Source organism: Callospermophilus lateralis, assembly GCF_048772815.1.
Source record: "Callospermophilus lateralis isolate mCalLat2 chromosome 11 unlocalized genomic scaffold, mCalLat2.hap1 SUPER_11_unloc_1, whole genome shotgun sequence".
NCBI classification, from domain to species: domain Eukaryota; kingdom Metazoa; phylum Chordata; class Mammalia; order Rodentia; family Sciuridae; genus Callospermophilus; species Callospermophilus lateralis.
In genome coordinates this window covers 3782757-4071114 of record NW_027510153.1, presented here as the reverse complement: position 1 = coordinate 4071114, position 288358 = coordinate 3782757, and the positions used below count along the sequence as shown (strand labels likewise).

Here is a 288358-nt window from a genome sequence, read left to right as displayed (position 1 = left end):
ATTCTCTCCATGGTAATTTACTATTTATAAAGTAAAAATTGCTCCAAATATGTTAATATCCTTTTGGCTGGGGGAGCTACCTGTAATCTATAACTTCTGTTTAGTTAATTAGCATGTAAAGTACTTCTTTAATGGCTGAACATTTTAGAAGTTGATTACTTAATACTCCAAATTGTATTAGGAAAATCCAGAAATACAAGTTTGTTAATTAGCATAATCAACCTTTGAGATATCTTTTTATCAGTCAAATGAGTGGGACTGAAAACAGAGAGTTACTTAGGAAAACTATTAAAGTCCCACCAGTTTTAGGATGGAAAAGACACATAACAAGAGATGAAAGTAAAGTTCTAACACCAGCACAAAGGTGATGAAGTTTTTCAGCACTGCAAATTCTGCTACTCACTGCTTCAGAGTCGACTCTTTTGTCTAAGGAAAATGTGATTATATCTGCCTGTTTGTGTGATGCAGTTGTGAGGGTAAACAGTGTCCATTGTAGACAAAGAAGCTTCTCAAAATAACAGCATGGTTTTTTTTGACTGTTTGTGTGACTATTTGTAAATAAATGTTTCCACTATTGGGCATAATTTGGATGTAAAAACTACTTCCATTGTACCTTAACATTTGGTGAATACAAAAATTATTTTAGGTAATTTTAGCATATATTCTATATTAGCATACAGGCTTAGCAAGTTAAGGTAAAGAGATATGATGTTATCTTCAGCAAGTTTATCATTTACCTTAAACTATGTCATTGTTTCTTCATATTCTTTCATAGAGAGACATAAAAGTCTTGGTTCATCTAGGAAGACTAAATGATTAATTAAAAAGGAAGAAAAAAGAGGCAGATAAATAGAGACAGAAGAAGAAGGAAGAAGAAAATGAAGAGGAGAAGGAGGAGGAGGAGAAAAAGAAGAGAAAGAAAAAAGCAACAGGAGAATGAAAGAGGGAGGGGGAAGTGTGTTGGGGAGAAGTAAAAGAAAAAAGGCTGAAAGTTTTTGTTTTTGTTTTTCCCTAGAAATTGAATTATATGGTGATCAAAGATGGTAGGCCAGAAGGAGGCAGCATTCTGTGTCACTCTGTGACCTGGGACTCAAGTAGTAAAGAACACTGTTTCTCTGAAAGCAATATTCTCTTCCTGTGCAGGAATCATGACCACCATGCCCATTCAGAGCTCCAGGTCTCAGCATCAGAGTAGGTCTCCCAACTACTCTACCATGAAGGATTACCATGTGCCTGAGCGGAACCATCAGCATCAGCACCCATACAGAACTCTCAACCACCCACCAGAGCAGAAATCCCAGATGCAGCTCCCATGCAGGACACCCAGCAGGTACCAAAAAGTGGGGCTCCCACATTTGCCTTCATCTTTGGACTCTATAGCAGTGGAGATAGTCACCTATGAACCTTAGCTTGCTTGCACCTGGGAACTTCACTCAGCCTCTGAAGTCAGACAACAGGCCACACAGTATATGCCACAGAGCTTGTCTCTGAACTCATCATCCAATGCCATTACCCATCTGTGTCCCTCAACTCGACCCAACATCCCATCACTGAAAGCAACCACCTCCATCTTGAGTCACCTTCACCACCATCTTTAGTGGGGGCAACTCCCAGTTTGGAACTCTGGCTGTCCAGTTACCCAGTTTCTAACTCCCCCCTCTCCCTAGCAGCCACCAACGGGGCATGGTGAGTGCCCAACACAAAACAGCTCTCAGCAGGGCAGGTGCCCAGCATGCACAAAGTGCCATGCTCAAGAGCCCCAGAAAGCTGATTAGGAAGTAGTAAGAGGGAGGGTGATACAGTGTAGAGATTAAGGCAGAGAACAGGAATTGGGAGGTCATCAGATGAGATAAGGGGATAAGACCAGGTGCTTGCATCACATGAGTGGGTCCCAAAAGAGATCCTTGAGGTGCAGTCTTCCTTCATGGAATGGAGGGTCCCACACCCCACTTCCAGGTGCCCTCCAAACACGACAAACCCTCCCACCCTAGTTACATTCACCATCCTGAGAGTGGAGATACCAGCTAACAAGAGATGTCCCCACCTATTGGATGAGAAGGGAAGCAGGTAAGATACTGTTCTTCAATCAAAACAATCCCTGTTTCTTTCTTCAAGATTTTTTTTTCTTCTCCCTCTCAATTCTCCTGCTCCCAAATCCCCAACATATGTGAAAGCAAGTACTTTACATAAATTAGGATTTTGAGGACTGGGATATCTGAATAGTATATTAGAGTTGTGTTATGTACTCTTTTTTTTACCAACAATTTTTACTCTTTCAACATTTTTAAAATTTTATAAAATATGTATGGGTCTTTGTTTTATGTACTCTACTGTCTTCCCACTTGTCTACCCAAAATTACTTTGTCTCTCTTCTGCTACTAATTTTCCTCTTTGGATTTCTCTTTCACACTTCCTAAGATATAAAAACTCCACATCCTCACCCCCTACTTCCTCAGAATATCATCCTACTCTGCACTCCTGAATCTTTCTTTACTGTCAGAAACTGTAAACCCATTTACAAATCTAGTGATTATATTGTAGATAATAATTGAATTCATTATTTCCGTACATTGTGACCAAACGGTAAACGTCTTAATAGCAAATATTTGTTTTTAGGGTGTATATTGTTTATATTGGGATCTGTTAACATTGTCCTTCCCCTCAAAGGAGAAGTATTGGAACCCTACAGAGGTACTAATAAGCACATAGGTTAAAAAATGGAACACCTCAGATCCATAGTCCTAGAAGGTAAGACACACAAACCATATGAAAAGACAAGGGAACAAGATGCCCCAAACAAATCAAGAGACCACATTATTAGAATCCATGGCCAGCACAACAGAAGAAATTACAGAGAAAGAATTCAGGATGTACATAACTAAAATGTTCTTTGAATTATATGATGATATAAGAGAGAAAATACAGGCATCAAAAGATCATTTTTACAAAGAGCTACATAAACAAATACAGGAATCAAAAGATTACTTGAATAGTGAGAGATTGTAAAAACAAACAAACAAATAGAAATCCTTGAAATAAAATAAACAATAAACCAAATTAAAAGTTCAATTGAAAATATCAGCAAAAGATTAGACAGGACTTCAGACAATGAAGATAAAATGTATAATCTTGAAAAGAATGTACACCACTCAGTGAAAATGGTAAGAAAACGTGAAAAAAATGTTCAAGAAATATGGGATAACATAAAAAAGACCAAATTTAAATGTATTGGGCAGAAGAAGGCATAGAGTTTCAAACCAAAGGAAGGAGAAATCTATTCAATGAAATAATATCATAAATTTTTTGAAACCATATTTCAATGAATGAATTGGAAAACCAAATTCAAGAGGTTTACAAGATGCCAAATGTACAAAATCTCAACAGATCCACACAAAGGCACATTACAATGAAAATAGAATTAAACCAGAGATCCTGTGTCTAATAGAAGAAATGGTAGGCCCAAATCTTCATCATGTCATATTAGGCCCCAACTTCCTTAATAAGACTCCTATAGCACAAGAATTAAAGTCAAGAATTAGGTATAGAGTTGTGGCTCAGCGGTTGAGTGCTTGCCCAGCACATATGACGTCCTGGGTTTGATTCTCAGCACCACATAAAGATAAATAAATAAAATAAAGATTAAATAAAAGAATCAATAAATGGAATGGATTCAAACTAAAATCCTCTTCTCAGCAAAAGAAATTATCAGTGAGGTGAATAGTGAGCCTACAACTTGGGAGCAAATTTTTACCACTTGCACAGCAGGTAGAGCTCTAATTTCTAGGTATATAAAGAACTCAAAAAGCTAAACACTAACAATAATAATAATAATAATCATCATCATCATCATCATCATCATCATCATCATCATCACCACCCAATCAATAAGTGGGCCAAGGAACTGAACAGATTCTTCTCAGAAGATGATATTCAATCAACAAATATATGAAAAAAATGTTCAACATCTCTAGCAATTAAAGAAATTCAAATCAAAACCAATCTAAGATTTCATCTCACTCCAGTAAGAATGCCAGCTTTTGAGAACACAAAAAACAACAAATGTTGGAAAGTATGTGGGGAAAAATGCACACTCATACATTGCTGGTGGGACTGCAAATTGGTGCAGCTAATATGTAAAAAAGTACAAAGATTCCTTGACAAGCTGGTAATGAAAGCACCATTTGACCCACTATCCCACTCCTTGGTTTATACCCAAAGGGCCTAAAAACAACATATTATAGAGACACAGCTACATTAATGCTTATAGCAGCACAATTCACAATAACTAAACTAGAAACAAGCTACATGCCCTTCAGTAGATGAATGGATAAAAATAATGTAGTATATATACACAATGGAATATTACTCAGTAATAAAAATAATAAAATCATGACATTTGCAGGTAAATTGATAGAGTTGGAAAACATAATGCTAAGTGAAGTTAGCCAATTCCAAAAAAAACTAAATGCCAAATGTCTTCTCTGATATAAGGAGGTTGATTCATATTGGGGTTAGGAGAAGGAACATGTGAAGATTAGATGAACTTTATATAGGGTAAAGGGGTGGAAGTGGAAGGGAGGGAGCATGATGTAGAAAAGATGGTGGAATAAGATTAATCTCATTACCCTAATTACATGTATGAAGACATGAGTGTGTTAATATACTTTGTATACAAGTAGAGATATAAAAAATCATGCTCTATATGTGTAATATAAATTGTAATGCATTCTGCTGTCATATATAACAAACTAGAATAAAAAATTTAAAAAATTAATTATATTCTGCAGTCGACTGAAGTTTTTGTTGAGCCCAATGTTATGTTCATGTACAAAGATGGAATAGTGAATCTCACTATTAATTATAATTATAATACTCCAAAAATTTGTTGGATTTTCTCAATATATGTTATATATTTTCTATCTTTTTGTAATTGACAGTGTGGGAAATTAGAACAACTGAAATATCAGAATTCTTATATAAGGTAATTGTGATGTAACTCAAAATCTTATGCATGAGACAATTCAAGAAGTTTTACAGGTGAAATGAATGGGTTAAGAAAGTTTTAACCCAATCAGTCAATTAATATGGCTGTTGGAGGTAGACCTCTGGGGCATTTGCCTTTGGGGCATATAGTATGTGTTTGATTGTCCTGACCCACTTTCTTTGTTACAGTTTTCCACCATGTTGTTCTGCCTCACTTCAAGCTGAGGAAAGGAAATAGCTATCTATGGACTGAGACCTCTGAAACCATGAGCCCTAAAATAAATTTTCCTTCTTAAAATTTTTCTTTTCAAGTCTTTTGGTCACAGAAGTGAAAAAGCTGACTAAAAGGGTAATCTTCAACATTTAGTTTAAATGGATTCTTTTCAAACAGTTTCTAATGAATAACTGCATTTTAAATCTCAAAGTAACTGCAGCAATTTGAAAATATGTAATATGAACATATGAAATTATGCATGTCTAGGTACATGCATAGTTATTTACAGGAAAATTTAGGACTGAAGAACTGATTTTCTGCCTTTATAAATTCATCATTTTATAATATATTGTTTTATATATATAGACATTGTTATGTATAGTCCACCAGATGTGGACTTTTTTTTGTATGCTCAAGGGCCCTTAATATTATTCAGTTGCATGATTGACAGAATTGTTAAAAAAAAAAAAGTCTTTTCAGGCAAGTTGTACTGGGGCTTGAACTCACTAAGCCACTAAGTCACATCACCATCCCTATTTTGTATTTTATTTAGAGACTGGGTCTCATTGAGTTGCTTAGTGCCTTGCCATTGCTGAGGCTGGCTTTGAACTCACTGTCCTCCTGTTTTCTTTCATGTATATTGCCAGTATGTTTAATATATAAATTTATAGTTTCTATACAAATTTGAAACATTTATTTTTATAGCCATAATAAATAGAATGCAGTCTTATAAAAAAATACAATGCAGTTAAATTTCAATATTTTTCCTAAGTGATGAGATGGTATTTAAATATAATTTGAGGCATTTCTCAAAATAGTTCTTTATTAACTCATTTATGAACATATAATCATCCATAGAATAGATATTATAGTCCCCTGTCTTTATCTTCCCTTCTCTGCATCCCTTTCCCTATGGCATCATCAAGTATGACCCCATACTCACAATATTCCTGGTGCTATAAGCAAGTACTGGAGATATGTTTATGAATAATCTTGACAAAAGGTATTTCTTTCCTCACTTTTGTAATGGATTCATTACTTGGATTAATTTAAGAAATAAACATGACATTTCTCAGTATCATGTAACTACTCATGAAAAGTTCCCATATCTTCACATGGCCTCTGCAGAGCATCAGTATAAATATGTTGGGTTAATATTTTCAATTTATTAAGATGATAACTTCACAATAGAGAGTGAATTAATTTCAGAAACATATAAATGTTCATCCTGTAATACAAGTAGTGTACTTGATACTCAAGTCTTTTATACTTATGTGTGCTAAGAGCAATTAAATATGAATGAGAGGCTTTGTGTTTTATTTCCTAGTAGAGGCTGAGATTTTTTTTTGCTCCTAAATCACAGTGAGCAACTGTATCCACTTGTATAAGGGGCATTATTTCTCTCTATGAAATAGCAAATGACACTGGAAATAATCACCTATTCATTGCCAGAAGGTTAACATAATTCTCTAGCTAGAATTTAAAAGTGTACATATATTAATAAGTGAGCATATAATAGAGAGCTAATAAAATAAACTCCACTGATTCACATTAGTTGGAAAAAAGATCACCCTGAATTAGAGAATTGAATAAAATGTGGTTTTATGACTTTTAAGTAGTCAGAATAAATGTAAGGCCACGTAAAGGAAAGAAGAAGTGCTTAAAGAATTATCATAAATGACTATTGTTAATCATCCTATCAATAAAGGACATATAAGAAGAGACTTTTGAGTGACATTTGTGCTGGCACAGAGTTTGCTACCTTATGTGACATCACTTACCACAGTAATCTTGCTTCCATCTATGTGTTTCTTGAACAGCCCGACTTTATTTGATGTTGATATTATTTTTCTCATTTTCTGTTTTCTACTTAATTACAGAAAACAGCCCAGTTTTGCATCAGTTATACACTTTTTTTTAACTTTCTTAACACATCCAATGTATTTTCTGACTAAAAATATCAGATATATCCCAGGTCAAAGTGGGATAGGTTATGCGGGCTAACAGTTAAAAAATGGGATTAAAGACTTCAAAACACGAGCCTCTGTCTAAATGTTATAGAACCTCTGTCTAAATCTTACCTCCTTATGTGTAAAGTTGTTCATACAGAATCAAATTTCTACTCCTGAAAATGTCATCCTATTATCTTAGTCACATTACCAGCAACAAGATTGGATTTTTAAAAATATTTATTTTTTAGTTATAGTTGGACACAATAACTTTATCGTATTTATTTATTTTTACATGTTGTTAAGGATCAAACACAGGACCTCGCATGTGCTAGACCCTGTGAGCCACAATTCAGCACACAAGATTGGATTTTTAACTAAAAAGACATACAATCAGTCTTTCTGGTGACATTTTCAGAATGTTTCCAATTGATCTTTGAAATGACTTTAAGTGATCTCAGGTCCAGCCCAGGAAGCCAAACTCTGCCATAGCACTTCCTCAGACATGTGTTCGTTCCCATACTTCCTTCATTTGCTATTATTTTTGAGTTGCCTTGAAATGATAAGGTGTTATGCTGACTTCTCCTCATAAATGTTAGAATAATGCACACTTAACCTTAAAATTTGTAAAGACTTGAAGAATCAACCCTAGAAGAATTTAACAAAGATGACGGATTAAATGAGTTGAACCCAAATGGTGACAGACTGCTTGGGTTTAAGTATGTCCTTAACCAGTAGCCACCAGGGAAATTTTTGATAAAGCATTGGAGTTAAAAAGCATCTATAAAATGCTAATAATAATAAATGTCCTCCATTTTGAGTGTTCCAACAAATGAAATTATCTTAGTACAAATTCTTAGACTGCTATATTACACATCATTTAAAATTAATAAATTGAAATCAGAAAAAAACCTGATATTCAGTCTCTATTTCCACAATGATGCCTTACATGATTTAAGTTAAAATGTTTAACATGCTAATGTCTTTCTAAGCCACACCATGAATACCAATGAGCATACATAGGCTGTGAAAAATTCTAAGTTTTTTCTTAAGTTAATTTTTTTGAGAGCTATCAGAATTCAGTAAGTAAATCATACTTATGATTAATGTTTTTATGGTTTAGATCTTAAACTTCCCACAATGAGCCTGTGGCATTATGGAACTGAGTGGAACCCTTAGGAGTTGGGGCACAGTAGTGGATGTTAGGTTACTGGGCCATGACCTTGACAGGGATGTAGGGAACTCAGCCTCTGCCTCTTTTTCCGTGCTTCCCTGTCACCAAGAGGTGAGAAGATTTGCTCTTGCACAAACTCCCAGCCATGATGTTCTGTCTCACCACAGGCTCAAAACATCATAGCCAACTGATCATGGATTGAGAGCTCCTAAATTAAGGAGGCGAAATTTCTAATTTTATTATCTCCAGTATTTTGTAATAGTGACAAAAAGTTGAATGACACAGACAATTGGTGCCAACAAATTAGGTTGTTGCTGTGCTTAAATCTGAAGATATCGTTCTGAAGCTTTTGAAATTGTTTTTTTTTTTTTTTTTTTTTTTTTTTTGTAAGACAGTTTGGAAAAGTTTAGATTCACCTAAAAGGCTGTAAGAAAAGCGTAATGGGTGATTGTGGTAAGGTTCAGAGGACCAGAATTATGATAAGAATGAGGCCAGAAAATTCTGTAATGAGGGTTTTAGATGAAGTTAGGACCCTGGGAATTTGAGTGGTGGCCATTCTTCTTACATTCTGGCAAAAAAAAAAAGTAGTACTTTTTTTTTCCATTCAGGAGACTGAATTTAAAGATGATAGACTAATTAATCTTGTGTAAGAGATTTCAAAACAGATCAGTGTTCAGGAAATTTTGTGTGTATTTCTGACTGCTTTTAATCAGATTTATGGGGAGAATCAGGGGGAAAAAAGCATAGTAGAAAGATCTGAAAACTTGAACTTTGGCCAGAATATCAGCATATTTAAAAATGTGGTCAAGAAAATGTGGGTTCTAAATAGATTAATGTTATTATAAAGAAGCCAAGTACTTTGGAAAAATAACAAAAATGTTTTGAGAGTGTTTCAAGTATTAGCAAGAACCCATCCACTGTCACCACAAAGTATTCCCTTTGAGAAAAGAGCCTTGGGCTGCCTTGTTTGCTGAAGAGTACATAGGGAATTGTAACCCTGGATCCATTTCTCTGCGTTTAGCCATCCAGACATTCAGAGATTACTGCATTCATGGTTCCAGGGACCCAGCAGCAGTCCTTGCATATACATGATTCTGGTTTTATAGGCATGCAGAATGCAAGTGTTATGGAGTCAAGACAGCTTCTGTGCAGATTTCATAGAAAATCCTAGAAGGCAAATGCTGTGTTATGGACTCCAAGTCCCTATTAATTAGCAATACCCTACACAAAGATGTGTGGATCTGTAAGAGTGAAGGTAAAGCTTCAATGAAAACCCCAGAAAATTAGAGATGAAAGAAATGTAGAGCACCTGATGAGGAAAGCCACTGTCAGAACCAGCCCAAGGGCATGTGGGCTGCAGCCAGCAAAGCAGTAGGGGCATGTCTTCTCAAGCCCTTGTAGCTCACATTCTGCCAGTATGTGCATCAGAGCTGGACAGGGAGCTGCAGGCTTTATGTCTGTCCTGCTGGATTGTACTCTTGTTTTTGTCTGAATCCTCCTTGCTACTTTCTAATTCCTGGTTTGGGGAATGGGAATGTTGACCCTGTGCCTACCTCAATATTTTATATTTGAAGTGGGTAATATGTGTTTTGATTTTTCCAGAAAGAATCTCACAGTGAAGAGTTTGCCTTAAATCTCAGATAATACTGTAAACTTAGTCTTATCAACAATGCTGTGACATGTCAGATTTTAGGAATTCTTGGAGATAGACTGAAAGAATATTGCATTGTGAGATGGACATAACATTTGGAAATGAGGGACAGAATGTTATTATTTGAATCCTAAATGTCTCCCCAACTTTATTTTGAGAAAATGGTAATGATCATCTGAACTGTTGTAAAAATGGCACTATAATTTGCCACAAATGCAGGGTTACCACAAACCTTCATGTTGCAAAATATTTTACACCTGTAATGCATGATGAAGCAAGACATAATACAATGAAGTATGCTTGTGTGTTATGCAGGGCAAAAGGTATATTCTAAGAGGTATAATTTGTGTAAACTAAGGAACTATTATCTTGGTTTGTGTATAGAAATGAAAAGCTGTTGCAAAATATAAGAAGATGCCTTTTTATTGTTTTGTCACTGAACTTCTTTGTGGAATTGGGGAGGATACATTTTTTAACTTACATTTGCTTCCACACCTTTAGTTAATGAAAAGTCTTCCAGCTATTATCATTTGGTGAAAATATGTATGCATTTTGAAGCATTTTAGAAACAGAAGTAGATATGTGTCCTGTCGGTTGAAATATAAAGCACAATAATCTCTAATAGACCTTGTAAAATTATTGTCCAAGGTGTTTAAATATGTATTAGTTTTGGGTGTTTACTTATTTCTTTCCTAACTAATATGTTAATGTAATCTAGTACCTTAATAAAAATATTAAATGCTAAATATTTCACATAATCTTATAATTAAATTTAATTAAATTTTTTAAAAACTCATTTTATTCAGAAATGTAAAATAAATTGAAAAAATTGTGTACAGCTGAGTGAAATCTATTATTAAACTTTTAAAATACCTGAAGAACTTATTAAGTATTATTTTCAGAATTATAATAGTCTGATGGTAACTTTAAATGCTAGGTTATTGTGAAATGTTTAAAGAAATGTACAGTAGAACTTTAATGTAGAATCTTCTCAGACCAGTCTGGAAGTAGATTTTTTTCTTTCATTACAATTTTAATCATTATTTTCTACTTAGCACTAAATGAAATTTGGTATCTATACTTTCTAGGCAATTCAGTCAGTATATTTTTACAAATGTTTTGAAATATTTTAAATATTTAAAATGGTCTGTATATACTAATCATTACATGTACTTAATTTTTAAAATTTCTTCTAATAGCATATAGTCATTCATAGCCATGTTTTCTGCTTTTTTGCTTCCATATTTAACATGGTAAAGTTTCACTATTTTAATAGCTTTTATGTGACTATTATTTAAAATGAGAAATTAACATTTACTATTTAATGTTCATCATATCTCATTTTATTTTATGATTTCATACTTAGAAATTATTATGATATTCAGTTTATTACACATTCAAAAAATAAAATTGAATTTATTCTCAACTGATACATTGAAAACTAAACTTGTACATATTTATAGGGTGCTGATATCTGTATATATATTGTGTAATATTTACCATTTTAAACATTTCTATGTTACTGAACACATTATTTTTTTATGGTGAAAACATTAAAAAGTCTTTCCTCCAGCTTTTTGAAAGAATGTAGTACATTATTGCAATCTATCATTCATTAAATTAATTACTTCATTGCATCACTTTTCAAATTCATTCTAAATAAAAATTCGATTTTATGTATTTTTCTCCTAAAAGGGCTGTGAAAGCTGTCAGAATAAAAATGGTGTCACATACTTCAATTTGAAAAAAAATTAAAATCAGCAAGTAAATCAATCAATTAAGAAGTAAAGCCTGGAAAGGGAAAGTTAGGAAGGAACTATTCTCACATGAAATTGTTTGATAGTAACTATCACAATTCTTTCCCAGAACCACATTCTGGATTGAAAAGTCACCACAGCCTTATATAAAAAACACTTCTGCAAGGATATTTGCCCAGAAACACTCTGTGTAACCTTGAACTTGTATCACTTTTGTTATTAAATCTTCTTACCAATGAATCACTGTTTCAAAATATTTTACGTAACAATGCTCATTTTTGCCTTAAAAAACTTCCCCTTGCTTCAACCTTATGAGTATGCTAATAGTTTTCTAGGGCTGAAGTATTCCCATCACAATGCTCTTCTATTCTCAAATAAATATTATTATTTTAAAGAATTCTTTTATTTAGGTAAGCATGGCTTTATTGGATCCTATTATGTTAATGTATCCGAATAATTTATAGTATGTATTTAAATTTCCTCTTTAAAATAAGTCTTAATCAAATTATATTTTAACTTTCCAAATGAAAAAATACACTGCTTAATTACGATTTATAATTTATTTCAAATCATATTGCATCATTTTAATTATATATATATATATATATATATATATATATCTAAATTATTTTTATAATTTAGAATAATTCAAGTATTATTTCTTGTTAGTTTTTGCCACTTATTCTGTTAATACATTCTTTTTTGACAATTCAATGATGTTTTTAGGATTATATGCCTTTAATTAAATGATTTTTTTAAAAAATATTTATCTTTAGTTGTATTTGGACACAATACCTTCGTTTTATTTATTTATTTTTTTCATGTGGTGCTGAGGATTGAACGCAGCACCTTGCATGTGCTAGGCAAGCACTCTACTGCCGAGCCACAACCCTAGCCCCTTAATCAGATAATTTAATTCTTTCATATTTATCATGTTTACTGATGTACTTGGATAGGTTTACATTATTCCTTATTTTTAATTTATTTTCAAATGCCTTTCATAGATTTATGGGCTTATTTGAATTGAACAAATATTTTTATTTTATATTTTTTTATTCCCCTAACTTTGTCTGTTGGCCATGATTTCCCAGCCCCAACATTTTGTTTTGATTTCTAGTGATCACTTGTAAAATTTAATTCTTGAATTTTAATTTTTAAATTTCTTTTCTTCTAAAATCAATGATGCAATGTTGTATTTCCGTCTTTACAAAAACACAATAACTTTATCTTTCTTTACTGCTCTGTATTCCTCCTTTCATATACCCAAATTCCATTTGCTATCATATGGAGATTTAAATCCCAACTGTTGGAAATTTTACATCATTATATAAATTAATTATACAGCAATATAGATGCTATGAAAATGCATAGATAGAGCTTCTTACATTCCAAGAACTCTTCCAAGTACCTAGAATATATTAACTCATTTGCTTTTCTTAAAAACAAAACATATTTATAACTTTTATAGTTTGTTTATGAGTGGTTCCCCAACAAAGCTTATAGCAATGTTTAGAGGTGAAATGATCAGATTATGTGAAATATAATCTCATCAATTTATCCTAGTTTGAAAGGACTAACAGGGTGGTAATTATTGGCAGGTGAAAGTGTCTGGCTGGGTGGATTCTTGATGGTGCTCTTTGGAAGGTGCCCAACATCCTCCCATTCCCCACCACCCTTACCTATCTCCATTTGGTAACAAACAAACCAAAAAGGTTTGAAGTAGAGATAAAGTTTGTTTTATAAAAACACTGAAGTTACAGTTTCTGTGCCTTCTATGATGATTTTTTTTTCAAGAAGTCTAATTCAGTTCACTTCTCATTACACTGTATTATCTCTCAGGTTTATTTGTGTTTGTTTCTTTATTAGTGTAAAAATATTTTATTATTATTTTATTCCTGGAGGCGTTTTAGAATAATTTTTAGCTGGCCATAATTTGACTAGTGTGTTTTCATTTGAATGCTTGATTAAGAAATTATTTTTGAATAAATTGAAGAAAATATGTAAGAATTTTCCATTTTTGATTAAGTTCTATTTTATTTAGTTCAGGCTTATTATATTAATGGCTCCTTCTTCAATTTAACATTTTCCTTTTTTTACTTTTTTTCAGTCAACTATTCAGGTTTTTTGTTTTTCTTTATTTAAATGTCTAGCTAATACATAAAAAAGTATTTATTATATTTATCTGAATAGGAATTTGGCAGTACTCCACAGTGGTGTTTTACTCTTCACTCTGCTCTGATGCTAAAACAGTATACAAATTGACACACTTATTTAGACACAGAAAAGGGGCCACTTATTGTAATACATAGTATCAGAAACAAATATTGGGGTTGGGGTTGTGGCTCAGAGGAAGAGCACTCACCTAGCTTGCATGAGGCAATGATCCTCAGCACCACATAAAGTAAAATAAAGATATTATGTCCACCTACAATTAATATATATATATATATATATATATATATATATATATATATATATTTTTTTTTTTTTAAAAAGAAGCAAATATTGTCCTAGGTTTCAATAAAACTCAACAAAATTCAGAAATAAATTCAGTTAAACATGCTAGTGGAGCCATAGCAAAATTAATGCTTTTCTCCCTGTAAATATTATGTTATTTAAAATGAGTTTATTTATCTCTCCTTTTCTCAGTCTTATTTCACAATTCAAAGAGTTAGAGAATATTTCTCTATTCATTTGAATTAATAATGGGCAAAGTCTCAAAATTCACCAATGTGAAGGTAAATAAATATAGGAATAAGAATGCCTAAATAACTAGACTTATCTTAAATCCAAACACACAATGTAGTTTTGGTCAACTGTGCATATTTCTATATCCACATCCATATCAATCTATGTGTCTATATTTTTCCAATATGGTGTTGAGATCAAAACCAGGACCTTACACATGCTAGGCAGATGCTCTGTCATTGAGTTTCATCACCAACCCAACTGTATATATCTTTAACATTTTCACAGTATACCTAAAAGCTATTTACTTCAATAAACTTTTGTGGGACTTTGCTTATCAAGTGTAAAAGAATATACTGTAGATATTGTGACATTCAAAAGGAGTTACTGTGCCATGGAAATCAAACTTCAAGCAACTACAAACCTTTACAAAATAAGAGCATAAAGAATTTATAGACATTCACAGGAGGTGGACCTAATAGGCTTGAACACTGAGAAACCCTTAGGATGACCTGGAGAATAGGAAGGAGGTGTGAAAAGCAGATGCTTTCAGGAAATAAAATGAGCACAGGAGAGGGTCAAATAGAAATATTTTCAGGCACTAGAAGAAATTCAGAGCTTTTAGAAATTTACAGGAAAGTTGGAAAAGAGTGAAAGATAAGAATGATCAGAGATAGTGAGAGTAGAGTTCAGGGAGATTCATTTAAGAAAAGTTGAGTAGAATTTATATTATAAGCATAAAGTGTTAAGCTAAAGATTGGCAAAATTAATATGATAAAGTAGAAGAAAAGAAATAACAAAATAGACAATAATAATGAGTGAAGATTAAAATAATAGTGCCCTTCATTAAAACCTCAAATTACCATCTTTTAAAGATTTTTAAGTTTTGTACCTTGTTGGCAAACCAAATAAAGTGAAAAATTGCAGAAGATAAACTAATATTAAAGACAAGGAAGATAATACAAGGGCAGGCTTTACAAATATATGTAATCATATTAAAACATGGAATGATTTCAAAGAGCTCTTTCAAATTATTGAGAAACTTAGTGATAAACTTTTTCCATTGGTTAAAAGAAGATTTGAATGAAAAGAGGCATGTCAACCAATTGTGTTGATTAATGTAAGTTTGAGAAGTGCTAAACACTAACAGCTCAATCTCCAATATGAACATGACTGAAAAAGATCAAATACAATTATCAGTTTAGTGGGCAAATTATATAGTATTGTATAGTACATATGATGCTGAAGCAACTTCTCAAAGTTTTAGTATCTGATTTTATTAGTGACATAGCTGAGACAATAATGCTGGATTGGGACCTTTGAAAAGCAATTAGTATTCATTGTTTCATATATGTATTCTGTTATGGTTTGAATATGAGGTGTCTCCAAAAGCTCACGTGTGAGACAATGCAAGAAGGTTTGGAAGAGAAATAGTTGGGTTATAGCTTTAACATAATCAGTGAATCAATGCTTGAGGGAATTAATTGAGTGGTAACTGGAAGCAGGTGAGGTGTGTCTGCAGGAAGCAGTTCATTGGAGGGACAAATTTTCAAACTACAGCAACTATAGAGATTAATAATTAATACTGTGATAAAATGTATCATATTCATATTATAAGTTAATAGCAGGGGAAACTGTGTTGAGGTAGAGAAAATATTGGAACTTTCTTTTTTTGTTTGTTTTAACAATATCTTTATTTTATTATTTATATGTGGTGTTGAGTATGGAACCAAGGGCCTTGCACGTGCTAGGCCAGCTCTCTACTGCTGGGCCACAACCCCAGCCTGGGAACTTTCTATTATCAATTAAAAGTTCAGCAAATCTCAAAGTGTTCTAAAAATAAAATGTATTAGTTAAAAAGTGAAACCATATTTTAAAATATTCTTCAGTGAGAAAATTTGCAATATAAATGATGTATTTAAGCTGAGAAAAGCAACACTTGCTAATAAGAACAGCAGAGGCACATATTTAAGTGGTTCATGTTCATTTTCCTCTTCATAAATTGCAACTAAAATCACTTGAGTAAAAATCAGCAAATCTTGAGATTGTTCAACTGTCTCTATGATAAATTACTGTGGTGATATGCAATTGTGTCTATAAACATACGTGTGTTTTCATGTGTGCCTGTGTGAAGCAGCAGAGATATAACTGACTGTCATACTAAGTAAGACAACCAAAGATTAATCATCTACTATATTCTGAGTTCTAGATAAAAAGAGCAGATCACAAAGCAGCTATTTCTTCTGGCTCAGGTTTCCACTGTCAGCATGAATGGCTCCATATTCCTTGAAAATGAGTCTGACAAAAAAGCTAATAAAATATACTTACAGCTTCTGCAACACTTAAGATAAAGGAATTTGTTGTGTGTTATATATCCTTTTTTTCACAAAAACTATTTCTATAAAGATTCAGTAACCAAGCTATAACACAATCATACACACACACACACACACACACACACACACACACACACACACCATGCTTGATATTTGGCAAATATATTTTCCCCTTCCTATCTATGTTAGTCTCCAAGCTTGTTACAAAACAAGACATTACTTTCTTTGCTTCAATTGATCAATATCTAAAGGTACATACCTTATTTTTAAATCAAATTTTCCTCCATGCTGAACCATCCTCAGGAAGAAAAGAACAAGCAAGCGTATTGCTCCTATGTGCTCAATTATAAGTGTTAGAAGACATAGCCAAGATGACAGTCTGTGATGCCAAGTAGCTGGAAGAGATAAAGATGGGTTTTCCAATCCCTTGGTTACAAGTGTTGAGAGAACACATCACTTTACACAGACTTCATTCACTTGAACATACCTCTGAGGTTGGCTTTACTAGGTTATTTCTTCCCACATGAATAAATAAAATTAAACAAACACCAGACGATTTTTTCTTTCAAATTCATTTTTTTTGACAAGGAAAACAAAAATAATATTTGAAAAAAAAAGTTACATAGGGGAGTCAAGTGTATTCATCCCTGAATTCCAAGCTCAATCAGCCCACCCTCATTTTCAGAAAGAAAATGACTTCATGTAATGTGATCCCTTACTGTTAGAGTTCTGCATTGAAAGTGATCCCTAGGAATAAGGCTGGGCCAGTCTTACATAAAACTCTCATGAATAAGTTGAGAGAGGACCTCAAGTAAATACTGCCAAGAATCAGGACCTCACCAACTAATGTACCCTGAATTCTCTGTGATCAGACGGAGTACAACCTTCACTATGGTTGTAGTAACCACCAGGCTCCCCAGACTCTGTTTCTTTTTTCTTTCCAAAATCCAATCTCCTTTAAAGAATTGTAACCTCACTTATTTTGTCTTCTCCTGCCATCCTGGTACCTGAGACCCTTTCCCCAGAGTTATCTTGCATTTTGATATAAACTTTGCATACAGTTCTTTTCAAATTATGTTTGTGATGGAAACACAGATCTGACCTGAGGACATGGCTTCTATTGCTGACCTCCCTGTTCTACTCCCATAGGTCTCACAGCAATGAGCCTGAGTGTTTTCCTGAGATTTGAATTTCAATTTCAAGGTATTCTTCCTACCTTCTCCGTGAAGACATCTGGCTTCAAATCTCATATTATAAGATATGTTCACAGGTTAACACTCATTGTTGCTGTCACTTCCACCATTTTATTTCCGCCTGCGGCTCACTAATTTGAGTGTGGTTCCATAAAATACTCTTAATTTTCTGTAAACAATACCTAAATGAATCTGCTAACGTCTGGCACTTTTGTTTCTTGAACTCCATTCCTGTAATGCTCTTGTCTTCACCTTGGCCGTGGTGTTTCATGGTTTTATTCAGTCCTGTGGTACGAGTGGGTACAACTCCGTGACACAGATTTGTCCTTTGATAATAACACAAATCTGGCCAAACCATAGCCTTTGCTATGTGACATCTATGCACATCCTTTAAAATTTTATTTATTTATTTATTTATTTATTTATTTATTTATTTATTTATTTATTTTTGGTACCAGGTATTAAAGTCAGAGGTACTTAATCAGTAAGCCACATTCTCATTTTGTTTTCTTTCTTTTTTTAAAAAAATATTGTTACCTTATTTATTCTTTTTAGATATAGTTGACAATAAGTGTATTTTGGCATATTATATACACATGGAATATAAAATTCTAATCAGGATCCTATTCTTGTTGTTGTACATGATGCAGAATTACACTGGTCGTGCATTCAAATACAAGGATAGGAAATTTATATTCAATTAATTCTACTGTCTTTCCTCTTCCATTCACCTTTGTCTAATCCAAGGGACTTCTATTCTTCCCCTCCCCACCCTGCCTTGTTGTGGGTTAGCATTCACATATCAGAACATTCGGCCTTTGGTTTTGGGAGATTGGCTTATTTCACTTAGGATGACATTTTCCATTTCCATTTATTTATTGGCAAATGCCATAATTTTATTCTTCTTTATGGCTGATTAATATTCCATTGTGTATATATACCACATTTTCTTTATCTATTCATCTGTTGAAGGGCACCTTGACTATTTATTGATTAGGTTTTTTTGGTTTTTTGGTGTTAAATTTTTTGAGTTTTTGTATATCCTGGAGATAGGCTGTTTTTATTTTTTTATTTTGAGACACAGTCTTGCTAAGTTGCCTAGGTCCTTGCTAAGTTCCTGAGGATGGCTTTGAACTTGCAATCCTCCTCCCTCAGTCTCAGAAGCCTTTGAAATTATTGGAATATGCCACCACACACCACTCTGCTTATTCCTGATATACATTCATATAGTTTATTTGACTAGAGAGAAGAGAAATATGTGTGGTACACCAGAACTTCACATGTATGACAAAAAAACATGATTATTACTGATGACAATAAATAAAACCATCCATCTTAATTATGGGTTTAATTTGACATCCTAAAATTTATTTAGGTCACAAACACTAGTGTAACAGAATGTGACCTGATTTGGAGATATGGTCCTACAGAAGTAGTGATCTAAACTGACATCATTAGGTTTGGCTCTGACTCAAAACTTTGGTTTTTTACAGAGGAGATTTGAAGACAGCCTACCATGTAAAGGCACACAGGGAGAGTGTGGCCACCTACAAGTAAGGTGGAGATGTCTGAATTAGTTGTTTTCCTCACATTTACAGGAGGAAAAATCCCTGATAAAAATTTGATTTTTCAGTTCTATCCTCCAGAACTGTGAGACAATAAATTTCAGTTGTTTCAATGTTTCATCTGGAGTACTTTATTAAGGCAATCCGTAGCAAACTATTATAGTCTCCCAGCTCTCCACTTAGTCTCCAAAACTTTAATGTATAAATTTCCATGAAATCTACTTTCAAGTAATGATCTGTATTTGAGCTTCAATTTTTGGATTTCAAGGAATTTAAACTCAGTTTAATCTTAGGTGAAGAGAAATTTTTTCTTCTTCTTTTTCTTCTCCTTCTCCTTGTTCTCCTTCTCCTCCTCCTCCTCCTCCTCCTCCTCCTCCTCCTTCTTCTTCTTCTTCTTCTTCTTCTTCTTCTTCTTCTTCTTCTTCTTCTTCTTCTTCTTCTCTTTCTCTCTCTCAACATGGAGATAATCGAAGTTGAGGTAGTCCCCAAGAGGAACTAGATCCTAAATAGTGTCTCACATCAGTCTTCCTCCTTATCCCCCACCCCCTGCTCCTCTCAGAATTAGGCTGGCTGATTTTTTTGTCATTGCATCTCTACTCAACCATTTTGGGATGCCTTTTTCCTCTCAGTGCCATATAATCCCCTATGATATGTATTAAAAAAGCCCGAGATAGTATCAAAATGACTCAGATGTTCTTAGCCAGAACTCTGGCAGTAAAAGTATCATTTGAAACATTAATAAAGTAGCAATAAGAAGTTTAATTAACTAGAAGTTGCTATTTTTAGAAAATAAAAATATAGTAGATTAAAAGGTAAATACCATTAAACAGTAGTCAACTCTATTAAAATTTTAGCTTTTCTTCCCAATAAAATGCTTAGTTTTAAAATGTGCTTCTTGAGTAACAATAACAATAATAATAATTAGCTTATTTTATTCTCATTTCTTTTCATGCACTCTAATAAATATCATACAAGCATATCATGTTATCCAAAAGAGTCTTTAATATGTAGACATTATTATTATTCTCATTAACACAGGAGGAAATCCAGACAGCTTAAGGAATTCTCCTAAGGTACGTCTTTTATTAACAATTACGGCTGAAGTTCAAACACAGGCTGGCTGATTCCTAACTCCTACATTAGATATTAAATTTTACTAAAAGTATTAATCTGCTGATGCTAATTTTTATGAAAGCTGTTCCCTCCAGGTCCTCCAGCTGGTCAAAGTATAGAATTTGATAACTTTTAATCATTCTTATTGTAAACAGCTAGATGTCAAAGTTGTTTTTTTGTTTTAATTTTTTTCTCCTAAGCAATTGTGTTTCAGTCTCTGAAGCTTTTTAAAAAATAATTAGAATGAATTTTTAATCAGAGTCATTGATATCAGCTTGTCTATCTTCAGATTTGGAAATTATGATTGGATTATCACATGTGGTTAAAATGAAGAAAAAAAAGCTGATGAAGCCTAGGGATTAAAGGAACTTGGATTTTTGTGTCTGTATATCATAATACTGGAGAACAGTTATTTAAAATTTATCAAACTAGGATATGTATCTCAATGATCCACCCATGTGAATCTGTTATCTGTGTTTTCTGACTTTACAGTATCTCACACTTACTGATGCAGTAATTTTCATTTCTGCTTGGTGCTTTGAACTCAATGACATGACACTTTTTGTCATGAGAATAAGGCAGAGTAATGCCAGGCTATATCTGAGCCTCCACCTTATATTTTACCAGTTCCCTTTTGTGCATCTACTGTTTCCATGAGAAAAAGCAAGTTGAGGCCAGTTTTCCTAACCCAGAAGGAGGCTGAACGGCACAGGTTACAGAACACCATCCACTAGAGTGAGCAATCTAGTGAAGGCCTCCTGCCTGACCCTAATCTAGTGTAGTCAAGAGTGAACCTATCGATAAATATTGCCTACTTTAAACAGCCATTTTAGGGATGTTTTGTTGCATGAAATTTTTTAGAACAAGTAACATGGATTAAGACTTCATGTATTAGATTAATGCATATGTACACAAATACATAAACATATACACATTCTTAAGTAGGAATATATGTCATGTGGAGATGTACTTACAGACACACAGAGAAAGCAACACAATAAGGATATGTTACATATTATGTATAAACCTATAGAAGCTTTATATATTTTCACATGAAAAAAAAAATTTTTGCAAAATTTAGTTTCTTCTTTTACATAAACTCACAACAAAAGAGTAATGTGTACCCCACTTTCTAGCTTTGGTTGGTTCTCCATTTTTAAAAAAAGGGTTTTCCTGGATTGGATTCAGAGTGTTTACAATGTGATGGACAGTATCCCAAGCTAACTGATAACCATAACTTTATTACTATTAAAAATTATCTTCTTTACAGTGAAGTTCAACCAATAATTTAATAACGTTACTATACTAAAACTTTGTTCTAGAAATTTACTGTGTATGAAATCTGGTTTAAACATTTTTTTATTAATAATTTCAGGAATATTCTAGTAAAGCAATAAGACTCCTTTTCTTCTTTTCCTTTTAATTTATTTATTTTGTGCCTGAACTAATCAAACTTAGGTATGCACATTTTAAAAGCTTGAGATGGGTTGAAATGGGTTTGACAACATCTTTGTCCCACAATAACTGCATGGAATTATGGAATGATTTGACTAATTCAGTACATTTACAACTCAGTAGTGATGGAGTAAATTATAGATTGATGATCATGAGTTTTGTTAGCATATATTTTATGATTCTTTTATCAGTTTGTACTGTCTAATTATGTGTGAGGAGTTTTATTCTTTTATTTCAAAGGCTCTTCGATGTGTGGGATGAGAGAACAGAGGAAGAGAGGAGTTCTTTTAATTGCTCCCAGCACTGAAAACTCTTTTATGTTTAAAAGAGTTTTATGTTTGAGATCTGAAATAATTTGATCCTTCTTTCCTATTAAAATAAAGTTGCACAACAAAGAAAAAATACATAAACAAACACACAAAGAAACCAGTTCCAACATGCTGCCCATTAATCAAGTAAGATCAACATTCTGAAATGAAAGCATAGTTATCAGTCAGTCCGTACTGGTGATTGTGAGAGAATAAGCCAGAATGTTTTTATGCTTCCATTCCCTTTTGTTCATATAAATATAGTTACTGAGGTTCCAGAGTATGTTTTGTAAATAAAATCTATTTAATTTACTTCTCTGTGGTGTTTTCACAATTTTAGATGAATAAATCTAAATTTAATATTTCTAGTAATTGTTTCATGATGGGATAAATTGTAACATTCTATATTCACATTTTTAAATTATACGCTTTTATTTGAAAACAAGGAACTAAAAATCAGCCAGTTAAATAAAACCAGAGAGTGAAATAATCTGCTTCGGGAACATATGCATTGAAATATTTTCAGTCACTTATTGAAATTATACAATAATTATACAATAATTACATCTTAATTTAAAACTATTATAATTTCCTGGACATTAGTGTATCAATATAAAAAAAGTAATAAAGCTATTCTGAAACTCATTTTCAGTTGAAATGTTTTCTCCAGGATTAATAGATATTAGTACATCTGCAAGATATATTAAACTATCATACAGGAGAATTTTTAGTCTAAAATTAAGAGAAACAGTAAACTGAATTAAATAACACATTAAAAATCATTCACTATTATCAAATGAGGTCTATCTTAGGTATGAGAGGCCAGCTCAGTCTGTGCAAATAAAAAGTCATATTGCATGATATTAACAAAATAAGTGAAAAAAACTACCACATGATTATTTAAATGGACACTGACAAAAATATTTGACAAAATTCAACAACCCTTTACAATAAAACTCTTGACTAATCACTAAGCAAGAAATATACACCAACAATGAATAACAGCTAATTATAAACTACAATTAGCATTCCTTCATTGTCAACTTTGTGGTAGACACTTTAAAAATATTATCTCTACCATACTATAAATACATCCAATGACATAGATGATATAAAAATGAGTTGCTCTAGTGACTATTTTCACTATGATATTTTGTATATGCTTTGTGTTTCTAGTTTGTGAAGCTGAGGACCAAATGTTGTATGAAACACAACTATGTAGGACCTTAGTGCTTCCATATAATTCTTGTAATTTTTCTCTAGTTTAAATCATCCATTGACATAATATGTCCCAAGATATTTCTTAAAAGATAGTGGGGGTAAATCTTAACTGAGTTTGCACCAAAATTTTGTCTGCTCTAACCTTGTGCATACAGATGGCACAAAAGGGAAAGTTGAAAAGCCACCATGACCAGGGAGAACCAGCAGGAGGGGACTTAGATGAAACACACAGAGTCAGGCTCAGAGATTGTGAATGGTACAAACATACTGAACACAAACTGGGAATTGGTAGTTCATTGAAAACCTAGACCTGGCAATGAACTAACAACATACAAATGTATGGGATCACAAGTGGTAGCTTGTTAAAGTTGTGCTACTAGCAAAGAATCAGCTACAGAAGAGACAGTAAACCTTGGATGTATATGATGTTCTGAATGAAATGAAAGAGAGGATAGTAAGTATCTTTTAAAAAGCCAGTTTCCAGCAGCTGAGGAAAGAGAAAAGATAATATCAATCAATAGCTCTCTCTCCTCCAAAACATAAATTACCTAAATGAATGTAGAACCAATAGGAAGGGGAACTAATAAAGTAAGGTACATTATGTCAAAAAAAAGCAAAATAAAACAAAAAAATACAGGAATATGTCAGTAATTGCAAAACACAGATTTTTGTTGTTGTTGATAGAATTTTTTGACAATAAAAAATCATAAAACTGAAAAAATAACCTTACAAAACTTTGCAATCAAAACCGAGAACCATATCTTACAAAGAAAAATAGAACCTTAAATCAGAGATACTAAACCTAAGAATAGAGTAAAGGTAAGTGATATGGAAGAAAAGTGAAAGACAGCTTGAATTCTGTAATAGTTATTTTCCTAAAGAGAACAATCAAAAAAATCAAGCAGAAAAACTATCTGAAACTATAAACTCAAAAAATGTGCATGAATGAAAGTATATCAGTTACATGCAAGTGGCATGTATTGGTATTTCATGCATTGATAAGAGCATGCCAATTCTCTGATAAACAGAATATGTATGGAGGCACTGTATGAGAAATGGAAAACAAATTCTTTAAAATTTTCACAACTTTTACTGTCTCAATGACCCTGGAACTTCATATTAAGATGGAAGGGGAAACAAATCAATGCCTCTTGGTATGCCATGCACCTTGGAAGACAGTTGACTCAAGGTTTGCCTATTCTCACTTTAAAACTTGGTGTAAGAAAGAAATATTGTTTTAATATGCAAAAAAAATCAGTGATACTTGTTGTGGCAGTTGATACTAACCTGTTCTGTCACATGCAATTATTCATACCATAACAATAAAACCAAAGGGAATTTGTGAATTAATATGTGTAAATAATAAATCATAAATTAATATACAATCTAACATTGACAATCTCTGGCTTATTATATTAAAATACCTTTGGTAGAACCCAGGAATTGATATTTTAAAAAAATTCTCCAAATATGACATCATATCAGAAGATCTCTCCTTTACTGAAATGATGTCAGTACATAATTATGAAAATGTTTCAGTGAAAATCTGTTTCAAAAACAAAATATGCAGAAAATTTATCATTACAAAAATCTTTATTTTTTTCTGTGTAGAAGATAATTTATTATTTCAATGTGATTCCATATCATCATGCATGATTCACACCTACTGATGTTTTGCAAAATTCTTCATTTCAAAGATGATTGCTTTGTATAGTTTGCACTTTTTCTATTTTAGTTTGCATCATCCTGTGAAAAACTACTTGTTTTCTGGGCTAGGGCTCTCATTAAAGTTGTGATGACTGATTGCAGCTGATGCGTACTGTATAATCACAAAGCTTAGTCACATAGCTTGAAACAAGTATGGCATCTAGTCTTTCTTAGAAAGCAATTAGGTAAAATTTAACATCTTTATAACCAAGATTGCCTTCTCTTAAAAAAAAAAAAAACTGCTCCACCTGTCTTCAATTTTACATTCAAATAGCATTTTAACTTTTAAAAATCCCTTTAATGATTCCTCTATGTTGTCAATTTTAGATATTTTTAAGAGAGAGAGAGAGAGAGAGAGAGAGAGAGAGAGAGAGAGAGAATTTTTCTAATATTTATTTTTTAGTTTTCAGTGGACACAACATCTTTATTTTATGTGGTGCTGAGAATTGAACCCAGTGCCCCACGCATGCCAGGCGAGTGTGTTACCCCCCTTTTAGATATTTTGACTCAGAATCCTCAGTAACTTGTACTGTTTTTAACCTTTTAAACTATTTTTCCCTGGAACGATAATTTTAGTGTCTTACAGTAATTTGCTCATATTGTCTCTCTCTCTTCATATATATATATATATATACACACACAGACACACACACACAAACACACACACACACACACATACACACACATATGAAACATATAAGCACTCCTCATATAGTTGATGCATAGAGATATACATAGATTTAATTTTCCTCATTAACATATATATATATATATATATATATATATATATATATATGTTTTATATATATATATATAAATGATATATAGATAGACAGATAGGTAGATAGATATCCCTTCCCATCTATAGACACAAATGTTATTTTTCACCCTCTTATCTCATCACACAAATGAACTAGTTGTCCCTTTAGGAAAGACTTTTTTAAATTAATTTATGAAAAGGAAGTCAATCCCTACTGCTGCAGTCTGGCTGCAGCAAAATAACCGGGGGGTGACGAATAACTTGTGTACGTTGATACAGCAGGAGAGGGAGTCGTTTATTGTAGAATAAGAGCGGTATTCATACATTTTACATAGCTTATCTAATTAGCATAAAATAGATACAGCAGTCAACCAATAAGGAATTTCCTCACCTAATGGCTCAATTTTTTTACTTCACAAATTACTCCCTCTGGCATTTTGCCAGGCGCCATCCAGATTTGTTTACAGACTCTAACATTTCTCTGGCAAAATAACAGGTGCCAATCTGACTTGTTTACAGACCTTAACACCTACTATGAGCTTTTTGTTTTGACAAGCAATTCAAAAAATTTCTATGTTGCTTTGCACAGGAGGAGTATTCAGAAAAGGCTGAATGGACAGGGTAAGTTTGAGGACCAGAAAAGACCACATAAAGTGTGGAAAATAAGAAAGTGTTCCAAGAGTAATTCCTGTTCTATTTCATCCAGCATGCAATTTCATGTTATTACTAAAAATTTCTAAAAGCATTGTATTCCTACCAATATATGAAATCAGAAATTTCACATTATACTTTTAATGTTTTGAAGATGTCCATGATAAATACAAGCTATAGATTTGCAAGGTTTTATTACTAGTAGACCAGTTGTCATGGGCGTACTTGTATCCCGGATAATGTAATGAATTCCTAATCCTCAATACTTCACCATATGAACATCTTTGGAACTAGGATCATTGTAGAATTAAATAATGAAGGTGGGATTTTCCGGATTAGGGCAAATTCTTAATTCAAAATAATTGCCATTAAAAATTATTATCCCATCTATGTATGATATATCAAAGTGCATAAATGCATTCTATTGTCATGCACAACTAATTAAAACAAATTAAAAATAAAAAATAAACCAAAAAGATTGGCATTATTATAAGAATAGGAGAGAGACATAGAGACAAAGAGATAAGCAAAAAACATAGCATGTAATCACAGTGGCTAAATTGGGGCTATGTAGCTGAAAATCAAAGAATGCCAAATATTTTCACATAAAGAAGAAAATAAGTACAAATTTTTAAAAAAATCTGTTCTAGAGACTGCCTTTGGAGAATAATATTAACTTATGGAGACTCCAATTTGAGAATTTTCATTTTTAAAAACGTCAGTGAATACATTTTTGTTGTGTTAAGTTCCACATTTTATGGTAACTTGCTATAGTAACTTTAGAAAATAGCACTCCATCCAAAGGAAGGAGTTGTATATTTGCCAGATTTTATGAGAATACACATCCATGAAATACCAATAAATCACTATGTATCACAGCTTAGTTTATTTTACTTTGTGCTTTTGTTTTGAAAATATCATAAGAGTGTGTTGGTAGTATAATACATGACTTAACTTTCATAAGCATCCGTATTGAAAATGAAGCCAGAATTTTAAAAACTCTGGCAATATTTTTCAACATATTCATTCATTTTTTATTCTGTTTAAGACAAGAAATTTCTATTTGAATAAAAATATCAGATGCTCTATGCAATTGTTATCTTTAAAACAAAGTGAAATTGTAAAGAGACATAATTAGCAGTTAAGCATCCATATTTTTTTGTATTTTTTTCTCCATAAAACAAAATATTACATTTTAACTACAAAGTTTTGAGAAAAATTATCTGTTTAGTCAAAAAATAGAAAGTTTTTTTTTTCTATGTACAATATTTTATACTCTAAAAACTTAAAATTAATCTGCACAAGTATGTATTTTTATTTTCAAAATGAAGGAAGTAAGAAAGAAAATGAAAGAGAGAGGTAGAGGAATGTTACAGGAATATTTTTATTATATGGGTTGGTTTGTTGAGAGAGTCTTCCCATAGCATAGTTTTCAAGATGGAGCATTAATTTGGAGATGGCACAGAGGAACAGGATAAATGAGGCAAAGACTTCCAATTTGACATAGTGTCTATTCATATGACTTGGAGATGGTTTCAAGTAAATGTGGCATTAAGGCCCTTTGAGACCCTGTAGAGGGGAGCACATGATAATCCAGAGATAACACTGAAAACAATTTGTATAAATAACATAGCTTAGTTCTATTCAAATCAATTCTAATTAAAGATTTATGGAATGTAACAAACTTGTTTCATAACTTAGCTTTGTCATTACAGAATTCTTTGTTGTTTTTCTCTCCCACAATTTCTTTTTTAAAATTTCTTTTAATTAGTTACACATGACAGTACAATGACCTTGAAATATCATACATTTGAATCAGATGGGATATAATTTCTCATTTTTCTGAGGGTACAGTTTGCAGAATCACATTGGTCATGCAGTCACATACATACACACAGTAATAATAATGTCTATTTCATTCTACTGTCCTTCCTTTCCACCCATCCCCTCCCCTCCCCTCCGATCACTTCTCTCTACCTAATCTAAGGTGATGCTACTCTATTTTTCCCCTCACATCTTCATACATGTATTTTGTATAATGATGAGGGTCTCCTTCCACCTTCCATGCAATTCCCTTCTCTCTCCCTTTCCCTCCCACCTCTCTTCCCTATCTAGAGGTAATCTTCTTCCCATGTTCTTCTTCCCTGGCCCATTTTGAGTCACCCCCCTTATATCAGAGAAGACATTCAGCATTTTTTTGGGGGGGATTGGCTAACTTCACTTAGCGTAATCTGCTCTAATGCCATCCATTTCCCCACAAATGCCATGATCTTGTTATTTTTTAGTGCTGAGTAATATTCCATTGTGTATAAATACATTTTTTAATCCATTCATTCATTGAAGGGCATCTAGGTTGGCTCCACAGTCTAGCTACTGTGAATTGTGCTGCTATAAACAAATGGTGCTGGGAAAGCTGGAAATCCATATGCAACAAAATGAAATTGAACCCCTATCTCTCACCATGCACAAAAGTTAACTCAAAATGGATCAAGGATCTAGGAATCAAACCAGAGACTCTGCATCTAATAGAAAAAAAAAGTTGGCCCTAATTTCCATCACGTGGGGTTAGGCCCCAATTTCCTTAATATGACACCTATAGCAAAAGAATTAAACCAAAAATCAACAAATGGTATGAATTCAAACTAAAAAGTTTTTTCTCAGCAAGAGAAATAATATGTGAGGTGAATAGGAAGCCTACATGCTGGGAACCAATTTTTACTCCTCACACATCAGATAGAGCTCTAATCTCTAAGGTATACAAAGAACTCAAAAAGCTACCCCCCCCAAAAAAAAACAAAAACAAACAAACAAAAAAATAACCCAATCAACAAATGGGCCAAGGACCTGAATAGACACTTCTCAGAAGAGGACATATAATCAATCAACAAGTACATGAAAAAATGCTCATCATCCCTAGCAATCAGAGAAATGCAAATTAAAACTACTCTAAGATACCATCTCACTCCAGTAAGGATGGCAACCATTATGAAGTTGAACAACAAGTGCTGGTGAGAATGTGGGGAAAAGGCACACTCATACACTGCTGGTGGGACTGCAAATTGGTGTGCCCAATTTGGAAAGCAGTATGGAGATTCCTTGGAAAGCTGGGAATGGAACCACCATTTGATCCAGCTATTCCTCTTCTCGGTATATACCCAAAGGACCTAAAAATAGCATACTACAGGGACACAACATTTATTCTTACTGTTAAAAGGTTTGCGTTCCTGTAAAGCAAAATTAAAATCATCACCTTTCAAATTAAAGAACAATACTTGATATTTAGAATACCACATTTTATGGTTTGATCTAGAGTGTCCCTCAAATTCTCATGTGCTGGACTCTTGGTCCCCAATGCAGCAATGCTCAGGGGTGATGCTTCTGGGAAGTGATTGGATCATGAGGAATCTTCCATGGAATAATCCATTGGTAACTCAGTGGTCTACTGGAAAGTAGTGGAAGCTATAGAAAGGTGGGGCATGGTTGGAGGAAATGGGTCACTGAAGGAGTATCCTTGGGGACTATATCTCTTCTGGGCCCCTTTCTCTCTCTCTTTATGCTTCCTGGCTGCCATAAGGTGAGAAGCTTTCCTAAACCATGCTCTTCTGTCATGATGTTCTGCCACACTTCAAGCCCAAAGCAACGGAGAAACTCGACCATGAATTGAAACATCTTTAAACATGAGCCAAAATAAATCTTTCCATCTGTAAGCTGTTTTTACAAAGTCTTTTTTACAGCATTGAAAAGCTAACACACACATCTTCGAGAAAAGATGAATTTTACAAATGCAACAACAAAAACTTTAAAAAACATCTTTTGAAGTTTCAAATAATATTAGACTAGCCTGAACCATCATATGTACTGTAAAGTGGCTCCAAAAGCTAAAAATGCTACTTGCATTTTTACTAATATATATTTAAATATGGGGAAAAATCTAATGGGTATGCATGAACAGAAAACTCTCACCTTCTATAAATCAGCTTGTGATATCCATGATTATAAATTTTTGACAAACTTATTTCAGTTCATATATTGATTGGTGGTAGAAATAAATCACAGCAGAATAATCAACTTCAAATATTTGTTTGGCTTGAGGAGAATAAATTTTTTCTCACAGTAAGTTTTATTTTATTGAACAACACTCACCTTTAGATCTTTTATATTTATTTAAAATCGTTTGAGGTCACTATTAGTTTGGACTTCCTAGAATTGTTCAGGATTATGAGTTTACACATAACAACATAAAGAAGTTTGGATTATTAATTTTAAATGTCAGGGAAATTATTTTCTGAGTCTTCTCACCCTGTTATTTTTCTACTGATTATGGCAGTTAGCTCTGTGCTGGATCCACTACCCTGCTGTGGTGTTAATCAGACGAGAAAAGACCCTGCTGGGAGTTGTGGTAATTACACTGGGCTACTTCATCTCTTTTTGAACTCTCTCTAGGTTTTCCTTTTTTTTGTAACAGCAACAGTGATACTAATTAAAAATGGATGTTAATCATAAAAGTTTTAAATATTCTTTCTTTGCAAGTTTAGTTGAATCTATCCCACTGATTAAACAGATAAACTTGTATATTTCTGTATTTGTTTTGTCCAGCTATAAAAAGTATAAAAAACATAAGTCTCAATGTGACTATTTTTATAAATGATAAATGTTCCTTTATACAAGGACATATCTGTCATCCTCATTTATGCATATTTTTCTTCCTAAAGCCCTTTCAGTTATTAATAAGTAAACCATCTATTAAACTTTATGGCTTATAAATTAACATCCTGCTTACAAAAAGAGTGAAGTGTTTATTGAAGCTTTGAAAACCATTCTTTATTTATGGAAGGTTACTAAAAACCGGCTAGCTGATTTTTTTTTTCAAGAATGACAAATACAAACAGGATTTGATGTTAATGCATATATCTATCCATTGAGATGTTTCATCTGAATTTTTTTTGCATGTGTATTCACACTAAACTCATAAAATGCCCATTAGTACAAATGAATGCATAAAATATTAATAGAATTTGGTCTTTGAAATAATATAATCAACTTAAAAATCACAATTGTATTAGTAATATATGTGGACTATACATAATGGAGAAAAATGGTAGTAAAATTATGCTGAGAGCATGTGAATAGGAACATTATAAAAATATCTTACTCACAATTTAAATGTAAAGCAGTGATTCTAAGACTTAAAGACCTCTTAGTTGTTTTTCCATTTCAATTTAATTTTTAATTTGGATAGAAAGTATTAACAAGTCCAGAAAACACTCTCTAAAAGAACAAACAATTCTAACTTATAAGCACCACATAAAATTTTAGCAATTATTCCATGAAATCTGAGACAAAGAAGCTAATTTAGCATATTATAAAATTCTAGGGGGAGAAACAACAAGTTCAGCAGAACTGTCAAAGCTTTAGGATATCTTTACCCATTATGGAATTAATCTCCTTGGAAGCACAAGATCTGAAGTAAATCATGAAAGAAGCAATCACATTGTAAGTGTTAATGTGTCTAAAGAGAATGTCACTTTACTGATAACCACAGCATCTTTTAATATTTGATGCTTGAAAAGTTGGGCTTTTGAATTTAGCCCTCCATAAAATTTTTCAAAAATACATTTCATTTACTTAATTAAATAGGTTAAAATATCAATATGTTGTTTTAAATATCTCACAAATTTTATGTATGTAAATACTGCAAATGGATTATGTGAAGTGTATAATTTCTTGTACATATTTTATGTCTATATCTGTTTAACTCTGTGATCATGTATTGTTTATACTGAGCTTCTATAATTTTGAAATTCAGTATCTATACCTGAGTTTTCAAATGCATACTTCAGATTTACTCTAATATCATTGTCCCAATAGTGAACCATTATCAAAGGACTGATCTGCTAGTGTCTTACTAGACTACGAAAAATGGCTTTGACAGCTGTAAACTCCATGGAGTGCCTCAACATGACAACTTGGTATAGTTTAGATGGCACAAATATTATACTACATTGTGCTAGAAATGAAATACATTACACCAAGAAGTACAAAAGCAAAAAAAAAATGTTTGATATTAATTATTAATCATTTAATTTTAGGAAGTTAATATATCTGTCCCATAATTTCCTTGTTTAATTTGTTACCTGAATTCAATTGTCTAATTGGGTTAACAATATAAATATATTACTTAATATATCATTTATGAAATCTGTGGATTAATCTCACCATTTTGACTTTATCAAGTTTCCAAGTGTTTGATATATTCATGGGAAATTTCAAGGATCTTTGAAAAGAAATCAATAATTTTATTTTGATAAAAAAAATGGTTTGGAGTAATTATTTGGTAACCTGTGAACCCAAACCTACATGATAAACTGTGATATAACTTTGAAGTTTTTCAGTATATGACAAGCTTATAGTTAGCTTTTGAATATACAATGTTCAATTTCTAATGATTTGTTATTTTGAAAATCCCATTAATATTATCATACCACTTCATGCAAGCAAAATTACATTTATGCATTTTATTCAAAGTTATGAATAATGTACCATTATCAAACTATTGTCTATAAATCTTCAAAACACAAAAATAAATATGTGTAATATTGATGCTTCTATTTGTCCTGAATTCTCCTGTAATTAGTAAGAAATATTATCAGCTTCTCCTTGGTGATATTCTAATGAATAGGGACAATTTTGCAAAGAAAATGCTACATTTAAATGTGTGAAAAGCCATGTATGTTTTAAATCCTAGAACTTTTCTGGCAGTTTATAGAGCTGATCCTCATTCTTCATAGATTTGGTATTCATGAACTCACCAACTTTTGAATTGTTTATAACCCAAAAGCTGGCTTTTTTTTGTCATTCTTGGACATGCCAAGACAGATGAAAAACTTTGATTCACCCAATGTATATCTTCCTAGTTCAGTTTGAACAGAAACACTCTGCCATTTTGTATCAGCTCTCATACCGTAAAGGAGTGCCCTTTTGTGTTCTATTTATTGCCATATATTTAGCATTTGCATGTTTTTTTTTGTTGTTGTTGTTGTTGTTGTTGGTGGTGGTGGTGGTGGTGGTGGTGATCTTGCTTTTAAGATGGTAGTCTTTCTTAATCACAACAATAATGTGACTTGTCTAATGAAGAAAATATATGTGTTGGATAGGTTTTGTTCAGGAATGAGATACACTGCTCTTGGCTGAGAGTTTAATGTTAATGAATCAATGAAATGTGTTAAAGAAGAGAGAACAAAAGACTAGAGGAAGATCCAGAGGAAGGGAGGAGAGGATGACATGGGGCAGCACTGGGGAACATATTCAACCAAATTATGGTATGTCCATGTTCAAATATACTACAATGGGTCCTGTTTGTGTGTATAATTATAATTAATGTACTTGTTGATAATAACATAAAGGTCAAAAGAAGAGTAGAACAGCCTTATTAAGAGAAGTGAAAGTGGGGTAAATGAAAGCACTGAGGAATAAGATTGAACAAATTATGTGCATGTACAAATATAGCATAATGAATACCACAATTATCTATAATTTCAATACACCAATTGAAACATCTTTATACTAAAACACACATAAACAAGATAATTTACTGATCTGTTGAAAAGGATTTCGTGACTACAGGAACAAAACTCTGTGTTTCCCTAAGAAAGATGGTTCAATATTTAATAATTCAGTGTTCTTGGAGAATGTATAGAATGTACTTCTGAGAAAGCTACATCCCTTCCTGGGTCAACTAACTGTTACTCATTGATGTTAATTACTTATAAATATGGATTACTTGAATCTTTTGTGTCTACTTGATATTTACTCAAATAGTTGAAAATGTTCTCATTAAAATTTGCACATAAATGTTGGTAGCCATGCTATTAATAATTGGTAAAACTTAGAATCAAACAGTATATCTCTAAGTAGGGAATGAATAAGCAAACATTGTATGTCTACATGACAGACTACTACTCAGCAACATAAAGAAAATGAACTATTAAGCCATATAAAAACATAAACAATTTTAAATAAATATTTCTAATTTGTCAAGATCATTGTACTGTCATGTGTAGCTAATTAAAATAAATAAAAATTTATTTTAAAATAAAATAAAATTAATAAAAAAGAATAAAAAAAAGAAAAAGGTAAATCAAAAACCCTTTATATTTTACGAATCTAACTAGAGGAGACTCTGGAAAAGAAAAAATATGGCAAAGGTAAAATTATCTGTAGTTGCATAGGGTTACTGGAGAGAGAAGGATGATTAGATAGGGCTTTTTCAGGGGAGCAAAATTATTCTATCAGACGTGTGATGATAGCGAATACAAATTATAATATAAATGATGAACTTCAACATACAAAAAGTAAATGTTGGCTTAACAATTTCAATACATGTACCACATTAATTCAATATATCAGGCCAGGTACACAGGTGCATGCCTTTAATCCTAGCAATTTGGGAGACTGAGAAAGGGGGATTGAAAATTCAAGGTTGGCCTTGGCAACTTATTGAGACCTATCTTAAAATGAAAATTTAAAATGGCTGGGGGGATATAGCTCAAAGGTAGAGCACTCCTGGGCTTAATCCCCAAAACTGCTAAAACAAACCAAAAAAAAAAAAAAAACAAGCCAATATATTAATCATGACAAATAGACATGGTGGTGGTGAGAAATATTGAGAATTTTGGATTTTCCACTCAATTTTTCTGAAAAAATAAAACTTCTCAAAACTAGTCAATTAATTATTTAAATACAATTTAGATTTTCATGATTTCAAACAAAATATACTCAATTTAGCTAATTTACAAAAAGTAAATGATAATTCAGAGAAATAAGAACTCAGGAGAAATAGGCTTTGAGACACCCTTAAACAATACCTGAAATAATCATAGCATCACAGGTACATTTTTCTACAGCCAACAGAGCTGCCAATGAATGCTACAGAAAGCATCTGCCACAGCCACTACCCACTATAGGTGTTTCTCTTGTGACTTCTCTTTTTAGTCACTACACCTGAATGACAGTTCATGGTCTGTGCAGTCAATGAGCTGACTTAGCAGAGTTCCTGCACTGTAGTCCTTAAGAGAATTGTGTCCAAACTAAGATGTCTTAAGACAACATTTCTTCATTCATTGGAAGGAGAAAGAACAGATTCTGAACAGTCCCAAACATGAACTATCCGCTACAATAAAATACTTTTATAAATAGTAAGGAATTATGAAGACATTGGAAATATTGCATTTTTACCCCAGGTAGAAATCAAATAGTTGAGTCAGTAACAATCATGGTTCTGAACGAAATTGAAAAAGCTAAGGTTTATTGACATTTATTTATTACTTTAAAGACATATTGAGGCTTGATTGGTATTTATTAGATTACACTCCCACTGTTTATTGCCTAACTTTAGAAGATAATCACAAAAGTGTTTCTCCCTATATCCTCACCCCTAGATGAACTTATTCATATCCATTGCCTTATGAACTCCTCATATATTTCTTCCATTTAATCTCTATATTTCCACCTTTCAGTGGTACAGAACCAATTTTTCCAGTGAATATTGCAACATTTTCTAGTATTCATCACCTGTTACAGGAAAGAAATCCACTCTTGCACCTGTAGTTCTTTTCTAAATTAAAGGCACTGGGAACCACACAGATAACATAAAACTTGAGTACTAAATACTCACTGGCTTATCAAAACCAACCTATCCCAGTCCTGTGTGTCTTAATACCTATGATTTTCCTCTTTTCCTTTCTGCTCCCAATGCCTCTGTAAGACTCTTGCTTTTTCTTATTGTATTTCTTGCATTTTATTATGCTTCTCTTTTTTTTGTTCTCTACAGTCATTTCTCTCTCTCACGAGTCCCTTTCACACAATTCGCATTGTAGGATCAACATGTAAGTTTCTTTCAATTCCTACAATGTTGTACCACACTTATGGAATATAGCCCATGCATTTCCTTGTCATTGGAAGCCTTTCATGTTCTAATCTCTGCCACTGCCTTTTAACTCTTCACATAATCAAAGAGTAATTTGACATTTTGCATTTTCCTATGCATGTCATCCTCCTTTACAATTTTTGTGGCAACTTGAAATTAAGATGATGTATAATAAAGAAAAATGACTGGGATTTAGTTAAACCTGAGCATGAATTCTGGCTGTGCATCTTACCTGTACTTTGGAGAAATAATTTCTCTGAGCTTCAGCTTCCTCCTTTTTAAAATGGATATGCATATCTGACAGGGCTATAATAAGTTATAAATACAAACTATCGAGAGTGTGTGTTTGGTATGCATGTTCTGTAAGTTAGATGTTACTTACATTCTCCACAGACATCTCATAATTCACTCTTTTTAATTCATTTATGAATTAATGAGTACCTACTATGTTTCAGACTGAACTAAGAATAGGATTGGGAATATTTCCGTGATATTTCTGTCATATTTCCTTTAATAGTTCTTATACCCTTCTTTGTACTTTTGTTAGTTCTGATCCAAAAGTTTTTGTCATCTATCTGAAAACTCTACAATTGTAGACTCACTAAGGAAAGTTACATGCATCTTCTTCCTCTAAAACTTGTGAAAAATTACTCAAAGTAAGTCTCAATGCAGATTTCATATACATTTTTTTATATTAATGACAATTTTAATTTTTTATTTGGTTTTACCGTTAGATAAAAATTTCTTAGAGGAGAGATCCCATATCTTATCATGACTGTATCTACTACTCAAAAAATAGAATATAATACTTAATGCAAATACTATTCTTAGGTGTTTTAAAGCTTATACTTACATTTCACCAAATATATATTACAAAGATATCTATTAAAACTGTTTAAAAATGGTAGACATAAAAATATATAAAAATAATTGCTAAAATTTTATTTGAGCAGAAAATAAATTTCTATGGGGAAAAAAGGGTTAGATTGCAACCTAGTGCTCATAGCCTCACTAATTAGTGTTTGAGATAATAAATTCCATAAGAGTTCAGGGTGAAAAAAACATGACTGTGGATTACTCCATTTAAGGGAAATTTCCATGGAGAGTTCAACTTTAATGAGAGGAGAGAAAAGGCAAGGACATTACAGATGGAAGGAATGAAGTAAGCAATGGAGTAGAGCCAGCAAACTAGCATATTTTATGGAGACAGTATTACATCAATTTTCTAATGTAAAAAATTCACTTAGGAAAGTAACAAATGATAAATTTGGAGACATACAGACTGGTTTAAAAGAGATTTGAAGGCCAGTATTTCAGAGGAGCTGCATGATTTAGGTAGCAGAGTCACGGCAGTTGATTCAGGAGGTAGGGAGGTGTGTAGCATTGTTTAGTCTTATTGTGAGTTAAAGATATTTCTAGTAGTAGACATCAATTAAAAGTCAATTGAAATCATCTTCTGATGAAACAATGAGGGTCAGAGCTAGAGTTTGAGTATATTATATAGTCTGCAAGTGAATCTAATTATTTTTTATGTCAAAGTTATTGCAGTATATTCAGATAAAATATGAGATTTCGGAAATGTTTATATTTTATATAATTGTATTCTGTTTGGTTTATTTTCAAAAGATACTTGAAAGCAGATTGAATTACATTCATGTAACTAGATGCAGATTTTATTTTGATAATAATTGTTTTAGGTAAATAACATTTGTATTTATATTAATTAAACCTATGAATTACTATTAAACTATGGACAACAGAAAATGATTGGAATATTTCTGCTTTTACAATATTTATGTTATGGAGGCAGTCAAATTTATCAATATGATATTAAAAATACTGTGTTATAGATTATAAAAGCAAGAAAAAATGGAGTAACATCAGTTCCTAGCACTTAAAATGGAGTCAGTAGACCCATTAATCAGATATCAGACACATTAGCAGCTTGAGCTTTGCAACAGGCTGATTGACTACGAGCTGAACTTTAGACTATGTCAAATGACAGTTTCATGAAATATTATTTGTTAACCTCTGCTGATTGTATGTACAAAGAGCCCCTTTTCTCTCAAATTACCCAGAGACTAAGTCTGTACCCAGTCTCCTTCTGAGAAGACAATTTAACTTTTGTTGGCACCAATCATAAATCCTAAAAAGAGATGTAATTTCCAATCCCCTTGCTTTGTAAAGCTATAAATGCAACTGCCATTTTGTAAAACCTCAGAGAATATTTTCAAGACTGCTTGAATCTGCATTTTCTCAGTCTACAGTCCTAACTAGCCCCAAATAAGTGTAATTTTCATCGCTCTTGATTAGGTTGTTTTTATGCTTGGTCAACATTTACAATCTTGATATTGCCTTCTTTTAGCACATTATCTGGTCTTCACTGCCTTTGTTAAAACTCAGAAAACTATAGCCCAAAGGGTTTGTATGTGTATTTATGTCTGTCTCTCTCTCCTTCCCTCCCTCTCTTTTGCTCTTTCCCTCTGTCTCCTCTCTCTCTCTCTCTCTCTCTCTCTCTATATATATATATATATATATATATATATATATATATATATATATATTCTCTCTCTCTCTCTCTCTCTCTCTCTCTCTCTCTCTCTCTATATATATATATATATATATATATATATATATATATATATATATATATATATTCTAAGCACCCTTGAATTAAATCTAATTGGAAGACCATAGAAGCTGTCCAAGACCAAAGACTTTCTATGTTTATTTTTTATTTCCTTCCCTGATTACAGGAAGGGGGCTCTCATGGAGTTTTCTTCTTCCTCAAAATAACTAACAAAGATTTCTAAAAATACTGCAATGGTCCTACATGACCTCTCTGGAAATGAATAACTAGTAAAAATTAACCAACACAAGAAAGTAGGGTCACAAAGGGTCCATAAGCCCTGTAGACTTTTCCTCTATTCTTCCAAAGGCAACTCTGAGAGACCATGTGGGAGATTGGATGTCCATAATAGGAAAGGCTCCATTCCAGTAAAGTTTTGCTCTGCATTTTCAAATTCAAGTCATGCACAAACTGTTGTTTGCTCTATTTCATTCAGTTTTCAAGAGAATAATTAAATGCTAATTTCTATCTCCTGGATCCATTCTCCTTCCCTAAAATCATTTACAACCCCTCAAAATTGCCTACATTTCTCCTCCTTTCTTTCTTCTATGTAAAATTAAATACAAGAACCTGAATCTCTCTGGGTTATTGGGTACTCCCCTCTATGATTACACTCATATACTTTAAACAAAGTATGTGTTTATCTTCTGGTGTTTTACAAGAGATGTTTATTCAAGTTAACCTTGAGAGATCCAAGGGATATTTTGCCACTACCGCTACACTTTATGAAACATTTTAGAAATTTCCATTTCTTAGTCTTAAAAAATAAAACTTAATTGGGAGGCAGTTAATCTTTGATAAATGCTATGCTTTGGATCCCTATATAAATAATATAAACAATAAAAATGTAAATACTAAAAATAAAAGGTGAAAAGACACATACATTTAGCCAATCAGAAACTGCCCATCTGGCCATGGATATATATATATATATATATATATATATATATATATATATATATATATATTAGCATTTGTTGGACACAGTACCTTTATTTTACTTATTCATTTAATGTGGTGCCGAGGACCAAACTAGCACCTTGCAGGTGCGAGGCCAGCACTCTACCACTGAGCCACACCCCAACCCCTGGCCATGGATCTTTAAAAAGAAATTGTTCATTGGATCACAAATAAATAAGGCAAATGCTTAGCATTAAGAAATCAAGTAATTTTTTTTACTTTGCTTCCACTTTATTTTATAAAAGCTTATTGCTTGTCTAAAGTTCTCCTTTTAGCACTATTAATTGTACATTTCCTTATAATTAAAGAAGAAGGTTTAAAATTTACAAATATGGAGTTGAGAGAACTACTTCAGTGGAATATTTGTTTCATCACTTGCGGGAAGCCGTGGGTTTGATCCCCAGGAGATATATATATATATATATATGTATATGTATATATATATATATATATATATATATATATATATATATATATATATATATGTATTTATAAAATTAAATGCATATTTTTTGTAAATATGTATTTATGTCTTTCCTATATTTTGAATATTTAGAATAAAAAATAGATTTGCATAATTATAATTTTTTTCAAGGCAATAATATATTTTTTATCCTGTGTGACATGTATACTTAGACTTAGGTCTTACTAGGTAGATGACAAAGAAAACTCTCTTTTTGGGAGAGCTTGATTTTAATCTTCGATTACAATTATTTTTTGATCATTGGCTGGATAATACTGAATTCCATTAGGCAATTGAATTTCCATATACATATTTATTTGATTTTGATTACTAAGATGTGACTAATGAGTGGCCACCTCCAACTCTTCTCTGAATTAAAGACATTAAATATTTTCTCAGTTTAAGATTTCCCGAGAAATAATGATAGAAATTAGAATTTTAAAAGTAGTATGAATACTAAAATCTTCATCATTAGCATTGATGTTTAAATTTTTTTCTTGGTTGTTCAATATCTTTTCTATTGATTTTGGAGTTTATTTCATCTTTATACATTCTGTTTGGGGAAATTCTCTGCCTTTATTATTAAGCATATTCTATTTCTTCTGTTTCATCTTTTTACTATTTCTGTTAGAAAATTTTATTTTTTTTAAATTTATTTTTAGTTGCACGTGAACACAATGCCTTTAATTTATTTATTTGTTTTTATGTGGTGCAGGGGATCGAGCCCTGTGCCTCACGCATGCTAGGCAAGTGCTCTAGCACTGAGCCACAACCCCATCCCCCAAAATTTATTTTTTAATAAAGCTGATAACTATAGTCATACCTTTCTTTCTTATTCCTACCCAGTAGACACAATTATTTTTAAGAATCAAGAAACATCGTTGGAATCCCAATTTGTTTTATATATTGAAAGTCTTATCTGATATCAAGAGAGAGGAGTAACTTGGTCAGCACAGATGAATTGGAAATGAACAATATTCCAAAAGTTTTATTTCATATTACACTCTGACAGAGAAAACTCACTTTCATAGTCTTTCAGTCGAACAGTCGAACAAGAGAGCAAGTGCAACCACATTGCTAGGTAAGGACTTGAGTAGGACTGAGTTAATTTCTGGAGAAAGAAAAATGGCAGCTCTGGTCACTGTATGGGAGTGCTCTGTTTTCCCAGAGGCCATATAAACAGGTCACTGCAACAGAATTGACAAAATGCAACTGATAAATATGAAATGACAACGCATTTTTGGATTTTGGAGGCTCAGGCTGGATATATGGATGTATTAGTGAATATGAATACTGGAACCATTCTATATCCATATCCATATTTAGATCTGTATCTATCAATGCTGTAGCATCAGGGTCATAGCCAGTTTTCTCATTCAGAAAGCTAAGTTGAAATGCTATTTCTCATAAACTTTTCTACGATTAGGACTTTTAAATGTCATTCCTTGACTAAAGAACTTTCATACTCAAGATTGAGGGCAACTGACATTGGCCTTGTCATTTTGTCACTGGAACCATTCTTACTATAAGGTAGATGTATTTTTCTATCATTCCTCTACCTAGCTATTACCTATCATCTGTTTATAATTTTGCCTGCCTTTGTCACTTTGGTTCCCTCTCTCCTCTCCCCTCCCCCTCTCTCTCCCCCCATCCCACTCCCTCTTTTTCTTTTCTTCTTCTTCTTTATTTCCATATCCCATAGTTCTGAATGCATATTACTTAAATTTTTTAAATGATAAAAGCAGAAGCTTCACAAAGTGAATTCTTTAATGAAGAGTATAAAGATAGAAAGACATTTGAGAGCTGACAGTCAATCTAAATCTGTGTAATTTCAAAACTAATTTTTTTCCTTATCTTCCTGCTGTTTTACTGACACTAAAAATAGAACATGAGTTTGATTAAATTAGCTTTATTTATTTTTTATTTTTTAAATCAGAAAGTATATACGTTTGTTAAGCTTGCCATAATAAAATACAGGAGACTAAGGGGCTTAGACAACAGAACTTCATCGCTCACAATCCTGGAGGCTGAAAGTGCAGGATCAATGTGGTTTCATTCTGGGTCCTCTTCCTGGCTTACAGGTGGATGCCTTCCTACTGTGTCCTCACATGGTCATTCCTCTGTGTACTTCCCTGGTGTTCTTTTATATGCACAAACTTGCTCTTTTGAGAAGAACATCTGTAAGGCTGGATTAGGGTCCATGTAATGTCTTCACTTTAACTTAGATTCCCTGTTTCAATATAGGTCCCATGCTATTTTATTCAGGGTTAGGATTTCAAAATAATAATTGTAAAGATAATCAATTCCTTCCATAACAAAAAGTGTTTGTGAGGTAAGTCAAAGATCATTGAGCTAGAAGTCAGGAAATCTATATACATTAGGTGCATAACACAATGAATGATTCAACTGGATCCTAGGTTCCTCCTCTGTACATGGAAGTAATACATATCTTGAAATACTGTTATAAAAAATATACGGAATACTTGGCATAGTGTCTCATTTATGATAGCATGTTTATTAAATGTGCACACTATATCACTGTCAACATACACATTTCCTTATTCTTATATCTGGGTGATAATGTGAGAGAAAAAGCTAAAAATTATTATAAGTGTCTTCACTGTGCTTTTGTAAGCAACACATTCTTTTTTCATGAAGAACATATTTGGACATAATCTACTGACTCTGCCCTAAAACTGTGAAAACATTTTTAAACAGCTCCAATTTAAACACTTTATTTCCATTTAGCTTTCATGAAGCTCTTGTTCATGCATCATTGATTTATGGACAGTTGTCACAAACAGTATAGGCCCATATGTTAAAAGCACTTGGCAGTTTTTGTGACTGCCCTCAATCAGATTCAGCAGATTAATGATTGTTGTAATATGCCATTCCGATTGTCAACTATATGGTCTTAACTCTCCCTTATTTCAGCTTTGTCTCTTAATCTAAATCATTAATCTCCTTAGGACTTAGAGCCTCATTTTAGGCATATTGTTCTGCATTCAACTTGTACCTCATTTATAATATCCCTTTTCAAGCATAATTTCTGTAGCAAAGAATTCTTACTGATTAATGTGTTTGTCTTTTGTTATATGGGCTCACATTAAATATATTTTCCCCATCCCAAATCCCTTGATTCCAGTATTTCAAATTGCTTTACCTTTTATATGTCTTTGTAATGTCCTTCCATGTAAGATCAGGCACAGTGGATTTACTATATTTTCTAGTGCAAATTAAAAACCAATTTGTTCAGCTTGACTTATGCTTAGTGACAGCTCAGTGTATTTTTAATTGTGATGTGTACATGAAGGACACAGTCTAAGAACTCACTGCCTTTTACTCCATCTGCATTATGAGGTGAAGATAATTGGAGTAATTACTACTGCCTAAGTTTTTATTCCTTTTTTCATTAAAGCTCTTATAATGCCAGGGAAAAGAATAAATAATATCCAATACCTGGCTTTTATTAGTTTCAGTCTTTGTTAAATGTGAATGATGTGAATGGCAATAAGAAAGGCTATAAAAATCATAAATAAAACATTAGCACATTTTTGTAATAGTGCAGGTATAAATGTCACTAATGAAGTAAGAATAAATATGTGATGTTAATTACTCTGGTTTGCTTAACTGTAAAATGTGAAGAGAATTGTACTGCTTGATAAGAAGGAAAACAGGAAAATCAGATATAGTTCTATATTGGAATATACTATTTTTTTTCACTTTCCAAATAAGATTAGGTTATATTATAGATTATACTGTATATTAGATCATTTTCATAGTGTTATATTTTAAGCACATAAACTCATGTATAGCTATTATTCTTTTACCAGGTCATTGATACATACATGTGTGTGCATTAATAATAAATATGAACGTTAAGATGATACTACTCTTGGGCTGGGAATGTGGCTCAGTGGGAGAGCGCTCACCTAGCATGGGAGGGACCCAGGCACAATTCTCAGCACCATATAAAAATAAAGGCATTGTGTTGTGTCCATCTACAAAAAAAAAAAAGACTCTCTCTCTCTCTCTTTCTCTCTCTCTCTTTCTAAAAAAATGATACTAATCTCTACCAAAAGGAGTTTACACAATAGATAAGAGTGCATGGGCAATTAGAACTGATTTGGTAATGTTCTATTTATTTTTAAATAAGAGATGGGTACACAGATACATCTGGATTCATTTTTTACAAATAAATGTCTTAAATATTTTATAATAAATACATAAAATATCTCTTTGGATACATTATTTTTTCACACACATTAAATCAGAATCTAATTTTCATGGGATCAAACATTATAATTGACTTATGTACATTCTTATTAGTATATTTACCATCATTATTGTTAAAGATATTTGTTCTATGACTTTCATGACTTTTGTTTTTCAAAATACTGTTACCTGTTTTTCATTCTTTGTGTTGAATTAAAACATTAAGAACACAGCATTAAGGCTGAAATTGTGGCTCAGTGGTAGAGTGCTCACCTAGCATGTGAAAGGCCCTGGGTTCAATCCTCAGCACCACATAAAAGTAAATAAATAAAATAAAGGTATTGTGTCTAATTACAACTAAAAATTAAATATTTTAAAAAGAACACAGCATTAAAAATATTAGAAATTAATGTTCACCACCTAGGACTGGACATATCATATAAAGCAGAACAACATAGTGATAATGTAACAACTTAATTTGTACTAGCTCTCATTAAATAATAGACACAGAAGGGTGGGATAAAAGGAGACATTTTCAATCAAATTATATATCTTTCCACAAAATTTCAATCATTAGAAGAAAATGCATTAACAGCTAATAAAGTTGTAGCTGAAAGAGTATACTGTAGTTCCAAAAGATCAAATACAAAAGAATTAAGAATTACAGATAAATAAAAATAATTAATATTTAATATTACTTACTTAGTTATGTGGAAAGAATAATACACACTACCATTGTTAAGTGGTGATTGCGAATTAAAACATCAAAGAGTCATTTGCTGTCCAAAAGGATGATAATAGAATTAGCATTAAGCAAATTCATTACTACTAGCAATTACTTTTAAAATTCATTCAAAAAATATGGGAATATCATTATATTTAAAATAAACACATTATATTTTTAAAAGAAGATCAAATCTTCGGAATTCAACTATAGAGAAAAAAAAATTCCTAAATTAAATGATACTGGGATAGCCTAGTCTAGGACAAAAAATTAGCAATAGCAAAATTCATGAAAAAAACTTGTCTGTTTTCAAATAGGGGAAGGACAATAAAAACTGTGCTACATTCATAACAGGTAATAATGTGTGTTTAAAAATAGGTTGAGCAGGTAAAATAATCATTTCTCTTTTAGACTTAGACAGGTTAATGCATGATTTATGTAATTGTATCACTGAAAATAAATAAAATAATTATAAAATCTATGTATGTTTGGTATCACAGAGGACCCTGGTATCACAGGGTCCTCTTAAATTTATAATGAATAGAAATTATGGGAATTTGCATTGGAAGGAAAAACTAAAATATATTTTTCTATATATTATATTTATTTGTAACTATGAACATCTACTATTTGATGACACTTTTAAATGAGAATATCATGAAAAATAAATTATGAATCATTACTTTGATAAGAATTTTAAGAAATCGTAAGTCATATACCTTTAATGAAATTTGTTGTTTTGAATAAGAAGTATATAGAAATAAAATAAAATTTATCTTCTAGTTTACTAATATGCAATTTTTATCTCTGTAGGTTGTACACATTCTTTCTCTGACAGTAAATGAGGATTTTTTTTTTCATTTCTTAATCTGATGCTATATGATGGTGATTAACATCTGGGAGTGAAGATGACTGAATTGGCAACTGGAAAACCAAAAGAAGATTCCATTCATGTGTACAAATCAAGTCTTTTGATCATGATTGCAGACATGATGTGAAGTGCTTAGAGCTAGTAAATAATAGTTGGTCTAAAGAAGCTTTTGCTGTGAAAGGCCTTCTTGATTCTCTTAACTTTTAATAAGAAGTGTCTGTAAGAGGGTTCTAGCAAATCAGAAATTCGTAGTAAAGTATCATCACAACATTCTTGATTATTTCTCCCCAAGGCTGAACCCACCTGGCAATATACTCAGTAAAAATGGACTGGATGGGAAAACACATAGGACATTTTTGTTATACAGACTTAAATACTCAGAAGAACTTCATTTTTTATACATCTTTTTACCAAGATATGCATGCAAAAATAAATGATATGATGAGAATGAATTACCCACCTTTGAAAAGGAATACCTAAGAATCAGAAGGGTCCTGTATAGAAAGGATTTGACATACTAGAATCATTCATGTCCTCATTACATCAGTTATTTCCTTTTTAGACAATTAAAATACATTTCCATTTATGTTTTTATACAAAATCCTGAAATGGTATTTGAAGTTGTTGAGATAGAGGGCCAAGGGGGATAGTGCTACTTAGAGTCTTAAAAAAATGACAAGACAAAAATAACAAGTATAATTTTAAGCATCAGCCTATCTAGAATAGTGCAGAAACAGAATGAGCTCATCTAAAAGGAAAAAATGAAATGAAAACTATGAACACTGCATTTTTATCTTATCAAGATATCCACTTAGGATGAAACTCTGTGTGCCTCAAATCTAAAGCACAGAAGTGAAATAAATGATACATAAATAAGACAAAATGGTTTGCATACTTAAATCACTGAAATATAATCACAGGATAAGAGCTTGGATATGATTTAATTCAAGCCCTCAGGAAAATCAGGGCATAGAGAAGTGAGGAGATTTGCACATTTTTAGGACAAAAAAGTCAGCCATTATTAGAACAGGGATTAATATAGAGTACCTCAATCCTTTTCTTAATAAAATTTTGTTTCTATAAAAAAGAAATTAAAAAATTCATTTTTTCAATTGAATAATAAACATTTATTGGGCCTACCTTATTAATCAGATATTTTCTGAAAGGATGGAGGAAAGGACAAGTTCTCTTTTGGGATGCAATTTAGATTCTAATAGGAAGAAAAGCAATAACAAAGTCCAAAGACAGGATGAAAAATGATAAATACAATTTATTGTAGCACAATAAATGGAATAAAATCAGTAAATATGATGTCACTTGAAAAAGTCTTATTTGAACTGGGTTCTGAATGATGAAGCTATCTCATGTAAAGAAATTTGGTGATAATACTGAATAGAGGGACTTGACATTTTCAAACAGTAAAATGCAGACTGAGTTTGAAATATACAAGCATCAGAGAGGAAAGCTATGTGTTTGCTAAATAACAACCTTGCAGAAGGGTGTTAATAAAAAGAGTGAGAACCATCCAGGGGTCAGATGAGGCAAGATATTGAAAGCCAATAAATAAGCCAGGATTTTATTCTCACAGTAGAAAAAGCTAGTGGCACATTTTAACCAGGGTGCTGTAGTTTTTGACTGCTATGAATGAGCACATTTGATTTGTAGAGAGGCAATAATGGAATCCAAGAAATCAGTTAGAAGACTATTGTTTTAGTTCAGACAATATTAAATGATTCTTTGACTAAACTGCTAGCAGTAAAAATGGGTAATGATTGGACACCCATGGTTTATATTTTGAAGGTATACATTGCAATTCACCAAAACAAATACAATGTTAGAAATTAGTAGAAAAGAATAATAAAGAGGAGGCTGGGTATATAACTCAGTTGGTGTGTGCCTTACATATACAAGGCCCTGGGTTAAACCCCCAACACTATACACATACACACACAAAAATAAATAAATAAATAAATAATAAAGTGTATCCCCAGGTTTTGGTTGAGCCACTCTGTGGGTTTGAACATTGTTAAGAACAGAAGTGCTTTGCCACAAAAGTCAGAAATTCAAATTAAGATATGTCACATTTAAGAAATAAATGTTAAGCAAAATGGGATGTCAAGTGGACTGTGGGAAGTATAAGTCTGGAATTTGAGGCACCTTCCAGGTCTGCAACAAATTTGAAGTCATCTGTGTGTGGTAGAGTCATTGACTTGAGGAGATTCACCTATTGAGAGTAAAGATTAATGAGAACCAAACTCTTAGTGTCTCTAACCCAAATCCATGGAAGCAGACTATGTAACAAAAGACACATCCTGTGAGATGAGAAGAAAATAAAAAGAACATGATTCATGGAGACATGAAGTAAAATATTTCAAGGTCAGTTGGCCAACTCCATTACACGTCATGGAGAATCCAAATGAGACTGAAGAAGGGTTATGACTTTTGGACAGGCATATTGCAAGTTACTGCCTACCTTTAAGAGAGGCATTTATAGAAAAGGATAGAGGAATAGTACCTGAAATTACATTTAATACCAGTACAAAGTAGGAAAAAACATTGAAACAATTAGAAGGAAAGAAGTTTGAAAATAATTGTTAGTGGATTCATCTGACTTTTAATAACTTTCATGGTTTGAGAAATTTGAATGCATTTTCAATGGGAAAATCTTATTGTATATGATTAATCAGAGAAATTTATATAGATGAAAGATTAATGTTGACTGAAATGAAATAAATAGTCCATCTTCATTATATGAAATGAAAATCTAGCAAAATGAGGTAATGATTATTTACATGATGAGTAAAATTACGATTACTTTAAAATAATAGATAACAATACTGTTTCTTTTCCATTTTATTTTTCAATCTATTTTAAAATCTAATGCTATTGAAAAATTTTGATATCCTAGATAGTAAGAAAGTTATTGTAGAACTCAAGTTACAGTAGAAATGAAATTAATTTTATGATAGATAGTTATTACTTTTTACCAATTCTAGATATGCTTTAGATGAGTTATTTTCTTCATTATCAGAGAAACACCAAGTTAATTTCCTAACTGATTTGCTGAATTCTTTTGTCTTTTGTGGAAACTTTACATCATTTTTTAAAACCTTCACACTGAGCAAATGTACAAGTATGTCAAATTGTACTGAGATAGCTTAAAAGATACCTCAAAGAATACACATGACTTTAACTTTGTTTTTCAATAAAATAAATAACTGCCTAATTCACTTAGGTAACACTGTTGAGTAAGTAGGTAATATTTCCTGAACCATGAAAATCATGAAGTTGTTACCACTAAAAATCTAATTTTACATTAAAGTATAACCACAACTAACTGTGTGGATAATTTTATTAAGAGCAATTAATATTTTCATATAATGGTGTTGATTTTGTTTCCTATGATAGGCAGTCTTTCTTAGCATATTAGCAGAATGAGATATTGATGAGGTGGTCATTTATATTAAATATTACACATACAAATTCAAGTATCCCCAATAGTATATACTATGATGTAAGAGATACTTAATGCTATAAAAAGTAATTAATGTAAATTTCTGTTTTATTTTTTCCTATAGGATATGGGGAGATAGTGGCAGTATAGCTGTAAAAAAAGAAAAAGGATAACTATTACCCATGTTTTAGCATTTCTCTTTTATATATTAAAATTATACTTGTGTTGTTTATTTCACTTAAGCATAATTTGGCTTACTTAAAAACAAAAATCCCAGGGTACTTTTTCAACTTAGGGGAAAAACACATTTCTTACCATTCATTTTTACTGAAACTTACTCAACTTAAATATCTTCAAATGGGTTTGTTAGCTGTAACAAATTCATGAGTTAGGGCATAGGTTTTTGAAATGGAAACCTATAAAAGCAAAAGCAGAGAATTGAAATACCAGCTATCAAAAGGTGGAATCCAACTGTTTATAATTGCTTATAAATGCAGAAAGTGAAAAAAAGGAAAAAAATAAAAGCTTAATATTTCTGATTCATTTTCATGATCCATTGACCAGCTGCTATGAGGAGAATCACTAATGAAGCATGCGGTCTCATGCTGTTGGACTCCACAGCACGAGTCACGCTTCACCTTATGGTCACATTCTTTCCTTGCTACTAACACCAAAAAGGTCCATGTGTTTTGAACACATAAAAATAAGATACGTACATATTATTCGGCTTTCTTTGAAAATCTCTGTCAGCTACCATACCATTTGTGGGAGTGACAGTATTCAGTGGAGCATTGTTCTGTGAAATAGAGTACAGAATCACCCAGTGTGAAGAAAAAATGTAAAATCAAAAGTTTTCCAGAAGCTATTATTTAGTAAGGTTTTTTTTAAGAAGTTAATACTAAAAGAGCTCACCTGTAAATTTTGTTTCTTCTTCTGAGCAAAATTGGATTTTGCAAACAATCAAATTGTAGTGTTTATTACATGTTTTTGATGTTCCCATTGCTTATTAGTTTTGTGTACATTTCCTAGCACCATACAAAACTGTGGGTCTTTGACATTACAGCTTATGATTGAGTGTTGACAGAATAACAATGAGATTTTCTTGCTATGTTATTCTTACAAACATTAAAAATAAAATTCACAAATGTACTTTAAGTTCTGGCATGTCAAAAGTGAACAGCATTGTTTTAAGCCACCTGCTGGTTGCAAGAATTGCTCAGTTGATTTGAGGAGTATAAATATGGAGCTAGTTTTTGTCTCTGCATCTCATTCTAGCCTCGAAGTTAAAGTCTGTGTTTCAAATGGAAAGAATTTGTAGAATTCCCTCCATAAATTCTAGCTCTTTTTAAAAGATGAGAATGTATCTTGTGTTTATCTACTAAAACATGCACTAACTCAGAATATTTAACCTAAGTTAGTAAAGCCATTAAGTTAGCTTTCCTTACATTATTTAGTTTATTATATCATGAGTTTGTTTTATGAATAATACATTATGCATATAGGAAAATTAGAGAAATTATAGTAACACAGAAGGCCACACTGCTGGCACAAGCTGACTTCGAATTACACTAAAAGCATTTGCCTGGATATTGTGGATAAAATAACAATTCATTGCAGTTACCAATTTCTACATGAAGCATAAAGGTAATTTTTAAAACACTTAGGAATATTTTATTTTTGGTTTCCCTCAGAATGGCTTATTTCAGGCTCCCCAGAAAATAAGATTTGAGTACATGAGATGAGGGGAAGTCACTCTGTGGATACATGGGGGAGATAGACTTGGATGCTACAGCAGTAAAGGATTGAGTTGGTTGAAAGGTCAGTTTTAGACCTATACAGGATTTTAAGCAAAGTTATTAGGCCATTAAACCTCATCAGGGTTTTCCACTCAGTACAGGCTTCCCAGAAAAGCAGACATGAGACTTACCTAAGTTGACTTTCTTTTGTTAATACCAACTGCAAGAGAGGGTCATCTCAGTTTGTATTACCCTGTCTGTTGATATCTGTTAACACTATTTTACATGAGTTTAAACAGTTACAAAATGTCAGTCTATTGTTTAAAGTTTAGCATTTGTTATAATTAACTATATAATGTTACCTAAAAATTAGAAAACATCAAAGTTTCCATCCATTTAATTAACTAATTTATTAATTTTTAGATGAACACAATACCTTTATTTCATCTATCTATCTATTTATTTATTTATTTTATGTGATGCTGGCAATCAAACCCAGTGCCTCACACATGCTATGCAAATGCTCTGCCACCAAATGACAACCATAGCCCTTCATATTAAATAATGACAATGACATTGTTAATTTCATTCATTAATTTTGTGTGCCATTAAGGATAATGATAACTTACAAATATGCTGTGAAAACTTTGAATATTAATCCATTATAATATTTTTAAAATTTCTGATTGGAAAGCACACTAAAATATTCTTGTTGATATTTGAACAGATGTTTAGCTAAAAGTAAACACTAACATAAAAGGTAAAAAAGAAAAATTATTGACAAAAATTTAGAACTTAAAATACCTGAATATATTTAATTATGAAATTGTACTAGATAATTGTAAAAAAATGAAAGAAAGAAAGAAAAAGCTAAAGTGTGAATCAGCCAGTAAAAGTAAAAATGTTACACTGATTCTGAGTAATTTAAGAGGATTCAGCAAGACTATTTACCATTTGGGTTCCCTGGAATCTGTCCTTGCAACTTTCTTGCCACAGTCCGGCTGCAGCAAAATAACCGGGGGGTGACAAATAACTTGTGTACGTTGATACAGCAGGAGTGGAAGCCGTTTATTGTAGAATAAGAGCGGTATTTATACATTTTACACAGCTTATCTAATTAGCATAAAATAGATACAGCAGTCAACCAATAAGGAATCTCCACACTTAATGGCTCGCTTTTGTTACTTCACAAACCACTCCCTCTGGCATTTTGCCAGGCACCATGCAGACTTGTTTACAGACTCTAACATTTCTCTGGCAAAATTCCAGGTGCCATCCTGACTTGTTTACAGACCTTAACACTTTCTTGCCAACCTGTGTCAATGCTATTGTCTCCTTTTACAGATAGTTAAATTTTATTTCAATTAACATAACTTAATTGGGGGTATTCAGTTAACAGCATGAAAAATGTGATCATACCCTATACTGTCTCAAAAAAAAAAAAAAAAACTACCACTTTAATATAACTGAAATCCATAGTTCTACAATGAAGAAAGAAGGGTGGCAAAAAAAAAGTCACAAAAGAAGAGAAAAGTGGAGAGGCATTCCATTCAAACATCACAGTAATGAAACATGTATGACAAATAAGGAGAAACCTGAATATCCACTGATTTGATAAAGCTTTAGGATACTTATTTTGAGTTGGAAGTACTTTGAATAGTAGTTCCTGCTAGGTAAAAGACATAAAATATTTTGCCTCACTGTAGTCAATATGCATAAAATATTTTGCCTCACTGTAGCCAATATGCATAAAATATTTTGCCTCACTGTAGCCAATATGTAGCTATGAAGAGTATGAAGAGTTCCTTCTTTTTTAAAATTAGAATATTTCTATTTATATCTATATTTTTATCTATTAAGGAGAGCATTGTTGTGTATATAAATATTTTAAAATGAGAATAATATTTTTCTATATTTAAAAAATCACACAATATTTTAGATGAACACAATGCTTTTATTTATTTGTTTGTTTGTTTATTTAATGTAATTCTGGCAATCAAACCCAGTGACTAATAGTTGATATTAAGTTTTATGAACTCTCATTTCAAGTTTATTATTCAATAAGCTAAGAAAAGCAATTTCAAATTTAGAATTTTAACATTTCTATTTATAATAGAAAACATAATGACTTTTTTTTTTACCATTTAAATATTCTTTTTTTCTTTGAATCAAAGCATAATTTGAAAGTGGTTAGGGAAGATATCACTGTACATTTTAAAAAATATATGTGCTTTTCATGAGTGATATTTTATATTTTGATATGAAAATATAATTCTAATTTAAATTCTTATATAAGTTTATCTGAGGTCTTCAGTCTGGTTTCTCCATGTTATGAAATTTAGGAAAGAAGTTATAGATCATCATAATTGTAAGGAGTGAAATTCTGAATTTAAAGTTATTTGAGAAAAGACTGAGGATTTAAAAAAAGATTTTCATAAATAGAATATGTGTGTACAAGCAAAATTCTTTTATACTCCCACCGCCCAAATTTTTATTTAAAACATTCAAGTATTTTGTAAAGATAAAAGAAATTCATAATAAATTCTTACCACTTATCATTAATATTGATCATGCTTAATTTAACACATATTCCCATTTATTATTTTTCCACACATATTTCTTTGTAATTTACTTTAATATTTATATTATGTAGTCAAGATTCTCATTATAGTCTCCTGCATAACTTTGCAAAATATTTTCTTAATCTTACCTTGAACACACTGTTTTATAAAACTCTTAACTCATAAAAGCACATACAACATGAACTTGCACATACATGTATGCACATACACAGAGACCATTCAAATTTTCAACATCTGTAGTTTTACAGTCTTTGCCTTTATCTTACTCTGAATATGTAAATTCCATAAATTGTGATGCAAGAATTTCTGATTTTTATTCTTGCATTTGAAATGGCAAGAGGAAAACATGGTGCATAATAGTTTCTCCACATATACAGGTTGTTTTTTATTGTGTGCATATGTGTGAGAGAAGATATTCCATTGCAAATTTTGCTCAAGTTTATCGCATATATATTTTTAAGTTTCCATATACAATTACATTATTTTAAGATTCTTTTAAGCTCTGCCAATCTATCCAATATCTCCTTCCCAATAAAGTCTTCTAATAATCTTCAATAAAGTCTTCTATTATTTAATCTTCTATTAATTTTTAAAATTTGTTCAGGTACTTTTAAATGTTATATCTGTCCTGGGTATCTAACGCCAACGTGGAGCTTTGAGAATGGCTATAAATTGACAGATTCCATCCTTAGTTGACAATTCTACCATCAGTGTCTTTGGGTTTAGTAATGAACTATTTCTGGTTCTGTAATTTTTCTCTACCTCTTTCACCTACTTTTTCCTACTATTTTTTTCATAATAAATAAAATTAGTAAGGTAACTGAAAAATAAGGTATGTTAAATTCCCTCCCCCCCTTTGTTTCAAACCACCAAGGACACATGAACATATAGTCTCTTTCTCTCCCTCTCTCTCACTTTTTCCCATTATAAATGGAAGCTTAACAATATTCTGAGATGTGATGTTACAATGGCAAAAGGGTAGGCTGAGTTTTTGAGGCCCTGCAGCTCTCTGTCATACCCTCAATTTACACAAAGCCAGCTTTCCATGCTTCCTATTCTGAGCTGTGCTCTGCTTTGCCGTCCTGACAATCTGTTTATTATGATGAGGTCTCAGCTTTGACTTAATCTTGACATCAGTTGGCTTTTAGCTGAAAATCTGCAATTAAGATGGTGAAGCTGTCACTCTTGTTGACCTTTTAACAGTCTAGTGACAGAGACTCATTTCTTTTCGCTAGAGTTTAGTTAACCAGAGATTCTGTGGGCCACTTTAATTCAGAGATTTGGAAACATAAGCTAACAACCTGACAAATTGGATTAAAACATTCAATGTGTGAAAACATGCTTGTTATTCTAGCAGATGACAGAAGAATTTTAGGTTAGCTTATATAAGCTGCTTTTCAAAATATAAGAGCCAAATTCAGCAGAATAATTTCATTTCTCTTTTTAATTTTCTTGTGTAGAATCTTCCTTCAACTAAAACTGCTCAGTTCTAAAAAATACAATATCTTCAGCTAGGAATTTCCTGATAAAATTCAGACACAATGGAAATTGGGGATTACACATTTAAAATAATTTATAAAGCATACTTACTATAACTGTGATGTGATATGCTTTTGTAAACTATTATAAAAATAAATGTCTTAAAACTGGTAAAGCATAAAAAGTCCACAAGAAGCAATACTAAATTTTCAGAAACACATCCCTTTATTGCCTTTGTGGTAATACATATGCTTAGAAATCAGATAACTACAAATAATAATTCAAATTACATTCAATATCATTGAAACATAATGTGTCATCTCTATAAACTTTTCTTGAAGTCTTGAAAAATCAAAATATTTGTTTATATTTATTCCTTAAGTTTAAAGACACATGGGGATAAGGATATATTTCAGTGATAAAGTGCTTGCCCAGTATGCACAAAGTCCTGAGTTTTGATCTTAATACCATAGAGAAAACATAAAAAGAAAAAATACATATATATATATATATATATATATATATATATATATTTAATTTTTATTTAATATTTATATATATATATATAATATATATATATATATTTCATTTATATATATATACACACACACTTGTATGTTTAATTATATTAGCAATCTTGAACTCTTAAATTTGTATAATTCTCCTATGATAATCTCACAAAATATGTATTCATGATCTATACTTTTTATCATATTTTCTGTTATTTCTCTGCAATTTTCTGCAATTTTCCCTTTTAATCATTTGCAATATTTGCCTGATTCATATTAATCTTTTAATAGTAATTCTACCTCATCATTATAATAAATCATTTTGATGAGCATTTTTAAAAACACTTCTGATATTCTTATCAAGCATTTAACAGCACAAATTAAGTAAATGGAAAATCATGATTTCATTTGTATTCACTGTAATAATGTTATTCATAAGGCATTATTTTGGCATTCATGTGAATGCAACTCTATTTCCATGGAAATTAATTTTAATTTTGACTTTAATTGAGTCAACTTGACTCATTGTTCTAGCGGGTTTAGTTAGTTGAATCAGATTACCCAAGAAAAAAATTCAGGTACAAATGGAAGAAGCAAATTTGTATTCTTTGAATTAATGTTTTGTTGACCTGCTTAAAAAATATTCACAATTTAAATAAAGAAATTTGTATAGCAATCAGAATTTCTACTTTACCTTCAGAAATAGGGTTTGGGGACACAAAAATCAACATGTTTCTATAAAACATTCTCCAGCATGTGAAAGGTCCAATTGGTCTCTCATTTTGTACTTGTTTCCCTACATGGCATAATTTCCTATCCCTTGATGACCAGTGGGGTGCACCATTTAGGATGTAGTCTTGCTTAAGGAGTAGTGGGACCAGCTTGTCCTTTTGACCTGTGAACATTGCTTACAATCTCAGGCCAAATACAGGGCTTCATTAACTGACTCTCTTATCAGTGGACAGGTAATTAGGGCAGAGCACAATTTGTTAGGGTTTCAAAAAATCAGGAAGCAAATATCCATAACAGGATGAACAACTTGGCTGAATTAAACTCAACCTTGATGAGAACCAGGAATTTTTGGCACTAGGTGGACATTTTGATCATATTGAATCTGTGTTCACAATTTCTATTCTCTAGGAAAAGTGCTTGAATTGGCAACATGCTAAGGAATTTGTTTCAGAAATTGTCAGATTAAAAACCTGAAGTAATCAACCACCAAAGGTCTTAATACTGTGTTCTGTTGTCTTTGTTTTTTTCCCTTGTACTTACTGTCTTAAAAGAAGCCTTGAACTTCACTCTTTTAATTCTTTCAAGAGTACTATATCAATTGAGTGTTTAATTTGTATTGGATCAACTTTTCTAATATAGCAAGGTACAATATTTTAAGTAAGCACGTTTTTTTCATTTAGCAATTATTGTTAAGTACACTGTTTACTCTTATTGTTGTTCTTTCTAAAAATAGTACTTTACAATAATCATGCTTTGTTGGCACTTGATCTGGTTTCCCTGTCTTCCAAGGAAAAGGAGCCCTTATGATGTCCTGTCCTTCAGCCAACCCCACAATACCCTGACCTTTCCTACTAGGAAGTATTGTTACTAACTATGTTTTAGTTCTTTATCTTTTGTTAAAATTTGCATCATAATTACAGGATGCAGATTCAGAATTCGCCAGACTTTAATTTTATAGTATAATGGTCAATAAATAATAAGTTATTCTTTCTGGTTCTTTTTCTTCTTTAAATGTGGAAAATACCACATGGCTTGTCAAGTGCATAAAGATACTTTAAGCACTAGAGTTGATTAGGGATTTAGAGGGTATTTTCTATAATAAAGCTTTGTCTAACTTTTTGACAATTCATAGTTTAGTCCAGCAGTTTATATCTTTACATCTAAATGAAGCGTTTTAGCTCTGGATCAGAACTATTATAAGAGGAGTGAGAGAGAGGGGAAGGGAAGTAGCAAGACTTTATTTTCAGAAATAAGAAAATCAGGTTTAGTGTTTTCTATAAAATAACAATCTATTCTAACTATAACTAATTTTCTTTTTTTATAGTTGTTGATGGACCACATGCTTTATTTTATTTTTATGTGTTGGTGAAGGAAGGAACCCAGTGCCTCACGTGTGCTTGGCAAATGATCTGCCACTGAGCTACAGCCCCAGCCCCTTAGAATTACTTTTCTAAAAATATAAAATTAACAATATTGTTTCAACTGATCAAAGTCCTTATCAATATGATAAACTTTAGATAATTATGAATAGAACAGCAATCATTTATTTTTCCATTGTCTGTTTCCTTTACCCTATAAAAGCAAACTGAGCACTTGTAATTCCACAAATGCTTTTGTTTTGTGTTTGTTCTTTCTCAGATATGAGTCTTTATGACTAGAAGTGTCTAGTATTTTTTGTCAGCACACTAATCATCCTGACATTCTTTAAAATCTTGTCTTTTGACATCACCACTTCCAGGTGTGACTTTGGAAGTAAAGTGATTACTCCTTTGCTTTCAATGTCATTGTGAGTTATATTTTGTGTGTTCAGATATGAAGGTAGAAGAACTGGAGTGGAAAGAATAGCCAATGATAAGTCTGAAAGAGAAGAAAATACCATATTTTAGAGTATTATGGGATATATGTGAGGTTCTTCATTGGGAATTAGATATGTTGTTTTTTTCTCCAGAAACGACCCAAAAGATGAAGCTAACTGGATTTTGAACTGCAGATCTTGGAACTGAGACTGATACACGAGGACATCACTTAAATTTGAGAGATCCATATCAGAGAGGAACAATCCAAACATGGTGATTATTAAGTCAGATCAAGACAGTTGAGTAGAGAGAAGAAAGCAGAAACCTGAATAATATCTTGGAATGAAATCTTGTGGATAGTAGCAACAGACTGTGTGTGTGTGTGTGTGTGTGTGTGTGTGTGTGTGTGTGTAGAAGGATATTTTAGAGTCATTCAAAAAAAAAGAAGCAAGCTGATAAGGAAACCAAGCCAGTTCAGAAGGAAAAAATGACCTGGGTTTGGCCAGAATTTGAATAGTAAACTTTTGTGTTAATTAATTTTGAATTGGGTACTTTATCACTATTGCACAAGTCAAATGATATGTAAAAAAAATTGTTTCACTTGATTTTGATAAGGGCACTACATATTTATATAATGAGTCTTAAAATAAGAACTTTCTTTTATAAAATGAATGCATGTGATAAAATATTATATAAATGATGATAAAAATAAATTACATTATTGAATAATTTAATACTGAAGACATTAGGCAAACATGTAAAAACATAAAAATACTTGCTCTTCTTAAAAAGTTCTAATAATCACTTTATTTGAAGAAATAATTGTGTCTTCTAAGTATTATGCAATTTGACCAAGATCTATGAGAATATACAAACCAAGTGCCTGTCCTTCATTCTTAAACTCTGAAAGTTTCACTTCTCACAGTTGATCACATCTGTATGTAATTACTTTGTGGGTAACTTCTTGCACCTCTAACAGAAGAAGCTATTTTTTTCCAAAAGAAATACAATTTAATGTCTTTATTTTAATAGTTCTCACTAACATCATTAACACATACTAACAAATATATGATTAAGTTTTAATACACAAATTAAGTTGGATTCAGGAATATATTGCTAGAAGTCCTTTATGCACTTACAAAGAGGTATTCAGGATACAAAATGAGATGGATTTTCCACTTCCAATTTAATTAATTGCTTTCTGACTCTGCTTTTTGGAGTCATATTCAGAATTTTTTAATCTTGAATCTGGAATTTTGTATTAATTAGCATATTTTAAAGCAAAATGAGACTTTATTATTGAAACTTCCTATACTACAAAGAAATATTTTTAGATTAGATGAAAATGAATGTATTTCAGCTAGCTATAAAACCAGGATCATTTTCCCTGATGCATAGTCAAATACTTCTTATAATATAAAATATTCTACCTTTAGGTAACAGGTATTCAAACATTTCTTTCAATCCTCTTTAAATCTTTTGTAGTAACTTTTCGTATTTGCAATAGACATTGACATTTCTGCCTGTCTATAAAACTCTGTGTATTGAGGAAAAGAAAAATATATTACTTAACTTTGCTTCCTTTTGTATTCTACATTATAAGGTTATTTGACTCTAAATATGAAAATAAGAAATAAAAGTCATTGTCATTGTAATTAGAATAAGGAACTCATGCCAGGAAGTGCCAGATTAGTCAGAATAATAGTTAATTTAATAGTTGGTGCAACGTTTCCTGGTAGTCTGCTGCAGTCCGGCTGAAGCAAAATAACCAGGGGGTGACGATAAACTTGTGTATATTGATACAGCAGTAGTGGGAGCCATTTATTATAGAACAGGAGGGGTATATATACATTACACACAGCTTATCTTAATTAACATAAACTAGATATAGCAGTCAACCAATAAGGAATCTCCACACTTAATGGCTTGCTGGCGTTACTTCTCAAACCACTCCCTCTGGCAAAATGCCAGGTGCCATCTTGACTTGTTTACAGACCCTACCATTTCCCCCTTTTGTTTAATTTAAATAACGACCATAGTGGTTTTTAAACAAACACCATAAATAATCTGCTACAAGCAGAGGGGAGGATACAAAATGCCATAATACCAAGCCAATTGATGGCTCCATGCAAGAAGCCCTTGGAAAAATTATACCAGCAATGACACCGTTAGCAAAGATACCGAGTTACAATTTGTTGTAGATTACAGTTTGTTGTCTCAGTCCAGGTAAAGCAGTGTCTCAATAGATTAACTCACAGTCCAGGTAAATCACAGTCCAGGTAAGTTCTGCAGGCAGCTAGCATAAGTTGTAGCAGCAGAAACAGCCTAAGCTGTAGAAGTAGAAACAGCAATCAGCTATGATGATCCGAAGTCTCGTCCGGTTCTCAGCAACACTGGAAATTCTTCCACCCTCATCCTCACTGGCACTGGGACAAAGGCAGGAACTCCAGCAATGATGCTAAAGAAAATCCTGTAGTACTCCAGCAGGCACTAAGAAAACAACCTTCTGAACAATTTAGTACAATTTAGTACATTATCTCAAGGTTTTTTACAATTGAAATAATTAGTAATATAGTTTCAATGATTTACATATGGATATATTGATATCCAATTTTCTCAGCACCATTTATTAAAGAGTTTGTCTTTCCTCCAATGTTTATACTTGGAACGAATGTCAAGAATTAGACAACTTTTTAAGTGTGCACTAGTATCTGTCACATACTAGTATTCTATTCCATTGGCCTACATTTCTGCTTTGTGCAGAAAATGGATACAAACTTGAAGAAGTCAAATTATTCCCATTTGCAGAAAACATAATGCTCTGTTTTTGTTACTGTGGATCCATTGTATATTTTAAAATCAGATATTGTGATGTCTCCAGGATTGCTCTTTTTGCTTAAGAATATTTTGTTATTCTCAGTCATTTTTACTTTTATATAAATCTTAGGATGTTTTTCTAGATCTGTGAATAGTATCGTTGGACTTTTTAATGAGGATTACGTGGAATCTCCAGATAGTTTTTGGCAATATGACTTTTTAGTAATATTATTTCAGGCAATTCATAAAAATGCAAGATTATTCCATATTCTAATGTTATCTTCAAATTCATTATTCAGTGTTCCAATTTTTTTTGTGTGTGTGTGTAGAATTCCTTCACATCTTTGATTAGATTTATTCCTTTGGATTTTATTTTTTATAGGCATAATGATTCCCATCCTATCTATGTACGGGCAGCTTTTTCTCGTCAACTTACCCCGAGTGTCCGGGGGCTCCCCATATGGGCCACCATCTGCCGCAGTCCGACTGCAGCAAAGTAACTTGGGGGATGATGAACAACTTGTGTACATTGAACAGCAGGAGTGGGAGCCATTTATTGTAGGACAGGAGGGGTATATATACATTACACACAGCTTATCTTAATTAACATAAACTAGATACACCAGTCAACCAATAAGAAATCTCCACACTTAATGGCTCACTGGCGTTACTTCTCAAACCACTCCCTCTGGCAAAATGCCAGGCGCCATCTTGACTTGTTTACAGACCCTAACAGTAGTCCATCATAAATTTAGCACTATTATTGTTTAGATGTCAGGCATTTCCCAAAATCTCACGTGTAAGATAATGCAAGAAAATTTTAGGTGAAATGATTGTGTTAAAATAGCCTAAACCTAATCAGGGGTTAATTCACTTATAGGGATTAACTGGGTGATAACAGTAAGCTGGCAAGGTGTGGCTACAGGAAGTGGGTCACTGCAGACAGGCACTTAGGGTTAATATTATTCAAAGTGAGGGGAACTCTCTCTCTTATTACAGATTGTAATGTCTTGAGATGCTTTCCTCTATTACAACCTTCTGCCATGATTTTCTTCCTCATTTGGGGCCCATAGCAATGAAGCTGGCCATTTGTGGACTGAGACCTCAAAAACTGTGAGCTCCCAAATAAAATTTTCCTCTTCTAAAATTGTTCTTGACAGTTTTTTTTTGTCACAGCAGCAAAAACTGACTAAAGCAAGAACTGATGTATGATCACTATTATGATCACGTATTCCTTTTATATATCTTGAAGCAGAATTTTGTAAGAATTACTTTCCTATCAACTTGGAGAATCCCAGGACATCCAATCCCAGGACCCCAGTTTCCAACTATGTCTGAGCCATAATCCAGAAGTTCTTGAATAGTGACAGCATAACATTTAATACCGGTATATTTCCTGAACTTTGAACTACTGGTGACTTTAGAAATAGCCCACCTTCATTCTGCAATGCTTGGGGTAATTTAAAACTCAGATGCCTCAAAAGATCAAATTACTATTACTTATCAAGGATAACACCACAAATTCAGCCTGAATTTACCACCACTGAGTTTCTTATAGTCCTAGCATCAAGAAATTATTTAAGTAGACTGGGAATATGATTACTAACAGATCCTTAGGGATAGTTTCTCAAATGACATACTTAATTTAAAATTGAAAGATGGGTAAGTCACAATATGATGAAATTAAATATTTTCTTTTAATCATCCAATTTTATGCAATTATTTCTGTATCTGAAAATATAAATCTAGTTTTCTTGTCTGATGGGTTGCTCACTACTTTTCAGTGACATTTATAATTACAATGACAGTGTCTAATTGAAGAATATACAAATAAAACAATAAATAATCACATGTTTCATTAAATCAGTTTATAAATTAATTTTAAAACTTAATTTGAATTTAAAAATGCATAAATGAAGGTCTTAATATAAGAATATGGTATTTGTTTATGTAAATAATTGGATATAAATAGGATAATTCAAATAGCAAAACCTGAAAGTGGTCATATATATTGGGAAAGAAAGGCTAATACTGAAGAAATAAATAATGAATTTCGTTATTATAAAAAGAAACTCCTAAAAAAGTCTCCATGTAAGTAGCTTTTCATTTAATTAGCTGATTTTATTGAGCCTAAGGAAATGATAGAAATTTTTTAGCAATTATACACATAAAATGATATACATTATCATCATGCAAATGAGTATTCTTCATATGCTTCAGTTATTTGTAAATTATTAAACAGATTTCATGAAATAAATTAATTACAAATATTAGTGTTGTTCAATATTATAATACTTCATACAAAATAATATATTTAACATTATTAACTCTTTTTTAAAAGTATATCACTAAAAATTATTCTTTGTAACATTTTATATTTTTTCCTATAATTAAAAATTTATGCTTCTATATTAATTTTTATACTTAATAGATAAATATATTCAGTTTAGGAAGTGGAAAAAATATTTAATGCATTCATAGATTATAAAATATTATACTGGATTCTGAAGACAATGTTTACTGAAAAAAAAAAACCCAACAATTGTAGTTTTAGTAAATTGTGAGATCATTTATTTAAGAGAAGTACGAAAATGGTAATGTTATACAAGTGAATTATTTGAGGCTAACATTTATTGTGACCCCAAATTATTTTATTACTATATTTTTATACTAAAGTGAAAAAGAATTCTGGACTAGAAAAGTTCTTAAATTGATACTATACTTCAATTTTTATGCATGTAGTTAGTACATTTTACACATATATTCACTATCGTTTTGTTATCATTATGTTTGTATCAGTGCATTATAATTATTCATAATACTGGCATTCACTGTGACATATTCATGCACATGCATAACATAATTTACATCATTAAATTCCCAGAACTTCACTTTCCCTTTCTTTCTTATTCCCCCATCATCTTCCTCTACTTATTTATTCTATTTTCATTGGTGCATTATAATTATACATAAAAATGGGATTCATTGTGATGTTTTCATAAAAGTACACAACACAATTTAGTCAGTTTTATATCCAGGATTCCTCTTTTCCCTCCCCTTCTCCCTGTACCTTGGTACTCCACCTCTACTCACTTTATATATTACTTGATGACTTGTTTGAGAGTAACAGGATAAATAATTTATAGTGAATATACAACCTTTAATGGAGAGGAGATTTTGTATGCTTGACAGAAAGACCTTTCTTCCATTTATAACCACAACATCTTCTATATCTTCCTGTATACTACAAGTAACAGGCAAAGGTAATTGTGCTGGGGAAACAAAGAGAATATAATATTGTTCTCTGCTAATAAATAATGCCCATGAAAAAGAATCAGAGGATATAAACTACTTAATAAGTGACTTGAATACAAATTTGCAAGTCTCATAGTATGAAATACAAATGGAAGAGCTAATCTGATGTGAAACACTACTGGGAAGGTGGATTCCAGAGATTTTTCTATAGCTTTTTTCTTTTCCCCTACCTCCTACTCCTTCTATTCCTCCTCCTGATTCTTTTCCTTCTCCTCCTCCTCATTCTTCTTTTTATTTTCAAGTGATAGTATAAAACTAAGTAATTTCACTCTTTGGAAAATCAACTTTTGCTTATTTTGGTTCTATTCATGTGCAGATTCTCTTTAAATGGCTTGATTTTTTTAAAGTGTGTTTTGGTATTTGATGTAAAAAATGGCATTAAATTTTAAAATATTTTTATTGTATATAAATGTTATTTTTAATTATTATTTTATTTGCTAAAATTAATAAGGTACAACTTGTGCCATGTAATAAATCCATACATGCACATGATCAAATCATTTTGATATATTTGTACTTCAACCATGATAAACAAGCACTCAGCCAGTTGAGCAACATCACTAGCCCCATAGCAAACTTTTCATTGCTAGCATACATATTATATCACTTGTGTTTAGAAAGGAAGAAGAGCTAGAGAAAGAACCTAAAAACTAAATTAAAAATTCATAAATCACATTTTCACCAACACTTATTCCTGTTTGTATTCTTGATAACTGCCATTCTGACTCTCATACATTGATGGTGGGATGTAAATTGGTACAGCCAAAATGGAAAGTAGTATGGAGATTGCTTGGAAAACTTGCAATGGAACCACCACTCCTTGGTCTAAACTTAAAGAACTTAAAAACAACATACTACAGTAACTACAGTAAGGCAGCCAAATTGTGGAACCAACCTAAACACCCTTCAATAGATGAATGGATAAAGAAACACACACACACACACACACACACACACACACACACACTTTAGTATTACTCAGCAATAAAAGTGAATAAAATTATGGCATTTGTAGCTAAATGGGTGGAGTTAAGAGAATATCATGTTAAGCAAAGTAAGCCAATCCTAAATAACCAAAGGCTGAATGTTTTCTCTGATAAGTGGTTGCTAATCCATAATTTTGGGGCAAGGTGGGATGAGTGAAGGAACTTTGGATGGGTCAAAGGGGAGGAGGGAGGAGGGAGAATGGGGGTAGGAAAGAGGGTAAATAAGATGGACATCATTACTCTAGGTACCTGTATTATTGCATGAATGGTCTGACCCTACGTTGGATACAATCAGAGAAATCAAAAATAAAATTTTAAAAAATCATAAATCAAAAAAAAAAACCAGCTTTCTTAATTTCTGGGTGTGGGGGGGTTCCAGTTTCAGCAGAATTATTTTTTAATCTAATACTATTTCTTGCTGATATTTTTGCCACAGCAAAGGATTCCAGCAAAACCAGACATAATAGAAAACAACAAACAAACAAACAAGATACAAAGATGCTAAACTATATTTTAATTTACATGGGATCTTAAATTGTTATTTATCATTTACATCCAGTTCCTTTCTATTGTAAATATTATCACAGCCATGGTATATATTAGCAATATAATAGCACAGTATATACTAGCAATCTCTGTGGATTATACCTTTTATAGTATCTTGATGACAGAAGATATTAGAATTAAAATAGAGACTGTGGCTAGGACATATATAAAATTAGAGAATATGAGCCAAGCCCAGGATTTATGAGTATTAAAGCATTGTCTTGTGCAATATATTCTAGCAAGTGTTGAATTATGTTTGATAAATAAAACAAACAGGATATTATGTATTTCTAGCTATGAGTTATGTATTATAAGCTTTGTTGAAAAATGAGACATATACCTCTTCTTATGTCATTCCTATATACATATGTAGAAAAATGTAGTAATTATATAGTGAAACAATAGTAGGATTTTGGTTTTTTTGTTTTTATGAAATTAGAATACCTGGTTGAAATCTCTTTTCTAACATGTGCAGATGATGTGATCTTGTACAACATGCTAACTTCTATCTAATATAAAAAGTGGGGGCAATCAAAGTTTTATATTCAATGTGAAAATCTAATGTCTTTCTATCAGTGCCTTTAAGGGACACTGCTTAGCACATTTAATGTCCTGTACAGCTACATTGTGTGCTTATTAACCTTAATATTCTAGTATTACATGTGGAGTGACACCAGATACATATCCATATTTGTTGGTATTTTGTAAGTTAATCAGAAGCTCATCCCTTAAATGAATTTCTAAAAATAAGTGACTTCAAGGTTTATGCTTCTAAAACATTTTTAAAATAGTTGCATATTTTGTCCTTTTTTCTTTGCAGAAAGTCTCCTAGAGATCTCCCCTTTGTCATTTGAATGAAATTACTTGTGCCATGTTTTAGCACTAATAAATGAAAATATCCATAGGAAGATTGGTGTAGAAAGATTGAATTTTAATGTTTTAGTAATTAGTAATAAAAGTTATGAGACATTTGTCCAAATGAGCAAAGAAATAGATTTCATTGTTGTTATAGAATGAAAGCATGAATTATATAAAGAGCTAACTTTCAGTAAGCAGTATATTTTAAATTCTTCTTTAGAAATTATGAATTATGGATATAGATTCTATTGGGCTGATGTCAAAATAATTTTCCAGGGTAGGAATCTTGCTTCCAGTCAATTTTATTCATATTTTTTGTTTGGTTGCACATTTTCAGTGAAAAATTATACATTGGTTTCATGATTTTTCTCTATTAAATGAGCATACTAAATCCAATCCCTGAGTTGCTCAGGTGGAAAGGAACTGTTAACATCAAAAGACTGGGAATGTGAAGCTGAAATTGGTGATATACATATAGTTGTGGTAGTCGCTTTCCATGTAGATATATATGGAAAGGATTAAGCATCTCTAAAGAATTGCTTTAGACATACTAAAATGGCTTTTTGTCACAAAAATTGACTATATTTTTATATGAAAATATAACTGGTCATTCTGAAAAGTGGAAAATTGAATTTATTCTATAGTTCAAATCAGAACACAAACAACAGAGAATGTCATTTGTATAACTCTCTTGATTCTTATTAATATCACTCTCATTCTAATGCTCTTTGACAAGTTGTTAATGATTTGGGGACTTTACATAATTCTTCAAAAGACTCAAAAGAAAAAAAACTGTTATATGTAAAGTAACACTTTTTAAAATACCTTTATTTATCTGTTTGTTTATTTATTTATTTATTTATTTATTTATTTATTTATTTATTTATTTTATGTGGTGCTGAAGATTGAACCCAGTGCCTCAGGCATGCTCAGTAAGCACTCAACCACTGAGCCACAACATCAGCCCCCAAATCTAATAATTTTTCAATTAACATATTTATATGAAAATAGTTTTGTGAAATCCTTAACCTCTTAGATACAGTCCTATAATATTATTTCTTATTCTACTTATCTCAATATTTATTACCAAATCGTAAACAAATTTGATAAAAAGTAGAATTGATCTTAGTACTTCTAGAATATTCACATTAAAGCAAAATGTTGTATCATTTTGAAAATTGTAAATAGCCAAGATTTGGAATGGATATTATAATAGACAATAACCAAATAGGGACACTAACTCACTATAAAAGCAAAGATGGTACCAAAAATTGTATGGTAAAATGCAGACATAAAATAGAGGCTAGATACAAACTGCCAGTGTTATGCTCGAATTCGGGACCCCCAAAAGACCACCAGAGACCAAGATCGATGTAAGCAGCAAACAGGTGTTTATTGCTAGCTAGCTCGGTCCTACAGGCGCACACAGAAACTGGTAACGCTGAGAGGCCCCAGCCCAGGGTTTGTAGCCGTTTTATACACTCTTTGGGGAAGGCAGGGACTTCACATACATTATTGCATCTCTTAGCAAATCATCACACATTGCAGGAAAATCATAAAACAACTCTATGGCATGATTAGAACATTCACTGGCGGGAACAAGTTGGGTAGGGGTGATTGGTTACTACAAGAGGGGGATTCGTTTGAACTGATTGGTTTAAGCCAAGAGGGGTGTTCATGGTTTCCCAACACGTTATCAACCACCATTAACTACTGGGAAGGTCATCTGGCATTCCAGGTTTTTCCCTGTCTGATGCTGATTGGTGACTGCTGGGGGTTGCTATGGGTCCCCACCTAACCTGACTGAGTCAGGGACACCAGATCTCTCCTGGTATTTGTAGATAAACAACTCAGCAGGATGGGTTTGTGCCTAGGAGTGCCCTGTGGGTCTTTCTCAGGACAAAGGTCACACCTCCTTCCTTGGACAGGCTTTGCCCTTAGGTAGAGGTGGTTTTCCACCAGTAAGTGACAGGGGTTATAGTCCAGCTGACTATCAGGTCAATAAAAGGATGAAGATATACAGGAACTGAGCACATCATATTTACAGAAGAGATACCAACAGTGAGCTTACCAATGAATCTTTTGACATCACTGTTATGTTTATGTTTGTTCTTGTTTATTGCTTTGTTTTCTTATTGGACTATAACCATTTTTTTTCTTTGTCTAGTATGTCATGTTATGGGTAGGTCTTGCTTAAGACAATTACTTTCAAATTTTAATCAAATGCACACAAAATGAATTTTTATTATTCAGCAATGAATCTGTAGTATACTGTTAATAATTTGTCCAAATTATAGAATACTTTTTCCTTTTTGCACTTCAGTTTTTGTTATATGAGGTCTCATATTCAAAATTATTTCAACTTTTAAAAAAATTAATATAATATTCATTGATAATATTTTTTCAAATATACTTTATATTGTAGAGCAAATATTGGTAAACTTTAAAAGAACTGAACAATTTATATTATAGACTTGTGAACCATATGGTATGTGTCCTAATTATTTAACTTTGTTTTTCCAAGAGTATCATCCTTAGATGACACATGAATGGGTTAGTGTGAATAAAACTATAATACGTTATAATAAAACTATATTTACAAAAAAAATCTGTTGAGCCAGATTTGGCCCATACACCATAGTTTGCTGAATGTCTGTAGTGGGGTATGATTTCTTCACTAGCAGAAATGTTGATGTAAAAGAAATCTTTATTAGGGTGCTTAGAGAAACTGAACCAATAGTATATACATACATATAAATATATGAGATTTATTATAGAAATCGCTTTATACAATAATAGAGGGCAAGAAGTCTCACAAACTACTATATATAAGCTGGAGAACAACCAAAAGAGTGAGTTAATTTTGTTCAAGTGAAAATTCCTGATAGAGAAGGAAGTCTTGGTTTGAGGTCCAGAGTTCAACACTCCAGGTCCAGAGTACATATAGCACAAGAGGGTAGACAACTCACCTGGGAAAATGAGAGAAAATGTGTCCTGCCTAAGCCTTTTTGCTATGGCTATACTTTCAATGTTTCAGATGATGGCTGCCTGTGTATCTGGGGGCAGATTCTTCTTTATGGTTTTGATTCAGATGCTATCTTTTCTAGAAGCACTCACAGATTTTACCAGTTAGCAGGGCTTCCCTTCCCTTAGCTCAGTCAATTTGCTACATAAAATTAACCATCACAGAATCATATTTTTTTTTAAATTAGCCAGTTTATGCTTTTAAATCAACGTTTCTGATGTATCTATGAATTTGATAGTTTATAGTCAGTACATAAATAAAAAATATCTTTTCACTGAAATTATTCTGAATATTTTAATTTATAATCATTATACCTTAGCGGAGTGTGGTGGTACACACGTGTAATCTCAGCAGCTTGGGAGGCTGTGGCAGAAGGATCACAAATTCAAAGTCAGCCTCAGCAAAAATGAGGCTCTAAGCAACGAAGTGAGACCCTGAAAATAGTGCTGGGGATGTGGCTCAATGGCTGAGTGCCCCTGGGTTCAATCTCCAGTGCCACTAAATAAATAAATAAATAAATAAATAAATAAATAAATAAATTTGAAAATTATGCTTTACCTGTAATTCAGGATTTGTATCTTATTTTCTGAAGCACTTCAAATCCACTGAGAGGATTCTGGTTATTAGAAGTTAAAAATTAACACATATGCCTCAGTGAGAAGAGTTTCATTATATATCACTCCATGAATAATGCATTCAGTTCCCTACATAATTGATAATAGTCGTGCAATTAAAAATATAAAATACATTAAAAAAAAGAAAAAGTAGATCAACTCTCCTTACATAACCTTAACTTCTATATATTTGTTTTGTTTTGGTTAATTTTGGATATTGTTTTCACTATCAAGGATTTAACCCACAGATACTCTGCCACTCAACTATACCTCCAGCCCTCTTACTTTTTATTTAGACAGTGTCTCCCTAAGTTGCCCAGGCTGGCCTCAAATGTGTGATCCTCTGCATTAGCTTTCTACATAGATTGTCTCAGAGGCATGGGCCATCATCCCTGGATGAACTTCTGTGCTTAATGTTGATGACTCTAGAAAAGTGTATGTAGAAGAAAAATACTCTGTTAATGTATATCTTCCATGGAAATTTCTCATGAATTTGAAATAGATAATCTCACTCACACAACCAAATATAATGCTAAAATTTCTCGCTAAATTTCATTGTGTAAGTTAAAATTTTCTCCTGAAAACTCAATATATTTCATGTTTAATTCAAAAATTCCAAAGTTATTTTCGAACACTTTTATTTCAGCAAATTACAATCTATTTTAGTAGTCAATTGTAGTATTAATATTCATATTTCACTTCAGTCTGCATATAATTTTTGTTCTAATCAGACTATGCAAACCATCAGTATTATACACTGTCAAAATCCCTTTAAAAATTCAGATAGGAAAAAATGTTTTTTAGAACAATAAGGGTGTAATGTAAAATATAGATTCTGTTCTTAAGGGATCTAATAATCTTGTTGATATAGATGATCAAAGATTATACGTTTTTAAACTTATGTTTTCTTTTTCAGAAAATGTTATCTTTATGAAATATAACTTTGCTTCATTATAGGAGTATGCAAGAAAAAGAGCAGTTTATAGTAAAGAGATTTCCATTTAATAAAATTAATCTCAATAAATTACCTCTCAGGAATAAGAATATTTTTTTCTTAGCATATTAGGATTCCCTAGGATGAAAATTTACAATATAAAATCCATAATACTTTTATTATTGCATAATCATTGTGAGTAAAGTTGGCTCAAGAGTAATCTGAAAATTAATACAACATCTCCTTTGTAGATTATAAAACTACCATCAGGTTTAACCATGAAAAAGTAATATAAATGATTGATGATCAAAATTTTCTCTGTGTTAGCCACTCAATGCCCAAACAACTATCATACTGGTTTTCATTAATGTCAGTAGGGATCAATTATTTTAAAGCAAATTACTCAATTATAGTGAGATAATTATTTTTGTCTATTATCTCCTGTTATGTTTTCAGAATTTTCACAGTAGCAAATTTAGAACCTTGGAAAAATTAAATCTTTGATTTTGCTCTTATATTACTAATGAACAGCTTCTAGAGGTATAATTAGATGAACATAGTAGTTTAGTATAATTGAAGGAAATATAATTTTCTTGTGTTTTATCAAAACATTTACCATGATGTACACTAGAAACTGTGATGTCCACTCTGTTAACTACATGGCCTTCTGAGGCAATACTGTGATCCTGACCTTATACATGAGTCCTAGTTTCCTGTCACTTGAGCAAATTATAGTGCATTTCTATTTGTGTCTGCTGTTCTTACCTCAAAATATAAGATTCAAAAATTGTTATTATACTTTTCCTTTCTCTCTCAGTACTCATATCTCAGAATAAATACAGCATATAAGAGTAAATTTTCCTTAAGGTCAAGTCCAACCAACAATCACTGATGTCTCAAAGATTCATTCTTCACTCAAATCTGCATTGAAATAGTCTGCATTGTTCTAGGTTATCATTTATTATAAACAAAATGCCCTATAAATAATACAATTATAGTATTATTATTAATATACTATACTTCAAATTACTATATTCAAATTATTATATTTCAAATTTGTCCAGAGTTGATATTAATTCTAATTTATTAGTGTAAAATCTGATGCTTAGAGAGCTCTGCCACCTTGCTCATGATGTCATTGTAGATGAAACTGGAAAGAAATATAAAAAGAAAGGGAAACACTGACATTTATGGGCAAAAAGAAGAGGGAACATCCGTGAGATAAGGAGGAAGACTGCACAATTGAGAGGAGATAAAGAAGATTGCAAAGTATCATGGTGTCAACTGAGTAATACCATCAAATACTTATGCTATTAAATATTAATGTTTATTAAGAAAATAATGTATCTTGCTATTGATTTTTTATGTTTAAAATAAATGACAACTTGAACTCTGGTTTTCTTTGATTTAGTTAATATTTTTATCTATTATTAAGAAATTTATAAACTATAGGATTTTGAACATGATCTTGAAAATATTGTTTCTACATTGATCTGTCATAATTGTTCATTTTTACCTTTCTATATGCAAAGTCTAGTAGAATTTTCTGCTCAGTCCAATATTATAACCAGTTGCCATCTTTGATTACTAACACTTGAGGTCTCACTAATATGATTGAAGAGTTGTATTTTAAATTTAAATTTAATTTTATATAGCTTCTTTATATTTTTCTAATTTTTTTCTTTTATAAACAACACCAGTAGACTCTTACTGAGTCTGCAATCTTACCAATTTAAACATTATTTTATTCTACTTATCTCTCTTTGCTTTATGGGCCATATATATATATGTGTGCTTGTGGATTTATGTGTGTGTGAGTTCACAACCCATGTTCTCAGCTTCATATATTATTCTATTGAAAGCATAGTTCCACAGAAGGTCCTGATTCTGTGAATATATTGTATTCTGTAAGTTAATACTCCACTTAACAGAATCTTGCCTCCAAACTGGTATTTATCACCTCACTCCCCATATGACTCTTATTCCTATCTGGTCATTTACTTCTGGCTGGCATTTTACCTCCTTTTCTGTGAAGTGCGTGTACTAATTAAACAATATACTGTCTAGGGTTTCATGTCTATGGATTTGATATTCCCCTAGCTCCTGGAGAGTGGTTCTGGCTGAGCCTCTGTAAGTAAGAAAAATAAATCTCTAACTGAAATAGATATATATTCTTGTTTTAATGAACTTCTGGCCCATTGAAGATGGAAGAAACCCAATGTAGTTAACTGGCAGCAATGTAGCCGAATGGTTTTCTTCAGGATGGTACCAAACAAGGAGTTGGGAATTAGTCTTTTTTGATAGTTATTTTGGCATAAAGTTAGGAAGTACCTCACCTTTTTAAATCTTGCTCAGACTCCATCAACTGGACTTGCAGTATCTCCCTCTTTTTATAGTATTTACCCCATGGAAATTAACTGAAGGAAGGGTAATAGTATAACCATGAAGTATGTTGTGAAAGTCCATGTTATCAGCTCATGTGTTTACTAATCATATTGATCCCAGATACACTATTTCAAAGTAACATAAACTATTTCTATGCCTGCCCAGCATCATGTTTTCATAGGTATGAGAAAACAGAGCTCACAATGGTTATTTTGTGTCACAGGTGAGGACCAAGTAGCAGCCAGGAGTTGTGTCTCAAAAAACATAATACATATAGTTCTCTGGCTGTAGGTACCATGATTTGGTTCCTGATTTCCAGGGACTTATATCATGATTTTCTCATTTGGTTTTGCCATAGAATCCACATTTCTTATAATGCTTTCCAAAAAAGAGTGCCAAAATATATGGTCCACACATCAGGGCAGCTTATATCACAGACTGGAAGTACTGTTGCTTGGTCTTACTGAGAGCTTGTAATCTGCCTAGATGAGAGCAGTACTATTTGAATTGTTTGTGATTTGTAATTTTTGAGGTGTAATGATATATGTATTTCTCATCTCTGAAGCACATTATTTTTATTTTTGTTCATTTATTGTGTACACCTAGAACTATAGCAAGCTAGACATCTCTTGTACACCCTACCTATCAGCCTGATATCACTGATATAATTGAGCATCCTGGGAGATGGACATACAGTATAAACAGATATGGACACTGTTATAATGTAAAAGAAGGAGAATTGTATAGCTATGTCCAAATAGTAAGGAAAATTTTTGATTAGTCCATGTGAATGAAACATTTTTTGTTCCTTTTCCCTGACTTCCATAGTTCAGAACATGTTTGTCCAATAAATAACCATATACCATGTATCTCAGCCCCTTTAATCTATCTTAGCAATGATACCACATCTAGCCTGCAGCTCTGATCAGGACTACTGGTTGGCTCAACTTCTGTAATATACAGGTATTCCCCAGGATTCATGTTGTTGCTCTAGTAGCCACATTAGTGAGTTAAATGAAGATACAATAGAGATCACCAGCACCGGATTCTATGTACTTTAAATGTGTCACGGATCTCTGAAATTTGGAGGACAGAGCCTGATTCCTTAGCCACATTTCCCTTTAGAGACTACAATATGTACTAAGTTCATCATGGGGAGAACAGTTTTTTTTTTTACCATGAAGTTTTCCAGGTTAAGCCATTGTAAATGCATATTGTCAAACTGAAAAGAGATAAATAATATTTTGATCTGCACTCTGGACTCCTCAATCTCTTTGGATATCATTTTAAGACTTATTTCATCAACAGCCCTCTGAGTAATGGCAGTTTACAATCTGGTTTTAATTCATTTAGGGTTCAAAAATAAGTCCACTAATGAGCAAGTACAATGACTACATCTTCTACCCTCAATATTGACCAGCATTGGAAAGCCAGCAATAAACTACTCAATGAAGCTGATACACTCTCCACCAGCATAATTCTTAAAGAACTAAGATGTAGCCTGAAATACAAAATAATCTTGGTATGCTCTAGGAACTGAGAAAAAATAGTATAAATAGAAAATAAGACATAATAATTAGAAACATAGGGAAAAGGTAAGACAATGAAATCTCCTATAGCCTGGAGAGGTAATTTAGTTTTATTTCATATACACAAATAGTCAGCAAATGATTTTAGTCATATAGAAAATGTAACTTCACTATCTTCACTAAATATTCAGCTTGTTTAATCAACAAATGTAGAGGTGGTAGAGAAAGCTGAAATAGAGATATTAGTCTTACAGTAGTCCTGGAATAGTTAGAGAAGAGTATATAATGAGGTAAAGGATCAACAAGCATATGCAAATATATTTGAGCTGTTAATGTGAATATGAATTGAGTAATTGTTTTTAAATCTTTTTTCATTATCCCCTTTTAATTAATTTTTAAAAATAAATGACAGTGGGATGCATTACAATTCTTATTACACATATACATCACAATTTTTCATATCTCTGGTTGTATATAAATTATGTTCATGACAATTTATGTTTTCATGCATGTACTTTGGTTAATGATGTCCATCACATTCCACCATCCTTGCTAACCCTCTGCCCGCTCCCCTCCCATCCTACCCCTCTCCCCTATCTAGAGTTCCTCTATTCTTCCTATGATCCCCCTCCCTACTTAACTATGAATCAGCCTCCTTATATCAGAGAAAACATTAGGCATTTGTTTTTTGGGGATTGGCTATCTTCACTTAGCCTTATCTTCTCCAATGCCATCCATTTACCTGCAAATTCCATGCTTTTATTCTCTTTTATTGTTGAGTAATATTCCATTGTGTATACATGCCATATATATTTTTTTATCCATTCATCTACTGAGGAGCATCCAGATTGGTCCCAGAGTTTAGCTATTGTGAATTGTGCTGCTATAAACATTGATGTCACTGTGTCCCTCTAGTATGCTGTTTTTAAGTCCTTTGAGTATAGACCAAGGAGAGGGATACCTGGGTCAATTGGTGATTCCATTTCCCAGTTTTCCAAGGAATCTCCCCCCATCCTCTTCAACACTCATTGTTGTTTGACTTCTTATTAGCTGCCATTCTGATATGAGTGAGATGAAACCTTAGTTTTGATTTGCATTTCTCTAATTGCTAGTGATGATAAACTTTTTTTCATACATTTGTTGATTGATTGTATATCCTCTTCTGAGAATTGTCTGTTCAGGTCTTTGGACCATTTATTTATTGGGATATTTGTTGTTTTTTGTTTGTATGTTTGTTTTTGTTTGGCTTTTGTTTATTTGTTTGTTTTGGTGCTTAGGTTTTTGAGTTCTTTATATACGCTAGAGATTAGTGCTCTATCTAATGTGTGATAGGGTAAAAATTTGAAGTGACATAGGTTTCACTTCACTGATTGTTTCTTTTGCTGAGAAAAAACTTTTTAGTTTGAATCTATCCCATTTATTGATTCTTGGTTTTAATTTTTGTGCTATAGGAGTCTTATTAAGGAAGTTGGGCCCTAATCCCACATGATGAAGATTGGGGCCTACTTTTTATTCTATTAGATGCAGAGTCTCTGGTTTAATTCCTAGGTCCTTGATCCAGTTTGAGTTGACTTTTGTGCATGGTGAGAGAGAAGGGTTTAATTTCATTTTGTTGCATATGGATTTCCAGTTTTTCCAGTACCTTTTGTTGAAGAAGCTATCTTTTCTTCAATGAATGTTTTTTGCACCTTTGCCTAATATAAGGTAAATGTAATTTTTTGGGTTAGTCTCTGTGTCTTCTATTCTGTACCATTGGTCTACCAGTCTGTTTTTGTGTCAATACAATGCTGTTTTTTTTGTTTTTGTTTTTGTTTTTTGTTTGTTTTGCTCTGTAGTATAGTTTGAGGTCTGGCATAGTGATGCCACCTGTTTTACCCTTCCTTCTAAGGATTGCTTTAGCTATTCTCTTATTTTTCCAGATAAATTTCATGATTGCTTTTTTTTTCTATTTCTATGAGGAATGCATTTGGGAGTTTGATCGGAATTTCATTAAATCTGTATAGTACTTTGAGTAGTATGGTCATTTTGATAATATTAATTCTGCCCATCCAAGAGCAAGGTAGATCTTTCCATCTTCTAAGATCTTCTTTGATTTCCCTCTTTAGGGTTCTATAGTTTTCATTGTATAGATCTTTCACCTCTCTTGTTAAGTTGATTTCCAAGTATTTTTATTTTTTGAGGCTATTATAAATGGGGTAGTTTCCCTCATTTCCTCTCAGAGGATTTTTCACTGATATACAGAAATGCCTTTGATTTTTGAGTGTTGTTTTTATACCCTGCTACTTTGCAGAATTCATTTACTAGTTCTAGAACTTTTCTGGGGGAGCTTTTTTGGGTCTCCTAGGTATAGAATCATATTGTCAGCAAATAGTGACAATATGAGTTTTTCTTTTATTCATCACATCAATGGACTCAAAGATAAAAATCATATGATTATATCAATAGATGCAGAAAAGGCATTTGACAAAATAGAGTACCCTTCATGTTCAAAACACTAGAAAAACTAAGGAAAACAGGAACATATCTCACCATCATAAAGTCTATCTATGCTAAGTCACAGGCTAACATCATTTTAAATGGAGAAACATTGAAGGCATTCTCTCTAAAAACTGGAACAAGCCAGGAATGCCCTCTTTCACCACATCTATTTAACATAGTTCTTGAAATACTGGCCAGAGCATTTAGACAGATGAAAGAAATTAAAGGGATACATATAGAAAAATAAGAACTTAAAATAACCACTATTTGTTTTCTAATCTCTAGGTCACTTATATACAGAAGTTATGACATTTAAATCAGCTGGAAGAATATATCACTGACAACAGTTCATATTAATTAATAGTGATATTTAGAAAATGATGTCTCAGTGAATATTCAAAGTAGTCATTAGAGTAGCTTAAGCCAACTGGCTTATTATAACATAAATATCAAGTTTCTGTGGCTAAATTCCTTTGTACCATGTCATAACTACCTCTGTGTTTATCATAACTCCTGTCAAAATTCAATATTTTCACCACAACACACCTCAAATTCTTTAATATTTCTTTGTCCATAAAATATAATTTTCTTCAGGACAAGAGAGATGTAATTCATCTTGTTTATCTTCAGATTTTGATAATTTTTCAACACAAAATATGTGTTCATTATTTTTTTTAAAAAGGGAAGTACTATTTTAACAGGTTGAAAAAAATCTATTTATATTTATATGTGCATTTTTGTTTGACTAGTGATATACTTTATTTAAATAACAAATGGTAAGTTATCAATTTATGTTTAAAAAATAGATTCAGACATGTAGATTCATACAGAATCTGAACCTATAATTACTTTTTTACTAAATATTGATAGTAACTGAGAAAATAAGTCAGTTACAGAGTTATAGTTATCAGTTGAGAATACAGGACCAGGAAAAGTTATCATAGACATTGTATAACTTTATAAAGGCATAGACCAGGAAATGGAATTTTGACACATTTTAAAGAAATGTCTCTAAAAATGGACCAACAAAAATCATAATTATTTCTAAAGTTAAGTATAAAGTCAACTTTTTTCAGAAAACAAAAGCCAATAAATGTTTTTCAGGTTTGGAAGATATAATACAAGCACTAGTGTTTATAATAATGTTAGAAATACAGGTTGAACTTAGGGCAGAGACATCATCAACATCAGAATAGCTATTATTTTAGAGCAAGAAGACCACCATAAAATATCTTAACTAGAAGGTCTAAAATGGATGTTTCTCAAGATGTCAATTGAAAGTCTCTGAATTGTGCCTGTGCTTGTTTCTCCCTGCAAACTTATCCAGAAAATTAATTTTTTTTCTTTTTTTTTCTCCGTATCTCACTGCATGCCTCTAATCTGGAATCACACTGAGTAGGCAATCTGGGAAATGCAGTTCTTAGAATCTTGTGTGAGTTGCAGAGATATCATAGATGGCAGAAATTTTTAGTGAACCCAGGGAATGAGATTCCAAAAATTTGGTTCATAACCTCTCTTATAACATTCAAAGAGAATACAGATCATGGACAGTCCTAAAAAGCCATACTGAAAACAGATATGGCAAAAAACAACTGTCAAGTCAGTATCCATAGAGTAATTTAAAACATTCAGTTGCAGAATGAAGTTAAAAAATTATCCCATATTATTTTCATGTCACCAAGCTTGATACAACCTTTCCTTGTTAAATCAAAGATATATATATTCCCTTCAAATGGAGATGCTAAATTTAAAAGTTTTCTTAATCTTTGAGTGATAATCATATACTTAGTTTCCCAATCAAGTTCACTCTTAAACATACTGTAACTTCAATTTTTAAGTGTCTAGTTAAGAATATATACATCATGTATGCACGTATATTAGAATACACTCTACATTCATGTATATCTAAATAGAACAGATTTTTTAAAATATTGAAAATACAATTTCTTGCCTAATCCTAAAAAAAAGAACAATCATTTTATTAATTCAAGGAAAATGTGTAATGAAACCAGTGGTGATATAAAATTACAAAAGAAAATATGTTTACCTATCACCATCATCAACTTTGCAATGTGCTATGTGGTTATGAATAGTATCTATAATTTATTTCTATTGTATTATGTTACCCCCTCCCTTTTTTGATGCCTTAATTGGCCATGATTTTGTACCTGGAAAAGTAAGCCAAAGCTTTGTTGCAGAATTAGATTTACAAATAACAGTCCTGTTTTCTTTCAAGGAGCAAATTTTCATTACTTTTTATCTATCAGCATAAGGAGTCAAAGCCCAGATAATCTTCTAGGCTTTAGAAACACATCTCTTCTTGCTCCCATTATATAGCAATTACTTTATTCCATTTTTCCTGACACTTATAATTGAACTATTCAATATAATAATCATATTTTTTTCTTTTTTGAAATTTTAGTGGCAAGAGTGACAGAATACTCAGGTGATAGTCTTAGCTTTCAGATCAAAAGAAATGTTGTGTTTCTCTATTCCAGTGGATGCCAGGGTATAAGGAGGAGGGACAGAAAATAGAGAGAGGAGCCACTGGAATTTCCACATTACTACTCCAATTTGTCTGATATGCTGACTATATGAGTTTAAAGCACACTAATGTGTTGCCAATAAAAAGCACATATTCCATCATAGGATAGCCCTTGAACTCTTTTTTTACCTGTCACCACACCTGTGTCATGACATGGTCAATGGCAGAGGCTGACTCTCTTGTTTCTTTGGGACAGTGAATATGGAGGATACTTAAAATTCTGTTAAACTTCTCTTCCTCTTCTCTTCTTCTTCCTCTAAAATGAGTACTTTGTCTAAAAGTGATTTTGGAAAGAGTAAAATGATTAGGAGCAAATAATATTATGGAAACCCATTGATGGTGCTCTTGAAGAAATAGTGTGAGCCTGGCATACATACTCAGAAATAAGTATGTCTTTATTCAGTACAAATCAATGCCTTGTCTAATATTTACACTGGAGTTCAATGCAATGAGTATGTCATCATATGGCTAGACAATATTAGAGTTCAGGGGATCAGTTTTTTTCTCTGCTTTTCAAAGTTTGGAATTAAGCTGGGATCATGGACAGATTATTCACAGACTGTTACAGAGATTTCTGTTCTTTTTCTGAACTCTATTAACAATCTTATAAAAATTTGTGTATTATTTTGTTAATAGATCCAAATAATATACACAAAAATATGCCTCAAAACTATAAAAATTCTACTAAAAATTACTCTTTCTTAGTGTGAGAAATAATACAGGGGGACATCTCAACATAGCCCACTGGGAACCTATAAATCTCACTGAACTATAGGATTTCCAATTTAACTGGCATTTTCCCTACTTGCTCCCCTATAAGACATAAAAGGTATACTCTGTGGTTTTATTACCATGTCTAATTGGCATTGTCACATTTTTAATGTATATTATCTAGCTTTTCACTGCTAACCTGAGTGCTTTTTACAAGCACACTTTGCTACATATGCAGTACACTGAAAATGCTGTGAAACTGACACCCATCTCTCAGGAATAAACTAAACAAAAGACTGAAGAAAGCAAGATATGAATATTACAGTTTACTGCATCTGCTAAGGCTTTGAGTAAATTAATTAAGAAATACATGTTTTATGTTGGCTCCTGAATTTCCTCCATGACATTAGATGCCAGGTACTAACAATGGTAACTTCACTGATAATAGTACAGTATAGTGTACCTTCTTTTAAAATAGTTCCTTTACTTAAGATGAACTTGAAATAAACTCCTTGGAATCAACTTGATATCTTAAGATCTGATTGGAAAGACAAATCATGACAATAAATTTTCATTGCAATGCCTTCCACAAAACAGTCTCATAAATAAATTGACTTGACATTGGTCACATACTAAAACTAAGACAAGATAATTTAATATGATGTAGAAGGAAAGTTGTTTTTATTTGCTTGGGAGCTAGACAGCACCCACATAGGCAGTTGTAACATTTAATTTTGCTGCTTTTGATAATTGACAGATGACATAGTGCCATAAAATGTCAATTTTTCATGTCTACTAATTTTTATTAGATTAGCTGCTTATGAGGGATTCTATTTAGACCAATGCTTTTTAGTAAATTATAAGGGATAAATTTTATTTTTGTAACTTAGAATAAAAGTTGGTGTATGTAGGAAATTAGGAAAGATACTTTTATATACTCATCAAACTTAGGAGGCAGCACAGGTGCGATGATTTCTTGAATTTTAACTCTTTGCTAATAATGTGTTCCAAACTTGAAGTACCTTTAAGCAAATAAAAATAAATAGAAGAAAAATAGAAACAGTAGGCAAGAGGGAAGAGTACAGAGGAGGGGGTGTGAAAAGAATGCTCATCTTCACAAGGAAATATGACACTTTGTCAATGACTTTGAAAATAAACCTAGTAGTAGTCCAATTTCAGTGTATTATTTAGTCTCCAGGTATTAGAGGAAGTCCTATATTTGTTTAATCATTGATTTCGAATTTAATTTCATTGTGACCTGATACAATGCAGGATGTTCTCTCTCTCTCTCTCTCTCTCTCTCTCTCTCTCTCTCTCTCTCTCTCTCTCTTTGTATTTGGTAAAAGTTGCTTTGTGGCATACAGTATGATCAATTTTAGAGAAGAATCCTTGCTGACAAGAAAGTGTATTCACTCATTGATGGAAGAAATATATTTTATATATGTCTTTTATGTTTAAATTATTGATTGTATTATTTAGTTCTATAGTTTTTTTTTTTGTTGAGTTTTTGCTTGGAGGATCTATCTAGTAGTGAGAAAGGTGTGTTAAAAATACCCAGTGTCATAGTGTTTTGCTCTATTTGATTCTTGAAATTGAAAAGGGCCTGTTTAATGTATGTACATGCCACATTGTTTAGGGCATAAATATTTATGATTATTATTTCTTGTTGATGTATAATTCCCTTGAACAGTATAAAATGTTCTTCTTTCTCTGTTATGGTTAATTTGGTTTGAAGTCTACCATTTCTACTATGAGGATAAAAACACCTGCTTATTTATGAGAAGCATGTGAGCAATATGCTTTTACCCCATCCTTTCCCTTCAGTCTGTGAAAATATTTGCCTATGAGGTGAGTCTCTTAGAGACAGAATAATGTTGGGACTCATTTTTTAATCCAATCTGCCAGTCTATGTATTTGAATTAACATTGAAGCATATTATTGAAATATGGTTTCTATTCCTGGTAATTTTGGATTATTACTAGCTTGTAATTTGAATTAGTTTCTCCTTTGATTGACTAATTAGTGTACTTCCTCCATTTTCTGGTTTTCACTTTTTTTTTCTTTTCATTTCTACTTCATAGAATAGTTTGTTGAGAATGTTCCATTGTGCAGGCTTTCTAGTAGTAAATTGTTTTACCTTGTATTTATCAAGGAAGGTTTTTAATTCATTTTCTAATCTAAAGCTTAATTTGGCTGGATATAGAATTCTTGGTTGGCATCCATTTTCTTTCAGAATATACTTTATTCCATGATCTCTTAGCTTACAGAGTCTGAGTTGATAAATTAGCTGAGATTTAAATTGGTTTCCCCTGTATGTAATCAGATGTTTTTCTCTTACAGCCTTTAAAATTCTATCCTTATTCTGTATGTTAGGCATTTTCATTATAATGTGTCTTGTGTGACTGGTGTCCTGTAAGCCCCATGTATTTGATTTTTTTTATTTCATTATTTATGTTTGAAAATATTCTGATACCATTTCATTGAAAAAAAATTGTGCATTCCATTGTTTTTTTTTAATATCTCTGCCTTCATCTATTCCAATAGATCTTAAATTTGGTTTTTCTATGTTACCCATAATTCTTGGAAATTCTGTTCATGGTGTGTTACCATTTTCTCTGAGTGGTCAATTATATTTTCAATATTATATATTTTAACTATATTTTCAATATTGTATATTTTGTGTCATTGCCTGAGTTTCTGTGTTCCAACTGGTCTAATCTGTTGGTGATGCTTTCCATTGAATTTTTCAATTTGGTTTATTAATTCCTTCATTTTGAGAATTTTTTCTTGATTTCCTTTCAGAATCTCCATCCCTTTATTGAAGTTAGTCTTTCACCTTCTGAAATTTATCTCTGATTTTATTTCTTACATCTTTGTTTACATTGCAGATCAGTTTAACTATGTACATTATAAAATCCCTTGCTGACATTTTTTTCTACTGTGTTGTTGATGCATTGTATTATTGGAGCATTTTGGTTTGTTTGGGGTGCTTTTTTCCTTTGTTCTTTCATGTTGTTTTTGCATCTGCCCATCTACCAATGTGGAACTGAAGCAATACAGTTTATTCCCTATATAGTGTCCCTGAAAGATTCCAGTACCTTGCTTTTAAAGGCAAAACAAATAATAACAGCACCCAATACAAACAACATACAGCCTTAAACCAAACAGGTCCTATTAAGACATGTGCACTTTTGTCACATGAAACAGAAATGATGTGTTCAATTATTGTTCATAGAACACACAGTAAGTTTGCTAAAGGGTTTACAATTTCAAATGTTAGAGAAGAGAAGAGATGTAGGTTGTGACTTTTATGAGGAAGAAGAAAAGGTAGAAGTAAAAATTTGTTAGAAAGAGTGAGAGAGGAATCAGTAGAGGTTGGTTTTTAACAGAAGATAAAGATAAAGAGAATCAAGGGAAATAGAAAAGTGAAAGGAAAAAAGTAAATCTTAAAAACAAAGCAAAAAAATTGAAAAGAAAAATGTAAAAATAAAAGAATATACAAAAGTACTGTAATATACTTTTCAGAAATCCCAGTCATCAATTAACCGATGAATGAAAAAATGCTTGGTTTCAAAAATGGTAGGAATGTGAGAGCAGAGGTGGGGAAAAGGATTTTAATGAATAATTGAACATTTTTTCCCTGTTGTTATTCAAAAGTTTCTCAGCTTCCCTTCTCAGCAGTTAGGTACTATTGTCTGGACTTTGATGCTAACTTCACTCTTAAGATGGTTGGGGTTGCTAGTATAGGAGGGTTAGTCCTGGAGAGGGGACTTGTGGAGGTGGGTATAGTCTTAGTTATGATCTGGTCTTTTTGCTGGGGCCTATCAGCCTGGAGATTTTAAGTAAGCATACTTTCAAGGCCCATCCATTGCTGGTTCATATTGGAAGACTTCATCCCATGAATCCTCTTTCATTTTAACTTGTATGGTGTAGGGGTCTACTCATACCCCCTACTTTGCCTATGGACTCCACAATTCCTAGTCTCCAATTGAGTCCCTGAACTCATTCTCTCCTAACCCCACCTTTGTAATTCCCAGTTAGCAGCTTCTTCCCCTCAGGTCCTGCAAGCTACCAGATTGGAAAGGAAGGGGTAAGCCATGTAGCTACCCAGAACTAATATTCCTCCTGTGTATAAACCTTTCTCCACATTTGCTTTTCTCCTGTTCACTTAGGCAAACTCTCTGTTACATAGCATATGTTTGTTCTGCTCATTTTGTGGGTATACTCAGGTCTGCTCATAATTGGCTTCCCGAGCTGCCAGGCCCTACATTGCAGCTGCAAAATGGTTCCTTCCACTATCATCATTCCATTCCACTGAAAGAGGTAATGAATTCTCTCCTGTACATGGACACTATGGAGCATAGCTCACTTTTGTTTTTTTTTTTTTTTTTTTTTTTGAGAAGTTTCTCTGATCTCTAAGGTCTCCATAACTTGACATGCCTCAGTCTCCCAAGAATGAGAGTCCCTTTAATTCTTTGTTGCTTTATTGTGTTCACATAGGGAGTCTTCTCGTTTGCATCACTAGCCACTGTCACGGCAGTGAGGTTGAAATCTTGCCCCCTTAATTTGTTATACAAGATCTCCTGAGTCCCTGAGCAATTTTGAGTGTCCAGTATTAAATTCCAGTAAAGTACCCTCCTATTTCTTGATCATTCACCCACCTTGTTGAAAAGCTGCCTGTCTGCTTTTCTTGGTACACACAATGATCCACCAGGGAAGTGACCCATCTGTTCTGCCATCTTCCTGCTACCTGAGTGTTAAGGGTTGACAATCCATTCACCATTCATATTGAGTTTGAAGCTGCAGTAGAGAGAGTGAAAGATTAAAATGAACAGGAAACTTTATAGTCAGATGAAATTATATATGGAAGTAAAAAAAGGAAATGACATGCTGTATTCCTGGAAAATTGGAGCACATGAGTTGGATTCAGGCATGTGTGCAAGCATGGATATTTTATACCATAAGGAGTCACATCACATCAGCCATCTGTATAAAAAAGAGATAATAACATCCTTATAAATTGCTGCTTTCCCTCTTGGAGTTGATTAATTTAGAAACTAATTTTTCTCTACCAGAGCTCTTCATAAATATATGCAGTATATAATAAAAAAATTCTGAGCAATTACATTAAAATATTTTGAAGAATAACTCTTGAATTTTAGTTTGCTTAACATAAATAAATGCAGAGTTTATGAATGAAAGTTTATAAGGCTAAAGTATACTTGGTAAAAATCATGCAGACTTTTCCTTTTTGTGTGTCCAGTGAAATCAAGAAAGTAAAATGCTCAAGCCAAAATGACTTCCTCTGAGAAAGAGGCTTCAAACATGTTATTCAAGATACTCTTTATTACTCCAAAATAAAAACATATTCTTATATGAAAGAAATAAAAACAAACAACACAAACTGAAAAGTCACATCTGACTGATTCAGGTCACTGCCAAAAGAAGGACAGGGTTCATATATTTCTTAAATATTTATTGAAATGTGTTTTTTGATGTTGATACATATTTTGACAAATCAGTTTTCTAGTTGTACAATATCATAATATGTTCTCTAGACATTTTTTCCTTTATCAAACCTAAAGAAATAAAAATTCATTATGATAAAATATATATTTTACATATGATTACATGCCTGAACCACCTGTAGAATATCTATTGTTTGTTGGAAAGTGACACTCCCAAATTCCATAGCACTTTCCTTCAGCTCTCTGTGCACTGGCAATTTTTCTAAATTTCTTTCTAGGTAATTCAAAATAAAAGCAAGAATAGAAATCCATAATTTACATAAAACATTCTATTGAAACCTGAAGAAAAGGAAACAATCAGGAGAGTGAGAAGAAAATCTACAGAATGGGTCAATATATATGCAAGTCTTCACGTGATAATGTTAATATTCAGAATATACAAAGAACTCGAAAAAAAAACAACAACAAAGTAATCCAAATAAAAATGGGCAAATTATCTGAATCAATATTTCTCTTAAATAGAAGCACAAATGGTCAATAAATATGTGAAAAATGCTCAATATCATTATCTACCAGGAAAATGTAAATGAAATGTACAATGAGATAATATCTCATCCCAATGAGAATGGTTATTAGTCTAAAAAAATACAGCTTAAGATGTAGAGAAAAAGAAACCTTACACACTGTTCATGTAATAATGTAAATTAGTATAGCCACTAATGAGTGCAGAATGGAGATTGCTCAAAAATTAAAATAGGTCTACCATATGACCCAGTTCTTACTCCTGGGTACATATCCAAAGGGAATAAAATTTGCATACAAAAGAAATAAAGAGATACTTGTTTATTGTTCGTTAATCCCAGAATCTAAATATCAGAATCAATCAAATTTCCCACCAATATATAAATGAATGAAGAACATAGTTTGGATTAACTTCTATGATAATTACAGTAAAAATATGTATTAAATTTAGTGACTTACTTTGATGTCTACTTGGCATCGGAATACTTTATATTTGACAAGTTAAGTCATTTTGATTGTTTTAGACTACCATTCCTAAATGACAGTACACAAAATATAACCAATGATTAAACTCTTCAGTTAGTATAATTCTACTTTTTTTTTAATTCAAAAAAATAATGTGGCCATTTTATTTCTGGTCATAGTGAGTGGATTAGCTGTTAGTGAATTTTACTCCAACCTAAAACAGATAAAAGATCTGGACATTTTTCATATATGATTGCAAATAGATAGATAGATAGATAGAACGATAAAACTAGAACAGCAAATTCAATGCCATAACAATTAAAATACCTGGAATATTAAAGGTGGGCTCCCTATTTACACATTTATTTGTCTCCTTCATTTATTTCTTCTTCTTCTTCTTCTTCTTCTTCTTCTTCTTCTTCTTCTTCTTCTTCTTCTTCTTCTTCTTCTTCTTTTTTAGCTTACGTATATTTTCCAAAGGTGGAAAGGAAAACTTGCTGTTTTCCGATGAGTGAAACAGATTGAAAATAAAGCCAACCAGGGTAGTAGAGTTTGTTTTTTTGTTTGTTTGTTTTGTTTGTTTTTAAGAGAGAGTGAGAGAGAGAGAGGGAGAGAGATAGTTTTTTTTATTTTTTATTTTTTGGAGGACACAACATCTTTGTTTGTATGTGGTGGTGAGGATCGAACCTGGGCCACACGCATGCCAGGCGAGCGTGCTACCGCTTGAGCCACATCCCCAGCCCAGGTAGTAGAGTTTTGAAGGCAGAATTCTGGAAAGGTAGAAACTATGTTTAAGGTGTCCACAATATCTGTATGAAAATTCCAAGATACCTTTTATTAACTTATTCAACACCAAAATTGGGCACATTTTAGTGGAAAACAGATTCTGCATGTTCATTTCCAAATTAAAACATGAAAGATTACACAGCACTGAGAATAATTTGGTGTACAGACCAGTTATAATGGAAATAAATTATCAAAGAGTCTAAATACTCAATTGAGACACTGAAGGATACCAGTGAAAATAATATAAAGAAGTGATACATCCTAGTGATCCTAAAATGAAGTCTCAAAGAGATTACAGTGACCAATGAGAATACAAGAGCAAATATACACACTCTTCAGAAGACAACATAATTCAAATTCTCCAAAAAGTATTATTCACAATGGCCAGTATAAGATAAAAAGTTTGTAGACATGGTAAGAAATTCATTTATCAAGTTATATTCAGGAGGCAAATGTGTCAATTGAAGCAAATCTGAAAATATTTCCATTATTGGAGTAAGAACAAGAGGAAACATAATTAATTTGTTAAATAGGAAATTATTTGATGAAATTGATTTAAAAGATGACTTAACACCGGTTAGTATTAGTAAATGGAAAATTGGGTTAGAAAACTTGAAGTTAATTAAAAAGAAAATATTCAGTCTAAGGACTGGGGATAGTGCTCATTGGAAAGTGCTTTTATCACACGTGAGAGGCCCTGGGTGCAATCCCCAGCATGTGTGAGCATGCGTGCACACACACACACACACACACACACACACACACACACACATATATATATATATATATATATATATATATATATATATATATATATATTCCCACACATACCAAATATATCCAATCTGAAGTAGTGCAAAAAGAATGAAAAAACAGATAAAAAGCATAGGAGAAATGTAGCATATGACCAAAAACTAACAAACATATAATTAAGGTCATATAAAAAAAGAGAGGAAAATTAGGCAAAAATAATTAAGTGAAAAAACATATTTTCCAAGCCTAAAAAGACATGCACTATATATCCAAGAAAATGAATGAGCAAACCACAAAATGAAATTCAAAAGAAACTACAGCTAAGAAAATCTTAACAAAATATAAAGAATGAAATGTAAAGAATAAATCTTAAAATTATCCAGAAGACAAAAATATTTATTTCACAATCAATAATAAAAATAAACCTTGTTTCATAACAAAATTATCTCAGCTCATGACAATGGAATGTCACCTTTACAGTGCTGAGAGAAAATAAGCCTGTTAACAAAAAATTCTATATCCAGCAAAAATATCCTTCAAAAGTGAAGGCAAAGTAAAAATAGATTTATACAAATAAAACCTTTGTTTTCAAATATTTAAAAAATGCCACATTCCCCCCAAAAGCAGAAAAATATAAAAAGAAAACACTATTGAAAGTTGTAAAAATATGACTAAATATAAAATAGTATTATTATTTAAATATTTAAAACAACATTAATTTAAAAAAATCTTATGTACTTTAACTTAAGCAATATTAAAATATGTAACAAATATGTGCAAAAAGCTAGTAGAGGAAATGAAGCTAATCCATTGGAATAAGTTTTGCATTGTTTTAGGTATAAAAATACTACCAGTTTATTGCTAGGAATATAAATATGTGGTGTTGTGTCTGACATGCTAAGGCTGTGTTTTCAATTTAAAAGACAAGTAGAAAAATAAAAATGGAAGATACAACAACAACAACAACATCATAAAGGTAGTTATAGAAAATGAAATAAATACTTAATATAAAAGATACCAAGAGGGGTTGAGTTGTAACTCAGTTGTAAAGTACTTACTTAGCACATGTAAGGTACTGGGTTCAATCCTCAGCATCACATTAAGATAAAAAAATGAAATAAAGGCATCGTATCCGCCGACAACTGAAATAAAATATTTTTTTTAAAAGATACCAAGATAAAAAAGGAAGCAGTAAGTGACTCATAAATACAAAGAATAATAAGGAAAACTTGAAAACAACATTTTCAGCAATTCATGATCTAAACATTTCACTTAAAAGACTAAGATCTTCAGGATAAAAATAACAGCAACCCAAGTCATTTTTAAACACATACCCACACAGATGCATTAAAAATAGTGAATCACATAAGAAGTCTAATACATCCAAAGTCATGTATTACTGTTAAAATATGTGATATGTAAAGCTCCTAGGAAACTTTTGTTTAACACACAGTTCAGGATACTTACAGTATAAAGTATAAATATAGCACTGATTATATTACTACTATGCTTTTTTTTTTAATTACTCTGCTTTTCTCCTATGTAAGAAAAGGTATGTGTTCTCATGTGGAATATTGTAGTGTTTCAGCAAATGCAATTGAATTTCCTTTGGTTTCCACTATAACAATTTTGGAAGACTTTTGTGTTTGTATACAATACAATGATTTTCCCATTATCCTTCTTTTGCCACATTATACATAACTGAGTTCATATTCCATGAACAAGGTTGGTCAACCTTACCTTATAGTGTCATCTTGAATTGTGAATTGGGGTAAAAGTCAGACATATGAAATTTTATTTGTGAGTGAGCTGATGTTAGCTATGGTCCAGGACCCAAACAGTCGGTATATACAGCATAGCACATGCTGATATAAGCAGGTCAGTGGGAAGAACTTTTGATGCAGACAGGTCTTGCCTCTGTTGGTGCTTTAAAAGTACTATCCTGGGACTGACATTGTGGCTCAGCAGTAGAGCACTTGCCTACCAGAGGTGAGGCCCTGGGTTAGATCCTCAGAATCACATAAAAAATAAATAAACAAAGTAAAAGTATTGTGTCCAAATACAAATAAAAAATTTTAAAAAAGATTTTTAAAAAGTACTATCCAGAGTTGATCATGATCCAATGTAGACAAAAAACATCACATTTCACCTTATAAATATGTTCAAATAATATATGTCAATCAAATTTTTAAATAAAAAAATTAGAAAAAAAAATTGATTTTGAGGCCACTCATTTGAAACCTAGTTCTCTCTAACAATGTCATTATTTTATTTGGTCCTCATGACAAATCTCTGTTCAGAGCCTTAATTCCTCCTTTGTGTTGTCAAAACAGGCTATGATCATGGACTAACTTGCCAAGATCCACAAAACATGTGACAGAATTTTGAATGACCAAAATGATCAATTACCATATTCCTTTAGGGTAAACTACATAAGCAAATTCAGTTGTTTGTTCCAACAAGATGTAATCTGATGTTCTTTTGTACAGCATGCTAGATATAGCAAGAGTGTCATGGAAAAAAAAAAACCTGGGTTTGATCACAGTCATGCACTGCTAAATATCCAATTTGGGCATTGCATTGACCATTTCTGAGCATGATTTCTAATATGTATCATGAAAAAATTAATGTATGCCTATGTATTTTGTTGTGGAGATCCCATGAGTTAAACTTAAGGAGTCTAGTGTCATAAATGTCATGGTTGAATTATTTCAAAAACATAGTAGCATTTATTGTTTAAAAAAATTCAACAATTGCTTAAAACAAAATAAAGAGAAAATATACTCTAATTATTCTTTCTGCATTTTTAAGGCTTGAAAATATATGCAGGTATTAACATACTAATCTTTCTACATCAATAGCTGAACTTTTCTAATCAGGTATGGACATATTCTATTTACTTTTAAGATGTGTCTGCAGTAGTATTACTGGAGCTTTACATTTTCAACTATTTTGCTGCATGAATAACTTTAGTCATATTTTGCAAATAATAAAGTGATTTTAGATAACTTCTCTTTTAGAAAAAAGATCTGAGATTTTATTATTAAACAATATAGTAATTAAAAATTTAGAGAGCTCTTTTTAGGAGTCCTGTTGTATGCCAAGTAACAATGTTTATGCTGGTAATGTCACAAGTACAAATGAGAAAAGATCACAGTCTCCAAGGAACTCATAGATTGATGGTTGGAAATAGACCTGTCAACACCAAACATAAAGAGGCAGAATAAAATGTGTGTCCACTATGAGTACCTAAAAAACAACTTGTAAATTGTTACCCAGAGAATAAGGAACTCTGTCACAGAATAGGTGCCTTTTATACTGTCTTGAGGGATGAAAAAACACACAGAATAGGGCTTTCTTGGTTGAAGAAACATTGTATGTCAGAGCTTACAGGTACAAATGGAAATAACTACAGACATTCAGAAAGATGTGAGCAGTTCCATTTACCTTGAGCACAGCATGCTGAGATTGGAATCATTGGAACCTCCAGACACTACATGCTCCATGAATCCTGAACATAAGAGCGGCTGGAATTGCAAACCTATGAGATTATGTCCCTAGCCTGTAGTTGTCTATTTGACAGAGACAGAGATTGCTAAGATCTTGTTTTTACCCTAGAAAAATTGATTCAGTGTCTCTGGACGAGGAGATGGGCAAAGGGCATCCTAAAATTAAACCAAGACTGAAAAACACTGACCCAGTTACTCCAGTCTGATATAAATTACCCTTTCCAGTAATTAAGAAAATAAAGGCTTTCTCCTCTGGTGTGCCAGTGTTTCTAGCAAAGTACTCTGTTCAATAAAAGTACTCCTTATTTGTTTATGCAAATGATGTTATAGTTAGTGTTTAACTCAGCTATCACTATGTTTTTGGCTGTGCAACTATGACAGATCTAGCAATCTATTTATCTACTTATTATCTATCTAATTAATTATATTTATTGTAACTATAAAATAGAGTCTGATATATACATTATAAAAGATACAATATAAAATTTTTCAAGAATTAAAATATAAACTAAAAAAATGTAAAATTTTTAAAAATTCTAAAACAAATAAAAAAGGACTAATAAGATAATTTTTGTCTTCAAAAGATTTGAAAGTTAAAAACAGAATGGAACATGGTTAGCTAAATTCTTTGTCAGACTTTTATCTCAAAGGAACAGGTGACTCATGATAAAGGAACTATTAACATTTGCTATTAACTGAATAAAACATCACACATAGGGATAAATATTCAGTGGAACCTTTATTTTTAATTTCTACCATTTGTGCTATTTTTATGGGCAGACTTCTCTTTTAAAGTTTTGAGGTATTTATTCATCATAAATCAAAGTTTTTAAAATTTAATTATTAATACCACACTTTTAAATACTAAATCTCTCAATAGATATTTTTCTTTTCAAACTTGAAGATAATGCCATTAATTTTGATGTTCTTCAATTGTTTTTCTAGTTTACTGATGAAATAAAATCTTAGCACAGAATATGGAACCATCAGAAAATTGAACAAATATATATATATATATATATATATATATAATTTTTTAATTTCCTTTCTGATAAACTAAAAAAGTATATTTTTAAAAATGTAGAAATGTCAACAAAGGAGAGAATAGTAACTAAACATTTCAAATTTGAAAGCAGATAAGAAAAGTGATTCATCAAAAAGTCAGATCTTAAATTGTCAATGAGAAAAACTCATAACCTGGCTCCCAAATCACTGTCCAATGACTTTTGGAGTATAGGGAAGGTTTACAACATGGGTGGAGCCAAAGTAATGGTTATGTTCTAATCTTATTTTGGACATACAAAAGGCCATTATACAGTTATTCTTTAAACTGTGTGTTTTGTAACCATTAAACAATCAATAAAAATACATATGCATTATACTTTATACTTTCCTTTTTGTTTCATCATTGAAAGTTAAAACAGTCTTTCTTCTAATCAGAATTTATTTAATCCCTAATTTGTTGTCATCTTTCTTAATAGAGAAAGGAATGATCATATGTGATGAATGCAGGTGAATTCAATAAGCATGTATGACATTATGTCTTAGCCATATGTTTATAGACCGGGACACATCCTTTAGAATAAGAGTTCACAAGAAACAGACAATGCTTTTTTTAAATCCACTGATAAAGTAAGCAAGAGGGCCAGACCAGACTAAGTTTCATCATAGATTTTCAAATTAGACTTTTTTTATTATTTTTTTCTAATTAGTTATACATGACAGTAGAATGTATTTTGACACATGATACATAAATGGAGTATAGCTTATTCTTCTGGTTGTACATGATGTACAATAACACTGGTTGTGTAATCATATATGCACATTGAGTAATAATGTCCAATTCATTCCACTGTCCTTCTCACCTCCATACACCCTCTCCTCCCTTCATTCCCCTCTGTATAATCCAAAGTATTTCTCTTGTTCCCCCACCCCCTCATTATAAATCAGCATCCATATATCAGAGAGAATATTCAGCCTTTGCTTTTGGGATTGGCTTATTTCACTTAGCATGATATTCTCCAGCTCCATCCATTTATCTGCAAATGGCATAATTTCATTCTTCTTTAAGGCTAAATAATATTCTGTATACTAAAATTTATTTATCCATTCATCTATTCAAGGTCACCAGGGTTCGTTCCATAGTTTAGCTATTGTGAATTGTGCTACAATAAACATTGATGTGGCTACATATGGTAGTTTGCTGCTTTTAACTCCTTTGGGTATAAACCAAGGAGTGGCATCACCAGCTGAATTTAAGCCAATCTAGATTAAAAGCTAGATTTAAATCAAAGATTAAGAAGTCAGTTTTGTTGTTGTTGTTGTTGCTATTTTTCAAAACTGGATTGAATTAACAGAAATGAGGCATGGTGGCAAGGAGTTGTATTTCTGTAAGTTATACTTTTGTGATGTTGATAACAATACCTACATCTGCACTTATATCAAAGATGAACTCTAGTCTTTATGTAATATTATTGTATGTTCTGAGGCATTATGTCTCAGATCCATCTTTGGGATACATTTATTACTTAAGAAAGAAAGTAGAACTCATGTTTGTTTATCTCTTGTCTGGAACATTTTGTATTGAATAAAATCAAATCTACAAATATTCAAGAATATTAGTGTCAGGAGGTGGATTTGACATATCAGTTAGGAAAACATGCCATGAAGCTATAATTATTAAGGTAACAAAGTGTTGTTTTCATAGAATTTGGGGTAGATTTTTTCCCCATTATTATAAAACAACTCCCAAGAAAATGAGAAGATGGCACACACAATGACCAGCTTCTAGTAAGAGCAGGGAGCTTAGAGAAATACATTTAGAAATCTAAAAGACGAAGGAGATTTTGTGATAGCAGATAAAGGTCAATTTGTGGGTGCCATTGTTCTGAGAGGATTCCAATGAGATTTGAAGAAACAACAAACCACATAGTATTAAGAACCATGATTATGAGAGATGATTGAAGATACTAAATTCCTTACATGGACAAGTATATGTAGGTTGTGAAGAGTGATGGAATTAACATTAATTTTTTTTTAGGAAATAGGAGAAAATTTATAATTTCTGCTCTATTCCTAATTAAAATTTAATCTTAGTTTACAGGAGCAAGCCCTTTGATTTTTTTTAAATATCTTTATTTTATTTTTTATTTATTTTTATGTGGTGTCGAGGATTGAACCCAGTGCCTCACGCATACAAAGCAAGCACTGTACTACTGAGCCGCACCCCGGGCTCCAAGCCCTTTGATTTTAAGGTCTGATTTTATATGTTCAAAATAGTATCATGCAAGCTGGATGTGATGGCATACAACTGTAATCCCAGCAGCTTGGGAGGCTGAAGCAGGAGGATCATGAGTTCAATGCCAGCTTCAGTAATTGAAAGGCACTACGCAACTCAGTGAGACCCTGTCTCTAAATAAAATACAAACTAGGGGTGAGGATGTGACTCAGTGGTTGAGTGCCCCTGAGTTCAATCTCTTGTACCAAACAAACAAAACTAATACCATGCAAAAACTGTTGTGCAAAACATTCTAGTTTTATATGGGGAGGGGTGAGCATGACTCACCATGAGCAAGGGTCTTAGACTCCAGAGTGATCTTTTGAGCGATATAATCACACAAGGGGCTTCTGTCTAAAGGTGGCCTCAAGATAATGCACATAGCTTTATGAACCCATTTCATAACTGTAGAAAAAAATACGGCCAAGTGCTCATTCTTTTTATTTTTTATTTCAATAAAAAGATGAGCTAGTGCTGTGTCAATTTTACTTTAAAATTTCTTTCTCAATAATTTGTAAAAGGATTATTATATAATAGAATAATAGTTATAGTAATAAATTTTTTAAAAATGGAATTTTCCATGTGGCAGGGGTACATTAGTATGGATATAATTAAATAAATGGAAAACTTAAGTATGAAGATGCATTAAATGAAAAGAAAAAATGCATAAATTTTTTTTGCAGTAAAGTAATACCCTTAATGTGCAAGATAATTAATAAAAATGTTAACTCATACTAATCTTGAAAGATTTCAGAGAGCATTTTACATTTACTGTTAGTGAATTTTTAAGTTTAATGTATAAGCGAAAATATATTCTTATTCCTGCAAAAGTTATGATGACTAATAGTTGTGCAAACCTATTTACCATGATTAATATTCATCATTCCAAGTATTCAAAACTGGTTTCAGACTAGGTGTATAGCTCAGTGAAAAGAGTGCTTCCTGAGCATGCTCCAGGACTGGGGTTTGATCCCCAGCACCACACACACACACACACACACACACACACACACACACACTCACACACACACACACAAATACACATATGCACAAACTTAGAAGATAGAGTGCTACTCATTATTGAAAATGTATATGGAACTGTGCACAATATTAAAAAAAATTATAATTCAAAGGTTGAAGTCATCCATTTTCAGAGTACTCTCACAAACAGAGAAAGGCAGAAGACTTTCATTTAGTAAGAGTTGTCCCTACCATTTTCTATGATTAGTAAAAATAACTTAAAATCAAGTAATAGACTGCTCTGTGGGATTTCAGGCAAAACAGCGTTTCCCTGTAGTTGAATTTCAGTGGGAAATTAAATGTGTGTAATATCAAAGATTTAAAGCTTTTACTTGTGAATATTTACTTTAACGCTATGACAAAATATTTTGTTTGGTCCCTTTCCCCCCACTTTACATATATTACTTTATCTCAGAATTAACACAAAGGTCTCTATAATATGTAGTTTTATTTAAAAAAAAAAAACAAGTAAACCTCAAAGAAATAAGTCTGGAGGAGTCTTGAGAATTTTAAATTAAGTTTTTTTGCCTCAAGAAAATACTCAGCCTCCATGAAGAATTCACTAAGCTGTCTTAACCACTTGGATTTTCTAAATTTGGAAATGTGAATGAAGTTTTTCCTTCTTATTTGCCATCATTTGCAGATGAACAAATTCAAACATGCTTTTTTGCTCAACTTCTATACTTAAAACACACAATCATTTCACAACTATGAACTCCAAGTTTAATCACCATGCATTAGTGATGTCACAATTTATTTTAGGCAAGGTAAAGTTTCATTTTTCTTAGCATTTATTTTCCCTTCTCAGAAATAAATTTCCATAATGCACAAACTTCAAATAGGCAGCTTTATTATATTCACTCATGGGTAAGATTCACTATTGAAAAAAAAAAAAAAAGTGAAAATTTCATTATTTTTTTCCCTGTTGTCTGTTTTTCTTTGAAGCACCAAATAGGATATTGATATTTTTTTGCAGTTAAGTTATTTACTTACTGATACTTAATGAGCCGTTATAAAGTGAGCCATATTCCCTCTGTGCATTTCATATAGCTATTACTAGAACTTCTCTTCAGAAGGATTTATCTACTAATCAATATCTTTCTTATTGTGCCATTTCCAGAAGTACTGAAGAGACTTCCCTTCTGAAGCAGGATTGGACTTTCCTCCTTACCCGCATTAACAGTTGTACCATTTGCAGCAGGGACTCTACAGGTGGACTGTGAAGTTTTGTGATGTGCCAAGGTCATCATTATTTTTAGGCATTTCCAGGGAAAGTGAAAATCCCCCAACTGCATTTATAAGTAAAAAACAAAGTGTTCCAGAAATCTGGAACTATACTTTAAACTGTTCTCTTTACTGAAAAACAACATGTCCAGACGCCACTAATGAGATGTTTTTAAATGACTTTTTCTGAAAAAGTATTTTATATTATAAACTCATAGAGGTATAAATAAAAAAAATTATAATTACAATGATGAATATACTCTGAATTCCTTCTCTTTCTTTCACTAAACTTGGAAATTTGGCAGGAATCAAATAGGGAGCAGTAAATTCTCCAAGGATTATACACAAAATTCCTTTTTAATAATAGCACTCTCCACGTGATTATATGTATTTCTACAGATGATTTACAGGTTACAGTCATGCTGTGACCTCTGTCCCAATTGCAGACTGATTAGGCAGAGTTGAATAACATGGACTAAAAACACTGGGCTATTTTCTCTTATGGGGGTCTTTGTTAAAACCTGCTCTCTGAGCCCTCCCAGTTTATTCGCTTGCAAATCACTGTTCCCAAAGAGGTCTTCACTTCCCCAGCCCCAACCTGGAGCCCTGCAGCGCCATCAGCTGTAATATCTTCCTATTTGAGGGACATCTCTTATAAATCAAAAACGCGGAATGGAAACCAATCAGATAGAGAGTTCCTTTGGCTTCAGCTTTCTGCCTGTCTGAGTTAAAAGTGAGGCTGAAGAGAGGCACACTGAGATGCATGAAGATTCAGCTGTGAAGATACTATAAAAAGAGAAGAGAAGGAATGAGACAGAAGCAGAAACAGAATTATCGGTGCTGAGCACGGCTAAACTCAGTTCTGTTACTAAACAAGGTATACGGTTTTTACTCTTTTCTTGATAATATAAGCTATTCAGTTTTTGCTTTCTTAGAATCAAATAGTACAAATATTGCTTTTCTCCCAGTTGCTATATTTTGCTTCTCTCTCTCTCTCTCTCTCTTTCTCTCAACACTTGGAAGCAGGTAAGAATACATTTTGTAGTGCTTAAATAAGACTTGCAAATGCATAGTGATAAAACATGTATTATTTTCTTATTGTACTTTTAGAAAATCTGATATCTACTCAAGCTCCTTATAATAAAAAATGTGCATATAGAATATTAACCTAAAAATAAAAGTAAACTTCAAATTACATTAGAGGCCTTGAATTCCTCTTATTTAGTGTATTTATGCATATTCTTATTATATTAATTGGAAATGGACTTTAAGCATGTTCATAACTTTTGTTTAAATAATTTGATTCAGTACTGTCAAACATAAAGGTATCCTTATTAGTAATTTAATAAGTGACTTTCTTATTCTCAATATTAAAAATGAAATGATACATAAATAGTAAAAATGGATCACATTTAGATGGGTATCAGATGTCAGGATTAAGGTGAGCATTTTACGTGGTAAAGGGGGTTTCTTCAAATATTTGTGGTTCTGACCTGTGTCAACATTCTAAATTATGCTTACTGGCTATACCTGGCAAATACATCTAAATGTCATGAAGACTTGACAGAAAAATCACAGGAAAGGGAAAGTGTCAAAAGTAAAATAGTCATTTTTATACTTGAGCTCATTGAAAATGCATTGATTTGATGGAGTATTGTTCCTTTTTTCCCCACTGTACTCTAATATATACAACTCACGTTAATTATATTTCTTTGCAAGTTCACTAATCTTAAAAAAAAAGCTTGATTAATCAAATTTTACCTGTTAGATTATCAAAATTCAATAATATTTAAAGTTAGATACTGTTAACAGAGACAGGTATCAGAAAATGTTTAAGTAGCAATGATGAAATAAAAGGAAAGTTAAAATTATCTAACTAGCAGATAAGTTCACATTTATTTGTATGGTTACCTTTTGGGTAAGGATTAATAAAATGTGAGGAGAAATCAGTGTTGTTTTCTGGAGATCTGTTGTTATTTATTACCTTATGCTGTAGATATATGAGACTTATAATTTTCTTTCACCAGTCTCCAGAATATTATGCAGTAAGAAGAATTAGTGATTTTGTGACATCAAAAACAGTGGTAACTTTGTAATATATGAAGAAATATTCAATTGTTTGCCTTTGATATTATCTATGAAATTAGAAGTTACCCATTTTAAATATTCTTATTTGGTAAAAAAAAATTCTGCACTCAATAAAAGATGAATCATATTTTCAGATTCCAACACTGACTCATACTCTAGGCAATGTTATGTCAAGTGCAGAACTTGTTTGTTTATGAAACTGGTTAATACAGGTATAAATAGACCCTTTGAAAGAGAAAATGAAATAGCATGCTCTTCCAGCACATAGCACCAAAGAACTTGGATATAACATGAGCAGCATGTATTTGCAGTCCTTTCACCTAACATATTATGGGTTCAGCTGAAGTTTTATCAAATCGAGAGTGCAAAAATAACTGTAAGCACTTAATAGATATGTTGTTGAAATGTCATCAAATCTATATTAATGTGTTTTTAAAAATGAGTAAATATAAGGTAAAGTGCATGCTACAAGTAAATCTAATTCCAGATGTAATAAACAGGAAAAGGTGTGAGAAAGCAAATAGTATTATCAATTTAAAAGCAGTGCACTAACTTCCATTTAAATTAGTACTAATAAAGCAATATTACATAAGCTAATGCTATTGTATAAGAATAAAAACATTTCTTCCATCATTACACTACATGGTAATTAAGGAAATATCTGAAATGGTTTTCATAGTAGTATCAGCAGTTTTATATTTATTTCATTTTTGAAATAAAAAGTGTCTTATATACTACCTATGTGTAGCCACATCCCAATTCAAAGCCAATCTTGAAAGTATGTCTTAAATGTTGTGTTAATAGACTTGATGAACTGTGTATGGATCAGAAGCTCCTCTGAATGTCTCCTTGCATGGAGAGGTTATGGTCTTGCTCTTTCCTCTAGTCCCTGTACACACAAAGCTTTAGTCATTGCTGTGTCTCTTCTGGGCTGTATTCACCACCTGAGATTGTCTTTAAAAATGGAGATTTTTTTCCCTCTTCTTGTTAATGTCTCTTTAGGCATCAATAGTTACTGATGAGTCCTCCCACACCATATTTCAACACTATATGACTGTAGTAAACCAGAATGCTTTGGTGTATCTTTAAATTATATAATATAAATTGTGTGAGTAATGTGGCAATATATTTATTTGAGAAAGGATGAATTATGATGACAGAGAAGTTGACGAATACATGAGAATGTGTTGTAAATAAACATTGACTGTAACTCATTTTCAATGGAAGGAAACAGACTAGATGCATAATTATTTAACATTAATACAAACACAGATGCTTCAATGTAACTGATCATTTGTTTGCTAAGATTGATTTGGAACACTGATTTGTACATTTGACTATAATGTAATTAATCTGATATTTGTAAATTGTGAAACTTTTAAAAATGTTTGATATAACATTTTAAACATGTATACTTCTAAATATCAGGATATATCTATTTATGTATGTATAGTTAACCAGTAATAGTATTAAATGCAGAGTAGGTTTGGGTTTTGGTAAGTTATTAGTGACTAAAACTATAGTTAGATTATTGGGTTTTTACTTCTGAAATAATCTACTTAAATTTAAGTTTTTTTAAGGAAGAAGGAAGAATACTAAATATCACCAGAAGACATAGTTTAAAGTTAGCTTTGTTTGATTTCACATGATGCTGCATTTGTAAACATGATCATTTTTATTGCAACACTTAAGACTTGTTTCCCATGATACAGCAATTTCTTTCTGTGTATCTTACATTTGTTTTTAAAATTGAATTTTATCTTTAAATATATCTTAAGTTAATTCTGTTAATCCCCATGTTGTTATCTTATTTAAAGGTTGAAATAAAATTCTAGAATATCAGAAAAGGGATTTTAAATACCTTCAACTCTGATTTTGCACATGAAAAAACTGAGGATTAGAAAGATTGGTTTAAATATACTAAGTTCTTCAATCATAGATGTATAATGGGCAAACTTATGTAATAACAGCTCACATTTAAGTCTTAAAAAATAGATTAAGACTGACAAATACATAGGTAGGTAGCTATATTGGTAGATAGAAATAACTTCTGTGTAGTTAGAAAGGCCCTCTAAAACTTCTATCTCATTAGATGTTTCATTTCTCTGCCTAGAACCACCATTATCTTCAATATTAAAAATATGGTAAGGAGAGCACAGTGAGGAGAGTGTCCTTACAGCACTTTTATACTTTTTCATTGCTGTCCTAACACGTTGATGAGCTTATCCCTAAATTTAGCACTAGTAAGTGATGGTCTTATAGCCACATTAGAAATGAAAAGTGCTGGATAAAAGCAGTCCCTGGAGTCTAACCAGGAGATTTTATATTAGCACTACCAGGAAACAACTCCCAAACATAAAAGGCATGGTAATGCCTTTTACTAACTGTGAAGGGAAAATGGAAACATCATGAGGTGTTGTTATCAGTTGCTGTGTGTTTTATTTATTTTATTTTTAGGATGAGAGCTAGGATTTTTAGGATAAGAGATGCCAAATGTTTGTTTAAAATGATGTTGAATGTTTCACTTGTTTGTATTTTTTTTTGCTATTTATTTATTTTGGTGAATTATAAATCAATTACAGGAGGAATGAGTCCACTCATGTCTTTAATTTCTCTTCAGAACAAAATGACTCTTGGTCATTCTAGTTATAAAACATCAAAACATACGATTTTTCTCAAGTGTGGTTCAAAATGTTTGCTCCTCACATCCAGTTTTAGAGGATTGCTCTACAATTCTGAATAACATGGTTGATTTTATTTTATTTTATTTTTTAATTCCAAAAACTTATTCAAAGCTGTAATGAAAATACTAGTAACTAATAATTATTTATTTAAAATTGAGTTTAAAGACTTACTATACCAAGGTGCATTGGTTGAAGCAGATATATCTGATGGAATTGTTATTGGATTATGCTGCATTTTCCACACTTCATATATTATTAATAGAATATACAATGGATAAGGGAACTTTCCATCATATTTAGTGAAACAGGATCTTGTGGAAGTCATACAGAATATCAAATAATTCCTACAAGTAGTGTAACAAGGGAGACATCAAAAACATAAGATAATGGGTAGATAAGGCCATAACTCACTTCCTGGGTCAAAAGACATGACAAAAAAAAAATACATACTGCTGTGATAAAACTGGGACATTAGTCCCAAAAGTTCTCAAAGGGAGATTTCTCCTAGATTTTTTTTCTACCAAAACAGGTTAAAGTAATAATTTTCTATAAGTGCCTGAAGTTTTTGTTTGCTTGTTTCTTTTTTCAAAATCTTCACATCTATGTGTACACTTCATCATACAAGAATTAGAAGAAATTTAAATAATTTCACCTGTAATGCTAATAAGGATACAAATAAAACATTCAAGAAAACTTGTAGTTCAAATGACAGAATATCATCTCTATTACCTATAAATATTTCCAGAAAATAAAAAGGGATAGCAAATTCAATTATTTTAACATATAAAATATTTGAAGCCTTTAATAATTATGATCCTGTAACAAGAGGCACTAAAATGCCACTGTTTTTCTGGTCAACTATAGATATACCACAAATAAGTGAAAAAAGTAGTACCAGAACTTTTTTTGTAAGTTATACACAATTATAATCCATGTATTATAATTGACTCAGATAATTATTTGAATCAGATAGACTGATTTTTAAACATTATCCAGAAAACAAATATGTTCACAGTTCTTGAAGTTCCCATAAAAAATATATGTATCTGTCCATCATTTGGTGAGTGGGGAAAATATTATGGAAAGTAAAAATGATAAAGTTCTCCCAACCCAGATTTAAATGTAGATTAGATTCTTATCAGAAAATAAAATTCTTATAATTTTTCATTTGTCAGGAATCTTAATTTTTTTGACCACTTTTCTTGAGGATCAGCTCAATAGGCATTTGATATATTTTTTATTAGTAAATTAACAATTTGCTCCACTAAAATTTTCTTTTGTATTAAAGCCTTCATACTAAGATTGAATCTCATCGCCTTGTAATTAATATGATGTACTGAAGAATTAATAACATTGTGAAGAATAAATACTTTTGTTAATGCTATTTCTTCTAGATTAATTTCACAACTTATTTGTACATTATAAAACAATTATACATGATATACTGGGCATCATTTGGAATAAGATTAACTATTTAAACAGAAATAGAAATTTTGATATTTTTACTATGCCTTCATTTTAGTCTATCTTTTTAAACAAAGGAGTATTTAAGAAGAATCAGGTTTGTATTTCTGAAAATAAATACTATTTTAAAAACTAAATAATTAGTCTACTATTTTAACAGTATATATGCTTATGTATGCAAACGATATTCATCTGACTTTTATATTTTTATTTAGAATTTGGCTCTCTGATTCAATTGTTTGCAATGAAAAATGTTATTATACCTTCACATAAACATGTTTTTCTTTGTCATGAAGAGTAACTTTGGTTAGATTAAAGTAGGAAGTTCTATAAAATATAAATTGTGAATTCTAGTAATTAAGTTATAATTTGAAAACTCACTGTTATTTTCATACATTAAAATGACAAATTTTCTGTTATTTATATCTATATCTTATCTCTCTAAATCTAAGCACTAGACTACATCTTATCTCTCTAAATCTAACATTATCATACATCATCTGATGAGTTCACTAGTTTGGATCTGTGGGCTGTGTTAAATTCAATTTTCAAAAGCTAAGTAAGAGACAGATATTTAAATCAAAAGTGAGTTTGAACTTTGGAAATGGTTATTATTTTAGATAGTTAAAAGAATTGTAACAATAATTTTTGTAAATGAGTATATTTCAGTACGATGCTCTGAGATTATTTTTCAACTGAGATGTGTATATTAAAACCCCCAGGAACCAAATGATAGAACTGGGGAACATAAGTTTTGAGATTCCATAGCACACTCAGTAGCATAGTCACGCAACAGTTCACCTTTAATAAAGATACCTTCACAGACATTTTTTTCTCCCCTGACCTGAACTGAACTCGGGTTTGCTGTTTCATAGATGAAGTTCTGGCTCTGGGATCTTACAACACTTTATTTAAACATGGGTCCAGAGATTTTTCTATTTTATGCTTGAGACTAAACTATGTTTTGGTAGTCTTAAATTGAAATTGATCTTTAGACATATGCAGGGAGTAACAAAATGTTATGTCAGAGTGAAAACATCACTTACATATGTTTTACATTATGTTTTAATGACCATAATCATAAATTACACTTTTCCAAATTTGCAAGAAAATATAGACAAAAAATTGAAATGAGAAATGTCTGAGAAAATCCTACATTAGAATGAAATCCCTCTCCAGATTTTAGGTTTGGAGAAACATAACTATTTATGAAAAAAAAATGTTTTGGAAAATTTGTATTTTAAAGCTGATTTTGAAAAATAACTAATTATTTCATAATTATAAAACATACATACATATTCATAAGATCACAGGTCTCTCTTATTTAGCATTTATATGAAAATGTTCTAAGTGACATTACCATACTACAGTGTATCAACTAATATACTAATAAATACATATTTTTTATCCAGTGCATATGTATATATAATGAATTAATGAGCTACTATTTACAAATACGCAAGGGGGCTGGGAGTTGAAGCCAGGAACTCACCCATGCTAAGCACTTGCTCTGCCACCAAGATGAACCACAGTAAGGCATTATGTATTGAAAGTGTTACATTTATTTTCTCTCACTCTTTTTTTAAAGTAATCTATGAAGAAAGATCTCCACACCCTTCTCTTATCCTTTCTCTTTAGCTTGAATTCTAAATCATTTTGTGGCTATCATAGACTTTATTTGTCTACTTTAATTGAACATTGCCTATTTTTTCCAAAACCCTGACCATGGTTTTATGGTGGTTAGCAGAAAGCAGACACGGACCATCTCCAGCAGTAAACTGAGGTGGTGCATTTTTCCTGTTGCTTGGTCACCTTGAGCTTTCCTACCTCACCATAGCTCTAGCTTCGCTGACCCTTCTGTCTTCACCCTTCAGCTTTTCTTCATTAGCTCATCATTCTCCCCCTCTCCACTTCTCCACTCTAAAGACAGAATATATTTAACTACAAGTGTCTATCCTTCGTAACTTGGCTTTCACTCTGGGAGATGATTCAGTGTGTAACAGAAAGTGACTTTTGCAACATGAAAAACTCCTTAGATGCCAGGATTGAATAAAAAATTGTCAATATAGTTCATGACCAATTTTAGAAACTCCTCTCCTCTGCTGTATCTCTCTATATTTTCACTGTCTAATTCACTGGAAATGGGCCATTTAGGGAGCTGAGAATTACCAAAATCACATTCTCTTTTGTTTCCTTTTCCATATTTTTATTGTTGCATTGTAGTTGTACATAATGGTGGAATATATTGTTACACATTCATATATGTACACAATATAAGATATAATTTGGCTCATAATCTCCAGTATTTCCCCCTTTCCTCCCCTCCTCTCTCTCTAGTCCTTTTCTTCTATTATACTAATATTTAAATTTAAATGAGATCCCTCTCCCTCACCTTTTTTTTCCCTTTTTCTCTCTAGTTTCCACATGTGAGAGAAAATCACATAATTTTAAGAGACATAGTAAATCAAGCAGAAGCATCTCACTAATAAGAAGACTGATGAGTCCAGCATTATATCCCACCATGTACACAGCTACTTGAGTACTTTGGAGAACTCTTCATTTTTTAAAAATGAATATTTAAAAGTTAATCTTACTGCAAGTGGTTGAGAAGAGAAAGTTTGTCAACATATTCTTTACATAGACAGTATGGCTGCAGGAGCCCCATACCTGATACATTCAATTTTTCAAACTAAAAAAAAAAAAAAATTTCTCATATTCTACTTCAATGTGGTAAAAACATCAGTCTATCTTGAAATTTGCAGGTGCAATAGGAAACAGTGTTTCCCTATCACTACAAGCACAAGAGTCATCCTCAACCTGTAGATGCTTGTGGAGAAGCCTATTCAGATATGTCATGGGCCCTTCATTTTCCTTTATTACAAACTGATAATAAGGAAAAAGCCTTTTATATTATTCATAATAATTGATTAGTCCATCTGTTGACTGATCATTTAATTTTCTTACATTTGAGTTTACTCCTTAGTGAAACTGCTGTATCCAAAGTATGTAACTATAATATAAATTGCATTTGGTCTACTGGGTGCTCTACTGGGAAGGTCACATTCAGATGGAGACAGCAGTTGTTTCCAAATAACTTCAACCTTTAGACATTTCTTTTGGCCATCATGTCAAAATCTGCTTGAAACTTCCCTCCCCTCCCTCTCCTCCTCCCCCTCCCCCTCCCACTTTGCCTCCCCCTCTCCCTCTTCCTCTCCCTCTTCCTCCCCCTCTCCCTCTCAGCTTTTCTTTTATTATTTTTTCCCCTTATATAGCTTGGAATTCATCTAATAGCATTAAATGCCTTTCCAATAACCATTAATTTTTTTTCAAATAAAAATTTCCCCAGTTATTTTTCTGATTATTATACATTCTAGTTACTGCAATTTATAAATAGCAGCATTTTATAGATTACTCTATTATTCTAAATTAATCCTGAATGAAGGTAAGTCTCATTTTTATATTGTTCCTAAATTTAAATTAGTAAATCTCATATGAAACACAGAGCACACAGTAAGTAGAACTATTTAAAAGAGTTCTACAATAAATAGAATTATAAAAGCTACTTTTCAAATTAGTTCAATACAATTTTTAAAAATTTTCTTCCTTGTTTACAAATGACCTGCATAGAGAAAAAAACTTCTTCATAATTTGTAATCATGTCTTACAGGTTATATGATATAAATTCTGAGAGATATAACCTTTGTCAAATTATATTTTGGTCTTTCACTGTCTATCCCTTTGTCCTAGTTCTTGTTCAGAACTTCAGCATCTTGGGAATGTGTGTTTATGTGTGTGTGTGTGTGTGTGTGTGTGTGTGTGTGTGTGCATGCACGTGTGCATATGTGTGTGTATGCAGTACTGGGGATTCAACTCTGGGGCACTCTCCCATTGAAACACATCCCCAGTACTTTTATTTGTTTGTTTGTTTGTTTGTTTGTTTGCTTATTTTGAGACAGGGTCTTGCAAAGTTGCTGAGGCTGATCTCAAACATAGTCCTCTTGCCTCAGCCTCCTATGTCCCTGGCATTACAGGCTTTGGCTAAATTGCCTAACATCTTTTTATATTATTTGAACAGCCTTTTAATTATGTACAATTCTTTTAACTACTGAGACATTCTTTATTGTGTAATTTTGTAAATTAGGGATCAGTCCAAGCAATTTTTCTCTCCTTACACTTACCACCCCCACATCTCTTCCACTGATACATCAGCTTTGAATTCAAGATTCCTGCAATTTACTTTATCTTATATTTGTGGTTTTTCCTGTCATTTCTAAGTCTTAAAAGCATAATGTCTCAATTTATATCTATATGTTGGCACACAGATGTATACTTGAAACACCAAATTTTGTCAAGAAATATTTGAATAATTGAATAATGTCCATGCATGACTTCAAAATTGCTCTAATCAAAATCTAGTAAATATCACTTCAGTCAAACCAGATATTATGCTTCATTGGTATAAATATTATACCCATTATGCTTTATGGGTGGGGGGCTACTTACCCATCCCTGTCTCAGATTCTTTTTTTCACATTACTCTGTTATTCAAATATCATTTCCTCTACCATTCCATTGTAACAGTGGCTACCAGTTATTATATAGTATATTTGTCCCTATCAATATATTCTAAATTTAGGAAGTAGACTCTGAAATCTTATTTTTACCAAAGAATACTAGAAAGCTTGGTCACAATTTATCTGAGAGTCATTACCTTAAAATGTAGGTCTCAAATGGTCAGAATTGGTTGTAGAACTTTTAAAAATATAATGTCTATGATTGAATACAAGTTAATTGGGAGAAAGTCCATAGCTTTCATACTCAAAAAAGGTATGAATTACTTACAATTAACATATCAAACTTCATTTTCAATTAAGACACAATTTTATTGGAATATAAAAGAAAGTACACAAGGTTTATGAAGTGAATAGACCCATGATCTCTTTCAGATTTCCACAGTTACTTATTCTGTTTTATTTGTAGGTTATCTTCACTTCTCGGTGCAAATTATAATAAGCACAAACTTTAGATAAACAATGTTTTGTGGTTAGAAAAGACAGCTTCCTGTGGTCAAATATCTTACTTGTAAAACTCCATTCTCCTACAGGCCTCAAATGTAAATTCAAGAAAATAAATTTAATATCCACAAGCTCAAACTTTTCTGTGCAAAATTCAGGTACTGGTGGTATTTATAATTCAGGACAAGATGAAGAGATACAAAATGGATTCTACTGTTATTATTATCTTAGAATGTGTTCCTTGGGTTCATGATATCTGAACCTGACCATGGAAAGTTATTGGAATCCTCTATTTGTATAAGTTGGAATGATACTTTGTTTTATTTAATGAATAAAATTGATTGTTTTGATAGTAGGAGAAAATTGAAATTAGGAGAATTTAGAAGTAAGTTTTATATTATGAATACAAATATTCTGACAAAATATGGTTCCTTAAATGTATGTATCATACAGTGGAAGTATTCAAATTTTGAATTATTTTGTGCTTCAAGTTTATACCATATTGAAATTAATATAGAATATTTACTATCACAGAATATTACCAACTTTACTGCTTAAAGTTTAAATAATCATATTATTCACAGATCTTAGAAATGTGAATGAATTATTGCAGTCTTTTAGACCAATGGTAATAAAATTTTATACTATTTCATATCATCACATATTTTAATGCCAGATATTTAACTTTCCTTTTCTATCATTTTTATTCTTTTGAATTATATTAATAATGACTGCAAAGTAAATGACATTTTTACCTTAAAATGAACAGTGCATATAAAGATGGTTTATGTGTGGAAGAATTTTACTGTGGTTTAAACAAAACAGGTAATAATTGCATATGTGTGAGCAATGTTTACTAAAAGTAGCTTAACTGTTATATTTGTGGTTAATTGTAATACTTTGATAGTTGCCTTTATGCTCTATAAATCAGCTATTGCTATTTATAAAATATATAAAATCTTAAATTATATTATTGAATATATTTGCCCTATAATCATAGTTACAAATAATTTTACTCAACCTTCACTATAGATAAATATTTTTCTGGGTACTGAAGTTATAGAAATGAATGTTATATAAGGAGTTTTAAGGTATTCTGAGGTACTTTCCAGACAATTATACAAATAATAAATAAGACAATTATAGGTATTAATGACTTGTGGAAATAGATGGAGTGATGGAAAGGTACTGTTGGATTTGGTGAAACTTCCTGGAGGTGCTGGAGGAGTTTTCTTTGAGAAAGTAACATTTAATGGAGAGGAGCAAAGAATGGAGAACAACATTTTAGGTGGCATAAATATTGGGTGTAAGTGTAGAAGTATGTTAACAGAATTTGCTTATTTTATAAATAGTTTTAATTAATTTAACCACAATTTTATGTATTACTTATTATAAATTTATGTTTTGGTGAGCTTTTTCTTTGCTGTGACCAAATCACCCAATAAGAACAACTTCTAGGAGGAAACGTGTATTTGAACTCATAGTTTTAAAGGTCTCAGTCCAACTTTTTAAGCCCTTGAAGGAACTAGCTAGAAATTCTTTAATGATAGTCCATGGCACATATTGAAAGGTTTATACCACTTGTGTAAAAGAAACAATTATAATGACACTGTTCTTTCTGAAACTGACGTGGAGATAAACATGTTTTTACTCATAGCTGATAAGCTACACATTTTGACTAAAATGTTATGAAATGAAAATAAGGCCCAATTTAAATTTTTAATAAAAGTTCAATAGCTATTTTCCAAGAGGGAATACAATGTTGTTTTGGGGGCGTGAATTGTGTAGTTCTAAGTTAATCCTTAGGAAAGTTCATCATTGCTAAGTTGTCAAAATGATTCATATGCCCTTTTGGAAATGATAGGGTATTTATGACTTTGGTCTGAGGCAAACTACACCTCTAACTTTCTATTTCTCTTTTTATACCCCACACACTTTCACCCTTGTTTTGAGCTACACAGTAGGCAACATCTCAAGTTTACTTAAGTATTAACTATAGTGGGTAAGAGCTCAGGTTCTGAGTCAGAAATGTTTGCTTTATTTCTTTCTTCTTCTGTGGTTTCAATGTATTTTATCTTCCTAAATCTCAGTTTTCTCACGTAGAAATGTAGATAATTCTAATTTTCAGGTTTGTCAATAATTGTGTTAAAACATTCATCAAAGTACTTATAATAGATAGTAGTCTTTAAATCATTTTGTGTGTGTGCACTAGTTACTTCAAATTGTATAATAAACCCATTTGTTTAAACTCATTATATGTGTTTCTGCTACTATAAAATCATGCTATATTTTTACGCTGCTTATACAAACTAATATTTCACTATATTGAGAAATTACATAATATAGATAATTTAGTTAATACAACTGACCAATCATTTCTAATAAAAAACAGGTAAGTCAGTTTGACCATTTTAATGATAAATATTGAGATAATTTGAAAAGTAAATAATTCTAATTTCTAATAAATCTGTACTCAATTTGGGAATACTAGATTTTTTTAAAAAAAGAACTTAAAGATCATTTAATTCTTTGAGAGGTCATTTATTATCATCTTTACATAAATCTGTATTCTTGGTTATTATTTCATCAGTTTATGTCTTGACAAAAAGCCTCTTTTAGACTGGTCAGATAATAGAACCACCAAGCAAACCTAGAAGAAATTGCTATTCTTAACCAGTTTATCAGTGGCATTCTGAAAATAGTAACAACTTAACTGTGGAAGAGAAGCTCCCCTAAATCATAAAAGAGCAATGTCCTCTGCTTTAATGTGGTTTCTTGAGAAACATAACAATAGGAGTATCTGATAGTCAATTAAGCATTTCACTTTCACAGCCTATTTACATGAAAATAAATTATTTATAGTAAATTATGTCTTGTGATTTCCTATTGGAGTGAAAGATTTCTGTTTGATGTTCCAAAGGAAAAAAAAATCTATTCATTTATTAAATTAATTGCATTATATAATATCATTTTTGCAGGAAAGTACTTTCAATTTTATTTTACTTTGGCAAAGAAAGCTTATTCTATAATGATATCTTGCTAAGGTCTATAGGGAAAATGTTTGTACCTACATTGGATATTCACACATAATATCAGTTCATATAATCTCTTTGCCAATGATTTTGCTGAAGTCATATAAAATCATATATATATATTCCTGGGTTGTATTTTATATATGCATCATATTTTATTCTACTATAAAGGGTGTTTATATACATGGATGCAGCTTCAGTATTGTTGTTCTTATATATATATAAGTTTAGAGAAAATCATGTATTTCAAGTTCCCGGAGGCCTGTATGATTCCACTCCTTCCTTTGTAAGACTTAAATTTATAAAGAAATTTTTACTTAATATTTCATCAAACTTTCATAATTTGCTTTTATTTTTTATGACTGAAAATGTTTTCTTTTGGTAGAATACAAAATTTTAGAACATAAGTTAATTACTGTCCATTAATATGTCAATAAAATAAGTGAGCATCTGACCCAGTTAAATTTGCATCTAAAACGTTTTTCAATTCATATTTGAAACAGCTTGAAAATCTTACATTCATAAAACTATGCTACTTAGCACAATGCTTTAGCTCCCTCTTTTGGATGGCCCAGATTACAATATGCAAATAGGTGAAAATGCCCTAGCACATTTCCACAGACATGGAATAATATATGATGCAATATTTATTTCATTATTAAACTCTGTCATCATTTTCATCAGTATTCACATAGCCAAAATTATATCTTTAAGTAATTTTACAAGTTGAATGCTCATTGAGCATTTTATTTTAATGCTATTTTAAATAATAAATTTTTGATGGAAGTGTTTTAAAAAATACTATTTGAAATGAATTAATAGATACTCAATTTTGTAAGGACTTAGAAAAAATGTTTCTCCAAATAATATATTTGAGCTCAGATAACCCATAAATCAAGTAGCAATTTTCCATAAAACAATTCAAACACCAAGAAAGACTTTGAGATGTTCCCAGATGTTACATATTTCACAAATTATTATTTTAAATATTTTTACTATTTTCCTCAATGATTTAAATAATGGCACACAAAACAATATATCAATATGTGTAAAACAGAAACTTCATGCAATATATATACATATGTACACACACATATAACAAAGTCCTAAATATATTTCTTTTTCTATTATAGCATCATGACATAATTTAGTGCTGAAACTAAAGCAATACAAATTGATAAAAATCAAATATCACATTTGGTTTTAAGCCTTTAATTTTTTCAGTGAACTATATATATTACTTTATTTTTAAAGTTTAATAACAACAAACATAATTTGCACTTTAAAATACAGTAATTGATGGAATAGTTGCATTCCAGAAAAGAGAAAGACTGTTATTTTATTTATTTACATATTTATTTATTTCTTGTCGTTGCAAATGGATAGAATGCCTTTATTTTATTTTTGTTTATTTTGAAGTGGTGCTGAGGATCAAATCCAGTGCCTCACACATACAAGGCAAGTACTGAGCTACAGCCCCAGCCCTAAGCTGTTATTGTAATTATTTAAATGTATAAATGCATGGTGTATTTTTATTTTTATTTACTTCCAATTGAAATTTCTTTGCTTAGTCATTATTTTGGAAAAAAACAACAACTTAAAATTACCAAATGATGTTTAAGTTGTGATTGTCATTAGTATATTTAAAGTAATGTAAGTAAACAATTAAGACAATTAAATTTCCACATGAAATTCATACAATTGTATTTCCATTTCTCAAAATATTTTACACTTATATTTTGAAGTGCACATGTTATTATCAAGTATATAAAATAATTATAATGAAAATATCAATCACCCAATAACCAAATGAAATACAATTTTATTTTATACATTCCCCAGATGTTCACATCATAAACCCAGCCTTCCAATATTATAATACCTCTCCTTGAGTTTTATATTTTACAATAATTTAGATTTTAATCATGTTTTAAGAATTTGAAAATATAAAATAAATTTCCATTCTATAAGCAGTAGATTAATACTAGTAATATATTCATACAGGAAATAATTATCTTATTTGGTTTTATTTTCTCTCTCTTTTAAATATAATATTATTTCAAAGGATTTATAAAATTGATCTCAATTGTTTTTATTTACACACTATTTACCCATTATTAATTGGTTATTTTTTTCTCAATTGAATCTAAGTTGTTTACTCCCTCTTCATACCAATTTTTCTGCCTTATGTGTTCTGTGGAAGAAGAAATGAATGTACAGATATACAAAAGTTTTGCCATAAGCTTCATTTTACCATATGCAAATGATAATATGGCTATTACATTGCAATAAACTTCACAAAATAACATCATATCATAAAAGTAAATAATTACAGCATTTGCTAATGTTGTCTCATGATAGAAAAATGGCAAAATAAAATATAAAAGAATACTGGGATTAATTTTAGGTTATAAAAATGTGTTAAATATTTTTTGGGTATCTAGTAATAAGGCTTAATATGTGAGGTCCTAGATTCAATCTCCAGGACCACAAAAAAAATCATATATTTCTATGTCATATAAAAATTAGAAGATGAGTCCAATATTTTGGAAAAATCGAAAATTTTATAAATCAAACATTTAATTACTTAGGGTCAGACTAAAAGCATTTGTATCATAGATGTCTGATGCTCCATTATTACCAATATCTGCATCTTTCAGTCTTTTTTGCCACATGTAACAGAAGGTATATACCTAAGCTTTCCAGTTTCCTATAATTGTCTTTTTTTTTCTTAACCAAATACCTAATCCTAATTCCACCTAGAAAAGTGAGTCAATCCCAGAATTTATGTCCTTAAAATAAGAGTGCTTCTAAAACTCTATATTTCACCTATTTCCAGTTATGATTAATGACAAACCTTCAAAGTTGATTTTGATACTCAAACCCAATTAGCCCTTATTCTTTCCCTCAGTATTACTAAGATCTACTAGTAAATTTATATACATATATATGAACATATTTAAGTGTATATGTATATTCATACTTAAGTATTACAATTTAAAGGTGGGGTGACGGATAAAGATTATGTAGAGGACACAGGTTCCCAGGAAAGAGAATACTAAAATCCAAAACATCATTGCTAAATCTCAATTATAATTTCTGGCATGGATTCCGGACTTGGCTGCAAGTAGCTGGGCTATATCTCTCCTAACAAGTATTATGTGGCAGGAATTTTAATTTGAAAGTCCAGAAGCCTTAATCCTCAGATTGTAGAAAATGATTTTTAAACATAAAATAATACACTGTAATTTTATTAGTCCAGAGATGCCAGCATTAAAAAAAAATACACTGTTAAACAGAATTTTTTATATCTTGGTATGATACATGAACATTTGGATTTCTCTATTATAAAATGTAACATGAGCAGTTTAGCTATTAAAACAAATACTATTATTGTTAATATTTATCATTAATTATAAGTATGTTTAATTAATTAAATATTTTGTTGTTAAATCAGGACTAAACATATATGTGAGTATATATATATATATATATATATATATATATATATATATATACACACACATATGTATGTATGTATATATACACACACATATGTGTATATATGTGAGGAATATTCTATACATAATATGTGAGAAACAAGTTGCTTATAGAAAATAATAAATAATACTATTTGTATCTTTCAGTCTTATCAGTAACAATGCCTATTTTTACTATTCTGAAAGGTAAGATTACCTTCACATACATAAATTTCATAAAAATTACCAATGTGCTTCCCAAAATGTAATATCAATGAAAAGAGAAAGAATACAAAACACATGCACAACTACAATAGAACATACATTAAAGCTTCTGTATATGAATCAGACAGACATCAGTGCAGATATTATCAGGAGTGCTGGATTGGGGTTTAATAACCCCTCACTGGTCTTGCCTTTTAAATGTGTCTTTCTGAAATGCTTTGCTATTAATGAATTTCTAAGCAAAATGAATGTCAATCTTTCTTTGACTTACAATGTAGTTGGAAATTTACGTATTCTATTCTAAAATTGTTACAAAATAGATCTAATAGAGTGTTAAAAATTTAAGTGAAATAATGAATACCGAGTTAGGTCCTAGAATCAAAAAGTAAAAGATATCTACAGACATTTCACCTGCATGAATATGGGACACAAGAAAATGCTTCAATGTTTGGAGTTTCCCTGAACCATGCAGAGTACTTGGCATCCCTGATCCCTGTCCTCAAAATTTTGTAAACCAAAATAGAGAAAGATTCACTTTGAGCAAATTTTTCAAAGACAACCTGGGGGACTTTCTGATGTAAATATGAATGGAAAACACAAGGGTAATTTTGGTGTTAGGAAAACAATAATGCCAGAAATAATGACAACGAGTCTCAATTATCTAAATTCTCTCTGCATCTGTGTCTTTCATATACACATATACACATTCTCTCTCTCTCTCTCTCTCTCTCTCTCTCTCTCTCTCTCTCTCTCTCTCTCTCCTCTCCTCTCCTCTCATTTTTTCTCTCTCTCACTGGAAAGAAGATATGTACTAGGATTTAGTGGGCCAGAATTTGGAAGACCAAGTTGATCTTTCTGAGTCTCAATTCTTTTTTCCCTGTACAAAGGACTCATAATAGTTTTCCTTATAGATGATGTTCATCTGCCATCCTTAATTAAATGTACATGAGAAGCATGTATTTCCTATGAAAATGGAAATACAGGACAGAAATAGTATTTTTGAAAAAGTACTTTGACATTTGCATGACAGAAACTGACAAAAGTGAGACTGAGTAAAACTAGAAAGATGACATGAAGAGTTTTGAGGTGATGAGTTCCTATTGTTACTAAAGTTAATGTTCATACTGTAGGAGAAGAATAGTATTATGGTTTGGATATGAGGTATTCCCTGAAAGCTCCTACACTAATGCAGGAATGTTCAAAGAGACATAACCTAATCTTCTAATTAATTCATTTATTGGATTAATAATATGAATGATTGAGTAGTAACTGTAAGCAGATGGGCTGTGGCTAGAGGTGGGGCCTGGGAGATATGCCCTGGAAGGGTATATCTTCCTTTCAGACTCTTCCCCACCCTCTTTCTGCTTCCTGCAATTCATGAAGAGAGCATGTTTTCTCCTCTATATCCTTCTGCTCTCATGGTCTGTCACCCAGAGCATTGTAGTCAGCCCACCCTGAAGTGAACCCTTGAAACAATGAGGTAAATGGAATTTTGATAAGTCAAAATAACTTTTCCTTCTCTAAGTTGTTTTTGCCAGGTATTTTGGTCACAATGATGAAAACCTAACTTACAAAGGATGTTAAAAAAATCCACAAAAACAGAATTTGATAACACTGGCTTCCATAATTTCCCTTGATATTAATGCAATCATTTAGAAAACTGCCAAAGATTAATACTAAATGAAGAGAAAAAAATACCTTTCCTTGCTTTCAAACAAAAAACAATGTTCTTTGAAACTTTTTGTCTGCTTCTTTAATTTTTATCAGTCTCAAAAAATCCCATTAATAAAAAAACATATTAAATGTTTTTGACTCTTAAAAGCATTTCTACTTGTTGAAGGTAATTTTATTTAATAATATCTACAATATTTTCATATTATTTTTTATTTAAAACTACTATTGTAGGAGAAAATTATGTACCATCAATGCTGAAATTTCTCCATAAATGAATAGAACCAAATCCTCAGATTTTTTAATGCAGGACTTCAGCACCCAAACATTAACTGTATCTTCTTATGTCATGAATAAAATAAGAGATTTTTAAGTACAATGGCAAAATGGGCTTACCTTCTGAATTGAGGGCAGAATATAATGTATAAGGTAAGGAAACATTTTACAGAAATCTCAATTGTGTTCATATTATGAAATTCTGTAATGGTAACATCTTTTTATTGAATGATAATCTCTCTCATGTTCATTTTTTACCCTACCCATAATAGAGTATATTGATTATCTTATAATGCTATAAAACTGGATTGTGAATATGTCCAAAATCCATACTTCTGACAAGTTTCTGGAAAACACTCTTGGATAAAGTTTATTAATAGAAAGCACTAGAATTCCAGTACTATCAGAGATTTATTAAGAAATTATAGTTTTCATCTCTAAGAGTGGTTTTTAATTAAGAAGTGAATAGTGGTTATTCATGTTAGAACATGCACCAAATATTAAAGAATAGGTTATTTTGATAATAATTATATAAGATACCATCACACATTTGAATATGCCTCAATCTTCACAGTCCCTCTTCCTATTTACCTACATCAGTTCTCTTGATGATGATGTCTATTAGATCAGAATGACAATATCATTAACTTAAAATAGTGTTGCACTGTATTATTATCAGGAGATAATGGCATGGTGAGTTTTCTGAGTGCCACTGTTGACACAGATGACCCTCAAATGCTTAATAAGCAGAATCTTATTAGAAAGACAGCTGTAAACGTAGTGACTTTCATTTGTGAAAGCCTTTTTGTCAACTGTTTGACAGAGTACATGGTTAGGATATTATGCAGCAGAAACATGAATTAAATAATGCTGGGAATCTATATTGATATTTAAAGAATGAAAACTTATATTTTAGATTTTATTTTTATTTTATTTTATTTTTAGTAATGGACAACTGTCTAAGAGGCAAGCATTTGAAGTTATTTTAGCTTTGATAAATATATTTCATTTTAGTATTTCATATCTCTAATGCCCAATGTGCTACTTAAGTAACAGTTAAATGTTGCTTTGGTAAATACATAAAAAATCTAGTGAACTGATTTTATTATGTGGCAGTTAAATGAGTCTCCCACACAGAAGACTCTATACATAGCAAGAGATATAAGGAATTTAAATAAGGTCTGATTTTAGAAGATGAGCACTGATGATTTTTTGTCTAATTAGATTTTTCTTATGAAAGAAAAGATGTGTTATGGTCAAGATTAATAGTGAGAACATGATCATTTGAGAGAAAAATAATAAATTACTTACCTTTAGAAGTGTCTCTGTCCTAAAAGAAATATTGCAGTCCTCTATTAATCTCCTTAGTTTTGTAGTAATGCTCTCTTAAACTTAGATATTTTAAACTTTAAAGTGTTTTAGAAATGGATTCCAATTATATGAAATAAGTGCAAAGTTAAAGAAAACATGTCTGAAGTGGGGAAATAATCCACCAAAATTGTATGTCCCATTGTTTCCCCAATATATAGAGCACAGATGACACATGGAATCTCTTCAAGTCTTGGTGCAGTATTCCTCCTACAAACCAGATCATAATTCTACATTAACCTCTTGGGATGTGAAAAGGATAGCTAATTTTTATTGTAAAACATTTTAGATTCGTGGGTTCTTATTAATCTATATCAACATAGATTGTCTCTATGTCTATCCAAGACTTTATCTACATCTGTATTGATATTTTATATTTATATGAGGCCTATATATTGGGTATCACATGCAGTCCCCAATAAATCATATCAATGCAAATTTTACCACACTATCTGTTACATGATATTTTAATCAGATTCCTTGTTTGATTCAGCCAAATCAATTTATTATAGAAAAAGTTGGAATTAACCTGTTCTAACCATCTTATTAACTCTCAACATTCATATTTAGATTGCAGCTTATCAGTTACTTTGTGGGCACCAGAAATATACTCTCTGATGATAAATCACAGCTACCACTGACAAAAGACTTAATACACCCATAGTGTCAGGAAATCAAATATGTTATGTATATATTATATCTTATAGCAAGGGAATATTTAATTCTTACCCAGTGAAGCAACTTTCTTTGTCTCTTCTAGTGTTTACTAATTTGGCTTGTGGCATAATTTCTTCCCCCTTCACAGTTCTATTTTCCCTCTATGCCTGTGTATTTTTCTCTTCTTTTAAGAACATCAGTAAATTAAATTGGGGTCCACTTTAATTCAGGACGACCTCACCATAACAGAGTTATATCTTTGAAGATACTATTTCTGAATAAGATCAAATTTGCAGGTTCCAAGAGATGGTATTTTAACATATCCCTTGGGGGTTCATGATTCAACCCAAAACAAGAGTTTTCACATGCTTTTGAAGTAATCTTCAGAGCTTTTGACCATATTTCTGGAATTAAATGTGTCATAAAAAGTTGGGGTGTAGGTAAGAGAGAAATGCATATGTAGTTTGTATGAGGACAGAGGTTTGATCCCTAGCACTGAAAAAACAAACAAAGAAGCAACCTGTTGTGGTTTCGATTTGTGTTATCCCCTATAAACTCATTTGTGAGACAGTTTAAGAAGGTTTGGAGGTGAAATGATTGGGCTAAGCCACTTTAGTTCAATCAGTGACTTAATTCCCTCATAGGGATTAACTGAGTGGTAACTGAGAGCAGGTATGGTGTGGCTGAAGGAGGTGGCTCACTAACTAAAAGATGCCTTTGGGATTCAATTTCATCATGGTAAAGAGACCTTTCTCTCTGCTTCCTGATGCCATGATGTCTTGCTTCCTCTGCCACATTCTTCTCCCATGACTTTCTGCCTCACCTAGAAGGCTGAGAAATGTAGAAGGTTGTTTATGGACTGAGATCTCTGAAATTTAATCCTTACCCTGGGATTCTTCTAGCCTATTGAAAGGTGAGCACAAATGAAGTTGTCTCTTCTCTGAGTAAAGCTTAAGAGCTGTGGGACAGACATGTTCCCTCTTTTCTCTTGGAGATCACAGGAGAATGTGATGGAACTTCCTATTCAAAATTCATGATAGTGAATTTTGTCAGGGTTTCTTAGCAAAACCACAGTGTGCATACAGACTGAGCAAGAATAAATATTTGCTTTGAAAGCCACTGTAATTTTGAGAGCTATCTGTTATTACAGCATAACCAATCTCACTGCAACCAGTACATAACTATCTACCAAAAGTCATAGGCTTTCTTAAAGAAAAAAATATAGCATTAGCTTAAGACAAAGACAATTTTTTCAGGGTCTCAAAAGATGGAAATCCACTTCAGGAAGAAGGATAATATTTTGTAAAATTATAACTTGCGATAACTTTGGAGAAAGATTCTGGATTCTGTAAACTTGCACTAGGAGCATATTGAAAGGAGAATATTATTAGTTTGCACTTGTAACTATATCAATATCTTTGAAGTATTATATAATAAAGGGAGGTATTCAGAAATGCTTTTGCTAGATTGCTGGCCAGAAGGTAAGGGGATGAAGATGAAGAACACATGGGAAACTATCAGGAAAATGAAATAGGGCTACTCTTTCTGATACTTTTTCCTAAAACACATAAGGATACATTTTGTGCATAACTGGCTATATCATTTAGCATAAGGGCAAATATTGAATGATTCTGCTTCTATGCAGTATTACAAGTAGTCAAACTCATAAAAGCACAAAGGAGAGTAGAAGTTTCCAGGGGGCAAGGGCATTGAAAAATAAGTATAAATGCTTTTCAGTGAAGTTACTTTTTTGTTATGCAAGATGAAGATACTCTGAAGATCTTCTGGATGACATCATGCCTATAGTTAATAAGAATGTACTGTACAATTAACAAAAAAAAATGTTGAGATAGATCTCATGTTATGTGTGGGTGTTTTTCTTTAATATCACAATAAAGTAAAATGAATACCTTTGTGTTAAAATGGGTTATTTGAAATCTTGTAGCACAGAGAAATTCAAGAGAACAGCAATTGCATCTAATTTTAAACTTCTAAATGTATTACATAAGCAAAATGAAGGGCACTGCTAATGGTTCAGTCCCCAGTAAAACCTTTTCATTGTACAAAATTTCTCATGTTAAGGTTGTGACTGGTCCAATAAAGCTGAGGAGTGGTAGTAAAAATTAAATAAATAAATATAGAAAACCTAAGAAATATGCTTAAAAAGACACTGTCTCTGTGGTGTGTCTCTTGATATTATGAAATTAGAATCAAATAGAGAAGAAGCCTGTGGTTTTAGAGAGTTGTCTTGCTGAATAAACCATCAAACAAACAAAAAATGTCTGATCTCATTGAGCTTAAAATGCTGTGAGGTCCATCAACTTTCACAGCTAGTGTGTGCATAATGTCTGTGGCCTTCCACAGGTGTGGCCAATAAGGCTACTGAAACAATTCCAAAAGGTGAAGGAAGACAGAGAGCCCTAGACAGGGGAGCCCTTCTTAGTTAGCAGAACTGAAGACTGAACTCAGCTCAAAGCTTCATTCTTCACTCCTGGGTTACAAGGGCATGTAACAGGTGTTCAAAATGGCTGTGGCAATGAGAGGAGTTGAGGAGGAGGGAGGTTGATCAGTGGGGACAAAGCTATAGTTAGAGAGGAGTGAGAAGTTCTGGTGTACTGTTGTATATGAATGGTGTGCATAATGGTAGATCATGATAATGTATATTATGTTTTCTTTTTAAAATCTAAAGAAAAGATTTTTAATGTTTTTTACCACAAAGTAATGATGCAGTTTGAGAGGATAAATTATGTTTAAACTGATTTTAACATTGCACAGTAAATACATATGCTGAATATCACATAGTATCTGGTCATAACATTTATTTATATGTTTTTACAATGTCACTTAAATAAATTCAGTGTACAAATTGCTATGAATTACCCTGTGTTTCTCTTCTCCTTTCAGAAGAAAGGTATTTATGGTGCTTACAGTGCCCTTCTGTCACCACTGTTTATTGCTTGTGGGGGAAAGCAGGTACACTGTCATTTGGTTCATAAATCTCTTGGTCAGGATCTTTCTCTGAACCTGATGCAAAAATTATTGCCTCTTACATATCCCTGCATCTCGCCCTCCCACTCCAAACACATTGAATCAATATACAAACTATCAAACCCTTCAACTTGCACTTCAGAACAAACCTGAATGTGGCTCAGATGACATTTTAAAATATTTTCTCTAAGATGAAGAGTCAGCCTCATATTTGCTAACCAGGAATTCAGTGCCAGGATCATCTGTGCTATTTACCAACTATTTCTATATCTGAGGGCATGATGGGAAGATACTTCACACGTCTTGGAAGTTAGACCAAGAAAAATGATCTTATCATTTTTTTTTTAATTTGATGTGTACCTATTCTGGGTGGAGTTATTATAAAACTTAGTCCAAATTGCAAGACATTTGTTTCCTACCTTAGCAAAGTTGAAAAACATGATACTTGTAATTGTATTACACATGATGAGCTTTGGTGATCTAGGTCTTTAGGTTTTTGGATTGACTTCATAAGTAGGATCTGAATGGAACAAAACATCATCTACTACATTTTACTATCTACTATAAATGTGCTTATGCCTTTAAAATGATTAATGTAATAATTTATAATGACCAGCTTCAATTTCATTTGTAGTTCCCTGGGTAACTGTATTTACATTAACTGTATTTAAAATTCATTCTATTCAAATGTTTTATTTAATCATTTTATAAGGTAAGGTTATGATTCCTAGTTTAGATAAAATGGGGAAAAAGCCAGTTAATAAATTCACACAAACCCATGAAGAGTGTAGTAGCAAGCTCCAAATGTTGATTTGTATCTACTTACTACAGGTTTACTCTTTATTCCCCTCTTCATTCTGCATGTCTATGAGTATATAAAATTCCATAGTTATCAAAATGTAAGCTTTTTTCTGTATTATAGAGTTAATATAAGGATTTTTAGGACTCAAAATGTAAAGTAAAAAACAAAAATTCCACCAACATTTCTACCAATCTTTTAAAGTGACATTTAGCGTATACCTCAGTTATAATTATGAGTATCCACATCTGTATTAGAAGTGTCTAATAAGACATTCTCATCAGTAGAATTTACATATCCTGCTAAGTGCCTTGTGTCTACAGTCCTTCTCTGAAATGATGATAATGATTAGTTCTTCTACTGGAGCTTATTATTTACTACATTAATTAGGAAGCACATATATTTTTTATCACAACTATTTTCTAAAAATACTTTTGTAGTTCTATGTTAAAATTTTTTTATATATAATAGCATAAGACTTATTTCTTTTTTTGTGCTTTGAATACATTACTCTGTCATCAGACTGACAAAGCACCATTAAAACAACAGGAAAAATCTATATTGAATATTGAATTAAAATAGTGCTTATAATTTACATGTCTATTGAGAAAAATATCATAAGTTATTGCATGTTTATTTTACAATGTATCTTTCTATAGTTATTCAGTTCCCCTTGCTCTACTTAATATTGCCACAAAACTTGGCCACCTACCTCTCCACCATTCCAATTTTTCCCTCCCTAAACTATGGATTTCCAAAACTGACTGATAAAAGAAGCACTGTCAAATACAATACAGTTTTAAATATGAACATTTTTTTTAACACTGAGTCTTTTCTTGTGTGTGAAGTACTTAGTGTAGGCTGACTCATATAAGATACTCATTAACTTGCATCTGCCAGCCTCTGATGTTTATTTCTGAGCTAAAAGTTGACATGAAACCACAGGCTGAAAATTCATTTATAGCTTTCTGCACTGATTAAAATTTGGCATATAAATTCAAGGTTTTCTTTCATTTTCTCAGGAGATTAAATATTATTCAGTAAATGATTCTAATGGTCGTGCTTTATTCAGAGATATGTTATAAACACTCCATTGTTATATATATGGATTATTTTCCTACAATATAAACTCTTCTAGAAGTCAGCCATTGTGTTCACCTAGAAAAATGCCTAGAAAACAAGTAGGCATTTCAGATATATTTGGTGAAGGAATAACTATTTAAATTTCTGAATGATTTTATATATTTCATAAAATTGGCATGATTTGTTTACCTTTCTGTTCTTAGATATTTACTTCATTTTCATCCTTCCCCTGAAATTTTCAACAGAGAGCTTTAAGAAAACTGGTGATGTACTCAAATGAAATACAGGGGAAAGGTTTAGTGGAATATGCAGGCATACTTGAGGGAAGGAACACTTGGGATGCTGCCAACAAGAATTCTTAATGGCAAAAACCTTCTTACCCATCTTGGACATGAAAGTCACAGGATTGGTGCTGACATTATCCCAGAAAAGGTACCTTGTTATTTTAGCACAGTGTCATCTGTAAAAAGCTGTGGCTCACATCATAGAAAAGCAATCAAATCATAGATATGCAACATGAAGGAAAAGATACCCCCTATCATCTCCCTAGATATCCTGCCTGCACTTCCGGCTCTGGAAAACCAACTTAGGAGTACTGGGCCAACAAATTCAATTCTTGGAGCTTTATTTCCTGTAACACTGAGGAAAGTAAAGAAGAGCTTGGAGTTGATCTGAAGGGGAAAATCTTCTAGCAAATCTAATAATAAAATGTGATATAATAAACAGGTTTCTACATAAATATATCTCTCAAATGACTAATTTCTTAGTAGACTTTCTAAAACTTAAGTTACTTGGTCAAACATTTGTAAACAATTTAAAGATATTTTTTTTTGATGTATATTGTTAAATTACATTGGAAAAAAAACCCTCAAGTTATTTTTCCTTTCCACTTATAATATTCAAATAATTATTTTAGTTTCCCTCTTTATACAAAGAGCTATGCCTTTCCTATAAGAGCTATGCCTTTCCTATTTCATCTAGCTATGCCTGTCCTATTTCATCTTTAATAACTATATTTAATATAGTTATTATTATTATTTATTTGAATACTATACTTATTTGTTTTTTGTTGAGGCATTTAGATAAAATATTTTGCTGGATATTTTATCTGGAGTATATTGCTAATATCGAATCTCATAAAATCAAACTTTCATTTTACCATGTGTATTTTCTCAACTTCATTGCAAATAAAATTTTATTACTGTTTTTATTGTATACTTCCAACCATTTTGATAATTTCAACAACTGTGGAATATACTGATGGACTACACTAGTATTATTCTACTCCCAAAAACTAAAATTTCCAGGCTTGACTTTTCAAAAACATATTTGAGTGATGATATGTACTTGCATGTCAAATAAATACTTGATTACCTTGATGTAGGTGTTAAATGGAACACATGGCTCTTCACTGTTAAAAATCAAAATTTTGGCCAGGCACAATCACCTGAAATTCCAGCAACTTTGGAGGCTGAGGCAGGAGGATAGTGAATTGAAAGCCAGCCTTAGCAATTTAGGGAGACCTAAGTAACTTAGTGAGACCCTTTTGCAATTACAACATAAAAGGGGGTGGGAATGTAACTCAGTGATTTAACACTGATACCAAATTTAAAAATAAATACATAAGTAAATACAAAACTTGACTTTCCATTCCCACATAAAACCATATTAATACATCTAGTGGCTCTTCTTAGTAAATTACAACTTAATTTGCTGTTCAAGACAAAGTCATAAATTTATCACTATTTTCTCCACTTCTGTTTTTTAAATTAAATTAGTGATTTATTTTGAACAGATTATTTTATTTTAAATCCATTTTTATCATTTTTCTACCTTTTTCCTTATGCTGTAAAGTCCTATTTTCATATAGCAGCCAGAATTACTAATTCAACATTTCACTTGCATCATGATCCTACTCTTTCACAAACCCTCTTGAAGGTGAAAACAGTGTATGATTTTAAGGACTCTGAAGCCTACTGCCAGTTTGACCTCATTGTTATATTTCTCTTGTTCACTTGCCTATAGGTGTTATTTTGTCCTTTCAATGAGGTCTTCTTCCATAAATATCATTTCACCCACCTCACAGTCAAGCATGTGCCTTGTACTGGGTCTTTGCTCTGCAGAGCTGTTCCTATTGAAATCCTAACAGCTTGTTCCCTATCTCCTTTGAGCTTTCTACTTTAGTGTCACCATACTAAACAGGCCTTCTTTGACCACAGTACTGAAAATAACAGTACTGTTATGGTTTTTATATGAGGTGTCCTCCAAAAGCTTATGTGTGAGACTATTCTAGAAGGTTTACAGGTGAAAAGACTGGGTTCAGAAAGCCTTACCCTAAACAGTGAATTAATCCCCTGATGGGGATTAATGAGGTGGTAGCTTTAGGCTGATAGAGTAGGGCTGGAAGACAGGGGTCATTGAGGGTGTGTCTTTGGAGTATATATTTGGGGAGCTGAGCTTAGTCTCTCTCTGCTTTCTGATGTGATGTTTTGAGTCCCTTCCCTCGATGGCACTCTTCCACCATGATGTTCTGTATCACCTCAAGCTCCAAGAAATGGAGCTGGCCTTTCATAGATTGAGACCTCTGGAACTGTGAGTTCTCAAATAATCTTTTTCTCATCTAAAATTGTTCTAGTTAGGTCTTTTTGTGACTGCAAGAAAAGCTGACTAAAACAAGTATCTACCCCCATACTTCTCACTATTCAAACTGCTTTGTTTTTCTTGTGTAGACATATTTTTATCATAATTTTAGATTTATCAAAAAATTAAGAAGATAGTTTATGGTACTTCAAAACCCTGCATCCATTTGTGTCTACTTTCAAATTTTATATTCACGTGGTATGCTTTTATAGTTGATGAAAGAATGTTCATATATTAATTATCAAAGTACACAGGTTGTTCAAATTTTCCTAGTTCATAGGTCGCATCCAGGATTCTATCTAGGATACAACATTTAATTTAGGACTCATGTCATTTAAGGCTCCTCAGGGACAAGATAATTTGTTTTTTCTGCCTTTGATAGCCTGGACGTTTTTAGGAGTACTGTTCATATACTATGTAAGATGCTACTCCATTGAAATTTTTCAGATATTTTTCTCTAATTAGATTGGGATCAGTGCTTGTGGAGGAGGTTCAGATAGGTCAAGTGGCTTCTTCATCTCTTCATATCAATGGTCCTTGTACCCTTTATTTAGCTTTGTTGATATTGGCCTTAATGATACGGTTGACCTGCTGTTTGTCAAGTTTTTCTAAAGTAGAGGTACTTGTTTCTTCCAATTTCTATTGTGTCCTTTTGATAAGGAAGCTATTAAGTGCATGCCATGCTTAGAAAGTGGTCATTTATGTTCTTCCTCCATGAAAGCAGAACATCTACAGAAATCACTTGAATCCATCTTTAGAGAGCTTCTTCTCTTCTTCTGAGTCTTTAATTATTTCTTACAGACTTAATTACTCATTTATATCAAAATGAATTTATAAATTATGAGCATTTATTTTACCTATTAGGTTATGATACTTCTTTTTTTTTATTCTATTACTCAGATAATTTTAGTTTCATCCATAAGGATCCACTCATTATTTTCTTTTAACATACCCCCATTAATATATATTTTTATTTTGTATGAGAAAGAAAAGCTAGGGAGGGTGAGAGGGAGGGAGAGAAAATGTGTAATTTCTGGTATATTCCTTGATCTAGTACTAGAATCAGCCATTTCTCTTTGAATCCTAGTTTCTTTTATTGGAAAATATTAGAAACGAAGGTCTGAGCTATAGATGATATATTGGTACTGTGTGTTGTTCTTTCTAGGCCATCACAGCTGACAGAGCAAAGAATATGCACGTTTGTATAAACCTCACACATACACACTCATCTCTAAATATCGCACTATGTAGCCATCTATATTATGATAATGAGTTTACATTGATAACTCCTACTTTTATACAAAGAGATCATTCTGGCTTCTTTTTCTTATCTGTGAATTTCTAGAAGAATAAAACAAGATTAAGAAGCCTGACTCTAAGATCTAAGATCTATATACTTAATTGATCAGGTCCAGCAAGAAAATTGTCAGCCCACGTTGTGTGGAAAACAACTCTACTAACTACACCTCAGTGCATAGGTATGATTCATTTTCTACCTACTCTGAAATGCCCCTAATTTCCAAACATACTGGCATGAGAATTTTGCCCTCTCACTGCCTTCACTGGGTCTGTTTCACCCATTTGTAATGAAACTAAATGCTCACGTCACAGTCTGCATTCTATCCGGGGCTGTTCTTCAAGTCTTTATCTCCAAAACACCTTTTTCTTTTTCTTTTTTTTTTAATCTTTTAACTTGTTTACATTATTTTTTCTCTTCACAAACTTTTATGAAAAGTTTTATGAGTTTTGATAAATGCACAATTTGGAACTCACCACTATACAGAAAAGTTTCATCACCCAACACTTTTCCTGTATTTCACCTACTAAGCCCTCCTATCCTGCTCCACAACCTTTGGAAACTGTGGTGATTTTAGGGTTTCCTAGTTTGGACTCTTTCAGAAAGGCACAGAATTAGAATAATTAAGTGTGTAGCCTTGTCAGACTAGAGACTATCACTTAGTATTTTGCATTTAAGTTTTCTCACTTTTGTGTGTGTTTTCGACTCAAAAGCTCATTTCTATCTTTAAATAACATTCTATTTTAGTAAATGTCACAATGTTTATACTTGTTCATCTAGTAAGCCACCTAGCAAGCCACCTAACAAGCCACCTAGCCACCTCTTTCTTTTTGGTTTTGAGAGATTATGAGTAAAGGTTAGATAGACATTAATATACAGGTTTCTGGGTGTGAGTTCTTTTTCCATCATTGTGTACATACCTAGAACTGTGCCTTTTGTGTTACATGGTAAAACAAAGTTTAGTTTTGTAAAAACAAAACAAAACAACAACAACAACAACAAAAAGAGCTTCAAATAGTTTTCTAAATTGCCTGGTCCATTTTGCATTCTCTCCAGCAATAAAGGATAATTCCTACGTCCTTGTCAGCATTTGACATTTGTATTTTAGACACTCCTATATGTATATTATAGCATTTTTAATACAATTATCTAACTGCCAATGATTTTGAGAATGTTTGCATGCTTATTTTCCAATTGTATTTCCATTTTTCTGATGTATCTTTTCAGATAATTTTTAGACCTTTGGTTCACATTTTAATTCTTTTGGGTCTTTCTGTTGAATTTCAGGGATTTTTTAAAATATATTTACATTATTGACCTGTATCATGTATATTTTATTTAAAACTTTGCCTATAATTTTATTCTCTTAAAATAGAAGATTTTTTTTAATTTAATGAAGTCCATCTTATCAATTGTAGTGTTTACCAAAGTATATTATTGATGCTATATCTAAAACTCTACCAAACACAAGGTCACTGAGGTATTGATTGTCCTGTATTTTATTTCAGAAATTTTATACTTCATAATATTAAATTTGTTATCTGGGATCTATTTTGACTTAACTGATGTGAAAGGCTTAAGGGTTTTATGGAGATTAACTTTTAAAGAATTTTTTTTCTTTTAATTTTCTGGATAAGCTTTTAATTGTCTATTTCTTGCACATGGTTGCCTGATTGTTTTCACACCTTCTGTTGAGAAGACTATCCTTTCCTCATTGAATTACCTTTGCCCAGTTGGATGTGGATTACACTTGGCTTTATTTAGCCTGATTTCTTAATGCATGTTATATTTTTGGGGTCACCAACTTGAAAAAAATATTTTTTCTAGTTTCCATTGTTTAAGAACATATTTACAAAAAATATCAGATTTACTTGAGATGATACCAAATTCTACTTTCCCCCAAGCTAATTCTGTTTTCTTAACCAAATTTCTTAAGCAGGCCATGAATCTATACTTGTTGCTGTCCTAACAGTTGTCTTTCCATCTCTGACACTAGCTAAAACCATTAACACAGTATACATCCAAATTAAAATGTATATGATATAATACCCCTTTCAGCTTTCTTCTTTTTCACCTGGATTTTTACAGTCTTGTGTTGCATTAGTTTAACTGATGTAATAGAAACTTGGTGACCTTCAAAAAGCACATTTTTGTGGTAGGAACAAAGGTAAATTTTGATTCCTTGATACTTATTCAGGCAGTGGGGTTAGTATTAAAGAAAAATTGTTGGCCAATGTCCTTTGAATTGAAAGTGGATGTGTGTTTCCATGTGCTATAGAAAGTCATAGATCATTAATTTTTTAATCTAGTTCCACTATCATAGATAATGATTTTTTTTTCTCAGAATTTGGCAATGGTTGTTGGTACATTTTTTAGAGTCTATCCTTCCATTTATCTCTTTATATTCTATGACATATATGCCATTATTGTTATTTTGATAAGTTATTACTAAAACCTTATTTCCCAACTGTTCTTATCATACTAGTTTATGCTGTCAATTTTCTAGGGAAGGTTAAAAAACTAAATTTTTAAATCAAGAAGTTCATTGATGTACCAAATAAAGACTGTTCACATGATGCTGGAAGCTTATGTTTCTGCAATATAAATTTGTTTTCCTTGAACTAATTTTGTGCTCTTTATTTAGATAAAAATGAGATAACAAATTATAGAACAATAGTGTTAGGCATAACATTCTTGAAAAAAAATCTATAACTGATTGTAGGAAAGTTAAATATGTATGTATTAAATAAACATAAACTAATAGTGAAATATATATATTAGTATATATATTTACACAAACATATATATATTTACATAATAAATATCAGAGTTATCAATTACCATAAAAAAGATTTTTCTAAAAACATATTTCCTATAAAAAGATTATTGATTTTAAAAGATCCACAATTTTGGTGTCACACATATTGGCTGAATATGTTCTTTATATATTTATTATTTATTTAAGTTGTGAGACGTTTTTCTACAAATGATCCAAGAGATAAAGAAAAGAGAGTTGGGAAGATTACAGGAATCAAATAATCTGAAAATATATGCAAAACTTTTCCAAGACACAAAATTACAGGTAAAAAAATGGTTTTGCTTCAACTCTGCAAAACTGAGATATGTCATATTAAAATATAAAAAAAAAAACCTCAGGGATGTAATATGTCTTATGATTCTTTATCAAAGCTTTTCTTGAAGATCACTACTTTAATATATGTGAAAATTCATTGTTGATTACAAACAGCAAAATGATAAGACAGCAAAATTAATCACACACACTTGCTTTATGTGTACCTTTCATCTGAGAAAATTTGCCTAAAAATAGGAATAAAATACCTTATCTGAATAAAAAGCATACAAATGTGCATTTACAAGGAAAAGAATATGAAAGAATGCAATTGAATTTTAGATGTGCTGTTTATATGCTAAACAATCTACTTAATTACAAAAATGAATATTTTTTCTTGATTTATAAATAACCAAAAAAACATTTCTTTTAAATGCAATTTAATATAATTAAGGGAACAAGGGAATAATAATAAAACAATTTTCAGTTTTTAAAATTAACAAGATTGCAGTGAATTCCCTGATTATAAAATCAAAGTTAATCCAAATTTAAAATATTGTACTTCATCGTGCATCTGATAGTATTTATTTATCAACAGAAACATGATTAAAATGCAAAGTATTTAAGGCTGATAGAGATAATTAAGCATAGAAATTTTGGTAGTCAGCTTGTTGCTATTGAGTGAATAAAGACTATGAGGAATTTTTAATAAACCTCATGGGATAAGAGCTTGCTAACTTTAAAATCAAAAGCAGCAGGAAACCTTTTAAAATGTTCACTTTTATCTAAGAGCCAAGGAATGTACAGGTATTAAATTAGCCACAAGAGAGCTGTACTAATGTTCCCTAAATGTGAAACAAATATGTGAAGAGTTATGAGAAAAATAAAGGTATTTAATGAAGGGGATGTAAAGTTCATATAAACACTCTATAATTCATACCAATCACTAGTGAAGTTCATACTTAATCACATTTGATCCAAATTCTTTTGAATATTAATCATATCACTGAAGATTTTTTTCATTTTTATAGGAAGCAAAAACATGCCCCATTCTTTCAGAAAAGATATTTTCTCCTAGGTAAATTCTTCCCATTTATTTATTACCTTGTTCATGCAACAGAATACAAAGTCAATCTCAAATGGAATACTGGACTCAAAATGGGGGTATCTATATTAGCATTAATCTATTAAACAATTAATTTAAAACATATCTGTCAACTATTTGATGCAAGACACAGATGTATGCAAAATATCTCATATCACATAAGTTACATTGCAGCTAGGAGAAATAAGCATATATACACTAAATAAAAATGATATTAAAAGTTGTCACAAACAATGTGAAGAACATACAGGGTAGAAGAAAAGTAAAAGAAACTATAATGTGGTAAACTATCTTTTGAAAGATTTTTTTAGAGACTTTTCAAAAAAAGGAGAACATTATGAAGGAACAGGGAAATGAGAAGGAGATACTTAGATGAGTGTCTAAAGACAAGTGCTGTTTTTACTGACGCTGGCTTTGAACTTTCAGTCCTTCTCACTCAGCCTCCAGAACCACTGGAATTACAGTTGTTGGCATCCATACATGGCATAAAGGCAAGTTTTAACACACATAAAAAAAACTTCAGGTTAGTGCATATAGAGTAATATCACTGTGTCATAGTTGATTCTGGCTGCTATTACAACTTGCCATAGAATGAATAGTTTAAATAGCAAACATTTATTTGTGACAGCTTCAGAGAATGAGGAGTCAAGGTCAAGGTGCCAGCAGATCTGGGGTATTATGAGGACTCTCTTGATTTGCATTTTGCAGTTTTCTTATAGTGCCCTTACCCAGCTGACAGTCACAAAAGAATTTGGGCTCTTTGATGTCTTTGTAGAGGCACTAAACTCATTATGAGGGTTGCATCTTTAAGGCCTGATATAAATCTAATCACTTCCTGAAATTCCTACCTTCTAATAATATTATCTGGGGTGATAGGATTTCAACATATGGACTTTGATGTGATGCAAACATTCAGTCTGTATTTCCACTACAGCCCCTCCTCCATGACTTCCACATGTATAGTATGTACATTTTATCCCCAAAGAACCAAGTATCTTAAGACATTTCATTAGTAACTCTGTAGTCAAGTCACAAAACTCATCAATTATCATATAAATCAGATATGAATGAGATTACAGTATGATATATTCAAAAGTAAAATTTCTCTGTGAACATAAAAAAATCAAGCAAGTTATATCCTTTCTCACTACAGTGATGGTGAAAGCACAAGATAGACCATCTCAGTCCAAAAGGAAGAAATAGGGAAGCAGGAATTGATAGAAAGCAGAACAATCAAGAAAAAGAAGCCAAAGACAGGTGTCAGATTTCCAGATTCAGCATGATTTTGCAGGGGATTCTTGCAAATAAATAATGTGTGGGTATTCCCACTTTTGCATCTAATAAATACTGGCTAAGGAAATCCATGGGAGATGCTTACAAAGTTGTAGAATTTCAGTCTCCTTTTGCATGAGGGTAAAGTGACTCCAGTCACCAGAGGACATGGTTCAAAGACAGTTGCAGGTAAAGGCTATGAGAAACTAAAGAATTCCAAAATTGTAGTATGTGTGTGGCCATATTAAAGGATCAAAGGGATTTATAGTAGAGAATCAGCTTTCACATCAAAACACTTCTTTGTATGCTGTGCTCATTTCTTTCTGAACTAGAACAACAGACTCCAATTGATCTTTCCCTTAACCAAATCCCTTTCCTACTTTTTAGGCTATTTCCTATTTAACCGCCAGATTGATCTTTTCTAAATATATTATGTAAAAATCTTTCAACAGCTTTTCATTTCACTGGAAATGAATGTGAATTTCTTACTCTAGCTTGGCAAGGCCTATGGGAACTTGACCCCTGCCTGAATGTCTGGATCCAGTTAATACAGATAGACTTTTTGTTCAAAGGCCTACAGTCTGCATAAAGGATGCATCTAAGTTAAAATATACCACAGATCATTTAGAGTGATATTCAATGTCTCCTGCAAATGTGGTTATCAAGGTCAATGGACAAAATCATTTCTTCCTATGGGAAGAAATCAGGGTAACCAGTGTAATCAACTAAGGAATTTGTTGTGTTTTATATAAGTGAAGCATCAGCTTCCTTGAAATTCTCTTGCTGCTAATTTTTCATTTCACCATGGCCAAACTACCCACTACTGGGTATGTTCTGCAGTAGTGGTGATTAGATATTTTTTCCTCCCACAAGATATTTTCTAAGTACTAGTTGTTAATTTGGATATTTATTAAAGAATTTTAACTTGATTGTGGGTAAATTTGCCAGTTACCCCATAGCTCTCAAGATTATTATGAGCTATAATAGCCCTGATGAATGACAGTTATTATCCACTGATATTTCAGATTCAGAAAATGATGAGGTCTAGGATTTCTTTTACTGGGGAGTGTTTTTGCAATCATGTATATGTTTTATTATAAATCATACCTTTTTAAAAGTAATAGATTTGGGAATTAAGTGACATAGGTATGATGGACAGAGCTGATAGTTTTGCACTGTAGCAAACATCTATAACAATACTTGCCAGTCTCCATTCTCTTTTCTGCTGTGCTGGGCCCATATCTCTGAATTCATTTAGATTGTATTTAGTTTACTTTAGTTATCCATATGTATATATCAGAAGATATCCATATCTCCCTAATTATCTATGTGTTATATGAGTTTTTAATGGTGGCTCCCTGCTTTATAATAGAAAAATTATATATAAACTTAAATAGCAATCAGGATAGATTTTTAGTCTACAGGTTGTGTGAAAGTGTAACACAGCTTAGTAAAACCATTTTCTTCCCTCCTTTTCAGGAGATACAGACAATACATTGAATTTGACATCCTTCTGAAGTAGCAGATAATGAGGAGTTACATTATCTACCATTATTCATCTGGACCTACATCTTGCACACAGTTGACACCATCCCATTACAAGAAAATGGTAGCAGTTACTTACCCAGCCAGAGGATATTGAGCTTGACAAAAGATGATGGTAAAATGCTTCATCGCACCAAGCGTGGCTGGATGTGGAATCAGTTCTTCTTGTTGAAAGAGTACACAGGTACAGACACATAATATGTAGGCAAGGTAAGGACTTTGATATGAGAATTCCAAAACTTCAAAGTGATAGCTGTTTATTTATTTTCCACACAACTAATAATTATTCAGAAAAAAATTTTCTTAAATATGATGTTTGAAAAGCATGCTCTTGCAGATTATTTCAGAAAGGTAGTATGTGGAATGTGTTGTATTCACATGCCTATTTTATATCACTATCTGAAAAAAGAATCAAAATAATATAGCTCATGTGTGGCCTTGGTTCAGTGTTAATCATGACATATGAATTGATTCTATTCATTTTAAAGACCACTTTCCTTGAAATGTTATTTAAAATTATGATAACTGTCTGCTATATAAGAAAAACAAATCACAATTTTAGTATATCATAACATTATTAAAATATAGTGGTATCTATAGATGACTAGTTCATCATAAGAATAGCATGTTCTGTGTGAGAAATAAATTATTTCTAGATGCTTCCATATCTTAATATCAGACTAAACTACTTCCTGACTATAATCCAGACTAAAAGTTTAAAGGCAGAAGGAAGAAGAAAAGACAAAAGAAGGTGAAAGAAGACACTATCTTTAGGGAAGTATACCTTTATGTTAATAGCAGCAACATGAATGGTTTCTCATCAGCAACCAATAACAAATGGTAATTGAAAATGTATAACTCACTTCCTCATGTCTTCCTTTTGTGTTTAAAAAGATCTTTCTCTTTCTTTCATTTATTACCTATTTTTTCAATTCATTCTTATTTATTTATTTTTTCTTTAGTGGCACAACCTATCTGTCATATCTTATCAATTTTATTAATTCTGTTCTATACTCAGGACAATTCATTTTTTCACCTGATTATATTTGATTTATTCCCAGTGCTGAGGCTTTACCCAATTCTGAGAATAAGCATGCAAGTAAGCATAAATGCTAACATTATACACAGACCATATATTTATTTTTCTTGATTCTTGAGAACAAAAATCCTAGATGGAATTCTAATAATTGGACTATAGACTCACTGACACCAGGTGAATACATTAGAATAATCCCAAAATAAAAAAAGTAAAACAGTACCTGATAGCACAAAGTTATAGCTTTCTATATTAAGCCAGAAATGCATTTATTCTGTGAAATTACTTAAATGATGGTCTACTTCTTTATTTGTGTGTGAACAATGTGCTTTTCAAATGCAGCCTCCCTTTCCAGAAGCCCATTTTTCCACTTCTTTTGATATAACTCCTCTGGTCCCATAGGTCATCTCGCTTGAAACTTCAGTTCACTGGCTGCTTTTTTCTCTGTTATTTCTCCTCAGGTTAGTCATATGGCATCCTCCAGCATCCCTCATTTAACATCATTTTTCACACCATAGTTATTAACTAACGTGAAGACGTTTCCAGTTCAACAAGCAGACATTTGTGTCTAAGGACTTGAAATTGCCTTAAGATTCGTTTTCTAAGGCAGTGTATAAAGGACACATTCAGATCACAGGGCCTTACTACAGAAATAGTTTCATCCTTGGAGACTCACAGATACAGAAAAATAGCCACTGATAAAAAGAAATACTCATAATCTCAAGACTGTTAAGGCACTACTACAAGCATTTGATTTTAGTTGAAAACAAAAATGCTTCCTTCTGAACAATGAGTTGATTAATTTGTATGTTGACCACATTGCTACATGAACAACTTAAAATACACAATATGTTTTAAATCTTTAGGTACTACTTTCCTTATTTTTAATAAATTGTATAATCTCTTACAAATGATTACTAAAAGTAGGTGACAAATCTGTTTTGTTACTTTTCATAAGATGTTTTATCATTTGTTTTAGCCAAGTGACATTTTTTAAACCCATGAACAAATTTAAGATGTGTAATTTGTTTGTCTTTTTAACCTCAACAAACAGAAAATAAGCCAAAAATAGAAAACTCATTATGATTATGAGAATTTTCATTTAATGAGAATAATTAAGCCAAACATATATGTTCACTTTTTGTTTTTTCCATGTAAAATCTACATATATAAAAAAGTCTTCAACAAAATAAGACACCCAATTCTTTCTCAGTTTTGGTGTAGAACCAGGTTTTACATCTTCCCTTACTACATATGTAGTTCACTGTAGAAGTGGGATACTAACCACTTCGGAGCCTTTGTTATTAGGAGCTAATTCACCCTAGCCTACCCTGTTCTCATTACTTTTTACTTCATTAGTTATATGCCTATACAGAAGCTAACAGAGCCCTTGACCCAGAACGTAGAGAAACACAAGAATTCTAGTAAAAACTGAACCTCTCGAACATCACAAAGACAGTGTCTGTGACCATATTGCTGCTGGTTGTCCTGGTAAACTAAACATTTATCCTTCAGAATCTACTGCACTGGAGGCATTATGCCTTGTGAAGTTACACCTGCCAAATTCACCATGCACCAGGACTGGAAAGAGACAGGAAGTTTCTAATAAAAAAAATTATATTTCTTATATTTTGTATAATTTTATAGTTTGGTTTCTGTTTTTGTACATACTAGGTAACACAGAAAATTAAAAACAAAACATTTATTCACAGGTGATATAAAATTATGTAAATTTGAAATAACAAATAGTCTGAATAGAAACTAAGGTTTCATCATAAATAAAAAAGAAGCAATTAAAGAATAAACAAAATGACAACAGCAAATTTAACCTTTACATATATGAACACCCACAAATATGCAACTTACAAGATTTTATCCTGATTGTGGCGTTTGAAATGGTATAGAATTTATGTCATTTAGTTTTCTAACCCTCATATTTTTGTTATATTAAATCAATTGCCATTAAAATTTCTTTTTTTCTAAGATTCTTCTATTTTCTAGGCTTTTGTAAGAATCTGCTGATGTGGGCAGGAGGATTCAGTAAAAATGTTAATGTAAACAAATTTAAGAAGGTGGGATTGAAAGCAGAGGGAAAATGCCTAATCTAATGTATCAGAGATTTACTAATAATCTTTTATGTAACATGGGAATCCTTTATTTCTTACTCAAAACAATTTCAAAGTCACAATCGCCATCTAGTTCCTTTTCTATTTGAACAAAGACATTTCATTGAAATTTTTATGCAGAATAATAATATTGAACAAGACAGAAATGAATAAAATTTAGCAAGAAGTTTGGCAAGTGATTTTACTCTTTTGTTGAAGAATCTTTACATGTACTTTTTGTGTGTATGTGTGTGTGCACACGCATACAGGTGTGCATGCATGCTTGAGTTAAAATCCAGGGCCTAGCATAAGCTAAGTAAGTGCTCTACATCTGACCTACATACCCAGTCTGCATGAGATTATTTGTTACACTAGAACAAGATCCTAAAGAACTTTTACTTATTATGGATCAACAATCAAGTTATATGTCCAGTATTAAGAATTGGGCAGAATTTCACTCTTATTTAAATATATGCTTGCTAAATCGCATTTATTGTATGAAGAGATGCTAGCTTTCCAGACATAACTGATATAGCGCTAAATCTTGAAAGAAAATGTTAATATTCCTTAAATTTTTATATCAATTTAATTGACTGTTACATTTTAATTTGAACATATGTATTTAGAACTAGTTTTGTTCAGGACAGGGAGTGTGGTGGTCAATGACCTGCATACAGTATCCACCATAAGAAGATAATAGGATCTCTGTTACAGAGTGAGTTCTGAAGTCCTCATAGATTTACTTCAGAAACTTCCATTATTCCATAACTGAAATAATTATGACTATAGTCAGAAAATATAAAAGGGGTGTTTTTCATTGATCAAGTGCTGTATATTTGGTTATAATAGATTTTGTTGTAACTGAAAACAATGTGAAACACAGGTAACAGATATGAAATGGGAGAAAGGGTACAGTCTTGTTTGTATTTGATTGGGTATCAAAATTCACATGATTCTTTCATGCTCTCTCATGATGATACATGCAGTAAATACTAATATATCCCTAAAGCATATATAATATATTGGAATGACTGGGAATTTTGTCTTAGGCTTTTAAGATATGGCACTTTGATGTGTATAAGTATCAGGCAGAGGAGAAATCAAAGACTGAAAAAAGCCTCAGATTTACTAAGGGAAAACTAATGATTTTAATGGTATATTATATTACTTTTTAGAATCTAAATAAAATATTTTTATGAAGGTTTTAGAATGTCATTATTTATGGTGCAGTACATGTAGCAGCAACTTTTTATTTGTGAATGCATCATATTTCAAAATTTTCTTTATATGTTAATTGGTTAAAACTCAAAACACATGACGAAAATGTTAAACATTATAATCCTTTATATCCAGACTCCCAAGATAGTCTATAAAGGCTGGGTCCGGTGGTGCAGCCTGTAATCCTAGCAGCTCCAGACGTTTAGGCAGGAGGATTATGAGTTCAATGTCAGCCTCAGCAAAAGCAAGGTGCTAAGCAACTCAGTGAGACCTTCTTCCTAAATAAATACAAAATAGGCCTGGGGATGTGGCTCAGTGGTCATGTGCCCCTGAGTTCAATTCCCAATTCCTCAGAACCAAAAAAAAAAAGGATAGTCTACAAAGATTTGTTTCACACTGAGTTCTATTAAAAAAAATCTGCGTGTAAAAGGCAAAAGATTTATACGATCTGAAGAGAAACCGTAATCAGAGCTATGATAAATTATAGTAGAATGGTGTAGGAATTGTAATGCAAAAATAAAAAAGACCAGCATAAGTAAATAATTTACCATTACTTCTGACATATTAATTGAATAAATAATATGCATTCATTTTTTTAAAAATCCGCAATTAAAGTTGAACCAGTCTTCTAATATTTACTACCATTACTCTTATTGACAGTACTGCATTACCAATTTACCAGACCAACCACTGCATTTCAGCACACTAAACTAATATTTTAATTTTAAATTCTCAAAAACATATTACCCACTTTTTCTTTCTTTCTTTTTTAAATGACATAATAAGTGTCCTAATTTATGGAGTATAGTGTAATGTTTTGCCATTTATTTATATTGTATAATGGGTAAAAATCATTGTGATTTGCATATTTTCCTCTCAGATATTATTTCTTCACAGTGAAGCACTAAAACACCTCTTGTCTAACTACTTTAAATACACAGTTTATTATTCTAAAACAGTTTTTTTTAATAATACCTATCTCTTGTAATTTTATAGAAAATCAATCTAAAGTTACTTAAATAGAATTAAGTGTTCAATGGTCTCACATGTTACCACCTATGTTCTATGTATCCCTAATCCTTGGTTCTATTTAGTATGAAATATTTCTTCTTCCATGCACCTATCTATTTCTTCATCATGTCCACTGATCATATTTATTGTATGAAAAGATGCTAGCTTTCCAGACATAACTGATATAGCATCAAATCTTGAATAACTGATCCCTTTTCCAGAATCTCTTCCTTGGGGTATCACTAAAGAAAACCCATCCTCATTCTTCCTAGCTAGTATTTTCCCACAGAATTGTAAGATTATAAAAATCATAGTCATGGAATATTCCCATTACTGTGTTCTATCTTTCATTATTTTCTTCTAGAATTTGTGTACTTGAATCTGCTTTAGACCCAAATGTTTTTTTTTTTCCTTTCCTCAAATGTTTAACATCATTTTTTTTCTCAAAAATAATATTTAGTTGGTATTTCAAAACATTTTTGGGGTGGTGGGTATTTATTAGTCAGTATTCTGAGAGATTATACTATGGAAAACAAAACAAAAAAAATAGATAACATTAACCATAAATACATTCACTTTCCCCATTATATGCAACAGCAAATTCAGACATTCTCAGCAAATGGTGTTTGTTTTTGCTGTTCTTGTAATTTTCCCTCCTTATTCTCATTACTTTCTAGGTCCCTAAATGCATTCACACCCTGTCATTTTCCCATATTGTCTCAAATATCACATACTTTAAAATGATTTCTACTAAAAATAATCACTATTCCTAATAGAAATTATTTTAAAGTAGTATGTAGAATTTAAAAATAAGACAAAGCCAATTTGGTCTGAATTAGGATTTGCAGTACTCCTACATACACCTGATTCTAAAAATTAAATGAACTTTTTTTGTTTTATTTATTGTTAGAATATAAATAACTGTGAAACTATTTTAAAAATATTAAGTGGCAGAATATTATTAGTATGACTACCAAATTATATGTGTAAATTTTCATCACAGCGTCACTGGTTTCAGTAGTATTGAACTATTTCTAATATTACAATATTCTCTTCTCCTTCAAATTTGAAAGGGTCAGATCCACTATTACTCATTAGGAAGGAAGAAGGAAGGAAGGAGGGAAGAAAGGAAGAAAGGGAATTGAAATAGCAGAAGTAGTACTGCCTCTAGAAGTGTTTAGAGGGAATAATGGGGAAAACATTTACACACAAGAACATCAGATATTATTATTGTCATTATTATTTTATAAGTATAAAATATATCACTATAAAACAATATATATTACCTATGAAAAACCATGTGCAGTGAATTTTTTAAAAGGATGAAAATATTAAGATAACTACAATCATACCACAAAAGATTAAAATATTTAAATATTAATTCTATTTACTGAATATATTCTTTAATATTGTGAGTTTTCTGTTTCTTAGACTTTTTTCCTGCCTTTCTCAGATAATGCTACATTTTTGCATATTGTTAAAATGTTCCAATAAGCTATGATATATGTTAAAATTTTTGTTTTGTTTCTTTCCAATTTTATACACATATACACATAAATGTGTGCACAAACATATCTGTGAAGGTTTTGTACTAAAAAATATTTGTATATTATAAATTACTGTGTATAAATCTAAATTAATGAAATGGAAATTCTTAAAGTTAAAATAAAAATTTTAAGACTTTGAATATATTAGCTATTTGTACCTCAAAAAATTTATAGTTCTTCTATACCAGTAGCATTTAATCAATGCTCTAACATAGCACATTAATGTTTTGCATATTAATTAAAAGTTTCCGACTTCATTTTAATGTTCATTGTATTCCTGTGTAGTATTATTAATGAGTGTGAAAATGGAAAACCTGAAATGTGAAACCTTAGAAGGAGGAATAAGAAAACCTCACCACTTCTTAAACAACTTTTTCCTGTGTAAAATAAACAAAATACTATTATTCTGGCCTAATATGGGAAAGGCCTACCAAACATGAAACTTCTGTTCAGAGTAAAATAGACATATTTTAATTTATTATCTAATGCACTGAATTCTTTTGTTTTGTTTTAGAGTGTGTGTGTGCATGCGTGTGTGTGTGTGTGTGTGTGTATGTGTGTGTGTGTGTGTGTTAATTACTTGAAATTCAAACCAGGAGATTCTGCCTATGAGCAAGATCCCCAGTTCCTGTTTTTAAACAATTATCATTTTGAGAAGGGTCTCCTAAGTTGCCAAGGCTGTCCATAATCTTGTAATCCTACTGCCTCAGCCTTCCAAGTAGTAGGGATTACAGGTGTACACGACTGCTTCTGACTAAGATTAAATCACTAATAAATTCTATGGTGCCTAATTTGACACTAGAATTATTCTCAATTAATAACGTATGCAAGCTTGATGCTTTTGTTTAGGAATTATTATGTTTCCTGTTCCCAAAGAACAAAGACTTTTGTTCCAGATAAAAATGTTTCAACTATACTCACACAAACCTTTTGAAGTTTGTCCTGAGCAAATCTTAAACAATTAAAAAACACAGAACTGAACTGTTGGTATTTATGGAAATGGTGTGAAGAAGGTACTCTAAAACTGTCACAGTTTTACACTAAGTATATGAGGTATTTGAAGTCACTCTCAATATGCAATTGAAGCTTGGGAATTTGGCTGAAGTGGTAGCACACCCGCCTGGCATGCGTGAGGCACTGGGTGTGATCCTCAGCACCGTATAAAATAAAATAAAGATATTGTGTCCACCTAAAAAAAACTAAAAAATAAATACTTTTTATTAAATGCAATTGAATATATACTTAATTCATACAGTAAATACTCTTATTTCAAATTCAGAGTTTTCTAGGAATGTGAGTATAATAAATTATCATATTCAGAAATAAACATTAAAAACAAAGGGACAAAGATGAGTTCAAGATTAGTAGGCAAATAGTGACTCTGCAAATGTATGATAAAAAGATATACATTGTAGCCGGGTGTTGTGGTACACACCTGTGATCACAGGTTTGAGGCTCAGGAGGCTAAGGCAGGAAGATCTCATGTTCAATGCCAGCCTCAGTAAAGGTGAGGAGCTAAGCAACTCAGTGAGATTTTGTCTCTAAATAAAATAAGAAATAGAGCTGGGAATGTGGCTCAGTGATTGAGTGCCACTGAATTCAGTCCCTGGTACCCCCACCCAAAAAAAGATATACAGTATTTCTGTTTAAGCAATTTTTGAAAAAATGATACTCTTAATTTTTTCTAAAAACAAATGTTTTATAATGAAAAATTATAATCATTTTACAGGGTTTATTCTATTGGTCATAGTTTATTATTAATATTCTTAGTCTTAGGAAAATACGATGCTAATATTAAATTATCTATCCTTGTAATTTTTTATCTCCTTGTTCAATTCTTACTGGGAGTAGAAATTTAAAACCTACAGTCTGCATAATGCCTATAGCTGTCCATCAAACTTGTCACTGAAGGAAAAAGAAAACTTTAATGTAATTTCCAAAAATTTATTTGAATATCAATTCAACAAGGTAAAGAAAATCTTTAAGAAGAGGTTTTATTATTTCTAATTTATATTTTATTTATTCACTTTTTACTTAAATACAGCTCATTTTATTTTTATGTTTTAACACAGACATAAAACATAAAAACTGCACATACATGTGGAATACTATATAACGTTGCAATGTGTATGCACTGCATATTTATATATAGGATATATATATATATATATATATATATATATATATATATATATCCTAAATATTTTCAATTTCCTTATGCTGAAAACATTTAAAAATCTTTTCTTATAGAATTCTAAAATATTCAGTATGCTATTATTATCCATTGATACTCTAGCATACAATAGCACCCCAGGACACCCCACTTCCATCTAGTATTTAATATTCATGTAGCAAATGTTTCCCTTTCCTATTTTTTCCAGCTTCTAATAATTCCCACTCTACTCTCAATTTTCATAAGTAAGATCACATAGTACTTGTCTTTCTGTGACTGGTTTATTCACTTAACATAATTGATTCCATTTATATCTGTTTAATTACAAATGGGAGGATTTCATTGTTGTTTTTTTTTTGACTGAATAATACTTCATTGTGTGAATGTACACACATTTTCTTTATCCTTTTATCATATGATGGAAACTTAGTTTTTTTGCATTTCTTGACTATTGTGAATAGTGCTTCAATGAACATAGGAGTATAAATGTCTCTTCAACACACTGATTACATTTCCTTTGTGTATATACCTAGGAATGGATTTGTTTGATCATATGGTTGTTTTCTGAATAAAATTTCCAAAAACATTTCTTAAGAGAATTATAGTAAATACTTCTTATTAATATTATATAATGCCCCCACAGTGCTCTTATAACAATTATCAAACATAATTAAATGTTTTACAGAGGATTTTATTTCCTTAGTGTTTTAAATGAAAATCAAGTGTATAATATTAAAATCAGCTAAATAAAGGGACATTTTTGATGAAACTTGTAAGTTCAGTAAGAAATTAGAGGTATAGATTTAATCCCATGAATTCTGACACAGTATTTTAAAGAAAAAAAACTAAAACTATGTAGAAACATAGGAAGGTAGTTGAATGACCACACAGTGAAATTTAAAAATTAAAGCAAATAAACATGTTGAAAGATAACTGCAGTACAATACACCCATGGTTGTAGCTATTACTCACTGAGTGCTAACCTTAGCCTAAGCAATATTTCAAACATTGTGTATATTTAACAAAGTTCATTGCTAATGTTAAGAGTGTTTGATATTATTATTTTATCTTCATTGAAGAAATTGAGCTATTAAAATATATATCATTGACTCAAATAATCATCATTAAATCTAAGATCTTGGATTAGAATCTAGTGTGTCTGTCTCTAAAACACATTCATTTATCAACTACACTATATTGAAATCCAGATAGCTCAGTGTATAGTATATCAGCACTATATCTGCTAATTGTTGAAAGACTAGTGTAAGAAACTCATGTGAAGATGTGTGATAGGCAAAATGATGGTCCCTAGGACTGGGGTTGTGGTTCAGCGGTAGAGTGCTTGCCTAGCACATGTGAGGCCCTGGGTTCAATCCTGAGCTCCACATAAAAATAAATAAAGATATTGTGTCCAACTAAAAAAAATTAAAAAAAAAAATTATGGTCCCTAAACATTCTTGTATCCAAAATCTCAAAAATCTATTTCTGGTACATTTTATGGTGAAAGAATATTGAACTTGCTAATCAGGTGACCTTGTGATTCAAGAGCCATAGAGAAAAAAGGAATGAGAGAGAGAGAGAGAGAGAGAGAGAGAGAGAGAGAGAGAGAGAGAGAGAGACTATCACTAAGAAGATTCAGAGAAATATGTGAAGATTACAGAAACTATTGTTTGCTAGTTTTGAAGAGAGGAGAAGAGGAGAAGGGGACTATAAGACAAGGAGTCCAGTTAGCTTCTAAATAATAAATTAAAAAAATTTTTTTATTATTCCTACAGACTCCAGAAAGAAAGGCAGCCCTGATAACACTTTGATTTTAGCTTAAGTAGAATTGTCAAACCTAAGGATCTGTTGGTACTATACTATATTTATGTTGCTTGAGGACACTAACATTATCATTTGTTACAACAACAATGAGAAAATAATAAAATTTATACTGGTATAAATAAGGTCTTTCCACAATATAATATTTCACTTGAGTTTTAAAGAAATACCAGAGAACAATACTTCAAAGAAGCAAGAAGAAGACATTTCAGATAGTGAAGTAATGTCTAAGAATAAATTTGAGGCAAGAGTTAAAAATGGAATTGAAATAATTGAATAATAAAGAACAGTGAGTTTGGTTTTAACTTATATTGAGGACTAGCTCATTATGACAATAGTACACTATAAGCTATTTAAATTGAATTTTATAAAGATACACATGACACAGTATTTATTGCAGGAAACTGTATAATAATTATTGTAATTGTAAATGCTTTTTTTTCTTGTACTGTAATCTTAACCACTATTTTCACTCTGTTAGGGGACTTCTTAAAATCCAAAGAGTGGTAACATAAATTTTTAAGAAAGAAAAAAATTGGGCAGTTGCCAAAACACAAATCTTTAAAGTTTCTAGAATTCCAGTTGGAGATAATTAATCTTAAAAACTTATAAATAATCAAAAGATAAGGGAGCCATGGAAAGTATTATTATTAATTGGAACTTGCTTATCTATGGAAAAGAATGAAGAAAAATTATGAATAGTAGGAAATCTTCCAGAAAATACCTTTCTACAAAAAATTGTTACACAATCATGAACAAAGTAATAAATGTGTCACTCTAACTTAAATGTTACTGCAAAATTATGTTGAAATCCATTATTCAACATAAAGAAAGTTATTATATGGTTATTTAATAAATGAGAAGGAAAATTATGACTAGATAAATCCTTGAGGTAACGAGTAACAAACTAACGTGAGTTCATGGAGGCCATGGTAAAATTTTGCTAATGTGTGTGCATGTATTTGTGTGTGTGTGTGGGGGGGTGTATATGTGTCTGTGTGTGCATGGGTGCATGCATGCTACTGGTAGTTAAAAGTCATTGGTGTATTTTAAGCAAGGGAGTCTAAGAACTTGCTCATATTTTGAGAAAAAACCTTTGGTTGTTATGAACGACACGAATTCTAAAGAAGAAAAAGAAAGGAAGAGCAGTTAAGAGACCCTAGAAGTAATTCAAGAGGTCATAAATGATCAACATGGTCATAAGTGGTTTGCACTAAATTGTTTGCAGAAGAGATGAAGTCATAGGATTTGCTGATGGATTAAATGAAGGATGGGAGAGGAAGAGAACAAACAATTTTAACATGATCAGTCTTGAAAGTGAACTGCAACTTGTAAACATGGGATGTGTTGGAAAAGGAAATATGCAGGGTCAAAGAATGGGTGGCTCAGAGAAAACAGAAGATTCTAATTTAGGCATTGCTATGCTTTGGATATTCTTTGATTATGTCCAACAAAAGTTCATATATTGGAAGCATGGTGCTGCTTACGGCAGTGTTAAAATAAAGTTGAACTTTTAAGAGGTAGTGCTTAGTGCAATGGAATTAGGTCATTGGGGTTGCGGCACTCAGAAGGTATTGACAACATATCTGTGACTTGTTATTCTCTGTGAAAGAAAGCTACTGTAAAAGACCAATGCTTATCTCTGCCTGCTCTAAGGATTCCTTTCTTACCACATAATTTCTTGTTTTGGCCTGTTTTTTCCAGCAGGATGTCAAACAACATGATGCCATTCTGTCAGGGGTACTCTTGGACAAGCCATAACCATGCAGCTTGGACCTTTATCGATCAGCACTGTGAGGCAGATAAATCTCTTCACATTATATACAACTCAACCCCAGATATTTTCTATGGAAATGGAAAGTGGACTAATACAGTCACATAAAATTTTAAATAATTTATTTGACACATTGTGGATTTAACAAGCAAAGATAAAATTTCAGATTCAAAAAGATTGAAAAATTTAGGATGTGGATGTGGTTGTGAGACTCATTTGATATAACTGATACTTAAATCTATTTGGTAAGCTCTTTATGGATAAACTATAAATAGAAGACAAAGATAAGGACTGTTATGTTTGTGTAATAACAAATTCATTAAGGCAATATCCATGGTAATATACAAGAGAAAAATGCATTGTGAATATAATTGTAGAGTTCACGTGCATAAGTTTTACTTTTTTAAAAAAATATTTTGAAGCACAACAGAAAATATTTAATAGAATAACAGTCACATTTTCAAATTCACTGAGCAATAATAGAATCAAAATTATATAGTGTCTCTGTAAAAGCCAAATTATTGCCTCATTATGCTTTCTGAAGTGGAGTGGTTGATATACAACAGACAATGAACTTTAATGTTTTACAATAAAAATGAAGGAAAAACATTGCAGAAAAATAAAGGCTTCTATAAATCCTAGGATTTTCTGAATTTAGTGTGAAGCATCCAGAGAAGGCAGCATGTTTAATGCTGATACAGCGTAGACTATCAAGTATGTATTATGTCTCCTAATTACATATTTGTCTGATTTCTTTTAGTTTCATGAATTTTCTTACCATCCAAATTACAACTTTATTTTCTATTAAAATCATGTATTCTTTGGGTAATGCCACATTTGGTTCAATGCAACAAGAATTATTGAAGAATTGCAAAATTTCCAAGAATTTGTGAATTTCCCCTTGTCTTTTAAATTGGGTCTACACCTTTGAACATACAAGTTTATTGGGCACATTTGAATCAAGGAAAAAGATACAGTTGAAAGTGGTACTATGATGATATTTGATTAAGAAGCAAAAAAAAACTTTTCTTTTTATATTCTCTTATTTCTCAATCAATTATAGTCATCTCAACTTTTCTATGTATGTTGATGTAAGCATTTATTTGATGTGTAAGTTTCATATGGCCAACTTTGCTTTCTTTTTATATATTTACACAGGCATTTTTTTAAATCAAGTAATGACTTCAGTTTATATTTTAATATATTTTCTCATTTTTTGAAAACTATTGTTTTTATAAGTCTGAATTTAATTCTGTAAATGATTTTTCAAAGGCTTTGCTCATCATGTGACTTTGTCAGAGAATATTTTTCCCAAGCTCGTATGTTCCCACTGACTGGGGTGGTAACCAAAGGACATAATCTTGCCATTTCTAAAATGCATTTTGTGTGTAGACAATGTAATATCCCAGTCATCACAGCAACAGCTTCACAACACTGGCTTTTAGAGTTAGCATACTAGTTAGTCGATCCATACTTAGTAGGTGTAATTCAGTTTGTCCATCTATCTCTTTAAACTCAGAATAATTTTTTCTCTGTGATATCCAGGACACTAGAAAACAATGACCAAAGCCCACTCTAACTTAAGTTTAATATAACAATTCAAACTATTAAACATCTGTTGTCTAAGCCACATATTCGACAACCTTTAAAAACTACAGTGCAATGGTAAATGATGCCTTTTCTTTATAATAGATAAGGCTTGTCTGCCATTGTTAATAGCTCTGCCAAGGTAATTACTGAGTTCATTTGTATATTTAGAATTCATTTTTTTTTCCTTCAAGACAAATTTCCAGCTATGGACAACTGACTATAAAAGAGACATTTCCTTGTGTTCATATTTTAATTAGTAAGACTTTGTCAACATGGTGGCAACCTCCTAGGAATGTTATTCCTATCCCACTCAGAATCTGAGGATCATATGAAGTGTCCCCCCAAAAAAGGTCATGTGTTAATGCATGAGGTGAAATGATTAAATTATGAGAATGGCAACTTAATCCAAGCATTAACTCATTAGATTTATCAATAATTTGAAGAAACACTCTTTTGTGGGGCAGGGGTAAATGAGGACTGAATCGAGGGGCACTTTATTGCTGAGCCATATCATCAACCCTTTTTATTTTTTTTAAGAAGGGTCTAAGTTGTGTAGGGCCTCACTAAGTTGCTGAGGTTGGTCTTAGACTTGTGATTCTCCTGTCTCAGTCTCCTGAGCTGTTAGGATTACAGGTATGCACACTGTGCCCAGATTGCCAGAGCTACTCTATTGAGTGGTGATTGTAGAAGGGGGCATGGCTGGAGAAGTTGGGTCACTGAGGGGTGTGCCTTTGGGAATTATATCTTATTTCCCTGGATCCTGCCTCTATCTCTGTGCTTCCTGTCCCCATGATTTGAGTAACTTTTCTCCACCTCACCCTTTAACCATTATGTTCTGTATCAGCTGGGAATCAGAACAATGGAGTCCAGCCTGCCATGGACTGAAACAATACTCTCCAAATAATTTGTTCTTGTCAGGTATTGTATTCACAAAACAGACTAACACAAGTTCCTACATAATTATAGAACACTTGAAAGAGTGGGGAAAGTCCTAATCAAATCACCACATATGTTATGCTGTGAAGAGTGAGAGAGTTTAGTATTGTTCTGTGACAATACAAAGTCCTCAGGTTTCTCCCACCACCTGCCAGTGGATGTTATGAGATGACAAGAAAGACTAGGAGTATTACTGTCTTGTTCTGACAAATTCACTTGGAAATCACATAGTTGCAGCCTTCCCTGGGAATTAATCCTTTTATGAGTGCCTTTTTCATTCATTACTTATTTTTACCTATTACTTTTACTTTCACAACAGTTTAAAGACAAGGTCAAATGTTTTTCTCATATGTGGAGGCTAAACCAAAGGAAAAACAGGGAGAAAAGGAGGAGGAGAAAATTGAGGAGGAGAGAAGAGACTCAGGAAAAGGGAAAGGCAGTGGGATGAATTTGAAGAAACTTTCCTATGTACATATGTGAATATGCCACATTGAAATTTTTATATGCATATATATATGTGTGTGTGTATATATATATATATATATATATATATATATATATATATATATACACAATGCACTAATTTTAAAAAACTAAATAAATAGAAGAAAGTTCTGCTGAATAGAGAAAAGTGAACAGGGGAAGGGAGGAAAGGAGAAAGTACAGGGGACTGAATTGGAATACATTTTCTTCCATGCCTGTATGATTATGTCCAAATGAGACCCAATATTATGTAGAACTAAAATGAACTAATAAAAAATGATATTGAATTTCTTTTAAGGTCAGCAGCTATTTTATTTACCCAGACACTTGACAATAATATTTTTCACCTTTCCCCTTTTTTTCAGACCAATGAGAGATTTAATAGTTCAAGAATATAGGACAGGTCCTGTTTCTTGGTAATGGAGCTGAATTTACTGCTCATCCTAATTTAATCACAAATGTTATAGTACTGAGTCTTTCCAAAATATTTTTAGAAATTTGCACTGCTCAATTCAATATCAACCAAATTAGGTGGTAAGCATTCCTTGGGTCTAGAAAATGTTAAAATATAGCTAGCAATCCTGAATAAGAAAGAATAGATGAAAACAGTAGGTGAAAATGGAGAAATGCTTAATTGTAATTGCTCTGCTCTCTCATTCTTAATTTTGGATTGTAAGATGACATTTCATTAAAAATTCTATGTTGTGCTTGCTTAGACATATGAGAGAAAAATATCCAACTCTTGATGTTGAGTCTGGCTTATTTACTTAGCATGATATGCTCCAGTTCTACCTTGTAACAGGAAATAACATAATTTTATTTTTCTTTGTAGTTGAATAATGCTTCACTGGGCATATACCACATTTTCTTTATCTACTAATCTGTTGACAGGCATATGGGCTGGTTCCATTACCTAGCTATTGTGAGTTGCTCAGCTATAAACATTAATGTAGGTACATCTCACCTATATTGCACTGAATTTCACTATTTTAGAAAATAACAGGGTCTGCAATATCTAGATCATATGAAAGTTCTATTTCTAGCTTTTTTTTAAAAAAAAAGAAATTCCCATACCCTTGTCAGAGCAGTTGTACTAATGCATAGGCCCACCAAAGATGTATTAGTGTACACTTTCCTTCACATTCTTGTCAGTATCTATTATTATTTGTGTACTCTCAATAATTACCATTGTTACTGGAGTAGGATTAAGTCTCATTTTAGTTTTGATTTGCAATTCCTTGATTGCTAGGGATATTGATCATTTTTTTCACATATTCATTGACCATTTATGTTTCTTATTTTGAGAAATATCTGTTTAGTTCTTTTGCCCATTTTTTTGGGTGGGTTATTTGAGGGTTTGTTTTTGGTGTTAAGTTTTTTGACTTGTTTATATATTCTGAATATTGATCCCCTGTCTAAGGAGCAGGAGGAGAAAATTTTTCTCCCATTCCATAGGCTCTCTCTTCAAGCTCTTAATTGTTTTCTTTGCTGTGCAGAAGCTTCTTAAGTTGATAACATCCCACTTATTGATCCTTGGTTTTATTTATTGAGATTTAGGGGTCTTGTAATGAAAGCTAGAGCAAAATAAGCTAGAGGGAAAAGAAGTGGGAGGCTGGATATCATAAAGACATAAAGAAGATCAGTGGAATAGAAGAAAGAGATCAAGAATGAGTGAGGAAGGATGGGAAAAAGGAAGAAATGCAGAATAAATTTAACAAAACCATGCTGTGTGCATATATTACATATATTTATAAATATATCATAGGGGATTTTAACTTGATTTATGTGTATGTAAAGCACCAATCAAAGGTGGGCAAATTGAATGAGCAGGGGAAAAACTGGTGGAGACAGGTGGTGGTTGGGGAAGGAAGGGAGGTTTAATGGAAGGGTGGGGTGACGACCAAGGACTGAAATGGAGTGGGTCAGATTCCATGCATGTATGATTTTTTCAGGATAAACCCCCGGCTACTATGTATAACTATAGTGCTCTGAAATATAACCTCTTTTATGTCCTCTCATATTCAAACTTAGGATGTCTTTATTTAAATATTAAGTCAACCTAAAGCCTTTCCAGTTACCCATTTTCAATAGTCAAAGTTTGAAAAGAGCACTGTTCTGAGTGTAACATGTTCATAACATATATGATTTATTGACTCTTTCTGTACATTGATAACAAACATGTGCTTGAATGGAAGAGATATACTCATGGATATTGTAAGAAGGGAATTTGCTATCCCCAAATTTTTAATGTTTTTTTTTTTCTGTTGTTGTGTGTGTTACATGATTAATGAAACTGATTTTAAAATTAGAGCACAAAATGAAGTGTATTCAAAAGCCCTCCGGTATGCAGCAGATGTCATGTCACGTGTGCTCTATGCTCTTATGGTCCTTACAGATTTTAAACCACAGATATTTTCAAGCAATTTCTTCCTTGTTGCAATTAGGTGAAACTCTAGACACATTAGATTATTTGATGGCTAAAAAGAATGTTGCCATCTCTCCATCAGTGATTACTCGAGTTCCAATATAGCTTTTCATTTAAGAAATCCAAATAGCTCTCTTGTCTGAGGCACTGCCTTTGCATTGGTTCCTTTATGAACTGTTATATTGATGCTGGCTTGTTTGTTTTCTTGGCAACTCCACAGAATATGATAAATCTGCATTAACTTGCCTGACCACAGAAAAAGGCTATAGCATAAGATTCTATGAATATCATAAAAATATTCTGATAGTGGGGGCATATTTTTTCTTCAATGCTGAATGAGTTTTAATAAATAACTAATGTTGAAAATTTACTTTTCTTTTTCAATCAGTTTTATAATCTGCAAGTATGTCTGCTATTTACCAAGTGAGTGAACACTCCCTTGAGTGTGTTGGCCATGAAAAAAATAAAGTGCCTGTGTGTTATTAGTTTATATTACTTGTCCCCAAAATCTCATGTTTATGACCATGCAAGAAATTTTAGAGGTGAAATGATTAGGTTCTCAGAGCCTCAAACTATTTCTGTATTAATCCCTTGATAGGGATTAACTGGGTGATGACTGTAGGTAGGTAGGGTGTGACTGAAGTAGGTAGGTCACTGGGAGACTGCTTTGGTATTTATATTTTGTCTTGGTTAGGGGAGCTGTTTTTTTCTATTTCCCAGTGTGATGTCCTGACTCTCTGACTCCACCACACACTTCCTTATGGTATTTTGCCTCACATCAATCTGTAAGCAGTGGAGTCTAGGTACTGAGACCTCTGAAAATTGTGAGCTCCTATGTAAAGTTTTTCTCCTCTAAAATACTTCTTGTCAGGTCTTTTGATTGCAGGAAGAAAAAAAGAAAAACCTGACTGAAATATTTTTGAAGAAGAATGATGCAATACGGTGTTAATGGGTGTCTCTATTTCCAGCCTTTTTTTCAATGAAAAAACATGCTAGTAAGTGTGCTTATGGGGCTGGGGTTGTGGCTCCATGGTAGAGTGCTCCCTAGCACGTGCAAGGCCCTGGGCTCAGACCTTCGCACCACATAAAAATAAATTTAAAAAAAGTAAATTTGCTTATGTGGTAGACTCCTCCTGAAATGCATCCTCATGAAATACTTCTTCCCTTGATCTTTCTTACTCAGCCAAAAGATGGAAAAGCCATCTCATGATATACTTCTTAACAATACATCATTGTGTGTCTTTTTTCTTATCCTTATATCTCTCTGTCATTAACCAGGACAGGACGTATTTTCTGCCTTCAGTCTTATCTGACACCTTTTCTTGGTGAAGAAACTTTTTACATTAGTTAGCAATTGCCTTTCAATGTGTGAGGGTGTGTGAGTGTGTGTGAGTGTATGTGAGTGTGTGTGTGTGTGTGTGTGTGTGTGTGTGTGTGTGTGTGTGTATATATATCTTTAGGCAATTTCTGGGGTGGAAAATTTGAGGTCTCTGCTAAGGATCCATGATTGGTTTCTGTTAGATCTTTGGTCTGTGTATGCTTTGGTCACAGCTGTGTCTAACATCATTGAACAGTGGCTTATAAGAGCTTTCTGGAATTGTTTGTGTCACCATGCTTTGTAAGCATTTTAATGGTTATTCTTGCTCAGGCATTCACTCAAATTCATATTTTGTTCTATGAATAGAAATTGTATTTGCTGACGAAGAAAGACAGATTCCAAATTTGATAGTGAAAAGAAATTTGTCATGGCAACCATTTCTTGAAGCTTAGAAATGATACATTGATTAACTCCCAGAATTATATATTGGTTAGTATTTTCTATCAATGAATACTAAGGCAATCCAAAGTTTTCCTTTAAATGTGATTGAATGGAAAATATAGTGAAATGACCCTAGGTAAAGAGTAGAGAACATTCCCCTTTATACATAATGATATTCATCAAAATTATGCATCAGATAAAAGTCAAAGAACTGCTGAAAAATCTCATTAATCACACTTTGCAAATTTAGAATGCACTTCAACATTTCACCAATTTCATTAAATTTAAGAATGTATTTCTCCTGATATTTTTCTCAATATTTTAACCTATTAAAAAATACCTTCAGGATTCAGTAGTCATGTGTTCTTGACCCATAGTTGCCTATAGACTTTTTCAGGTAGTCAGCAATTTTTTGTTACCTCACGAGTAAATAGGATAATTTTTAATGTAGCTACAGAATTATGAAGAGGCCTGTTACCACTTCCTTCACTGAATAATCAGGCTTGTACTAGGGGTGATAAAAATTGCTAGAAAATAAAAGTTTTTTTGTTACCTTCTTTTTGACTTTCTTCTTTTAATTCATACACTTAGCCTATATATCTGGCTTTCAAGTCTTCTGCCATTAAATTTAATTGGTGAGATTTAGATCATCATCTGCTTGAAAACCTTTGCATCTTAATGATAAATATAAGCGTCCTGAGTTCCTGCTATAAAATTTTCATCCTACTTGTCTTCTCTTATCTACCTTCCAAAAGAGACCTGAGAAAGTTTATGGTTTCAATGCAATCTTGCCCATTATCACCAATCTAAGCTAACAGAAAGCACTTACAAATCAGACTTAAACTAATCAGATTTTACTGAATAAAATCTTTATGATCAATTTCAAGTATGCAAAAAATCAAGAAGCACAGATAAATCAGGGAGGAGTTTGAGATATTCAGTGTAAGTTATTAAAATCTTCTTTTAAGCTCTGATGATTCACTCCAAGGGAGGTCATGGAGATGTTGGTTGTCTGGATTACAAGAACAGGTATGTTGAGTTTATGAACTCAGATTGTTACATAGTTTAAATGACAATATACAGCAAATTATGTTGCTTTAGTCATCACAGCTAGAAAATATAAGCCCAGCAATCCTAAGCTACAGATTTATTGTTAAAGCTATCCTTGAGTCAAGATTTTCTCCTTAATTTGCCCTTAATTCATTTGTCAAATAATCAATTTACAAGGATTCACCTACATTCTTGCATTCCTAAGAATAAAAAGCTAGAATTAGATACCTAAATGTACCACAATTTATATGAAGAAATAAGATGAGATAGTCATAGGAAAATTTTTAAAATAAAAAATAAATATATGGCAAGAAAAAATGTTTTTCCCAAAAGGGTTAATACATTATTCATTTTTGAAAAAAAAATAAGATGATTATTGTGTTAATACTTGAAAAAGTTGATTTAAAACCACATTTGGCTTTCTATCCATCAATAGCCATTTAATATTAGCCTTGTAATGGCTTCAGATGAGAGAGAAAAAATTTAGGAAGAAAACACACACACACACACACACACACACACACACAAGTAACAGAATGATTATTTTAGTTTAAGAAAGGAATTAGAGAATAATCACACAATTTTGAACTTTATTAGAAAAAAGACAATTTTGAAATTTTGTTCCATGAATAGAAATTGTATTTGCTGACAAAGAAAGACAGTTCTTTATTTAAAAGAAATATTTAAAAGAAATCTAAGTTTTATCTATTATGTTTCTGTATAAAATGTGAGGTACAAACTCAATACCCAAGGGATATAAATAGGGACAGTGTATCTGATCCTCATGGGGAATAGAGTCTAACTCGGAGTCACACTGAGAGTTTATTCCAAAGTTTGTAGATTTGATATAAGTTATTTTGTATTATCATTTTGTTTTAATTTGAGTTGTGTGTTTAAGAAAGTAGAGTAGAATTGTATTAGCTTCTGGTCAGTATCGGAAATGGAGCATATTCTGAAAAGCATATTCTGTTCAATGTAAGCAAAAAAAACTAAAAAAAGAAAAAATTTGGATTCAAAATATTGAAACATAAATATACAAGCATAAAATGATTTTAAAGAAAGAAAATAACAAGTTACATTTCACAGAGAAAAGAAAGTTTGGAAAGCCATTTAATTTTTCTTCAGGAAAAAATTTTATAGAAATTAGCATCTATGATACAAAAATATAGAAATAAGTAAAAAAAAAAAGGCAGAAAATGGAAATATCAATGAGTGAGAGCAGAAACCCTAGGAAATTTACAATGCAATTACATTGAAGGAAGTGAAGATTAGCATTCACAGAGGGAAAAAAAGAAACAGAAACAAAACATTAATTAGGGGGCTGGGGTAGTGGCTCAGCAGTAGAGCACTCACATAGCATGCACGAAGCACTGGATTCAATCCTCTGAACCACATAAAAATAAATGAATAAAATAAAGGTATTGTGTCCAGCTACAACTAAAAAATAAATATTAAAAAATTAATTAGTGAGGAGCAAAATACATCCTAATATGGAATAAAAATAATAATAAGCAAAGTAAAAGTAACAGGAATGCTGATAGGTATGATTTAATGAGAATTGAATTTTTATGACTTAGGACAATTAGAAATAAAATAATAATCAAATTTGGTTGATTTAATTCAAAAATAACAAAAGAGCCGTCTTTTTTGGTTTTATTTTTTAAATACACGAGAGTGGAATGCATCACAATTCTTATTACACATATAAAACAATTTCATATTTCTGTTTGTATATAAATTATGTTAATACCAATTCATTTCTTCATACATGTAAATTGGATAATGATGTCTATCATATTCCACCATCCTTACTAATCCCCTGCCCCCTCCCTTTCTCTCTCACCCCTCTTCCCTATTTAGAGTTCATCTATTCATGCTCCCCCTCACTACCCTACTATGAGTCAGCCACTTGTATCAGAGAAAACATTCAGCATTTGTTTTCTTGGGATTGGCTAACTTCCCTTAGCATTATATTCTCCAACACCATCCATTGCAAATGCCATGATTTTATTATCTTTTATTGCTGAGTAAAATTCCACTGTGTATACATGCCACATTTTTTAATCCATTCATCCACTGAAAGGCAGCTAGGTTGGCTCCAGAGTTTAGCTATTGTGAATTGTGCTGCTATAAAAATTGATGTGGCTGTGTCCCTCTAATATGCTGTTTTTAAGTCCTTTGGATACAGTCCAAGGACAGGGATAGGTGGGTCAAATGTTGGTTCCATTCCCAGATTTCTAAGGGATCTCCATACTGCTTTCCATATTGGCTGCACCAATTTGCAATCCTACCAGCAGTGTATGAGTGTGCCTTTCCCCCCATATCCTCACCAACAATTATTATTGTTTGCCTTCATAATAGCTGCCATTTTGACTGGAGTGAGATGGTATCTTAGAGTAGTTTTGATTTGCATTTCTCTAATTGCTAGAGATGATGAACATTTTTTCTTATATTTGTTGATTGATTGAATATTGTCTTCTGAGAAGTGTCTGTTCAGATTCTTGGCCCATTTATTGATGGGTTATTTGTTTTTTTGGTGTTTATCTTTTTGAGTTCTTTTTATACTGTAGAGATTAGTGCTCTATCTGATGTGTGAGAGGTAAAAATTTGCTCCCAAGATGTAGGCTCTCTATTCACGTCATTGATTGTTTCTTTTGCTGAGAAGAAACTTTTTAGTTTGAGTCCATCCCATTTACTGATTCTTGGTTTTAATTCTTGTGCTATAGGAGTCTTATTAAGGAAGTTGAGGCCTAATCCCACATGATGGAGATTAGGGCCTACTTTTTCTTCTATTAGACGCAGGGTCTCTGGTTGTATTCCTAAGTCCTTGATCTATTTTGTGTTGAGTTATGTGCATGGTGAGAGATAGGGGTTTAATTTCATTTTGTTGCATATGGACTTCCAGTTTTCCCAGCACCATTTGTTGAGGAGGATATCTTTTCTCTAATGCATGTTTTTAGCGCCTTTGTCCAGTATATGATAGTTGTAATTTTGTGGGTTAGTCTATGTGTCCTTTATTCTGTACCATTGGTCAACCAGTCTGTTAAGTCATATGACTTGCCCAGACTGAATCAGGAAGATATACACAATTGAAACAGATCAATATGAAGTGATGAGATAGAAGATGCCATCAGAAGCCTACCAACCAAGAAAAGCCCAGGACTGGATGGTTATATAGCCATGTTCTACAAGATCTTTAAAGAAGAGCTAGCACCAATACTCTTTAATTTATTTCAGGAAATAGAAAAAGAGGCAGCACTTCCAAACTCATTCTATGAGGCCAATATCACCCTGATTCCAAAACCAGGCAAAGACACATCAAAGAAAGAAAACTTTAGACCAATATTCCTAATGAACATAGGTGCAAAGATTCTGTAAATAATTCTGGCAAATCGAATACAAAAACATATCTAAAAGACTGTGCACCATGATCAAGTGGGATTCATCTCAGGTATGCAAGGTTGGTTCAACATTAGGAAATCAATAAATGTAATTCGTCACATCCATAGACTCAAAGTTAAGAATCATATAATCATCTCAATAGACGCAGAAAAAGCATTTGACAAAATACAGCACCCCTTCATGTTTGAAACTCTAGACAAACTAGGGAAAACAGGAACATATCTCAACATCATAAAGGCTAAGCCCCAGGCCAACATCATTCTAAATGGAGAAAAATTGAAGGCATTCCCTCTAAAAACTGGAACAAGACAGGGATGCCTCTTTCACCACTTCCATTTATCATAGTCCTTGAAACAGTGGTCAGAGCAATTAGACAGATGAAAGAAATTAAAGGAATATGTATAGGAAATGAAGAACTTAAATTAACATTATTTGCTAAGTATTTGCTGACAATATGATTCTATTCCTAAAAGACCCAAAAAAGCTCCAATAGAAAACTCTTAGAACTAGTAAAGGAATTCAGCAAAGTAGCAGGTTATAAAATCAATACCCATAAATCAAAGGCATTTCTGTATATCAGTGACAAATCCTCTGAGAGGGAAATGAGGAAAACAACCCCATTTATAATAACCTCAAAAAAAATAATAAAATACTTGGGAATCAACAAAAGAGATGAAAGATCAATACAATGAAAACTACAGAACCCTAAAGAAAGAAATCAAAGAAGACCTTAGAAGATGGAAAGATCTACCTTGCTCTTAGATAGGCAGAATTAATATTATCAAAATGACCGTACTTCCAAAAGCACTGTACAGATTTAATACATTTCAAATCAAAATCCCAATGGCGTTCCTCACAGAAATAGGAAAAGCAATCATGAAATTCATCTGGAAAAATAAGAGACCCAGAATAGCTAAAGCAATCCTTAGCAGTAAGAGTGAAGCAGCTGGCATCACTAACCAGACCTTAAACTAAACTACAGAACAATAGTAACAAAAGAGCAGTCTTAATCAAATTCTAATTTATTGAGGGCATGTTATATGTTAGGAACTAAGATAAGTTTTTACCAACATTATCTCATTAAACCCTAAATAACAGAGCAAAGTAATGAATATAACATAATTGTTACGTGAACAGGACTTAATTCTCCCTTGGGAGTAATTATTTTGAGAACACAGTTTGTGTGCTATGCAGCAATCTGTCATCTTCTGACTCATTGTTCTGCAGACACTCATAGTTCACCCAGCTTTAACAACAGTTGCTGCCACAACCACTAAGCTGACAAACTCCATTGTAGTCTTCATCATGCAGCTGTCTCAGCCCCTTGGAACTTTTGTGCAGTATAAGTCACTTCTAAAACTGAGTCAATCTACAGTAGGTCATTTTGCCCTCTTTATTCTTTTAAAATGCCTACTAGTCAGCTGTATCCCCTAGTGATAGTTGATAGCTGTGTATGGCTAGATAATTAAGAAGAAATTAATCAGCAGTGTATTTAAGGAGAGTTGAAGAATTAAGATTTTTTGTATGTTTGTTTGCTTGAGGTTTTGTTTTTGCCTATTTGTATTATGAGAGTCTCTCAGAAAAATATGGTGTTACTATTGGCAGAAAGTTAAATTCATCCACTTGTTTGATCTTTAATAATAGAGTGACTAATTAATTTGGACTCCAAATTTGTATTTTTTTTTCATCACAATCCATACTAGATATGAGGAAATTGTCCTTTTCTTTAAGGTTGCTGAAATCAAAATAGGGGGAAAAAGCAAGTTAAAATCTTGGTCAAGTTGTGAAACACCAAGCGAGAATAAAAATTTTTGGTATCAGAGTAGCTTTGGCAGAAGATATCAGAGAGAATATTTATATCCCCCCTAGGTTTGTACGCAATTTAGACATGCAACTGATTAAACCAAGCTGTCAATCTATAGGATCCTAAATATTATAAACACATTGACCCAGGATATTACCATAGATTTTTTTTGTTCATTTGTTTTGGGGTTGTTTTGGTAAAGGGGATTGAAAACAGAGGAGTTTACCAATTAACTACATCCCCAGTTCTATCTATCTATCTATCTATCTATCTATCTATCTATCTATCTATCTATCTATCTATTTATTTATTTATAATTCAAGACAGTGTCTCACTAAGCTGCTGTGTGCTTCCTTAATTTCTTGAGACTGGCACCAATCTTGTGATCCTCCTGACTCAGTCTCCCATGTGGCTGGGATTACAGGATTGCCTCATCATACCCAGATGTAGTTTGGAACTGTAAACAGGTATTTTAAACTACCAGTTTACCCAGCATATTGTGTTCCAATGAAAAATAAATACCAGACTTTGATGCATCCTGAGAAAAGAATAGAATTGTCACAGTGCAGGTCTAAAGTAACTCCCATACACAGTGTATAGCAGTGAAATTATCCCTAGAGTGTGTAAATATTTAAAACTAGTTTTCTTTTCCCATATCCATGGGCTATTACACAAATACATAAGATTAGTTACTCTGTGAAAAATCTGAGGACAAGTGACAGTTCGTGTTGTAGGGTTCTTCAGTCAACTTTGATTGTGTATACTAAACCACTAGAAAACATTGTGTTTGGGGAGGGAAGGGTACCCTCCTAGATTCCTTCCTTAACTCTGATAGGCAGTGGGTTGGTTCTTATTCTCTATGCCACAATGACAGGGAGCAGTTAAGTGGAGAAGTCTACATGGCATTCTAAGGATAGAGAGTTCCTGAGCTGTGGACAGCAAGATATTGCCATTCTGAAAATGCATAGAAAAATGGAAGAAGTCTCTGTGTGAATTGAATGAGTATGAACATTTTCTCTATGGAAAGTTACCTACAGCTGAGCAAGGGCTCTTTATAATGTAACAAAGTTTAACAAAATGAAAAATGTCAAAGTCAATTTGTGTTCACCTTATGGAAACAGAAAAGTTTTCTCAGAACCAAGTGGGCTGATCCTTTCATCATTGTTTGTATCCAGTAGGAGTGCTTCTTGAAATGCATTAATATGGCATTGATCCTTGTTTAAAACTGCATTATCTTGAGCCATTTAACATGAGGAAGTGAGGAGTATAAGAAACTTTGTTTATATATGTTGGTTGAACAGAAGATGTTCATGCATTTTTTTTAATTCAGTGATTATTTGCTAACGGAATATTCTAAGCACAATTTCAGTTTTCTGAAACAATGCTTATTACAACAGGCTCAACCAGGATAAACTCAAGCTTATTTTCAAAAGTATACTATGGAAGATAGAAAACAGGACTTTTCTTACTAATTCCTGAATTAACTTTACAAATCAAGTGAGGTGTTCCCAGTATATTAATACACATTCATTTTCTCCAATAATATTTCTTGATTAATTATTCTCACCAGTTTACTTGTACTTGAATTTCAAAATTAACTCCACTGTACCATGTAATTTGCCTTATTTCAGATCACTCATGAGTTAAAATCCATGTAGAAAATGGCTCTGCTCCTTTTTAATGTCTGAACAGAAGTTTTTCAGTATTTCACACACCTATCATTCTTTTCAATTTAACTTTTAACTTCAGTTATCAATAAACTTTATTTCTTAGAGTAATTTTAGTTTTACAGAAGATAGCATAAAGTAATGAGTTTTCATATGCCTACACACACACACACACACACACACACACACACACACACACACACAGTTGTCTCTCTTATAAGCATCTTGGGGTTGTTTGGAATCATTATTGTTACATTACTGTTACTATGGTCCATATAGTTCACATTAGAATTCAGTTTCTGTCTTGTACACATCTGAGTTTCAACAAATGCATGTTCCTTTTATCCCCCATTACAGCATCTTATAGAGTAGTCTCAATGCATAAAGATTCCCTTTGCTAGATCTATTCATTTCTAACATTCATTTAGTCTTAGAATGGCTATCTTTCTATTCTCTACACTCTTGCCATCCTGATAATGTAATGAAATTAGAATCATGTAGTCTATAAAATATTTTGCAGACTAGTGCCTATCATGTAGTAATTTGAATTTAATGTTCCTTTATGTATTATTTAGTTTGGTAGCTAATTTCTTTTTACTACTGAATAATATTTTTTAGGGATGTATAATCAGTTATCAATTCAGCTACCAAGGGACATCTTGGCTGCTTCCAGTAATTGGGAATTATGTCTAAAGTTGTATAAACATTTGTGTACGGGTATTTCGACATATTCAGAAAATTACCTGGTTAGCTAATATGGTAAGACTATTGAGCTTTGTGAGACATTTCCTAACTGCATTACAAAGTGGATTCAATATTTTGTATTCATACCAGCAATGAACAAGAATTCCTATGGTCGACATCCTTATCAACATTTAGTGCTCCCAGGACTTTGATATTTAGGTCATTTTAATATGAATGAAGTGGTATCTCATTTAGTTTTTAGTTCCCTAAGGAAATTCAATGTTTTACATTTTCATATGCTCATTTTATTTGTTTGTCTTATTTGGTAAGGTGACTCCTCAGATCTTAAGTTTTTTTTTTTTTCTTTTCTTTAGTTGGGTTGTTTGTTCTCTGACAATTTCTTTATATATATATATATTGAGCTTTCTGCCAGATAAGTAGTTTGCAATCTGGACTGTGTCTTTTTCATTCTGATAATAATAATTTTTACAGAGAACATATTTGTAATTTTCATGAAATTCAGTTTGTGATTTTTTTATGGATCATACATTTGTACCTATAGTACATTGCCAATTATAAGATGATTTAGATTTTTCTCATTGTCTTCTATACATCTATAGGTTTTCCTTAACATTTAAGTCTGTTATGGTTTAGATACGAGGTGTTCCCCAAAAAAATTCATATGTAAGACAATGCAAGAAAGTTAAGGGTGAAATGACAGACTCATAAGAGCCTTAACCTAATCAGTGCGTTAATCCACAGATATGGATTAACTGGGTAACTATAGGCAGGTAGGAAGTTCCTGGAGGAGGCGGGTCACTGGGGACATACATGGCTTTTGGGTTTATATTTATATATCCCCAATGAGCAGAATTCTTTCTGGTTCCTGTTTCTGTGACATGAGCTGTTTTTTTCCACCAAGACCTTCCATTGTGATGTTCTGCCACACTTTGGACGCAGAGCAATGGAGTCTGTCATCAGTGGACTCAGACCAATGAAACTGTGAGCCCTAAATATATTTTTTCTCCTTTTTGTTGTTCTCACAAGAGCATTGGGTCATAGAAATGAACAAACTGGGGAAAACAAGGGTATGACTATTTTGAGGTGTGTTTGTGTGTGAAATGTGTAAACTGTATCTAGATTCATTTTTCAATGATGATATTCATGTTTGCAGCATTACTAATAAAAAAGCTATTCTTTCTCTTTTTACAAAAGAACAATTGAATATATTAACTTGGATCCATTTCTGAGCTTTTTAATTTTTTTCTATTAATTTGTTTGTTCTTTCAACAACATCACATTGTCCTGATTATTACATTTTGTAGAAAAACTTCAAATTTGTTATTGTCAGCTTTCCAGCTTTTTTCCCCCCCAATGTTTTGATGATAATTTTGAGTCTTTGGCCTCCCCACATAAATTTTACAGTTAGTATGTATATATCTACATATAACTTCATTTAAATTTGGTAATGATTAGATCAAGTGGGGAAGAACTGACATCTATAGAATATCAAATTTTTCTACTAATGACAATGTAATACCTCTTCATTTATTTTTTTTCTTTTATGAGAACTGTGTACATCTTATAGATATTTATTAAATATATGTAAACATTTTTATTAATCTAAAAAGTTATTTATGTTATTAATTGCAAATTTCAATTGCTTATTGCAATTGGTTTAAGGGTAATTTTGGTCTGACAGAATGAGTTAGTATTTATTATTTTGCTTTTATTTTCAGGAACAAGTTTTTAAAATTTTGTAACAAACTTTTTTAAATGTTTGATAGAATTCAACAGTGAAACCATTTTAGCCCAGTTCTTTCTGTTTTGTAATGGTATTACTTGTTGATTTTTTCCCCTAATTGTTAGAGTCCTGTTTAAAGTATTTCTTCTCATGTTGTTGTTGTTGTTGTTGTTGTTGTTGTTGTTTTGTTTTAAAATTTTAATCTATTTGTATTTTTGGTAGATGGTGACTTTTAAGGAATTGATTTCAGATTGTGAAATTTAATTTTCTGTTTTCTAAGGGAGAACTTATGAATTATTTTAGAACTTTATTCCTTTCTATTATATACATGAAGCCTTCTCTCACTCTCTCTGCACTTATTTAGACATATGGTAATAAAGCACGCACACGCGCACGAGAGAGAGAGAGAGAGAGAGAGAGAGAGAGAGAGAGAGAGAGAGAAGGTTTGGCAATGGGCAAGCCATGTTACAGATATAATAATTACTTATGAAATTTTATAAATTATACTTTAAAAACTGAATTTCTAAACACACTAATGAGAGAGTGGATAAAAAATACAGGGCAAGTATATGTTGTGTACAGTAAATTCACTTTAAAATGAGGATTAAAAAGAGACATAAAAAGTATTCTTAAGTTTGTCAGATGCTTTCTCTTCATCTATTAAGATAATTATGTGATTCTTGTCCTTAACTCTATTTATGTGGTGAGTTGCATTTATTTTGATTTGCATATGTTGAACTGTCCTTGCATACCTGGGATGAATCCCACATGATCATGGTATACTCTTTTCTTAATGTGCTTTTGAATGTGGTTTGCCAATATATTTTAAAGGATTTTTGCATCTTTGTTCATGAAGGATATATTTATTCTTTGATGTGTCTTTGACTAGTTTTGATTGTGGTTTTATAGAATGAATTTGGCTCTATTTCCTCTTTTTCTATTTCATGGAATAATTTGAGGAGGATTGCCTCTAGTTCTTCTTTAAAGATGTTGTATAACTAGGATAAGAATCCACCTGATCTTTGGCTTTCTTAGTTGGGACAATTTTAATTGCTCCTTCAGTTTCATTGTTTGATATTAGTCTACTCTATGTTTTCTCTGTGTTTTAAGCGGTGTTGAAAAAACTGAATGAAACTAGATTCCTATCTTTATGATGAATAAAAAGTCACCTTAAAGTGAATCAAAAACATTGGAATTAGATCAGAAACTTTTTAATGGCTAAAAGAAAATGTGGGTTCAGAAATCCAAAATATTGACACAAGCACCAACTTCTTTAACAAGAATTACAATCAAGAATCAATAGGTGGGATGTCATCAAATTAAAAAGTTCCCTCACTGGAAAGGAAAAAAAAATCTAAGATCATAAAGATAGAGGCTACAGAATCGGAGAAGGTCTTTGGCATTGTTCCTCAGACAGGGGATTAATAAGTAGACTATCTAGAGAACTAAAAAAATACCAAGAACCAACAAAGAACCCAATTAAAAAATGAGCAAAAGAACTGAACAGACACTTCTCAAAAGAAGAAATAGAAATCACAAATATATAAAAAAAAAGTTCAACATCTTTAGTAATCAAGGAAATACAAATAAAAGTTACACTGAGATCTTATCTCACTGAAGTTAAAATTTGAATTATTGAGAATTCAAATCAAGGGCTGGAGTCGTAATTCTGTGATAGAATGTGTAAGGCACTGGGTCCGATTTTCAATACCTCATATAAGTAAATAAACTAAAGGTCCTTTGACAACTAAAAATATATTTTAAAAAAGAATTAAAATAACAATATAATGGTGAAAATGGGGAGGGTTCCATCATATATTATTGATGGAACCCTGAATTAGTACAACCAATCTGGAAAGCATCATGAAGATTCCCCCAAAAAACTAGCAATGGAATCAATGTGCATCTATCTCATTCTTTGATATTTATCCAAAAGAACCAAAATTGTTGTTTTATATTGGTACAGGCACATCAGTGTTTATAGCAGGGTAATTCAAAATCATCAAGTTATAGAACCAGCTAGGGGATTGCAGAGGATTGCAATTCTGTGTATGTGCCACTTCTGTGCCATAAAATTCTTCCCAGAAAACTCAAGTTCAGTCAATTGTATCTTAAACCAAGCAGGAATACCCCCTGCTGCCCTCCAGGTACTAGAAATTCAGTCCATGGGTTCTCTACCACAAGCTACATCCCTCACCCTTTATTTTATTTAATTTTAATTTAGAGATAGTGTTTTTGTTAAATTGCTGAGGCTAGCCTCAAATTTGCAATCCTCTTGCTTCAGCCTCCTGCCTCTTTATGATTACAGGTGTATACCACCATGCCCAGTCACAAGCACAAAATCCTTATGGTGTAAAGATATCACATAGTAATAATATTATATTGAGTTTGCATTTACTACAAATTCAAGCTCTAATATAGTAGTCATGAAGCAATATTTAATATGAGTTGATTTAAATATATAAATTGACTTACCTGAAATAAATGAGAAAAATTTAATTTATTTATTTATTTGTTTGCTTGTTTATTTATTTATTTATTTAAGGTACTGGGGATTGAACTCAGGAGCACTCAGCCACTGAACCACATCCTCAGCTTTATTTTTGTATATTTTATTTAGAAAGGTCTCATTGAGTTGCTTAGCACCTAACTTTTGCTGAGGCTGGCTTTGAACTTGTGATCCTATTGCCTTGACCTCTCAAAACTCTGAAATTACAAGTGGGAGCTAGAAAAAATGTAAATTTTGTACTGAAATGAAACATTTCATTTTTGAAAATGTTTTGGAAATGTATTTGGACATGAAATCACCAAAAATACTGTTCTGTACTAGTTATTTTAGCTATTATCGATGCCTTTCCTCATTACAAACCAAATAAGATAATATAAAATAATGAGATATATTTAAGAACACACAAGGACTATTGATATTATATATATGGAGTTTGTTATATTTTGGACTTCCACCATTTTAAGCAAAGTATAAAGCGATTATGATGCTTTATACTGTATCAACTCATAGTCAGACAGGGTAATCAACTAAAAAACATATCAATGACAGATATATACATGTCGAAATTATAATATTTTATAAATTAAGTGTACACTTTTTTATTGAATACAATTTATGTCTTAAAGTCATTTCTAAAAGGTTAAACAAACAACCAAAAATCCTCACTCCTTATTTTGAAAATGATTTGTTATTGAATTTGTTTTGATTTCACAATTTATATTTTTTTTAAAAATTGAATTTAGATTATATGAGATTTCCAGAGAAACAGCAAATATATGTCAATTTATTGCAAGAAGTTAACTTACAGTATTGTAGAGTTTGAGAAGTATAGATATGGGAGGCTGCAGCTGGTGAGAACCCATAATATTATTTTCAACTGAGACTAAAAGAACTCAATGAATGGAATAAGTCCTATCCTGGATCTGAGTTCAAAGGATGACCAGCCTACTGTGTCAACTCATAGTCAGACAGGGTAAATTCCTCCTTTCTCAAGATTTTTTTAGTACACAAGACTTCAAGGCGTTGAAGGAAGACCATCCCATGTGGTGGTGGTGGGCAATACCCTTTGCTTAGTCTATGGATTTAAAGGTTAATCTTATCCCAAAACATCCTCACCCAGACATCCAAAATAATTTGTTACCAGATATCTGGACAAGCCAGTCAAGTTGACACATGAAATTACCATCAAAATTCCAATCCTTGCCAAATTGACATTCACAGGCGACATCTCTTTACACAACACATTGTCTTCAAATAAAACAGAAACAAGGTCATAATCCCACCCACCATGACACAGCAACCCTGCTTACAATAAAATACTAACTCCTTCCCCAGAGGTTACCTCCACCCTTGAGTCCTGTTTATTTTCTCAATAATATACTATAACATAAATGCCATGATATATAATTAGCAATAATTAAATTGTAAGATTTCAGGTCACCATCTTTAATATTACATGATAATGGAGAGAATAAAACAAGTTTATTTGAAATATTTGACACATACTCACAAATACATTCAACAAAATAAGGAAAAACAGTCACAAAAAGTATGTCCTTGTTTCTCCAAGTGGTTGCATGGTCATACCTGACCTTTACAAACATTTTTCACTACCATTCAGTATTTTCTTTTCATTTACAAAATACCTCAACCTTTTAGAGTAGACATGTGGGAAACAATGGAGAAAGATTGATCAATAGATACTAAGTGACAGTAAAACATTAAAAAAAGCTCTGGTATGGTATTGCACTCTGGGTTGATTATAAATAAAATAAAGTAAGTTTACAAATAGCTATAAAAACAAATTTTTAAAGTATTCACCATAAAAAAATAATAAAAAATCAAGGATATAAGTATGTTTAAATTGATTTAAACAAACACAATGTAGATGTGTATTAACTATTAACTAATATTGTGTTTATATGTATGATTTTTATGTATCAGTTAAAAATAAATTTTAAAAATATACTAAAAATAATAGCTAAAAATGACCTTTTAATATGTATGTATGGTATTATATAAAAATTCCTGAAATAATATTTTAATAAAAAGGTAAAAAGTATATATATAAAATATTTTGGAAGAAATTAGATCAGGTGGATATAAAAAAAATAAAATCACCATTATTACAATCTCAATAGTAAAATGAATAAAATGATTTTACCATTTTTTGCAAATCTTTTATTTATAAATTAAATTATATTCAATCAATATACTTCTTTATAATATCCTATAATTTCATGAATGTTTCAATTTGTCTTGATCAACATCTTCTGTGTAAAGAATATGTGTAATGCTCCATTTCTTTGACATTGTAACACTGATTATAAAACCATTCAAATAGGAGTGATTATGAAAGCTATTGTGTTTATGTAAACATTTTCCAGATTGTTATGTATTTTGAATGAGGATAAAATAACTGAAAGTGAAGGTATTTCCATGAGTATTTAAACATTAATCTAAACAGGATATACAATCATATCTAATTTTGTTTGAGAATTACAAGTTCAATTTCATGAACAGATCAATACAAGACAATAAAGTGTTGAACATAACTTAAATCATAAAAGGCAAGAAAAATACTTGCTTAAAATAATACTATTATGTTAAACACATTGGAAAATAACAGGAAATGACATTGAAAAAAAGTACAATTATTTTTTATTTTATTTTCATATGTATTCAAAAATTTTTATAGAGTTTATTACAATCATTTAGACTTGGGGCTGGGATGTGGCTCAAGTGGTGGCGCGCTTGCCTGGCATGCGTGCGGCCCGGGTTCGATTCTCAGCACCACGTACAAACAAAGATGTTGTGTCCGCTGATAACTAAAAAATAAATATTAAAAAATTCTCTCTCTCTCTCTCTCTCTCTCTCTCTCTCTCTCTCTCTCCTCTCTCACTCTCTCTTTAAAAAAAATCATTTAGACTTTCTGCTATGTAGCTAAGTTGCTTATCAAAAATTTCTATAAGAATTAAATAGATTTCACTGAAAAAATTATCTATTCTTTGTCCACAGTACTTAGTATTCCATGACTTTAAGCAAATTGCAGCATCACAGTGACACTTCCATACTTACACTCTAAAATTATACAGGACTACATTTCTTTTCCTGTAGGTATAATAAGCATGAAGCAGAGAACAGTAGAATATAACTGTGAAGAGGTACTTTAATAATTCATTTATATGTGGTTTCTGACTCTTTTTTTTGTTTTCCTGTTTCAAGAAATCAATACAAATTTACTCCTAATATGCATAAAGTATGTATAGCTTAAAAATTAAAGATAAATTAAAAATTTAATAAATATTATGTGTAGTTGTTTATTTTTATGAAAAATAATGACATAAAACCATGAAAAGATAAACTGTATTGCACCATTAATATCCTACCTAAAAGTATGTTGCTTAATCAAAGATTTACATTCAACATTTATGTAGACCAGAATTTTGATGGCTCCAGGTGATTTTCTTGTACATTAATTAGCCTAGCCAACTCAATAAAGTGAACTTTTCAGTTAATTCTACAATTTTTGCCAAATTGACAGACTTTCATAATTACATTATTCTCTATTTACCCATCCTTCTCAGTCATCTTTTTTCAATAATTTTCTTCATTTTCTTCTCCTCTTAAAGTAAAAGAACAGGTGATACAAAGATAAATATACAAAATACTTTTATAAATATTTTGAGGAATAATAATCACTGTTCAATAAAATATTATGGACTTTAGAGATTTCTAATATGTAATTTAATTTATTTCTGTTCTGATTTTTTCTATTAATCAATGATAGACAAATCCTTTTATTTATTTGAGAAGATAAATAAATTTTGCTATTTAAAAAGAGAATAATCGGGGCTGGGGATGTGGCTCAAGTGGTAGCTCGCTTGCCTGGCATGCGTGCGGCCCGGGTTCGATCCTCAGCACCACATACAAACAAAGATGTTGTGTCCGCCGAGAACTAAAATAAATAAATAAATATTAAAAAAATAAAAATAAAAAAATAAAAAGAGAATAATCATTTGGTTTTCTTATGAATATACATGTATAAATATATGTGTGTGTGTTTGTGTGTGTGTGAGAGAGAGAAGAAATATACATTGAGTTATTTAAAATGGATATCTATGTTTTCCTAATTTATTTTACCTTTTAGTAGCATGGTTCATAATTATACTTAACTTGATGAACGTCAGGGTGGGGAGTAAAGTGTTACATTAGAAGTTGCCCTGAAAAGAAAATGTCAAAATGAGATATGCCAATTATTTATTTAGGGGAAAACAAAAAAGAGTGGAAAGTGTCTAAAGGTTAAAGATACATATGTAAACACCAGCTGTGAAAACAGGTAAAGGCTTCCTGAGAAATGAAATTAAACGAACAATGGAAAACAAAACAATTGGTATGTATGGGAGGCATAAAGGAGCAAAGTGGCAGAGCCTCCAGGATGAAGGGCCACATTATGGATGTTTGAATGAGGTAATAGACATCAGCAAATTATAATGACAATAATGTAAACACTATTTTAAAATATTGACATTAACCCTTTTCAATGGAGAAGGCTTAAATTATTAAATAAATAAGAAAGCAAAAGGATGTTCCCAATATAATACTTACATTTGCTTGAAACTAATCCTAGTTTGTAGGACTTTAAGTTCATGGTCATAACCACTATGCCTTGTTGGAGATTTTTAATTTCTAGTAAAATGTCTATATTTGTGATGTAGAAAAGTGAAATTTTTTTTGAAATAGAGCAAGAATAGAGGTAGCATGATCAGGAGACGACTGCAGTGATCTGGTGAAGTATGTTGTAGGAAAAGCCAGAGTATTAGCCAAGGAGGAAAAACAGATGAAGAAAGTATTTCAAAGAATGACAGATTACATATGATGATTATTTTAATAGGTTTAAAACAAAGAAGGATAAAAAAGGAAACAAGTTTCAAACTTCGGCTAACATAAAAAGTAGCATTTATATTAACAAACAATTCAAAGATGGATTTGGTCATGATGAATATGTAAGTTCAGAACAATAAGAATTGTGATGAATGTGGTGTAAGACTGCCCCAGAAGGGGAGACTAGTTAGGATTCCAGTCTTACTAAAATCTACAGTTTTAGCAATTTTGAAATAGCATTATTAGTTATTATTATTATTATTATTATTATTATTATTATTATTCCTGAATAGGTGAAGTGTTGTACCATTTAAATAACACCACACTTTCTCCATTGATTTTTTTGTAAATGACTTTATCACACAAGAAAAATGATAAGCCTGAGATGATGGATTGGTTAATTAGCCTGATTTAATTAATCTACAATTATTTACTCATTCTGCAATATACACATACATCAAAACATCATATCATAACCCACAATTTTTTAACATACACAATTATTATTTCTCAATTTGATTTTTAAAGAATTGCCAAAACTTTTAAAACTTTTACAAATCAAAGTTTCTTTGATTATAAAACTGTTTTAAATTTTCATTGGTGAGCTTTCTACATTAAGAAGTTATTTTATAGAAGGGTAGTTTGTGAAAGAAAATAATTTGTGAATAAATATTTATTTCTATTAAGACCTAAACTATATGGACAAAGAGGAAAGTCATGTTTTGTTTCACTTTAAATTTAAAATATCTACAAAATAATTTCCTCCAAGTGAGAACATTGTGATTGAAAAGGTACTCTTCAAAAGTGATACAAAAAATATGAGTTTGAAATTCTCTCTTACTGGCCTCCCTGTATACAGAGTTTGCAGTTTGACAATGTTATATTGCATTGTGATAAAATCAATTTAAAATTAAGTTATTCATCTTAAACTTAGCATTATGTCAAGTTCAGAAATTCCTTATACCATAACTTTGAGTTTCATTATTTTAAATATTACAATGATTACTTGATATTTAAAACTCGAGATCTGAGTTAATGGATTTTTTTTAATCTCTAGAGGTAACAAAGATTTCTTTGTAGTGTTCTACTTAAAAATATCTTTCAAATACTATGCATTGAAAGAGATACATTTATTTTCCTTTTTATTTCAATCTATCTTTGAATGATGTATAAATGAAATTGTTAAAAATATTTAGCAAAACAAAACCTGAAATGTTTAGTTTCCACTCAATGAAAATAAGACAGCATATTTGTAGTGATATTGTCTAGTTGATATGCCAAAGTTATTTTTACTCTAATAATGCATGTGTTTACAGAACTCTTCTTTTTTACCTCTTTGAAGCTTCATACTGACCAAGATAAAGGAGATGGAAATTTAAAATACATTTTAACAGGAGATGGGGCTGGCAGTCTGTTCATCATAGATGAAAATACAAGAGACATTCATGCTGCAAAGAAATTAGACAGAGAAGAAAAATCCCTCTACATTCTTCGAGCCAAGGCTATAGACCGAAAGACTGGTTGGCAGGTGGAACCATAATCAGAATTTATCATTAAAATTCATGATATCAATGACAATGAGCCAATATTTACAAAAGACTTATATACTGCCAGTGTTCCTGAAATGTCTGGAGTGGGTAGGTATTTCCTAGTCAACTAATCAGTATGTTTTTTAGCTAAATTATATGAGGATATGGTAATTATATGTGACCTCTTTCATGATAAGAGCTGTAACATAAAACTGCTATTTAGTGTAAACTTCCTATTTAGTTTCAATTACATGTACCTTAGAGTCTCTTATTACATAACAAGTTACTGAGAACAATTATTTCATTGCATTGTCATGGATACCTTCAGCTCTATTCAATTGTCACTCAAATGAGAGCAAGTAAAAGACATTTCTATGAGAAGGGAAAAGAATAATAGTTCAGGCAGTATTGGACAACTTTGCTTGCATTATTTTGAATTACAAAACCTAATGCTTGCATTTGACAGATTTCTTCTGAAGCATTATCTCATTTGATCTTTCAAAAAGCTTTTTTTTTTTAAGAAGCATGGGAAATAAAACTTTAAATCCCCATTCTGTTAATTAGCAATTCAGAATTCACAAAGATTTAGCAACTGGATTAGTATCAAATAACCTGGTAGCTTCATGGGCAGGATTCCAGGTTTTTTTTTTCTTGTTTTTTAGTTTATTTTTGTTCATGTTCCACTACTGAACAAAGGTTTATAAATGAAAATGAAAATAACTTTTTCTCTTATTACATCTGCGTAAGATTTTAAATTTAACTCATTAATATCCAAATATTGTATCTGAGTAACTACATTAAACACTATTCATGTAGAAGGTTTATATTTGTTAATAAGAGTAGACGCTTAAGTATAAAATATTTCTTAAAAATGATAAATCTTATAGTATACAAAATATACAAGCTGCATATGAGGATTTATAGTCTAAAGTACATATTTGATTTTATTATAGCTAGCATAACTTTCAATCTAAAATAACTTCTATGTAGGTAAAAAAATACTTGTACACATTTTTACTGAGGATTTTATGTAAAATACTTGTTAAACATGAGTATCTGGCAAGAAGAACCAAGAGTTTATAAAAAGTAATTTCCTCTAATGGCAAATAAGATCTCATTTATTTGAAAAAAGTGCTGTTCTATTGTTTTTGGGGGTATTTTCTCCAATAATATAAAAAGAAGTCCTGTGAAATCATAAAGCCTGGAATAAAACATGAGTGGATATGTTTTCTTTAATATTATTCTTATATCTGTTAGCCTGGTACAGTTCCTTGTATTGGTCTATAGTGTTTCATCACAAGGGTAATTTAGGTACACATCGTGGTCTTTTTATATTTCATATGAGAGTACATTTTAAATTATATTCCTCTTTAGTATTTAATTTACTATTGAATTGTTTTCAAGTGATGTGGTTTTTGATAATACTCTTTAAAATTTCTAAAACATTTTATATGCATGATATTTTAACAGATATTTTTACATTTTACAATACCAAAACTTATATTTTTCTTTCTTCAGAAATATTTAACATGTATAGGAAATTCAAAAGCATACAAAAGATAACATAAATATTGTAATATGAGAAAATTTGACTATAGTTGATTAAAATATAAATATACTTTAAAAATTTCCAAAGCATTACTTCACATTTTAAAACAGAATATCATGAGACTATTGATATTTAAATGTTAAAAAGCCTGTATTTTCTCCTGAATTTTATAGTGATATTTAATCTCTCACTCTATACATTCCTACCATCTGTCTGCCTAATCAGATTCTTCCTTATACAAGTATTCTAATCTAGATTATATTAAGTACATAAAGGCATCAAGATTGAACTAAGCATTTTGTATGTATGTGTGTGTGTGTGTGTGTGTATATATGTGTTTATATATATATTAAGTCTTCAATGACTCAGTTCTTCATAATACAAAATGTAAACTTTATGTGTGAATGGAGGCTTGTAGATTGTCTCATTCTAAAACAATTCCTGTATTTCATTTAGAGAAGATTAAGTTGTAAGCAGGGCAACCTCTGATCAGGCTTTAAAAATGAGAATTTTTTTACCATTGCCAATTACACTCCATGATAGGAATCCACAAAAACGTTACACAACAAGAAGTTATATGACTCTAATTGAAGCTAATTAATAAAAATTTAAAAATGTACATGAAAACAATTATACAGATAAATCCTGATTCTTTTTGTAGGGTATAGTTATTATTCTTTATTACTGACATTGGTGAATGTATTGCTTCTATGGTCCACTAATTGACTTTGTGTTTCTATTTTTTAATTATCTTATTATATAAAATATAGTATGTCAAAGGCACTATAATTTTGGTTTACATATTTTATTTTTTTAAAGAGAGAGTGGAGACAGAGAGAGAGAGAGAATTTTTAACATTTATTTTTTAGTTGTTAGGCAGGCACAACATCTTTGTTTGTATGTGGTGCTGAGGATCGAACTGGGGCCGCACGCATGCCAGGCGAGCGTGCTACTGCATGAGCCACATCCCCAGGGCTACATACTTTCTTTAATAAATATGTACACATGAGTCCAAAAGAATTAAGGTGCCTTGCCCAAAGTAAAAAGTCAGCTCATTGCTAGCCTAGACTGATAATGAAAACATAGTTTAATAGATTCAGAAGTAGCTGAACAATCTCACTGTCTATTTTCTTGCACTGTTAGTTATACTTGTCTAAAATGTAATTTGAAAATCTTCTATTTTATTAGAACCTGAGTAAGCACCCCTAAATAGCATTTTTAAATATACTATATTAAATCAAATGCCCCTCTCAAATTAAATCCAAATAAGAGTAAAGGGGAGAAACACTGTGTTTTTCAATATAATTTTAGGTACTATTATACACACTCATACACATAATGTCTAAGTAAAATGTAGATGTATTTATGACCTGAATTTATGTTGTTCTTTGTTGCAACTCTCATACCTTTTTTTATTTGATCTTTTTAGTTATACATCTCAGTAAAATGTATTTTGACATCTCATACCTACATGGAGTGTAACTTCCCATTCTTGTGGATGTTCATAATGTGGAGTTACACTGGTAATGCATATGTATATGTAACTTGGAAAATAATGTCTGATTCATTATACTGTCGTTCCCATTCCCATTCCCCTCCCTTTTTCCATTCCTCCTTGTGTAGTTCAGCGAAGCTCCACTCCTCCCTCCATCCTGCCTCTTGTGAGTCAGCATCTGCCTATCAGAGAGAATATTAGGCCTTTGTTTTTTTTGGGACTGGCTAATTTTGCTTAGCATGATATTCTCCTGTTCCATCCATTTACCAACAATTGCCAAATTTCATTCTTCTTTATGCCTGAGTAATATTCCATTGTGTTCCACATATATTTTTTATGAAAATAAAATAAAATAAAAGATGAACTCATCATAATTATTGCAAGTGAACATATTCTTTGTTTTTATTTGTACAAGTAAATAATTTTATGAAGGAAAATTAAGGGGTGATATCTAGGAACTTCTCAGACTATGTATTAACCATATTAAGAGTTTAAGCACATGTGTAATTAAATTAATATATATATATATATATATATATATGAAATAATAACTGACTTCCACTTTTATTTGCATTATATTAGTGATTTTTATTTAATCAGTGGGTTGACAAACTACAAATAGCTGAGGAGGAAATGAAGTTTAATAGAATGAAATAAAATCTCTCACCCTCCAAGGATTTCCTTCAGTCTGCATCTCCTTTACATTTGCTTTTCTTCTGAAAATATTTGTCACTTCCTTTCTCCCTCACCAATCATTGTCCTTAAATTTTCCCTCTATTTCTTTCAAAACCATATATCATATTACATTTTAGCTGTATAATTAACATACCCCATTTACTTAAATGTGCATGATTCTAATGATCTCATAAAATTTGAAATGTATTAACATCTTTTTAAAAAAAAAAAAATATATATATATATATATATATATATATATATATATATATATATATATATATTAGTTGTAGTTGGGCACAATACCTTCATTTTACTTATTTATTTTTATGTGGTGCTGAGGATCTAACCCAGGGATGCATATGTGCAAGGTGAGCGCTCTACCACTGAGCCACAACCTCAGCCTCTGCATTACCGTCTTCTGATTAAGCCTTTAAACTTGATAATAAACAAATACATGCAATTACAGGAAATGGGATGTACTCCTATTAAAATGTTAGTGTAAGTCCCTACATTTTCCTTTTTCCATTTCTTGTGGTCAGGTTGCTCTTGTATAAATTTGGTAGTTTGGCATGCATATTTTCTCAAAGCCTGGATATTTCCCTAAATGCACTCTAAAAGATTTAGCCAGTCCTCCTCCTCACACTGGGTAATTTTCCAACCAGTAATTCCTCTATAGTTTTTGATAGAAATAACACAATCAACAACTTCTTTGGGTCCTATTTCAGTCCTTTTTTTTTGAGGTTTACTTGCTCTGGATTCAATAACATATCCAATAATATCCATAACACTACACAGAACATTTGATAAAATATTTAGAAATATTTAGAATAGACTAGTTACGGCTAATTCTAGTCTTGCAATTCCCAGGTTTGAAATTTATATTGAACAAAAAACGGTTTTAATGTTTATGTATTGAATTCATGGGTTGTTTTAAACAGGTGCCATTGTACTGTCTAGAAATATCATCCCTATTTTTGCTGGTGCCCCCATGCCGTGAATATTTATGCAAGGGGCTCTCCCCATAGGTCCCCAAGTCAATGACTGTCTTAGCTGAAGGCATAGGCAGAGAGTTAACTTGGCCAGTACTATAAGAACATCCATGGAAGAGTGAATAGTTATTTCCTTCTTTTTTTCTCTAATCTTCATCACCTTATTGTCTCATAGGGCTGAGATAAATTCAATATGTTTTATACAGGAGTTTAGAGGAATGTCTTGGGACAGAATAGGACAAAAACCATGCTACCTGTCTTATTTTCCTTTGGTTCCTCCAGTTCATGGATCAGTTCTGTTCTTTTTTCCTTTATTTGATCTCACAAATTTTTTAATATCTCTCATATATATATATATATATATATATATATATATATATATATATATATAAATTGTAGGTGAGTTTGTGTACATGCACATTTGTGAGTGTATACACATATACATACAAACTTGTATATAAAAATATATAATATGCATTATGTAATATATAAGTGCAATATACATAAAGGGAAAAATAATTTCTTAAAAGTTTTATACAATATAAAAGGCCATATATATTTTTTCAATATTACCGTGTTTATTAAAGAAGACTAAAAGCAGTAGAGCAGTATATTCCTTTCCCAATACTGTTTGTGTTTAGCAGTTGAAAATTATTTTAAACTAGTAATTTTGATAATAGCTGAGTAAGCTTGTGCACAACTATTTTTCTATATTTTAGTTTATTCATAGCTGTACTTGGATTGATAGGTAGCTGGTTAGATACATAGATAGGTACATACATACTGCATAATACATTGATAGATATTTAGATATGAAATCTATACTCTGGTTCATTTACATTTGAAAAGTTAAGAGTTTCATTTTCTATTGAGTGAACTAGCTGAGTTAGTTGGAATTGTATTTTGAAATTCGAATCATGTTCAAAACTGTATATTGCAAATATAATTTTATTTCTGCCTATAAGGCATAGAAACAGAAAGTTCCCTTTTGTTTTATGGACAGAATGTATTCTATAAAGTGAGATAGCCTGAATTTGTTTAACTTCCCCTAATTTAGTTCATAAGCATAGAGGAGAACAACTAGCATTTTGGGGTTACATTGTGTGATATAAACATTTTTACTTTTATATTTCATCCATAAAGGTAATGCTTATGAATATTTCTTTTACCGCCAAATAAATGATTTTGCTTTTCCAAACACTTAATATAAAAATTATTATTTGATTAATTTTTAATATTTTTATGTGATTTTCTATTATGAGTTTAGCTTTTGTGTCTTGAATTTTCTTAGATATTAAACATTAGCTTTATATTAAAGAGAGGAATTAGCGAAGGGGTGCAATAAACATTTTTGATTCCATAACATATTTTCTGTTTAAAGAAAGATATTGTATACAAAATTCTTCTAAGAGTTTTCCAAAAATAGCAACATCAAAATCATGCTCAATTTTTTGAAATAAGAAATGTGATATTTAATTGTAACCTAGTCCTTGTCATATTTTCCCATGTTTTATATTCTTAATGCAAAAAAAAATGAGGAAAATTTTGAAAAATGAAATTTTGAAAAAGTAAGAGATATAGTAGCCAAAGTGTATTTTACATTAACCTGTCTTCATAAATACATGCAAAATTAGTTTAACTATGCATCATTTTACTTTATTACTAAATAATGTTTACTGTTAAGAATCATTACATTTTTGTGGAAAAAGAAAAAACTATCCATCCCTTGTATACCAAAACAATTGGTGTTTTTTTTTTCTTAACTTGTTGGTATAAATAAAATGTTAGAGGCATGTCATTAGCATTTACCAGTTTCAAAAGCATACTTAACTATTAACAAGAATCTAAGGGATGCAATGTGAATATTATAGGGGTGTTCTAGTTTTTCAGTCACATGATGGGGGTGATTTGTATTCTCTAAACTTTCTTTTTTCTTAAGGCCAAGCATTTTTTCACAAGCTTAAAGATCACACACCCATAAAATAGAACAAGCAAAACTTTTTCTCCATGAAAATATTATTTAAAAAGTGTGAAAATGTCGGGCTGGGGTTGTGACTCAGTTGTAGAGTGCTTGCCTAGCATGTGTGAGGCACTGGGTTGATCCTCAGAACCACATTAAAAAACTAAATAAATAAAATAAAGTTATTGTCTCCAATTATGACATATATATATATATATATATATATATATATATATATATATATATATATATATAAAATAGTGAAAATGTACAGAAGATTGTTTTTACCTGTACCCATAGTGAAACATGAAAATGTTTACTTACAAAAAACAAAAGGGAAAAGTAGCACAGGAAATGTCCAAAACTTGATGAAGTAACTAATGGAATTTTCAACATATAAGGAAATCTTAGTAATTTATATTTCAATGATATCCAAATGTGAAAACATTTCTTATTTTAACTCACTTGTACTCACATATAATTAAACAAAAATTTAAATATAAATTAGAAAACAACTTAGATGAACTTTCAAAAATTACTGAGGAGAAAACTAGTTTAAACTTTTGGGTGAGGTTGGATAACTTTTCAATGATAAATCTTATAATTGACATGGATCTAGTGACTATGTAGTGTTTCCTGTCACAGGATGTATCAATTCCATTACAGATGAGGAGAGGTTTTAGTGGGTGAATTCAAGTTATCATTGTATGTGAATTAATTTAAGAAAACATAAACGACTGTTCCTGAATTAATTTTGGGGTACTATTGAAATGATTTGATGGGAAATGAGTTGTTAGTGTTAATCTCAATGGACATCATATTTATTTAATGAAATTTGCATAAGTATATGCATTCAAAATTGAGAGATATTCACTGCAATTTACTTAGAGAAGTTTATGAGTGAATAAGATATATGGTGTATTAGGATAGATGACAGAACCAATGAGGAATTCACTCAGTCCTCAAACATATTAATATCTGAGTAATAGAATTAAACTTGAAAAGTTGTGTATAATGTACTTAAAATGTTCTATAAAATCATTTCACACAGGGGAATCCATAGTAGGTTTCAGTTAAGATTTCAAAATTATTCTTTAATCTTTATAGCAATTGAGTTAAAAATATGTACATATTTTTATGTATATATACATTACAATGTATATATATATATATATATATATATATATATATATACACACACACACACACACACACACGTGTATGTATGTGAAACAATTAATATATTCCATTTGTTTATCTCCTAAAACTAATTTTTAAAGCACTTCTAGTTTTTAAAGGATTGGGATTTCTTACTAACCAAAAATAAAGAAATATTTGTAATATAAAGTTAAATAGATATCAGTATACATTTTTTAGAGAATTTTACTAAAATTTTTATTTTAGTCTTTATCAGTAAATACTACTAACTGCATTACTAAAAATTTTTGCATAGTACAAGTACACAAGTACATTTTTCCAATTTGGAAGTATTTACATGTTTATATTTGGGGGCTTTTTGTAGGTACATCTGTTATACAAGTGACTGCAACAGATGCAGACGATGCCAACTATGGAAATAGTGCCAAAGTGGTCTACAGTTTATTGCAAGGACAGCCATATTTTTCAGTGGACCCAGAGTCAGGTAAAACACTTGTGACATGGTATATTTCTCATTATATACATCTGGATGTACTGATTTCATGGAGAAAAAACCATGGGAAAAATCTTTCTGCTTTATGAGTTATGTTGAATTAATTGTGCATTGAAGGATATGCTTAATCACACTGCTGTTTTATCTATTTGCTATGATTAACTTATATAAAGTGAATCTTAAATAACTTAATTTTAAAAGCCAGTGGTTTAATTGTCTTTTTTTTTCAAAAGGCATAATAAAAACTTCATTACCAGAAGTGAGCAGAGAAAATCAAGAGCAGTACCAGGTGGTTATACAGGCCAGAGATATGGGTGGCCAGATGGGAGGCCTTTCTGGAACCACAACAGTGAACATCACTCTGACAGATGTAAACAACAATCCTCCTCGATTTCCACAGAGTAAGGAAGGTTTAGTGATCTCTTGTTGAAAAACTTGTCAAACGTACAATTATTTAAATCTAATGTTTGCACTATCAGTTCACTATTAATTTATGCAAACTATCAAATACAAAACCCATCCCTCTACTCACACACACACACAGAAGCACAATTTCTTTCAAACTGAGAGTGATGGGTATCATTTTCTTCATTGGGTAGGCAAAGGGTCAAAACAAGGACATGAGGTTCTTTTGTAGTTTGGGCTTTTTACTATCCTTTTCTACTTTTTGAAGTGTTGGAAAACGTCCCATGCTAAATTCTGAATGATCTTCCTGTTTGGAATGTGGTCTCTGCAGATGTTCTGATTGGATCCTATTTATTTATTTATTTATTTATTTATTTATTCATTCATTCATTCATTCATTCATTTAGTGGGTGCTGGGAGCCATCAGCCAAGTAGGTATGACAAATTCCTTGCCAGCTTACTCCCATGCTGTCTAGTGGAAGGACTTCTGAAAGGTGACCTTGCTCAAGGACCAGGGCAGGATCGTGTTTAGGGTGTTCCCCCTTTAGAATAGGGCATATCCTGCTGCTGAGTTCCTCTTGAGTTCTTAGGGTCAGACAGTATATTTTGGGAGACAGAAGCCCATGTGGTGTGGATTTGGGTAGAGAGTGGATTTGGGAGAGAGTGGATTTGGGCAGAGAACATGGATTCCCCCAGAACGTGTTTGTAGACGGCCGGTGTGAGTTCCGGGAATAAAGAATTGCTGTTTGAATCTACAAGCTGTGTGGAGACTCGTGATTTGTGCCCAGCCAGAGACTGCGGCATTTGGCGGTCCGTACGGGGGAACATCTGAAGACAAGGTAAGTAAAATTGTTCGCCCCTGAGGAAGAGCGAAAGAATAGGTGACCATTTCAAAAAACAATGTGTTCTTGTTCTGATTTATTTTGTTTTCATTTCAAGTTGCCTGTTCCTAGAACTTTCTCAGGCAAACTGGGGAAAATGGTTGACTCAAGGTTTAAAGTTGTTTACCTCCGAGGAAGAGAAATTGTTAGAGAAAAAAGGCACCCCAGTAAGACCAAGAACAGCTAGGGCATATGTTGATACAATACAAAAATGCAGCCCATGGCTTTTAAACGAGAAGTTGTTAAATATATCAATGGGACCATCATGGTATCCTGTAGAAGGATTTTTCTTCAACAAGAAAGAGATGGCTAATTCTGTTTACTACGCTTGTCTAAGATCTTGGTTTTTACACACATCTGATTAATTTACAAAACTAAAGTGTTAAAATATCAACCACTAAATATGAAATCAAGTACTCTTTACTTATTAAGTTCCATAAGGTAATATATTTAATCATTATGTGTGTTTTCATAAATTGGTGAATGGAAAAATGTTTAATATTGCTTTGGTCTATGTCTTTGCTGAAACAAGGTTACTAAGTGTTAAGATTCTATCATGTGTAATTTATATACAAAGAGTATAAGAAGTTTCAGTTGGGTTTCAATTATAGTATTATAGTACCATAAAAAACATGAAAGTATTTCATCTTATTTAAGTGGAGTAATTTGTCTAGATCAGAAATTTTATAAGGGTTATTTCAGAATGTAAATTTATAAAAAGGGTTAATGGTTAAAAAAGAGATATAAAAAGATTCAAGATGTGAAAATATATTTTAATATAAAGGTTAAAAAAAGAGAAATGTTTCTAGATGAGATAATCTCTGTGTGGTAAAGTAAAAAGTTGTAAAATGCCATTTAAAAAATTTTTGAGAAAACTAGACTTACTTTAAAAGCTTGAGAAAGGAAGAAAGAAAAAAAAAGGTATTTGTACATGGCAGATTGAGACAAAGCTTCTTAATGGAGTAAAAAAGGCCTTTGGTTGAAGGGCAGCCATGTAAACTAACATTAAAGTGATTTAAACAGAATCTAAGCCTCGTTTAAAAGAGTAAAGCTGTAGGTGGTGAAAAAGTACATTTAAAAGTACAGTATAGATGATAATTGGAAGGCTTTAAAAGGTTAATTTGAAGGTGGTTAAGATGCCTTCATGACGGAGGAAAGATTGCGTGATTCAAAGCCTAGTTAATCTTAAAAATTGGAAAGGGGTATATATCCCCCAAAGATAAACTTAAAATAACCCTTTTTACTCTAAACTTTTTAAATTTGGATTAATCAGTACTTAGTGCTACAGAAAGACATATGTATCCAAAAAATGTACATAAGACTAAAGTACTTTGGAAAGGTATTCTAACAGGACAATGGAAAGATCCTGACCCAGTGATTTTCTGGAGTCGGGGTTCTGTTTGTTTTTCCGCAGGAGAACAGCAGCCGATTTGGATTCCAGAAAGACTAACTAAAACGATTTCTACAGATCGAAAAGAAGATGATTTGACTCAAATCCATAACAGCTGAAATCCAGAACTCCAGCTTGGCCATTCTTACATCTGTGACTGTGATTAACCAGGATGCTTTTTTCAATATATATTTTATTATTGCATTTTTCCACATCATAAGGTTCTATTTTTATTTTTTGAGCTCATACAAACCTAGGTTAATGTTTTTCTGATCAGTTTTATTTTTTGACTGTGGAGTTTTTAAACATTGCAATGGAGATTTCACCTAGGTAAAGCTACAAGGCCTTTATTATTGTCTAATGTGTTGTACTCTTGTGTTTTGTGTTGTATGTCTGTGTGTGCATATGTTCATATTTCATATATGAGGAGCGCTCATGAGAAAATGGATCCAAATTATTTTTTTTATTCACGTGATTTAAATGGCTTAATTTAAATTAGGTAAACAACTGTTAAAGATTGTTTTTAAAGGTGGTTAACAGATCTGCTTGTTTACTAATTTAAATCAGGTAAACAGCTGTTAAGGATTGTTTTTTAAGGAAGTTAACAGATCTGTTTGTTTACTTTCACCTTTCCTTTTCATTATATTTAATAATTCTTTTCAGGATAATGTCTTTTTAGCATCATTGCCAGAATTCCTATCTTCATCCCAATGAATATAACTCAACAAGTATGCTCAATCAAGGAGTCAACTTACTTTGGGAGGCAACGGACTTTGGGAGGAGATGGACAGATTGATAGATTCCTCCCCTTTGAACTGCTTACAGAACTTGCCTGGACTATGTAACTACGTTTAGTGCAGCAAATTGTGGTAATGCTGGCATATCTTTGCTGATGGTGTCACCAGTGATCTTTGCTGATGGTGTCACCAATGATGCGATTTTTCCAAAGGAACTGTCAATTGGCTTGGTGTCGTGGCATTTCTGTATCCTCCTCCCTTCTGCTAGTGATGGTCTAAAATTTGGGGGCCAATGGCTGTATGCTGGACCAGTAGTCAGTGACGGGTATGATCCAATTGCAGTGGTATCAACCTAAGACAGAAGGCTGACGCCTAAAGGTCAGTTGCCTAAAGGTCAGTTTTCCGATGACGGGTAAGAACCATATGTTGAATTGGACAACCTACCAGGCGCGGTCCTTAAGCCACATTAACCTCACTCCCCCACTGGCACCAAGGCCAAATTTGGGGGCCAACAGAGGTGAGGCAAAGAACCTCACCCCCCCCCACTGGTGATTGACCTATCCACAAGTATGGCTGTATGCTGGACCGGTAGTCAGTGACGGGTATGATCCAGTTGCAGTGGTATCAACCTAAGACAGGAGGCTGACGCCTAAAGGTCAGTTTTCCAATGACGGGTAAGAGCCATATGTTGAACTGGACAACCTACCAGGCACGGTCCTTAAGCCACATTACTTGTTGTTTAATTAATCAGAAGGGGGGAGATGCTGGGAGCCATCAGACAAGTAGGTATGACAAATTCCTTGCCAGCTTACTCCCATGCTGTCTAGTGGAAGGACTTCTGAAAGGTGACCTTGCTCAAGGACCAGGGCAGGATCGTGTTTAGGGTGTTCCCCCTTTAGAATAGGGCGTATCCTGCTGCTGAGTTCCTCTTGAGTTCTTAGGGTCAGACAGTATATTTTGGGAGACAGAAGCCCATGCGGTGTGGATTTGGGTAGAGAGTGGATTTGGGAGAGAGTGGATTTGGGCAGAGAACATGGATTCCCCCAGAACGTGTTTGTAGACGGCCGGTGTGAGTTCAGGAATAAAGAATTGCTGTTTGAATCTACAAGCTGTGTGGAGACTCGTGATTTGTGCCCAGCCAGAGACTGCGGCAGTGGGAATTGAACTCAGAGGCACTCTGAGCCACTATCCCAGCCCTATTTTGTATTATCTTTAGAGACAGGGTCTCACTGAGTTGCTTAGTGCTTCACCATTGCTGAGACAGGCTTTGAACTTGTGATCCTTATTACTCAGCCTTCCCAGCCACTGGGATTACAGGCAGGTGCCCACGTGCCCAGCCCCTGACTAAATTCAAATTCTATGCCTCACACTGGTCTCTGTTGTCATGTGTGTGCATAAGCATTATAAGCCTTTGATAATTGATCCTAAGCAAAAATTTAAATTTTAACATCTCTGAAATAAAATGATTTATGAAAATGGCTTAAATTGGCCACATTCTATATTATTATAGTGAATTATAGAGTCATGACTTACCAAGGTTGTGTGTGATGGCATGTATTGATACTGACATTGTTAAACATGTGATGGCATACTAAAATTCAATAATGTCAATGCTGTTGAGTCATGAAGATTAAATTATTTAATTCCCTTTTGGTTGAAACAATTTTAGGATACACTTTAAAACATGGATATTTTGCATCTCTTGAGGTCCTACAAAAACACATTTCAATTATCTGATTAAAATTTTTGACTCTGCAGTGTGTAAAATGATAAAGAATTCTTCCTTAAAATTCTCAGTTGAGGTCCGATTTAAATTCATATTTATTTCAAACAATAAAATATTTTTTAGGTTGACAAAATGTGAAATATGTGATGCAACAGTTTTGGTGAACATATTCATATGATTAATTTTTAAAAGTGAATTTTGCTGAGAACATGAACAATAAGACCAGTAACAGAAACTTAAACATTGCATTAAATGTTAGTAGTGTTTACTAATAATTTTAATGTAAACTAAAATTGTAAATTGCCAAATTATTTAATGTCTTGCCACTTGGTAATTCTAAGATCTGTTAGAATCTTAACAAATATTTGAAACTATGATAGTACTAATAAAATGCTGAGGACTAGATCTTGAGCTGAAGGAATTACAGACAGGATTTTATATAATACAACAATCTTGTAATTCAAATGCTAGCATTTTCTTTTTCATTTTATAGATGAAAACATGGTTTCATTGTTTAGAAAATTTAAATACCTTGCACAGGAGGACAACTTAAACTCATACAGTGGACTTATAAGCTTATATTTTTAACTATCAAACACTGGAAAAAGAATAGACTATGAAGTCCGAGACAACTGGCATTTTCCTTTATCTAAATTTGGAGGATGATTTTCTTGAACCTGATCCTGAAGATAATTCCTACATTGTTATTTAGAGGAAAAATAAACTACTGTAGAGAGCATTTGACTATACTGTTCAACACATAAAAAATATTTTAAAAAGTATTTTTTTTACTTTAATTAATTTTTTTGGACGTCTTTCCTATTGATTCTTGAATACTTACAAACTAAAACACTTCCAGGAATGACAGAATGTGAGGTATTGAATGGGTGGGTCTACAGAAAACATAAACAAACAAACAAAACAAAATCTACTAAAAATACATTAAATTTGAAACAAATAAGCAAAAAATAAAAGTGAGGGGAGCATTAACATTGATCTCTGCAGAGTTGTTTTTCCATCCTTGATTTTAAAAAAAAAAAGAAGAAACACGTATTTTTAAAACAATTGCATTGATGTAAAATATATGATAATGATTTTGAATCTCCATATAAGCAATAAATAGTTGGTTTTTATGTTCTTTTAAATAAATAATTTTAGATTCTAATATCACATTTCCCATCTGTAAGTAGCTTCCCAAAACTTATATTTCTTACTTACGAATTGTTTGCCTTTATATATTCTTCTCCTAACTAAATAAATCTATAAATTCTGACAGCTTAAAATTCAATAATATGGAAATCTCTTCCAATTTAAAATTAATTTATTTAAGTAAAAATGAGGAGAAATGACACAGTTTCATCATCTAAAAAGGAAATGCCAAAGCAGTGCTGATTTAATTTACAGGTACATATTAGTTTAGTTCTCCAGAGTCTGCACCTCTTGGAACCCATCTCAGAAGGATAAAAGCCAATGACCCTGACTTGGGGGAAAACGCTGAGGTGGAGTACAGCATTGCAGAAGGAGAGGGAGCGGACATGTTCGATGTCATCACTGACAAGGATACACAGGAAGGGATTATAACTGTCAAACAAGTGTCTTTTTGCTGTCTTCATTTTTCCCTTGAGTGCTCTTTAGTTTATTCTTGCTTCTCAGTAAAAGAAGGAAAGTCTTGGATTTATTTTTCTGTATCTTTTATATGCTGTCTACCTTTCACGTAAGTGGGAATAGTTGTGATTTCACTTCAAATAAGTAAAGCATCTTTATCATTCACACTTATACAGTGGTTTGAAAGCTCAATTGCTTGCATTTGTAGTATACAGCCATCAAACTAAGTTAATACTAAAAGTACGTGTTTAATCTCTTCTTATGGGAGAAAAAATAAGCATGTAGCTATCACTGTTATTTCACACAGTTTTTAAAATGTTCTAATTTTAGCTGTAATGGTTTATATAAATAAATAAAAGATAAAAATGATATGTGTTTTATGTTGATTATATTAATTCTTAATGCATTTTAGGGAAATATTTTGAAACTTTACATGGAATAATGTAGGTCAATATTATTTTACATTTTACTCAAATGTTACAGTCAAATAAATGAAATATAAACAATTTTGCTCTAAGATTTTACATCAGTCAACTTTTTTTCTGGTTTTAATTATGTATAACTTTAATACCAATAATATATAATCATTATATTCATTAAAGAATGTCTCATTTATCTGTGCCTAAAAATATTGAAGTACAATACTGAATGTGAATCAATCTTATTTGCATATTCCATTATATTTAGTTAAACCTGTAAAAGTAAGTATGAGGCAAAAGGAAAAAAAAACTGCAAATTTATTTTATATATTATATAAAATAAATTTGTTTATATATACAATATTTATATATAATTAACACTATTATATATAATTAAGTATATACATATGTGTGTGTGTAAGTTACTTAGTCTTAATTGCCTGTATCATTAAAAAATCAGGATTTTATATCTAGAAATTTTCACCTATGGTTATGGCTTGTAAATTGTGCTAATATTTTCTTGTTTTATCTAATTTCAGAATTTAGCCTTTGAAAAAAAATGCTATATACATTAAGAGTGGATGCAAGTAACACTCATCCGGATCCCCGATTCTTACACCTGGGACCTTTCAAAGACACAGCTGTAATCAAAATATCTGTGGAAGACACAGATGAGCCTCCTGTGTTCAGTAGACACTCCTACTTGATAGAAGTCGATGAGGATGTAAAGGAGGGTAGCATTATTGGACAAGTCACAGCATATGACCCAGATGCCATGAACAATTTAATTAAGTAAGTACTTTCAGAAGAGTTATGTTTGCAGATATATAATCTATTTTCAAGCCATCTGGAGACAAATGTGTTGCACAATGTCAGTCAAACACAGAAATAAACACAGATTACAAGCCCTTAGTTGAAATGTTTTTAAGCCAATTAGGTCTATTATTTTATTAGAGTCTTACAATTCTAGATATTACTATGATATTTTTCTGGGGATGATAAGATCAAGACACTAAGTATTTAAATAGCCCAATAGTGACAAATTTGGTTCTTAAAAAATCAGGCAGTCTATCTAGCTTCAGGGTTAGTCAGGGATTTGAATCTCACTTTTGATTCAAATGATTCCCCATTGTTCTTCTTTATTAAATAAAAATGCATGTAAAAATGATTTAAGAAAGAAATTGGAAATATACATTTCTCTCCTAAAAATATAAAGCTATGCCCTTTCAAAAAGAGCCACTAAACCTACCTTAATTAAAATTTTGGTGAAACATTGCACTAGTTCATCATAATTCAAATATGAACACTTATATGTTCATACACTACAGAATTACTAAAGAAATAATGATATATAAGTCAATGGAAAGGTTAAAGTACTAACAACTAGCAGACTATAATACTTTTCCAATATTTCAATATTATATTCATTGTTTCAAGCTTTAAAAAAGTATAACTTTAATGCCAATAAAATAAATAAATATAATAAAATATATTTATAAAATTATAAGTTTACATAAGAAAAACTTCAATGATTCTCAGAAAAAAATTGTCTTAAGGAGAATGGGAATGTAATTGATACCTAAATAACTATGAATAGGACAGAAGGGTGCTGATGTGTAGAGATGTAGAGGAAGTTAGAAGTGACAGAAGATGTAGATAAATAATACCTTTTCCATTTAAATATTTGGCTAGTAAAATACCTATAATTTCATTTTTCTTTAAATTTTACTCTTAAGAAAAATAATTGGTTAGATGTTTTTATGCCATCCTTTACACATAGAATATTAATGAATATATGTATTACCTAGTTTTTATTTTAGGACTTTCCAAATGTGTCAATTTGCAAAGTAATATTGCTGCACAAAATATATTCTGGTAAAAATTCTATTAGTTATTGGCATTAATATACAATTGAACATGTTAAACTTTGTAACCAAGAATTATTCTAGAATATTTTATTCTGTAGATTATAACTAGAGCTTAAAATTTGGTTAGTTTTAGGTTGAGTAGAAAAATCATTTACTGAATCTCCCTATTTAAAAAGTAAATGATTGTTTTCAAATTTTATATTTTGTGTACTATTAAACATTATTTTTATGAGATTCATTCTAGTTTATACAAGAAATATTTTACTCTTAAAAATATTTTTATAAGGGCTAAAGTTGTAGCTCAGTGGTAGAGCATGTGCCTCACAAATGTGGGGCACTGAGTTCAATCCTAGCACCACATAAAAACAAATAAAGGCATTGAGTCCATATACAACTAAAAAATAAAAAATAATAAATATAATAAAATATTTCTATAAAATTATAAATTTATATAAGAAAATATTTACTCTGAAAAATATGATTATCAATATACATAAAAGTATGCATATCAGTATACACATATTTTTATCAATATACATATATTTTATCATTATAAATGTCCATATTAGGGACTGGGGTTGTGGCTCAGCAGTAGAGTGTTCATCTGGCAAGCGTGAAGCTCTGGGTTTGATCCTCAGAATCCACATAAAAATAAATTTGAAAGGTATTGTGTCCAACTACAACTAAAAAATAAATATTAAAAAAATAAATTCCCATATTATTTAAAACAAAGCCTTTAAATAAAATGAAAAATTAACAGTTTTCTATGATTAATTTATCTGTACTAGAATGTTCATTTCTAATACAATGTGAATTTTTATGTTATTGAAATGGGACATGCTTATTGCCTTTTTGTCATCATATGTGAATATGTTCAAACTCAGTGTTTAAAATGCATCCAGCTTCTTTGCAATGCTCAAAGAGAAACAAATGCTTATTTCTTTTTTACTTTTATATCACATATATTTGGAACTTGATAAAGGGCTTCACAAATTTGGCAATTATCCAAAAATTTACAATGTATATGATAGTACTAATAGCACATTGTAATAAAATGTTCTTATAGTGAAAATAGAGATAGTTTGGCTGTTCTACTAGAATAATGGATTGGCTTTTCAGTGATTGGTGTTAACATTTTTTCCCTCTAAAGTCTCAACTTGATAGCACCTTCCTATTTTTAAAGAAAATAAGAGGTTTGCCACATTAGTAACTACAAATGCTTAATGAGTGTCTGCCTTTGATGGTTTGGGCCAGTTTCTAAACATGTGGTCTAGGTTTGGTCATACCTTCATTTCTCCTTAGCATTTGATATGAACAAATTTTTTTGATAGAAATCCTACATGTTCATTTTAAAAATAATTACTTGTACCTTTTGAAAATGAAAGTAATCCACTTTTTAAAATTTGTTGTCAATGACAGTGTCTCAACATATTTAGATAATGAACCATCTTATTGTTTGACCATTAAGCATTTCTGAATCATAAGGAGATAACATCTTAACAGTAGTCTGTGGATCTTTCCTAATTTGTATCCTATATTTGCATATTAAGAAGTCAATAAATGTTGCAAGAGGCATGTAAATTATTCCATGACACCAAGGTTACTTGTTCATTTACTCAGGTGAGGTGTCTCATCAACCTTTATCAATTCTTAACACTCCTTTCTGCAGAAATATTTTCATCTCATCTCTAAATTCTGCACCAGGCAACAATGTGTATGTTTTATTAGTCAAATCATATTATAAAATTTATAACAGTTAACTACCACACTTTGTCTATTTTCTCCATTCAGTTATTTCTGTTTCAATGCATTTGTCTTACTATTACATTCTTTTTTCTGTTTATATTGTGGATACTTTGCTTTCTTCCCCCTCCATGTTTCTTTGACTTACAATATGAGGTTATTTATTTGAGATATTAATTTTACATTTTTCTTAAATATACATCATAGTGATATAACTTTCTCTGTTAGCATAGCTTTAGGTGTGTTTACAACAATCTAATATTAATATGTGGTCTTCCTCTTTTTTAATTATTGTTTTTAATTAAAACATAACTTGTATTGTAGATAGATGGTCTTGCTTTATAACCCAGTTTAATATTATTTCTTTTAAATGAAATGTTTAAACTGTGATTTTTCATACTGTTAAGTTTGTCATCTTGCCACTTTTTTTTCTGATTGTTTCATCTTTTCCTTTTTCCCTCTTATTTTGTGCCATTTTGGATTAGTACAATATTACAGATTGCTGGTTTTCTAACAGTATGGTAAATATTTTGCTCTGTAATAATGTTTCTTCCTTTATGGAATCTTTTGTTCCTCATGCTGCTTTTAATTTTTCAGTAATTTTAATTCAATTGATTGGAATATGACTTAGAAAAATGGACTTCATTTCCTTTTTGCTTAAACTTTATTGAATTTCTTGGATATGTGAATTTATATCTTTTGTGAAGCTGGGAAAATTTTTAGGCATTGAATCTTCAGTTTCTTAACCCATCTTCTTCTCCTTCAGGGAATATAAATGTTATTAGGTCTCATGGATGTGTCTGTCATTTTGTATATACCACATTCCACAGCATCTTCAAATTCATTAATTATTTCTATAATGTTTAATCAATTTTAAATCCATGCAGAATATCTATCTTTTTTAATATTTATTTTTAGTTGTAGTTGGACACAATACTTTTATTTTATTTATTTTTATGTGGTGCTGAGTATTGAACCCAGAGCCTTGCATGTGCTAGATGAGCACTCTACTGCTGAGTCAAAACCACAGCCCCCAGAATATTTTTTAACGTACATGCATTGTCATTTATTCTGTAGATGTTCTATTAAGATCACATATATATGTATACTACACACATATATGAACATATATATACGGAACACAGATAAACATCTTTTGAATGTAATTTTGAGCTAATTCTATCGACTGTGTCATCTCTGTGTTAGTTTGAATTAATAGATTTTTCTTTTCACTCATGCTTTCCTGTCTTTTGCATGCATGTAATTTTATTCGATTATAGACATTGTGATTTTTACCATGGTTACTGTTGTCTAAGTTTGCATTTTTATGAAAATTCCTGAGCTTTATCTGATGTAGTTAAGTTGGTTGAAAGAGCTCAGCCCTTTTGGAACTTTTTCTTGTGCTTTCTCAGCAGCCCTTAGTGTAAGCCTAGTTTTGCTCCATTGTTCACAATATCTGTTTGTTTGAAATTATATAGTTTTCCATCCTGTATGATAACCAGCAAAACTATCTCAAGGTTCATAATATTTCACTAATATTCCTAGTTGATACTGTGTACCCTTTAATTCATAAGATAATTTACCTTCATAGTGTTGTAGCCAAGTTGGATCCTCTTCAGATTTCAGCCTTCTCTCCAGTGCTCCCTGCCAACTTTAGCCACTGTTGTCTACCTCTACCTCTCTGGGTTTCTACTCACAATACTATAGGAACCTAGAGGATACTCGTGAAAGTTCAGGAGGTCACCTCCATTTCTTCCCTTCTCTAAGAATTGCTGATTTCTGTTGTTGTTGTTGTTGTTGTTGTTGTTGTTGTTCTTCTTCTTCTTCTTCTTCTTCTTCTTCTTCTTCTTCTTCTTCTTCTTCTTCTTCTTTTTCTTCTTCTTCTTCTTCTTCTTCTTCTTCTTCTTCTTCTTCTTCTCCTCCTCCTCCTCCTCCTCCTCCTCCTCCTCCTCCTCCTCCTCCTCCCCTTCCTCCTCCTCCTCCTCCTCCTCCTCCTCCCCCCCTTCCTCCTCCTCCTCCTCCTTCTTTTGTAATACAATAGAGTGGATTGTTCTTTGATGTTGTTGTAGTACATGGACACAATTCCTTTATTTTACTTGTTTTTATTTTTATGTGGTGCTGGGGATTGAACCCAGTATCTCACACATGCTAGGCAAGCACTGTACCACTGAGCCACAACCCCCAGCCTCTAAATGTCCAGTTTTTTAAACATCATTGTTCACTTGCAATTTGAATTTTTTTGGTGTTTAGTGTGTATGGGAAATCCATCCCCTATTATTTCATTTTTGTCAAAAGAAAAATGAAAAATAATTTTAAAAATTGTCCCCGAATTGTTTAAGTGTAGCAATTAGTTTTTAAAAACACAGGAAATTTTGTAGCAAATAAAACATGAAATTCTTTGTTACTCCTGTATTACTTTACTGCCCTTCTATTAAATATTCCATCATTCAAACAATTTGTCAATCTATCTCATTTTTATAGTATTGAGTCCTTTAGCCTTTGTATGTTTTAAATTCTGTGTGTTCACTTATGTTCCAAACTCAGTAATTTTTTTTATAAATAATGCACTATTATGTCAATAATACATCATTGATAAAAATTTAGATTGCTTGGAGCTTATATAAATATATATATTATAGATTACACATAATACATATATATGAGATCACATATATATAATATATATAGATTACATATACATGTTCTGTATCAATATATGATTACACATATAGATTACATATAGAGGTTACACATATTTTGATTATATTTTAGGCATATATATATATATATATATATATATATATATATATATATATAATAAATATATGTACAATCTTCACCTAAATATAATAATTTACTGAAGGTACAATTTCAAAAATAAAGTTCTGTGTCAAAAAGATCTATAGTCAAATTTGTATTCTTGTTTCACAGTGTTAAAAATTGGTTGTCACATTTTTAAGTTTATAGTCCTCCCAGAAATATTGGCATTGGATAGAGAACTCACATCCTGGAGAAAAAACAATGAGAAATAATTTTACCAGTAAATCTGAAAAAGTGCCTTTCAAAGAAAAATATTAAAAGAACAAATTAATCTCAAATTATATTTCTTAAATTATATTGCCAATTCTGCCCCCCGCCAAAAGCATTATAGACTGAATGCTATTAACATGTAAATATATGGGGAAAAATACTTTAGAACTCCAAATATAGTATGAAGAAAAATCAGTATTAATTCAACAGTGAGTCAACAATGTAATTTGGGGCAGGGGGCTGGGGATTGAACCCAGGGCCCCCCATGAGCTAGGCAATTGTTACATCAAAAGCCCATGTAGAAGTCTTTGCTTTGTCTAATGCAATTTAGAAAGATGACTAAATGACTGTTTCCTAAATGCAAAAACAGGCTGCAATTAGTATCATGGGGATTCATATTTTTCCAGAAAATATTGGGAACTACTTCTTCCTGCACCCACCCCTGTAAATCTGTCATCAAACATATTTTCTGAAATACATCTGCTATTTGCAACATGAAATTTTTGTTACAGTTAGCAGCTGTTGTCACCTCTGCTTCACCACATTAGTTATCATGGAGTTACTTATCCCAAGTTGTAGAATCGATTATTGCTTGACAAGGTCTGAAAGAACATCATGCTTCATTTCACACCTATTTTATGCTTAATGTATTTAAAATTCAATGATTTTTTGAAGAAATCCTTTATACTGCTGTTAAAACTAAAATAAGGTACTTAAGGCAAAAATTTTGTAATGCTTCAACAAAATATATATGATTCCAACATAAACAAAAATATGTGCATAAGTGCATTTATATATAGTGGTGCTTTTATTTCAGAGGGTAACATAGTAATGGTGTAACAACAATACTAAACTTAGAAAAGAATATTCTGAATTAATATAATTAACAAACATGAAAAAAATGTTAAACAAGTCCAGCAATTACAGAAATGCAAATTAAAGTTACACTGAGATTTCATCACACTTGAGTCAGAATGGAAATTCTGACAAACAACAATAAATATTGGTGAGGATGTGGGGAAAAGGGTACACTCATACATTGCTGGTTGGATTGCAAATTGGTGCAACCACTCTGGAAAGCAGTATTGGAATGGAACTAGGAATGAACAACCATTTGAGTTAGTTATCACACTCCTTGGTGTACATCCAAAGGACATAAAATCAGTATACTACAATGATATAGCCAAATTAATGTTTATAGCAGCTCTTCACAAAAGCTATGCTATGGACCAAACTTGTTGTTCATCAACAGATGAATGGATAAATAAAATGTGGTTTCTATACACAATAGACTGTTACTTAGCCATAAAGAAGAATGACTTTATGATATTTACCAATAAGTAGATGGATGTAGTGACTATCATACCAAGTTAAATAAGCCAATTCCCCAAAACTAACAGTTGAGTGTGTTCTCTGATACATAAATACTAACCCAAGGGAAATTAAGGGAATAGAGGTGGTGATAAGAATAAGAAAGACAGTGGAGTGAATCTGACATAACTTTCCTATGTACATCTATGAATACATAACAGTGAATCTCAACATTATGTATATCCATAAGACTGTGATCTTAATTAGAATAAGATATATTCCATGTTTTTATATAAATAAGTCAAAATAGACTCTATAACTAAAAAGAACACATAAAAATAGAGAAAAAGAATTATAAGTAATTTCATCATATAACAAACATTCATGTTTTTAATCATTTCATGGTTCTCAGCTATGGAAAATTCATAAGTAGAAGCTAGAATGGAAAGAGTAGATCCATATCAGGACTCTATTGACTTATTGAAAGAAGTAACATGAATCCAATAAAAGAAAAATAATGTAATGATAAGATATTATAGCATATTACTGATTTGACCTCCTGTCTTAACTCAGTTTCCTTTTTACTTGTAATTTTTTTAGTAAAAAATTTCAGGTATATGATATGGGTTTGATTTTTAATGGTAGAATATGAAAATGGAAAGAAAACAAAAAATGGAATCTAGAGATTGGCTACAGGTTCAGTTCTCTTTGCTTTATTTCACTTGTTATTTGACATCCAATGGTTGGATTATCTTTCTAGAACAGGCATTCATACACAAAAAATTATGCCGGTGTTCTTTTGTAACTTACCGTTCAACATTCAGTATAGGGAAATCAATAATGTATTACTGCTATTATAGGCCATCTGCTGGGACAGAGAGAGAGGTTTTCTTCTGTGTTAAGTGTTTATCAAGCTCTTTCTGCTGGTTTGTTGTAATCCAATGTATTTATTATTAATAGGTAAACCAGAATGTTCCTATTCTGTGTTGAAAATAGAACTTGGCTGTTAAATAAAAGAAAATTACTTTGGGCTTTTGACAAATAGTGAGGCATCATTTGCACTTACGAAATTTGCTAAATATAGACCTATATCATTAACAAAGTAAGCTATTTCTAAATTGTTAAAGTGATTTTCCTCTATGATTCTTAACTTAAAAAGCAATGTCTTTCAAGGTTAAACCTTGGAGTAGGGGCAGACAGAAACACATCCATTTTGATCCTACTAAGCTACAAGACGGTCAAACCTTGACTTTCATACTGGTAGAATTATTGTTTATTCCATCCTCACAGACTGCAATGATAATCTCTAGGGAAAGTAACCATGGGGATTATAGAAAATTTTATTTTCCTTTTTGATCTTAATGGAAACAGTAGAAAAAAAAGTTCAAGATCTATTCAGACAGAAATAGATAATGGCTGACTGTTGACCTTTCCAACAATGATGAGACGCAACTACAGAGGATACTGTAATTGCTTCATTCCACACAAGATGTGGTCATGTTTTTTTTTTCTTTCCTTGTGTGCATTTCATGTTTGCTTTTACTCATAAATAGAATTTGGTGTATGTAAGGAAAAATAAAGCATTCTTAATATTGCAGTAACTTTCTTTGTCTTTCTCCTAAATACCTTATAATAGAGATGTGATCCCAAAGGTAAAAACAACCCAGATTGGGAAATAATTTTAGAAATGCTGAAACTTATGGATTAAAAAACCTCAAAATTTTGTTAGCACAATTAATCAATAAAGTTTAAAAAGACACAATTCGAAATACCTGCCATCTTCAACTTAGGTGTACTGGTAATGATTTTAAAAATCAGATCTACTGCACATAAGTATGTAACAGAGAACTATTTTTAGAAATCTGATGTAGTTTTGTTTCCTTTATTTCCTTTTATACGTTCATTGCTATATAATAGTTTTTTAATTGTCCTGTGTCTCCTTAATGTTTCCCACTCTAGAATTACAACTACTTCCTGTTAAATGATCATAAATCAAATATATTTTTTTCAGTGCCCCAAATACTGTCTTTGAAATAGTATTTCTGAGTTTAAAACATTCATTTAACATAGTTTAAAATAAAGTAGTAAAGAAAGAACCTTTATGAACTACATTGAATTGTTAAAATTTTTTCAAGATCTATATTTTCTTTTTGGATTTCTTAAGTTCAGCAGAGCTTTTATAACAATAGATCAACTTGTGTAGCCTCTATTAAAACAACACCCCCCCAAAAAAGTAGAATTTAAATAAACATTTTTTTGTTCAACAATATTGAAATTGCCAACTTTTCATGATGTTTAGAATCTTAAAAAATGTATTATTAATATTTTTTTGGTTTTTGTGGGAGAGGGGTACCAAGGACTTTACTCAGGGGCACTCAACCACTGAGCCACATCTCCAGCCCTATATTGTATTTTATTTAGAGACAGAATATCACTGAGTTGCTTAGTGCCTCACTTTTGCTGAGGCTGGCTTTGAATTTGTGATGTTACTGCCTCATCCTCCTGAGCGCTGAATTACAGGCATGCACCAACATGCCTGCATAATGTTTTTCAAAGTTAGTGCCAGAATGTCTCATACAGAATTATAATTGGGTAGTTAAGTTTTCTAATATATTATAATCAAAGGGAATTCCTTTGTTAAATATCTTTAATGAGACACATATAAAAATGAGAATTGAACCAGATGCTGATTTTTTATGTTTTCTGTCTTTCATAGTTGTTCTTCTGTCTTCATTCTGAGAACTTTATCCAATAGGCTATATTTGAATGTAGGCTTTGCCTAAGATAGGATTCACCTCAGTTTGTCAAAAATGCAGAATTCCAGCTCCCATAGTAGACATACTACTGCAAATTCTAGGGTTAATTGTTGTTGTTGCAATCTGCAGATCAAACCCAGGTCCTCATGCATACTAAGAAAGTAGTTTACCAATGAGCTATAACACCAACCTATCAAATCCTGTTTTATTAAGAACTACCCATGATTCATGTGAATGATAGTGTTTGAGAAACATTCCCTTTCCTATATGGCTCCTGAAAAACTCAGAAACAGAAATCTCAAATTTTAGCTAGTCATGCATAGCAAGATTGGATCTATCTACCATCTTGAATTTAAGACAGCTCTTTAAAAAAATCTTTAGAGAGTGTATTAGTTTTCTGTTGCTGCAATAAGAACATATCACTACACTAAAAACTTAAATAAAGAAACACAAGTTTGTTTTCTTGTAGTTCTGTGGGTCAAAATTATGGTGTGCACCTCACCAGACCATGAGTAAAGGTGTAATTGTAGACAGAACCATGCTTCTTTCCACAGACTCTAGGAGAAAATTGTTTTCTTTCCATTCTGGTGGCTGGCAGATTTCAAATCCTTGCAGTTGTGGAGCAAGTTTGCTGTTTCATCATTGACTGTCAGTTTAAAGACTGTTCCCAGATTCTACAGGTTGCCTTCATTCCATTCCTTGTTCCTCCATCTTTGAAGCCATCCACAATAAATCTTTCCTTATCACCCCTTAAATCTCTCCTCTTTGCTTGTCTCCTCTTCCTAAACCACTTTTTATCTTCCCTCCAGTTTCACTTTTAATAACTCTTACGATTAGTTTTTACCCATCTGCATAATTGACAAAAATCTTCTGTATCAATGTTTTCAGCCTTAATCGCACTTGCAAAGTTATTTTTGCCATGTAAAGTAACATATTCATAGGGATTAGGGTATGAAACTCTTTGGAAAAGGAGACATTATTTTGGCAACTGTAAAAATAAAGTTTGGGATAACATGTGCCATATCTATCCTTAATGGGAAAATCACAGAACTCTGTGGTATTTGAGATTAGATTTTTATGTGTAATAAGTTGAGGCATAGATTAGAGGAAGACTTTTTATTCAGCTGAGATGTTACATTCAAGAACAATGCATTTATGAGAGCCTTCTCTATATTAATATGTACTCTTTGAATACATATTCATATTTTTTAAATTTTAGAATATATTTCATTTACTCAATGATATTGACTCTATCTGATTGAACAATACTATTATGTTTATATTAAATAATAAGGTAAAATAAATGATTTAAGTGACAATAACTCACTTAACAGCTGCACAAAAATTCATAACCATAAATAATGCCTTTAGTGTGCATACTAATACAATAGTAATACTGGAAACAATAATATAAAATTGTTTATGAGATAAAGATTCCAAGCCACATCAATGTTTATACTAGCAAAAGTCACAATGGCTAAACAGTGGAACCAAACTAGGTGCCCATCAGTTGATGAATGATAAAGAAAATGTAGTATATATACACAATGGAATACTATACAGCATTAAATGAGAATAAAATCATGACATTTGCAGGTAAATGGATTTGGAGAATATAATGCTAAGTGAAGTTAGCCAATCTCAAAAATCCAAATACCAAATGTTTTTTCTGATATAAGGATGTTGATTCATAGAGAGGTTGGTGGAGCATGGGAGTATTAGATGAACTCTAGATAGAGTAAAGAGGAGAAAGGGGAAGGGAGGAAGCATGGGGACAGGAAAGACAGTGGAATGAGATGGAGATCATTACCCTAAGTACATATATGAACACACGAATGGTTTGACTCTACTTTGTATACAACTGGAGATATGAAAAAAATGCTCTATATGTGTAATTTGAATTGTAATGCATTCTGCTGTCATATATAACAAATTAGAATAAAAAGATTCCAGAACGTTATCAGCACTTCATATTTCATGCCTTTGTCAGATCATTGAGGAAAGTCCCTATAACTTTAAGAAATATTTGAAGAACTAATAATCTTAAAATAACGCCAGAATTTATGAGTCTCTTTTCTGCCAGATACTCTGTTGATTGGAATACTGATATGGACCGAATTTTTAGTATCCACTCAGAAAATGGCTCTATTTTCACTCTGAAGCCTCTTGACAGGGAATCATCCCCTTGGCACAACATCACTATTACAGCCACAGAAATAAGTAAGTTGTCAACACATCTATCTGAATGCATTATCTTTTACTAAAATAATCAAGTAATGGCTTAAGTTGACTCTTTCTCTCCTGTAGAATGGCTACATTGTGAGAAATATTTTAGAGAAATTATTTCAAAAGTTTGGGGTTTAAGGATTATTGAATCACTCATTTATTTAAAATTTTATTTTTTATAATTTAGATTAGGATAGAAACATAATTGAATCTCATAAAAAATTATTAACCAATCTATAAAAATAGAGTAGTTCATTCTTATTGGTATTTTCATCTTATTATTGTGCTTTCCCTGTGGACCATGTTGATGTATTCATCAGCATCAGCTAAGAAAGTGAATACCCCAGAACTGATCTGTTGCTAAGCTACAAATGGGCAAGTGGTTTTAGTTCTTCTCTGTAAATGAGCCTGAAATCTTACACATGTTCTTGTTGCAGATAATCCAAAACAAAGTAGCCATATTCCAGTCTTCATCAGAATTCTGGATATTAATGATCATGCTCCAGAATTTGCCATGTATTATGAAACATTTGTTTGTGAAAATGCAAAACCTGGGCAGGTAAGTGAAATTATTATAAATTTAAAATAATTTTTTTTCTTTATGAAGGCAGATGACATTAATTTATTTGTAAGATTTTTTTCATGCCACTCTGTTCCTAGTTCCTTATTTACTTCTGTTTGATCTAACGAAAATTATTTTTTAAACTCTTTTTTATTGTCAATCTAATAGAATATAATAGTGAAAATTTATAACCAGGCATATAATAAATATTATATATATATATATATATATATATATATATATATATATATATATATATACAAAGTTCATATTTGGATTCATATTTAGGCTGAGTTATATACATTAAAGTATGGAGGTACATTATTAGATAAATGTGAAGTATAAAATAAAAATTTTCTCTTTTAACGAGAATAATGATAATTATTTATTTTTACATTTTTCTAATTTAAATAGCTCAATCAGGAGTTTTTGTTTTGATCTAAATCATATTTGTGATTTATAATATTCATATTATTGAAATAAAAAAATTGTTAATGACTTGTAAATTCCAATTACAAAGTAATGTTTCAAATATATCTAAAGTAATTTAAAGAAATGCAAAATATGCCCAATTTTTATTCAAACAGAATTTTTTAATACCACCAACTCTATATCTTCCTATCTATCTACTTGTATATCTAAAGAGTTATTCAGTTACTTCCTTTTTTTTAAGAGAGAGTGAGGAGAGAGAGAGAGAGAGAGAGAGAGAGAGAGAGAGATAATTTTAATATTTATTTTTTAGTTTTTGGCAGACACAACATCTTTGTTTGTACGTGGTGCTGGGGATCGAACCCAGGCAGCACGGATGCAAGGCGAGCGCACCACCGGTTGAGCCACATCCCCAGCCCTCAGTTACTTCTTTAAGGCAATAATAGGTAGATGGTAAGAATCATCGACAATTTCACAATGTCCATTTAAGAAAATACAATAGAAAACACTCATTCTTTTATTTCAATTGAGATTTTTAAATGTTTATGCCTCCCCCCCCATTCATTCACATGTTGAGGTTGTGAATTTGGAGAAAGGGTCTCCAAGGTAATAATTAAGGTTAATTGGGGTCATGAGAAATGTTGATCTGATATAACAAGTGCTCTTATGAGGAGCCATACCAGGGATCTCATGTTTTCTCTTTCTCTCTGAACTCACAAACCCAGGAAATGCCATGTGAATACTCAGAGAAAAGACAGCAAAACATAAGGCAGGAGGACAATTCTCACCAGAGGCCAACCATGTTGGCAAGCAGATCTCCAACTTCCAGCTTTAAGAACTTTGAGAAAACACACTTCTTTTGTATAAGCCACAGTCTGTAGCATTTTGTTACAGCATCCTGGCTAGGATGAAACTACTTTCCACCTTTCACATACACTCAAAAATTGCAATGGAAGCCAGGCATGGTAGCCTCTGCCTATAATCAAAGCTAATCATAGCTATTATCCTAGCTAATCCTCCTAGGATTCTGAAATTGAGGCTAGTCTTGGTAGCATAATAAGATGTCTGAAAAATAAATAAATAAGGTGAAGTGTTTTTTTTTTCTTTTTTGATTCACATAGATTTACTACATGCTTATTTCAGTTCAAAAACATTTTTCTTTTTCCACTTTGGTACATGATAATGGCCATGTTCTCAGTTCAGTATTGATTACTGTTATTTGATGTTTATTTTTTTATAGCATGGCCACACATTAATAAACTTACTAAACTACTTTTCTACTAATGAACATTTACTTAATAAGATCTTATTCTTTCAGAGAGCATCATAATAAGTACTAGAGTACATTATGCATTTTTACTTACTGGTATAATTTTTCTTTGTTATAAGCTTTGAAGTATGAATGATTAATCTATAAATATTAATAGATGCTGCCAAATATTTTCAAATATTATTTAAGGGATTCTTCTCACAGTTATGATTGCCTGTTTACTTGGATTACTCTAGATTTTAAATGTCTGTGAACTTCTAAATATCTCATGAGAGTTTAGTATAAATTTCTTCAAACTCATTTAAGCTGAATGTTTTCATAAATGTATGCTTTTTTTAATCTTCACACTTGTATCAGATTCCTGGAGTTTCCATGAAAAATTACCACATACTAGATGATTAGAAACTACAGAATAATTTTTCTCATAATTCTAGAGATTAAATGTCCAATATTGATCTGTCACCAGGCTATGCTCTCTCTGAAGGTTTTAGGTTGGATCTTTCCTTAACTTCCATGCTTCTTGTGGTTGCCATGATGTTGTGACATTCCTTGGAGTGTGGACTTCCAATCTCAACCTCTATCATTACATTGCATTCTTTAAATTTTTTTTAATTGTAGTTGGACACAATATCTTTATTTATTTTTATGCGGTGTTGAGGATTGAACCCAATGCCTCACACGTGCAAGGTGGGCTCTCTATCAATGAGCTACAGCCCCAGCCCTACATTGCATTATTGATGTAAATCTTTGTGTATTCAAAATTGTTTTTTTATGAGGACTCCTGTCATTGAATTAGAGCTCTCACTCATCCAGTAAAATTTAATTTTTACTTGATAATATCTGCAAAAAAGTTTGTTCCAATTGTGATCATATTTATAGGTAATATGATTTAGGACTGGAATTTATCTTTTGGGAGCCACAAATGAATCTACCTGAATCAGTAGGTGTTCTTTACTTATTTATGTATTAGTGTGCTATCTTTTATTGATTCATATGAGTTACTGATACATACTAAAATTAGATACAAAGTATGATTGATAATAATTATGATTATTTAATATATATTCTTACTGTTTCATTAAATCAACAAAGATAAAAATATAATATAGTTCCTAAAACATAAAGCCCACCAAATCATTTGAAGAACATAAGTCATGCAATTAATGGGCCAAGATTTTTTAATGTTTAAGAATAGTTCTACAAATAAGATTTATTATTATTATTCAGGATCAGGAGGTTGAGCAATAATACTAAATGTTTTGTGATTTTTTTAAATATTGTGCTTCAATTTTCTAAGGAAAAAAGATTATTAATTTTGTATTAACAATTGTGCACTTTCAGAAGCCTCATACAAAGAAACACAAGGTCACATGTTAATCTATCAATAAAATGAATGAACTCATATGTAATATGAAGTTAAAGTAGAAGAGTATTGGCTAGGTGTTGTAGATGGTATGGCTATAATAGGTACACAAAAAACAAAAATGTTTAAAATCATTGTGAAATTCAGTAATAGTTCACCACAGAATATTGGACTAGTACACCTGGAAATGGCACAACTGTTTATTTTTCTAGAAGAGAAAACTGAAAGTAAGCATAATTACTTGCCTTTAATTTCATATCACACAGATGGCAGAACCAGAATGAGGAAAACAGAACATTGATATGTAGCTTGGTGCCTTTTGGTTATGAAGTTCTCAATTGGATTTTCCTCCCAAACTAGTGCTTGCTGCTCCATCTTCCTTTATGGCACACTTCAGAATTATTATGGCTCAGCAAAGAGGGTCCTGATTTTGCAACTTCCACAATGATTTCACAATACTTGAGAAGCATTTCTTTTTATGTATTTATCTTTGCAAACAACATTAAAAGAAAGGCAAACAATCTGAATTAAATATGCAATATGTTTCGATAATGCACATAGCTGTAAAATCTTTTTCTTTATGATCCTATGCGATGAAGAGTTCACTTGTCTGGAAACATATTAATAGTATTCTTGATTTGGAATTGTGGTAAAAAGTTATATTTTTAAAAGGAATCTTGTATGATTTCTTCCTTTGAGAAAACATTTTCTAGTGAACAAAAGGGGTTAGGAACCAAATACTAATAAAATAGGCTGGTGCTTTACAAGACGACAAAAGAGGATACTTATTGAACTGATCACATCTTTGTTTGTTTGATTTTTTTAAGTTCATTGTTTCAGTGGCAATTTAACAGATGATGAAGCATTGAGAAGCACTGACAAGCAATAATGATAGACATTTTTATTTATTAATTAAATATTATCTTTAACAAAACCTTTACAAAACACCTTGGAATGGTTTACTAAAAAGGACTTTTTTTGTTTCTTAAGTTTAGTGACAAACTCAAAATTCAAAGCATGAATGCATGGATTTAAAATATTTCTTTAATTAAAAAAGATGACTACTTTTAGTTTTGTTTTGTTAAATATATGCATTTGTTTCGCTTTCAGCTGATCTGTCAGTGTTATGGACAATGATGACCTTCCCCGAGGTCACAAATTCTTCTTTGAGCCAGTACCAGAATTTCCTCTCAATCCAAACTTCACTATTGTAGACAATAAAGGTAATAGAAAAAATTTTTAAAACAAAAACTTTGAAATCTTAAGATGAAAAACTACAAAAGTGTGAAATATTTTCAATTTCTCCCCCAGATAATACAGCAGGAATTATGACTTGCAAAGATGGGTACAGCCGCAACAAAATGACCACCTACCAACTTCCAATTTTAATTTTTGACAATGATTATCCTATTCAAAGCAGCACTGGCACACTCACTATTCGGGTGTGTGCCTGTGACGATCAAGGGAACATGCAAACCTGCAATGCAGAGGCCTTGGTCCTCTCAGCGGGCCTGAGCACAGCAGCTCTTATTGCCATCCTGCTATGTATGTGTCCTCATACTTCTCAGTAAACTATGCCCTTCTCAATGCTCAGTGAACCCATAATTCTCTCCTCCATTGTCTAGGAATTGTGCACAAAGTAACACTCTCCTCCAGAGCTAATGGTGAAGTATTTTAACATTTATCAAAATTCGCTTTTCCGTGAGAAAAAAAAAAAAGTAATTCTAGCTTTTATCTGTGTGGTTAGTTTAAGTTTTCTAGAGGTCAATAACAGAGAAAGTGCTTGCGAGGGAAATGCAATAAATTATGTTATTTGCAGGTATCTATGTTACAATGTACCCCACTATCATGTATAGTTACAATGTACTCGAAAAAAACATTAAAAAACACAAATATAAAACAAATGCTACATACATATTTTTACAAAATTTTATAGCATTAACTGTTATTTCTCTGATTATGGTTACTTTGCAAAGGGCATTTGATTTAATAAGCTGATCTAATCGTTGTATCAACTTCATCAGGTAAAACGTTTATACTTGTACCGAATGGTTATGTAACATGCAAAAATCACTCTTCAGAAAGTGTTTTTATACTGGCATTAAAATAGTTGAGTCTATTTTAGAATACTCTTTTCTGTTATTTTCAAAACTGAAGATTGTTTTATCTTTACAAATAATATTACTAACAAATATTTATACTTATATTTATATATGCCAACAAATACATACATATTATCTATATAGATATAGATATACATATACATACGTACATACCCACACAATTGGCAAATTTATAAAAGTTGTCAAAATAGGACATTTTCCTCATAATACTTTCTATATATAGATGCAATGCACCAAATTAAAAAGTTAAATTTCAGTTTTTAAATATCACTGTGACCCTGTGGTATACTTACCCTGCAATATTTTCTAAATAAATTTGTGCCTCCAGTAGCAAATGTTTTATTTGAGCATACACTAACAGTACAACAATTTAATTCAATTAAACAGTTGTTTCACTGCAAAACACTCCAAAAAAATATTTCCATCAAATATTCATCCAAAATTTTTATGCATAGGGCAAGAGAGTAAGCCAAATTTATATTCTAATGCTCATATATGCTGGCTTCTTTTCATTGCAAATCCTTTCAAGCTATCTGGATGAAATACCTTTGGCCAGATATCCTTGCAGGACTTCACTGGGGGATTGATGAAAGTGAGGAGAAAACATTTGTCTCAGTTAAGATGATCCAACTATCTAGAAAAAAAAAAGTCTCCGAGATGAGAACACAGGCACTGCCACCATAACCATGAGCAGTTCCCATCCTCACCTGCTTCTAGAAAGTTCAGGTCCTCTATAAAATATTTTTGAAGCCCTGTGAAGATTTAAATTTGGTTTACCCTTTTAGCTCTTACTGATTTTATAGCTTAGACAGTTTTCCTAATTTAAAATGAGGTAAATATATGTATATTGCAATTTATAAAATTTCTATATTAATGTAGTACACACACAAAGCTATTTATTCACATATGATAGAACAAAACATCCACCAAATATTCTGATATTCAGATACAATCATTTAAAACATTTTTAAAAAAAATTTTGCTATGCAGAAATCCTAGAAAGTTTTTATTATTATTCTGAAAAAAAAAGAATCTGTCACCATTCTTCCTGGAGCAATATAGAAGACACATATTTATTTTTCACCTTCCCAATATATTACTTAAATATGGAATGATTGTGTATCATTTAGTTAAAATTGCTTGTAATGCAGGTTTCATTATCAAAATTACTAAAACATTCTTGCTGTTATTTCAAGTCTTTATAGTAATGGCCAGACATAGTTACTGCATTTCTATAGTTAAAAGTTAGCACTTTGTAAGACAGAATGGGAAATATTTCACATCTGTGCTGATAATTTTGAAGAAATGCAGTCCTTAGTTTCTCTCTATGCTGGTGGGGGCATAATTAAAACTTTAGGACAGAGCTTTATAAAAGTTTTTATTCCCAGTACCACTTTGACAGTCTGATGAATCTTTTTAATTTTTTTCAGAACAATTTAAATAGTTGAGAGCTCTGGGATGTAGCTCAGTAGTAGAGTGCTTTCCTGGCATGCTTGAGGCCCTGGGTTCAATTCACAGTACTGCAAATAAGTGAATCTATAAATATATAACTTTATAAGAAGGAATCAGAAGAAAATAAGATGTCTAACTAAATTCAAGAAAAAAGCAAAAATCAGAATTTGTTTGCTTATTGAATTATTCCTTTGTAGAGGAAGTTTAAATATAGTTTGAGGATAGCTGTCATACTTGAAATGCAATATAAAGTATCTGTGATTTCTATTGGTTTAATAGTCACAAAAGCTGCTACTATAATTTTGAATATTATTTACTATGGCAAGAAAGGAAAAACATGCTAAATTATAGTTTCAGCTTACTAAAAGTGTTCAAACATGTTTCATCTTTCTTTATCCTAGCTTATCTGAATTCCAATTCCATATCCTTAATTATTAACTTTAATATAGGAAATGAAGAAAATAATTTTTTTTCTGCCAAAAGAGAAAAAGAAAACTGTAAAATGTCTCTCAAATCTACTTACAAATTTCAGTAAACATTTATAGGTAAACTTTAAGATAAATTTACTATATGATTATTATGCTATTTACCAAAATTAAAGAAATTTAAAATTATTCTTAAATATTAAAATTAGAAAGAACTGTTTTTTTCCTAGGTATGGCTCAATTTTATGGATGTTAGATCTATGTGGGACTCAATTAATCTTTTTATCCTTTTATCCTTTTATAGGAGCAAATACAGATATATCTCATTTATACAAAATAATTATTTTTTAAAAAATGTCTCCAAGATGATCCTGAACTCAACACCTGAAGCTCTTTCTGATGAGGTTAACTTAAGATGCTTCTAATTATTTTTATAAAAGTCTATTAATTAGGAAGAGCAAAGGAAAGCATGCTGGCCAATATAAAAATGACATTGGACAGGCCTTTATATTAACAAGGAATGTTAATTTTTAAGAAAATATTTTCTTATACAATGAAACAAATAATTTTGTCAATATATTTAACTGCTCTCAACTAAAGTAAATGTAGCTGTTATTTATCTGAAGTAATATTTAAATGTTTTGGAGAAGTTTTCTTTCATTAGTTCTTGTGTAACTTATATGTAAAATTACAAAGTTGGTCTCTTTACAATAGAAGATATATATTTTGGAAATCACAAGGAGTTTTTTGTTTTCTTAAAATGAATTTTATTGACTATAGCATATATTTGTTGAGAAAGAGTCATTGCCAAACAAATAAATAACAATTTAAGTACAAGTTCTCTTGCTATACATAATACAATATACTATATGGGAAAGTCCACAGTTAACTTTAAAGCAAAAGTATGTAAATAATAACAACATACAAGTAGAGAGAACACTATTAACAATTTAGTTTCAAAGTTTGAATGCAACTCTTTAAATCATGGAAGTCCTTGCTAAAGAAAATATTTAAGCTGTCATGATAATATTTAAGATAGGTACCAGTTAAAGATATGCTTGAGCTTAACTATTATAATGCAGCAGTTGGAATTTATTTCAAATTTTGAGCAGACATTCAAAACCAGATCAATTAAAGATTTAGTAAAATGGCCCAATTTGGAATAGGATTAAATCAGTAGTTCATACATACTAATGTTCTTATGTGTGCTTATAAACACACACACATAATATAAGACTATAATGCAAATATAAGCATATATTCATCTCTAGATGAGTAAATTATTTGTATATATTGCCTTGGGTCATTAAGAAAATATTTAATAGCTGCAAAAATTCTCTTGAGATAAAAGGAACTGGTGCTTCAACATGTCTGTATTTGGAATCATATGTGCATTCTCAAGGAGTGATGTGTCAAATTAAACAATATTTTTCAATATCAGAGGCCCACAGAACTTAAAAATGAATTGACCTTGTATTATCTGCTTTTTATCAATTTACTGCATCCATTCATTGGCCCAAGGCACTCTGTGCTTATACAGAATACTCCTCCTGCCAATCAGTCCCACAAACTTCCACACACTGAAGTATGCATGCTGTTTTACCTCGCATCATGAAACCTCACTATTTTCTCATGTTTTTAATAGTTTTAGTCGTGCTGTTTGCTGCATTGAAGAGACAAAAAAAAAAGGAACTTCTCATAATTTCAAAGGATGATGTCCGCGACAATGTTGTGACATACAATGACAAAGGCGGTGGGGAAGAAGATACACAGGCTTTTGACATTGGCACGTTAAGGAATCCAGAAGCAAGAGAAGACAGTAAACTTAGAAGAGATGTAATGCCTGAAACTATTTTTCAGATAAGGAGGACTGTACCCCTGTGGAAAAATATTGATGTACAAGATTTTATCCATCGAAGATTGAAAGAAAACGACTCAGACTCAAGTGCACCTTCTTATGATTCACTGGAAACCTATGCCTATGAAGGGAATGATTCCATAGCGGATTCACTCAGTTCCTTAGAATCCCTCACAGCTGATTGTAACCAGGATTATGATTACCTTAGCGACTGGGGTCCTCGTTTTAAAAAACTGGCTGATATGTATGGGGGTGATGAAAGTGACCAAGACTAAGCATATTACTTAATATTAGTGGAACTGTCTTCGTTACTAGAATGAGTGGCCTGCATTCTCCTCCTTGGAGGAATTTTTTCAAAAATTGAAATTACAAACAATACGTAGGTGTTGTCTTAGTAAGGGTTTGCTTAACCAGTAAGTTTCCGTGAAAGAATATGAATGATATAGATTTTAAAACAATAATAATAACCAGTTCACCCTCTTTGCCTAATAACCTTGGAAGGAAATTATATGACATTAATAATCAATAAAAAATATTTAAAAGGCTTTTTGTGCCTTAGGTATGAAAACTTTATAAATGCTTTCTTAACTGACTTTCAGTCACCTTTACTATTAAATTAAACATTGTGCAACGGCTTTGTAAAATAATATAGAAATTATATATCGCTGATGAAATAGGAATGACTACTACTGCTATATTTATTTAGTTGAAGAATGTCTTTGTGTTAATTCATTCATATTTTTATAAATGTATATTTATATTTTTGTATTTTTGAAATAAACTAGTATTTATAAAAAATAAATTTCATTTTATTTAATCCATAGAGGCAGTTCTGATCTCACTTAAGACATGAATGCTTTACATCTTTAAGTGTAAAGTATGATTTACTCAGGGAAAAAGCAGTTAAGTTACTGCTTGGAATTTGGTACTAAAGTGAGGTGGAATTATAAATGAACTTTGGTATGAATTGTTATTTGTTGTTTCAATTACTTAAATATTGGCAAATGTTTATTGAACCACTGAAGTCTATGCATGGAAGAATATGAGATACTTTTGAAATATAAAGAATTACATAAACACATATATATATATACACACAAAAATATATAGTTGTGGATAATAAATAAATTAAGTTTTTTTCAAGTCTTTATCAACCATTGGATTGTATTTATAGTAAATGAAATGTCAGTGATCTTATGTAGAAGAGAAAAACCTTAATCTCTCTTCTTTGTTTTTGTTGTTTGGGGCGGGGCTCTGATTGAATAATTCATGAAATACTTGGTGAGTCTGGGGTAAAAATTTAAAATGAATATTGGCAAACTATAGGATGTTTACAAATTAATTATTTTACTGTTGCTAAGAGTTATGTATTTGAGGGAATACTGAAAGAGCTAAGGACTTGTAGAAAAAAATCTAAAAGGTGCTTAATAAAGGTTAAGATTGTCTAAAGAACCAAATATAGGCACACTAAGACATAGGCAAGAAGAAGGAAAAGGTTCCTGCATGAAGATCATTTGCAAATCTTTGAAAGACTGCCATGCAGAAAACTTGACCTTGCATTATCTGCTTTTTATCAATGTACTGACTTTATCAGCATGTGAAACCTAAATCAAAATAGTCACAGGGAGACTATACGCTATTTTCTCTGGCAAATATTATTTGTTTTCTTTAATTATTCATCTTTTAAGGAGCAAATGCATGACAATGGTGATTCACAGGTGGAATTAATAAGGGAGAAATTGACATGTGACTCTTCTGTTGTCAAGACTGAAAATAGTAAATATTTCACCAATTGCAAGCAGATAGGTATGTGTTATTATGTAACTCTTTTGGAAAATTTCTGAAAACTAACTCAATAACTTCATTAGCAACAGCTACTACACACTAAACAGTCAACTTAATGTTTAAATTTTTACGAGCACCACAATAAACCAGGGTACCTTCAAGTTGTAGACTTAAATTGCTGTGAAATAGTCACACTGATACCAGATAGAATAAGACAGAGCAAATTTTAAACTTGATATTTTAGCAATGTTAATTCAACTACCATTTTCTGTGTCAATTAACTTATGAGTTAGTATCAGAGTTTTCTCTTTCCTTGATTATGAAATTACCAATATACCATTTATAAAAAGAAAGTACCTAACAGATTTTATATTTAATATACTTAGCAGATGCTCTAATCAGAATCTAATTTAATTAAATAAATTATTAGATCTAACTCTAGCATTTCCTAGAATTTTTCAAAGATGTTCAAAATTTCTTTAGCAAGAAAGATGAATTTAAGAGACAGAAGGACAAGGTTTTAGTATTTTCGTGTTGATAAACTAAAGAGAAATATTTAAATTTCTCCAGAAAATACACATAATAAGATTCACTATGCATGGTATAAATAATTTTATGTCACTAAATGCATGCAATATATCCAGTAATATGAGTTTATTATCACTGGATTTCCATGGACTGTGTATTTATTAAATTGAAGCATATTTATTCCTTATCTTTACTTACTTGTTAAATAAAACAATTAATTAGTTTTGAATATGTAAATGTAAGATAAATTTAAAATCATTTGAATAGTTTCTACCAGATATAATTAAAACATTATTTCACTATTTTATTTAGAATGTTCAATAATTTTCAGAAAAAAAAATGTATTATATCTGGGTATGCTTCAATGTGAATCAATTATCTACATTATTCAGAGCAAACATTATTTGTTCATCGTTGCTCTCAGACATATAGACTAGATCCCAATAACGCAGATATCACCCTTATATAAGTAAATAAAATGGCATAACAATTAAAAAGCAAGCATACAAATAAGAAAATAAAGAGTGACAGTGACTCCTAAGCACTAAGGTGGATGTTGACCACTCCTCCCTTGTTTTAAGTAAAACTGACTTTTCAGGATCCTTTATTATTTTGATGATTCTTTTATTTTACTTGGTCTTCTTAGCTGGTTCCTTCTCTTTTTTTCAGTATCTTGAAGTGTTTCTGACCCTAGTCTTTTTCTTTGGTGTTTCAATTCTGGCCCTTAGTCATCAGATGCAGTCTCCCAGTTATCATTTACATCTATATTTATATTTCAACTGAGATATATATCATTCAGTTTGGAGCTCTCAAATTTACACTTCCCTTCTTCACCTCCTTCTAGTAAAGCATATATCCAAATAGCTATTCCACATTTCAAATAAACATTTCAAAATTAATGTGTCCAGATTTTAGCTTTTAATCATCACATCTATATTTTCTGTACCATCACCCTGACCCACAACAATTATACATGTCTAGTGGATGGCAGCTCACCTGATGAGAATTCTATGATGATTACCCAGAGCAAAGGAATTGGGTTATCTTTTTCTTGCATTCTGTTCTCACCTATAGTACTTTTGATCACATCTGCTACCAGAAAGCTAATACTATTATCTAGCTTATTGCAATATTAAGAACTCATTCTTACCAGCTGTGCCCCTACCATCTATTTTAGTTTACACACATGTATACATACATATTTTTTTTATTTTTCTTTTTATTTAATTAGGAAAGTCTGAGCATCTCTTTTCTCTATAAAAAACTTGTAGGTTGTTAATTTGCAGTGTAAGTCTTCACCATAATATCTAAGGACCTATCAGATTAGGTTTGCATTACCTCTCTGATCTTACTTCTATTTCATTAACTCGTTTCATCTCAGATATTCTGAGCTCCTCAAAAATGCCAAAGGACAAATGCTATTGCACAGTTTGATCATTCTCCTTGGAACAATCTTTCTGAAGCTATCTCTGAAATTAACTTTCTAGTTATTTTAAATTCATTTTCAAGTTACAGGTTTTTAATGGGGACTATGTGAGACAGTCTATTTAAAATTGCAAACTCATACCCAATTACCCCTTTCTCATTTTTAAAAGTAAATATTATGAAAAGGACATATAATGATTCAACATAACATATGTTTTTCATTTAAATTTTTGGTTTGTCTATATCTATCAGAAAACTTTGTCATTTGGGGCAACAATTTATAAAATTTATACCTTAAAAACCTCAAAAATGTCTAAATTAGTGTCTCCTATCTTATTGAAATGCAGCAAATATGTGTAAAATGTTTAATACAAAACTCCAATTTTTTATTGGATAAGATACTGCAAATAGGAGACATAAAATAAAACAACTGAACAAGACAACACAATGTTCATAATAACCTAAATTGTTAAATCAGAAACGTATATTTTTTCAAAAACAGCTTCACTCATTTAATATTTCCTTCAATAGTTTTACCTTCTAAAATAATATAGTAATGGAATTTTACAGGGTTTCAGACAATCTATCCCACTTGCTGAATCCAAACACCAGCCAATGCAAAGAAAGGATGAAATAAATAGTCTTCTTTTCTTCTTTTCAGCAAATGTAATTACTGTTACAATGGGCTTGTCATTGGACTGTCCTGGCTATTGTCTTGTACATGTGTAATAGAATATGAGTTCTGGAAAATGAACAAGTCCAAAGGAAAATACATATTTTATTTTTTAAAAAACATTTTGGGGCAATCACTTATATGAAGTAGAAACATCAGCTGTTGAAATTTAAAATCTATGTGGACAAAATAGCACCTTGGAAATACTAGGCCTCATCTCATTTACAGTCTTTTTTTAAAATAGAATTTTGTTAACATAAACATGTTAAAAAGTATAAGTTACCATATTGTTTCTAGCACTAAAATTTAGGACACTTTATCTATAAATCATTTATTTTATTTTTCTTGAAGAATCTACTAATGAGGTTAAGCATTTTTTTCTATATGCATGTCCCACACAAGGAACTATAAATTTCTAGTTAATTTCTCTGAAACTTTTCTTTAGATACGTTATTTTCTCATTATTTCTAACAAATAAATTATTTTTCATAAATAAGAAACTTGTTTTTTCATGATAATAAATTTCAGTGAACTATAATTATCTATGCTAAAATTTAGGGTTTCTCTGTTGTAGTTCGTTTTGTTTTCTGCATGTTCTTAGTACTAATTCCATACCAAATCCTATGTCATTTATTTTACCTCCTCTCTAGCATTTCAGGTACAAAGAAGTATTCACATTCTTGAAGTTTATATCCTTAGTTGACCTACCTACTCCAATCTGAGAAGGACAGTGGTCTTTCATGCTGGTGCTGTTTTCATCCTGCTATCAATTCCCACCATCAGCTTGGGGACTCCCATCATCTATCTCTTCTTCAGGGCTGGAATCCAGAGCCCCAACTCCCATACCAGCAGTTTCTGTTTTCTTTCTTTGTTTCTCCTCTTGACTTAATATAGGTGGGGTATTCCTTAAAATAGTTGCAAATAGTTGAAGCAAAAAGTTTTTAAGATTTTGAAGTTTTTCCAATTTTGCAATATCTACATAAATTTTGCTGTTTAAGTGTCCCTAATCCAAAAATTTTAAATCCAAAATGCTATAAATATGAAATTTTCAACACTCAAAAATGTTGGAGATTTGAGATTTTCAACCTGAGTAATATAATTCACACTTCACATATTTAAGATGATGTTATTGCTTATTTTTTCTGTAGAAATTCCATCACATTTTAACTGAATAATTCCTTGACAGTTATTGGATCTTTTTGCTCTGACAATATTGGCTACCCTGAAGTTTCAATTGTAAAGAATTTATTTTAATTCTTTGATGACTAGAAATTTCTTTGATATTATTTACACACACTATTTCATAATTTATGGTATTTGCTTGCTCTTGGTAACAACTAGGCATTTAACTTTGTAACTTCTATTACATAAAATTAACAAGAATTTTTAAAAATGTAATGAATGCTATTACCAATAAAAATCTCAATATTTTAATTATTTTCAATACAATACATTATTCTTATTAAAAACCCTCTATGTAGAAATTATAAGAAAATATATTTACAGGTAAATATACTTGGGAGAGAAATGTAAATATTCAGATTTGTTTTTCTCCTATTTATTTTTATCATATTAATATAATACTACTTTTCAGTACTCAACATTTCAAAATCCTTTGTCCCAAACATGAAATTTCATTGATAGAGTCTTAACAAGTGAATGAGTAATTTATTTAATAATTTTTTTAAAAAAATATTTTTATTCATTGTTGATGAATTTTTAAATTTTATTTATTTTTGGTAGGTGTTGCTGAGAATCAAACCCAGTGCATCACACATGCTAGGTAAGCGCTCTACCACTGAGCAACACCTCCAGACCAATATTCAATAATTTTATAAATCTTTATTAAGTGCTAGTATTATAAAAAATGATGTGAGAATTAGAGTTAAATTCAGCAAAACAAATAAACACAATTATCTAAAATTAAAGTTGTATTTTATGTGTATATACACACACATATATGTGTGTGTATAGTAATTAGGGCTTAGAAAAAATATGAAGATTAATCAACAAAAAGTATTATTTTTTGCTTCACATATCTTTCATCATTATGTTATATATTTAAAATATAATTGGTTGTAGGTTACTATATTTGTAAAAATCTGAGTCACCTTTGAATTAAAAAAATATGATAAGAAAATTTAAGGGCTGGGGATGTGGCTCAAGTGGTAGCGTGCTCACCTGGCATGCGTGAGGCCCGGGTTGGATCCTCAGCACCACATAGAAACAAAGATGTTGTGTCCGCCGAAAACTAAAAAAAAAAAAAAAAAAAAAAAATTAAAATTTTCTCTCTCTCTCTCTCTCTCTCTCTCTCTCTAAAAAAAAAAGAAAATTTAAACTGGTTAAACTTTCTGGGTTGAATTCTTTGTTAATTTTAATACTATAACAATGTCACAATGTACTGAAGAATCTGACTTCATTTTTTGACATTCATTTACTGATAGTCTTTAAGTGACACTGTCACTCTAGACTTTGAAGCTATTTCTGAGCAAGTTGGTAAGAAAGCCTGGAATTTCTCTCATCATGGGCAAGCAGGAAATTGAAACCACACAAGTCCTACCAGAAGAACAAAATCTCCCCAGACCTGCTTTAGCCAGGATAAAAGCCCAGGTCCTTTCCTTTGCCTTGCTTTCTCTGTCCAGCTGGGACCAGCTTGGGAAGACTGCTGGGTTCTCCCTGAGATCTTAAAACCTATTCATGCTCTTTGCATATGAATATAGTGTCCTTAGTCTACATATCCAAGTCACACTTTGGATAAGGGACCAACTGATCCAGCAGAAGATCATAACACTTAGGTTACAATCAAATTTTGATTTCTCAAAATGATAATATGATAAGGCTAAATGCAATTTTAATATTTCTGTAACTCTTATAAACACATAAAATATATATTCTTCATTGTTTTTTATCCCTATCTTCATAACACTTAAGAGTTAATGTCTCTTAATGATTTTCTTAATCATAAAATTGATCAAAATCTGATTTCATAATGTATAAATTGCTAAATACATTAGCAAAGAAACTGTGATTCATGTTTTACTTTCTTTTGCTAATTTGATTAGAGCTTTACATTTATACATAGTAGTTGAGTTCCTTGTGAAAAACTCATACAAAAGTGGAAATCAATTTCAGTTCAATTTAATTTTCCCTCCCATTTTTCTGTCTCTTTCTCCCCCCTTCTCCTTCCTCTACTCTATTTCTCCTTCCTCTACTTCCTTTCACCTGTCTATTTATTTATATTTGATGGATTCTTTATGTTATTCTATCCTTTCCTTCCTCTATCCTTAATTTTATTCTAGCTTCTGCATATGAGGGAAAACATTAGACCTTTAAGTTGCTTATTTGTTCATTGAGGGAATGGGAATTGGACCCCTTATAAATGTTAGGCAAGTACTCTTCCACCAGGACACATCTCCAGTTACTTTTTTTTCTAAGTAAAAAAATATATATTTTATTGACTTTTAATTTCCATAAATAAGATATTTATTTTATTGGACCTTAATTGACAGAAATAACAGAACAATTAATTAAAATTTGGTTTTCATCTTTTGATAAAATAGCTTAAATTTGTTTAGAGAATGCTATCCTACTAACTCAACTTATTAACTTTATGTAAATTTTATGTTAATTTTATATGAATTTTGCTTGAATTAGTTTTTATTCAATTCTAAGCTCACTGAATCATCTAGTCAACATTTTTTGAATATCCATTGTTCTAAAAAGGTATAATTTTTATTACAGAAAAAGCCTACTTGATCATAATAAACACTATTTTAAGAGGAAAAAATATCTGATTCAATCATTTCATTAGTGTGACACTCCATAGATTTATTACATATCTCAAGGATTTAATTCCCTGATTGGTGAAAATAAATAACATCTAGTACTTTTATATTATATATATATATAAAAAACAGCAGTATGCATTACCATTTTTATTACATATATAGAGCTCAATTTTTCATATCTCTGGTTGTGTATATAGTATATTCACACCAATTTGTATCTTCAGACATGTACTTTCGATAATAATTCCACCAACATTAATTACCCGATGCCCCCTTCCTTCCCTTCCAACCTCTCTGCCCTATCTAGAGTTCTTCTATTCTTCCCATGCTCCTATTCCTATTCCATTATGAATCAGGCTCCTTATAACAAAGAAAACATTTGGCATTTGGTTTTGGGAATTGGCTAACCTCAGTTAGCATTATCTTCTCAAACTCCATCCATTTACCTGCAAATGCCATGATTTTATTCTCTTGTATTGCTGAGTGATATTCCATTGTGTATATATGACACATTTTTTATTCATTCATCTATTGAAAGGCATCTAGTTCGTTCCATAATTTAGCTATTGTGAATTGTGCTGCTATAAAAATTGATGTGGCTGTGTCCCTGTAGTATGCTGTTTTTAAGTCCTTTAGGTGTAGACCGAGGAGTAGGATAGCTGGGTCAAATGGTGGTTCCATTCTCAGTTTTTCAAGAAATCTCCCTACTGCTTTCCATATTGGCTGCAGCAATTTGCAGTTCCACCAGCAGTGTATGAGTGTACCTTTTTCCCCACATCCTCACCAACATTTATTGTTGTCTTCATAATAGCTGCCTTTCTTACTGGAGTGAGATGAAACCTATTATAGGTTATTCCTTTTGTTTATGAAACACAAACAAGTTTGATATACAAAGAACGATAATCACTTCTAGATAAGGATAAAACATGAATCTACAGTTATTTAGTACCTAATAATAAATTGCCAAAGATAACTTAGAACTGCAGAATATGACTCTGCAGTATTATAAAGCTATCAGCTTAATATACTACATAAAACAAAAACCAGTCATGAACTTACATTGAAAAAAAACTGAATGAATATTTCATTACCATCCTTGAATAGCTTGAAGGTGAAAAATACACTGAGTAGAACAATGGTAACATTTGTCAAAGTGCATACTAAAGAACAACATATTTAATCTCTTGATATGGTTTGGATGTTGTTTGCCTCCCAGGAGTTCATGTGTTGGGGTTGGTTTGGTCCCAAAGGTGCAATGTTAAGATGTGGTGGAACCTGTAAGAAGACCATTAGGCTTTCATAGAACCATAGGTTTCTCATAGAATCCTAGTTAGTTCTCAAGAGAGCATTGATTTTAAATAACAAGAATGGTCACTCTCCTCTCTCTGGTTTCCTGTCAAGCCATTTTATCCCTCTCTTTCACAGGTGTTTCTGTCACTGTGATTCCATCCATCGATAGGACTTTACCAGATGCTGAACCTATGATGCTAACCAATATCCAAATTTCAGACTCCACAACTGTGACCCTAATAAATCTTCTTTTTTTATATTATCTAGTGAGGTATATTATTATAACAAAAAAATGAACTTAAACCATTTATACTATGTGGAAAGAATATGTTGCTTTAACAATTTACTTTTAATAATTTTAATAAACATGGCAAAATGTTAGTCAATAAGTCCCCAAAATAACTTAAGTGTAAAACTACAATGCTGTATGATAGAGGATTTCTGTCAAGTATGACCCTTAGATGGAAAAATGAACTCATAATTGGAGAAATTCCCATAAAATTTCTATAAAATTATTTTGCCTTGGAAAATAAGTCATATGGAGTTAGTTGTTCAGCCTAGATATAAGTCTACATTTTTGAAAGCTAAGACATATTTAAATTTAGTATTATGTAAATAAAATTAATTAGCTAATTTTGTATTTACACCTTGAAGATAGGTAACAATGGGAAGTTTGGTTTGAATTCTTTCATGTCATGGAGAAGAGAGCCCACTTTAAAATGCAAAATTCTCAATTCAGAAGTAAGAATATAGATCTTGAATTTCGATGTGATGCTTTGCAGTTTTGAAAGACCACTTTGGAATTTTTCTGTGGGCCAATGAAATGAAGGTGGAGCTTAGCATCAATTAAGGCTAATTCCAAGCAAGAACATTGAACATCACACCTGTGTTGAGCTACACTCATTACAGAAGACAATGAAACAGCAGAGGATATTATATTTGAATGCAAATGAAAGAATGGAGGAATGAGCATTGCCAACTTTTCCTTTTCCCAATGAACACAATATTGTGTCTTTTTCTTTTTGCTTTTTTTTCTTGAAATGATATTCAATTAAATCAAGACAACTATGATCCAACAATAACATATATTTTGAATAAGGCTTGAGTTATTCAAACATATTACTTGTGTATGTTTGTATATTCACATTTTAATTTTCATACAAAAAAATTCTGAATTATAGGTCATCATTCAATGTGAAAGGTCTATTTAGAAAGCTTAGAGTAGTCTCAGTATTCAATTTTCATGGCAAATGTCATTTCCTGTATTTATGGCAATATGCTAGTACACTGCCCAACTTGTTAAAAATGTAGCTAGCAGATTCACTCTGTTTTAGTTTCAGAACTGTTGCTATATTTGCTTAATGAAATACAGAATCTTATCAAGAAATAATCATGTAATATGATCTCGATCTCACTTGGATGTTATTTATTAAATTATATTAACTTAATATAATGATGGAAGTGCTGATCTAGTGCCATGAAATAAAAGAATAGACATGCTCTGAATAAAAGAGTTGATTATACAATATATGTAGGATAAAAAACAATAGGCAGTCTTATCTTAACAAAAGGCCATGCATGATAAAAATTATTTCTCAGCCCCCTAGCAGTTGGTTTGACCATATTCTTGATTTTAACCATTGCTAGAATGAGTTTCATGTGTTCAACCTCTGAAATGAGGTTACCACATCCATTGCTTCTAGTTCAGGAATGGAGGAAACATACATAATACATTAAATTTCTAGAGTAGATGGGTCAAGAAATATTACAGAACCCACACATCACCTCTCTCAGTCTTTTATATGAAAAGAGATAAATTTCTCTGACACACAAAGGTAGGTACACAGTTAATGAAATTGCTGAAAGTTAACAAATATTAAAAACATGACCTCTCTTCACATACAGATTTTGGAATGTTCAGTTCTTTGTAATTATTAAAGCTCTGAACTCATTTTAATATTTCTAGCCCTACAACCCAAGCTAAATTCTCCTGTGGCTTATTACTTTGCTATGGAGTTTAGTCCATCAAACTCTTAGTTATTCCTTTCCATACTTGGTAGTTAATAATATTCCAGACCCTTCCAGGTTAAAAGAAAAAAAAAGATGAAAGTGAAGAGAATAAAATAGACAGTTACCATTAAAATGAAAATATAAAAAAAGCTCAGCTCTTTCTTTTCTATGGTTCACATCTGATTCATGTAAACAAATACATCCATATAACTGAAAATTTCTTGACTAAGGATTTATTTCCAGGATATTGCAGGATCTTCCATTACCACAGATTTTCCAAGGAATCTCATCCCTATAATTCTAATGCTCTCCAAATATGATAGGCAGAAATTACCCCTCATTAATACAGAAGGAAGAAACAACCATAAGTTTTCAAAGGTGTGATTCAGCATAAGTGAAATCTCTTATTTTGTGCTCATTCAAGGTTTCAAAGTAGTTATCCTGAAGGCCATATTCCACATAGCGATTGAATTACACAAATGAGCTCTTTTATTTCACAATTACATCACTCACTGATTCTGGCTTAGAGAGAGGAAATAAAGAGGTAAAAAAAAGAGAGAATTGTGTGGGGATGTTTGGTAAGGCTTGAAAATATTGTACTTAACTACCTGCCACACTACAATAGCTTAAATGAAAGTATGTGGCTACAAGTCAGGGGAGTCAGAAACTACTAGGTAGAGTTACAGGAACAGAGAAAATATTTAGGCAAACTAGAAGTCAGAATAATAACAAGTCTCTCACAAATCTCTCACTACTTGTTTCAGAGATTTGTGATACCTCTCAGACTCTTCCACAGTCCCATTGAAGTCCTTCTCTCTAAAGAGAATCTTCTACCCCTTTCATTTTTTAAATGAAATTATTTTTTCAATGGGAGCATTTAGCACTCCAAATGTTTCTGGAAAAGATACATTAAAAAAATCCATGCTATAAAATCACTTTTTGGATTTTATTATTTATTTGATTTTATTCAGGGGTCTCCTACAGAGATTCTAGACACACGGCAGAGGTTCATGGCAATCATTTTTACTATTTGTATATGGGACTAATCTTTTATTTGAGGACAAGCTGAAATCTTGTTAGAGTATCTTCTGGAAGAACTTCAACTTTAACATTTTATAAAGAAAGTGTGTGTTTAAATGACAATGAGGAAAATTATCAAAATTCAAGATATTAAAGATATGAAATAACTGAGACGAAAGAGAATCATGAGGAAATAAGAATCTTTGCAAGTCATCATAATTTGGAGTGCTTTATTGTTTTTAGGTAAGACAGAATAAAAGAAATTGATACAAATTCAGGTAATTTCACTGAATTTTGGATGGAAACTTGAGTAAGTTTATGTTTAATGACTTGTATTATCTCCTATTAACTGAGGAGTGTTAGAAACAAGAAGGATTGAGAAAATGCAGCCTCAAAATAGCTGACTGGAATTTCCCAAATTACATTTCATGGAATATTCATCTTGCAAGATGTGCTATGAATAAAAGATTTAGTTGTCAAATTTAAAAAGCATTGCCTGCATATTCAATAAACATTCTCACACTATGTAAGCGTATTATAAATTCTGGATTTTGGTGCTATGAACTGACCTGTCCCTTATTTAATCCAGTAATTCATTAAAACATTTAACACTATACCTTTTTATGATTATATCAACTTAAAAAACATTGAATTTAACATTTTATATAAGGCTCATAGCAGAGGCTAATATTTATAATACACTTCTCAAGTGCTAGCATTATTCTGACACTTTCAAAATAAAAAGATTGATCATGTCCATCCAGATTGTTTTCTCTCTACACATATAAACATCAATTGCAATTATCTCAAGTTTTAAAACCATCAAACTGAATGGTTATGTGGATGATTGCAAACTAACTCATTTTTAGTTCTTCTGTGAGACCACATTGGGAGGAAGGAAAATGAAGGTTATGGCAAGGGCAAGCTTATTTTCCACCAGCTAGGAGATAAATATTCTCACTCTGATCACCAAAAGCCATAGTCATATTTTCCTTGATCTGACTGGAATAAATTCACTCTTTTCTCATGTTGTGTGTTTGCAATAATCCATGGTAAAATGACTGCCCATTACATACACAGTGGAAGATAGTGGGTACAGAAGTTAGGAGCCCTTGAAATTCACAAAATTTTAAGCCTATTTATTGAAGTAGAGATTCCTAATACTCTTCTAAGAAAACAAAGGATTTCATCAAGTCCAACTGAAAGAATAATTTTACCCTAAAGCATGCAGAAGCTCTGTATAGGTCATTTTACTTGCTCTTCCCAATTTCTAACAAATCTAAGCATTTTCCATAAACCTGGCAGTTATTTTACCTAATAACACCTAAGGAAATTAACTCAAAAAAGGTGATTGTCTGAATGTCTAATATTTTTCATGATTCTATCATTTGAATTTCTTTTTTTTCTTCTTTTGAGTTATTAAAACTGTGTGATATACAAACTAACAATGTAAAACTTGAGTTTCAAACATTTGGAAAAAGTTTACAATAAATTTTGACAGCACAATAAATGCATATAAATTACTACTTACAAATAATAATTTAGTTTTACAAAACAAAGAGAAAAGGAAATATCTTAATCTATCTAATTAACAATCCAAGGGCAAAAATAAAAGATCTAAATTCAGCACTAACTTGATATTTATCAGAAAGTGTTTATTTCATGACAACTAGTGATGAATGGACAATGATAGCAAAGAAAGTAATTTCCTCTGTTTACCTCAATTACACTGAGGTGTCTCCATTTTAAGGCAATCAAAACAGTAGTGATTTCCCCAACAGAGGATGTAGTTGCAAAGAATTAGTGTGGTTAAATTAATATCTGTAACTACTAATTTATATATATATATATATATATATATATATATATATATATATATATATATATATACATATTTACATGTAAATAGCCACTCACGGTAAAATACTAGAAGTGAGCATTATTTTATGTCAAGATATTCATTGGGGAGCTTATAACACTGTATATTTAGAGTTGGCTTTTTAGAAATCTCTTTCTTCTTTCTGTTCCATCTTCATTCGAAGTATTCTTCCCTTCCTTTATTGATTTCTGCCACTTTCTGTGTGCTTCAAAATAGCTCCATCTGCAGTGCTGGTCTCTGAAAGATCCAATGTACAAAAATGAATAATTCTGTTAAACATTTGCTGTACTCAGAAACTTTGTAAGCTCTCTGTATCCTTTGCTCTCCCCCACCCCATCTCTGCCCTTTATCAGTTTCCTCTTTGAGGATTCTATTTCTGACACTTATGCCTCTCTTACTTCCTATAAAGCTAATATTAATGCAAAAAAGACACTCATTGTGTCAGCTTTTGGCGTCATATTATTTATTCCTTGTTTGGCACAGTAGGAACATTATGTAATTTTCCCAAGAATAAATAATCCAATTATCAGAAATAGTATTTGACAAAATACCAACACAAAGGAAACAAAATTACTCCCCTGGCTATGAAACTCCTGGTTATCTCACTATAGTCTCAATCATAGCTACTGGGCAGGATCAAAGGAGTCAGTAGAGAAGAGGTAGGTAGGAATTGGTAAAAATTTAATTTTGCTTTTAATTTTTCATTGTCCACCATGTATAGATGTAAATGTAACAAAATAACCTTAGACCTGCATGGACAGATGGCCTTACCCATAAGCATTCAATAGTGCTTTTCTCAGATTTTAGGTGAATGTTGCCATAGCATTAAATAAAAGCCTCTATCACTGCCTGTATTGAGGCAATGGAATTCCAATCCTATGATACTATGAATAATACCCTAAACTCTTGAGATTTGTACCTTACCACTTGAAGAAGCAAGACAACAGAGGCACATTTAAAAGTTTTTGGAGTCTTTTTTAGGAACCAAAGTATTTAACAAATTGATGCTTTTTTATCTGATGCCTTTGCTTTACCAGTGCATTAAGCAAGTATTTATCTAATAATTGTATCTGTAAAGTCTAGAGTAAAGAGGATGCAGAGTGCAAGTCTCTCTGCTAAATATATTTAAAAGTATGTTCTCCAATTATAGCATCCATTTTCTGACTAGCAATCTCATGATGACTGTTCTACTTGGTCAATGATAACTTGCCTTCTTCATTCATTTTGCATAACAATTACTGAATGTGTAGCTGAGCACATTGTAGATACACAGAATTACCATTGGATGAAAATAAATTCCAAGATTTTATAAAATAATATGAGGAGACAATACTTGTTTATCTGGAAATAAGCAGTACTTATCCATGTCATTATTTTTCCCTATACAAAGTGCTATAAGCTGAATGCTTGTTTCTTCCCAGAATTCATATGTTGAAGCCTAATATAGTATTTGTAGGTAGGACCTTGGAGAGGTAATTAGGCCTTAAAGGTGGATTCCTAATCACAGGATAAGTGTCCTTGTAAGACAAGAGAGAGTTTTCTTTTTCATTCTCTCTGTCTTCCTAGGCACAGCAACCATATGGCCATCTGCAAGTACAGAAGAAGGTTTTCAATCTTGATTTTGTACTTCTCAACCTCCAGTGCTATGATAAATAATTTGTTTTTTAAATAATCCAGTCCATTGTATTTTGCTATAACAGTCTGAACAGATCAAGACCTGAATAAATTCTAACTGTATTTTGAAGACATAGTTTGATATTTGCAATTTTAAACACACTTGGGCAATAAAATTTGATATCCAATAAATCAGTTTAGAGAAATAGACATAGATGACAGCAGTGGAGTTGGTGAGAAGTGGTCAGAAAAAAGATAAATTTCAGTAGGACAAACAATACTATTGTTGACAAATAGGATAGCAGACATGGTGAAGAAGATTCAAGGATGATTCCACAGATTTAATATCAGGATTGAGTACCACAAGAGTAAGAGTTTTCAATAGGAAAATTAGAGTTTCACTTCCTATACATTATATTTGAAGTAGTCTCTTCCACATTCAAGTGAAAGTAACTGAGGAGGTACTATTCAGGAGTTAAGGAATAAGATTTGGCCTGGAAATACCACTTTTCAGCTTATCAATATATAGTTGTTGTTGTTGTTGTTGTTTTTAAGTCAATAGTCTGAATCAAATGCACAAGATAATGGTCAATTGTGTCGAGTGCTGTTGATTTTTTGAGGAAAATGAGAATTTCAGTCCCCTCACAGAGATTATTTTCCTGTCTCTATTAGCTATCCTGAGGAGAACATATCTCAAAAGAGTCATGGGAACTGAATTACTACTTAATGAGCTCAAAGGAGAAAGGGAGAAAAAAACTCAATTGTTTCATAATCTTAATTCAAAAAATTCCATCTACATGAGAAATCAATGAAGCTTATATTAATTGGAAAGGATTCAGAATTTAAGATTTTTTGAAGTTGTAAGATATTCAAATAAAAGTATCTGTTGATGAATATAATATAATAGAAAGGAATTTATTGTATGTAAAGTACAAATAAGGGACTGTTTATGAAGTTATGGTCAAGAAGTAAATAGTTAAAAAGTGTAGGTAGTTATTGTCATCTTAGAAAGGAAACCAGTGTACTGGTTGGGACAACAATGTAGAGTCAGGTTAACGTCGTAGATTTGGTGGTGAATGCCTGTGAAATGTTCTTTTCTTTGATAGCATATTTTTAGTGAAGAAGATCTAATGTTTTCTTGGAACAATTCAGTAAAACAAGTTTTAAATGACTTCAGGGAAAAGCAAAGATATGACACAGGTTTTTAAGAGATTACATGTCATCAATAAGCTGTACATAATTATATCTGAAGAAAGTGCACATTTTTTTCCACCCTTTTAAAACTCTAACCTTCACTTCCAAGTAGAATGGACCATACTTTCCTATGGGTTTCTACTTGACCCTGAATGTTGTGCTCTTCCCATAATACTCTGTGGCACTTTAAATATATAATATCTCACTCTAATAAGTGCTTCAAAGTTAAGAACTTCCATCTTAAAGGTTGTGGTATGCCTGGTGCTTATTTTATAAGATTATTCTATTACATGTTTCCTCAAAGTTACAATGAACACTTTATACAATGATGAAGTCTTATTTCAGAGATATCATTTGAAACTCATCATCTGCTTCATATAGAAGCCAGTTTCTACAGAATAATAATAAATACTCCAAACTGTATTCTTTACACAATCTAAAAATCTACTATATAAGCAATGGTATCTTCAACAATTAAAATTCCTTTTGATGCTTCTAAAATCTGAATCTTCAATTGTCATGAAAATGAATAAAATGTTCTTTTCATGTGTGGTGGGCTATTTTTGACATATATTTGAATCTGTAAGTGTATAGAAATATTCCATTCAGATACCACTATTTATTTTTTCTCAATTTTATTTTAATTATTACAGCAAATTTCAATATGCCTCTAAATTATAAATCAAAAATCAGTAATAATTTCAAAATAAAGCCTTTACTAATTTGCAAGAAAATTATTTTAGATTTAAATATATGATTGCCTTACTTTGGCTTGTAAACACAATTTTAGTAACAGTTCTATGTTGTCAACTAATTACTTATTTTTTTAATGTTTTCTAGCCACATATGCAACTACCATAAACTACTCCAAGTTGTAGACTGATAATCACAAGACCACTTGAATCATTCACTTGATAGATCAATGGAAAATTAGACTCGATAAGATTAAACTAAAGTCATACTCCTTCCATCTTCAAAGGCAGTACTTTTCTGGAATTTCCTGTCTTAGTAAAATGACAACTAATTCTACTCAGTTACAAAAGTCAGAATCATATCATTACAATTCTTTGTAGTCTTCATTCTCCAATCCATCATCACTTCCTGTTAAATATGTGACTACAGATTATGGCAGTGTCTAAAGACAAAGGAATGGTGAAACGTAAATGGGATGGGAAAAGTTGGAGTCTCACATGAGATCATTTTGGCCTTGACTTCCTTGTTAGAGACAAGTTCTCCATGTAGGTAATAGCCATTAGAGGTTTCACATAAGAAAGTGGTAAAGTCAAACCTGTTTTTCCACATGAAAAATATGTTCTGTCTCTCATGCACAAAGCCTCAGTTCTAACCCCTGTTCCAAAAAACAAAACAGAACAAAACAAACAAATAAAACAACAACAACAACAAAAAAGCCTATCTTCTTTCCTTCAAGATGTAGTCGCAGAAACTCCTGTAGTGCAGCCATAGCACTTTAATTAGCCTGCAGATCCTTTGGCTTCTTTAAACCATTATATTTATGATGCATTCATAAATACTTTTAAGAAATTCAAATCTTATTCTGGTAGCTGCATATACTTAAAAATTAAAAGAATAAATTGATGCATCTTTGTTGTCCTTAAACACTTTAGCAAATCATAAATCTGGCTTTCATAGGCCTTTCTGGCTTTGCCTCACAATACACTTCTCATTCTTCCTGTCTGTTCTGTCTACCAGCCATTCTGTTCTTTGTCTGAAAATGTGAAATGTTTCTCTTCAAAAGTCTGATACAGTGTTCACTCTGCCTCCTCATAGGCTTTCATTTTATTCAATTTACTGTTTCTTCCAATTTTAACTTAAAAGTCACATTTTAATGAAAAATTCTTTCTTTTTTCAGTATTTTTATTATTTATATATGACTGCAGAATGCATACAATTTGTATTACACATATCGAGCATATCTCTGGTTGTATACAAAGTATATTCACACCAATTTGTGTCTTTATACATGTTCTTTGGATAATAGTGATCATCACAATCCACCATCATTTATGACCCCATACCCGCTCCCTTCTCCTCCAACCCCTCTGCCCTATCTAGAGTTCATCTATTCCTCCCATGCTCTCTCTCCCTATCCCACTATGAATCAGCCTCCTTATATCAGAGAAAATATTTGGGATTTGTTTTGGGGGACTGGCTAACTTCACTTAGCATTACCTTCTCTAACTCCATCCATTTACCTGCAAATGCCATGATTTCATTCTCTTTTACTGCTAGATAATATTCCTTTGTGTATATATGCCACATTTTTTCATCCATTTATCTATTGAAAAGTAGTATGGAGATTTCTTGAAAAATTGGGAATGGAACCACCATTTGACCCAGCTTTTCCTCTCCTGAGTCAATACCCAAAGGATTAAAAAACACTGTACTACAGAGACACAGTCACATTAATGTTTATAGCAGTATAATTCATAATAGCTAAACTGTGGAACCAACCTAAATGCCCTTCATTAGATGAATGGATAGAAAGATTATTTCTTTGATAGATCTTAAATGGCTAACTCATTCTCTTGCTTATTTTCAGAGTGACTACATGAAAGGATTTACCAAAGCTATGATGTTTTACATATATTAGTATGTTTTTATAATTATTTGATCACTGCATACCTAATTAGATGATACTCCAGGTGGTTTGGTTAAGAACCTTGTGTGAAGCTTCTGTTTACAAAATACCATATTCTTCATTCAGAACATGGCACACAGAATATCTATGTCAAATATTGATTGAAATAATAACTGTCCAGAAATATATAGAAAAAGTATCATAATTTCACATAGAGCCACCTTGAACTAATAGAATAATTGTTTTTATTTAATCATTTATTTGTATTTTATTTATTTAATTTTTAGACACATGGTACCAGAAGCAATTCTGGGACCAATTTTTCAGAATTGCACAAGCTAAAGGAGCATTCCAGAATTATTTTTCTTTGAACAGATGGTAGCTGCTTTATAAAAAAATGCATGCTATTTAAAAAAGCTAAAATGAGTTTATATCAAATAAAATATATCTGAAATTCCAGAGGAAATATTTTCTGTCTAATGATTATTCATAAATTCTTACCTAAAATTATGATATAATTTGAAGCTAAAACATTTCATAATTGACAAGATGAGAAATTTCTTATATGCATTAATGTTTTATTTTATAAGGAAAATAATGTATATTATTAAACCACATTTAATTCATATTAGAATTTTAAATTATGTTTGCCTCTAATCAATATGAATTAAAGACATTATTTTGGGAGAGAGACTTCATAAGGGAAGAGTTTTCCAGAATACAGTTTTAGAAATAAATGAAATTTGTGCAAGAATATACTTCATTGTTAATAATGTGAATAATCCCTTCAATTTATATTCCATATTTGTTACAGCTTAAGTAAGCTAGCCATGATATGGAGTAGGGAGAAGTGTATTTCCCTGGAGGCTCTGCCAATCACCAGCTACATGGCTCTGGGCAATGCAGAGAGGCTTCCTGGATCTTGCTTTCCTTTTACCAGAATTAATGTGCTACTCTTTATTATTTCTAAGGGAACATTCAAAGCCATGATTTTTGTGGTCTGATTTTCTTATTCATATAGAATACAGTATTTATGGAGTCTATATTTTTATCCTTGAAGTTTTCATAATGGGTAAATTAAAATAGCTTAAAGAAAATCACAAAAGTGTAAGTAAAAAGGATAAATAGACCTGGGGATTATTTCCCATTTTGGATGATTTTGTTGCTGAGAGATTGTTTCCATGGTACATATTCTGTCATAATCACTAGAAAAGATGTCTATATTACTTTTATTTGCTCTGACAATATCAGTTGTTAACTGTCTTACAATTCCTTTTCAAAACAAAGATTGAAGCAAGGACAAAGCCTGAAACAGTATAAACTCATTACTGTGACAAAATGTAGTTCTAACTCATTATCATTTAAAAACTATAATCTTGTGTTTGCTCAATATGTGATAGTCACTCAGGGATACTGCATCATTATCTGTCCTTAGAGACCATTTAAAACTTTCTCTGCACGAAAAGTAAAGGCCAAAAAAATCAACACCTTTCTATTTGAAATCAGACTGTGCTTTAGCTATATATATATATATAATCAATTTAGAAATTATCTTCTCTATTGTAAATCAGACATATTACAGTATATTTCTTGCATACATGCATGTATGTATACATTTACATGCATGAAGATATATAATTGCATGTTTACAAGTTACATGATTTAAGCATATGTCAAAACATATATTTTTCAGTTAATAAAGAATCATAGATACTTATTCAGGAATATTAATGAAGATCTAACTTGCTCTTTTGAATAGGCAGTGATTCTTAATATAAATTCTTTGGTGTTTTCTTCATTTCTAGATCATACTCCTGAAAGACAGGAATTAGGTAGCATTACATTAAACACACTTTTTTAAGTTCCATATAGGCAGATATGTGAGTGCCTTTGGTCAATTTTGATATAATAACTAATGTAGTGAACATTGTCATCTTTTGTTTATTAATTTTTCTTTTCTAAATTTGTGTTTTTCATATATATTTTGCTGTTTTATATCTTTGGTAGGTAATAGAAAACAATCTGATTATTATTTTATATTAAAGGAATGTAATAATTACTTTTCTTTAATATATGTTCACCTTTGATACAATATCATTCAAACTGTATATTGCAGTGAATTAATATTGTGAACAGTATTTTTTGTGTTAATTATGTGAGACTGCCTTGTTAGTTAATTCAAAATCTTTGTTGTTGTTATTATTTATTGTTGTGATGCTGGATATCAAAACCAGGTCTCATGGATGCTAGACAAGCTCTGGATCACTGAACTGCATCACCAGCCTAAAAATATTTTTAATGATAATGTTAGAGTATAATTTTAATGTATTTAGTCTTATCTAAATAGAGTAGGATATTTTATTTCAATATTGTTTAAATTTAGTAATTCACCATGCACAACATAATAGCTGGAAAATATTAGCTTTATTTTTTTTAAAAGAAATAGACACATAAATAGTATGTGCCTATATAATTTTCTTCCAATTGAGAATTGATTAAAGCAGCTTCCTCCAGGTATTATTTTGCATACGTTTTGTTGTTGCTGATGTTTTTTTTTCCTTCTTCCTTTCTCCCCCCCCCCACTGCTATTTATTTATTAGATTCTCCTCTTATTTCATTAATTTTCATATTTTAGGACTTGCATTTAGTACTTAAATATCCTTTTGTTTCTCCTAGTGACTTAAATAATTCATATATTATTATTTGTGGTTTTAGAGATCAAACCCAGGCCTTCCCACACACTGGATGAGTTCTGTAACTGAGCTACACCTCGGTCCTAACTCATAATTTTTTTCTGCTTGCTGTGGTTTGTGTACTTTGGCTTCCTAACATTCATAGCCTTAGTTGAACTCTGATTTTGACATTTCCCCATGGTCTTGGGTGGGAATAGCCCTACTTATGATTCTGGCCTAACATAAAGACACTGGCTAATCAAAACCCCAGCTTTCACAATAAGGGAATCAATGTGGCAATTTGCATCAAGTAAATGGTTTTTCTTGATAGAATCACTCAGTTGACTGCAAAAAAAAAAAAAAAAAGTCTTGGCTGTCTTCCGATCTCATTCTCATGTTTTTAGTTAAAACACACACACACACACATTCAAATGTTCTTTGAATGGTGATTTGCCTCAAATATCAGTTGAAAAAATTGTACTTTTAGGTATTTAGAATATTTCATTCTGGTATCCTATTACCACCAAAAACTGGGATAGGACAACAAATTTCTTAAAGTTTTGTACAAATACAGCTGCAGGCTTTTTCAATATGCTGGACTCTTGGTACATGGTTGATAAAGAGTAAATGAATTTTCTTTTACTACTTTATCACACAAGGATGAGATATATAGTCCCATAATGAATAAAAATCATCATTATTATTATTTTTTATTGGGTTTCAAGTACATGGGTCCCTAACCCTCAGTTACTTGATGCAACATAGTATCTTTCATAGGCCCCTGGAATGAGGGAATTGCTTTCAGACTCTTAATTTATATTTTAACATTTAAGTGTTTACCTGCCATATTAAGGCAATACCCTGAAGAAACTGTAAATCTTTGGAGGCTTTATGTTGAAAATGTAAACTTTTATCTGCAATTGAGTCATTTTTTCATAGTTGATAAAATGACCATGAATTAATGGTTCAAGAACTTCCCCTTTGCTTTCCTCCTTTCAGCATCAAAATACACAATGGAGTATTATGCAGCACTAAAAAATGACAAAATCATGGAATTTGCAGGGAAATGGATGGCATTAGAGCAGATTATGCTAAGTGAAGCTAGCCAATCCTTAAAAAACAAAGGCCAAATGTTTTCTTTGATTTAAGGAGAGCAGCTAAGAACTGAGCAGGGGGGAAGAGCATGAGGAAAAGATTAACATTAAACTGAGATGTGTGATGGGAGGGAAAGGGAGAGAGAAGGGAAATTGCATGGAAATGGAAGGAAACCCTCATCGTTATACAAAATCACATATATGAGGTTGTGAGGGGCACGGGGGGGGGGAGGGAAAAAACTGAACAACAACAGATGAGGTAGAGAGGGAAGATGGGAGGGGAGAAGAGGGGGGATAGTAGGGGATAGGAAAGGCAGCAGAATACAACAGTCACTAATATGGCATTATGTAAACATTGTGAATGTGTAACTGATGTGATTCTGCAATTTGTATTTGGGGTAAAAATGGAAGTGCATAACTCACTTGAATCAAACGTATGAAAGATGAAAAAAAAAAAGAGTGGAGAGCACTAAGTCCTCTGCACATCATTGTGTGAGTCCACAGGCCTCACTGGGCGTCTCCTCCAGCACTTCCTGTGCTATATCAGCTCTCTAAGTGCAGCTGTTTTCTCCTTGGTTGGGAGTTTGACTTCTGTGCAAGCACGTGGTGTCTTCTCTTTATTAGATAATGATAATATCCTCAGTTTCTTAACCCTGATAATGGTAGTGTCAAATTTGATATGAGTTGAATTCTGCCACCCCTTCCAAAAGAAAAAAATAAAACTATATACTATTATTTTGACTTTCAGGATTTGAAGACAAGGTTTTTACAGAGGCATTGAGGTTAATATGAGAAAATGAGGTTAGGCAGGTGCTAATCCAATATGACTGGTGTCCTTATGAAAAGGGGGCACTGAAACACACATAGAGGGGAAAAAACAATGTGAAGAGACAGTCAAAGACAAACATTAAAAATAAACCACTAAGTGGAAAGGACAGATTTTAATTAGTAATAACCATCACAATAGGCAAGTGTTCAGAGTGAAGTGATTTCAACTTAAACTTGTACTGAGCTTGATTTTTTTTTATTTTAAGACATATTGAGGTAGTACAAAGAAGGGTCTCCATGAAGTAAGAGAAGTGAAACATTACAAAGCATTCATCAGTGCAAATGTGATTGGGCTGGCTGTGTCTGATAACTGGCAATTATCAAAGTTAGAATTTTATCCTCTGGCAGATCTTTAGACCCTGCCTTCACCAGTCTTTGCAGAAAGGCACTCTAAATTGTTTTGGCAGCCTTGAGTTTTCTGAAGCAGAAAATTTAAAGGGAGCAAGGATTTTCTTATGGATTTGACTTTAAGCTCTTAGTTAAACTGTGCTAGTGTATAAGTCTTTACAGTCCAATAGATAGATCTATTATATTCGCACAGGTTATTTTCATTATGTCTAGTCACTTTTTACCAAATCATACCTCTGCAGGAGTGTCTACTCTTCAGTAAACCTATGCATGAATGCATACAATTTTTTTTGCATCTTGGATCTTCATTACTAAAATCACTCTTGTTGCATAAAATCTTAATTAAATATATTTGATATGCTCTCCTCCTGTTAATTTGTTTTTCATTATAGAATATCACCCAAGAATCTTGTGATGGGTGAAAAAAATATATTAATTTTTCCACTTCAAAGCTATTCTGAAGATTCAAATGAGGATAAGCTAAATCTGGTTTTGATGAATGTACATGTTTTATTCATCATAATATGACTTCTTATATTTTATATATTTATATCAGTTTGCAAGCTTCTTTAACTTAATCTTAAGAATAGTTTTTGTAATGTCTACATTTTACCTGTAGTCAAATATCATGAATATTATTAAATTTATATTCAAAGAGGATCAGAACAATTTGTAATCTTGTAAAAAATAAACAAAAAAATGCTGTTTTAGTAATTCTGAGAAACCAAAGGTAATTATCTTATTTGCCTTAATGTTAATAATTTTGTAATCAAAAGTTAATTCCTCCTTCAGTCTTCCAAGATTTCCAAAATAATATCACAGTATCATTGCTTCATTATACAATATACTTGAATATTGTATATTCTCTTATCTAAATTTTGCATAGAATTCCACTACATTTAGGACAAATTTTTTAAAAATGGGCTATCACAATATGATAGATGTTTCAATAATTTCGTAAAATAACCTTCTCTCTTTAGAACTTCAGAGAATGTGAAATTATTTAAGGATCAGGCAGATGACAGTATAATGTTTTCCAAAATATTATTTCTTTTTATCAGTATATAAATATATTTTTATCAATATATAAAAAGTTCTCAGTCATTACAAGATATTTTTCTTCAAGATTGTTAGTAATTATAATGTTAGTAGTGCCAAAAACATGGGGAAAAGGGAAGAGAATGGATTTTCCAAGTAATTTGTATATCTTTGTACCTAGATGAAATTTCAGCCAATCTTCAAATCTCATACATCATCTAATACTTTGCAATTAATTTTTTAGATGCTCCACATTTCAGTGTAAAAAACTTCCTTAATATAATAAGGTCTGTAGGGAATACTTGACTGGTAACCCATCATTGTTCTATTAAATAAGATTGAAAGACATGTTAATATTAACCAATACACTTAAATTATTAGCACCACTTTAATAAAAATATTGAAAACATTATTCTTAGCTGTGATTTTGTTTTCAGTTCCAATGATTCATTAGGTATGATGATTTTATTTTTCATTCTCAAATAGAACAAGTTTATTGCTAAAACCAATGATACATGGGTTGCAAAAATTTCACCAGATTGAATAACTGAAATATATATTAAAATAAAAAGGTTCAGTCAAAAATTATAATTAGACACATGAAGTAGAATAAATGAATACAATAAGAACTAAGGTTTATATACAGTTTCATTATTCTAGGATTCAGCGTGTTTTTAGTGACTCAGCATTTTTGCTGTACCTCAAGTAGGTAAGAACAAAATGTTAGAATAAAAGGGGTGGAGATATCCCTTAGTGGAATTTCATTTCTTTAACATACTTGAGGCTCTTGGTTCAATTCCCAGGCATGAACACACACATATGTGTGCATACACACACACACACACACACACACAAACACACATACACACACACACGCACAAAGCAGGAGGAAGGGAGAAGTAAAAAATAAAAATGATATAAATAAATAAATTCCTGTTAAACAGTGAAAATAGTTTTGGAATCGTATTTGAACGAAGAAAACAACATTATGCTTTGTATCTAAGAATTCCCCTTTCAACATGGCCCGAATTTGATAACATGGATTTGGACACTAGCCAGAATTTCACAGATGAATGTCATTAATCATGAAAGGTTGTGGTCAAAATCACATATATTTATCAATGCATATACATAATTTATACTGCTTTCTACTTAATGAATGATGAAAATAAATTTATTTCATACTGCCAATAATTCAGAGGAAGTACACATAAATACATACAGTACCATGACTAGATAGAAGAAAAGTGGGAAAAATATCAGAAAAAACTTGGATTATTCTTGTCACAAACTAAAATATGAAGAATTGATAGCTCATATTTGATTTTAATCAAATATGTAAAAGGAAGAAACAATGATTTTATAAGATGCAGAAACTATCAAAATATAACCTTAAACCTGTATTTGGATTTTGGGTTTAAATTGTAGTTGTAACCAATTATTGCACATTTAGTGACTTAAAACAGCATAAATATAGACTTGGATTGTGGCTCAGAGGTACAGCACTTGCCAACCATGTGTGATACACTGGTTTCAATCCCCAGAACCACATTAAAAAAATAGGACTAAATAAACAAAGGCATAATGCCCATCTACAAATAAATGATATTTAAAATAAACAGTATAAATCTAACATGTTTCACTGCTGAAAGTCAGGTCAGAAGTCTAAATTAAATATCATAGGCCCCTGCCATTTTTTCTCTAGGACAAGTTCATTCTGGAGTCTCTAAAGAATAAAATCCTTTTTTAAAAAAATATCCTACTAGCTTCTAACAGTCACCTTTCATCTTTAGGTCATATCATTTTCCTCTAACTTCAAAGTCAACAGCTTTTCATCTTAACATCTGTCTATATATCCATAGTCACATTGGCTTTTCTAATCTGTCTATTGTAAGTATCTTTGTGATTACTTTGCTACCTAGAAGAGCTAATATAATTTCCTGTATACAGTTTATATCTAGAGTATCACCCAAAAGCTTAAGTTAGATGATGCAACAGTATTTTGAGGTTAAAAAAGAAAATGGAACATAAGGATTCTATCCTCATCAGTACTTTAATTTATTTCATAGATTGATAATTTGAATGGATTTACTGGATATTGTGGTCAATAAAATATATGAGTTTGGCATGTTGAAGGAAGAGGTTGATTTGGGGCCTGTACTTTCGAACTATATCTATCCTTGGCCCCATCCTGTCACTTTCTCTCTGCTACATAGCTAGCACAAGTTGGGTAGCTTTTCTCCACCACATGATTCTACCATGATGCTTAGTCTCACCTCAGGCATAGAGCAATAGATTCAGCCCATCATGGACTGAGAGCTCTGAAACCATGAGTCGAAATCAATATTCCTCTTCCTGTAAATTGTTTTTGTCAGGTATTTTGGACACTGCCACAAAATGCTGACCAATATACTTGCTATCTGAAAATTTTAATGTAATCTCATCTACAGAGTCCATTGTAAAATTTAAAATTACATATTTTTATGGTCTTGGGATTGGAAGGTAGGCACGTTTGGGGAGTCATTAATTCCATCTACCAAATTGACTGACAGCATAGTTACTCATATTAATGTACTGTAATTAATCAATGTACCATTACTCCTAGCAAGACCAGTCTTCCTTGTTTATTCAACACAAGACTGTACCAGTTTTACAAGTGAAATATGGGGTGAAACTCTACCTCTGTTCCATGGAAACAGGAATGAATTTTACTTTACCTGAATCCCTAGAAAACTTTAGTCTTTATTCATCCCTCAAACCTAAAAATCATGATATCTATCTTAGGCAATGATGAATTTCATTTTAAGGACACTTGCTTATATATAGGGTAATCATGGTTAAAGAGTTGGTTCAAATAAAACTAACAAAGATTGAGTTATTTGAAATGCAGTAGAGACATTGATATGTTATATACTTTTCATGATATCTCTTTGTGACTCCTATGCTTTTTGTTACCAAATGAATAACCAAAGCTAATCAATTTCATCTTTAAACTGTGTCAATCTCTAGATTATTCATATGACATGAGAAGTGCATGCCCTCAAGAAGGGATGAGCTAATATCACAAAACTGAGAGGTAAAACTCTCAGTGCTAGGGAAACACAGAAAAGCAGTGAACTAAGAAAGTGAGTCACATCACCATAGAATGACAGCAGTCTAAATACCATATGCATAATAAATATCAATACATACCTGCATGGACGTCGGTATACTTCTGGTGCCTCACCTAAACATAAACCTCATCCAAGGATCCACCCAAATATCAACAGAACTTCTAAGAATCTAAGTGTGCTGGGGTCATTTATGCTCACAGATTAATGTGATACCTATTATCACCACAGAATACCTACAGGCAGTTATTCTAGCTATTCTAGTTATTCCAGCTATTGCTCTTACATTCTCAAGTTTATTATCTCAAAACAGTCTTTATGCTCACCATTATTGTTCAGTGATTTAATTCCTGTGTAAATGCTAATATTGATGTTATGAAATTTATTCCAGATGTTTTTTTAAATCATATACTTTCTGATGGAGTAGTAGAAACATTTTTAAAAATATAATTTGAAATTATCCCATACATAAATAAATTAGATAAAAATATTGATATTATCTAAATTATTTTGGAGCCTAGAAATAGCTCTCTAATGCACATAAGAATGTCCATCACACAAATACAACCACACTCACCTTTTCACACACACACATACACACGCAAACACACAATAAACATGACAGAATTAAATACCTACAAGGTACTGCTGGCTCAGGCATATCAAATAACCACAGAGTCAGTAGTTGTACTTAGACCAACTATCCAAATTAAAGTCTTTACAAAATGTATAGTGGCCCTAGAGCTTTTCTAGTTCATTTTAGATTTCTGACCTTCAAACCTGTTAGATAATAAGTTTGTGCTGTTTTGAGCCACTGTCTTTGTAGGATTTGTGTGTGGGGGGTGGGGTGGGGATACTGGATATTGAATCCTGAGCCTTCTGCATGTAAGCAAGTGCTCTCCTGCTGGGATAAATCCTGAACCCTTGTGTTTATTTTTAAAGCAAAAATAGGAAAGTAATGCAGATTTTTTAAACAGTTTCATTTGTTTAAGAGGTACCTTCTGACAGATGTTAAAAAAAAATGTAAGACTAAATGAGGCTAATACCCCAACAAAGAAGACAGCAGTGTAGTATTGCCAGAGATAAAGCATACCAGGCATGCTGGATTTCTTAAGATGTTCTTTAAGATGTTCTTGGAAGAGGTGACATTTAATTTAAGACATAAAAATGAGAACGAGCCAGATGTTTAAAGACAGATTGGGGAGTTGTCTGAGACATCTTTCTTGTTATAGTGAGCATTATGGATAAATAAAGGCCCCGTGGAGGAAATAGCTTGACAGGCTCAGATACTAAGAGAGCACCAGCATGGCAGGATGCTGGAAATTTGGTGGGGAAATATTATTTTTAATGAAGAAAAAACTGAATTAATTTCTTTGAAAATTTGATTGATCGATTATTTCAGACTAATTGGATAGATTTAATAAGATGGAATATATTTAAAAAAAATCTTAGGGAGACAAGAATATATCTTTTGGCTTTTGACTACTGAAAAATGGGAGACTGTTAGTAGTGTACAATTTTTGCCTCACCCACGAGCTTCTGAATCAGAGCCCACATTTTAACACGATTGCCAGGGCACTCATCTGCACATGAAAGTTTGAGAAACACTGAGGATTTTGACTCAATTTGTCTGAGGTGGCTGAGCTGGAGAAATATTATCCATAGACAGCACTTTACATGCTGGTCATGAAGAGGGAAAGTAGTTCCTTTATAAGAGGAAGAAAAGTAGCAAACCTGGTTCAAGTGCTGTTCAGACAAGCAAATTTATTATTAAATGCTGTTTATCTTTGAGAAATTAATAGCACTAGCATTTGCTCTCTTTGATATTCTCTTAATATTTAAGTGTTTGTTATTACCTGAGACAAAAGAAAAGGAAGAAAAGGTTTTAGGAGACGGAAATAGGTCAAAATTTCATTTATTCATTCATCACCTTTATTATAAAAATAACAGTACTGATATGTAATAAAAAATAAAGTTTCTACTTATGATACAACACAATAAGAGAAAAGTGTTTCATAGGAATTGTGGCATTTCATATCACAGACTTCCTGTGAGGTGAGTGTAATCAGAACTACAGCTTTACAAATAGGTAAGCCGGAAAATGCAGAGTAGTGGAACTTATTTTACCCAGCAACCTTTTGTTTCGAAGTATACTTGATGATTATTTTTTCTATTTCTTTTTATAAATATAAAAAAATTACCTATATGTAAAATTAAGATGGTGCATTTCAATAGCACATTTATCATTTGCATGGTACTTAGTTATGCATGGATAGTTCACTTATAGCTTGTGAACTCACATAGGGCTCCACTTCAGCTCATTTTCTCTATTTTTTAATATCTTGGCCATTAGAGCAGATTTTCTGTAGATGAGTCTTGCATTTTAAAATTAGTTATTTTAAAGTAGTTGGAAAATGTACATATCAAGACAGAGGAAACATGCATAACATTTTTTATTCTTATTTTCATGTGATTGACATACAATTATTAATTTCTCAGACAATTAGGAATATATAGGGAGATTGAAAAAAAATAATTATAACCATGACTTTGGAGAGAGAATTATTAGTGAGAAGTTATCTTATAAGGCTCTTTTCCTTTTTCAGTTTCACAGTTTTGAAGCACTAAGTGTATTTTTTAATGTAAATTTTTTATTTATATATTACAGAAGAATGCATTACAAGTCTTATTACATTTATAGAGCACAATTTTTCATATCTCTAGTTGTATACATAGTATATTCACACCAATTTGTGTCTTCATACATGCACTTTGGATAGTAATGATCATCACATTCCACCCATGCCCCCTCCCTTCCCCTCCAACCCCCCTGTACTATCTAGAGTTCTTCTATTCCTCCCAGGCACCCGCTCCCTATCCCACTATGTATCAGTCTTCTTATATCAAAGAAAACATTTGGCTTTTTTTTTTTTGGGGGGGGGGAGATTGGCTAACTTCACTTAGCATTAGATGGCCTATAATAGGTGAATTGATTTAAAAAATGTGGCATATATATACAATGGAATATAACTCAGCAATAAAAGAAAATAAAATCATGGCATTTGCAGTTTAAAGGATGGAATTAGAGAAGACAAAGTGTATTATTTATTGAGTTAATTAAAAGGACAGATAAAGCTGAAGTTTAGATATGATTGAGATTATATTCTTAAAATGCTCTCTACTTCTTGGGAAGTGGAGTAAGAGAGGTAGAGATGAGAGAGAGAGAGAAAAGATAAATGTATGGAAAGATTGTACCATTGGATATTGAAATATTAGTTTATGGAGTTAAGAGTAAAAAAAAAAACAAACAGATTGTCCTACTTAATCTAAGAAAGATTTTATAGAATTTATGGAACAGGGTGAAGTTTTCCTGTGGGGTGGGGGGGTGGAGTCAGAGTAGCAAATTTTATGGGAGAAAAACAGCCAGACAAACAAAATAAAACAAACACGAAAAATAGTTAGAGAAGCAACAAGTACATGATATTTTTCAAGTGAAATGCTATATTCAGTGTACTGTGCAATGGGACCCTTCCTGAAACCTTGAATAAAATTGCAAAAAGCAAATTATACTGGTTTTGATTAGATGCCTTTTAGAAGCCAGTGAAGGGGAAGAATTTTATCTCAGGGCCATCTGGGGCCAGAAAGACAGTCATCTATCTGGATTATCATCCATAAATTTGCTTGGATACTTTTTCTGCCAGATATAAAATATGGAGAGGAAAACAAATTGCATGCCCAACTTTAATGTTTGAAGAATCTTCACAAGCGAGGATGTTTTAATTTATTTTAAATTGTTTCCTTTTATAATATTATTCTAATATTAGTTTCTCAAAAACATAAAATTAATTGAAAATATTCTATGTATGTCTAATAGTACCAGTGATACCAATGACGATTGTCATGCAATATTTATTTATAAAACCATTTATTTTGCACAAATCAGCAAAACAAATCTGAATATTGATTAAAGTATGCAATGTGTTGCCTGCAAACATCTACCTACCTTCATTATACATGGATATATACTCTTACAAGTTCTACCCCTCAAAGAATATTTCTTTCACAATATCTGCATTTAAAACAATGTTTTCATGATAACACTATCAAGAATAGTTAAAGGGCATTTAGTAATTTTTTTGTTTTATATATGTATATATGCCAGGCATGGTTCACACCTGTTATCCCAGGGGCTCAGTAGGCTGAGAGAGAAGGATGGAGAGTTTAAAGCCAGCCTCAGCAATTTAACAAGGCCCTAAGCAACTCAGAGAGACCCTGTCTCTAAATCAAATATAAAAAGAAGCTGAGAATGTGGTTCAGTGGTTAAGTGCCCTTGGGTTCAACCAATGGTGTGTGTGTGTGTGTGTGTGTGTGTGTGTGTGTGTGTGTGTGTGTATAAAATACACATATGTGTGCCTTAAGAATAAACTCTGATATTAATATAGCAAGCTGTGAATATTTATGCTCTATTTATTATTAGGAAATGAAGACATGGAGTGATACAATTAATGATAGAGGTAAAATTTAACAAATATTAAGGATGCTGTATTAATTTTTGTAGAGTTGTCATAAGAAATTAACAAAAACCAAGTAGCTTAAAACAACAGAAATTTAATTTTGTGGTGCTTTTGCGGGCCAAAATTCAGAAGTCAAATTATCAACGGAAAATAACTCTTTCTTACCCCTTCTTAGCTCCAGATGGCTTGAGGTATTCCTTTAGGTGGTAGTTGAATCACTCCAGTTTCTGTATTCATCTACACATAAGCTTCTTCCCCATCTCTCATTGTGTTCTCAACCTTTCTAATTATGGTAGAAATTAGTTAGATTAAAATGTCTTATCTATTTATGATTTAGCCCTAATCCACTATTATCTCATCTTTACTTGATTACATCTGCAAAGATCCAACTTCAAATAAGGTTACATTTATCAGTATCAGGGCTTAGAATTTGAGCATAACTGTTTAGAATATTCAACCCATCACAAAGAGTCTCCACTGTCTCAGAATATAAAAAAAATATTAAAAATTTAACTGTTTATTCCAACTGATAATTTAAAAATTCCTTAGGAGACAGAACAAAATATTTTGTGCACAGACAAGGGTAAGCTGATTTGAGATCAATGGGAATTCAAGGAAAGTTTCTAAGTTTATGTAGGGTATTACCCTCAGAAGTGTTCAGTGTCTCTGCAGTACCTTGGCTAATTCTGAACCACTGTTTAGCTGTCCGTAGCACAATTGTTCAGTAATTGACTAGTACTGAGGAACAAAATGACCTTTGAAAATGCCAACTTCTGATCAAATTCTGAAGCAAAAGTCTTTAGCAAACTACATTTATAGCAAACTACAAACTATATTCCTGTATCAGATCCTGCTGCTCTTATAGTTCTCATTCTTTTACTCTGAAGGCCAAATTAGTATGAACTTCCAGTCAATAAATAAAGATGGTTAAAATTTTTCTAGTTAAAACAGCATCACAAGTGAAACACCTGTAGGGTACTCAGAAAGACATAAAATAGAATAAAATAATAATATAAACATGAAGCATATTTTCCAGCAATTACTTTTGAAAGTGCTTTATTATAAGGTTGAACAGTGAAAATAAATATTTGAATTATATGTTGCAAAATATGTCATAAGTCTTTAATATGCTACCTATGAATGTAAGCATAATTATGTGAATAAAAATATTAAAAACGGTAATGATAAAATCATTCAATACATCATTCCACATATTTTGGAGAATACATATTTTTATTAGAGCATTTTAATTATACATAGTAGTTGGGTTCATCCTATAAATCATGCAGCATGGAAATCTCTTTCAATTCACATTGTCTGCTTTTCCTTCTCTTACTCGCTCCCTAACCTGGTTCTTCCTGTATTCTGCTGGTCTTCCTTGGAGAACATATTTGAACATACATGGTATACACAACAAGAATAAATAATTACAATATAATTTAAATAATAAACATGAAAACATAATTCAATTTCATTTATTTAATGTGAAAAAATACCTACTGTTAAAATGACCTAAAAAAGTCATCAAAGTCATGTGACTCCCATCCCCCTTAGTCAAAGGAGCCATGCAAACTGAAGGACAGACTTCTGATGAGGGCATCATACACCAGCATGTAAGGTTCTGAAGAATGCAACCTGGAGAGTTTCTCAGTGGCCACCAAAGCATTCTGTCCACTGTTAGCATGAGGTTGTCTCAGGAGTGTGGTGGTGTCCACCTGCAAGTGAGCTGGGTTCCACTTAAATTGAGGTTCCAGTGTTTAGACTGCCAAGATAACTCTCACACCAAGAAGGTACAAAAAGGTGGGCTACCCACATGGTGAAGCTTTCCAGAATCAGCAGCATCACTGCCAATCACTCCAAAAAAAATGGCTTGAGAGAGTTCTGGAGAGGAATGTGGCTTGAGATCCTGGGGTTGTAGGCAATGGATTCTCTCTTGAGGAAGGGACCTTGTGTGGAGGGAGATTCTTCCTATCACCTTGTTCAGATGAGGGGCAGCAGACAGAATGGACAGACGGAAATCCAGGAATCAGGGGTGCTTTACCACAGAACTGTCCCCTAGTCCTTTCTAACGTTTTTTTATTCTGAGACAGGGTCTTGCTAAGTTTCTGATGCTGGTCTTGAACTAGAGAATCCTCTTCAGCTTCCCAAGTACTGAGATTACATTCGTGCACCACTGCATCTGGCAAAACTTTGTCACAAGGGATTGCCTGATCTGGCCATACAGGCGTCATGGTTCAGGGTAGTTTGAACAGACATCCTAAATGACTCTGTATGTGTTCCGGACTCATGGCCTAGGAATGGAGGTCTCAATAGTGATTCTGACTGGCACCTGGCTGTAGACTTACTTGTGGCCACACTGGAATTACCTTCAATGCCCTGTGTGGTTCACGGAGGCTGTTCAGTGAAGGGGCACATACATCACATCAGACAGAGGCAGCTTCCCATACTGGGCCCCCTGCTCATCAATGGTTACCTGGAACAAACCAGTGTTGTCTACTGGAACCTCTTACCTTAATAGAGATGTGGATACCTTTGAGGGGATTAAGGAACTGCAGACTGCTTATGATTCACTAATCATCACAGGAATCTAATTAAGACACTGAAGCTATTTTACCTTATGAATATATGTGTGCACATGTGTGTATATATATGTTTTCTTTGTGTGTGGATCAGTGTATCTGTATTTATCAGTGTGTACTATTTTTACTTTGCTGTGGGTCCCCTCCAGGTCAACTGTATTACCTCTTAGTATTTGGAGTGCCTGCCAACAGCTGACCCTTGAGTAGTGGTTCAAATTATCCCAGCCCTCCTCACGGTACCTGATAGATTACTGGCTCCATGATGATGGTTCCTGGTACCTATGAGGCTGGGGTGAGGGAAGGCAAGGGTGTAGGACAAGGGGCATGCCCTGATATCAAATGGAAAGCATGAGATCAAAGTTGCTGTCAGTCAGGGGCACAGAGACATACAAAGGGCCTAAATAAAACTCAGAATGAGCAGCTCAGAACTTTCCTGCCCCTCCACCCTCAGTCACATGGGGAGGTGTACATGCATGCAAAACTCTGATAAGAATCCTCCAGACCTGTTTTGTTCTCTCATCACTACTCAGAGCCCAAACTATTAGTAATGGGTTCTCTGTTTGTGACGGATGACTGCCTGTCATGTTTTCATATACAGGTATTGATTTTCATAATTACCTGTTGTCCAAATACTAATCTTGCAGTCACTAGCCTTTCCAAATTTACTCAGTCCTCTAGTCTTTCTATTGCATTTTATTGGATTGATTTAGCCCTTCAGTCTACATTTCATTATTGGTATTGGCTCAGCTCACACAATGGGTATGCCATTGAGTAAAAGGCAAAATTAAATCTCCTATATGTGGAGGCCATAAATCATGCCTTGCTCGTTACTTATTACAGTGCTTTGTACAGATTTCATATAATGAAGCCAAGAAATTCAGTTTTGTTCAAAATGATGCTCGATCTTATAGGAACAAAGTAGAGAATTCACTGCCATAAATCATAGATGAAAGCCCAGTCCTAACTTTTCCTTGTGGCCTAGTGAACTGGGGTTTGAGAGCCTCCTGGTGCACCTCCCAGAATTCAATTTGGTTGATGTACAAATGTATGATTAAGTAAATGATTTTTTAAAAATTAAAATAATCCCTTTTGGTCACTTAAAAATGTGGAAATATTTTTCAGTCTCTAGGAGATACATTACCTCGTTTGCCACAATTTAGGAAACCTGGGTGCATGTGTGTGTCCTGGCTTGCCCATAACTCTCAGGTGTGAGTGGGTCTTCCTCTACCTGCTGTTTTCATCAGAAGAAATGAGAAATGCAGGAAAAACAGCATAAATAGATTGCTTCTGGGTTCAGGAGAGAGTGCCAGGTAAGGTCCAGCTTGATAGTCTCTAGTGACTTAGGTGAAGTTTGCATTCCATGGTTCATCCTGACCCAGAGTCGGATATTTAGCAATTAGCACAGATCAGCCAGTGTGATTGGAGAACATCACATAAGCAATGAGTCAAAGGTGGACAGAGATGAGATCTGAAGCCAAGCAGCTAAAAAAAATTAAAAGAGGTTGTAGGAAGCTGTAGAGGTGAAGAGGGGGCTAGGTTCTGTTCACAAACATGCCACATGTGTGCGGCTCCATTTCCTGGACAATGGCTATCTGATCTATAAGTGGGTCCACCTGTGTTAATGGGCAGAGGCACCATTAGGGTGAATAGATGTCAGTGGTGTGTGAACAATGCCTGCAGTCCACACTGTCCCCTACATTGTTGGAAATGTCACAATAAATTGAGTTTCAGAGAAATTGTTAGACCAGGCAACTGGCTTATGTGTATGGACTGCAGGGGGCTTTTCAGGGGTGCTTCAACATAGGTAACTTCTGGATATTTTCACAAATCATTTCTTCTTTTCGCTGGGAACTCCTGCTCAGGTGACAATATTAAGAGCATCTCATTGATTGAGGATAATGCTAAGTGCCTTTCATGGGTTGTGATCATTTCAGTTTTTTTTTTGCTATTTCTTCTCATTTCTTCTGATGAAAACCATGGACTAGGCAGACAGAGAGACACTCACATTCACACCTGAGAGTTATGTGTGATCCAGGACACACACATACACACACACACACACACACACACACACACACACACACATACACACATGCCCACCAATGGTTATCTAAATGGAAGCATTCGCAGTAATGCGTCTCTCCTGGAGACTGCAAAATATTTCCACATTTTTGAGTGACCCAAAGGGATTATCTTAATTTTCTTTAATTTTAAAAATATTTTACTTAATTACACATTGATCAATCAATCAAATTTAATTATAATTTTATTTGATAAAAATTTTAAATATTTAAATAATTTTAAAATTTTTTTTTAGTTAAAAGATGTTTTCATTCACTTAAACAGTGTGCCTTTTTTCAGATCTTAGTCATGATATATGACAATGCCTGTGGGAAGGGTTGACTATAGTCTCTTCTTTATGACAGAAGTGGTCACTGATCACTAATGATGAGGATTTAATTTAGGGCCCAAGGTGGTGGTTCATGCCTCTAATCCTGATTGCTCAGGAGGTAAAGGCTGGAGGATCCAAGCTCCAGGCCAGCCTCAGCAACTTAGTGAAAACTTCTCTCCAAATAAAATTTTTAAATGGTTGGGGAGGTAACATAGAGGCAGAATGCTTCTGGATTCAATCCCCAGTACACACACACACACAAAAGATTCCATTTATGGTTTGACTTGGTCACATTTTGTTTCATGAAAAATGAGCCTCAGTATAATAAAGTCAGCTGAAGTATTGAAAATCTTACGTTCTGAACTTACACTGTTCCAGTACAAGGACCTTGGCCCTACAAAACCAATCCTGATTGTATTTTCCTCTCTCCAAGTAGCTTCTTTATATTTGCTGTATAATCCACTCTGCTAAAGATTTTTATTATTAAAGAAATGAACTTTTCATATTGAGTGGCAATTAAGAAAAGATAATATAAACCAGGCTCTCAGTGGAATCTTTTTTTAAGAGCAACAGGGCATTATAATCCCCTGGGTTATGTGTATGGAAAGGCACATCCAAGCTGTAGAGGATTTACCAAATACTTGAAATCCAGCCTTGTGGAATCAAAGAAAGCTGCCTACTTCTTATAGTGAAGTGAGAATCTTCCATAAAAATATAATCAAAGGCATACCCACTGAGACCTGGTAAGCAGAGTAATTCAGGTTTAAGATACCTGTCTCTTGGAGTTTTTTCCTCTGTAGGGTTTCTTTGTGTGTATGTGTGCGCATGCTTGTGGTGTCAGTTTATCCTTGATAGTATTTTCTTCCAAATTGACAGTATCTTTCTTTAACTATAACATATAAATTGATCTTTGTGTATAAAATATGCACACTTTTCCCTCCCCCATAATTTTGATTTTATTCAGAACAATTTAGAACATTTCATATGTTAAAAAAATTGAGACTTGTTCCTGTCTACTACACTTAAAATGCTTCATAATTTCTGCTTTATTCTTGATTCTTTCTACCTCATATAGTTCAAGAGAAACTGCTATCTATCTTTTCAGTTGATTGCCTTTGAATGATTTCTTCTCTTCCTTCACCATAAATTGTTCCACATTTTTTGAAAGAGAGCCTATATTCAGTTTCTAGGTATCAGAGACAATATGCCATTCAGCTGGGGGCTAGGCTGCCTGCATTTGAACCCTCGCTGCTGTACTAATTTCTGGCTCCATGACCTTGACCTTGAGCATGTTGCTTTACCTCTCTGAACCTCTAACAGACTATAAAATGGCTCAGTGACCCCCATATCCCTGCAGAGAGAATACAGGTGAACTGCCAGCACAGATCAAATGGTTAAGTTAATATGAGTTATTATTAGCATCTGTTGCAAATATTAATGAGAGAAATCTCTAGCAGTTAAATATAAAATGTTTTAGTTTGATGGACGAAATTTTTGTACATACTCTGCTGCATGTGTATCGGCTGTTCACCTTTTGAGACTTGCTGTTGTCAGTGAGGGGAAGCTGAAAGGCAGGCAGTAACATGAACAGAGCTAGAAGACCTGTTTCCAGGGGGACACCTGGCCTCATCATGCTTACGCCACATTCTCAGACTGGGAGGTGGAAGGGGCCAGGAATGGGGTGGGGTAGATAGCTAGGTCTCTGTGGAGGAATCAGCTCTCTGGGGGGTTGAAGCTTCTTGGAGATGACAATTTGCAGGAACATGCAGGTTGCCAATTGTGGTCCATGGGGAGCACCTCAGAGCCAGGGCTGCACTGAGCAGGAGGAGAAGATAGCCCAACATACTTTTTAAAAAAATTATTGATGGCTTGGTCCTTCACATGTGAAGTATGTTTAAACAGGCAGAACCAGAATTATAGGGCCAGCATTTGAAGCAGAAAGGGCCACGTGCCACCCTTGGCAGAGGAGATAATAGGAACACAATATTGCTAGTAGATGGGGCAGAGTTACAGCTGAAGAGCACAGATAGGATGCCACCCAGTATCAGTATCAGTGTGGGGGAAGTCACAATCATGGTATTTTCAAACAAGGAGAAGCAACAGAGATGAGGCATTGGGAGTCACCCAGTGATGGTGATCAGGCATCATTTTGCTTAAAGATAAGTGAGCAGGGACACAGAGGCAAGGCTGCCTGGGCCTGGTGATTCCCTGGTGCACCTCCCTGCCACATAGGTCTCCTGTTCACATTTTTCTCTTGTGCCTTGTGGCCCTTGAGACTTCATTCCCTGCTCCAGTTAGCTCTTCTCTTCTCACTTGCTTCTCAGTATTGACAGTCACAGTACTCATCAGCCTTAGTAGTTTTCCCCAAGGCCTAGAGATCTGGGCTTGCCTGGCAAAAGGCCTCTTCCCAAGGGCAGGGAGGCCTCAGAAATCATCATGGCAGTTCCACAGAAGTTGCCAAATGGGACCCAGTGGTCACTGAACAGAGACATCAGCAGCTGTACTGCTCCAGGAGAACATGAGTGGATAATTATCAGGATCAAGGTCAAAAAGTGCCGAGGGGGCTGGTGGTATAGCTGATAGGTACAGCTCTTGCCTAGCCCATGTAAGTAACTAGGTTTGATCCTCAGCACCACATAAAATTAAATAAATAAGTTGGTGATAGCGCATGCCTGTAATCCCAGAGGCTCAGGAGGCTGAGACAGGAAGATTGTGAGTTCAGAAAAGTGAGGTGCTAAGCGACTCAGTGAGACCCTGTCTCTAAATAACATACAAAATAGGGCTGGAGATGTGGCTCAGTGGTCGAGTACTCTGGAGTTCAATCCCTGGTACCCCAAATAAATAGATAGATAGATATATAGATGGATGGATGGATGGATAGATAGATAGATAGATAGTATTAATATCATCTACAAATGAAAATATTATAAAAAATACAAAAAATAAAAATCCCAGGTCTTGATAGAAGAACTATCACCTCATTGTCTCTTTATGGTCTCTGTAATAGCCATGGCAACCTCCCTAATTTGGCAGCCTTGTCCATTGAGATGTCTAACAGGAGAACTGGGAGAGAGACAGAATCCACACTGGGGAAGACTGGGTATAGGGATGGGAGGAGTTAGTTTGTAGGAGACAGCAAAGAGGGGGAGGAGGAGGAGGAAGAGGAGGAAGAGGTGGAGGAGGAGGAGGAGTCTCTCTTTTCTTTCTTTCCCCAGCTGGCTGTCAGCTAAGATTTTGAGCTAGGGACGTGCCTGGGCTGCAGGAGCACAGGGGGAGGTGACACAACAGTACAGTCAGACCTAATGAGCACTAATGTACTAATGAGCACCTAATGTACTCCCTCAGGTTTAAGTTTCCCTAAAGGAAGGTGGACCAGGCAAGGTCATGGAGGAGAGAAGAGACGAACATTCTGGGGATTCAGATGTGCTCCTGCATGGCAGTCAGAGTGGACGAAGCAAGGGGAAGGCAACAGAAAGCCCAGAGCAAGGCTCCACAGAGGGCAGCAGTGAGCACAGCTGTCTGGAGGAGCCTTTCTGTAGCCCATATGCCACATCCTTCAGCAGAAATGATTTACTGAAAGACAGAGGCCTGGTGACCTGCCTTTGTGAAGGGAACACCTCTCCCTTCTCCCTTGCACCCCAGCAGCAATGGAGAACGAGCAGAAAGGGAAAGGAGGAAGAAAGGAGGAAGAAAAGAGCACACTGAGGGTGGGATGCTGAAGACAGGAGGAGACGAGGGTCCAAGGGTAACAGGCAGGCTTCATGTATGTGGCTGGGATGAGACTCTCTTAATAAGTGGATGGAAGGTAGGGATTCAAACTAATGCTGTGTTGAGACGAGACACCCTATTAAGATTCCAGGTGCACCAGGTTCTCTTTGTAAGACACATAAGTCACAGCACCATCTCAAATCTGGGTCATAACGTGGGAAGAGAGAAGCAGGTATCTTCTGCTATAATCTCTGTGAAGTTACTGGGTTGTGTTTGCTAATTTCAATTTGGGTTATTTTAACTTCATCTTTTCTGGGCCATTCTCCCCTTTTATTTTAATGGGTCTTCTTATTACCTTCCCCCACCTTGGTCAGTTGTCTTTCCAATAATGTGCAAAAAAGACAAAGACTGTCCAAACGTCAGTGCAGGTGCATATGAATCCTGGTGGAGGGCCTGCTCTGATCCAGGGTTTCTCCTAGTGCCTTGTTTCCTGGGCATGTTTCAGAAGCCTATTTTATGTTTTAAAAAAGAAGATCTATTACCTAAAGCACTAACCCATCCTTTCAGAATATAATCCAACTTTATAAACAGCCTAAACTTATTCAGCTCTCTTTTAGGGCATTCTTTCTCCTCATCTTTAGGAGAGGTGGCAGGAAAACCTGAGTTTCCACCTCCCGTCAGGCTTTGCTCCTAGCTCACCACGCTCAGGCCTTGTTTCCAGGTGTAAAATCTCTAGTGTTGAACCAAGGGAGAGGAATCTTATTCATCTGTCACATTCTTGATTTTCCCTTCTAAACCTTCTCCATGGTTTTCTGGCTCTGTGTACCAGAGCCAGTATCTCAACATCTTGCTCCATTTCTAAGTCTTCCATTTCTAAGACTGAAAGACTCTCATGAGTGACATGTATTTTCCTGTTATCAGTGATATATAATGAGACAAGGTTCCCAGAACTGCTCTTGTTGAGATACTGTTAGAAACAGCACAAGAAAACTGCATATCATGTGAAATCCATGCATAGATGATCAATGCATGGACAATTCTCCCTCCTGTCCTTGATTTCATCCCAGTTCTGTGATGAACTGTATTTCCTCAACCTCTGACTTCATTCATCCACCATAAGTGGATTTGCTGCTTTGAGCCCCTGCCCACTTTTTCAGCTTCACCAAGGTTGTTGCTCCCTTTCATTCTAAATCCAAAGATTCAGACCCCCTCGATCTGGTGGAGCTGCAGATGACCAATGACCCTCCCCTCTGGCCCCTGCATGCACCATGTTTAACATCACTGAAGCGAGAACACCATGGGAAGAGCCATCTGAGTTGAATTAGATCCTCAGTTGACTTATTTTAAATGTGGGAAAATTCAGGATGTACTGGATTCCGGATGGAAAAATCAGATTCTGGATGAAAGAAGTGTGTCTTTTTACCCAGACTTTACCACAGATGTTTTGTCTTCTCTCTTCCTTACTAGGTATACTTTGTCATTATAAATGTTTACAGATTTTCAAGAAAAGCTGTGTAAGTGATGATTATATGATGTCTCTCCTGCTTTTATAGTAAGGAAAATGCTTTTAGGTAACTAATCCAGCCATAAAAAGAAATACAAAAGGATGTTATACAAAAACAAAATACAAAATACAAAACAAAATACAAAATACAATTAAAGACTTTCAAATCAATCCATATCTAAGCAAAAAAATGCATTAAAGATAAAAAAGTTAAACTGGGTATTATTGTCCACTAGGAGTTTCTTTACCCCATAAGATTCTGCACGTGTCACTAGGAGTTCAGGCATCAGGAACTTCATGTCTTTTCTCAGTGTTTTGAAGAAGACTGCGAACATCCTATTAATTTCAAATTAAATGTATTTTATTTTAACTTAGTACTAGCTGTTTAAGATGGCATGTGTCTTGTCCTTTTGCTACTAAGAGTTAATTGTAATTGGGTGAACAGAAATATTTTTATTCAACTTCCCAGTAAGCAAAAGGGAAAATGTAAATATATCTTGTTTAATCATATGAATGCAGGCACGGGGCAATTGAATGACCCTAAGACTTAAGAAGAAACAGATTACTAGTGCTTTTTCCAGGGCTTTTACTTGATTTTTGCATTTCTTTCCCCCCTCACATCTGAGCAATTAAGCTGTGGTTTAGAAACAACATATGAAACTAGATCAAAATAACCAAGGGTAGTTTTTGGACAAACCTCTGTTGTTTCACCATAGCTGTAGTTTTCTTTTCTCATGCGCTCTGTGAACTTTAAGGGCTAGAAATATAACAGAGCATGTACTAGATAATAGAGGAAAAAGGAAAAGCTTAGGTAGGAGGTAGGAGGCCTGGGAAGGGAGAGGAAAGAAAGACTTTTACAAATCACAAGAAAAATGGCACTGGCATTGTGCCTCAAAAAAGATAATGTGGAAAAGAGGCAGTAGCAGCGATGGACTTAGCAAGTATATTTAGAGTAAGAATGATAGAAAGAAAGAAGTGGCCTAATTAGAAGAGAGGGAAAGGAAAAGAGAGGGAGGGGGACAGGGTCAATGACAGAGGAAGAGGGAGAAGGAGAGGCAGACAAAGAGGGAGAGGGAGCAGGAACAAGTGCCGAGGAAATGTCAGGGAAGAAAATAAAACAAAAATCAGAAAGCAAAGGACCTAGGGAAATTAGCAAAACACCACTTGAATCTAAGGATACATCTTTACTGGAGTCACAGTGCACCATGAGAACAGGATATTTGGATGATTTAAAAATCCAAGGAATGAATAATTTCCTTCCTGTATTCTATCGTTATCATTAAGACACAAACAACAGAGTGTAACTTTGTTATTATAGATTAATTTTTTTTTCTTTTTGGTGGTTATATAAGGAATTGAAAGGTGTATACTATCTTCAGGAAATACATAAAAATGCCATAGACCTACTTACATAAGATTTGTTTTGTGTATTTTGTCTGACCTGTGTTTTGTACTCAATGAAATTTTGAGGTTTTTAGGCTCTAAGAATTTTGAACACAATCACTTTTTATATAGGAAAGCATGTTAAATTACTCCAAAGGTTTTGAAAGAATTGTGGGGCATATATTTTCTTAGTTTGGGTTTTTTCTTTTTTTAACTTAATTTTTAAATTTGTTTTAGTCAGTTACACATGATGATAGAAGGCATTTATGCACTTTGATATATCATACATAGTTGGATATAACTTCTCATTTTTCTGAGTGTACATGTTGCAGAATTATATTGGTCTTGTAGTCACATATACACATACAGTAATAATGTCTGTTTATTTCTACTATCATTCCTATCCCCACATTCCCTCCCCTCTTCTCCTATCATTGCCCTCTACCTAATCTAAGGTAATCTTATTCTTCTCTAGTACTCCCCCTCACCTTACTGTCAATTAGCATCCACATATTAGAGAAAACTTTTGACTTCTAGTTTTGTGGGTTTGGCTTATTTCACATGATATTCTCCAACTCTATTCATTTACTGACAAATGCAACATATACACATATTGGGTTGGTATGTAGCTTAGTGGTAGTGTATTTGTCTAGTATATGTGAGCTCTAGGTTCAATCTCTAGCATTGGAAAAAAAATACACACACATACACATTACATACTACACAGGCTTAATGAAGTAAACTTTGTTGAATTCCACTTTCTTTATGAAAACCTTATTTAGATGATTATGCTCCCCATTTTGTTGATTACATTTCTGCTAAGGAATCAGAGGTTGAATCTGGTCCTAAGTGTCCTCTTTCTTGACATACAGAAGTATTGGGAGAATGTTGTTCTTATTTCCTTCCTTATTCCTTCTTTCTGGATGTACAAGGGACTCTAAAATGACTGGCATAGGTTTAGTTGGATTGATTGCCCATTGAATAGATTAAATAAATATCTATCAACAACTAAAAAATTATTTTAAAAAGTTAAGTGCTTATTATAACTATTAAATATCATAGTAAAAAGTTACCCATCCTGAGGCAAATTTTTAACTTACATTCATTTCTTTAATTTCTATTAGGGGATGAAGGCTAACAGCAAAGTTAAGATACCTAAAAATTGTTAACAGTTTTGTTTATGGACAGACTGATATCTACCTTCTACAGATTGATTTTCCTTTACTTGGATTTTATGTAGACCCAAAACAGAGGAGGAAAATCTGAGAGACATTGTATATATGTCTCAGGCAATCATTGAGGATACCTTGCAGTAAAATGTGTTTTCTACTCCAATTGCATACGTCCTTACAAAATTACTGTGTCCAATTCAAATTTTCTCTACTAATTTCCTCAAATAATTTTCTATATTCTTGGGAGATTTGGATTCACTGCATGATAATGTATGTAGTTATCAGGTTAAAAATTTTTATTTCCATTCCATTCATATTATGAGGTTAAAAACCACGTTGCTATTGTGATAGAAATATCTTAGTAGAAAAATGTATGAATTTATAATAAGCAAAGCAAATGGAATTTGAAATCATAAGACATATACTTTTATGGAATATTTTCACAGTTTCTAAAATTTCCTGAACTTCAGAAATTAGTCCTCAGAGAAAACTTATTGTATTAGCAACTTATAGTTATGGCTTTCTTTTTTTTGCAGTTTTTGCTAATAATTACTGAAATATAGGTAGTAACTTGTCTTATTTTACATTAGAAGAAATAAGTCATTGTAGTTTTGCATAATAAAAAGCAGAAAATAACTAGCCAATAAATGAAGTGCACTATTTTGGCTTTAAATGATTTTAAGTTATGTCAGATTCCTTTAAAATCAAGAATAGACTGATCTTCTGACAGAGGGAATTTATATTTGAAGGCATCCTATTGGAGATGAGTAGAAAGTGAGAGAGGTTGATGGATAAAATATATTAGTGGAGACTGTGATTCAAGGACAGATTATTATATTAATTCTAGGAGTCTAGTCTGAGCTTCTGAGTAACTAGTAAATTGAAAAATTTTTAGTTAAAGTATAGAGTGTATTTTCTTTATTTAGTTTAAGAAAAACTAAAAATTAACTTTTCTTTCTTAAATAAGTTGAGGGAAATCTTGGGGGAAAAATAAAAAATCTTACCCATCCATCAATTAAGGGTTAAAATGAGGAAAAAAATTCTACTTTGAAATTTTCTCTGACATTCTATATGATCTTGGAGAAGACATTTAATCCTTTGCATGCTAGAATACACAGCATAGAATGAAGACAGCAGTGTCTTTTAGAAATGCAAAATATTGTTTGAAAGCTAAACTTAATAATGTAAAAAAGTAACATGTGACATGAAAATAGATTGAGACCTTTAAATTTAAAATATAGTCTGCCTGGCACGGTAGCACATGCTGTATTCCCAGTGGCTCAGGAAGCTGAGACAGGAGAATCTGGAATTCAAAGCCAGCCTCAGCAATGGCGAGGTGCTAAGCAACTCAGTGAGACCCTGTCTCTAAATAAAATACAAAATAGGGATACGGGGGTGGCTCAATTGTTGAGTGAACCTGAGTTCAATCCCTGGTACCTAAATAAATAAATAAATAAACAAACAAACAAACAAACAATATTTTGACTATAAAGTCATTTAGGCGATTTGAGCAAATGTATTCAGATAGATTTACATTTAACTTTGTGTTTAATCCTTAAGTTGGATCCAAATTGTACTAAATCAGGATAGTATAGAATGCTAAAAACCTCGGAGTACCATAAATTTAAAAACAGAAAAATTGGAGAATGAGATACTAGAATTCTACAGATCCTGCAGGAGGGCTTTCCCATTATAATTCCCTTTGTGATCTGAGAGTCTTTTACCCAGATCCCTGAGTACTGGCCATTCAAGCTCCCTTTACACTCCACATTGATGGGAGGCTCAGTATTTCATAAGGCAGTGTTTGGGGCACAGTATTTCATAACTATTTTGCATAGTTGGATAATGAATATCTACTATTGTCAACTTTGTCATATACTAAAACTCTTGGAAAGTTTCTTCACTCTAGCTTTTTTTAAATGATAAATTTAATTACATTTGAATAATTGTTATGTACTGTGAATACAGGGATTTGGAAGGCAGCATACTATGAACATGGATCTTAGCATGTAGGACCACATAGCTTATTAAGAGACAACTTAAGACCAATACCTGAGAGATTTCATCAAGCAATTGAAACTTGTGATGAGTAATGAGAAGAAAGGGACTGTGGATCAGGAAAAAAAGTGCATATTCAGAGTCACTGAGTCCAAATAAGCTGTGTCTGGAAAACTGCAAGAGAAGTCAAATAAAGTTTTCTCCTTTATTTTTGTGATAGGTTTTTGAAAAAGTACCAGCTTTATTGTGGTACTTTTTATATACGAAAATGTACGTATTTAATGTGTATCATGTGATGAGCTTGAACTGAGCACCTCAATGAAGGCAATAAAGATCACATCCCAAATTGTCCATGTGCTCTACCTTCTTGTGATCATATGTGGCAAGAATATTTAATATAAGATCTAGTCCCTTAAACATTTAAGTGCATTACCCTGTATGAACTTACAGTACCATGTTGTACAGCAGATCTGTAGACCTTATTCATCTTACATAACTGAAAATGTGTATACATTGAATAGCACCTCCCCATTCCCTCTACCCCCCAACCCCGGCAACCACCATTATATTCTCTGCTTCTATAAGTCACATTTGTGAATTCTTGTGGTGTTTTCCTGTGACTAAATTATTTCACTTAGAATATCCTTATCCAAGTTCACCCATTATTTTTGCATCTTAATGTAATCCATCCCTGTATGTTGAACTCCTCACTGAATGACTGACTATTGTAAATGAATGTTGAATGCTATTTCCATGTCCCAGTTGATATTCTAAGAACTGAGCACAGAGTAATGAACTAATCTTCCTTATTAGGCAAATACTCTAGTGGGGGCAATAAGAATAGTAAATAAATGAGATATGGAATGTACACAAATAAATGTTAGGGAATGTAATGAGAGATAGCACTTGAAGGAAGAGGAAAGGTGTTAGAATTTTAGATACGATGTCCAAGGATGGTTACCATGTAAAGGAAACAGTATAGTGCTAATTGACTTTTTGGGGGGTTGATCATTCCTGGATAACTCTTGAGGGCAAAGCCTCCCTGGTTTGTTCAAGAAGCAAGACAGGGTTAGTGTAGATGAAGTGATATGGAAAAAAGGAGATTAGGATGGGTTCAGAGGAAAAAGAATGACTTTATACATCACTTCAAAGGATGTGAGCTCTTACCATGGGGAGAAGTTAAGTAGAGGATTGACATAGTGTGACTTACATAAAAGCAGGATTATTTTGGATGTTCTTTTGAAAATAAACAAAAGTTATCCATGAGCCAAAGGAAGGACCAGGTTCTCTGGGGATAGGTAGAGGAGTTTGAGATTTTGGTGGCTTGGATTAGGATGTAACAGTGCAAGTAGTAAAGATCAGCTATCTTTTCTATATTTTTAAGGAAAAAATAGGAAGCATCAGCTGAAGGATGAATGCAGAATGTGAGAGAAGTCATGGATGACTTAAGAGTTTCTAAATGGAGAAGTCTTCTAAATGGAGAAGACTACAATAGAAGCAAGGCAAGCAGAAGCTATCAGCAGCTTCTAAGTTTGAGAGATCAAGTGAATGTTCAGGAAAAACATGTTGACACATGAGTCTAGAGTTCTGGCAAGAAATATGAGCCAGAAAGATAAATAGCTTTGGGAGTCAGCAGCATATAGTTGATTTTATTAAAAAAATCATAAAACTAGATGAATGATCAAGAGAATGAATGGAGATATAAATAAAAAGAAATCTAAGGACTGATCTCTGGGGCACTTCAGCATTTAGAAGTTAGAGAAGAGGTGAAACTGGCCAAGAAGTCTAGGAAAGACTGGACACAGAGAGCAGTGGAAATGTGGTGAAATGGTTTCCTGAAAGCCCCAAGATTAATGGGGTCAAATTGAACAGGGAGCCCAAAAGATGCAAATGCTGCCATTAGACCAAGATCAGAAGTTATGATTGTCATCAGAGTTAACAACAGGAAAGTCATAGTTGGTTCCTATGTTTTGAATGTTTGTGTCCCCCAGAAATTGTTAGGATGGCATTCTAACTCCCAAGATGGTGGTATTAGGAAGTTGAGCCTTATAGAAGTTACTACTCACCACAGCAGAGCCCACATATTGATACACTATAAACCTTAGGGAGCTAGCTCAACCCTCTCCACTATGTGACAATACAGCAGGAAGGCACTTTTCCATAAAGCAGGAAGTAGGCCCTTGGCAGACATTGAATCTGCTGTGATGTTGATCTTGGACTTCTCTGCCTGTAGAACTGTAAGAATTAAATTTCCATTCTTTATAAGATACACAGCCTATGATATTTTGTCACAGCAGCTATATGGACTAAGAAAGTGATCTTGGTAAGAGGAGGTTGGTAGAGTGACTGGAAGAAAGACACCTAGTTACAATGTGTTACAGAGATAATGGAAAGAGAAAACTGGGAGCAATGAATTTAAATAGGGTTTTACTTTTTCCTTGTGAGATTTGGTATGAAAGAAAGGAGAGAGATGAGGATGTTAATGAGAGGAAAATGAGCCAATATTTTTAAGATAGGAGACTTTTATGTAAATAGAAATAATTCAATAAAAAAGAAAGAAAAAAACACTCAGGAGGGAGAAGGGGAAATTACTTGTGCAACATTCTTGAGTAGGCAATAGGGGACAGGCTAAAGTAAACATGTATGTTGGGGGGTTGGCCAAGTTAGAAATGAATTCTTCATCTTTTCTCAAATTCATATGTGTCTTGAGAGAAAAGTATCATATTTCTCTTTTGTTCTGGACTATTTTTTCAAGGATGTTTGCACATCAAGTTAAATTGGTTTTCTTACTGTTCAGTATAATAAAGATAATGTCTCCCTCTGGGTACAGGTCAAGAGAAGTTGTTCACATCCCATTATAAAATATTCAGGTTCCCTAAACTCAAAATTCCTTTCCTGTAATGCAACCCATTGCATATACAGATGTTGCTTATTCTCAATTCAAAGCACTATGGAAATCAGGGCCAAGGGAACTATATTGATAAATTTATTTATTTATTATAACAAATTGGTTCACACAATGATGGAGGCTGAATAGTGCAAGATCTGCAGTTGACAAGTTAGAGACCTAAGAAAGTTGATGGTGTAGTTGTAGTTCCAGATTGAAGATAGTAAATTGGGAAAAAAAGAGAATTCTTTTTGACTCAGACTTTTATTCTATTCAGGCATTCAACAGAATGGGCAAGACTCCCTACATTGGGGAGGGCAATCTGCTTTCATCAGTCTGCAATTGAAATTACTGTATTTACCAGAAAACCAGAAACACCCCAAAATAATTTTAGACAAATATGTGGGGCCCCTATGGCCTGATTAGGATGACACATCACAATAAAATGTATGTATAGTAGGTGCTGCATTTTCTTTTTTTAAAATAAAATGTGTTCTTTTTAGTTATAGACGATAGTAGAATGTATTTTGACATATATACATGGGGTATAAGTTTCCATTTTTGTGATTGTATATGATGTGGAGTTATACTGGTCAAATAACCATTATGAACATAGAAATGTTATGTCCAATTCATTCTACTCTCTCTTTCATTCCCATTCCTTTTCCCACCACTCTCTCCCCCCATCCAATCTGGTGAACCTCCATTCCTGCCCCTACCCCCTGATGCTATTGTGAGTTAGTATCTGCATATCAGAGAGAACATTAGGCCTTTGGTTTTGGGGGGATTGGCTTATTTCACTTAGCATGATAGTCTACAGTTCCATTCATTTACTAGCAAATGCTATCATTTCATTCTTCTTTATGGCTAAGAAATATTACATTCTGTATATGTGCTACATTTTTTCTTTAACCATTTATCTATTGAAAGGCACCTAGATTGGTTCAATAGTTAGCTGTTGTGAGTTGAGCTGCTAACAACATTGATGTGACCACATTGCTATAGTATGCTGATTTTAAGTCTTTTGCATAAATGTGGATGAGTGGGAAAACTGGGTTATATAGTGGTTCCATTCTAAGTTTTCTGAGGAATCTCCATACTGCTTTCCAGAGTGTTTGCACCAATTTGAGGTCCTACCAGCAATGTAAGAATGAGGTACTGAAATTTCTAAGAGTACTAAACTGTGCTTTGTAAGAAAACGAAGACTCTCATGGCTTTTGGTAAGCTAACTTTTCAGGCTGAAAGTGAAATAAATAATTAAATATATTAAAATTGAAACAATAAATTTAATAAAAAATAATAAAATAAAATAAAAATAAAAATAACAGATAAATAAACTTCATAATTCTTGACAGGTAACATCTAAGATCTGGGAAATTTTCTATGTTAACAGAAGGGTAAGTAGGATTTATGATCATAGATGTGAATAGTTGTGATAACTCCAGTTATCTCAGTTCAATTGGAGGCAAATTTATTAAAACACAGCAGGGATGAAAGAAAACCTATTGATGACTGGTAAGGACAAAAATGTCTAAAACTCTTATTAAAGAGAGTGAGAATGTGAACAAACTAGAATTTGTACAAATATTGTGATCTTTTGTGGTACTAAAGAATATGTGTTCATGAATTTAAAGTGATACTGGATATGTGATTGTGACTAGCTCAGTTGTAGTGTTGTTAAGATTCAATCATAGATGTAGGTGTAGAGGGTAGAAGTTCAGTGGAGAAAGCTGGCAAGAACCAAAGGAGCTAAGGAACTAGTAAGAGTGATGGTAATGATTGAGCTGTGAAATGTAAACTGGCTAAATAGGGTAGTGAAGGCATCACTTGGGGGTCAGTGAAGGGTGGTAGAATCAATGGATTGTAGACCTCATTCTCAGGGTAATCGAAGAAATTTGGGCTGTGGTCTAGAGGAAGTGAGCCAGAAAGATTTTTCTGGTTATCTATCGTACAAGCTATTCTTCCTGGCATGTGTCATCTAAAGTCTGCTATTTTATTCACATCTTGATTTTTTTGAGTGTCTTGCTCAAAACAATATGGTAATATTTAATCTATTTTCTAAATATAAGAATGATATTGAAAAGATAAATGAAGTCAGTTGTGTGCTTTTTTTTTAGAAAAGTCATGTTGGTATCTAATGATTATTATATTCTTTGTATCATGTTCACATTGCTTTTCAAATTTCCCTAAAACATCTCTTTTATCATGTTCCTTGTTATTGATATTAGTTTCCTTGAACTAGTGTTTAGAAAATGTTTTTGATGTGTCTCTAATAAAGTAAATATTTTCCTGAATTTGAATACTAATATTATTGAGATTAGTTTCCTTGAACTAGTATTTAGAAAATATTTTTGATATGCCTCTCATAAAGTAAATATTTTCATGAATTTGTATACTAATATTATTGATATTAGTTTCCTTGAACTAGTATTTAGAAAATGTTTTTGATGTGCCTCTCATAAAGTAAATATTTTCATGAATTTGTATACTAACGTTTTAATTATATGTTACCATATTGATCTAGAATATCCCCCAATGGAAAGATTGATCCCCAATGCAGAAGTGTTCAGAGGGGGGGCGCCTTTGAAAAAGTTATTAGATCATGAGGCCTCTAACCTCACAAAAGGTTTAACCCATTGATGAAATTATAATTTGGCATTATTGGGAATTGACAATGAAAACTCTAGGAAGTGGGGTCTGGTTGGAGGAAGTAAGCCAGAAGACACATGTCCTAGAAGGACATCTTTGTTTGTTTGTTTGTTTGTTTGTTTGTTTGTTTTTTTAAGGTAACATTTATTTGTTTGTTTGTTTGTTTTTCTCATGCAATGCTAAAGATTAAACCCAGTGCTTCACACATGCTAGGCAAGAGCTTCCAGGCTTCTCTGAGGTAAGCAGCTCTGATACACACTTTTTCCTTGATGTTTTGCCTTACCTCAAACTCAGAGCAATGATACCAAGAGACCATGGACTGAAATTTCTGATATTGTGAGACAAAATAAATCATTCCTTCACTGAGTTGATTTTATCAAGTATTTTGTCACAGCAATAAAAAGCTAACACAATATATAAATTATGGCCTGTATTAAAATATAAACATAATAAAATATATGATATCTAATTATAAAACTTTGCCAATTATAGAAATAGAAAAAGAATGAGGAAAAGGTGAATGTAATATTAATTATTTTCTTTTTTGAAAATAATTTTCAAAATTTCCCATTAGTAGAAAACTTTCTCATTAGATTTTAATAATTATATTTTAGTCAATATCAATACTATTAATGAACATGACTATATTAGACCTTATGGAAGTATTATTGATTTTAACTTATAAGTGTCTGATAAAAAATGAAGAAGAATCACGATCTAAGCACTATCAGTTTCTAACTATTTAGTTATACTTATATTAAGACAATTGCCTGCTGTTTGTGGACTACTTTGTAAAAATCTTTTAAGATTTCTTCCTCATTTTTGGTGTGTGTTTTATTAAATCTAGACAATGTGAGCTGTCGAGATACTTAACTAGTGTGCTTAACTTGCAACAGTTCAAATTGGAGCAAGGTCACCTGTCTTATTGAACTCCCACAGTTTCATCAGGTTATCTCAAGAAGCTATACAGCACATATGAGATCTTGCATTTGGGCTCAAAAAAGAATTTCATGCCAATTTGTACATTAAATATTAGTATAGCTTTATATTTTCATTATTTATAAGTGAGAATTTAAAGAGAAATTGTAGTATTTAACTTCCAACCCTAGTGAATTATCTCATTTCCCATAAACTTTAATGTCTATTATCTTATTCAGTCCAATTCATGGGAAAATCAATATTTCTTTTTCATTGTTCTAGTTTCCAATCTATCCTAGGAACTAACATGTATTTTGTGTTTATTAATATTTGGTGAATGAATAAATCAATAATGTCCCCTGATTTAAAATCAGGAAACTGTTTGCAGTATTTGGCTATATTTTATCTTCTATGATTTCTCATAGCAGTTATAAAATTATATCTTCTTATCATCTTTCTAAAATAGAATAGGTCTAGATCCAATCCCATACAGAAATTTTCCATATTGGAAAATATATGATCATCCTCCAATACAAATGGTCTTTTCCTATCTGCAATGGCTAGCTACCCTTCTGTTGTTTTCTGTTAGTTCTAAAATATTTTCCTTGTAAAGTTTTTATAGCAATGTATGTTCAGGATACATATGAAATAATATAATAAATATCTGTTTACCTATCATGATTCCAAGGATCAAGTTCAGATACTTTTTTCCTTAATAACTTCCCACATCCTCATCCTCAACTTGAAGGATTTCTAGAGCTCTCTGAGAAATGGGCAACCATGCAATGACAACTTTCTTGCTGGCACTTCTTTTCCATCACAGAAAAGGAATTTAGTTTACATAGAGCACATCTTCTGAAATTCCTCAAGGCCCTGGAGTAATTTCATTCCTTGGTACATGTCTCCCATGGTACTCATTTGATAAAGATGTAAAGAATTCCTTGGAATTATTTCTTCACTCATGTTACTGTACTTCTCACTTCCATTTCCTTCAATACTTAGAAATATCTATAGTCTGCCATTAATTAAAAGAATTTGTCTTAGATAATTTTGAAAACTCTTACTCAGTTAAAAAATTAGTAGAGGAAATAGGAAATAAAAAAACAGAGGATGTGTTTAGTTGATTCTAGCGTTTCCCTCTTCATCATGCTATTGCATTTTTCCCCCTAGTTTTTCTCCTGTTACGAAAGTGATTCTTAGGCTAAGGATATAGCTCAGTTGGTAGAGTGCTTGCCTCACATGTACAAGGCCCTGGATTCAATCCTCAGCACCACACACACACAAAAGATTCTTACCTTCTTCACTGTTACTTTGCCATCACTGTACAGACCCTTAGAGAAGTGTTGGTTGTGTCATGTATGTTACTGTGCCACACCCTCAATGACAAGTAGGGACTTTCTTTCAGCATGCATAGCACATGTGTAGCAGTATCTTTCCTTTACATGTTCATTATGTTTAGAGGAAAAAATTAATTTCCCATTGCCTTGTCAGAATGTGAGTCAACAGTTGAAGTTGCTTCCTGCTGAAATGGCTAGTTTAGGAGCACTGGGCCCATGGTCTACTCAGCTGCCCCTGGAACTACAAGAGATCAGCATCCCTGATACACCTGTAACATCCACTTGGAAGGACAGTGGGAATTTATGCTTTGAGAGACTGTCAAGACCACTTTTTACATATTTTATGTAATTGTTTATTTTCCTCAGGCAATATCTAAAGTCCAAAACTCTACATTTTTAATATTAACATATTGCATCTTAATATTGAAGAACCAATGAATTAAGAATTTAGGACTAGTATTAAAACTCATGTTGGGTTAAAAAGATAAAAATACATATTCCTGAAATGAGAAAAAACTGCAAAAATATTTAACTTACATATAAAAAGAGGTTTCCTTTTAGTGTACAGTTTTATGAGACTTGGTGAACACATAGAGCCATGTAAGCATCACCACAATCAAAAGGTAAAACAATTTCATCAATTATAAGAAATGCCCAAGAATGCCCCTGTAGCCTACTCCATTATCATCCCTGGGCCATAAGTCATTACTGGTTTATTTTCTATAGGTTTTCATTTTGCATATTTTAGAACTTCATATAGATGAATTTCTGCATTTTGCATTGTTTCAAGTCTGTCTTCCTCCACTTAACAAAAGACATTTTAGATTCCATGTTGCTGCATGTTTCAGAACTTTGTTTCTTCCTCTTTGCAGGGGAGTAGTGTTCCATTGTGTGAATGTATCTAATCTAATAGTTGAAACACATTTGACATTTTTGAGTAATTAAATCTGTTGTAATGATTTCTATACAGTGTTCTGAGTGAACATAGTTTCAATTTCTCTCAGATAAATGCAAAACATACACTGCTACCTAATTAACAATAATTTATGTACATCCATGAATATTCCATATTTTATTACAAATTCATTCTGTACTGCCACAATAGCACAGAAATCTTACTATGATCTTCTAAAAAGTTAACTTTCCAACTCTTCAGGCTTCTCGATTTCTCCAGACTAAATTTAATGCGAAGATCTTTGCTTCATTCCCATTTAAAAAAATAGAAGCCAACCAATGCAAAATCTGCCATCTCTCCCCACAGTCCCAAACCTTACATTTGCATCCCTTTCCTCTTGGTTTTGTCCGGCTATAATAGAAACACTTCTTGTATCTATCTCCTCAAAGAGTTTATTGCTAGGCTGTTTTTTATTTATTCACTGTTTATTTACACCCATCTACTTACAATTTATTTCCATCCTCAGTGCCCATGAAGACTACTTCCCTGTAAGTTACAAATGACCTTCATGATGCTAAATTCAATTGAGTTTTAATCTGTCATTATCTTACTCTAATCTCTTGCATATTTGTCAGCATTTACCACTTCCTTTTGTTTCATTTTAAAGCCATTGATTGCTATGGCTAGAATATTTAATACAATCAAATTTAATTATTTCAAGTCATTTGAGAAGTGTTATAAAGCAGTTTTTTGCTTTGTTTTGTTTTGTTTTGTTTTGGTACTGAGGTGCTTTAGCTCTGAGAAGCATCTACAATCCATTTATTTTTAATTTTTTTGAGGCAGGTCTCTGTAGTTGTGACTCTGGTCTACACCCTGTGATCCCCGTCTCAGCCTCCTGAGTTGCAGGAAATCCAGACTGTGTCACTGCACCCAGCAGTGCAGCCTTTATTATTCTCTGTTTGACTCTATTATTATATTCTCCCCTCAAATATTTAGTTTTCAAAACTTTCAGACATACAGATAAGTTTCAAAAATAGTGAAAAGAATGCTCATAGGTCACTTTGTTTTTTCAATAGTTAAAAATGGCATTTGATTTCTCTCTATACATGTCTCTAAAGTGTATTTATCTACTTTTCTATAAACACAAACAAAATATTTTTTTGTATTATGTGTGTGTGGATATCCAACTCTTCCATTTCCATTTGTTATAAAACCCTTTCTTCATTGAATTACCTTATTAAGTTTGCTGAAAATCAATTGATAATATTAATGTGAGTATATTTCTAGACCATGCATTTATTCCATAATCCTATGTGTCTCTTAATGCTGACACCAGTCTTTATTACCATAGTTTAGCAATGTATGTTAATTTCAATTCACATACTGTAAATTTTCCAAACTCCCTCCCTTTAAAATTCAACTTTCTATTTTAATGCAGTTTTACATCTACACAAGTATTGAGAACATGGCAGAGGTTACCATATAATCCATATTCAGGTTTCCTCATTATGAGCATCTGGTACATTGTCACAATTAGCACTACACTGTTAATACATTATCTTTAAATGCTGTCCATACAGCATTCATATTCCTTAGTTTTCCCTTAATGCCATTTCTTCCTGGTACAGATTTTATCCAGCAAATGGCAGAACATTTAGTAGGCATGTCTTCTCAGACTCCTCTTGGCTATAAATGACAGTTTCTCAGATTTTCCTCTTTTCAATGACCTTGACAGTTTTGAAGAGTACTCATCAGGTCTTTTATAGAATATATTTTGGCTTTGATTTGTCTGATGTTTTTCTCATGATCACATTGAAGGAATGTATTTTCAGGAGGAAGACACAGGAGTAAAGTGCCTTTTTCAAGACATCAAGGTTATATAATGGGTGTGTGCTATGCATACCTTGATGTTTATGAAGGGTATATACTATCAATGTGATTTACCACATGATTGATGTTTACCTTGATTACCTGGTTTGTGTTAGGGACCACCTCCTTGAGAACAGAATATTATATAAATTATTTGGAATTTATCTACACAGAATATTCTCTCATTTGTCTATTTATGAAATCTTTTATATGAATCAATAAAATGTATTTATTTATGGATATGTTGTTTATACATTGGTTAATAATGAAAAGTTAATTTGTTTATTTTGTTGCTCCAGGTTTGGCCAATGGGAACTTTCAGTTGGCATCTATTCCCATTAACTATTCCATCATACTAGTATACTTTAGTTTGCTTTTTGGGGAGAGGAGTTTTACTACAGCATGCTCCAAATTAGTCATGTATATTTACTGCTCAGTTCTAAAATCCGGAATTTCTCTAAGAATCCTAGGAGAATCTTAATAGAAATTACTATCTGAGTCCTAAGCATTTTTGTTACTCTAGTAATATTAATGCTTCCAGGCCCTCTTAGCCAATTGAGCAAGGAGACATGAATATGTATTTACATATCTATAAACATTTCTATAACTTCTATCACTTTATTAAGCTAAACTTAAGTTCATAAACCAACTGCAATCCATTTCCACATGGTTCATTCTAGCCTCTTTCCCTTATCCTCTATAATCTCTCATTTCAACAATGAGAAAACTGACTTAATGCTGTCTGCCATCCACTTACTTATGTGTTCAGTTTCTGTATTTATGCAAAGTAATTCTAGAATTGTAAGCTTATACCTTCAGGGAATCAGTTTTGTCAATTAAAGTATAGCACTTTTGCATAGTTCCTTCTACCATTAGTCTTACAGATTCTATCATTTCCCACGTTACTAAGGTAAGCTCACCCCCTACCTCCAATCCCTTCAGTGAATTGGCTTCAGATAACTGTAATACAGTTACATTGTTTTGTCACATTTGTATTCTATCCTGGAACCCTGTGACTTCTATTTCCTTTTTTTTTTTAAATAAGTGACTATGTTAAGCTTCTCTCTTGTTCTCTTGGTTTTGACAGATGCATTGTATCATGTATCCACTATAATCTTACCATACAGAATAAGTTCATGACCTACAAAATCCCTGGCATCACTCATTAAACCCTCCCTCTCCAAACCTTGGTAGAGTAACCATAGTTTTGACTTTACCAGATGTCATATGTTGGAACAATACAATATAGAAGTTTTTCAGTCGATCTTTTTTTCCCTTTACAACATACTAGTAAGATTCACCATATCTTCAAGTGGTTGAAGGGATCATTCCTTTTTTTTAGTCACTGGATGATTGTATTGGTCTCTGGGCTGCTATAACAAAATACCTTAAAATGGGAGGCTTATGAACCACATAAATTTATTTCTCATGTTCTAAAAACTGAAAAGTTCAGAACAGGACACTAGCAGATTTAATGTGAGTTCTTGCTTCCTAGATGACCATCTTTTTGCCACAAACTTACATGGTGAAAGGGGCAAGCAGCTCTCTCAGGCCTTTTTTTAGGGCATTAGTCCCATTCACGATGCTCCCCACCTTCATGATCTAATTGCCTCCCAAAAGCCTTAGTTTCTAATACAATCAATTCAGGGTTAAAATTGAAAAATATGAATTTTGGAAAGGCACTCAGACCGTAGCAATAGTATTGCATTGTATGAATGTATCCAAATAGTATATATAGCCCCAATGAAGCTCCTCTTGGTTGCTTCCAGTTATGTGATTATGAATAAATCCATTACAAATGTTCACATGCATGTTCTTCTTTGTATGTGAGTTTTCAGATTCATCAGGTAAACACCTAAGCATGTGATTGCTGGATCAGGTAATAAAACTGTGTTTAGCTTTGTGTAAAACTGCCAAATTGGGGCTCAGGATGCAAGCGGCAGCATGCTCGACTGGCATGCATGTGGCCTGGGTTCGATTCTCAGCATCACATACAAACAAAGATGTTGTGTCCGCCAATAACTAAAAAAATATATAAAAAAACACCCTGCCAAATTGTCTTCCAAAGTGACTGTAGTATTTTGCAGGCTCATTGGCAACAAATAAGAGTTCTTGCAGGTCTTCAGGTATTGATAATTTTAGAATACTGGATTTTTATAAATTAATTAATTTACTTTATTTGTTCTTTTTTAGATATTCATGATAGGAGAATATATTTTGGCATATATACATGGAGTTAGAATGTTGGATTTAAGTTATTTACCAGGTGTTTAGTAGTTTCTTATTGTTATTTTAATTTTCATTTTCTTTAATACGAATTATAAGCCTCTTTTCATATACTTGCTTGCTACCTATATATCCTTTCACATTTTTGTTCATTTTTAATTGGCTTACTTTTTTCCTACTGTTGAACTTTAAGAGACCCTCAAATGTTTTGAATATAAATCTGGTATCAGATATGTGTTTTGCAAATATTTTCTCCCAGTTTCTGTCTTGTGTGTTTTTTTTTTCCTCTCTCTCCCTTTTGCAGTGCTAGGAATTGAACTCAAAGCTTTTTGTGTACTGCACAAACCTGGTGCTGCTGAACTACAACCCAGCCCCATTTTCGTTCTCTTACCAGTGTGTTTTCAGAGCAGAAGTTTTAGTTTTAATTGAAGAAGTCTAATTTATTATTTCTTAATGGATTATGATTTTATATTATATTTATTTTATGAACTCATCACTAAATGAAAGGTCATAATTTTCTCCAATGTTCTCCTCTTGCAATTTTTTAAAAAAGTTTTGTTTGTTTTTTAGTTTTTTATTGATATCTAAAATCCATTTTTAGGTAACTTTATTGGAAGGTATAGCATCGGTGTTATTTTATTTTTAATGGATATTCAATTCTTTCAGTGCATTTTGTTGCAAAGACTATCATATCTTCATTGAAATGTTTTTAAGACTTTATGAAAAAAAATTAGATGAGCCAGGCACAGGTGGCAAATACCTGTATTCCCACCTACTCAGGTGGCAGACACAGGAAGATCACATGAGCTCAGCAGCTCAGAACTAGTCTGGGAAACATAATGAAACACATTCTCTCAAAGAAAATTAGTTGAGTACTTTTGAGAGTCTATTTATAGGTTGTATATTCTTTTACCTTACTGTATATATCTATATTGCATATGTATATGTGGATTTATTTTAACTTTAAAGTAGGTCTTGAAATCAATTAATTAGTTATTACTATTTTTCTTCTACAGTATTTTCTTGGTAATTCTGGGTCTTTTGATTCTGTATTTAAGGTTTAAAATCAGTTTGTTGATATCTCCAAAGAAGTTGCATGTGTTTTGAGAAAGATTCAGATAAATTTAAAGATAAAATTTTGAAGAATTGATAATTTAATAATATTGAGTCTGTCTTTTAATCCATTATCATGGAATATCTTTTAATTTTTAGACATTCTTTGATATAAGTTATCAGTGTTTTATAGTTTTTACATACAAACCCTATATGTAGTTTTTTTTTTCAGTTTGTACCAATGTATTGCCTTTTTTGGTGATATTGGATATGATATTATTTTGTGATTTCTTATATTAACTATTTATTGTTGGCTTATAAGAAAGTAATAATTAGCCTGTGATTGGATTCTGAGAAGTTGGTTTACTTATTAATCAGTCCCATTTTAATTTTTTTTGCTGGTTCTTTGGGAGTTTTCAATGTGGAAATAGTTATTTTATTTTTACTTTGTAAAATGTATAATTATTGTTTCTTTTTCTTATTATACTAGCTAGAATTTTCAGTGTGATCTTGAATAGAAATAGTAAGACATGACATCATTGTCTTGTTTCCAATCATAGAGGGAAAATATCTAATCTTTTCAGTACTAGATACAATATACTAGCTGTAGACTATTTGTGCACATTTTTTTTTATTTTATTGAGTTGAAGGAGTTTTCTGAGTTTAAATAGGCCTAGTGTCATTTCTATTGAATTATATTGGTTAAAGCAATAATACAGTTTGCTTAATTCAAAGAGAAGGATGATAGGTCCACTCTCATCAAGAGAGGTATTTCAAATATGCAGCCACCTTTACCCATCATGGTTTGCCTTGAATTGTAAATAGTTTATATTTGTTCTACATGGAAAATATACTCACTTCTAAATCTCACTGTCTCATCCTCTTTCAGTATTATTATGAATTCCAAAATTTCAGTCCATTTGAAATGAGGACTGGTATGTATTACACAGCTTTATGTATGGTTTCTCTGGAGCTTAAACTGTGATTAAAAGCTAAATTATCTTTTTTTTCTCAACACACAATATACAATGATGATATAGTCATTAAAAACAGCAATAGACATGTTTGTTAAAAAAGGAGGGGAAAAAGAGGAAGCATATGGGAATGTATGGCCCATAGCAATTGTGAAATCTAGTTAGGTACATGTGGCCATTTTAATTATTGGAGTCCAGTGCTGTTGAAGGATAAGATTCTCATCTGGGACATTGGATTTATTTTTCCATTCTATAAAACATGGTTTATGTTTGTAGCTGAGTAGTTTTCTCAGCTTTATGTTTATCTACAGAAAATTAGAGACTCAACTGCCTTTTTCATTCTGTAATGTAACTATATTTTTCCAGTCCAACTGGTATAAATCTTTTAAAAGCTTTGTAAACTTTTTGTGTATTAATTTACAATTCATTCCAACAGACAACACTACACCCACAAATATTTTCAAAATAGATTCTTCTACACTTAGAGCACTCTGTGAAGTTAAAAAAATGACCTCAAGATTTTTGTAAGCCTACTATTTTAACAAATATATTCTACAGGTTTTTCCTAAGATTTTTTTTCTTTTTGTCCTTTGTAGTCATTTGGTCCAAATGAAAGAAACCATGAAAAAACACCTTTAGTCTTGCTGAGGTCTTAAAAAATGGTTTTACATGTTCACTCTTGGCTTCACTTTCACCCTCAGACCATGCATTACTAAGAGGGACCTGCATGTGACATCTTCTCTGAGTCTATTTCTTACTTTTTAGTTTGGAAAAGATGTCCTGAGATGTTAGTATTTTTTCCAGGAGTTTTTCAGCAGTTTGGCTCTTTGATCTTTCATTTTGGCTCTTTAATCTTTCATTTTCATAGGAAGTTAGGAAAATTTGAGCCTGCAAATCTTAGCAAGATTTCTGAGATCACAAAGTTCTTTTATGTTTTCCATACTATTGTAAACAGTAGTTTTGCTAGCTGCTCTCTCTGTATATAACTCAACTGTACTTTATAATTGGCCTTTAATAAAGTTTTCCTCATCATCCATAATGTTCCAGTGGTCTCCATAACGCCATTCAAAGGGTCATCAATAGTTCCATCCAGTTCCTGTCTACCATACAACTTGAGTTTCAAATATTCTGTTTTAAAATTTTTTTTTAATAATAGCAACACGTTTACAGGTATCAAATTTTGTCCTAGCTATCTATTTCTGAAAAACAAATTACCCTAGGACTTAGATGCTTATAACAAGATATGATTTATTATATTTCATGATTTTCTGACTCACTAATTTGATAGGGCTTATATAGCCCATACTTCTCTTTATGATGTTGAACTGCCATTTTCTAAGATTCATCTGGTAGATGGGATAGTATGCAAAGTCAATATTACTTTACAAACATGCCTGGTCCCTAAGTCTTTGATTTGACTCCTGGTCTGGTCTGAGTTCTCTGAGACTTTTGAACATAACACATTTATCTTAGCACTGAGTTCTTCTAGTAGATGGATTTAACATTGCAGTTCAAAGTTCCCAAAGTATTTCAAGAGACAAAGAATTCAAGAGAGTCTTCTAAGGCCTTTGGCTGGAAACTGACTTGAATATACATCCAGTATATTCTATTACTCAGAACAGTCACAAAACCCAGGCAGATTCAAGTTTAGTGAACATAGAGCCACTTCTTTTGGGGAAGAGTCTCAAAGACTCTTTTTGGTCATTTCTAATTTATCATACCTTCTATTTTCTATTTTTAATCAACTCTAACAAATTGAATCTTGAAATATGAATTTCTTTTTGTCATAGTAACTTTATACTTTTACAAGTCTTGAAACTTGGTTACCAATTAGTAGTCATTCTGTTAGGAAAAAATCTATTTAAAAATAAAACTACATGTTAGAAATTATCTATCCCTGTTTCTTGGAAGAACATACCTTTAAAAATGGAGGATCAGAAGCTTCCTGGTCAATGCCAGTTCTATTATCTATTACTCTTATAAGAACTTTGGTTTCCTCTTTTATAAAGTAGAAATTTATATTTATAGTATTCATATAATTTAGTCTAAATTGCAGCATGTTGGGGAATACTAAAATTAAAATGGTCATGTTTCATTTGTAGTAGTCTAAACTTGAGATATCTCAATCAAATTTCAGGTTGTCTTTCTATTTCTCAAGACTTTTTGATGGCCAATGTTATGATTTAAATGTAAAATATTTCCCCAAAGCTTATGTGTGAGACAATGTGAGAAAGTTTAGAGGTGAGATGACTGGGCTATGAAAGCCTTAATTAAATTAGTGCATTAATCCCCTGATAGGAATCAATTAGGTAGTAACTCTAGGCAGGTAGAGTGTACCTGGAGGTGGGTCACTAGAGGTTTGCCTTTGGGGTATATATTTTGTCTGTGGTAAGGGGAGTCTTTCACTGTCTATGTTTTCTGATGCCATGCCCTGATTGCCCTAGTCTGCTTTTCTCTGCTATATCTTTCCTCCATGATGTCCTGACTTAAATCAGGTCCTGTGAAATGGAGCCAGCCATCTCTGGACTGAGACCTCTGAACCCCCAAATAAACTTTTCCTTGTCTAAAATTGTTCTTCTCATGTCTTTTTGGTTACAGTGGTAAAAAGGCTGACCAAAAGAATCAAATATATCAATGAATATTCAAAAATATCAAACAAAATAGGAGTAAGGTAATGATACACGTCCAAAACTTTGGGGGATTATTCTTATCATTTATTTAGTAATTCTAAATCTGTTCAAATCATTTTCACAATAATAAATGTCTACTGCTGATCTTTAATTGAAAAATTGTCATAATATATTTTAAGGTAATTCCTTTGATCACCATCCACTTAGGCATGGTAGTCTTCCCTGATCTTTTACAGCAACTCATGTCTTTTTAGTTGAACAATTGTCAGATTAAGTAATACTGGGTCCTTTATGTCCAATGTTTCTTCTTATTAATATAGTTTTAATTACAAATCTCAGGACAATTTTCAAACTCATCACTCATTAAATAAAGCTATCCTTTTACTTAACTACAAATGAAAATCTTTAGCTTAGCACTTGCAAATTGAAACCATTCTAAAACACTCTAATTCAAAATAGTTTGTCATAGACAATAGTCAATATTCATTCTGATTTTCCAGGTCCAGAATATAAGGCTCCACTCTGGCATTATATTTTGTGAATTCTCTCCTCACTCCTGCTTTGTTCGTCTTGCTGTTTGATTCTGATACAGTAGGATCAGCATATGGGGAGCTGTATTCTTGATAATCCTGTGGTAATAAAGATATGGAAGAATGACTGAACAAAAACTTGAAGCCAACTGCTCACAAATATAAAAGTGCTCTTCAAAGACAGTAAATTTCTTCTTTGTTGGAAATGGAGGTACTCAGTGACTGTCTGGAACTCAGGTGTGAGGGAACTGAGAGAACAAGATCAGATTGTGCCTAGAAACAATTTTGACCCAATTAGCTGTCCAAAGAGTAATGATTAATCTATGGCCTCACACCATTCCAGTATTGGACCTTGGGTTTTTATTTGAAGAGAGTTTTATCTTACAAAAAAAAAAAAAAAAAAAAACAATTGTGATCTCTGTGTTTAGAATCTATGTAATATATGTGAGATTTGATTAACTTTGCTAAATGTACAATAATAAAAATGAGTGCTTACAAAATTTAACAAGAACATGGAAGACAAAGGTGAGTTTGGAGGTTTGAAAAGTTCCAGGGAACTTCTCTTAACAGGGGATAATCATCTATTAGAGTGCTTAGTTCATGTTTGGGTTCAGATTGGGGAGTGTCACCAAGGTGTTATGAAAGGAAGCTCAGGAAGTGCTATCATGTACACATACACAAAACTAGAAAACTTCTTCAAAGTGAAGTTTTAAAAACAACTACCATAACCCAATTCATCCAAGATTTGATACACTCATATCATTTGTAATTTAATGTTGTATTTATTTAATTTCTCATATATTTTGCAGTATTTCATAGACTTTGCTTAGAAATGTTATTTTAGTGTATATTTTCCTTCTATTCTAGGCTTTTTCTAATGTTAGATTACAAATACTTTCTTGTAGATTAATAAAAAGTATCAATGGTGCCTGCTTAAGTGGCCTCAATCTGAGAAGAAGTATCAGCTTTGCACATATTGTCAACAACAGACTTAAGCATAGTGTGAATCATGAGTTCACACTGTAGTATTAAGAAGAAAACTACAGCACTCTTTTCCCCTTTTAAAGTATGGCATTTCATTCTTCTGTCCAAAGAATAATAATTAAAGAAACACTCCACAGTGCATGGTGTCATGACAATATTTGGTAGAAGGTTACTTGTTTTGATAATTTATTTCACCAGTAGTTTTATTTGTAAGAATCACTTACTTAAAAGTAACTGTTATATTCACAGAAAACAGTTCTATTGTTTTCATTTTGAAGAAGTTGCATTACATGGGATGCAAGAGACTTTTCTTTCTTTGATCTCCTTGTCCTTACATTTCTTTGTATCGGCAACAAATTTGTATATAACCACTTTTTACTATATAAGATATTCAAAGTTGATAAAATGAATGTTCAAAGTCTTCAAAGGTTTTTAACAAATAAGACTTTAAAATTCTAGCTAGTAATCTTTGACATTAGGAAAATATCCAAAACAATAGTGTTCTTTGAGTTGATATGATTAAACTGTGAACTAGATACATTTTATTCACTAAATATAATGCTATTTAGCATTTAGTTCTGAGATGATAAAACTAATGTTATTTGCTTTAACAATCCTCTCAATGAAAATATGCACTATGAATGAATTATTTCCAGTTACATAAGTCTTTGTGCTTTTTGTAAGTTTTTCATTTTTAATATTAAATATAAAAATCAACTATTTTCTAATTATATTTGTCTTCATCATACTCATATCCAAAGTTCATATTAACCCTGTTACATCTTTCTTTGAAGATTTTGTGTATGTGTATGGTACTGGTGATTGACTCCAGAGCATACTAGACAAATGTCTTATCATTAAGTCACACAACAGCCCCATAATTTCTTAGAATGTTTCAAAATGAGGAAGTCCTAATTTTTATGTATTTATATCAAGGGTTAAACTACTTTATATCTCAAATGTTGAGTTTTGATTATATTTAGTTTAGATAATGTTACTAATTATTATACACCACAGAAACATTTTTGTTCAGATATTTGCTTTTTGCCTATGTAGTTGTATTATCCATTTTACCTTTTTCTTAATGAACACCATAGCCCCATGATCATATTATATTTTATTTTTTTTTTCTTTTTGCAGTTCTGGGAATCAAACCCAAGACCTCGAATATGCTAGGCAAGTGCTCTATCAATGATTCATGCTTCTAGCCTTTTTTAAATAGTTTTTAAGTTGATTTTTATTAATATGATCTTTATATTTTTAGTATATTTGATGAAACAGTTCTTATTTTTCCATTTTAGTTTTTCCTATCATTAACTCACAATTCAGCTAATAGTAGTAGATTAAAATTTATTAAAATATTATTTGGACCTAATTAATTCTGAAACTAACATGGTCATTATGATAGAGTGGACACAGCATAGCAAAACCACACAGGAGAGGAAGGATGGTTTTTTCCTCACCTGATACCACCTCTCAGATATTTTTTTTTATTTTGTATTTGGGAAGTGTGGTGGTTACATTTGTAAAATAGGTAAATCAGAATTAAACTATTGGAAAGCGGGAATGTCTCTTGCATTTTATTCTCATTCTATGATCCCAGATTCCCTGATCTTTGATTTCCTTGTTGGTGTGGAGCATTTGAATTTTTGATGTTTGTTGATATAAACAGAATTTTTCCTATAACCCTTAGTTTTTAACTTCCATTTATAAAAGCTTAGACAATGTCCTTACTCTTTCCCATCTCACATTATGTATATTACATGCTTACACAATATCAGGTGTAAAATTATTGGGATGTGACTTGATATGATTCCAGTAAGGAAACTGAGTGTGAACAGGTGTTGAAAGCAATATAAAAAGAAGTGTATGTCATACATAGAAGAGAAGAGAATGAAAGTCTGCTAGTTCTATGACACTGTCAGAAGAAGAATGGAAACAACTATCTCAATATCTATACTGGCCTTTGAGTTATTTGGTGAGGATAGGGAAAGAGTTGGGAAAGGAGGAGATGGAAAGAGATAGTAACACGTGCTGGGGTTGTGGCTCAGTGGTAGAGCACTTGCCTTGCACGAGTGAGGCATTGGGTTTGATCCTCAGCACCACATAAAAATAAATAAATAAGGATATTGTGTTCATCTACAACTTAAAAAATATTTTTTTTTTTAAAAAAAGGAGGTAGTAACATAGCTCAAGGGATGGATGTGGCTTTTGTCAGAACATTAAAGAATATCTTCAGTTTCACAGTACAGATAATATTTTAAAATAGCTAATAAATTAATGATTGATGCTGACCACTACTATGAAATATGGTGCTATAACTTCAAGGTTTGTAGTGAGCCACTATTGACATCTCTGTTACTTCCCGCAAGTCTTACTTTAAGTTTGTGAAGTTTTTAAGGGCGTTTCATGATTCATGGGTACCCACTAAATGATCAATTTTTCTTTATTAGATTTTTTTCTGCAATATTGCTTAATAAAATAACATCAGGATTATTACATAAAACCTTATACTGAGATTATCTTTAAGAAGATTTTATAATAACTTATTACAGTCTAAGCCTATCTCCCAAAGATCCACGTGTTAAAGGCTTGATCTCAGGGATGTGCGTTTAGATGGTTTTGTAGACTTTGGGGAGGTGTGTATCCTTATAGGAGGTCTTTAGATCACTGGGAGTATGCCTTCAAAGGGGACTGTGGGACCCCAATTTAATTTTTCTCTGTTTTCTGGCTCCTGATGTGAGAAGTTTACTCTGTAATGTGACTTGCACCATTACCATCTGGCATCCCCATCTGGCCCAAAGTGACAGAGCCAAACTTTCTTGGACTGGAAACTCAAGGACTGTTGAGTTAAATAAACCTTTTGTTTTTTATAAGTTGCCTTAAGCATTTCATTACAGCAATGAAAAGCTGTAGTCTGAAGTTGTAGTCTTCAGTTAGTCTCAAGTGTCTTGTAGAGAAATAAAAATTTAGAGTTCTAGAAATTAGATATGAAAAAATAGATTTTTCCCCACATTTATATTGGTGCATTATAGTGGTACATAATGGTGGTATTTGTTGTTACATATTCATAAATGCACACAATATAATAATATGATTTGGCCAATAACACACCCCAGTACTTTCCCCCTCCATCCCACAAACCTTTCACATCCCACCTGTTGGTCCATTTCCTCTACTGATCTCCCTTCAATTTTCATGAGATCCACCCCCATCTTTCTTTTCCTTTTTCCTCTCTTGCTCCCACTAGAGAAATGAGAGAGAACATACCACCCATAACCTTCTGATTTTGACTTATTTCACTTAACATAATGACCTTTACGTTCACCCATTTTTCTGCAAATGATGTAATTTCATTTTTCTTTATGACTGAATAAAACTCCATGGTGTATATATACCACATTTTCTTGATCCATTTATCCATTGATGAAAATCTAGGCTAGTTCCATAGTTTGGCTATTGTGTATTGTGCTGCTATAAGCTGGGTATGCATTTATCACTATAGAATAATCACTTTAATTCTTCAGGATAAATATGAAGAAGAGGTATAGCTGGGTCATATGGTAGTTCTATGCCTAGTCTTTTGAGGAACCTCTATATTGATTCCATAGTAGTTGTACTAATTTATAATCCAACCAACAGTGTAAACGTGTTCCCTTTCTCCATATTCTCTTCATCATTTTTTGTTATCTGTATTTTTGATGACTGCCATTGTGACTGTCATGAGATGAAATCTCAGTGTAGTTATGATTTTTATTTTCTCTAATTGCTAATGATGCTGAACACTTTTTTCTATATTCATTGATCATTTGTATTTCTTCTTTTGAGAAGTATCTGTTTAATTCATTCCCATTTATTAATCAGATTACTTCAGTTTTTGGTGTAAATTTTTTTGAGTTCTTCATATATTCTAGATATTAACCCTCTGTCAGAAGAGTAGCTAGCAAAGATTTTTCTCCCTTTCTATATGTTACTTCTTCACATTCTGAACTTAGTTCTTTACTCTTCAGAGCTTTCCAATTTGATGCCATCTCATTTATTAACTCTTAAAAGTATTTCCTGAGCTTTAAGGGTCCTATTGAGAAAATCATTGCCTGTTTCTACACCCTAGAGTTTTGAACCAATGTTTTCCTCTATGGGTTGTATCGTTTCTGATCTAATTCCTAGTTCTCATTCTTCTACATATGGATAACCAGGTTTTCTAGCACTATTTGTTTAATAGGCTGTATTTTCTCCAGTGTATGTTTTTTGGCATCTCTGTCAAGGGTTATATAGCAAGATGCATGGGTTTGTCTCTTTGTATTCTATTCTGTACCATTAGTATATATGTCTGTATTTATGCAAGTTCCATGATATTTTTGTTAATATACCTCTATAGTATAATTTGAAGGTTTTGTGATGCCTCTATTACTGCTTTTTTTTTTTTTTGGCTTAAAATTGCTTTGACTATCCTGGGTGTCTTTTTTCCTTCAAAATGAATTTTAGGCCTTTTTTGTAGTTCTATGAAGAATATCATTGTTATTTTGATAAAGGATTGCTTTGGAATATATATATATATATATATATATATATATATATATATATATATATATATACACACATTATAATGGTACATAATGGTGGTATCTGTTGTTACATATACATTTTACATATTTGTTGTTACATATATATAAATATATAGTTTTGTTACACACACACACACACACACACACATATATATATATATATATATATATATATATAGTTTTGATAGTATGACCATGTTGATGCTATTATTTCTGCCTCTCCATGAACTTGAGAAGTCTTTCCATTGTCTGAGTTCTTCTTAAAATTCTTTGTACAATATTCTATAGTTTTCATTGTCAAGTTCTTTCACCTCCTTGGTTAGATTTATTCCTATGATTTTTTAAAGGTTATTTTCAATAGAATTGTTTTCCTGATTTATTTCTCAGCAGATTCATTGTTGATATATAGGAAAGTTGTTGATCTTTGTCTGTGATTTTGTAATCTGCTACTTTGCCAAATTAGTTTATCAGCTCTAGAAGTCTTCTGGTGGAATTTTTTTTTTATCTTCTAGGTATAGGATTGTCTCAGGCATTTCATTATAGTAATGCAAAGCTGACTAATATATTCTACAGTTAGCCTTAAGATTCTTGTAGAGAAATAAAACTTTAGAGCTCTAGAGATTAGACATGAAAGATATCTCTATGGAAAAAAATAAACAAAAATTATGTGGATAAATGAGACTTTACCAGGAAATGAGGAACAATAAATGAATGGAGTTGGAAAATATCATGCTAAGTGAAATAAGCCAGTCCCAAACTAATTTTCAGGAAAGAAGGAATTCCATAAGTAGAGTCTTGAAAATGAGAATACAAAGTATGGTCAGAGTATGTTCTTTTTCAAAGTTGGAATGGGGGAAAGAGACAGATCATGAGGTGGAAATAATGCATCAAGACTTTAGCAACAGTAACTAGGAAATATCAACAATTCATCACTATTAATCTAATATTTTAGAAAAGAAGAAAAGAAATAATGTTCCTTGGCTTAAATATAATGTTGTACTTAGATAGTTTATATTTAATATTTTAAAAAATTTTTAAATATCATCTATATTTATTATATTGTAAGTACATTTATAAATTACCACATTTTCTATGTGGTGATGGGAACTTTTGTGAAATATGTCTAGTATCATACACTGAGAGCAAATGTTTTAATAGATACTATTTGATAATCTACTGAATAGGGACAACATTGTGTACCATTTTGATCTATTAACTTTTATGATATTAAAATGTTGGCACAATTTTCCAAATTCACATATTTTATTTATGCATTCATCTGTTGAGTTGTGGAAAAAGTGATTATTTTAAGCTAATTTTGTATTCAAACTTCTTTCGTAGTACCACAAAATGTTAGATCTTTCACTTCTTCTTATAGTTTGAAATGTAAATCAATTAACATTCTGACTCTCTAATAATTCTTCTAATAAAAGATTTTTAATTGCCTTTATTTTAGTTGAGTACTAATGCTCTATTACTTGGCATTTCATAATTCTTCTAAGATAATGGCTGAATCCCAAAGTCATGTCTTTTCACAAAGTCTCCAAGAAACCATGAAGAAAGAGAAAAGAAAATAGCATTATCCATAGCTTATGTTTAGATATAACTAGAGGGAGATGACTGCAATTTTCAACTCACACATATTGAGTAAATCAACACTCAAAATAAGAACAACATTCTGAACCTTTCAAGAAAGCAGAGAATTATCAAAGATTGAACAGAGGAAAGGAGGATGAGAGGGGAATACCACTGTGAATGCAGTTTGAATCATGTCAGTCAGTGCTGTGTGAGGCTGATTATGAAAAAATCTGATTAAGAGTGCAATTAAATAAAAGGTAGGAACTTAGAATGTGCTTTGGACAAGAGAATGTGTCATTTTTGAGGAGAATAGTACCTCTATGAGATCAAGTAGCAGCATATAAATAGGAGGTACGAACCAGAGGTTTTCTTGCAAGAAAAAAAGAGGAAGAATTTGTTGAAAAAGAGCCAATGAAACAGGAAAATGCTCAGTTATTAATTAGACCATCTGTGAATATACACCCAAACCATAAGATTCAAAACAGACTCATATATAAAACCAAAAAACCTAATCAATAAATGGTCTAAGGAACTGAACAGATAATTCACAGAAGAATATATATAATCTATAACAAATATATGAAAAAATGTTCAACATCTCTAGCAATTAGAGCAACTTTGATTTGTATTTCTGTAAGATTTCATCTCACTCTAGTAAGAATGACAATTATCAAGTATACTAGCAACAATAAGTGTTGGCAGGGAAGTGGGGATTCCTTTTGGGATTGCAAATTAGTGCAACCACTCTGGAAAGCAGTATAGAGATTCCCTAGAAAACTTGGAATAGAAGCACCGTTTATCCAGCTATCCCACTCCTCAGTCTGTACCCAAAGGACTTAAAATCAACATACGGTAGTGACACAACCACATCAACATTTGTATCAGCTGAATCACAAAAGCTAAAATATGGAACCAACAGGGATGCCCTTCAATAAATGAATGGATAAATAAACTGTAGAATGAATATATGGATACACACACACACACACACACACACACACACACACACACATACACACACACGATGGAATATTCAGCCTTAAAGAAGAGTGAATTATGGCATTTTCAGTTAAATGAATGGAGTTGGAAAATATCATGCTAAGTGAAATAAGCCAGTTCCAAAAAACCAAAGGCCAAATTATCTCTCTGATATGTTGATGCTGATCCCTAATGGGATGGGGTGGCAAGGGAAGATTGGAAGAACTTTGAATTGAGCAGAATGGTGTGAGGGTAGGGAAGTGGGTATTGGGGTGGAAAGATGGTGGGTGAAATGGACCATAGTTGAGAGCCATAGTTGAGAGCCAAAACACACATGGACCTCACATTTTGCACCCCAATGGGCCTGGCTTCCTGTGACCTTTTGGCCACTCTTTCGAAAGACTTCCCTGTGTGAGTTGTACAGAGCTTTCTTTGAAAGAATATTCCTCACCACTTAATGGTTACTAAAAGAATCAAAACCTACAGTGCCACCTCCTTCATTCTTGAATGATGGTTAGACCAATAGCATGAAATATTTGAAATTCCCATGACCAGGAAGCACTGGAGAACCTTTGGATCTCTTGTTGCTCATCATGACTGAACCAGATAGTGCCTTTATTGACTAGAATTCATAAAAAAGGTTTAGAACAGAGATTCCATTGAGTTGGATTCTGCTGGGAACTGGGTCTGGAGTAGTGGAGTGCAGGTATGTGATAAAACATCTGTGGTGGGGCCATGTGGATCTGCCTTTGGCCTCCAAATG

General features: G+C 32.1%; 1 pseudogene; it reads left to right on the top strand.

Moving 5' to 3' along the window:
* The first annotated feature begins 62004 nt into the window (after positions 1-62004).
* LOC143385945 (cadherin-9-like) lies at positions 62005-213868 on the top strand (annotated as a pseudogene).
* Positions 213869-288358: the final 74490 nt, after the last annotated feature.